This window comes from Puma concolor, chromosome A1 (genome assembly GCF_028749965.1).
Source record: "Puma concolor isolate L17-30 chromosome A1, mPumCon1.1.hap2, whole genome shotgun sequence".
NCBI classification, from domain to species: Eukaryota; Metazoa; Chordata; class Mammalia; order Carnivora; family Felidae; genus Puma; species Puma concolor.
The window spans coordinates 150,338,552-150,547,873 of NC_141667.1; the positions used below are offsets into that span (position 1 = coordinate 150,338,552).

General features: G+C 47.3%; 7 protein-coding genes and 1 long non-coding RNA gene across 42 annotated transcripts; 4 read left to right on the forward strand and 4 right to left on the reverse strand.

Annotated features, from left to right (window-relative positions):
* Nucleotides 1–9,267: 9,267 nt before the first annotated feature.
* On the reverse strand, nt 9,268–15,023 carry LOC147584551 (uncharacterized). The gene is made up of 2 exons (XR_015251035.1): nt 14,592–15,023; nt 9,268–14,539 (listed from the first exon to the last, which is right to left on the reverse strand). It is a non-coding gene; the product is annotated as an uncharacterized LOC147584551 (long non-coding RNA).
* Nucleotides 15,024–16,311: 1,288 nt separating this feature from the next.
* Nucleotides 16,312–30,868, reverse strand: CBY3 (chibby family member 3). Of its 25 annotated transcripts, none has more exons than XM_086706180.1 (6): nt 30,795–30,844; nt 28,748–29,625; nt 27,907–27,999; nt 22,165–22,664; nt 20,546–20,962; nt 16,312–19,370 (listed from the first exon to the last, which is right to left on the reverse strand). In XM_086706180.1, the coding sequence occupies exons 1-2, from the start codon at nt 30,842–30,844 to the stop codon at nt 28,938–28,940; spliced, it is 738 nt and encodes a 245-aa protein (XP_086562306.1). In that variant the 3' UTR covers nt 16,312–19,370; nt 20,546–20,962; nt 22,165–22,664; nt 27,907–27,999; nt 28,748–28,937. The 25 variants fall into 25 exon arrangements, 22 of the variants coding, with proteins under 22 accessions (XP_086562306.1, XP_086562295.1, XP_086562442.1 ...); XM_086706169.1 differs by having other exon boundaries at nt 16,312–19,782; XR_015251081.1 differs by lacking the exon at nt 30,795–30,844 and having other exon boundaries at nt 16,312–18,910; nt 19,225–20,962; nt 28,748–28,931.
* An 18,350-nt stretch (nt 30,869–49,218) lies between these two features.
* Nucleotides 49,219–84,166, forward strand: CANX (calnexin). 3 transcript variants are annotated; one of them, XM_086706356.1, is made up of 15 exons: nt 49,219–49,395; nt 55,273–55,405; nt 65,912–66,088; nt 66,344–66,417; nt 67,265–67,323; nt 67,778–67,919; nt 68,469–68,550; nt 70,737–70,929; nt 72,311–72,500; nt 74,736–74,849; nt 75,593–75,749; nt 76,910–77,125; nt 78,020–78,139; nt 79,106–79,232; nt 79,401–79,558. In XM_086706356.1, the coding sequence occupies exons 3-15, from the start codon at nt 65,915–65,917 to the stop codon at nt 79,541–79,543; spliced, it is 1,791 nt and encodes a 596-aa protein (XP_086562482.1). In that variant the 5' UTR covers nt 49,219–49,395; nt 55,273–55,405; nt 65,912–65,914; the 3' UTR covers nt 79,544–79,558. The 3 variants fall into 3 exon arrangements, with proteins under 3 accessions (XP_086562482.1, XP_086562480.1, XP_025780517.1); XM_025924732.2 differs by lacking the exon at nt 55,273–55,405 and adding an exon at nt 81,811–84,166 and having other exon boundaries at nt 49,220–49,395; nt 79,401–79,480; XM_086706354.1 differs by lacking the exon at nt 55,273–55,405.
* Nucleotides 84,167–85,789: 1,623 nt separating this feature from the next.
* On the forward strand, nt 85,790–129,033 carry MAML1 (mastermind like transcriptional coactivator 1). Its single transcript, XM_086706342.1, has 5 exons — nt 85,790–86,425; nt 116,473–117,885; nt 120,774–121,013; nt 122,931–123,027; nt 125,557–129,033. Exons 1-5 carry the CDS (start codon nt 86,072–86,074, stop codon nt 126,534–126,536), a joined length of 3,084 nt encoding a protein of 1,027 aa, XP_086562468.1. The 5' UTR covers nt 85,790–86,071; the 3' UTR covers nt 126,537–129,033.
* Nucleotides 129,034–133,953: 4,920 nt separating this feature from the next.
* On the forward strand, nt 133,954–150,322 carry LTC4S (leukotriene C4 synthase). 5 transcript variants are annotated; one of them, XM_086706444.1, is made up of 6 exons: nt 133,954–134,268; nt 136,533–136,988; nt 149,392–149,491; nt 149,598–149,668; nt 149,756–149,837; nt 150,070–150,322. In XM_086706444.1, exons 2-6 carry the CDS (start codon nt 136,931–136,933, stop codon nt 150,209–150,211), a joined length of 453 nt encoding a protein of 150 aa, XP_086562570.1. In that variant the 5' UTR covers nt 133,954–134,268; nt 136,533–136,930; the 3' UTR covers nt 150,212–150,322. The 5 variants fall into 5 exon arrangements, with proteins under 5 accessions (XP_086562570.1, XP_086562576.1, XP_086562558.1 ...); XM_086706450.1 differs by lacking the exon at nt 133,954–134,268 and having other exon boundaries at nt 136,467–136,988; XM_086706460.1 differs by lacking the exons at nt 133,954–134,268; nt 136,533–136,988 and adding an exon at nt 147,047–147,554 and having other exon boundaries at nt 150,205–150,322.
* A 967-nt stretch (nt 150,323–151,289) lies between these two features.
* On the reverse strand, nt 151,290–161,205 carry MGAT4B (alpha-1,3-mannosyl-glycoprotein 4-beta-N-acetylglucosaminyltransferase B). The gene is made up of 15 exons (XM_086706466.1): nt 160,817–161,205; nt 155,561–155,746; nt 155,335–155,475; nt 155,110–155,243; nt 154,684–154,730; nt 154,300–154,413; nt 153,999–154,074; nt 153,752–153,866; nt 153,298–153,428; nt 153,049–153,156; nt 152,736–152,929; nt 152,259–152,337; nt 152,089–152,176; nt 151,892–152,004; nt 151,290–151,796 (listed from the first exon to the last, which is right to left on the reverse strand). The coding sequence occupies exons 1-15, from the start codon at nt 160,911–160,913 to the stop codon at nt 151,773–151,775; spliced, it is 1,647 nt and encodes a 548-aa protein (XP_086562592.1). The 5' UTR covers nt 160,914–161,205; the 3' UTR covers nt 151,290–151,772.
* On the forward strand, nt 160,746–186,724 carry SQSTM1 (sequestosome 1). 2 transcript variants are annotated; one of them, XM_086706399.1, is made up of 8 exons: nt 160,746–160,764; nt 175,921–176,016; nt 176,519–176,748; nt 176,854–176,995; nt 178,630–178,710; nt 184,485–184,696; nt 184,885–185,080; nt 185,872–186,724. In XM_086706399.1, exons 2-8 carry the CDS (start codon nt 175,968–175,970, stop codon nt 186,027–186,029), a joined length of 1,068 nt encoding a protein of 355 aa, XP_086562525.1. In that variant the 5' UTR covers nt 160,746–160,764; nt 175,921–175,967; the 3' UTR covers nt 186,030–186,724. The 2 variants fall into 2 exon arrangements, with proteins under 2 accessions (XP_086562525.1, XP_086562519.1); XM_086706393.1 differs by lacking the exon at nt 160,746–160,764 and adding an exon at nt 173,905–174,175.
* Nucleotides 186,722–206,854, reverse strand: MRNIP (MRN complex interacting protein). Of its 4 annotated transcripts, none has more exons than XM_025924893.2 (7): nt 206,699–206,854; nt 204,207–204,266; nt 198,385–198,473; nt 194,813–194,888; nt 193,481–193,626; nt 192,707–192,794; nt 186,722–187,636 (listed from the first exon to the last, which is right to left on the reverse strand). In XM_025924893.2, exons 1-7 carry the CDS (start codon nt 206,762–206,764, stop codon nt 187,151–187,153), a joined length of 1,011 nt encoding a protein of 336 aa, XP_025780678.1. In that variant the 5' UTR covers nt 206,765–206,854; the 3' UTR covers nt 186,722–187,150. The 4 variants fall into 4 exon arrangements, with proteins under 4 accessions (XP_025780678.1, XP_086562539.1, XP_086562533.1 ...); XM_086706413.1 differs by lacking the exon at nt 206,699–206,854 and adding an exon at nt 203,819–203,911; XM_086706407.1 differs by lacking the exons at nt 204,207–204,266; nt 206,699–206,854 and adding an exon at nt 203,784–203,908.
* Nucleotides 206,855–209,322: the final 2,468 nt, after the last annotated feature.

Consider the following 209,322-nt stretch of genomic DNA (forward strand, 5'->3'; position numbering starts at 1 on the left):
GGCACCCCAAATTAGAATATACTTATCATTTGGCTCAGGTCATGATCCCGGGGTCATGGGATCAAGCCCCATGTCAGGCTCCACACTAAGCATGGAGCCTGCTTGGGATTCTCTTTCTCTTTCTCTCTCTCTCTTCCTCTGCCCCCTCCCCTGCTCGATTTCTTGCTCTCTAAAAATAAAAAAAAATTTTTTTAGAAAGAATATACTTATCACTATGAGCTCTGAGTAATGTATAAAATTGTTGAATCATAAAAAAATAAATATGAAAGGCAAAGAGTTAAAATCCTTAGTATGCAATTGTATCTACAATTTTTAACAGACCAGTAAGAAAACAAGACACATAAATGACTCAAATCTTATGAATAGGGCTCAACCTCACAAGTAGTCAGAGAAATGCAAATTAAAGCAGCAGTAAGATTGGCTACAATTAAAGAGGGGTTCATATCCAAACTATAACACAGTCTGTTGTTTTTTTTTTAAGTTCATCCATTTTGAGAGATAGAGTGCATGTGTGCACAAGCAGGGGAGGGGCAGAGAGAGAGGGAGGGAAAGAGAGAATCCCAAGCAGGCTCCAGGCTGTCAGCGTGGAGCCTGACACAGGGCTGGAACCCACAAACCATGAGATCATGACCCGAGCCGAAATCAAGAGTTGGATGCTCAACCAACTGAGCCATCCAGGTGCCCCTTCAAAAAGTCTTGAAAACCAGAAAGATGTTTTCACTTTGTTAAATTTGAGGCCATTCGGCAGCAAGACTTTAACCTGATCTAATATGAGGCTATTTGCATTCTTAAGTCACTTTGCTTGGTGAGAATATTTTTTATATTCTGCAGAACCATTAACTAATGCATTTGATTAGGAAGTGCTGCCTCAGAGCCTGCTGGGGGTGTCATATAATTTCCTAAAATCCAAAAAGTACCGCATTCTGAAACACATGTAAGGAGTTTAAGTGCTCATAGCTCTATAATCTGCAGGCCTGGCAGGGAGGCTGAGTGAGAGAAGCATGCATTGACTGATTTTCAAACATTAAAATAACCTTGCATTCCTGGAATAAATCCTACTCTGTCATGATGTGTTATCTTTTTACATTAACGTTGGGTTTGATTTGCTAATATTTGATAAGGATGTTTAAGTCTACGTTAACCTGGCCTATTGGTCTGTAACTTTCTTTTGTAATCTCTTTGCCAGCTTTCTGTCCTGGGTGGTGCTGGCCTCAGAAAAGGAACTGAGTGGCCAGTGTTCACCCCTCCTCTATTCTCTGTGTTTGTATGAGACACCATCTGGGCTTGGATCTTTCTTTTGGGGAAGATTTGGGTAACAAATTCAATTTCTTGGGGCGCCTGGGTGGCTCAGTCGGTTAAGTGTCCAACTTCGGCTCAGGTCATGATCTCAAGGCTCATGAGTTCGAGCCCCATGTCAGGCTCTGTGCTGACAGCTCAGAGCCTGGAGCCTGCTTTGGGTTCTGTCTCCCTCTCTCTCTACCCCTCCCCCACTCACATTCTGTCTCTGTCTCTCAAAAATAAATAAACGTACAAAAATAAATAAAAAAAACAAGTTCCATTACTTTTCCTTTGTTTCTTTTTTACAGCAAGCCACAAGGCAAGACAGATATCTACCCCTGTGACGCAGGTCAGAACTTGTGTCAGGTGCTCAGCCCCAGACACCAAGCACAGGGTGATGGCTCTGCTGAGGTTGGCTTAGCCAGTTCAGGCCTGATCCCCACACCTGGGTGAGGGGCTTCCTCTGCAAGGGTGAAACCCAAACAGTCAGTGTTCTTTGTGGCCCTGGGCTAGTATGAAAGATAAAGCGAAGCCTGTGGCCATGAAGCCGGAAACAGCGATTACGCAGGCTTGCGCAGGGGGAAAGGAAGAAAATTTGAAAGTTGGAAGACCTGGAAGACTAAAATAAATCCGGAGAGATCATCACCATTACAGAGCAAGTTTGCTGTTTCCCATTAGCAGGGATAGGGCTCAGAGCAGGGGGCGCTGGCAAGTCGAAAACAAAGTTAGTTTTTTCCCATTAGAGTCCTATGAAGAAGTTTGTGCACATTACCCCACTGTGCCCGCCGTCTCCCCTTACACACGTGTTGATACAGATGGCGATGTTGAGTGAAGCCTGCAACCACTCCTGACCAGCCATTCGTGAATATGAAACAGAAAAACAAACAAGATAGGGAGGAGGCTTGACTAACAGGGCAGGGAGTACTCCAACAGGGAGGGACAGGTTCTCACCAGAGTGGTGTGGGATGGCCGGAAGCCTCCAGAGAGTCCATTTCCAGCCTACAGCTCCAGGGCTGCAGTGCAGATGAGCACGATGAACAGGCCAGCTCTACCAGAAGAGCCGTGACCTTGGCGTCCAGGTCAGAGCAGACAAGCTCACACCATGGTCAGCTCAGTCTGAATGTCCTCGACTTGAGGACACCTTGACCTGCCATTCATTGTTCAAGAATAAATCCTAGGGGTGCCTGGGTGGCTCAGTCAGTTGAGTGTCCGACTTCATCTCAGGTCATGATCTTGAGATTCATGAGTTCAAGCCCTGCATCAGGCTCTGTGCTGACAGCTCCAAGCCTGGAGCCTGCTTTGGAATCTCCCTCCCTCTCTGCCCCTACCCTGCTCACACTTTGTCTCTCTCTCAAAAATAAAGAAACATTAAAAAAATTAAAAATAAAGAAATTCTAGATTCACAGGGCTTACAGTCTCAAAGGGAATAATCCACCTTCCTGCCTGTTTGCTAGGTGGCATGTACTATTTCAGAAAGGAGTTAGGATGCATTAGTCAGGATGGGCTGGGTTATGCTGCAGTAGCAACTCCAAGTCTCAGGGGCTTAACGAGACAAAGTTGGTTTCTCACTGCTCAGACGGACACGCCTATCTTAGGTCAGGGAGGCTCTACTCCATCTTGCTTCCCTCAGGACTCAGGCTGGTGGTGTCTCTACCATCCGGAACCAACACTGTGGCACCCAGAGGCTTCCACCCAGAAGAGACACAAATAGTTCTGTCAACAGCTCCTTAACCAAATAAGTCACATGGCCAAACCATTCTTCAAGAGGCTGGAGAAATGAAACTTTCCCATCGTCCTGGAAAAGGAACTAGAAATCTCAATGAACAAGAGGAGAGACCGCCCACTCTAGGTGGGGTGTCCCTGTTTATATACAGACATCAAAGAGGAAATGCCTCTTGCAGTAAACATGGAGCACCTGCTTGGTGGCACTGATAAGTTTCAGTTCACCTTTGAAGGATTCACCTCAGTCAGGTGACAGTCCTCAGTCAGGACTGGCCACATCCCCAGAGAGATTGGCCTCCTCCATAATGCCCACACTGCACTAAGGCCCTTCCTTCCCTTCTCACCTTCCATGTCCTTTCTCTGGGTTTTGCCCAGTCATGGCTGACTCTGTCAAGTGATAAGACCTAGTCATTGGGTCCTAGAATTTGACAAATAATTATTTTATTATTTTTCAAAGTGTATTTATCTTTTTTTTAATATTTTATTTATTTTTAAGACAGAGAGAGACAGAGCATGAGTGGGCAGAGAGAGAGGGAGACACAGAATCTGAAACAGGCTCCAGGCTCCGAGCTGTCAGCACAGAGCCTGATGCGGGGCTTGAACTCACAAACTGTGAGATCATGACCTGAGCCGAAGTCGGACGCTCAACCGACTGAGCCACCCAGGCGCCCCAAAGTGTATGTATCTTGAGAGAGAGTGTGTGTGCACACAAGTGGGGGAAGGGCAGACCGAAGGGAGAGAGAGAATCCCAAGCAGGCTCCCCACTGTCAGCACAGAGCCCGATATGGGGCTCGAACCCACGAACTGTGAGATTATAACCTGAGCCGAAAAATTAAGAGTCAGACGTTTAACTGAATGAGTCACCCAGGCACCCCCGACAAATAATTATTTTAGAGTTGTGTTATTAGTGAGTCAAGGGGGAGTCTGGGTAACGTTAAGACTTCTCTGTGGCCCTGGGCTAGTATGAAAGATAAAGTGAAGCCTGTGGTCAAGCCCAAGGGCTGGACAGAGTCACTCTCAGTGGGAGGGAGGGAGCTGGAGGCACTTCCCAACAGAGCAGAAAGAACCACTGTTGGGAGGGGCAGTCAGTAGCTGGGGGGCTGGGTTTGGGTAGGTGAAGAGGGAGGGAAAGCATGCAGGTTCAGGCAGCTGGGTTCAAGGACTATTTCAGAGTCAGACCCCCACCTGGTTGCTCCACCATCTCTGTTGTTGGGGCCTCTCAGCAGTCCCAATTCTCCAAGGAACAAGCTCAGAGATGTGCACAGAGACCCAGCAATTGGGCAGAGCAGAAGTGGGACTCCAGGTCACGTCCAAAGCCAGTGCCCTTTCCACCACTCCAGCCTATCAGAGAGCCAAGGACACCTGGCCAAAATGAATACTGGAGTGGCAAACTCCCAGGAAGACAGTGGGACGGGTACGTCAGGGGCAGGGGGCAGTTGGGGAAGAGGATTTGAGCTCCTAGCTGGTGAGGCACCCCGGGGGGGGGGGGTCACCCAGAGTCTCAAGGCAGCGGGGGGAGTGGGAACATGCAACCCAAGCCTGAGCGCCAACAGCGCCATGGAAGGTGCCGCTCTTTCAGGAGGCACCACCAGCTCCGTCTCCGCATGACCAGCAGGGGGCGCCAGATCCCCTCTCGAACGCGTGAGACCGCGGGGCGCGTGGGCTGGACCTGGGGAGGTGATTCCTCCTGAGGTCCTCTTCCTGCTTGTGCATTGAGAAACTGGGTAAAATCATCACTGGTTCCTGCAGTGGAATTGCATGGGGGAGGGGTAAGGAGTTTTGCTTTTCGTTTTAAACCCTGCTCTTTAAATACTAAACGTACTGTTTGACACACTTACAAGCTTGTATTATTCTGAGTGTATGTTCTGTATCTGATTTTGGCCTGGCTTCCCCCCAAAGCAGAGCGTGCCAGGAGTGGCTTTAGGAGGTGACAGGGGAAGGAGTGTGACCAGAAGAGGTGACAGAGCCAAGACAACTCTTGGCTACCAAGGTGGTCTCTTCTGCTCAGTCTCCCAGGACATTCTAGGCCTCTTTATGAAATTCATCTCAGAACCATCCTCCTGAGGAGGAAAGAAGGATTTATCCATTGCCTCCTGAGCCCCTCCAGAATCTCCAGAGGGAGCTTTCTGTCCAATTGCACTTGTGCAAAGCCTGCCCAGGATGCTCTCCCAGCCAGGGGTTGGATTCAAGATGAGAGGGCTCAAGAGGTGGCCATGACCTCAGAACCCCACCTGAGAATGAGACCTAGAAGAAACAAGGGGATCCTAAGGATGTTACCCACAGAAATTACCAAGCTCTTCATCTCAGGGCCATTTATATACTACGGTGTGTGTCTGACATAGATTCTGGGAAGTGGGGTTGCTAGGCTAAAGGGTAAAGGCACAGGCAATTTTGCTATGTTGTCACATCTTGATTTGAAGCAGTTGTACCATTTTGCATTTCCCCACAGCAACTGAGTGAGTGCCTGCTTCCCCACAGCCTTGCCAACAGAGTATGTTGCAAAGCTTTGGGTTTTTGGCTGACCTGACAGGTGAGAAATGACATCTTAGTGCATTTTTATTTTGTATTTCTGTTATTATAAGCAAGATTGAGCATCCCACCTTAGACACAAGATTTTTGCTTTTTTTTTTTTTAAAGTTTATTTATTTATTTTGAGAGAGAGCACAAGCAGCTGAGGGGCAGAGAGAAGGAGAGACAGAATCCCAAGAAGGCTCCGCACCATCAGCTCAGAGCCCAACATGGGGCTCAAACTCACCAACTGTGAGATCATGATCTGAGCTGAGATCAAGAGTTGGATGCTTAACCAACTGAGCCTCCCAGGTGTCCCACAAGACTTTCCATTGCAGTACTAATTGTATTATTGGAAGACAGGAAACACAAAACCACAATGAGATACTACCACCTCACACCCATCAGAATGGCTATTAAAAAACAACAAAGCAAAACAAACCTAGAAAATAACAAGCATTGATGAGGATGCCGAGAAATTGGGACCCTTGTGCATTGTTGGTGAGAATGTAAAATGATGCTGCCACTGTGGAAAACAGTTTGGTGATTCCTAAACTAATCTGACATGGAGGGGCACCTGGGTGGCTCAGTCAGTTAATCGTCTGACTTCGACCCAGCAATAGCACTGCTAGGAATTTACCCAAGGGATACAGGAGTACTGATGCATAGGGGCACTTGTACCCCAATGTTTATAGCAGCACTCTCAACAATAGCCAAATTACGGAAAGAGCCTAAATGTCCATCAACTGATGAATGGATAAACAAATTGTGGTTTATATACACAATGGAGTACTACATGGCAATGAGAAAGAACGAAATATGGCCCTTTGTAGCAACGTGGATGGAACTGGAGAGTGTGATGCTAAGTGAAATAAGCCATACAGAGAAAGACAGATACCATATGTTTTCACTTTTATGTGGATCCTGAGAAACTTAACATGGGAGAGGGGAAGGAAAAAAAAAAAAAGAGGTTAGAGTGGGAGACAGCCAAAGCATAAGAGACTCTTAAAAACTGAGAACAAACTGAGGGTTGATGGGGGGTGGGAGGGAGGAGAGGGTGGGTGATGGGTATTGAGGAGGGCACCTTTTGGGATGAGCACTGGGTGTTGTATGGAAACCAATTTGACAATAAATTTCATATATTGAAAAAAAATAATCGTTTGACTTCAGCTCAGGTAATGATCTCACTGTCTGTGAGTTTGAGCCCCGCGTTGGGCTCTATGCTGACAGCTTGGAGCTGGAGCCTGCTTTGGATTCTGTGTGTGTGTCTCTCTCTCCCCCCGCCCCAATGCTCTGTCTCTCAAAAATAAATAAACATTTAAAAAAATTTTTTTTAATTTTTTAAATAATAATCCGACATGGAATTCCTATCTGATCCGGCAATCCCATTGGGTATATATGCTAAAGAATTAGAAGCAGGGCCTCAAAGAGATAATTGTACCCCCACGTTCATACCAACACTATTCACAACAGCCAAAAGGTGGAAGCAACTCACATGTCCATTGACAGTAGATAAACAAAATGTGTCTGACATTCTGACACGTGCTACAATGTGCATGAACCTTGAGGATGTTATGCTAAGTGAAATCAGCCAGTCACAAAAATACAAGTGCTGTATGATTCCTTTTATATGAGGTAGCTAAAGTAGGCAAAATCATAGACAGAAAGTAGAATGGTGGTTGCCGGGAGGCTGGAGAGGGAGTGAAATGGGAAGTGGATGTTTAATGGGTACAGAATTTTAGTTCTGCGAGATGAAAAGTGTTATGGGGATGGATGGTGGTGATGGTTGCACAAGAATGTGAATGTGCTTCGGGGCGCCTGGGTGGCGCAGTCGGTTAAGTGTCCGACTTCAGCCAGGTCACGATCTCGCGGTCCGTGAGTTCGAGCCCCGCGTCAGGCTGATGGCTCAGAGCCTGGAGCCTGTTTCCGATTCTGTGTCTCCCTCTCTCTCTGCCCCTCCTCCGTTCATGCTCTGTCTCTCTCTGTCCCAAAAATAAATAAACGTTGAAAAAAAAATTAAAAAAAAAAAAAAAGAATGTGAATGTGCTTCATGCCACTGGACTGTACACTTAAAGCTGGTTAAGATGGCAAATTTCATGTTATGTGAATTTCACAGTCTTAGAAAGAAATAACAGCAGAAGTGCCTGGGTGGCTCAGTCGGTTAAGTGTCTGATTCTGGATTTTGGCTCAGGTCCTGATCTCACAGTCTGTGAGATTGAGCCCCCGCGTCTGGCTTGTGCTATCAGTGCAGAGTCCGCTTGGGATTATCTCTGTCTCTCTGCTTCTTCCCCACTCACGAGCATGTGGGTGTGTGCTGTCTTTCTTTCTCTCTTTCTCAAAATAAATAAACATTTAAAAAAAGAACAAAAAACAGTTAAGAAACTTTGAATTCATAGTGGAATAGATTATGCTATGTTCACCCAGTAGAATATAATACAACTATAAAAAAAAGAATGAGTATCTTATGTCCTGCTGAGGTGTGACCTCAAGGATATGTCACTAAGTGAAGACAGCAGGGGGTTTTACAGATTTTACAGTATGCTACAACATCCAAGAAAGGGAGGACGTACAAATATATATGCTTATATTTTCAAATGGAAGGAGAAATAAATCAATATAAACATTTACCTAGTGGGGAGGAAACATGAGGGTTGAAGGGACAGGGGTGCAGATAGACCTCTTGGTACCTATCTTGCTTCATACTTTTGTATTTAGAAATGTGTAAATGTGTACACAATTTCTAAAAAACTTAATCAGGGGGTGCCTGGGTGGTTCAGTCAGTTAAGCTTCTGAGTCAATTTCAGTTCTGATCATGATCTTGTGATTCATGGGTTCAAGCCCCAAGTCAGGCTCGGTGATGACAGTGCAGAGCCTACTTGGGATTCTCTTTCTCTTCCTCTCTGCCCCTTCCCTGCTCACACTGTCTCTCCCTCTCAAAATAAATAAATAAACTTTAAAATTTAAAAAAAATGTAATCAGTATAGAGTTAGATTGATTTCTCGTCAATCTCATTATAACAGCCTGATTTTTTTTTAAAGATTTTTAAGTAATCTCTACACCTGATGTGGGGGTCAAACTCACAACCCCAAGATCAATAGTTGCATGCTCTAGTGACTGAATCAGGCAGGTGCCTCACGGGGGTGGTGATTTTAGAGATCTTTTCCACTAGGATGGGTATATTAAAAAACAAACAAACAGAGGTGCCTGGGTGGCTCAGTCGGTTAAGTGTCCAACTCTTTTTTTTTTTTTTAATTTTTTTTTCAACGTTTTATTTTATTATTTTTGGGACAGAGAGAGAGACAGAGCATGAACGGGGAGGGGCAGAGAGAGGGAGACACAGAATCAGAAACAGGCTCCAGGCTCTGAGCCATCAGCCCAGAGCCCAACGCAGGGCTCGAACTCACGGACCGCGAGATCGTGACCTGGCTGAAGTCGGACGCTTAACCGACTGCGCCACCCAGGCGCCCCAAGTGTCCAACTCTTAAGCTCAGCTCAGGTCTTGATCTCAGGATCGTGAGTTCAAGCCCCATGGGGCCCACATTGGGCATGAAGCCTATTTAAAACAAACAAACAAACAAACAAACAAACAAACAGAAAGTTACAAGTACTGGTGAGGATACAAAGGAACTGGAACCCTCACACATCGCTAGTGGGAATGTAAAATGGGGTCCCTGCTTTAGAAAATAGTCTGGCTTCCTCAAAAATTGAAACAGAGTTAGCATACCCAAGAGAAATGAAAACACATGTCCACACAAAGGCTTTTATGCAAATGTTCACAGCAGCTTTATTTACAATAGCCCCAAACTGGGAACAACCCAAATTTCCACCAACGGAGGAATGGATAAATTGTGGTATTTCCACATGAGAGACTACCACTAATAAAAAGGAATGTCGATGTGCCTAACATCGATGAATCTTGAAACAATTTTGTAGAGTAAAAGAAATTAGGCTTTCAAACAGTACATACAGTTTTATTCCATTTGCAGAAAATTCTGATAAATGAAAAGTAATCCATAATGATAAAAAGCAGATCAGTGGTGCCCTGGGGAAGGGGAAGGACGGAAGGATTAATGGGCATGAGGAAACTTTGAGGGTGATGAATGTGTTCATTAGCTTGATTGTGGTGATGGTTTTGTGGGTATACAGATACGTAAAAACTCATCAAAGCATATACTTTGAATATCTGCAGTCAACTGTTCAGAATATAGGATGAGATAATAAACAATCCTTAAAATTTTTATTTTGTATTTATTTAAAATTTTTTGGGGGGCACCTGGGTGGCTCAGTCAGTTAAGCGTCCGACTTCAGCTCAGGTCACGATCTCGCGGTCTGCGAGTTCGAGCCCCACGTGGGGCTCTGGGCTGATGGCTCAGAGCGTGGAGCCTGCTTCCGATTCTGTGTCTCCCTCGCTCTCTGCCCCTCCCCCGTTCATGCTGTGTCTCTCTCTGTCTCAAAAATAAATAAATGTTAAAAAAATTTTTTTTTGAAAAAAAATAAATTTTTTTTTAATGTTTATTTTTGAGAGAGACACAGAGTGTGAGTGGAGGAGGGGCAGAGAGCGAGAAAGACACAGAATCGGAAGCAGGCTCCAGGCTCTGAGATGTCAGCACAGAGCCCACCAATGAACTGTGAGGTCATAATCTGAGCCAAAGTCAAAGGCTGAGCCAGCTGAGCCACCCAGGCACCCCAATGTATTATTGATTTTATTTTTAACTAATCTCTGCACCCAATATAGGGCTCAAACTCACAACCCCGAGATCAAGAGTCACGGTTAGACCTCCGATTTTAGCTCAGGTCATGATCTCACGGTCCGTGGGTTTGAGCCCCGTGTCGGGCTCTGTGCTGACAGCTCAGAGCCTGGAGCCTGCTTCAGATCCTGTGTCTCCCTCTCTCTCTGCCCCTCCCCTGCTCACACTCTGTCTCTCAAGATGAATAAATGTTTAAAAAAATGTTTTTTTAAAGAGTTACATGCTCTTCTGACTGAGCCAGCCAGGTGCCCCTGCACTTATCTTTTTATTTAGGAGCGAATTTAACCGCTTCTATTTTCCTGGTGAGAATGGCCTGTGTCTCTCTTTTGCATACAGTCCTTGTCTCGCTTTGCTCTCAGTTATAATGGCCTTGAGCTGAGGGACGTTCTCTCTGTTCTCTGGAAGAGTTTGTTCTTTTATGATCGAAATGATCTGTTCCTTGACAGTTTGGTGGAGCCTGTCTATGAAGCCAGCTGGGCTTGGTATTTTCTTTGAAGGGAGATTTGTAATTACTAATGAAATCTCTTTAAAATGGTTACAGGGGGCGGGGGAATTCAGGCTTCTCTTTTTTTTCTTTTTGAAAACAATTTATTGCGGGAAATATCCACCGCACAAAATTAGAAAGAATAGTATGACAAACCCTCAGGTACCCATCACCCAGCTTCTACAATCAATAGTTTATAACCAAATCTTTTCATTTGTACTCTCACCCACTTACCCAACCCACATCCTAGACTACTGGGAAATGAATTCCAGACATCTCATCATTTCATCTGTAAGTATTTCAGTAAGTCTCTCTGAAAGATAAGGATTTCAAAAACACAAAACATAACCCCTATATATCATGCCTACACAAATTTAACAATTCTGTAATATCATCAAATATGCAGCCTATTTTCATCTTTCCCCAACTGTCTTCTGTGTTAGGGTTTTAAATTTATTTATTTTGAGAGAGAGAGAACGGGAGGGGCAGAGAGAGAGAGAAAGAGAATCCCGAGCAGGCTCCGCACTGTCAGTGCAGAGCCCAACTTGGGGCTCGAACCCATAAATTGTGAGATTATGACCTGAGCCGAAATCAAGAGTCGGACGCTTAACTGACTGAGCCACCTAGGCGCCCCTCTATCGGTTTTGGTGTGTGTGTGTGTGGGGGGTGTTTTTTGTTTGTTTTAGTTTGTTTGAAAATCAGGACCCAAAAATGTCCATACATTGTGACCGGTGGATGTGTCTCTTCAGAGGCCTGCGCACGGTGTGAAGGGCCATGCTCCACAGTCCCATCGCTATTGGTTTTCAGGCCACACACAGGCCTCAGTCCATGGTCATCCACACACCAAGCCACTGACTGGTCTTGCACTTTCCCTGGAGAGTTGTAACTCTGCTGGCATAACCCCAGGACATGGGTCTCTAAGATCTACACCCAGTCCACCCACTGATGAGTGCACAGAGTCCCCATGACCCTCTGTCCCCTTACTTCTATTCAGCTCTGCCTGATCAGAGATAGGGCATGGACCAGTTGAAAACAAATTGAGTATATGATATTACAGCATTGCTAAAATTTTTGTAGGTGCGATATACTAGGAGGGGACAGAAAGCAGCAGACAGGCTGATGGGTGGTGGCTCCCGAGGGTACAGGGGCCAAGGCTCCTGCTCTGTGGCTCCAGGGATAGTGGTGCTGGTCACGGCCCTAGAGCCACTCCTGCTTCCCAGGGTCCCACGTGAGGCCTCCTCACTCCCTGTTGGCACTGTTCCCGGTGACCGAGCAAGTTCTTTGGGCCTCTGCTCTGTGCCCAGTCCCCTCTGGCTGCCACAGGCTTCTGTGGTATTCCTGTCCCACGTGTGCGCAGACGCACATCTTGGGCACAGGCTTCTGAGTGATCTCGCTCTTATTCTGAACGCGTCCAAGATTCAACAGCAGGCAAGGCAGAGCACGGATGGCCTCCCAGACTGAACTGGAGAGGGGGTCAATCCTGGTAGGAGTGGCCCCAAGAATCTGAAAGAAGAGACACACCTGTGTCGGAACTGAGGGGTGAGGCAGGAGCAAGGGTAAAGTGCTCATGGGGAAACTGTGTGGCACTGAGCCAGATGGAAACAGGAAAAGTAGAAAACTGGGGTGAGGCTGTGACCCCTTAGCTCCCAGACAGACACAGGGCAAGCAGGTGGTTTTGTGGGAAACACCCAGGCCACCTGGGTCCCCTACAGAAGGCAGGAGGCACCATCCTAGCCAATGCCAAGGCCAATGCCCTGGCCATCCTGGACACATGACCCCCCATCTATGCTCACTCAGCTGTCACATCTGTCCCTCTCCCCTTTCATCTTAAACACGTTCTCGAAAGCGCTTGGCTCTGGGAATTGCAGGTTGTTTTCTGGAAAGATGCAACTTTTCAGACACGGTCTGTTTTTTCTCTTCAAAGCTGTGCTGCTTCTTACGTTCCTCTGGCCAATATTCTATTCTGGACCCCATTCTCAGCACAGTCACCCCTAACCATTTTTCCCTCCTTTTTACTAAGTGACAAATACACAGGACAGAAACATTGACCATCCTAACCATTTTTTGGTGTACAGTGAAGTGGTATTAACCACATTTGCATTGTTATACAACCACCACCCCTAACCGTCCCCTTCTCTTGTTTCTTCTGGTCCAGCTGAAACCACTGGCCATTCTTATTGACCGATGTTACCACCCCAGTTTCTATCCATCACCTGGGCTGGTGGGGTGGGTTCAGGTGCAGAGGGCCATGGCTACAGGTAGGGGTCCTGGGTTCAGCATTGCTCCCTGCTGAGCCTGCTTAGGCTTCCAGCATTTGCATCCTGTTATGGACTGTGTGTCCCCCACTCCCAAAATGATTCATGTGGCAAAACCCCACCCCCAATGTGATGGTATCGGGAGGTGGGGCCTTAGGGATGTGAGCAGGTTTGGTAAGATCATGACATGGAGCCCTCATGACGGAATTAGTGCCCTCATGAGAGTCACGAGAGAGCTTGCTTCCCTGCTCTGCTCTCTGCCATGTACGGATACAAGGAGAAGCTGGCCTCTGCAAGACAGCCCTCGCCTGGGCCATGCTGGCATCCTGACCTTGAACTCCAGCAAATTTCTGTTGTGGAAATTAAAGCCACCCAAAATACCGTATTTTAACAGCAGCCTGAACTAAGACACGCCCACGGGGTCTGAATTTGGTCTGTCACTGTCACATTTCTCAGCGTCTCATATTGCCTGGTTTCCTTGTTGGTATTTGTAGCCAGTCCATGTCTCACTCCACATTTCCAGCAGTGCAGGAAATGCGGTTTGTAAATGTTTTCCCATAACTTAATTTGTATGTCGAACCCGCCACTCGACAGCAGTGGTGGGAACATAACTTCAGTTTGGAGCTGTCCCATCTCCCTTTCCTTCCTCTCGGATGTGTCTACATACCGCCTGAAGACGAAGACATTTTAAACTGCAAGACTGTCAGATCTCTGCGTGCATGTCTCTCCTTGCTCCCTCATTTTTTCTACACTGCTCACTCTCTGCCTCCTTTTCCTTTTTTAATGTTTATTTATTTATTTTGAGAGAGAGCACAATCAGGAGAGGGGCAGAGAGGGAGGGAGAGAGAGAATCCCAAGCAGGCTCCGCACTGTCAGCACAGGGCCCAACATGGAGCTCGAACCCAGGAACTGTGAGATCATGACCTGAGTGTCAAGAGTCTGACGCTTAACCGACTGAGCCACCCAGGCACCCCACTCTCTGCCTCCTTTGGCTGCCCATTTATTTTGCCCCCATGGACACCCATGGCATTGCCAGAGAGCTCTGAGAAGCAAGACGTCCCCTAGCGGCCACTCCAGTCTTGCTGCAAAGTGCGGTGAGAAGGCCCTTCTGTCCTCTGGCTGTTAAGTATCATATCACCATCGGAATAGCTAAATGCCACTCGAGAATCCCATCATCTCCAATGGCACTAGGAAGCCTTGTTACATGGCAGCCTCTCCTGCTGTCAGTTCTGGCCCAGAGGGGACAGCCACCAACAGCTTCTAGATGACTCAATGCTGCCTTCACTGTCTCATCCCCTACTGCCTTAGTGGAGGGAGCATCCTCTGGGCAGCTGCTAAAGAACAGTCAAATGGTGGATCTTCTGGTTTAAGTAATAAAGCCATTTTAACATTCCCACTCCCCTGAGCCTTTGGTTCCCTTCTTTAAAACTCAGTCAAGGTAATGCTGGCATCTCCAACTCATCTGACTGAGGCCACCACGGTGTCCAAACTTCCGGAGTCATCCAGAAGCACCTTAGGACAAGATCTGGGTGTTCTTGGCAGCACTTTAAGTCTTCAGTTATGGGAAATGATCCTGTATCAACCAACTTGCTCGACAATATTCTGTACAGTTATGGGAAATGCTCCCGTATCAACCAACTTGCTCGACAATATTCTGTATCCCACCCCCATCTGGTACCTTCAAGATCCACTCCCTGGGTGTGCTTCCCCAGTCCCTGCAGTCAGACCTGTCCTGCAAGTTTTTGGGTGACTGAGCTATTTCCTCCTAGAGTAGGGACTGTGCTTCACTGCAGAGGCCATGCTGAGACCCAATTCTAGTTGTTGGTCTGGAGGCAATGAGCGGAGGTGATCGCGAGAGTGATCAGCATTATTGCATAAGACATTCACCTCAAGTGAGATCTTTGCATAGCCTCCAGGCAAACTAGACTGTTCTTCTATATCAAGGCAAGGAAGCAGCTACTGCTCAGGGCTCTCAGGCTCAAGATTCTTAGATATATCCACCCAAACAACCCCATGCCAGGCCCAGGCCTCAGGATCCCACCTTCCTCCGCCCCCTCCTCCTCCCCGCCCCCCCCCCCATCCCCTTCAAGCCCTGACTCTAGCACAGGAAAATTGTTGAGGATCCACTGGTCTGCTCCACAGCTCTGCTGCCCTTATGGTTAAATTGTGGGCCCAGTTTTCAGCACGCTTTGCTGAAAAAGTAAGTATGTCTTAATTTTGTTTATTTATTTTTGAGAGAGAGAGAGAGAGAGAGCAAAGGCAGGGAGGGGCAGAGAGAGAGGGAGACAGAATCCGAAGCAGGCTCCAGGCTCCGAGCTGTCAGCACAGAGCCCGACATGGGGCTCGAACTCACGAACCACAAGATCATGACCTGAGCCGAAATCGGATGCTTAACCGACTGAGTCACACAGGCGCCCCAAGTTAGCATTTACGTTGCCTCGGGAGACTTTCTGGCTTTCATATCATGCCCTCAGTCGAGTGGGCTAACTTGAGTCTTACATGCCTTCTGCAAAGTTTCTAAAGCAGGTTTAGAAAAACTAGCCACCCCTATGATCCTTGTAATTACAGTTGCCTTCCCATCTTTCAAGGGCCAAAGCTACTTCATAAGCCAAGCTTTCCCTTCAACTTCTATCTCATTCCAATCTACCAAAGGGAAGTCTTATGCTTCAGATTAGGGGTTATCACCACCCCAGTGGTGGGAGGTCGCTGTTGCCTTCTGAATGGTAGATGAGCCAGTTCTAGATTCCTATCCCTATAGTCTCCCTTCCATTGCTACTTCCTACTGTTTTAGCTTGAATCCCCATGAAAGCAGAGACTGAGCCTAGAACTTGGGGGCAGTTGATATGGTAGGTGAATCCAGGAAATGAGAGGGAGGGAGGAGAATGACACAGGGTAGAAGGAAAATTCAACAAAGTGTATTTTGGCTTCTGTCCCTTATGAGTTGAAGGTTGCCTCAGAAGGCGTTAACTCACCTGCACTCCCAGGCTATGCCTATGGTTGAGAGAGATCCTGAGGCTTAGGAGAAAGCCCTAAAGCAGAAAAGCAGAGAAACCTACAGTAGACACTTGAAACGAGGCACTGACAGTGTACATGGAGTCGTCTACCATAGCTGTGGCTAGTCAGAGGTGGGCTGATAAGATGTAACCAAAAGTTCCAACACATCTAGCACATCTTTCCTGCCTCCTAGGGGATTAGACATCTGGGCCAATGACAAAGGCCAGACACCATCTGCTCCCTGGGATTCAGGTGCCTGGTCCTGTAGACCTTTGTTATGCCCAGAATTCGTGATCCCCAAAGATCACCAGGGAGCTGAGTCTGATGCAAAAGCAAAGAGCCTTTATTCGAGCTAGCTGGAGCTCAATCCCCTACCTGCACCAATGCAGCGGTGAGATGCCAGAGAGAGCGAGGTTCAAAAGCACAAGGGTGTTATAGGGATCTAGGGGCAGTTGGTGGGGTAATGGTTGTGGCCTTAGCCAATTGGCTGGGGAAGGGTCAGAGTCCCGTTGCGCAGGTTGCCAGGTGTGGTTTGAACGGGAAGTTTGAACGGGTGAGCGGGAAGTTACTCAAAGGGAGGAGATGTGGTCTGAGGTTTGAATGGGAATTTCTTTCTGTGGTTTTCTGGGAAAGGGGGCCATGTCAGGGACGTAGTCACTCAAGATGGAGGACACAGAACAAAATGGAGTTGGCCGGCCTAGGTCCGCTCTTTCATTCCCCCCTTGTCATGTAGCTTATGGACCCAATCATGGGACTGGCTGCATTTCTATTTTGTCCTCTTCTGTTATTAGGGGCTTGCACTGAGCACGGAGGACCATTAGTTGGACGGCCCCTATGCAGTCCCTGACAAACTGGACCAGTCTGTTGATGATATAGGGTCCGAGGGTTAATAGTAGGAGCAGGATGGTGAGGGGTCCGGCAAGGGCCGAGATGAGGGTAGCTAATCAGGGAGACCAGTTGAACAAAGACTCGTACCAGGACTGAGATTGTTCTCTCTCTAAACTTTTGTTTTTGCAGCCCTTCCCTTATGAGGGCCATAGATTCTTTTACGACCCCCAAGTGATCAACATAGAAGCAACATTCTTCCCCTAGGGCTGCACATAGTCCTCCTTGCTGCATGAATAATAAGTCTAATCCCCTTCTGTTTTGGAGTACTACTTCTGATAAGGAAGTAACGGATTCCTGTAAATGAGAAATTGATTTCTCAATTCTTTCTATGTCTAAATCAATGGCTGCCCTTAGGGTTCCGTAGTTTTTGTCCTGGATGACGAGTGAGGATATTCCGGTCCCCGCCCCCACTAATCCCAGTTCCAAGAGCGCAGCCAGAGTTAGGGTTGTAATAGGCTCTCTCTTACTTCGGGGGTTAGTAGAGCCTAACCTGTTAAGTATTTCTTCCCCCGAATGGTACACTAGCTTGGGGATTAACTACAGGAGTATGCAGAAGCCTTCTTTCGAGGAGTTAAGGACTTGGGAGTGGACGCAGGGAGCGAGGCCGCTGGAACAGGCCCACCATGCATTTTCGGGGGGAAGTAGATACATTGTCTCCCTGGGGACTGTTAGGGTTTCATTAGAGATGTGACTGCCCGGGGGGGGGGGGGGGGGGGGGGGGGGCACGTGGCTTATGCAAGTGCCCTGCCCTGTTACCGCCTGGAGGATTAGTCTTGCAGTAGCCTGCTGCCATCTGCAGGAGCTAGAGTTGGAGGCTGTTGTATAATTGCCTTTAATGGCAATACCTTCATAATATGGGGGCCGGACATCTAGACAGAGCAAACAGGACTTGGTCAGGTCGGGTCTAGAAGTGTTTAGTACCTGGTATGCTCCGACAACTGTGCTCCACAGGGGTCTGTATCAGATAGTAAGTTGTGACCTGGGGCAGGAGATGCGGGTGACGCTCCGGTAGGGACAGGGGATGTGGAGGGCTGTGTGGCCAAGGCCTAGGTGTTTCTGGGAGTGGCTGTCCGGGTGGGGGCAGGTCGGGGAACTAGTACTTGGTTGGGTCCTACCCCTGTGGGGGACTGCTGGGCAAGGGGAGTCGCTTGCATTCGGAGGGTAAATAACGTTCCCTTGTCCTTGGCTCCCAGCCTAACCCGGTCATATATCCTGAGTCCCCAGGTTTTTCCACTCTCCCATCCTGTTGTTTTTTTACCTTGGCTTGTAAAGGATATAACTATGGGATTACCGTGCCCCCAGGCATATGACGGTCGGGGGCCACTGGGCCGCTTTACCACAATGAGATCTCCGGTGCGTGGTGGGGTCCACCAGATGTGCCCCGTCGAGACACATGACCAGGAGGCGCAAAAGTAGTCAGCCGCGTCCCCACATGTGCTCGAGCGAGAGTGGCCGGGGCAGACATAGAAATAAAGGTTCTGCGCATGGAATCCGGGGGCATATGGTGACAAGGGGAGCAGAGTTTGGAGGTCTACGCAAAGTTCTGGGAACCAAGTATCCGTGGGGTGGCTCTGGGAAGTCTGATTAAGTATTGTCCCCGAGCTGGTGTCTATGATCTGCCAGGTGATGTTTTGGGGGGCGTGGGGACTCTCGGCAGCATGAGCAGTGACAAGCAGAGCTAACAGAATTACCAATATCAGGTGGGTCGAATGTGCTGTAACCTGAACTTGAGCGGGTTCTGTTGGTCCCGACTGACAGCCCATCGCGTGACGAAGTCCTTCCGGATCGTGGAGGGGTCCGCTGGCCGAACGTGGGTGTGATGGACCCAGGTCGCAATGCCGTCTACTTTGAGAGCGGTGGGGGTGTCAGCACCACGATGTAGGGTCCCTTCCAGTGCGGCTCGAGGGTCTCTCAGTGGTGCCTCTTGACGTAGACCCAGTCTCCCGGCCTGTACTGATGAGGTGTCGGGGTCGGGCCAGCCTCGTAGATGGCACGGAGGTGCGGCCAAATGTCCTCGTGCACCCTCTGGAGCCCTCTCAAGGAAAGAAAAAGTTCTTGATCTTTAAACTCAGCAAGAAGTTCAGCTCGAAGGTTGGGAATAATAGGGGGTGGCCTGCCAAACATGATTTCATAGGGAGTAAAACCCAGGGTGTAAGGAGTGTTCCTAACCCGGTAAAGGGCATACGGTAGGAGAGTCACCCAGTCCCCGCCAGTCTCCATGGTTAATTTGGTAAGGGTCTCTTTTAGGGTTCTATTCATTCTTTCTACCTGTCCTGAGCTCTGGGGCCTATAAAGCACAATGTAATTTCCAGTTTGCCCCCACAGCCTTGGCTACTGCCTGCATTACCTGCGAGATAAATGCTGGTCCGTTGTCTGATCCTACCATGGCAGGAAAACCATACGTGGGTAAGATGTCTTCTACTAGCTTCTTAGCCACCGTCTGAGCCATTTCATGCTTGGTTGGGTATGCCTCCATCCAGCCAGAGAAGGTGTCTATAAATAATAAGATATTTATAACCATACTTTCCTGGTTTAACTTCAGTGAAGTTGACCTCCCATTGGGCTCCTGGTCTGGTGCCTCTGAGCCTGGTTCCTTTTTTATTTGATGTGGCTCTTGCATTGGTGACTTGGCAGGTCTTGCAAGCAGATATAACTTGCTCTATTTTGGTGTCCTATTGGTGAATCTGTGTCCATCCCGCACAAAGCTGCTGCCATCAGTGAACCAAGTAGCCTCGGCATCGGGGAGGGGCCAGTCGGTCAGATCCGTCCGGAATCCATGTACTTGCTCCAGGATCCCCGCACAGTCATGTAGTGGAGCATCTAGGTCAGGGTCGGGCAGCAGGGTTGCAGGATTGAGGGCCGCACTGGGGTGGAACCGCACTCATGGAGGGTTGAATAGGAGGCTCTAGTAATAAGTCATAAGTGTGTTACTCATCCATCTATCAGGAGGCTGTTTCAGGACCCCTTCAATGGCGTGTGGGGTCGTGATCCAGATCTCCTGTCCTAGGGTCAGTTTGTCTGCATCCTTGACTAGGAGTGCTGTCGCCGCAATAATTCTTAGGCATGGCGGCCAGCCGGCAGCCACTGGGTCTAGCTTCTTGGACAGGTAAGCCACTGGGTGGTTCCAAGGGCCTAAGGCTTGAGTTAGAACCCCTTTTGCTATTCCCTCGTGTTCGTCTACAAAGAGATGGAAGGGCTTCGTAATTTCTGGCAGGCCCAGGGCTGGGGCACTTAGGAGGGCCTTTTTCAACTGATTAAAGGCAGTTTCTTCTTTTTCAGTCCATTTAAATGTTTTCCCCTCTTTGGTAGCTTCATATAGGGGCCTGGCGATCTCAGCAAAACCCAGAACCCGGAGGCAGCAGTAGCCGGCAGATCCTAGGAATTCCCTTACTTCCTTTCGGGAGTTGGGAGTAGGGATCTTTAGGACAGTTTCTTTTCTGGCATCTGATAACCGCTGCTGTCCGCCCTCCAGGATGTATCCCAGGTAACTCACCCTCTCCCTGCATATCTGAGACTTCTTCGCGGTTGCCCTGTATCCCAAGGCCCCCAGGGTAGCCAGCAGGTCCTGGGTCCCTCGCTCACGGTCCTTGGTTATGTCGGCACAGCAATCAGGATGTCATCTACGTACTGTAGGAGGGTGAGACCACGGTGCTCTTTTCTGTACTCACCCAGGCCCTCGTGTAGTGCCTCGTCAAAGATGGTGGGCGAATTTTTAAACCCCTGAGGCAGCCGTGTCCAGGTGAGTTGCCCGCTGTAGCCCTCCTCTGGATCATGCCACTCGACGGTGAACAAGGGTTGGCTCTGGGGTGCCAGCAGCAGACTGAAGAAGGCGTCCTTTAAATCTAGTACAGTATACAGACCCTGGAGAGTGCCAAGGAGCTCAAGAGAGTATATGGGTTGGGAACAGTTGGGTGTATGTCCGTGACCCTCTTATTTACTTCCCGGAGGTCTTGTACCGGTCGATAGTCATTTGTGTGAGGCTTTTTGACCGGCAGTAGGGGGGTGTTCCAGGCAGACTGGCAAGGAACTAGTCCCCCTAGGCTTCGTAGTCTCCAGATGTGTGGCTGGATCCCCTTCCGGGCCTCCTGAGATATGGGGTATTGTTTGATTCTTACCGGACCTTCTCCTGGCTTGAGCTCTACCAGGACCGGGGTCCTGTGAGCAGCTAGTCCTATCCCCCCCGTCTGCCCAAACCGAGGGGAATTCTTGTAGCCATCTGTCTATATTATCCTCTCTCGAGAGTGCCTCCTTGTGGAGGTGGTATTCATCCCCTAGTTTCATGGTCAGGACCTGGATGGGGTGGCCCTTGCCATCGGTGACCTGAGGCCCCCCTTGTCTGAAAGTTATCTGAGCTCCAATCTTGGTCAGTAAGTCCCGTCCTAACAGCGGGTAGGGGCATTCTGGTATTACCATAAAGGAGTGGGATACCCATCCCGTCCCCACATCTACCGTTCTTCGGGTAGTCCGTGAATACTGGCTCATACCAGTTGCCCCTTGTACCCAGGACTTCTTGCTGGCCACCTTTCCTTGTGGGGTGTGGAGGACTGAATGTTGTGCTCTAGTGTCGATAAGGAAGTCAACCAGGGTCCCCTCCACTTTAAGAGTTACCCTGGGCTCAGGGAGAGGGTCTGAACCCCGACTCCCCTAATCACTCAGTTCATCTAGCTCTAAGACTTTTACCCGATCAGTCTTGCTTCCCTTCCCGCTGGCCTTTTTCGGACAATCTCGGACCCAATGCCCTATCTCCTTGCAGTATGCGCACTGATCTTTCTGCAGCCTCTGCCTCCCCCCCCTTGGTGGTTCCTTTACCTCCTCTTGAGTTGTCCGCCAGCTGCCGGAGACGGCGGTCTTGTTCCTCGGGGAAGTCAGCAGTGGTAGCTAGTAGTATTCTGGCCAGGTCTCGAGTCTGCTTACTGCTGGCAGCCACCATGGCGCGAGCCTGCTTATCCTCAGGAGGCTCCCGGTTATTATATACCTTTTTGGCTACCACCAGTAAGTTCTGCAGACTTTTTTTCTCCTAGTCTATCTGTTTTTTGTAATTTTTTCCTAAAATCTATGGCCGATTGGTTTACAAAGGCCATGATAACAGCTGCCTTGCTTTCCAGAGCCTCTGGATCCATGGGGGTATAGGTACGGAATGCCTCCATGATCCGTTCTAAAAAGGCAGCCGGAGATTCATCTTTTTCCTGTTGCACATTTCCTACCTTGGCCAAATTGGTTGGCTTCCTAGCAGCCATTTGGAGACCCCCCATTAGAGTCTGGCGGTAGACCCGGAGCCTCTCCTTACCTTCTGCCGTGTTGAAATTCCACTGGGGCCGAGTTAAGGGGAAGGAGGCATCTATCTGAGCCTGGTTGGTGGTGGGATTCCCATCTGTGCCTGGAACTAGTTTTCGGGCCTCATTGAGGATTCTTTCTCTTTCCTCAGTCATGAACAGGACCTGCAAAAGCTGCTGGCAATCGCCCCATGTAGGCTGATGGGTAAAAAGAACAGAGTCTAACAGATCAATAAGCCCTGTTGGTTTCTTGGAAAACTTAGGATTCTGAGCTTTCCAATTGTAGAGGTCACTAGTGGCGAAAGGCCAATAGTGATAGGGCTGATTCCCCTCCGCATCTGGGGGCCCGGTGGCTCGCAGGGGCAGAATAGTGGAGTCAGCGGCGGAGACAGATTGCTCCCTCTGAGCCCTTTGTCTGGTAAAGGGCGGGCTTCCCACTGGAGCGTTTCCGCCTCCTGCTCTCGGAACAGCATCTGTCTCCCCCAGAGGAGGAGGATGGTGTTCTTCCGGCATCCTAGGGGGGTTATACGGGGGAGGAAAAATTAATTCTTCTTCAGTCCCCCCTTGTAGGACAGGGTAGAGGGGTGCTGAAAGCTGGGTAAGACTTTTCTTGTTCTCCTTCTTTTCTGTCCCCTGCAAAGCGAGAATGCGTTTTGGCTCCAGAGGGCGTGGGGCTAGGAAGGGCTTAAGCCAAGAGGGTGGGTCTTCTACAAGGTCCTGCCAAGTGATAATGTAAGGGAGCTGATCAGGATGGCCCATCTTAGGCCGAGAAATGATACCCGACTTGGTGGATGGTAGGGAGCTTGAAGGTTCCCTCTGGCGGCCATCTGACATTGAAAGCTGACCACTCGCTAGAACAAAAAACCTGCCACCGACCCTTTCGGACTTCCACACTGAGGTTGTTAGCTCTTCCCCTGACATCCTTAAAGTGATCAATCATAATACTTAGAGGAGTAGTCTGAGTCTGTCCCATAATGTCCGTCCAGTAAGTCCACAGAACAAAACAGAGAAACACAGAAACAGACAAACAGAGGGCCCCTAGAAACTCTTCCAACTCCGTGGAAGCAAAACTGAAAGCTAGACGATGGCCTCACACCGACCGGCGGGAGCGACCCACCTCGTCTCAGACCTTTGAGGGGAATCCACGTCCCTCCAGAAGGGAGGATCGGAACGTCTTCCGAAACTCCTGGCCCGAGGTCCTCCAGTGCGTCCACTTAGACCGCACCGGGCACTACCAGAATTTCAGAAATGAGCTCACAGAGAAGAGACAGGGAACGAACAGACACTAACCATGGCCAGTCAGGCTCTCTGGGTCGGGAGTCCCTCGGGGGTATTGGGGATCCCGGACGAGCCCCCAAATGTTATGCCCAGAATTCATGATCCCCAAAGACCACCAGGGAGCCGAGTCCAATGCAAAAGCAAAGAGCCTTTACTCGAGCTAGCTCGAGCTCAATCCCCTACCTGCACCGATGCAGCGGTGAGATGCCAGGGAGAGAGAGAGCGAGTTTCAAAAGCACAAAGGTTTTATAGGGATCTAGGGGCAGTTGGTGGGGTAATGGTCGTGGCCTTAGCCAATTGGCTGGGGAAGGGTCAGAGTCCTGTTGTGCAGGTTGCCAGGCGTGGTTTGAATGGGAGGTTTGAACGGGTGAGCCGGAAGTTACTCAAGGGGAAGAGGCTTGGTCTGAGGTTTGAAGGGGAATTTCTTTCTGTGGTTTTCCAGGAAAGGGGGCCATGTCAGGGACGTAGTCACTCAAGATGGAGGACACAGAACAAAATGGAGTTGGCTGGCCTAGGTCCGCTCTTTCATGTTCATTCTAGGAATATTTTCAGAGGTCCTAATAAGTGTCATTAAATACTTTTCTACACTGAAATACAGGAGAGAATATAACAGCTCTATGGAGCTTGTGTCCTAGTAGTGGTGGTGGGGTAAGAGGTGGGGGGGGAGGAGAAGGACAATAAAATATACAGCCTATCAAATGGTAACAGGTGTTAGAAAACAAAACAGGAAAGAAGGGTAAGTTGTGTTGGTCTGGTTTCAGCTGGGGAGAACACATGCTCATTTAAATAGAGACATGGTGGGGGGCAGGGAGGGGTGGTCCCTGGGTGGTTCAGTAGGTTAAGCGTCTGTCTCTTGACTTCGCTCAAGTCATGATCTGACGGTTCCTAAGATTGAGCCCCACGTTGGGCTCTACGCTGATGGTGCAGAGCCTGATTGGGATTCTCTCTCTTTCCCCCTTTCTCTGGCCCTCCCCTGGTCGCTTTCCCTCTCTCTCAAAATAAATATATAAAACTTCTAAAAAAAAAACAATTAAAAAATAGAGTCATCAGGGAAAACTTCACTGAAAAGATGACATTTAAGCAGATACCTAGGGGCTGAGTGGCTCAGCTGGTTAGGCATCTGACTTCAGCTCAGGTCATGATGTCACTGTGAGTTCAAGCCCCATGTTGGGATCTATGCTGACAGCTCGGAGCCTGGAGCCTGCTTCAGATTCTGTCTCCATTTCTCTGCCCCTCCCCTGCTTGCTCTCTCTCTCTTTCAAATATAAAATAAAAACAAAAAAAATTTTAAGAAGATACCTGAAGGAAGTGAGAGTAAAATCAGCCAGACACTGAGAAGGAGGGAACGGTGTGAGGGAAGAAGCAAATCGGGAGAGTGCAGTGCCTCCGTCTCCCATGCCAGGTGAAGACAGTGTTTCGAGGAGGAGGAGGCCTCAACTGCCTGAAATGCTGAGTGGCCAAGGTGAGGATGGACAATGGGCAAAGGACAAAGCAACATAGCAGGGTAATGGCATCTTTGACAGAGAGCAGAGCAAAGAGGGAGGGGAGGAACTGAGGACAGTGAATACAGGAAACTTCTTGGAGTTTCATTATAAAGGGAAGCAGAGGAATGGGGCAGTAGCTGGAAAGTAATGTAGGGTCAAGATAAGGAATTTTTTCTTTCCAAGATGGGAGACCTACCAGCTTCTCTGCTCCCATTTCCCTTCATCTTTCCTCTTGCTGTAGACAAATCTGCGGCCTCTTTGACCTCCCTCTTCAAGCCCCAAAATATTTTTCTGCAAAGCTCTGATCCCCAGAGTTCTGAGCTGTAGGAGGTGAAAGCCACAAAGAGTCCTTTGTGCAAGCTTTCTGCTCTTGTCACATCCTTCCCTGGGGCAATACACTTGGCTGCCTCAGTCAGGGGCTGAAATTCCATAGCAGGAAGAACAAAGTCAGATATCTCAAAATATCATCCTGCTGCATTTATTTCCGGCCCTTTCTCCACTTGGATGGCCTCTCCCTAAACATGGGGCTCCCTGCCTGCCTGCTGCTCTGGTCTGCCAGCGCAGCTACTTTATTGTTAAGTATTTTGATCAAAGCAATATTCCCTAAACTTTAGGCATTCCTGGATCATTGTTATGATTTTAGCTGTTTCCCTACAACTCAAGTCGTTTTACTGCATGTTTCTTTTTTTAATTTTTTAAAAATGTTTATTTTTGTTTTTTTTTTTAATTTTTTTTTCAACGTTTATTTATTTTTGAGACAGAGAGAGACAGAGCATGAATGGGGGAGGGGCAGAGAGAGAGGGAGACACAGAATCAGAAACAGGCTCCAGGCTCTGAGCCATCAGCCCAGAGCCCGACGCGGGGCTCGAACTCACGGACCGCGAGATCGTGACCTGGCTGAAGTCGGACGCTTAACCGACTGCGCCACCCAGGCGCCCCATAAAATGTTTGTTTATTTTTGAAGGAGAGAGAGACAGAGTGTGAGTGGGTGAGGGGCAGAGAGAGAGAGGGAGACACAGAATCCGAAGTAGGCTCCAGGCTCCGAGCTGTCAGCACAGAGCCGGACAGGGGGCTCGAACCCACAAACCGTGAGGTCATAACCTGAGCCTAAGTTGGACGCTTAATGGACTGAGCCACCCAAGCACCCCTACTTCATGTTTTTATGTAAAGCACTTTCTTAAAAAAAAATTTTTTTTTTACTGTGGTAAAATTCGCGTAACACAAAATTCACTGAAGTGTACAATTCAGTGGCTTTTAGAGCATTCAGTGCTGTACAACCATTACCAAACAGTTCCAAAATATTTTTCGTCACTTTAAAAGGGATCCCTTTGCCTGCTAAGCAGTCACTGCCTCCTCCCAAATCCCACCCCCCCCCCCCAACCAGCCCTTGGTAACCACCAATCTGCTTCCTGTCTCTCTGGATTTGCCTATCATGGGTATACTATATAAAGAGAATCATATATCTGACCCTTTGAGTCTGGCATCTTTCACTTAGTATGGTTTCTCCATTAGCACCTTATTTTGGGCTTGATTTTTTTCTGGTGTTATCATTTTGACTCCCTTTCCATTTCCTTGTCTGTATATATTTTTTCTTCATTTTGTTTATTTAAATATTTTATTTAAGTAATCTCTACACCCAACATGGGGCTCAAACTCAAAATCTCTGGATCAAGAGCACACACTCTTCCGACTAGGTCAGCCAGGTGCCCCTTTCTTAGTTATTTAAAAAAATTTTTTTAACATTTATTCATTTTTTTTTTTTTTAATTTTTTTTTTTCAATGTTTATTTATTTTGGGGACAGAGAGAGACAGAGCGTGAATGGGGGAGGGGCAGAGAGAGAGGGAGACACAGAATCGGAAACAGGCTCCAGGCTCTGAGCCATCAGCCCAGAGCCCGACGCGGGGCTCGAACTCACGGAGCGCGAGATCGTGACCTGGCTGAAGTCGGACGCTTAACCGACTGCGCCACCCAGGCGCCCCATAACATTTATTCATTTTTGAGAGACAGAGATAGGGCATGAGCAGGGGAGGGGCAGAGAGAGAGGGAGACACAGAATCAGAAGCAGGCTCCAGGCTCTGAGCTGTCAGCATAGAGCTTGATGCAGGGCTCAAACCCACAAACCATGAGATCCTGACCTGAGCTGAATGAAATTGGACACCTCACTGACTGAGCAACCAGGCACCCCTTTCTTAATTATTTTAAAAGGAAAATTGATTTCATCATACCTATTTTAAATATTTTTTATTTAATTTACATTAATGTATACACAGAATTACTAAAATACAAAAAAAAGCACTGCTCACAATGTTTTAAACTTAGTGTCTAATGACATGTTTTGTGTTGTTTTCCTAATTGAATAAATAAGTCCACATCTTTGTACAAAGTAGCTGTTAAGTTGGGCGCCTGGGTAGCTCAGTCTGGCATCTGACTTCAGCTCAGGCCATGACCTGGCAGGGTTCATGAGATAGAGCCCCCCTTCCAGCTCTGTGCTCACAGTGGGGAGCCTGCATCGAATTCTGTCTCCTTCTCTCTCTCTGCCCCTCCCCTGCTCATGCACATGTGTTCTCTCTCAAAAATAAACATTTAAAATAAACAAAACAAAAACAAACCCACAGAAAAACATCTATCAAAGTAGCTGTTTAGTAATCCCTAGTCTACTCCTGAAGGAAAGTTAGGTGGAGGCAGGACACTCACTTCTCTCACAGGTATTACCTGACCCTAGGGAAAAGGGCCCATGCTCTCAGGTTTCAGTGGTTGCTGAAATGCCCTGTCTACATTCCAGGGAAAAGGTTACAGATTGCAAGGACTGGTGTCACCACCTTTTGTTGTGCAGTTACATCAACCACAAGTACAACACACTCCCTGAAGCACCTTCTACTATACTTTGTGTGTATAGGGGTTGGGGGAAGCAGACCCCCCATGTCCCTGATCCAAAATGGATCTAGGAGGAGAGCAAAATCAGACACCTACCAGAAGAAAGGAGTGAAACTCACCAGGAGGTAACAGCCACGATTCAGCTCAAGGCCACTGCTGTAGGACAAAATGAAGGTCCAGGATGGCCAAGTCTCTTTGAGAGCACAGGAAATCTGGATTTTTAATATGAAATTTCCAAATTCTTAAATGTTGGCAACTAGGGGCACCTGGGGGGCTCAGTCGGTTAAGCGACTGACTGGCTCACGTCATGATCTCATTGGTGGGTTGGAGCCCTGCCTCGGCCTCTGTGCTGAAAGCGAGCCAGGAGCCTGCTTCGGATTCTGTGTCTCCCTCTCTCTCTCTGTCCCTCCCCCCTCTCAAAAATAAATAAATATTTAAAAAAATTTTAATGTTGACAACTAATGCAAAACTTTTAAACAACGCGGGTGGAGCAAATCCTATCTGTGTTACAGGCTTAGCTCTGGAGAGTGCTTGTTTGCACCCCGGGTGAGACAAACCCTTTATTCTACAGAGGAGGAAAGGAGACCTGTAACGGAGAAGCTACCCGCCAAAAGCCACACAGCAGCTGGGAGAGGCTGAGGCCCAGTTTCGAGAAAGCTTCGTAAAATACACATACTCCGGACTCAGGCTGAAACCCTCTGGCCCGCGCCGCTCCTCTAAACCAGGGGAGCCAAGAGCGAGGTCCCCGACCCTCTCCGCCTGACCGCCTCACCGCACCCTGCATCGCTGAGCTCCCAAGGTTTCACTGTCTCCCCGACTTCGTCCTCCGTTCCTTGGGCCAAGAACGCCACTGCTCACCCCTGCTTGCCATCCTCGCGCCCACTCCACTCCTCCCTCCCCTAGCACTGCCCTTTGCAAGCCTGGCTCCCACCCCGCGTTCCCAGCGGGCCGCACACACACCTTCCTCCACGGCCCTATCGCGCCCTCCCGAGACGGGCTGCCGGCTGAGTCACCCGTCCACTAACGCGCACTAAGTGACGGTCCCTACCCGCAGGTCGCGAGCCCAAGCCGACCCCACTTGGCTGCCCACGAAGGCGCCGGGCCCGCAGCGAGGAGCGAAATGCGCGTGCGCCGCACGGGCTTTATTGCGTCACCGCGACTCCAGAGCGCGCGGCTGGAGCAAGAGCACCGCGTTCGCGCCTTCGCGTTTGCGCATCTTCCTCTGCCAGGAGCGCGCCCCAGACGCCGGGCTGGCCTGGGAATCGAGCTTCTTCTCCAGCAGGTGCATGCGCGCTGTGGTCTCAGTCAGCATGTCCATGAGCAGCTCCTGCTGCAGCTTCAGGTAGTTGTTCTCCTCCAGCAACAATTGGCTGTTGACCCCCTGCACCTGAGTCTTCCAGCCCGAGTTGCTGGGTGAGGGCAGCAGCGGTCGCGACCGCCGCGGCTGCCCCTCGGTGGTCCACTGGCCGCCGCGGAACACAAAGGCCTCGTCGCTCAGGCGAGTGCGCGGCGCGCCGTAGCTGAGGCCCAGCTCGGCCTGGCGCGTCCGGTGGTCTAGCAAGTAGAAGGTGGACATGGAGGAGATGCGGCGCAGCGGCGGGCGCCGCGGGGAGAAGCGCTGCGAGAAGTGGTCGGCCCAGAACTGCTGCAGCTGCTCCCACAGGCGGCTGATGTGGCCTGAGCTAAGACACCTGAAGGCCTCCAGGGCGAGGACCGAGTGGACCTTGTGGGGCGCGTGGGTGCCCAGTGCCGAGCCTCGAGGACGTGGGCGACCAGGGCTGCGCCCTTGCCTCTGGAGGCCCTGTGTCCAGAATGATGAAGGCGAGCCAGGGGCACTGCTGGGGAGCAAGAGTCCGGGTGAGCAGCCTGCTTGGACAGGCTGTCCTGTCAAACCGCGAGGATCGGTGGACAGGGCTTAGCTCTGAGGCTGGCACTAGGGTGCTGGTCGCTGAGGAGCCCATCCCTGCACACTGGCACTGACAGCAATCTCCTGAAACTACCTTCTCCAAAGACCACTGTGTGTCAGGCCCAGGAGACAAAATGCGGATGAAGGACCATATCCCTTGCTTTCTGAGCATAGGACAGGCTGCTGGAAGGGATTGCTGAGACAGGTACTTAAAAGTTGAGCAGGACTTTGCCATGTAGGTTGAGGGTGGACAATGGAGAACCTCTAGGCAGAGTGAAGAGCCAGGCACAGCTTGCATGTTCCCCATGTAAGGAAGAGTTTGGAGTAGGGTTTGTGTAGGGGACTCGGCTGGGAATAGAAGAGGACGCTAGAAAGGGGACCAGGGCATAAACTTCATTCTGTGGATAAGAGGGCACTGCTGGATGACAAAGCCAGGGCTAGGTCTGGATTCAGGAAAGTATTTGGTAGGATGTCTAAAATAAACAAAGGCATTATTGCCACGTTCAGTTATTTTATAAACTGCTCTGGGCCAGGCTTGGTCTGGGCAGGGGTTCTTAGCCTGTGCCTGCCCTCAAGATGCTACTGGTCCAGCTAGGAACCCAGATGTGTATGTAGGTGACAGTGGTGCATTATGCTCAGTGACATCTTGGGGGCCTGTGCCATGGGCTAGGACCTATGCTTAGAATTCAAAGTCATAGAGGTTATGCAGACTACACATGACTTTTCTCCCAAGTGGACTACATCCTCAAGGAAGCTAAAGTCCAGATAACAGACAAGTTTCATTCTCTGTCTCCGCCAGCACCTGTAAGTGCTGACTCTATTAAAGGGGAAGAGGGCTATGTGTTCTCTTTTAAATTCCTCTTCTCTCCAGGAGGGTGAAAAGGGATAGAACTCTATCATGCCTTCATCAATCCAACATACACTTATTCCTCTCGCACACAGCTGGGCTGAAGGGGTGGTACTACCCCCTAGATCTGGCTCAGGGCATCATCTCTCTGAAAGCCCAAAGAGAGCCTGAAATGTGCAGCCAGGCCCATGTTTAAGGCTGCGTCTTCCCAGAGGGCCCTTTCCCAGTAATGCTCACTGCATGTTGTGCCTCACCTGGAGGATGTGTCGGAGGTGCCAAGCTGCTCTCCCAGGCCTGGCCCCATCCCTGAACCACTAAGCTGCTGTCCACCAGCTATGACTCACAATGCCTCCAGGTTGGGCCAGCCTGGGACAGAAGGGGTGCACACAGTCTAGCTATAAAACAGACCCTGGGCTCTTCCCATATTCAGCAGTTATTGTCTGCTGTGTTCCAGGCGTGGTTGTACAGAAGTGAAGGAGATGTTCTCTTATCAAACTATAGTGTGCGGTGGGGGTGTGTGGGGGGAGGTTTAGAAGCAGAGCCAGAGATAGGAATTTGATGTAAGGGACTGATTGAACAAGATAAGTCCCTAAAACAAACAATAAAACAAAAACAAGATAGTTTCTAGTGTCTGGGTGTCATGGGTCAGGTTCCCGGAAGCAGAGACTGAGATGAGAATTCTTGCTTAGTGATTTATTGGGGAAGTGCTTCCAGGAGAAGGGATGGGGGAAACAGGGCAGGGCGGGGCAACAAACTAAAGTAAGCAGGAGAGTGGCCTCAGTTGGAAACTAGTTTCAGCCCCATCCCATAGGTAACTGCATAAATTGCACAGTTAGGCCTCCTTACCACAAGAAAGCAAGTTTTTAACGCCCTTTCCCTTCTCTCCTACCCTTCATTTCCCATGATGTATTGGCCAGGGCAGCTGTGAGTTGTCAGCCAGCACTTAACGCATGTATGAGGTGGGTGCATCACCAGTAAAAGGGATCTTTGGGGCCCCAGCAGCATAGAGGAGAGACGAAGAGGATAAATAGTAAAAATGAAAAGAGAGGCGCCTGGTTGGCTCAGCTGATAGAGCATGCAACTCTTGGTCTTGGGCTCATGAGTTTGAGCCCCATGTTGAGGGTAGAGATAGCTTAAATGTTAAAAAAAAATAACTAAATGAGGGGTGCCTGGGTGGCTCAGTCGGTTGAGTGTCCGACTTCGGCTCAGGTCATGATCTCATTGTGAGTTCGAGCCCCGCGTTGGGCTCTGTGCTGACAGCTCAGAGCCTGGAGCCTACTTCAGATTCTGTGTCTCCCCTCTCTCTGCCCCTCCGCTACTCATGCTCTGTCTCTCTCTGTCTCAGAAATAAATGAACATTAAAAAAAAATTTTTTTTTAAATAACTAAATGAATTTGATTGTGAGAGGCACCTGGGTAGCTCAGTCGGTTAAGTGTCTGACTTCAGCTCAGGTCATGATCTCACAGTTTGTGAGTTCGAGCCCCACTTCAGGCTTACTGCTGTCAGCCTGTCAGTGCAGAGCCCACTTCGGATCCTCTGTCCCCCTCTCTCTGCCCCTCCCCTACTTGTGCTCCCCCCAGAAAGAAAGAAAGAAAGAAAGAAAGAAAGAAAGAAAGAATTTAATTGTGGTGCATACAATGGGGAAAAAAAAAGGAAAAGAAAATAGAGAAATACAGAAAATGACCTGAGGACATGGTGTTCAGTAAAGGTACTTGAGATCCATGCTAAGACCTAAATGATGAGGACATCTCAGCTACATGAAGATTGGGGGCTGGAGGCAGGGATGAGCTGGGCCTGTTTGAAGGACAAGCACCATGTGTTGGGAAAATGGAAGGTATTACCTGCCAAGCACGCCCAAGTTGACTGCCATCACCTAGCTTGGCATTCCTGACCTCAAGGGCCTCTTCCACAGGCCTCCCCATTAATTCAGCCTCCTGCATGGCCCTCCAGGGAGTTGGACCCAGCTCCAGAGAAGCTCACATCCTGGAGGAGAGCAAGCAGGTAGTGTCACCTCCTGGGAAAGTTTCTTCTTGAACAGTTTTATTAAGGTATAATTGACAATAAATGACATTTATTTATTTTAATTAAAAAATTTTTTTAATGTTTATTTATTCTCGAGACAAAGACAGCATGAACAGGGGAGGGGCAGAGAGAGAGGGAGACAGAATCAGAAACAGGCTCCAGGCTCTGAACATCAGCACAGAGCCCGACGCAGGGCTCGAACCCATGAACCGTGAGATCATGACCTGAGCCGAAGTCGGATGCTCAACCGACTGAGCCACCCAGGCTCCCCTTATTTTAAGTTTTTTAATGTTTATTTTTGAAAGAGAGAGAGACAGAGCACAAGCAGTGGGGGAGGCACAGAGAGAGAGGGAGACAGAATCTGAAGCAGGCTCCAGGCTCTGAACATCAGCACAGAGCCCGACGCAGGGCTCGAACCCACGAACCGTGAGATCATGACCTGAGCCGAAGTCGGATGCTCAACCGACTGAGCCACCCAGGCTCCCCTTATTTTAAGTTTTTTAATGTTTATTTTTGAAAGAGAGAGAGACAGAGCACAAGCAGTGGGGGAGGCACAGAGAGAGAGGGAGACAGAATCAGAAACAGGCTCCAGGCTCTGAACATCAGCACAGAGCCCGACGCAGGGCTCGAACCCACGAACCGTGAGATCATGACCTGAGCCGAAGTCGGATGCTCAACCGACTGAGCCACCCAGGCTCCCCTTATTTTAAGTTTTTTAATGTTTATTTTTGAAAGAGAGAGAGACAGAGCACAAGCAGTGGGGGAGGCACAGAGAGAGAGGGAGACAGAATCTGAAGCAGGCTCCAGGCTCTGAGCTGTCAGCACAGAACCCAACATGGGGCTTGAACTTACAAACCATGAGATCATGACCTGAGCTGAAGTCGGACGCTTAACGGACTAAGCCACCTAGGCGCCCCTCAAAGTAAAAGTTTTTAATTTTATAAAGTCCAGCTTATCAAGTTTCTTCTCTTGTTTCATTCTTTTTGTGTCCTATTTAAGAATTCTTTGCCAAAAAAAAAAAGAATTCTTTGCCAAACCTAAGGTCACTAAGATTTTCTCCTCTGTTTTCTTCTGGAGGTTTTGTGGTTTTGGCTTTACATTTAGGTCTGTGCTACATTTTGAGTTAATTTTTGTGTACAGTGTGAGATGAGAATTGATTTTTTTTCCATATAGATGTCAATTTGACCTAGCACCAATGATAGAAAGACTAGTCTTTCCTCCCTAGTTGCAGTCCCATCTCTTGTTCATCATGTGACTATGTCCAAATGTCTGTTTCTGGGCTCTCTGTTCTCTTCCATTGATCTTTATTCTTGTACCAATACCATATTTTCTTAATTATTATAGCTTAATTATTGTAAGTCTTCATATCTGGTAGTACATATCTTCCAACAATGTTCTTTAAAGATCGCTTTGGTTTTCTAGGTCCTTTGGAATTCTATATAATTGAATTTCCATCCTAATTTTAGAATTAGAATGTCAGTTTCCACAAATAAACCCTCATGCTCACTGTTCAAAGCTCTCTCTTCCTATCACGAGGACACTTGAGAGCTCAAATCAGCCCTCAGAAGGTTGTCTGATGGACATGGAATCAGAGCCCAGGAATATTTTAATCAAGCCAGTGATTCATTCTCTCTGTATCTCTCTCCAAATTGTATCGATATTATTAAGGCTAATTTTCATTAACAATCTCAGCATTTCATGCAGGTCATGGGTGGCCATGGTATACAGAAACTTTCAATTTCCCTTATTTCCTTGCAAAAAGGGGAAAGCTATAAAACCCAAGCAAGTCTTCTCTTTAAGTTTATTTATTTATTTTGAGAGAGAGACTGATAGAGAGCAGGGGAGAGGCAGAGAGAGAGGGAGAGAGAATCCCCAGAGAGGATCCCAAGAATCCCTATCAGACTGTTATCTCAGACCTCGACTCAGGGCTTGATCTCACAGTTCAAGAGTCTGATGCTTAACCAACTGAGTCACCCAGGGGCCCCGAATATGAATGTGTTTGATGGCTGTTGATACACATTAAGATCAGGAGGTTTTTTCCCCCTATGGCTCAATAACATATTCATTGTCTCACTTCTGAAACAAATATTACACTAAGGTAGAACTTAAAATTGAGCCCATGTTCAGAAACATGTAGATTTTTCTGAAAGTTCAAAAGGTTTAAGTAATGTTTTTCCTAAAATAAATGGGCTTTAATACTTTTTTTTTTAACATTTATTCATTTTTCAGAGAGAGAGACAGAGCATGGGTAGGGGAGGAGCAGAGAGAGAGGGAGACACAGAATCTGAAGCAGGCTACAGGCTCCCAGCTATCAGCACAGAGCCCGACGCAGGGCTCAAAACCACGGGCCGTGAGATCATGACCTGAGCCAAAGTGGGCCGCTTAACTGACTGAGTCACCCAGGCGCCCCATGATACCTTTTATTTTTATTATTGTTTTTAATGTTTATTTTGAGAGTGTGCCCACACGCGTGCACAGGGGAAGGGCAGAGAGAGGAGGGGGAGGGGCAGACAGAGAGGGAGAGAGAATCTAGGTAGGCTCCATGCTGTCAGCGCATAGCCCAGCTCAGAGGTTCATCTTAGGAACCATGAGATCATGACCTGAGCCAAAATCAAGAGTCAGATGTTCAACCAACTGAGCCACCAAGGCACCCTAAAACCCAAGGAAATTTTTACTTGATTATTTAAATGGGAGAAGTTTAGATAAATGAGGAACAATTAACATGTTAACTCCTTTCACAAGCAGACCTTGATTTTGAGGAAATGTCATGAAAACTGCAGAATTTAAGGTCCACAATAAAAAAAAAAAAACATTGCTTCCTGGCTTTTTTAGGGAACTCAGTGCCCATGTCATCCCTGAAAAGACCAGACCTGGAGCCCCCAAGGAAAGGAGTGCTAGGTACCAACACGTCTGAGTTTAAGGACATAAAGTTCATTCTAAGGGCACAAAGGAATGGAGAAGAGGACCTAAAAAATGAATTTTTGTTTCCTCACACCACAGGCAAATGCCACAGTGGCTGTGAATGTCAGTGAATCCCTTCTCTTGGCAACTGAGAAGAATACTCCCAAAACCAAGGACACAAACTCTTGTTTTCAGCCCTGTGGCTATTTCACTTGGTTCCTGAGATAACTCTGTTAGTGTGACATTTGCCCTTCCCCAAAACAATGAGGCGTTCTCTGTGCCAACATACCGTACAAAAAAAGAATTCTGCATCTGTATAAAACTTGATAAAAGTCATTCAGATGGTACAGAACACAAGAACATCGTTATAAAGAATGCACAAGCTTCATTTGGCACCTCCATTTTTTGTATATTTGGTTATTTGCTCCCTTTTCTGCAAGGTGCCTTTTTATGGAAGAGCAAATTAAGCAGGAAAGAATGCCCATCTGCTCTGTGGCTTATCCTTCCCTTGGGCTTTTTCATCTTTTTTTTTTTTTAATGTTTATTTATTTTTGAGAGGGAGTGAGTGAGCAGGGGAGGGGCAGACGGAGGGGAGGACAGAGGATCCAAAACACGCTCTGTGCTGACAGCAGAGAGCCCAACGCAGGGCTCAACCCCACAAACTGTGAGATCATGACCTGACCTGAAGTTGGATGCTTAACTGACTGAGCCACCCAGACGCCCTGGGCTTTTTCTTCTTTAGTTTCTTCACTAAAGAAACTGCGTGGGTGTAGCACGCAGGGCAGGCCAGGGTAGTGGTTTAAAGGTGGCTATACTCCTGCCCTCTTTCCCATGCTGCTCTGAAGCCATTGTGCCTTAAAATTAGTCTCATCCATGGTCTTTGTTTTTGTTTTCAAGATTTATTTTCGAGAGAGAGAGAGAGAGAGAGAGAGAGAGAGCAGGGGAGGGGCAGAGAGAGAAGGAGACACAGAATCTGAAGCAGACTCCAGGCTCTGAGCTGTCAGCACAGAGCCCCATGCGGGGCTTGAAACCACAAACTGTGAGATCAAGACCTGAGCCAAAACCAAGAGTTGGACACAACCGACTGAGCCACCCAGGCACCCCATCACGCATGTTCTTTGGAATCTGCAAGTCCTCTATATGAAAAAATGTTTGAATTTTCTGTTTTAATAAAAAAAAACTGGAAAAATGCTAATGCATGTTCTATCTGCTCTAGATAACCGCATTGTAACCAGGAAGCACCACCAAACCTGAGTCTGCATCTAGGCCTGAGTGGAGGAGGCTAAGGAGTGGGCAAGGCAAGCAGGCAGACATGGGAACGCTGAGCTCCGCTGGGGAGTGGAAGATATCAAAGTCTTTCTGAAGAGTCAAAAGTAGGCTGAGAATGTGCATCATATCATTGCACAGAACATGTGCCAGCTGAGCTTTATTTAAAACATCTGTCTTGAGGGCAATTGGGACCAGATCACAGGCCACATAGTGCTTATTTTCAGCAGAAAAAAAAAAAAACATTTTTTGTTGTCCTATTTAAATGTTAATTTGAGGGGGCGCCTGGGTAGCTCAGTTGGTTGAGTGTCCAACTCTTGATCTCAGCTCAGGTCATGATCTCATGTTCCTAAGTTTGCGCCCTGCTTCAGGTTCTGTGCTGACAGCACGGAGCCTAGGGCTCACTTCATATTTGTCAGGAGGCCCTAAGCATTCTATTATAAGCAAGAGGTGTTCCTTCTCTTCTGTTGGTATCATGAAATAATAGAAAATGTATATACTGTCTGTACCCCACCCCCCAAATTCCTGACACAGGACTTCTAAAAACCTTCTAGGGGCACTTGGGTGGCTCAGTGGGTTAAGCGTCTGACTTGACATTGACTCAGGTCACGATCTCACAGTTCATGAGTTCAAGCCCCACATCGGGCTCCTTGCTGACAGCTGCAGAGCCTATTTGGGATTCTCTCTCTCTCCTCTCTCTCTGCCCCTCCCCTACTCATGTTCTCTCTCTCTCTCTCTCTCTCTCTCAAATAAATAAACATTAAAAAAATAATAAAACCCTTTTAATTTCCTAAGTGATAAGAGTACCACTAAGTATGCTTTGCTCTAATATTTGGTCTTTGACCCTTATTTTTTTAATTTATTTAATTAAGAACATTTTTTTATTTGAGAGAGAGTGTGTGTGCATGCATGCATGCATGTGAGTGGGGCAGAGGGGGGCAGAGGGAGAGAGAGAGAATCTTAAGCAGTCTGCCTGCTCAGTGTGGAGCCTGACCTGGGGCTCGATCCCAGGATTATGGGATCATGACCTAAGCTGAAATCAAGAGTTGGACGCTTAAACCTCTGAGCCAGGAGGTACCCTGACCCTTATTCTTGATACAGAGTTTCCAAATCCCTTGAAATTTCCTGGTAATAGCAGTGTCTTTTGTTCTACTGAGATGACTCTTGGTGGGCCCCTGTATGGAGGCTGGTCACCAGAAAGACCAAGCCATGATTAGAAGCTTGGAATTTTCAGCTGCATCGCCATTCTCCAGAAAGGGAAGAAGGGCTGGAAATGGAGTTAATGATGGATCATGCCTACGTGATGAAACCTCTATAAAAATCCCCAAAATGTGGGATTCAGGTTGGTGAACTCATTCATGTGCCAGAAGGATGACTCCCCCACAATGGCATAGGATGGAAATGCCTTTGCTCTGAGCCCTCCTAGACCTCAGCCAATGTATCCTTTCATCTGGTTGTTCATCTATATCCTTCATCATATCCTTTAATAAGCTGGTAAACATAAATAAGGGTTTCCCTGAGTTCTGGGAGCTGTTCTAGCAAATAACCAAATCCAAGGGGAGGGGATCATGAGAACCCCTGATCTGGAGCCAAGTTGGACAGGCATTGTGGGTAACCTGGGGACCTACTCCTTGTGATTGGCATCTGAAGTGTGGTCAGTCTTATGGACTGAGCCCTTAACCGGTGGGATCTGACAGTAGCGATCTCCAGGTAGATGATGTCAGAATTGAATTAAATTGTAGGACAGCCAGCTAATGTCGCAGAATTGTGTGGTATGGGGAAAACTCCCACACATCTAGTGTCAGAAGTATGAGCATGGTAGTGGTGTGAGTAAAGAGGAAACATAGGAGAGAGTAGGGGTTGTTTTTATTTTAAAAGTTTATTTATTGGGACACCTGGGTGGCTGAGTTGGTTGAGTGTCAGGTCATGATCTCGCAGTTCATGGGTTTGAGCCCCATATCAGACTCACTGCTATCAGCCTGTCAGTGTGGAGGAGGCTTCAGATCCTTTGTCCTCCCTCTCTGTCCCCATCCCCCGCTTGTGCTCTCCAAAAAAAAAAAAAAAAAAGTTTATTTATTAATTTTATTATTTTATTTTAAAAAGCTTAATTTTTTTTAAGTTTAGTTATTTACTCTGAGAGAAAGAGAGCATGAGCAGGGGTGGGGCAGAGAGAGGGAGAGAGGGAGAATCCCAACCAGTCTCAGCACTGCCAGCATAGAGCCTAACGCAGGGCTCAAACTCACCAACCATGCGATCATGACCTGAGCCGAAATCAAGAGTCAGATGCTTAACCTACTGAGCCACCCAGGCGCATTATTTTTTAATGTTTATTTTTGAAAGAGAGACAGCACAAGTGCAGGAGTGGGGGGAGGGGCAGGGAGAGAAGGAGACAGAGGATCTGAAGTGGGCTCCATGCTGACAGCAGAGAGCCTGATGTAGGGCTCAAACTCAGGAACTTTGAGATCATGACCTGAGCCGAAGTCAAGAGCTTAACCGACTGAGCCATCCATGTGCCCCAAAGGTCTATCTATTTTTAAGTAACCTCTACACCCATGGCTTGCACTCATGACCCTGAGATCAAGAGTCACATACTCTTTCAACTGAGCCGGCTGGGCACCTCTAGGTTTTTTTTCTTTATACTTTATTAATTTCTATTTTTTCTTTTTAAAACTTTGTTGATGTTTTTATTTTTCAATGGCTTATAACTATTTTGAATCTCAGATGTCTAGCCATCTGATTCTGATGTAATCTTCTGGGGCTGCAGTTGGGCACTGGGATTTGAAAAGATGCCCAAGTGATTCCAATGTGCAGACAAGGCAAATGTCCCTTGCAATGTAGAACATAGAGACCAACACAAGCAAACAGAAATAAACAAATGTCTGGAGAAGACATACAGAGGAAAAATATTCAACTAAAAGTCTATGAGGGTGGCATTCCGGTGAAGTGAGGAGATCAGCAAATTCTCTCCCCCACCAAACAGTGATAAAACTGGAGGGAAAAAAAAAACAGAATAAGAACCCAGAAATGGACCCACAAACATATGGCCAACTAATCTTTGATGAAGCAGGAAAGAATATTCAATGGAATAAAGACAGTCTCTTCAGCAAGTGGTGGGAAAACTGGACAGTGACAGGCAGAAGAATGAACCTGGACCACTTTCTTACACCATACACAAAAACAAACTCAAAATGAATGAAAGACCTAAATGTAAGACAGGAAGCTATCAAAATCCTCAAGGAGACAGCAGGCAAAAACCTCTTTGACCTAAGCCGCAGCAACTTCTTACTCAACACATCTCCAGAGGCAAGGGAAACAAAAGCAAAAATGAACTATTGGGACCTCTTCAAAATAAAAGCTTCTGCACAGCGAAGGAAACAATCAGCAAAACTAAAAGGCAAGTGACGGAATGGGAGAAGAAACTTGCAAACAACATATCAGATAAAGGGTTAGTATCCAAGATCTATAAAGAACCTATCAAACTCAACACCCAAAAAACAAATAATCCAGTGAAGAAATGGGCAAAAGACATGAATAGACACTTCTCCAAAGAAGACATCCAGATGGCCAATCGACACATGAAAAAAATGCGCAGCATCGCTCATCATCCAGGAAATACAAATCAAAACCACAATGAGATACCACCTTACGCCTGTCAGAATGACTCACATTAACAACTCAGGCAACAATAGATGTTGGCTAGGATACGGAGAGAGAGGACCTCTTTTGTATTGCTGGTGGGAATGCAAACTGGTGCAGCCACTCTGGAAAACAGTATGGAGGTTTCTCAAAAAGTTAAAAATGGAACTACCCTACAACCCAGCAATTGTACTACTAGGTATTTATCCAAGGGATACAGGTATGCTGTTTCAAAGGGGCACATGCACCCCAATGTAACAGCACTATCAACAATAGCCAAAGTATGGAAAGAGCTCAAATGTCCATTGATGGATGAATGGATAAAGAAGATGTGGTATATATATGCAATGGAGTATTACTCAGCAATCAAAAAGAATGAAATCTTGCCATTTTCAACTATGTGGAGGGTATTATGCTAAGTGAAATTAGTCAGAGAAAGACAAATATCATATGACTACACTCATATGAGGACTTTAAGGCACAGAACAGATGAACACAAGGGAAGGAAAAATAATATAAAAACAGGGAAGGGGACAAAATATAGGAGACTTATATGGAGAACAAACAGAGGGTCACTGGAGGGTTGTGGGAGGAGGGATGGGCTAAATAGGGAACGGGCATTAAGGAATCTACTCCGGAAATCATTGTTGCACTATATGCTAACTTGGATGTAAATTTAAAAAATAAATTAAATAAAAAATTTAAATAAATTTAAAAAATAACTGGAGAAAAAAAAGAAATCTAAAAAACCAGTTAGGGTTCTGGAAATTGACCAAAAGCAAATAAGAAATTGAAAAGAATTTATCCATGAAAAGCCACTGAACTCTGGGTGAGAACAGTAAGAGTCTGTGGCACTCTGGCCTGGGGCTGCTCACATTCCCCCACACTTGTCAGCTCGGCAGCAGCCCATGACTGGTCAGGCTATGCCATCCAACAGCTTCACTGCCAGAGGGGGCTCACTGGATTTGGAACAAACCACAGCGAGACACTACGACACACCCACAAGAACGGCTATAATAAAAAAGACAGACAATAGCACATGTTGGCAGTGATGTGAAGAACTGAAGCCCTCCTACATGGGACTGTGAAAAAGAACAGCTACTTTGGAAAGCAATTTGGCAATTTCTTCAAAAGTTCAGTATACATTTACCACTTAAGCTAGCAGTTCTATGTAGTACCCAAGAGAAAAAGAAATGTGTGTATAAAAACTTATATACAAACATTCATGGCAGCATTACTCATTATAGCTCAAACCTGGAAGAAATCTAAATGCACATGAACTGTTCGACGGAGAGACAAAAGGTGGTATATCCATGCAATGGAATATTATTCACCAATGAAAAGGAATGAATTCCTGATACACGCTACTAGGCAAATGAACTGCAAAAACATTATGCTATGAGAAAGAAGTCAGATACAAAAAAACTACATGTTGTGTGATTCCACTTGTATGAAATATCTTGAAAAGGGAAATCAATAGAGGGAGAAAGCAGTTCAGTGGCTACCTGGGGTTGGCTGGGCAAACAGGCACAAGGGCAGTTTTTGGTGGCTGAGATATCCTAAAATTGGATTATGATAATGGTTTTATAATTCTATAAATTTACTAAAGATCATTTATTTACATTGGATAATCTTTATGGTGTGTGAATTATACTTCAATCAAGTTTAAAAAAATAATGTAAAGGTAGAATAAAGACATTTTTACTTTTTTCATTTATTATTTTCTATATGACTTAAAATTTTTTAACGTTTATTTATTTTTGAGAGACAGAGACAGAGCACGAGTGGGGGAGAGGCAGAGAAAGAGGGAGACACAGAATCCCAAGCAGGCTCCTGGCTCTGAGCTGTCAGGACAGAGCTTGACATGGGGCTCAAACTCATGAGCCGTGAGATCATGACCTGAGCCAAAGTCAGACACTCAACTGACTAAGCCACCCAGGTGCCCCTATAAGACATTTTTGATGTGCAAGATTTCAACAAAACTTTACCTCACAGTCTTTCTCAGGAGGCAACAGGAAGATGAAAGTACGAATTGTGGTAGTAACCCAAGAAAAAATGAAGATGGTAGGTTAGTAAGAGAACATTAAAACATACATCTGTACAAAGAGTCCATAGCCATTTAGACACTCTAGCCCCAAACTGGAAACAGCCCACGTGTCTGTTGCTTGGTGAGTGGATAAATGAACTGTGGCATGCTCATACAATGGAATACTACTCAACAATTAAAAGGAACAAAGTAGTGATAAATGTTAACTGTATACATGAAGATCTCAAGACAATCTGTTGAGTGAAAGAAGCCGGACACAAAACACTATATACCATATGATTCTATTTATATGAAGCTCTAGAAAAGACAAGTCTATAGTAACTGAAATCAAATCAGCTTTTGCCTGAAGCTGGTGTAGGGATGGACTGGGAATAGGTACACGGGAAAGGTAGTATAGTAAAAAATTAGTGCTTGTTCTGGATTCCTGGTGCAGAGCTCCTAAAACCCTTGGAGCTTCCTGAGTGATAGGAGTGTCTTTTGTTATTCATAATAACCCCTTAATAATCCTCATAACCACACCTGAGGTTATGCTAATATGGTGATTATTGGTGGACCCCTAGACAGCTTCAGGTTAGAGACTGGTTGCTAGAAGAACCAAACCAAGAGATTAGAGGGTGGGAATTTTCTTTTTATTTTTTTTTTTCAGTTTATTTGAGTACATGCGCATGTGAGAAAGTGCGTGCACGTGTGCATAAGTGGACGAGGGGCAGAGAGAGAGGGAGACAGATTATCCCAAGCAGGCTCTGCACCATCATTACAGAGCCTGATGTGGGGCTTGGTCCCATTAAACGTGAGATCATGATCTGAGCCAAAATCAAGAGTCAGACGCTTAACCAACTGAGCCACCCAGGGGCCCCAAGGGTTGGAATTTTCAACTCCACTCTGGACCTCTAGGAAGGGAAGAAGTCCTGGAGATCGAGTGCAGTCACCGATGGTCAATGATTTCAATAATCATGCCTGTGTTATGGGACCTCCATAAAAAACCTTAAGTAATGGTGTTCAGAGTGCTTGTGGCTAGGTTAACACATCCAAGGGCAGGGGGTTTGGCATGCCTAGAGGGAGCTTCCCCTAGAGAGAGCATGGAAACTCCACACACACCCTATCTCCCCATACTTTGTCTCCTGTATCTCCTCCATTTGGCTGTGCCTGAGTTGAATCCTTTTTACTAAACCAGTAGTAGTACTGGGGACACCTGGCTGGCTCAGCCGGAAGAGCAGGTAACTCTCGATCTCAGAATTGCGAGTTTGAGCCCCCATATTGGGTGTAGAGATTCCAAAAACAAAACAAAACAAACCAACTTAAAAAAATGCTGTCCTGAGTTCTGTGAATTGTTCTAGTGAATTATTGAACCTGAGCAAGGAGTGATCATGGGAACCCCTAAATTTGTTTTTTTTTTTAAATATATGAAATTTATTGTCAAATTGGTTTCCATACAACACCCAGTGCTCATCCCAAAAGGTGCCCTCCTCAATACCCATCACCCACCCTCCCCTCCCTCCCACCCCCCATCAACCCTCAGTTTGTTCTCAGTTTTTAACAGTCTCTTATGTTTTGGCTCTCTCCCACTCTAACCTCTTTTTTTTTTTTTTTTCCTTCCCTTCCCCCATGGGTTTCTGTTAAGTTTCTTAGGATCCACATAAAAGTGAAACCATATGGTATCTGTCTTTCTCTGTATGGCTTATTTCACTTAGCATCACACTCTCCAGTTCCATCCACGTTGCTACAAAAGGCCATATTTCATTCTTTCTCATTGCCACGTAGTATTCCATTGTGTATATAAACCACAATTTGTTTATCCATTCATCAGTTGATGGACATTTAGGCTCTTTCCATAATTTGGCTATTGTTGAGAGTGCTGCTATAAACATTGGGGTACAAGTGCCCCTATGCATCAGTACTCCTGTATCCCTTGGATAAATTCCTAGCAGTGCTATTGCTGGGTCATAGGGTAGGTCTATTTTCAATTTTCTGAGGAACCTCCACACTGCTTTCCAGAGCGGCTGCACCAATTTGCATTCCCACCAACAGTGCAAGAGGGTTCCCGTTTCTCCACATCCTCTCCAGCATCTATAGTCTCCTGATTTGTTCATTTTGGCCACTCTGACTGGCGTGAGGTGATATCTGAGTGTGGTTTTGATTTGTATTTCCCTGATGAGGAGCGACGCTGAACATCTTTTCATGTGCCTATTGGCCATCCGGATGTCTTCTTTAGAGAAGTGTCTTTTCATGTTTTCTGCCCATTTCTTCACTGGGTTATTTGTTTTTCGGGTATGAAGTTTGGTGAGCTCTTTATAGATTTTGGATACTAGCCCTTTGTCCGATATGTCATTTGCAAATATCTTTTCCCATTCCGTTGGTTGCCTTTTAGTTTTGTTGGTTGTTTCCTTTGCTGTGCAGAAGCTTTTTATCTTCATAAGGTCCCAGTAATTCACTTTTGCTTTTAATTCCCTTGCCTTTGGGGATGTGTCGAGGAAGAGATTGCTATGGCTGAGGTCAGAGAGGTCTTTTCCTGCTTTCTCCTCTAAGGTTTTGATGGGAACCCCTAAATTTGTAGCCAACCAGGCAGACATGTGGCAGTCTGGGCGCCCTATTTGCAGCTGGCATCTGAAATGGGGGCAGTCTTGTGGGACTGAACCCTTAAACCTGTGAAGTCTGACACTAACTCTGGGTAGTTGATGTCAGAATTGAATTGAATTGACTGAAGTGTTGTCAGAAAAAGACATCACAATTAGTGTCAGAAGAGGGCACCCCACATTTGGTTTAAGGGGAAAAGAAAAAGCTTCAGAGGAAACTTTTGGGGTAATGGAAATGTTCTAGATCTCCACTATGATAGTAGTTACATGGTTCTGTACATTTCTCAAAATCACGAAACTGTACAATAAAGTTGAATTTTAATTTTTTATTTAATTTCAATTTATTTATTTTGAGAGAGAGTGCATAAGCAGGGGAGAGGCGGCGGGGTTGGGGTGGGCAGAGACAGAATCCTAAGCGGGCTCCACACTGTCAGTGCAGAGCCTGATGCAGGGCTCGAACTCATGAAACTGTGAGATCATGACCTGAGCAGAAATTGAGAGTCAGAGGCTTAACCAACTGAGCCACTCAGGCACCCCAGTACTTTTTTTTCTTTTCATTTTTTTTAATGTTTATTTATTTGTGAAGGAGAGAGAGGGAGACACAGAATCCGAAGCAGGCTCTAGCCTCTGAGCTGTCAGCACAGAGCTCAATGTGGGGCTCGAACTCTCAAACTGCAAGATCATGACTACAGCTGAAGTCGGACTGAGCCACCCAGACACCCCACTTTTTTTTTAAAGTAAACTCTACGCCCAACGTGGGACTTGAACTCATGACTGCCAGATCAAGAGTGGCATGCACTATGGGCTTAGTCAGCCAGGCACTCTATTTATGTACTTTTTTTCCCTTCTCAATTTGACACTGCTAGATTAGTGTAGGTGCACAGAAATGATCATTACTAGCCTAACCAGCAAGACAGAACAGGATGGGAATGGAGAGTGCTCCTTCTGGCTATGTGCCCCCTTTCTCTTTCTGGCAAAGGAAGGTGGGGGTAAGCAAGGGTGAGGGCGGCTTCGCAGGTAAGGTGGAGAGGCAAGTTAAGTCATAAGAAGCACAGAAGGACAGAAGTTTTCAACAATTTTGCTTATGGTGCGTTTGAAACATATTTTTTATTTTTATTTTTAGCTGTTTTAAGTTTTAGAGAGAGACTGTGAGCTGGGTGGGGAGCAGAGGGAGAAGGAGAGAGAGAATCCTAAGCAGGTTCCACACTGTCAGTGCAGAGCCCCACTGGCGGCGCTCGATTTCAGGAACCATGAGATCATGACGTGAGCTGAAATAGAGTCGGACGCTTAACTGACTGAGCCACCCAAGCGCCTCATAAACATATATTTTATTTATTTTTATTTTTATTATTTTTAAAACTATTTTTTTTAATGCTTACTTTTGGGAGAGAGAGAGAGGACAGAGCATGCATGAGCAGGGGAGGGGCAGAGAGAGAGAGGGAAACACAGAATTCGAAGCAGGCTCTAGGCTCTGAGCTGTCAGCACAGAGCCCCACGCGGGGCTCGAACTCGCTAACTGCAAGATCATGACCTGGGCCGAAGTCCGATGCTCAACCAACTGAGCCACCCAGGCTCCCCAAACATATATTTTATTTTTAAAAATGAAACACAAAAGCAGACTTTTATGTGATTTTTTAAGAAGTTCTATACCCATTGTGGGGCTTGAACTCACAACCCTGAGATCAAGCGTCACATGCTGTACCGACTGAGCCAGCCAGGCACCCACATTTATATGATTCTTTTTTGAAAACTAATATACATATGTTATTTAAAAGCTTCCTTTTTGGGGCGCCTGGATGGCTTAGTCGGTTAAGCGTCTGACTTTGGCTCAGGTCATGATCTCGAGGTTGGTGAGTTCAAGCCCCATGAGTTCAAGCCCCACATTGGGGTCTGCTGATAGCTCGGATCCTGGAGCCTGGTTCAGATTCTGTGGCTCCCTCTCTGCTCCTCCCTGGCTTGGGCTCTGTCTCTGTCTCTCTCTGTGTCAAAAATAAATTAACATTAAAACAGTTAAAATAAAAATAAAAGCTTCCTTTTCACCTTTCATTTGTGGGACCATATATTGGCATATGAAGTACATGAGCCTTAAGTCAGAAAATGAATGGATCCACAAGTGTTATGGAAAGATCAACAAGGAGCAAATTACCCTGACAGATAACACTTGGATTGCTCCATCTCTTGGTAAATATGGCATCATCTGCTTGGCAGACTCTGATTCGGGTGATCTATATACTGTTGGAAAACACTTCAAAGAAGCAAACAATTCCTTGTGGCCCTTCAAATTATCTTCTTCATGAGTGGGATGAAGAGAAAGACCACCCACTTTGTAGAAGATGGAGATGTTGGCAACAGGGAGGACCAGACTGGCAAACTTAGTAGAAGGATGAACTGAGGTGTCTACAGTGATGATTTGTGTAATCTGGTCAGTTAATCAATAGTGACTGCTTTCAAATTGGAAAAAAAAAATCTCATTCCTCAGTGTTTTGCCCTTTGCTTCGTCCTTTGAAGAACATTAAGCTTTGGCAAAAAAAAAAAAAAAAAAAAAAATCCACATCAGGACTCTTAGCAGGATCTCCTGTCCCGCTCTGTCTTGGGCCCAGACAGGATCCTCAGGCTCAGCCAAGCTTGAATTCCCTCTTCTGAGGGCCTTTACAGTTCACCTCCAGTCACCCAAGCTCAGACTTTCAGCGTTAGCTTTGATTCTTCTCTTTCCCTAGCCTCCTGAGTCCACTGGGCCATTTTTCAGCATTAACATTAAATGCTTGGGGTGCCTGGGTGGCTCAGTGGGTTAAGCGTCTGAATCTTGATTTTCAGGTCCTGATGTCACAGCTCCTGAGCTCAAGCCCTGTGTCAGTCTCCTTGATGACAGTGTGGAGCCTGCTTGGGATTCTCTCTCTCTCTCTCTCTCTCTCTCTCTCTCAAGATAAATAAATAAACATTAAAACAAACAAACATTCAATGCTCGTGTTTCTACACACCCTGCCATTCCCTAATCCTGCTCTTAAATCAACTGCAAAAATTGGTTTCCCAAATGGCCTCATAGTCTTTCAGATCTCCCTGGAATCATACTAAATCTAAAATCCAGATCTAAAACCTAAACCATCTCCCTGCACACTCCTTTTTTGAAAAAAAATTTTAGTGTTTATTTATTTTTGAGAGAGAGACAGAGCACAAATTATAATTTATATTATAAAATTCTCTTACATAGATTTGGGGGGTGAAGAATTGGAGAATATTAAGTTTATGCAAACACCAAACTCTGACCCTTCTCTTCTCCTTAAAAGTGGCAAGAGGAAATAATGCTGGTTCTTGGGATAGGTGATACATCTACTGATTCCAATTTTTTTCCATCCTAAGATTCAGCCTTTGGGTATCCAAACAAATGGAAGTCAGAGACCAGGACCCAAAAAGGTCTAGGAAAGCCATTGGCCATTTCCATTTCTTCAACATATTAAAGTGGGTTATAAAAATTGTGGTGTGTCTGAAATCTTTCCATTGCACTATCCTTTTCTCTCAATCCTGCCGTCAGTCTCTGTGCCTTTATGTTTAATCTTATTTAAGGAAACATCACAAACTGAAAGTGGAAATAACCTTGGATTATAGTATACTGGACTGTGTGTTGGGTAAGGAGGCGGCCGCAGGCTGCTGCGCCCAGAGAGATGACTCTGCAGGAACGGTGGTGCCTGGTTACCCAGAGCTGTGCAGTCAACTTCAGGCCGGGCCAAAGAAGCCGGTGAGGGGTTCCATCTGATCCCCGCACATGCTGCCTCTGGGAACTGGCCCTTCCCAAAGGCTCAGCCGATCTCCCACTACTTCTGCCGGCTGTCATTTGCCCCCTAAGCAAAGTGAACGGGATGCCCATCCTGGGTTCTAGGTCCAGGCACCGGCGGAGAAGAAGCCAAAGATACGGGAATGAAACATCGGGCAACTGGCCCACTAAGGCACCAGGACAACCGGGCGCGGGAACGCGTGCCAGACCGGCCCCGCCCCAGGGTGCGCGCGCCCGTGGTTCCCTATTCCGCTGCTGTTCCTCCCCCTTCTCTCCTACCCAACCAACAGCCACTTCCTGCCTCACTCCTAGCCAATCCCCACACTCCACGAAGAATAGCCCTAGGGGGCGTATGGGAAGGTGCCTAGAGCGATGGCCTCACCGACCAACCGAACCCTGGAGCTTGCGCGGGGGGGCGGGACTTGGTGCCGTCCGTAGCTACTCAGGAGCGAGGGGCGGACGCAGGGCCGGGCTTTGCGCGGTGGGGCTCGCTCGCGCGGCAGCAGCGGTAGCCGAGGCCTCTTGGTTCTGCGGCACGTGACGGTCGGGCCGTCTCTGCCGCTGTCTCCACTGCAGCGCGGGGCCAGGTGTGCGGGCGGGTGGAGGCGCGGGCGCCGCCGGCGGTCCCCGTAAAACTCGAGGTGAGACAGCAGGCCTGCGCGTGTCCTCCGGCCTATGAGGACCCCGGGGGGCCCGGGTGCGCGGTGCGGCGCCGAAGGGCCGGGCGTGGCCGGGGCCGAGGGGGTCGGGCTGGGTTTCTAGGGCCCAGGCCTCGGCAGACGCGCTAGTCGTGAGGGACGAGGCCCTAACTGGGGCCGCTTGGTTTGGGGAGCCAGGCCGAGGCCGCGCTGCCGGGGTCGGGAGGCGTGGCAGGTGCACTGAAGCCTCCCTTGACCTCTGGGTAGCCAACTTCTTTCTATGGCTTTGCTTCTAGGGCTTTCTAAGGCCTTTCCTGGCTACCTGGGAAACCGCGGGGTGGGTTGGAATAGCCGGTAAAGGTCTGGGGTGGGATCAGGCCTAGTCGGTACTCCTAGCAGTGGGAAAATGTAGTACCAGAACGAGAGAGAATGTTTAGGATTAGCATTACAGGTTCAATACTGGAAAATAAAGCCGCAAAGCGAAGACTGAACCCTAGCACCCCGAAGACTATGGAGAATGTGCTAGAACACGCCGTGGTTGAAGAACTTCAGTCTTAACATACACACCTATTTGGGGGTGGGGAGTAATCTAGTCGGAAATTCACCGGACATTAAAAGCAGGAAAGCCCCTGCTTTTAATTAGGGTAGGTTGTATTATAGTGGAGGAAACTGAGACCCAGAGGTATGAAATGACTGGCCCAAGGTCATGCCATTAATTTTATGATCACGTTTGGGATTATAGTTGAGGGCAGGGCAGTTTTGGTGTAGTGCTTAAGGTTAAGGCCCTGGTTCAAGTCTTTTATGGACCATTTGCTGCTGTGTGAACTTGGGCAATTTACTTACCCTTTGTGCCCCAGTTCTCCCCCAAATAATGGGCATAATAGTACCTGATGGAGTCGTTAGAGTTAAATTGAGATGTGTGTAAAATAAGACAGAGAAGACACATTGATAACCCTATATTAACTGCCAGATAAATAATGATTGCAATAAATTATTATAGTCGGAATGCTGTTGGTCCACTATACTGACATCCTGCTGTTTGAATTGGTTAAGTCCTGTTTCCCAGTACCTGAAGTTACATTTTTAGCAATGGGGTGGGGGGGAGAACTGGATCTAGAGAGTTAACTGCAGGGTATGGCACAAGTGAATGGTGGTTGAGGGAAGTTAAACTGAGGACTAAGGTGAGCCAAGGTTAAGTCTCTTTACCTCTAATTTAGGAAATGGAACATTTTAATTTTTTAACGAGTAGAGTTTTTTGGGTTTTGTTGCTGGTTGTTTTTAAGGGAAGAATTGTATTGATTTTTGAAATCATTCTGTATCTTAGCTCTTCAGCATTAAAAAAAATTTTTTTGAGGGTCTTGAATAGAATCACTGCCATGTTGTACACTTGCTGTAATTGTACTTAGAGTGGACTTGGAACAGAGGTAAAGCACTGTGTGGGAGTTCTCCTTTGCACCAGCCAGGGTACATAAGCCAACAAGCCTAGTGACTGGATCATGAGAAGCCCAGAGTGAACTGTGTGTTGGAGTGAATGTGCCCCACAACAACAGATTTTCTGACCTATCTGAAAATGGGTGTTCTCATCCGTCTCCACGTAACTTATCTTAACAGGACAGACAGTTCAACTAACAGGTTATCTTCCAAGAACCATGAGAGGTAAACGTCTGGGCAGAGGCTGTTGGTGCCGTTTTGGCAATCGTGCTGTTGCATCCTTTAATTAGAGTTCACTTTGCCCTGCTAGATAGCCTAAGGGACAAAGTGACAGTTGGAAGCAGAATGCAGAGTCTTGAATTCGAGGCCCATCATGGTAACTAGCTTAGGTAACTAGCTTGGTTTCCACATCTTTAAAATGGAAATGGGAACTCTCCTGGATGCCACACCCCCAATTAGGGGGCTACGGGGAGGGACAAATGAGATGGGGAACCAGGAACTACTTTGAATAGTGTGCAAATTCAGCTCATAATGACTCTGAAGCAAAGTAAAAGTGCACTGAACATAGTTGTAACCTGTATAGTTTACTGTAGGACTTTGTCACGAAAGTGCTGGTTGGATGCTTTTTTAACTGCAACAGATGTACTTTTAAATTAAGCTTAACTGTGTGCTGTGAAAACTATTTGGAGAATTTTTTTTTTTTTAAAGAATTTAGAGAATCTTCAATGTGTTTTCAGTATTCACATGTTAAACATACTTGGTTTATAGCAAAAAGAAAGTGCTATGGAAAAATGGATTATAATGTTCCTGTCAATGAAAAACAAAATTTAAAACTGTAGACAAGGTACTCTCTATATATTTTTAAATGAATGGGATATATATATTTTAAAAATTTTTTTTAACGTTTATTTATTTTTGAGAGAGAGAGCGTGAGTGCACAAGCGGGGGAGGGGCAGAGAGAGAGGGAGACACAGAATCCCAAGCGGGCTCCAGGCTCTGAGCTGTCAGCACAGAGCCTGACACAGGGCTTGAACTCATGAACTGTGAGATGACCTGAGCTGAAGTCGGACACTTAACCAACTGAGCCACCTAGAGCCCCTGAATGAGATATATTTTTAAATAAAGACCACATTTTATGTGGTCCCCTCCCCCACCTTAGTGCTTTTGATTTTTGACTGGATGCATGTGTAATACAATCAGAAGGTATAAAAAGTACTAGTAAAATTGTTCATCTCTGCCTGCCTGGAATCGAGTTCCTTTTAACTGGTTCCTTTCCAATCTAAGATTTAAAATTTCTCATTTGCCTTAAAACACGGAGTTTTAGAACCATTGAAACTTAAATGATCTCACTGGGCAATACCTAGTACTAGTAGAAATCACTGCTGATGTCATGCGTACGTACTGTAAACTAGGCACTGTCATAAGCACTTTCTACGTGCATTTTGTTCATACAATGATCCTGAGAAGTATATGGTGGTGGTGCTCTCATTTAAGAGGTGAAGAAACTGGGGCCCCGAGGTTAGTAGTTGACTTAGTGTGCCAAGTTATTGGGTAGTCGAGGAGGGATTGTGACTTCTGAGTTCCCGCTCATAAACATTACTGTATATCTAACTGTGACTTAGGACAGTTTCTGTAACTTCTCTTAGCTTTATTTTTCTCACGTGTCAACTGAGGGTGATTGAACCTCCTGGGGTTCTTGTGAGGATTAAATTAGATAACCAAAGATACCTAAGACCTATACGACTTAAATTTTGAAAAGGGTGTATTAATAGATGAGTGGATAACCTACATGAAAGAAAGACTGCCTCCTTTCTTATTATACACTGCCTTTTTAAACTAAAGAAAAATATTTTTGAGAGAGAGAGTGAGAGAGAGCACGAGCAGGGAAGGGGCAGAGAGAGAGGGAGACACAGAATTTGAAGCAGGCTCCAGGCTCTGAGCTGTCAGGACAGAGCCCAACGTGGGGCTCAGACTCCTGAACCATGAGATCACGATCTGAGCTGAAGTCAGACGTTTAACTGACTGAGCCACCCAGGCGCCCCTATATGCTGCCTTTTTAAAAATCACTTTTTGGGGCGCCTGGGTGGCGCAGTCGGTTAAGCGTCCAACTTCAGCCAGGTCACGATCTCGCGGTCCGTGAGTTCGAGCCCCGCGTCAGGCTCGCGTCAGGCTCTGGGCTGATGGCTCAGAGCCTGGAGCCTGTTTCTGATTCTGTGTCTCCCTCTCTCTCTGCCCCTCCCCCGTTCATGCTCTGTCTCTCTCTGTCCCAAAAATAAATAAACGTTGAAAAAAAAATTTTTTTTAAATAAAAAAAAAAAATAAAAATCACTTTTTTTTCCCCCCCTAAACAACCAAGAATATTAGCCAGGTCATTTCTTCTGTTCATCTTTCTAATTTCTCATGGATTAAAGGAATTAGTTGAAATATCTTCTTTTAAAAGATGAGTCCACAGGGGTGCCTGGGTGGCTCAGTAGGTTAAAAGATGAGTCCCACAAAGAAAAGCCTAGGACCAAGTGGCTTTACTGGTTAGTTCTACCAAATACTTAAGGAAGAATTGACACCAGTCGTCCATAAACTCTTCCAAAAATAGAAGAGAGAACACTTCCCACTCATTCTGTGAGGCCAAACTACCCTAATACCAGCACCAACTGTCAGCACCAGCCTGACGTGGGGCTCTATATCTGTAGATCTATAGACACTATAGATCTTGACCTGATCCGAAATCCAAGAGTCAGATGTGTAACCTACTAAGCCACCCAAGAGCCCCAGTAGACCTCATCTTTTGTGAAAATAGATGCAAAAATCCTCAAAATGGTAGCAGATGGAATCCAGCAACGTTAAAAGGACACTACCCAATAACCAACTGGGATTTATTCCAGGAATGCAAGGTTGGTTCAACATACAGTAATGAATGTAACACACTACATTAATGAAGGACAAAAACTGCATCTCAGTAAACACAGAAAAAGCATTAGACAAAATGCAGCTCCCTTTCATGATAAAAATACTCAACAAACTGAGAATACAAAGAACTTCCTCAACTTGAATGAAGAGATAAGTAATCCCTTCCCAGGGATTTCTTCTGTTCTTCTTTTAATTTCTCATGGATTACAGGAATTAAGATTGACATTCCCTAACTTTTGAGAAACAAGATTCCCACAAATAAAAGCCTGGAACCAAGTGTCTTCATTGGTGAATTCTGTCAGAAACTTAGGAAAGAATTAACTTCACAAACTCTTCTGGAAAATAGGAGAGAATACTTCCTAACCCATTTAGTAAGGCCAGTATTCCTTAGTACTAAAACCAGACAAAAACTTCGCAAGAAAAGAAAACCATGTATGTGTGTGTATATGCATATATATATTTTGTATGTATATATATATATATATATATATATTTTAACATAAGTTCTATGCCCAACATAGGGCTTAAATTTATGAACCTGAGGTCAAGAGTCACATGCTCTACCAACTCAGCTAGGTGCCCCAGACCAATACTCTCTTTCCTAGGAAAAAAATAGACTTAAAAAGATAAAATATAAAAATGTAAATTTAATTAACTAAAAAATAATGTAAGTCTCCATTTGTTTTAAAGATTTTTTTTCTAAATAGGTCTTTATTGAGGATAAAAGTTCTATTATTACAGGGTAGAAATTAAAAAAAAAAATCTTTTTATGTAAGTTTGTTTTTGAGAGAGACAGAACACAAGGTGGGGAGGGACAGAGAGTAAGAGAGACATAGAATCCGAAGCAGGCTCCAGGCTCTGAGTTGGCAGCACAGAGCCCGACTTGGGGCTCAAACCCACGAACCACGGGATCATGACCTGAGCTGAAGTCAGATGCTCAACTGACTGAGCCACTCATGAGTCCCGAAATTTAATATTCCATTAGTGTTTACCCATTCCTAAAGTTGATCCAAGTGGTTGTCCGGATTTGCTAAAATTCAGTGCAGCATGTGTCTGTTTCTGTTAAATAGGATATTTTGTGCTCAATTGAAATTTCATGTACATTGTTGTGTATAGTTTGTTTTTTTTCCACAATGTGTGCTGGGAACAGAATTATAATTAACCAAAAATCAATTAACTTTTAGAGAATTCATGAAGAGAAGTGATTGATGACAGGGCAGGAAAAAAAATCACAGATAAACATGGACATTTCTATATACCAATGCGGGAAAATTGTATAGACACCATTGCAAGGAAGAGTTAAAGAAGAAATCCTACAGTGTACTTGGTGGAAAGCAGGTTTTTCTTGCTATGCAAAATTATTCAGCTTTGCTGAAAAACATTGGAGGAGTAAGCAAACATATTAGACCTATTGGTCTAGGATGAGAATTGAAGGTGTATTCACTCTGGTTGTACTAATTGTGTGTCAAAGAACAAACTATTTGCATATACCTATAAAGTATTGGATTCTGATAGACTTTGTATTATCTTTTTCTGTTTTCACAGCAAGCCTTTCAGCCAGTAGTACTATTACCCACATCTATAAAATAGGGAAAGAAGACTCCTGGAAGTTCAGTCAGCTGCAAGGCCACAGAGAGGAGCAGGAGAGTCTGGAGCCCAGGTTTCTCCGACTTGACAGGTTATACCACCACATACACTATATTGCCTTGGATGTCAGGAATTAATTTTCTGATTCGTCAGCTTAAAAATAGGGAATTTCCATCTCTAGAATTCAAGATGTGTTCACTCTTAAAAGTTAAAAAGAGTGGATTGAAGTATTAAAAGTGAGTAGATTAAGTGCTTTTAAAAGACTCCTGTCCCTGAGATTTTGAGAGCCGAGCTGTCAGCCCAGAGCCCGACACGGGGCTCAAACTCACGAACAGTGAGATCATGACCTCTGAGCCAAAGTCAGACGCTTAACTGAGCCTTCCAGGCTCCCCTGGCATTGTTTTTTATGGAAAGAAAATACTAGCATGAGTCTTAAGCAGTGCTAACAAGCTGTGTGCCTGCTTTGCAAGTTAGATAAATAAAAGTCTGTAATATTACGAGTTTATTTTGATATTGACCCCAAAACCCCCCAAAATTGATTAGTAGAACTAATACTACAGTATACTCACACACTCTGAAAACACAGGCAAGTATATATAATGACATTAAGGTCACTTTATAGAAAATTTTTATGTTTCTGGATTAAAAAATTTTTTTTAATCTTTATGTTTGAGAGAGAGAGAGAGTATGAGCAGGGGAGAGGCAGAGATAGAGAGGGAGACACAGAATCAGAAGCAGGCTCCAGGCTCCAAGCTGTCAGCACAGAGCCTGATGCAGGGCTCAAACCCACAAACCATGAGATCATGACCCGAAGTCGGCCGCTTAACCGACTGAGCCACCCAGGCGCCCCTTTTCTGGATTTGTTTTTAATTCCCTGGCTCCTTATGTTTCCAGACTTTATGGACAACCATATTATGTAGATTGAGTTCCTGAGGGTTAGAGACTACTGACTTCTTTTCATACTTGATATATAGTTAGCACTCACGGAGTTTAATGTCAGCAATAAATATTGCTTTAGGGTCTGACACAAGCCAGGTTTTCTAATGTGTATCAGATGTATTTTTTTCCTTTAACCCCTTTGTAATACAGAATTCCCAGTCTAAGCCTGTGGCTGCCAGAAAACAGCCTTTTTTTTACGTTTATTTATTTTTGAGAGCTAGAGACAGTGTGAGTGGGGGAGAGGCAGACAGAGTTGGAGACACAGAATCCAAAGCAGACTCCTGGCCCTTAGCTGTCAGTACAGAGCCCGATGTGGGGCTTGAACTCATGACCTACAAGATCATAACCTGAGCTGAAGTCAGACGCTTAACTGGCTGAGCCACCCAAGTGCCCCCAGAAAACAATCTTTGAACTTTGCCACCCAGCTTTTGTTATAAGCCCAATTGACTAATTATTTGAAGGATCTGCAGTTTGTTGATTTCTCTAGAACCTAGATGTTGTAGGTTTTACTTTTAGATCAAGCTTTGGTCTTGGTGTTGGCCCCATAGTATTGGTTTTATTGACTTGGTCTTTGCTTTCATTATCCTATGGCAGAGCCACACAAAACTCATATTTGTATGTAACCTAAAGGTATTTTTGAGACAGTTGTCCACTTCAGTAGACTCATAGATGTTAAAAGATTTTCATATTTGTGCTTTGGTTTTTTAATTGCTGGCTGTCCTGGAGGTCCATGCCTGTAGTGATTGTAGTTTGACCAAGATAGGAATTTAAGTGGACCCACTGTGAGGCTTCATGTAGCACTGAGTAACCTAGTTATGGGTTATACATTCATCCAGCATTTGCATCCTGGCTCAGAGGGGCTTTGCTGTAGAGTTTAAGGTAAGGCCTTGGAATGATAAAAATTATGAGAGAGAGGGAGAGAAGATGGTCCCTGAAAGAAAACCGGAAAATGAAGTGCTCTAAGAATATAATGGCTTAAAGTATGGGTGGGGAGGAATTTGCTGTTACGGCATGTGGGAATGTGAGAAGCCTTGTCCTCGAGCTAATGTATGTTAACCTGAATTGTGAAGTAGAAGAGAATTTTAGGAAACATGGTCAATGTTTCTTTACTAGAGAAAAATGTTTCTCGGTTTAAAGGTAAATTCTTAATTCACGTTTACTGCTGAGCCTTCCAAATACAGGGTCCACTTGCTCTGTGACTTTGGGGAAGTTGAGGAGAGGTGTGCTGTCTATTCTCTAAAAGTGTTATTGCTTTGCTCCTGAGCTGCTTGTTAGGTATTTCATATGGATAATCTTAGAAACAGAAAAACAAAGTGATAATAGAAGTGTGCACTCTGCTTAGGATTCTGTCAGCGTAAAGACAAATGAAGACCTAAAAAGAGAGAAAACACCCCTGAAATCCTCTTCTGAAATCCTCTTGGATGTTAAACTATGTGAAAAATCACTTCATGTCTTTAAGACGAAAGCATTTGTAGAATTACCAGGAAGGGCGCACTGCACTGGGAGGTAGGAACCTTGACTTCTGATCTAATTCTGCCAATAACTGATTTGTGGCAAGTCAATGTCTGGCCCTCAGTTTCTTCTCAAAAAGGGGAGTTAGACTAGATTCCTGTAGTACATTTCAGCCCTAGGAGGGAGATCAACCATTTGAGGCATAATAGTAGAATATCCTTTTATATATACATATGTGTATATATATGTGGTTGTGTATGTGTATGTATGTGTGTATACATACGTGTTTATATATATACACGTATGTATACACGTATATATACAAACTAATTTTTAGAACAACTTTAGATTTACAGAAAAATAATGAAAATAGTACAGAGAATTCCCAGATGACGCATATCTAGTTTTTTCTACTGTTAATAGAGTATATTTACTATAATTTACAATTAACAAACCGATATTAATACATAAATATTAACTAAAGTTCATCATTAATTCAGCTTTCCTTTGTTTTTATCCACTGTCCTTTTTCTGTTCCAGGATACATTACATTTACTCATGTTTCCTTAGGCTTTCCTTGGCTGTGATACTTCTTCAGACTTTCCTTATTTTTGATGACCCTGAGGTTTTTGAAGACTACCGTTAGGTTTTTTTGTAGAATGTCCTTCTATTGGGATTTTGTTTGTTGTTTTCCTCATGACTAGACTGGGGGTATTTGGGAGGAAAACCATTGAGGTTAAAGTCCTTTCTTTCATCATATTGTATCCAGTGTACATGCTACCAACCTGACCTATCACTGTTGATCACCTGGGTGAGACAGTGTTTGCCACGTTTCTCCAGTGGAAAGTTCCTCTCTCTTTCCCCCTTCCCATACTGTTCTCTTTAGGAGGACATCACTATGTGCAGCCCACACGTTAGGAGTGGGGAATTAGGCTCTCCTCCCCCATTTATTTATTTACCCATATATTTGTATCAGTATAGATCCATGGGCATCTATTTTATACTTTGGGGTATTATCCAGTACCACTTATTTTTTGCTCATACTGTTCCAGCTTTGGCCATTGGGCACTCTTTCCTGTGTTCTTTTGACATACCCTCCCATCATTATGGGTATTTTAGTTTTGTTTTCTTTTTTGAACATTTTTTTTTTTCTGGCACTGCAAGATGTCCCAGGTTTATCTTGTGTACTTCCTGCCCCAATCCTAGAGTTGGCCATTTCTCCAAGGGGTCCCCCTTTTTTTGGAAGTGGTTTTAAAAATCAAGATCTTGGTTGGCCCCTGGGTGGCTCAGTTGGTTAAATGTCTGACTCCTGATCTCAGTTCAGGTCTTGATCTCAGGGTCATGAGTTCAAGCCCTGTGTTGGGCTCCACACTGGACATGAAGCCTGCTTTAAGGGGCGCCTGGGTGGCTCAGTCGGTTAAGCGTCCGACTTCAGCCCGGGTCACGATCTCGCGGTCCGTGGGTTCGATCCCCGCGCTGGGCTCTGGGCTGATGGCTCAGAGCCTGGAGCCTGCTTCCGATTCTGTGTCTCCCTCTTTCTGTGCCCTTCCCCCGTTCATGCTCTGTCTCTCTCTGTCTCAAAAATAAATAAACGTTAAAAAAAAAAAAAAACAAGATCTAGGGGCGCCTGGGTGGCTCAGTCAGTTAAGCGTCCGACTTTGGCTCAGGTCATGATCTCGCGATTTGTGAGTTCGAGCCCTGCGTCGGGCTCTGTGCTGACAGCTTGGAGCCTGGAGCCTGCTTCGGATTCTGTGTCTCCTCTCTCTGCCCCTCCCCCACTTGTGCTGTCTCTCTCTCTCAAAAATAAATAAATGTAAAAACAAACAAAAAAACCCCCAACATCTTGGTATTAGGTGTATTTATTGTACCGGGGTATAGTTTCTTCTAGGTCCTCGCAAGTGTCACATCAAGGAAATGTGTGCATACTAATGGGTATATATGCACATATCTATAAATACTACTATGTGTAATCTTCTGTAAATTAAGCACAACATGAGTTTCTGCTGATGTCTCTGACTCTCTTCCATTACCATATAGAGTATTCTGGCTTTTTCTTGTCTGTAAATTCCCACACCCAGCAATGAAAAGTGGCTCCCACCATCCACCAGCCAAATACTCACTTGTTCAGTTCCAGTGTACACATATAGCAGTGTCAGAATTGTTAGCCAGTACACGCATAGGAAATAACTCACCAGCTAGAAAAATGTTTTCGTACAGTCAAGTTTACACACCCCACTTGTTTCTGAAGTTACATAGGTCAGCATTGTCTCCCTCCACCCCTTTCGATGAGGCTGTTTAATATATGCGTAACACAGATTGTCACATCTGCATGCTATCCTTGGATCACTCGACCTCCTAAATGATTTTTTAAAAATTTTCATACTTTTGATTCACTCTGTGCTGTGAAGGTTCATGGGTTTTGACAAATGCATAGTGTTATGTATGCATAATTATAGCATCCTACAGAGTAGTCTCACTGTGTAAATTATCCCTGATGCTGACATGTTCAACCTGACTGCCTTCCCCAAACCTCTGGTAACCACTGATCTTTTTTTTTTTTACCATATCTGTAGTTTTGCTTTTTTCAGAATGTCATCTAATTGGAATTATACAGCCTGTCACCTTTTCAGACTGGCTTCTTTCACTTAGAAGTGTGCGTTTAAAATGCATCCATGTCTTTTTATGGCTTGATAACTCATTTCTTTGAATTGCTGAATAATGTTGCATTGCAGTTTGCTTATTATTCATAGAGTTATTGAAGGATATTTTAGATTCTTCAAGTTTGGGGTGGTTATGGATAAAGCTGCTAGAAATATTGGTGTGCAGGTTTTTGGGCACTTGTAAGCTTTCAGATCATTTGGGTAAGTACTTAGAAACATGATTGCCGAATATATGGTAAAACTATGTTTAGTTTTGTAAGAAATTGCCACACTGTCTTCCAGAGTGGGTATACGATTTTGCATTTTCACCAGCAATGAGTGAGAGCTCCTGTTGCTTCACATCCTTGCCATTTTTTTTTTTTTTTTATCTCAGCCATTCTCATAGGTGCATGGTGGTATCTTGTTTTAATTTGCAGTTACTGGCAAATTATATTGAGCATCTTTTCGTATGTTTGTTTTCCATCTGAATATTTCACTTGGTGAAGTATCTGTTCAGATTTCTTGCCCATTTTTTGACTGGCTGGTTTATTTTCTTATTGGTGAGTTTGAGTTCTTTAAGTCTCAGAGTTGAAGTTCTCGGAGAGAGCAAGAGCTTGAGTGCGAGTCGAGGAGATGCAGAGAGAGAGAGGGAGACAGAATCCCAAGCAGGCTCTGTGCTGTCAGCAAGAGCCCCATGTGGGGCTGGAACCCATGAACCATGAGATCACCACCTGAGCTGAAATCAGGAGTCAGACGCTTAACCAACTGAGCTACCCAGGTGCCCCTTGACATTTTTAATTTTAGTAAAACCCAGCTTACCAATTTGTCTTTCATGTATTTTGCTTTTGATATTGTATGTAAAACCTCATTGTCCAACCCCAGCTCACCTAAATTTTCTCCTGTTTTCTTCTAGAAAGCATAGTAGTGCCAACATCCTATGTAAATACCCAGGCAGTCAGTGCTACCTTTGGATTCCATTTGATATAAAGAGTGTGGGCAGAGGGACTGAAATAAGATGGGGGAATTTTTTGTCTTGGTAATGTTGGATTTTCATTAACAAAACAGAGAATTAAGATCACCTTCATATACATTGCTGAATTGTTTGTGAGTATGGACAAGTCTCTGACAGAACTTGGAACATTTAAGGAGGCTTAATAGCGATTGTGGGAACTAGAATGTACTTATTGGCCGTAGCATTTTCTCGGGAGTACTGGCAGATTACTGGTGTTAAGGCAGTATATGTAAAGCTGGCAGTGGGTGAGGCTCATGAGGGCACATAAGAGCTGTGAGCATTGTGGTTTGGCCATACCGATTCCTCATAGGCTTCGTGACCTCCTGGATAATGTGAAAGTGACCGATGAGTTCCCGCACACTTCTCTTACCTAAAAAACCAGATTCTGCAACTCAGAGTGTAGAGGAGATGGCAGTGGGGGAGAAGTGCATTTTCTGAAGTTTGCTAGAGATTTTCTTTGTTGTTCCTGATGGGACAGGTAGCCTTCTGCTACCTGAAAACTGTTTTCCTTTCAGTGGGACCATTCTGCCTCCGTGACGCAGATGCCTTCTCTCCCCATGCTCCTTGGTCCACATCTGGGACTAGCTGTTCTGCAGTCGCCCCTTCCTCACTAACCCTACCTGAACCCCCCTATTCCAGATCACTCCCTACTAGCTCTTCCTGCCTTAGTCTTCCTGTCTTCAGTTCATTATACTCTGTCAGTTTCAACTGCGTAGTAACACTTTGTCCAGTGTAATAGAAATACAGGATTTGAATTCTTTGAGTCTCGCTTATTAGTTGTGGTAATAAGTAGGCTATTTTAATTTCATTAAGTTTTCATTCATAATGTGTGAAATAAAAGAGTAATACCTCACGGGAGGTTTTACATGAACAATATATATGAAAATGTTTTATATCCTGGAAAACGAAGCACAGATGGATTATTCATAAACCCTAAGCAGTGGTTCTCAAAGTGTGATTCCTGAACCAGCAGCCTCAGCATCGTCTGGAACTAGTTAGGTAAAATTCAGGTGTGGACTGAATCAGAAACTCGGGATGAACCCCAGCAATCTGTTTCACCCCTGGGTGATGCTGATGTCTGTTTAAGTTTGAGAAACACTGCTTTACATTATACTTAAAAACCTGAGGACAGCTGTTGTAGTCTGCTTGGGCTGCCATACAGAATACTAAGGGCAGGGCTTAAACAGGAGGGAATTATTTTCTCTCTGTTCTGGAGGCTGGAAGTCTCAAGATGAAGGTGGTTGTCGGGATTGGTTTCTGGTGAGGACTTTTCTTATTGGCTTGCAGAGAGCTGCCATCACTGTGTCCTCATGTGGACTTTCCTCTGTGCATGAACGCTTCTAGTGTCTCTTCCTCTTATGTGAATACCAATTCCACTGGACCAGGGCCCCTACCCTATGACCTCTTAAGTAACCTTAATTTTTGAAGGTCTTGTTTCTAAATACAGTCACATTGGACGTTGTTAGGGCTTCAACAGATTTGGGGCGGGGGGGTGGCCAGGGAACGCGGTTCAGCCCATAGCAACAATATATCAACAAATTAAAAATTATTGAGGAATAAAAATCAGTCCTACCTTTTTGCACTTGATTTTAGCCAAAAGGCCGAGAAGCGATTCAGTCCTACCTTTTTTAAAGGTGAGTAGTTAGCCTACCAGACTGTCTCCCTAATTAGCTTTTTTCCTTGGAAAAGAGTGTTCCAGCACCAGTACTTACTTAGTCCTAAGTAATCCATTGGTTTTGTACTTTTTTAAGAGAGCATGCTAGAGTGTGAGGGGAGGGGAAGGGGCAGAGAGAGAGGAAGAGAGAATCTCAAGCAGGCTCTGAGCTGTCAGTGTGGGGGCTTGATCTCATGAAACCGTGAGATCATGACCTGAGCCAAAATCAAGAGTTGGAAGCTTAGGCAACTGAGCCACCAAGCACCCCTGTTTTGTACTTTTAATTACTACTAGTCTTAACCACATTTTGTTTACTTTTATTTTTTTTAAAATTTTTTTTTTTCAACGTTTATTTATTTTTGGGACAGAGAGAGACAGAGCATGAACGGGGGAGGGGCAGAGAGAGAGGGAGACACAGAATCGGAAACAGGCTCCAGGCTCCGAGCCATCAGCCCAGAGCCTGACGCGGGGCTCGAACTCACGGACCGCGAGATCGTGACCTGGCTGAAGTCGGACGCTTAACCGACTGCGCCACCCAGGCGCCCCAACATTTTGTTTACTTTTAAAAAGCTGTAGCCAGGGGCGCCTGGGTGGCTCAGTCGATTGAGCGACCGACTTTGGCTCAGGTCATGATCTCGCGGTCTGTGAGTTCGAGCCCTGCATTGGGCTCTGTGCTGACAGCTTGGAGCCTGGAGCCTGCTTCAGATTCTGTGTCTTCCTCTCTCTCTGCCCCTCCCCCACTCATGCTCTGTCTCTGTCAAAAATAAATAAACATTAAAAAAAATTAAAAAAAAAAGCCGTAGCCATAAAGCTGTTGCTTTAGCTGTGTTTAGGGCTAATTTGGTTTTATAGCTTTTTGCTGGGGATCTAATCCCCATATAGCATTGTTTGTATGAGAGAGAACTTAGGAGTTGTATAAAATTGATTTAGATAAAAGGGTTGAATCAGCCTGTTTACTTTCACAGAATCCCCTTATAGTAGTAAATCAAAGCAGTACTGCTATACCATTGTATATTGTTTTGATTGCATAAAATAGAGGTCTTTCCAGTGAATAAATGAGCGATTACTGGCATTTTTTAAGTATATAAGAGACTGTAGCAGAATGTTGATACTTTTTTCTAAAAACTAATCCAGTCCTAGGAAAGGTTATGGATGGTTTTATTAATACTTGTATTTTCTGCATTGTCTAGATGCTAAACATTTAAGAATCCAGTCTACTTTACCTTCTTTCATTTTGGGAACACAGTCCTAAGATGCGTAAATAAAAGAAATACCAGGAAATGACGCATGAAAATTTAGTTCTATGTGTTGAGTTACACTAAAGGATTACAGAGTTTGTAAGGAATTGGCATTAAATTCAACATGAGAGTACATTGATTTAGGTTTTTTCTAGGAACTTAACTGGTCAAAATGGCAGCCAGGGTTGTGTATTGGGGCCATTTGAAGTTTGTGAAGGAGCTCCTTCAGCTTTTTTTTTTTTTTCTTTCTTCCTTTCTTTTCTTTCTTTTTCTTTTTCTTTTTTTTTTTTTTTGGACTTTGCCTGAGAAATAAAAGTCTTTATTGTAAACAAGAGACCAAAAATATTAAGCTCAGGTTTTTTCCTTGAGTTTTTTATTGTGGTTTAAAAACACATAAGATTTACTCTCTTTTTTAAAAAATTAATTTCTGTTGAAGATTTATAATCTTAACCATTATTAAGTGTACAGTTCTGTGGCATAAAGTATATTCACATTCTTGTGCAATTATCACCTCCTTCCATCTCTAGAACTCTTCTCATCTGGCACAATTAAAACCCTGTACTATTTATTCTTAAATCATGCTGTGCATCCACGTGGCTCGGCTTTTATATCTTTAGATCTGTGGTCCTTAGAAAGAGGACCCACTACCAGCCATGACAGCCTGATATAATACATTTAAGTGTTTAAAAAATAAGAGATAAAAGTAGCTGGTCCTTGGCTTAGTATTTTTGTTGGTGAGCCTTAAAACACTAGTTAAAAGCTCTATCTAAACTTGATGATCTTGGAACAATATCTCTATTAACTTTTTAATGTGAGGCTGATTAGCTCCTCTGTTACCATGTCATTGTAAATTGTAAATTAATACGTCAAAGAGATTTTTGCCCATTGTCAAACTCTTTATAAATGCAAAAAGCTAGTTTGAAATTGCATTTGGACACCCTAGGTCGGTGGCCAACATGATATTATATATGGGAACAATCGTTTTGAGTTTCATTTTGAAATTTTCTTGAAATTGAATCTTTTAACTGACTGATTTTTAGGAAAATCCCTTGATCTCCCTGGCTCACTTTCTTTACCTGTAAAATGAAATAGTCATGGTTAAGTTGTTCTGGCTCTGATTTGAAAGTTTTAATTAAAAAAAATTTTTTTTTTAGTGTTTATTCATTTTTGAGAGAACAAAGCGTGAGCGGGGGAGGGGCAGAGAGAGAGGGAGACAGAATCCAGAGCAGGCTCCAGGCCTGGAGCTGTCAGCACTAAGCCCAATGTGGGCTAGAACTCAAGGTGAGATCATGACTTGAGCGGAAGTTGGAGATTCAACCAACTGAGCCACCCAGGTGCCCCTTGAATGCCTTAATTTTAAATAAGAGAGGGGTTAGTGGTCTTCACGAAATTTTTAGTTTTTTATTTTTTAATGTTTATTCATTTTTTGAGAAAGACAGAGCACGAGCAGGGGAGGGGCAGAGAGGGAGACACAGAATCCGAAGCAGGCTCCCGGCTCTGAGCTGTCAGCCCAGAGCCCATTACAGGACTCCATCCTATGAACTGCGCGAGATCGTGACCTGAGCTGAAGTTGGACACAACAGACTGAGCCATCCAGGTGCCCCTCTTTACAAAGATTTTAAAAAGTGATACAATTAACTTACTTTACTTTTTTTATATGTAGATCATGGAAGGGAAGTGGTTGCTTTGTATGTTACTGGTCCTTGGAACGACAATTGTTCATGCTCACGAAGGCCATGATGATGATATGATTGATATTGAGGACGACCTCGATGATGTTATTGAAGAGGTAGAAGACTCAAAATCAAAACCAGATACCAGTGCTCCTCCGTCTCCAAAGGTTTGAAGTAGTCTTTGAATCTATTTGTTTTACCTCTTGAGATAATCAAAGGATGAAGGTAAATTTGGACCTTTTTCCAAGGGGAAGTTAAGTTAAAAATAGTAGCCTTTTGTATATCTTGCCAATGATAAATTTTTTATACATTGAATTGAGGGCCTGCTATAAAAATTTGGGATAATTAAAAGCAAATCCTACTAAGAAGGGAATAGTGCTGCAAATTTCAATTCTTGAGTCTCATTTTTATATTAAACATAGGTCACCTACAAAGCTCCGGTTCCAACAGGGGAAGTGTATTTTGCTGATTCCTTTGACAGAGGAACTCTGTCAGGGTAAGTGTCTCTTAGGGGAAAACATCTTGGAGGCAAACCTCACATAAGTAAGATATGATAATGGATTCCTTTTTGCATAGCATTTTATGTAGTGAAATGTCTATTTTATGTCCCCAGTGTTTGTGCTGTTTTAGGAAAATTTAGAACATGCCCAGTTAGAAAATTTTTTTAGAGCATGTGGGTCTAATTTCCATTTCTCTTTTTCCCTCGACCCTATGTATTGTTCTTTGAATTGAAAAATTTTTTTCTCTTAAGTCTCAAAAAAAGTGGAATTGTTTCCTGGGTTTGGTACTTTTTTTTTTTTTTTTTTTACACAGGTTTGTGAGTTGAATTCAATGTATTACTATTTGTGTGGCAGATTTAAAAGTTGAAGAGGGGCACCTGGGTGGCTCAGTCAGTTAAGTGTCTGACTCTTGATTTTGGCTTAGGCCATGATTTCATGGTTCTTAAGATTGAGCCCCAAGTTGAGCAGCTCAGAGCCTGCTTGGGATTCTTTTTTTTTTTTTTTTTTTTTAATTTATTTATTTGTAAGTAAGTAATCTCTATACCTAACGTGGGGCTCAGACAGTTGCATGCTTTCTCCAACTGAGCCAGCTAGGATCCCCCTGCTTGGGATTCTGTCTCCCTCTCTCTCTGTCCTTCTAAGTTTGCACATGGAGCATGTGTTCTCTCTCTCTCTCTCTCTCTCTCTAAACAAATAAATAAAAAATAAAAGTCAAAGAAAGTAGAGTGGTTAAATAGGCTACGAAGACCTGGGTAGATCTTGCTTTTGTTAGTATTTCCATTGATTCTTTTCACAGGCCAGCTGTCCTTTAAATCTTAATTTGGGGGTTTGTCTTAATTATAGGTGGATTTTATCCAAAGCCAAGAAAGAGGACACTGATGATGAAATTGCCAAATATGATGGTGAGTTCCATTTGATGTAGATGTAAGAGCAAATTGAGGCTTCACATGTTGTTTCCATAGTATCTCTTAAGGCTAGTTTGAAAGGAATATGTGTACATTTTAAGATTTTTTCCTTGGGAGTTTTGCTGTCTGTGTGTTCATAGGATTAGACCTGTTGACTGTTGCATACCATAAAATGGAGAGGTAGTTTATCACCTGTGGTACTGTCAGTTGGAAGTGGAAGGTCTTTCTAGGCGTTGATGAAGTGAATATGCTACAGGTTTTTAAAAACCATATCCTAATACCTGTTAAATGTGTGTGTGTTTAATAGACCAGCTCTCATAGGTAAATGGAATATGGTAAAAATTTGCCAGCATGATAGACTTAAACAACTTGAAGTTTTGTCTGTTACCATTTAAGAGATCTTCAAAGGTATAATTAAGGAATACCTGGAGTTTTTTCTGATGTCTTGCAGGAAAGTGGGAGGTAGATGAAATGAAGGAAACAAAGCTTCCAGGTGATAAAGGACTTGTATTGATGTCTCGGGCCAAGCATCATGCCATCTCCGCGAAACTGAACAAGCCCTTCCTGTTTGATACCAAGCCTCTCATTGTTCAGTGAGTGAAACATTTGCTTGATAGAAACTTCCTAGATCTCAGAACATTATTACTGTATTTTAAAGAATTATGAGAATAATTGTATGTTCTAGTAGCTGGTTTGGGGTGTATTAAACATCCTATAATCCAGTATATTTTTCCTGCTGAATAAATCCTTTGAAACAGATTATTTTTCCCCTAATATTAAATGAACTTCTGGGTTTTGTAAAAAGTGTTCAGTGGGAATCTGCATTAAGGTTTTGTTTTATTTTACTTATTTTTGGTGGGGGGTATTGAATAGTCATTCAAAAACAAAAGAAGATGAGGCGCTCAGTTGGTAGAGGGTGTGACTCTTAATCTCGGGGTGGTGAGTTCAAGCCCCATGCTGGGCATAGAGCTTACTTAAAAAAAAAAAATCTTCAAAAGCAATAGAAGATGGAATTTTTCTTAAGGATAAACGTATGACCTGTGATAAAATATGTGACCAAGATTGGGGGAAAGGGGAAGTAAATTAAGAAATTTGATCTTTCAAAATGGCTTATGGTTTTCTGCTTTTCTCTTTGAAATTAGGTATGAGGTTAATTTCCAAAATGGAATAGAATGTGGTGGTGCCTATGTGAAACTGCTTTCCAAAACCCCAGAACTCAACCTGGTAGGTACTTCCTGTTTCCTTATGGGACCACCCACCGTTTCTTTTTTTTTTTTTTTTTTAATGTTTATCTTTGAGGGAGAGGCAAAGCATGAGTGGGGAAAGGGCAGAGAGAGAGGGAGACACAGACTCTGAAGCAGGCTTCAGGCTCTGAGCTGTCAACACAGAGCCTGACATGGGGCTCGAACTCACAAACTGGTAGATCATGACCTGAGCTGAAGTCGGACACTCAACCAACTGAGCCACCCAGACGCCCACACAGTTATCTTTTAAGGATCTTAGAGAAAAGGAAAGTTTTGTTTACACTTGTGTAAATAAAGACCTCTCCTGCTTTTGAAATATTTAGAGGATTGGGAATAATGACTTTGACACTTCTTTGCTTTTTATTTGAAATGTGAATTTCAAAGCCATTCTATCTTGTCCTGATTTCTGTTCTAGGTAATTTTTAGTTTTGGCAAACTTATTTCTTTTTTTTATGAAAGAAGCAGTAACTAGCTATAGGTATATGCATTACTTTTTAAAAATAATTTATTTATTTTTTAAATTTACATCCAAGTTAGTTAGCATATAGTGCAACAGTGATTTCAGGAGTAGATTCCTTAATGCCCTTTACCCATTTAGCACCCCCACCCCAAACCCTCCAGCAACCCTCTGTTTGTTCTCTATATTCAAGAGTCTCTTATGTTTTGTCGCCCTGCCTGTTTTTATATTATTTTTGTTTCCCTTCCCTTATCTTCATTTGTTTTGTCTCTTAAAGTCCTCCTATGAGTGAAGTCATATGATTTTTGTCTTCCTCTGACTAATTTCACTTAGCATAATACTGTCCATTTCCATCCATGTAGTTGCAAATGGCAAGATTTCATTCTTTCTGATTGCCGAGTAATACTCCATTGTATATATGGAGTATATACATCTTTATCCATTCATCCGTCAGTGGACATTTGGGCTCTTTCCAAACTTTAGCTGTTGTCGTTAGTACTGCTATAAACATTGGGGTGCATGTGCCCCTTCAAAACAGCACACCTATATCCTTTGGATAAATACCTAGTTGTGCAATTGCTGGGTCGTAGAGTAGTTGTATTTTTAATTTTTTGTGGAACCTCCATACTGTTTTCCAGAGTGACTGCACCAGTTTGACTATTTTTTTTTTTAACTTTTTAAAAAATGCTTATTTTTTTTTTTTAATTTTTTTTTTTTCAACGTTTTTATTTATTTTTGGGCCAGAGAGAGACGGAGCATGAACGGGGGAGGGGCAGAGAGAGAGGGAGACACAGAATCGGAAACAGGCTCCAGGCTCTGAGCCATCAGCCCAGAGCCTGACGCGGGGCTTGAACTCACGGACCGCGAGATCGTGACCTGGCTGAAGTCGGACGCTTAACCGACTGCGCCACCCAGGCGCCCCATGTGTGTCTCTATCTTAAAAATAAGCATTTTGGGGGCACCTGGGTGGCCACCCAGGCGCCCCATGTGTGTCTCTATCTTAAAAATAAGCATTTTGGGGGCGCCTGGGTGGGCACCCAGGCGCCCCATGTGTGTCTCTATCTTAAAAATAAGCATTTTGGGGGCGCCTGGGTGGCGCAGTCGGTTAAGCGTCCGACTTCAGGTCACGATCTCGCGGTCTGTGAGTTCAAGCCCCGCGTCAGGCTCTGGGCTGATGGCTCAGAGCCTGGAGCCTGTTTCCGATTCTGTGTCTCCCTCTCTCTCTGCCCCTCCCCCGTTCATGCTCCGTCTCTCTCTGGCCCAAAAATAAATAAAAACGTTGAAAAAAAAAATTAAAAAAAAAAAAAAAGATAGAGACACACAGAGTGCAAGCAGGGGAGGGCAGAGAGAGAGAGGGACACACAGAATCTGAAGCGCAGGCTCCAGGCTCCAAGCGGTCAGCACAGAGCCTGATGTGGGGCTCGAACTCACGAACTGTGAGATAATGACCTGAGCCGAAGTTGAACGCTTAACCAACTGAGCCACCCAGGTGCCCCTACTGTTTTGTTTTGTTTTTTAAAGCAGTTTCATATATTCTCATGTAAAGTTTCTTTTTCTTTGGTAGCTATATAAGCCTCATAAATGAATGTTTTTTCTTTAAGGTGCCAAAAACTTACTGGGATTTTATTAGAGGAAATATCACACTTTGAAAGTTTGCTTTTGAACACTTTGACTGAGTCACTTAAAATAATTCATTTTTGTTTCTGAAGGATCAGTTCCACGACAAGACCCCTTATACGATTATGTTTGGTCCAGATAAATGTGGAGAAGACTATAAATTGCACTTCATCTTCCGCCACAAAAACCCCAAAACGGGTGTATATGAAGAAAAGCACGCTAAGAGGCCAGATGCAGATCTAAAGACCTATTTTACTGATAAGAAAACACATCTTTATACATTAAGTAAGAATATGCATTAATTTGGGGGTGTGATAGCATTTATCATCTTTTTAATTTAAAGGTTGTACACCTGGAGGAGACCCAAGCCTTGCAAGTAAGAGTTTCTGTTGACTTAATATCATAGTGGTGTAAAGAACTTAATCTCTCATCACTAAAAAAAAGGTTTCTCCTCCCGTAGGTTGAATTGAGAAGTGGGGTTTGAGACATTTTCAGAGTGATCTTTCGTGTTCCATAAAGAGCTTTGCTGATTCCCCTCGTTTTCTTGTCATTATTTTCTTGTTGATAACATGTTAAATGATAGGACACAGTAGAAATATATGTACTTTTTTTTTCAAATTATCTGTCAGTTGAACTTTGGATGCTCCAACACCTAGACAGTTGAATTTAATCGTTTGGACTGCATCTTTTGTTTTAATGAAGTTTTTCCTGATGGTTTGAGCGTATATAGACATGCCTCTTTTCTTAAAGAATATAGTAACTTTTTTTATTTGTAACAAAAGTAATACATACTCAGTGTGGAATTCAAAAGCTGGAAATAAGCAAAACAAAAGATGTTTAAAATTATTTGAAATATCAACATTGTAACATGTTTGGCTGTATGTGTATAAACACGTGTCATTTTTTTATTAAAAATTGAAGGTGCTATATTTCACTTGCTCTCTTAACTTCACAAAAGCAGCAGCAGCTCTCCGTGAGTACATACTACTGCTGATATTGTTGGTCTTGGTCATTACTGAGGACAGCGGAGTGGTTGCTGCTTGATTTCCATAGTATTCTGGATATGCTGCGTGGGAGACATTTAGGTGTAGGATCTGGGCTTTAGAGGAAGTCTCATTTGAGATACCTTTATGGATTTAAAATTCTACTGGGCTCCAAAAGTACAACCATAAATGGACATGTGGTTCAATGCATAAAATAAAAAACTTGTGTACTTTGAAATTTTAGTAACATAGATGGCGGTAGTACCAATTCAAAAAATGAGGAAGAGGGCTTTTTCCACTTGGGGGGATGGTTATAATAAATAAACTTATTTGCCTGTTGACTGGTGTGTAACCATTTGTATTGGATCATCATTGCATCAGTTTATATACCTTTGGTGTTTTGCTGTTTTTAATGTCCATAATTGAAGTCTTTTGGTGTTTTAAATTTTATGTATCATTATGTTTTAATTTTAAAATCCTGAGGAACTAGTGTTTATGAATTATAGTTAAGGAAGAGTGGGTTAATTTGCTTAAAGTTTCAAGACCATGTTCTGACTCTAATGCCCTGAGGTCATTACTCTGTGCTTCTGTTTTCTGTTAGAAATATGATCTTCTGTTGTGTAAAGAGAGCTTGGGGAATGAGTGGTTAATTAACTTTTTAAAATTGCATTTAATTTTTTCAGTCCTGAATCCAGATAATAGTTTTGAAATACTAGTGGACCAATCTGTTGTGAATAGTGGAAATTTGCTAAACGACATGACTCCTTCTGTAAATCCTTCACGTGAAATTGAGGACCCAGATGACCAGAAGCCTGAGGACTGGGATGAAAGACCAAAAATACCAGATCCTGATGCTGTCAAACCGGATGACTGGTGAGTCTTGGAGTGCAGCATTTCATACATTCCATGTGGCCTAAACAACCGAATGTTGGCTAAGATCTCATAATTTCAATAATCTGTGATGCTGTCTAAATGGTAGGAGAAATGTAGACCACTGTGACTGCAATGGGGCCATAGTGATCATCTGGATTGCCTGACACCATTTCATAAGCCACAAAATGCTGAAATTGATGAAAGTGTTTGTCTGTGGTAACATGGTTGGTTTATAGCAGAACCTCTTCTGGCCTGGCCTTTCCAGCACTTCTATTAATTCACATCTGAAAGTCTTGAAATGTTAAATTTTAACTTGAAAAATAACCTTTTCCCATTTAAATCTCACTCAAGACATGTCTGCTCTGCTTTGGACAGTGGAACAAAACCATGGGGATACCAGCTGCCCACAAAGCTCCAGTTTCAGCCATGAGACAGGCAGGTGAAGTCGGCATGCAGGTGGCAAGTGACCTAGCAGTAGGTGTCAGCAGGTGACCAGAGCACCGGGTCTACCTGATCCAGGGGTGGCTTCTTGAAGCAGGGCAGGTCAAACTGAGACTTGAAAGTGGGGTAGGAGTCAACCCAGTGGTGATGATCAGAAATGATATTCCCAGTTGAGGAAGAACAGCGTGTGTAGTAGTGGGGAAGCAGGAGTGAGCTTGACACGTGTGAGCAAACTGGAGTATCTAGTGTGGAGCTTTTCATGCAGTGTAAAACGGGAGAGTAATGGAGAATGAAAACAGGCAGGGTTAGACTCTTGTGTGTGGCCATGTTTGAACTCGGATACAGTGACTTTCAGAAACGTCAGGAAGTGAACAAAGAGGAGTTAAATTCTAGCTCATGTTTTTCCTCCCTTAAAGTATGTGTACCTAAACTTTTATGCTGTGCTAGTGTAAATGCTAAGTTTGTATATTCGTGAACATTAGGTCTGGACTCCGCCTACCTAGCTGTTTTATTTTAGGGGTGGGAGTGTGAATGTTTGGCTTAATTAAAAGGGCCAGCTGAATATTATACAAGTTCTCATGCCATTAATTTAAAGTAAGCATTATTCAAAAAAGAAGCCGTAATCGTGACCAAGGATAGATGTCTTTGTTTTATCAGCTGAAGTGGCACTGTTATACAGTAACCGCATTAAACTTTGAAATTAGGTTCTTCTTGATGAACTTTTAATTTCGGAGTAATTATAATTCACATACTAAAATCCATCCTCTTAATTTGTACAATTCAGCAATTTAGTATATTCACAGTATTGTGCAACCACTGCCACCACGGTCTAATTCCAGAACATTTGTATCATCCAAAAAGAAACCCATACCCATTAAGCAGTTACTTCCTGTTTCTTCCTTCCACCAGCCCCTTGGCAATGACTAATCTACTTTCTGTCTCTGGATTAACCTATTCTGGACATAGCATACTATATACAATATGCGACCCTTTGTGTCTGGCTTTTTTCATAATGTTTTCATCATAATGTTTTCAAGGTTCATCCATGTTGAAGCACGTGTCAGTACTTTGTTCCTTGTTCTGTCTGATGAATACTCCATTGTGTGGATAACGACACACTTTATTCATCCGTTCTTTAGTTGACTGATGTTTAGCTTATTTCCGTTTTTTGGAAATGGTTATGAATAATGCTGCTATGAACAGTCATATACAGGTTTTTGGGTGGTTCCACGTTTTCATTTCTCTTGCAGTGGAATCGCTGGGTCCTATGATGACTATGCGTTTAGCTTTTTGAGAAACGGCCGAACTTTTCCAAAGTGGGTGTACTAATTTACTTTCCTACCAGTGACGTATGGGAGTTCTGGTGTCTCCACGTCCTTGCCAACACTTGTTTTTATCCATCATTTTTCTCACAGCCAACCTAGTGGATGTGAAGTGATATTTTATTATGGTTTTGATTTGAATTTCTCTGATGGCTAACGATGTTAAATTATCTTTTCATGTGCTTATTGGCCAATTGTGTATCTTTGGAGAAATGTCTATTTACATCCTTTGCCGTTGTTTAAATTGGGTTGTCTTTTTATTACTGAGTTGTAAGAGCTCTCTCTGTATTTTGAATACTAGACCATTATCAGATGAATGAGTTACAGATACTGTCTAGAAGGAATTATTTAAAATTCTGAGGTTAAGCAAGACTTCTGTATTTTAGATTGCCCTGTTTCATATTCACAAGTGGGATCAATTATGATTCCCTGGTCAGTGCTGTCATAACTAGCCTTCTCCTTTGTGTTTAAGGGATGAAGATGCCCCTGCTAAGATTGCAGATGAAGAAGCTACAAAACCTGAAGGCTGGTTAGATGATGAGCCCGAATATGTGCCTGATCCAGATGCAGAGAAGCCGGAGGATTGGTAAGAGCTTCAGTTAATTTTTTAAATTACTTGCTTTTTTACTGAAGTAAAAGTTAATAATTAAATATAGCCAAGTGTCCAACTTAAGTGTACAGCTCAACAAATTTAATTTCGTGTTTGTCTTTTTTTTTTTTTTTTTTTTTTTGAGAGAGAGAGAGAGAGAGAGACAGTGTGAGTAGGGGAGGGACAGAGAGAGGGAGACACAGAACCTGAAGCAAGCTCCAGTCTGAGCTGTTAGCACAGAACCCGACACAGGGCTCAAACTCATGAACTGAGAGATCATGACCTGAGCCAAAGTTGGACATTTAACTGACTGAGCCACCCAGGCATCCTCATATTTGTCTTTTTTTTTTTAAATTTTTTTTTTTAATGTTTATTTATTTTTGAGACAATGTGACAGAGTGCAAGCAGTGGAGGGGCAGACAGAGGGAGACACAGAATCTGAAGCAGGCTCCAGGCTCTGAGCTGTCAGCCCAGAGCCTGATGCGGGACTCAAACTCACAAACCGTGAGACCATGACCTGAGCCAAAGTCGGACGCTTAACCGACTGAGCCACTCAGGCACCCCCATGTTTGTCTTTTTTTAACGTGACTGTCATGTTACTGGAAATGCAGAAACAAGATGGTATTCCAGGGTCATCATAGTATGACACCGTGAAAGAATTTCTGCAGGATTTCAGGGGAACCCTGGCATGGCCATCAGTCCTGCGTCACAGGATCCATTTGTAATTTGTCTCTCCACAGGGATGAAGATATGGATGGAGAATGGGAGGCTCCTCAGATTGCCAACCCTAAGTGTGAGTCGGCCCCTGGGTGTGGTCTCTGGCAGCGACCTATGATTGACAACCCTAATTATAAAGGCAAATGGAAGCCTCCCATGATTGACAATCCTAACTACCAGGTTTGTGCCTCTTGATGGTTGAGTTGCCTCACTGATCTGTTTGTTTGGATAGAAGTTTTGTTTGTAGTGAGGCCTTAAGGTGGATCACTGTATTCAGACTATTGAATTAAGAACAAACTGCCGAATTGAGAGAGAGTTTATATGTTAAGTGTTGAAAAAATAAACCTAGAAACTGGAAGGAAGAGCTTTCCTAATTGCTTTGTAACTTGTGTTTAAAAAAGGAAAAGAAAAATGGAAAACTTGTGATTTGGGCACCCTTATGTTGTGTGGTGGGGGTGTTGCAGCCACTGGATCCAAACCAGCAATCCATGGAATGGGGTGGATAGAGCCCTGACGTGGGAAGGGGCTCCCCGACCCTGAGTCCGGTCATTGCTTCACCTAGTATTTCAGCTGTGAAAAGACTGTGAGATGCAAATATAAAATGCTCAGAATAGAGCTAGTGATGTTATAAAGCTGCAACTTCACTACAAACATGTAACCACTTAGACCCTGGTCTGTCTTGCTGTTTCTGTCCTAGTCAGATGATTTGTCATTGTTAATTTCCACTTGGTTCCCTTTAAAATGTAAGGCATAGGTCTCTGTCTTTGTGCATACACTATGTGTGTACTTTTCCGTTTGTAAGTGTATTTTTAATTGTGCAGTCAAGTAATAAGATAAATTAAAATTGCCCTTTAATTAAAAGTGCCTTTAGCTGTTCTGTGGATGGCCATTTAGGTGGATTGCCATTTTTGCTTTCGGCGTCCTTTCTGCAGTAATCATCCTTGAACATGTCTGGTGTATGTGGTAACCATTTCTCTAGCTAGTTATCAAGAAGTAAAATTGCTGGTTGAAGGTCATGTACATTTTAAATCACTACTGGACAAGTCTGTACTTGTTCAAGGCTGTTTATTGATAAGAGTCTGTTGGAATGTGCCAGGCAGAGCGAGGTGTTGGTTTGGATCAAGGTCACGGATGATGTTAGAAATTGAAAGTACTTGGAGTCCACACATCTTAGAGGCGTCAGTAGCATTTATTGTTTTCTTCCTGTTGCTCAGTTGAGTTTTACAAAGTCAGCACTTGGCCTTCATTGATCATGCAGAATTCATCTTAATTCTTACTTAGGTTCACCATAAGTTTGTGTTGTTCATTATCTGAAGTGATTTTTTAAAATTTTTCTCTAGGGAATCTGGAAGCCCCGGAAAATACCAAATCCAGACTTCTTTGAAGATCTGGAACCTTTCAAAATGACTCCTTTTAGCGCTATTGGTTTGGAGCTGTGGTCCATGACCTCAGACATTTTTTTTGACAACTTTATTATTTGCGGTGATCGAAGAGTAGTTGATGATTGGGCCAATGATGGATGGGGCCTGAAGAAAGCTGCCGACGGAGCTGCTGAGGTTTGTGCTTACTTGTTTCTTACGCATTTATGTCTGTTATTGCAAGTAACAAATTGTTTCTTTTGTGACAGGCTATCTTCTAGGATTTGTCTTTTACCTTATTTGGGAATAGTGGCATAAAATGTGTGACTGTATGCCTGCTAAAAACAAAATACCAGGTGTTTGGACATGATTTCACCGGTCTGACATGATGGCTTCAGATTCCCTATTTGTGTTATGTGTAGGGTAGTTTTTTTTTTTTACTTTGTTAAAGCATATTTAACAAAATTTGCCATTTAGGGTATGTGTGTATTTAATTAAAAATTTTTTTCTTTAATGTTTAAGAGAGAGAAAGAGCATGTGACCACATGTTGGGAGGGGTGGAGAGAGAGTCCCAAGCAGGCTGTGTGCTGTCCACGCAGAGCCTGATGCGGGGCTCGATCCCATGAACTGTGAGATCACGACCTCAGCCGAAATCAAGAGTCAGACAATTAACCCACTTGAGCCACCCAGGTGCCCCCTAGGATATATTTTAATGCACTCTTAAATGTTGAATCATGGTTTACCAATATATGGAGTTTTCACACAAGCGGCCATATGGCCAAGCTGTGAGTGCGAGAGCCAGAGATAATTGAGATCAAGAAATCATTCATTCACTGGCGGTGAGGTTAAGGGGGCCTCTGGCAGGTGATTAAGAAGCCTGCTTTCACACCTCTGCAAGGGAAACCACCTTGATGGTAAAAGCGGGGAAAATGGAGACTTTCTCTTATTTCCTTTTTATGTTGTATGACTGTCTTGGCTCAAACCCTTTGACAAGGGAGTAGTGCCATACAGAGGTTAAACAGCGAAACGGTGCCACCTATGTATTTGGTGTCAAAAACAAGGACCTGAGCTCCGTCTCATCCTGTTTCTCAGCCAGGTGTGGTGGGGCAGATGATTGAGGCGGCCGAGGAGCGCCCGTGGCTCTGGGTGGTCTACATCCTGACAGTAGCTCTGCCTGTGTTTCTTGTTATCCTCTTCTGCTGCTCTGGAAAGGTATGAGTTTTTCTTTTTTTAGTCACTTTTAGAAAGAACTCATATTAAATATAACTAAGATCTGTTGCCTGAGATCAGTAATGAGTGGGCCACACCTGGAACCTTACTACTCTCAGTGGCCATTTATTGTGCCCAGGTGGGAGGAGGATTTATAGCCCTTCAGTTTCTAGTAAGTACTTAAGCCTGCAATATTGCCCTTCCATAATATTTGGCAGCAGCTTTCTGGAAAACAAAAACAGAAAACACAACAACTTAGGTATAGAACCAGCCATCTGGGCCCAAACCAGCTTTTCTTCCTAGGATAGCTGTTTTCATATACTTTACAATTCAGTCTTTTATTTTTTTCATTATGCATTCTTCCTTCAGCATCCCTACCTCCCCCCCCAAAATACATTTGGGAGTAATCCAGCCTTATTTTTAGTTTTTCTTGTTTAGTCTTTGTTGTGTGCACTCCAGAAAAAAAAAAAAAGGGCAAGAAAATTCTGTTTAAGTGCTCTACTTCTATTAAACGAGGATTATGTTTCACCTTGCACCGGGTGTGTTTCCTTCTTTGTTCTCACCCTTTGTTCTTACTGTTTCTTCTGCCCTTGACCTGCACACATGCTCACTGAAGAGAAAACTCTCAGGGCAGGAATTACATCTTACCTCATTTTTAAACCTTTTTTTTTTTTTTTTTTTTAAGTGTATCTACTTATTTTGGAGGACGGGGGCAGAGAGAGGAGAAAGAGAATCCCAAGCAGGCTCTGCCCTGTCAGCACACTGCCCAATGCAGGGCTCAGTCTCACGAACTGGGAGATCATGACCTGAGCCGAAGTCAGGAGTTGGATGCTTAACTGACTGAGCCACCCAGGCACCCCTATATATCTTAACTCATTTTACCAGTATATAGCCTCGTATAGAACTTAGTTTGTAGATGTTAACATAAAAGCGTAAGCAAAATTGTTGCATTTTGGGGGAATATTTCAGAAACAGTCAAGTCCTGTGGAATATAAGAAAACTGATGCCCCTCAACCAGATGTGAAGGAGGAAGAAGAAGAGAAGGAAGAGGAAAAGGACAAGGGAGACGAGGAGGAGGAAGGTGAAGAAAAACTTGGTAAGAAGTAGGCCCCAGAATATCTGCTTTAAGCTAAGACCCTAAGGTGTTTTCAAACAATAAAGATTGCTTTTGAATGTTGAAGCATGTTCTAATGCTAATGGTCTAATTACCAAAAACAAATATAAGGTTTCGCTCAGTTTGTTGTACTTTTGATTTCTGTCTTAGAAGAGAAGCAGAAAAGTGATGCTGAAGAAGATGGTGGCACTGTCAGTCAAGAGGAGGAGGATAGAAAACCTAAAGCAGAGGTAATACGAAGGAAAAGTACAGTTTATATCTCAAGCAACTCAAGTGAAAGTACATTTCCCTAGAGGGGGCATTTTTAAAAAGGTTTTTTTTTTTTTTTTTTTTTTTTTAATTTTTTTTTTCAACGTTTATTTATTTTTGGGACAGAGAGAGACAGAGCATGAACGGGGGAGGGGCAGAGAGAGAGGGAGACACAGAATCGGAAACAGGCTCCAGGCTCTGAGCCATCAGCCCAGAGCCCGACGCGGGGCTCGAACCCACGGACCGCGAGATCGTGACCTGGCTGAAGTCGGACGCTTAACCGACTGCGCCACCCAGGCGCCCCTTTAAAAAGGTTTTTTAAATGTTCATTTTTTGAGAGAGAAAGAGAGGGTGAGGTGGTGGGCAGAGAGAGGGAGACACAGAATCTGAAGCAGGCTCCAGGCTGAGCTGTCAGCACAGAGCCCGACATGGGGCTCTAACTCCCAGACCGTGAGATCATGACCTGAGCCGAAGTTGGATGCTCAACTGACTGAGCCCCAGGTGCCCCTAGAGAGGGGGTACTTTCATAGGGTAATTTTCATTTGCTGTGGCAATTAAAAAAATGTGTTAGAATTAGTTTTATAAAAGTGGAATTCTTAGGACAGGTACACATTTTATTGGTTAATTTTAAACTATATCTGAATCTTGGAAGTATTTTTCTGTGCTACAAATGGTTTTCTGGAATAAGCAGAAGGTTTTAGGGGAAAACCAATACAGTGTTTTTAAGATGGTAACTTCAGGTTATTAATGTAACACATCTGTCTCCTCTCTCCTTGCTGTGCCCTTAAAAAGTATTTCCTTCACTGGGGGTCTAGTGGTTAGGAGGGAATAAAAAGTATTTTTTGAGCAAATAATTGTATTCTAAAATTTTTATCCCTGTTACTCATGGATTCATCCATTCAACAAACATTTCTGGAGTGCCCATCATGTGCTGCACATTGCCAACGAACAAGACAGAAACAAAAATACCCTGCCTTTGGGGAGCATAAATTCCAGTAGGAAGAAATAGCCAATAAGCAAGAGGCATTATAAGGAAATGAATGAATAGTATGTTAGGAAACTATAGGGCCTGAAAAATAAAAGTAGGAAAGGAAAGGGTGTTAGAAGTACCAGAGGTGAGATGGGTTGCAATGTTAGGGATGGTAGGCCTCATGGAAGAGTGACACTGGAGCAGACTTAAAAGAGATACAGGACTTTGCCGTGGAGATGTCCTTAGGAAGAGCATTCCTGGCAGAGAGAACAGCCAGTACAGTGGCCTGAAGTAGTAGTCTAGCGGCCATTGGGGGGGTGGGGGGTTGGGGTGGGGAAGGCTCTAGATTAAGTGGGACCTCCCAAGCCATAATGTGAGCTTGGCTTTTCCTTGTGAAATGGGCAGCCATTGCAGGCTTTAGGGCACAGGAGTGACAGGATCTGAATACTCTGGCTGCTGTGTTTTCTACAGACAGGAGAATCAGTGAGAACAGTTAGGAGGCTGCTGTGATAATGCAGGCAAGATATGGTAGCTCTAGCCAGGTGATAGGAGAGGAAGGTCTGAGAACTCACTGGGCTTCCGGGTCCAGATTTTGGGTGAATTGGTAAGAGGTACAAGGGAAAGAGAATTGTCTACACCTTTCTTAGGGCCCTTTTCCAAGCATATCTCTGTTTCAGTTTGCTCTTTGCTGGAAAACCTTACCCAGTTTCCATTCTAGCTTCTGCACCTCTGCCCCTCCATCGATAAAGGTCAATGCTGTTTACATTTTCTATGGTCGTAGCCTGTCTCAAGTAGAATGCAGAGTTTCAACTAAATGCTCTTCTTTCAGGTAGGGACGAGTCTCACATACGTATTTTATATCCACCAGTCTTCCTCACAATATAAGAAGTCGCTCCATAGAGTAGAATGAGGTCCTGGGCTTGTCATCTAGAGTGTCGTGTGGGACTGCTGGGATAGTCTTCCATCCTCTTATATCCTGTCTTTCTCAGAGAAGCCTCAAAGTGGGGCTAATGTGCCCACAGGCCAGTAGATTATTCAGGATCGAACAGGATAATGTGGGGAAAGCATGGCATCTGGTCCTTTTTAAAGAAAACGTTTAGGAGTTTGATTGAGGAAAGTGCCTGTCTGTAGAAAACAGTACAGATTAAATTAGAACGCACATAACCCCACCACCTCTGAGACACTTGTTCTTGGTGCACTTTCTTCTAAAGATTTTTATTCTCTTCTTTCCTCAGATGGGTTACCCTCACTCAGCCTGACAAATCTTGAAAACTTGGTGAAGTTTTACTTGTTTATAAAGTATGCTACTTACAGTGAATTTGTTATTTTTTCATCCAACAGGAGGATGAAATTTTGAACAGATCACCAAGAAACAGAAAGCCGCGAAGAGAGTGAAACAATCTTAAAGAACTTGATCTGTGATTTCCTCTCCCTCCCCTTCCCCTGCAAGTGTGGTCCTAGGAGAGGACCCTGGCACACCTTAGGTTGAAACTCAGAAAACCTCCAGACGTCACCATCAACAGGTTCCAGTCGAACACTAGCCCGTGTAATTTTAAACATCTAAGCAGTAAATAATTGCAGTTGTGACCTAAAGGACCCTGTTGCTGTAGAAAGAAAGCATTTAACATTAATGGTTGTGAAACGTAACATGAAGCAACTAACTTGTATTTTGTTTTGTTTTGAAACATCTTTGTTTTTTAAAATAGAGTGGTAGAACTTTGCCAGTCTTTAAAAATCTTGGCTTAATTTAATATATTAATCTGTCCATGCAGAAGTAACACCAACTTTTAGAATGCTAGGGGGATGAATTGCAGTTTTTATCACCAAATTTGTTTTCTAAGTTTGGTATTAAGAAACCTTCAAGTGTGTCTGTCCCTTAAAATTGATAATCATGTTTAAAGTGCAGTAGTTTGTGGTTATAATCTGGTTTTGCTTGCTTCCATCACTCAATTCCTCCTAAGGAAATTGAGGAGATGGATTGGATGGCAGCCCAAATTTATAGAAGGGTTCTGTTTCAGTTGTATTAAAAATAGACATACAGAAAGAAGAAACTTTTCCTCTTGTTGGTTTAGACCATAAAGTGCGTGTGTTCTGTTGCCCTTGGAACAGCCCAGTTCCCAGACAGCTTTGCAGTCGGTGGAGGAGGTGGCATAGTGTGGCACTCGGGCGGTCATGCTTCCCAAACTGGGAGAGTCTGGGCTCCAGCCTTCTGGAGCAGGTGGCTTTTTAAGGAATGCTCCCAGGGTATGGGAGCTCCCAAGTAGATGCAGATGTTTCGTCACTTCTTCCACTGTGTTGACACTGTTTCCTTCCCTGTTTTCCCCAGTTCCCAGCTTTCTCCTCTGCTATGCATTTTCTTCACAGCGCAGCTTGCAGTCCGTTGCTGAAAATGATTATAAAGCTCTGCATAGTGTTAAGCTTTATGTGATTAAGTGTATGTTTCTTCTTCCTTTTCTAAGCAGACCCGCACCTTTCCAGGGTCAAAGTACAGAATAGAATACTGTCTTTCATTTTTATCCATTTCTTTTACTCTGTGTAAAGGCTTGAGAAGTCTAAGCCAGAGGCGAGCCAATTCAGAATTGACTGTAATTGAACACAGGCTAAAAGTATTTATGGGAGGAGTGACATATAGCATGATTTACCTGATTTTTTGTAGCTGCTAACCTTTTTAAGTCTTCATTTGCAGTTCATGTAACATTTGTGTCTTAAATTACATGATAAAGCAGTCCTGTTTAAGCAATTTTTTTTTTTAATGTGGCTTGTAGAATTTTTTAAAAAGTGATCTTAGATTTGTTTTTTTCATGTGGAATGCAGATGGGTGCTATCGGAGCCTCTCCCCCATCACTATAGTGTGATATCATTATTACACCACACTGAAATGTATTCAGAATTGTTTTAGCTTTATTCTTTCTTCAGAGGTGTTTCAAATGTACCGATGATACTGTTTCTTGCACTGAATATATATAAACACTCCAAAGTGTTTATATTGGGGAGATTCGGGGAGGAAGTATATTCGTAAGAGATGAAGGCTGTATCTGTTTATTTTGTTTATCTTAAATTTTTTACTGGTTCACTGAAATTCTTAGGAGGGTGGGATGAATTTTTCTTGCTGTTCAGTGCTTTATCCTTTTCATCTATTGTTCTGTGGTCACAGTGACCGTAGCTATGTAGCAGACTTTCCCAAATGTATTGAGTGCAAATAAACAGTTACTTAGCAAGACCTGAAAATATGTCTGTAGGTTTCTCCTTGAAGCAAATGTGTGGGATCATTGCATTTCCAGAAATCTGCCTTCCTCACTCTCTGACGCTCCATCTCGTGTCTCACTTAACAGTTTCTTCAGCTAATGGCAAGTATAAATTAGTGTTCATTTGCCTTTCCAGGATTATTTAGCAAAGTTTGTCCAAAAAGAAAGAAAGAAAAGAAAAAAGCCTTTTCTTGGTTCTCTTTTTCACTCTTTGTTGAAGGTGCAGCCTTCTAATTAAATGTCTGACACATTAATGAACGACCAGCAGTGTTTAGCTCTTCAAAAGCACTTACATTATAATTTAACATGCTGGCTATTTGTCAAATTGTTGTAAAATACCCACTCCGTCAGATGTATTCCTCAATTTCTCTTACCCACAAAATATTCTCTGCATTTTCCTCAAATTGTCACGTCACTAAATGGTGTTACATTAAAGGCCTGTGTTAAGTGTCTGCTTTTGACTGAACTTCTTCATGGTAACTGTCAATTCAAGTGTTTTACTGCAGAAAATATGGACAATTGAGTAATTATTTCATCTCACCAGTGTAGACTTTGCCTTCTTTTTCTGCTGGATTGGGGGTCAGTAGTTTCTGTTGTATATATAACAGTATGGATAGCAGGAAAGGGGGGGCAGTAATTTGTAGATAATATTCTTTAAGATTTATTGGACTCATTGAACTTTTTAGAGAATTTGTTCAGAATCAGATTCTTTTACATATTCTTACGTATTTGAAGGATGTTTCTGAAAGTTGGGCCAAAACTGCTTTAAAATGTGCCTTTAGGCTTTTGGGTTACTTACTGGAAGAGAAGTACACAGAATGTAGTACACTTAGTTACTATTATCTCTCCTATTAGAAAATGTATGTTTGAAGAAAGGCAGGACCATGATATGGCTTTCATGAGTTCTAGACACTTTTGTCTTGGGCCACTTTGTGTTTTTTTTTTTAACTGCATTTGTATAAAATACTACTTGAAGAAGAATTTTTTTCTCCTGATTTTAAAATAAAACATTTTTGTGGGCCCTAGTAAAACGTTACTGTAACAAATGTTTGACCTGTTGGTGGTGCCTCTCAACTAACAGCCTCCTGGCGCCTCCTGTTTAACTTTTTAGCAGTTAGGGTGCCCTTAATAACTTCTTAGTATCTCTTGAGCCAACGCAGGCTTAGTAGCTAGTTTTCCGGTTTTGTTTTTGTTTTTTTTTTTTAAGGTTTATTTTTGAGTAATCCCACACCCAACGTGGGGCTGGAACTCACAGCCCCAGGATCAGGAGTCGCTGGCCCCACTGAGTTAGTTGGGTGCCCCTTAATACCTAGTTTTAGTACTGAGTCATTGTTCCTGTTTTTACCCCCCGTCTCTCACCCTGTATGCCTACTAGTTATAATACTAGAACGTAATTGTCCCTGGTTGGATTATTTGAGTGACTCAATTTTACCTAAGCCATAATCCTTTAACTGTCAGGCTAGGCTCCCTGGGTTTTTTTTTTTTGTTTGTTTTTAAGTAGGACTTTTGAAACTTGTTCAAACTTTTGTATTAAGTGGAAATTGACAGTCCCCGTGATTCGTAATGGTGCTAGAAGAAAGCTCTTCCAGCACAGCACACTCGTGGACAATTCTGACCAATTATGAGGCCGGATGTAAGCAATGCGTCGAAAAACAGCTGACGTTGAAAAAGCGTGGCTACTTTAGAGTTCATCAAAACAATTCAACAAGGCTGTAGGAGGAGAAAATGGTGAAGCGCTGCAGTGCCAGGCAGGCGTCTGGGTCAGGCAGTTAACGCCTCGCGGACTGCCCCTTTTCTCCGCGGGCCCGGAAGGGCCTGAGGGCTAGGGGTGGTGTTTAGGACCGGCTCCTGTCGGTCATACTTGGCTCGGTGCCCAGCACTGAGGCCCGCCCAGGGGCTTCCCACCGCCCCTCACTTGAGAGTTCCTTTTAAACTCGTTCGGGAGCCCCAGCGCGCCTCTTGCGTGCTAGCCCCCGCCCCTCGGGCGGCCCGCTCTTCCTGCTCTGATTGGCCGCAGTGCCTGTTCATCAGCCGTGACGCCGGGGTCGCCTGCCGGGGCCCCGCCCTCTTCCGAGGGCCCTGAAAACAATTTTAAGATGGCGGCGGCGGCGGCGCGGAAAACAATGGGGCCGGGGCGGCGGGGACAGGCCGAAGCCTGAGGTGGGCAGCGAGCGCCGGCCCGGGTCGGGCCGAGCGGGGCCGGAGAAAGACCCGCCGCCGCGCGCGAGCCCGCTCCGCAGCCCGTGGGGCCATGGCGCGGCCGTAAGGCGGCCGGGCCGCCGGCGGGGAACGGAGCCCGCAGTGCCAGCCGGCTCCGAGAGGCCCGCCCCGGGCCCGGCCCGTGCAGCCCGCGGCCCATGGTGCTGCCCACCTGCCCCATGGCGGAGTTCGCGCTGCCGCGGCACAGCGCGGTCATGGAGCGCCTCCGCCGGCGCATCGAGCTGTGCCGGCGCCACCACAGCACCTGCGAGGCCCGCTACGAGGCCGTGTCGCCCGAGCGCCTGGAGCTCGAGCGCCAGCACACCTTCGCCCTGCACCAGCGCTGCATCCAGGCCAAAGCCAAGCGCGCCGGCAAGCACCGGCAGCCGCCCGCCCCGGCCCCGGCCGCCGCCCCCGTCCCGGCGTCCGCCGCCGCCCCGGTGCCCGCCGCGCCGGCCTCGGCCCCGCGCCTCGACGCCACCGACGGGCCCGAGCACGGCCGCCCTGTCGCGGTGAGTAGGGCGTGGGGAGCAGCCACTGACTGCCCCTGACGCCGCCCGGCCGCCTTGAGACTTCCCCAGTGCCCACAAATCCTCGGGTCTGGCTCGGGGGAGGCTGACATGGCAGGGACTGAGAAGTTGTCATCTGCGGGAAATGGCACTGTGGCATTACTTTGGGAAAACATGACCGTAAGGACCTTACTCACATTAAGGCCCCGGCTGGGAAGGCTGGTGAACGGTAGCTGAAAGGTGGTTCTTCCAAACTCGATTCTGAGATTTGGTAACTTTTGGGGGGAACAGACTGGCAAAGTGTTGCCTCTGATAGTGACCTCATTTATTCTGCGAATGTTTATAGGGTCCTTGCTCTTTGAAGAGTCAGGGCTTACATATGGAAATAAGTCGGCCTTCAGTTGTCTAAATCAAAGTGTTCTGAACGGAAAAATCCAAAAATCTTGGGAAATCGAAATAAAAGGCATCATACTGCTCGTGAGTTGCAAGACAATATTGCGTATTTAGGCAATCCAGAAATTTGTGAACTTGTGATTCCAGCAATATTGTTCACAATTCCCGTTTTATTTTATAAGCCTATTTAAAATCTTTGATAATATTAAGGAATTTGTTGGTTAGAGGTTTACCTCCCTGAAACTGATTTATGAAAGGAAGACAATTAAGAGGTGATTTTTGTTGTTGTTTTCTTGGTAACTTAAAGTTTAAAACAAGTGTTTAAAATCGAGTTTGTTCTGTGTGTTTTTAAAAGTTGTGCCTTTGTTACCTCTCAGCTAGGCTATTGCTGTACTCTTCTCTAACTAGTCTTTAGGTCATTAGTCTTTCTTCCTGTCTAAATGCTGTGGCTCCTATGCTCTGGTTGAATTCTTTTCCTTATTCTCTCCTACACTGGGCTGCTGGACATTTCATTGCTTATTGTATCAAGATTAGTCCAGTCTTCTGACCTCCCTTTTCCTGTCTGTAAATTGTGGATGTGTTTAGTTTCTTAACCTCCAGGATTCTTATAAGACTCAAGTGAGTGCAGATGTGAAAATATTTCTTAAACAGAAAAGCTGCTGCCTACAGGACCCTTCTCCCCTCTAAGAATCCTCCCATTCTTCAGCTCATCTTCCTCTTTAGAGCTAGTTTCAGACCATCCTAACTCACGATCAGATTCTTCTTTGTCCAAACATTTACAAAAGGTATCTCCGCTATTTATTTTTAGCACATAGTGGTGCTACTTTAGGTCATGTCTTGCTAACTAGACTGTAAGCCCTGGGAGGCAGGCAGGGAGGGGTTTGGCTCAGAGTCCTGTACATGTCTTAGGCCCTCAGCCTGTGTTTGTTGAGTGACTGATACTAAATTTCATAGTACTTTACTCAGTAATCTATGGTCTTGTGCACTAACCTCAAAAAGCAAAATGGCTTAATTTCATGAGCCACCTTTACTAACGACTCTTGTTTTAAGGAAAAGCCTTTAAGAGTAGTGGGTAGTCATTCCAATTTAAGTAAACAATGAAAGCTCATAAAAATCCTAGTTTTATACTCAAAATAGTTGCCTCGAACACCCTGTAGAAAGTACATTAGTAGTGAGAGAAAGAGCTTGGATCCTGTATGTTATTTTTAGTCCTGATTTACTGAAAAGAAATTAGGCCTGCTGTTTGAAGAGAAATAATTCTGAGTGTGTTAGAACTTGAATCTGGCTCGTCAGTCATTCCTTTGGGATCAAATGTGCCATGTTATGTTGATGTCTTATCACATTAAACCTTGACCCCTGGATTTCATGAGTTTAAACTTCAGAGTGGAAGTGCTCTTCCACCTCCCTACTAGGAAGGGGGGACCCTTTTCACTTTAGTCCACAACTGATTCTAGCTGAGCTCTTCAGCCTTGATGGGGTCCTGGTAATGGAAGATCAGTATCACTAAGGAAAAAAAACAGTGTTTTCCCTTCTAATGGCTCCTTCGGTTCAGAGAGGAGAGTGCCTTGCTTGGATAGGACTTTAGTTTGGAGAGAGAGCACAGCTTTTCACAGAGAGATGGAGAGGAGAAGGTGCCTCTTGGTCATTGTTATCTTTGACAGTTCTATTATGTGTATTTGATCTAATTAATGTCCCTTACATTGGGAATATGATCAGTTCTTTTTTTCCAGATATACTGTAGTATTGTTAGGCAGCTGTTTCACAGCCAGAGTTACCATCATCAGCAAACCCTTTGTAAAACAGAAAAGGGATCAGATAGATTTTGCCTTCAGGTTTTTTTCCTTTCTTAGGAAGTCCTGCAACAGCAGGCTTAACCACTATCTGCTTATTCTGTTAAGGATGGTTCAGAAACAGTGCTTCAGACTTTTTTCTATTCTACTTGTCAAGGAACAGCTATTAGGTTTTCTTTATACTGTCTGTGTATTAAAAACCAGATTGTTTTCTAATGACAGGATTGACTTCTTTTTATTGGGTATGCTAGATTATAGGGAATTACCCAACCACTTGATACAAGCATTCATTCTGTGATGAGAATAGTCTTATACATTAGCTTGAACATTTTCTTTTAGTAAAAGGCTGTAAAAGTTTCTGCCTCATCCCTTTATCCATCATTGTTACACTTTTGCTGCTTATTCCTTCAGTAGTTGTGAAAGTCTGTAGAGAAGTTTGACAGTTGCATGCCAGCCATTTGGGGCAGTTGCCTTCCCTGCTTAGTTTAGGTGTGAAAACTTTCCCTCTTTTTAACTTTTTATTTGTACATAATTTGAATACATTTTTGACGTTTACTATTAATTTATTTTGAGAGAGAGAGAGAGCGCGCGCGCGCAAGTGAGCACAAACGGGGGAGGGGCAGAGAGGGAGAGAGAATCCCAAGCTGGCTCCACACGGTTGGCACAGAGCCCAGTGCAGGGCTCGATCTCATGAACCGTGAGATTGTGATCTGATCCGAAATCAAGAGTTGACGCTTAACCAACTGAGCCACGACACAAATGGTGCAAAAGACCTCTCTACACCCTTTACTTATGTTCTGCCCATTATCACTGTTGTGCTCCATTTGCTTTATCATTTCCACACACACTCTTTCTCTCCTGTTTCCACCCATCCATCCATCCATCTCTGTTTTTCTGTCTCTCTTAAAACCTTTGTTCTCTGAACTGGATGAGAGCACTATGTGCATACCATATGGCTCTCTACTTGCAGACACCCCAGTGTGTACCTTCTAAGAGTTAAGAAAGACTTACAAAATTTTAATAATGATTTGGTAGAGCAAACTAATGCTAGAATTATGCAGATAACAAATTACTTACAGGGAGTAGATATTTCTGAACGTAAAACAGACATTGTGCTGTAATCATGTGGGATAGTTTTAGAGAAAAGGTGACTAATGTGGCTTTAGGATCCTATTTCTTCCTATAACATCCAGGACCTTGTCCTGGCACTCTTTCCTTTTTTATCTTCAGTATCCCCTTTCCCACCCTGTCCTTCCCTTCAGCGTGAAAACATGGGCAGTTATTCTCCTTGCTTTTGTCTTTTCTCACCCTCAAAATAGTATTCCATCTTTTTCCTTCCCTTTGCCCTTTCCCCTTGAACTTCCCATTTACTCATGAGCCCATTGTAATCTGCCTTTTACCTCTTCTACTTTTCCGAAGTTACCCCCCTTAAATGGCACCAAAGATGGAATTGCCAAATTCAGTGGCTTCTTAGTCATCATTCTTTTTGACTTCCTCCTTCCCAAGACTCTTCTCTTAGCTTCTACTTTCTTCTGGTTCTCTTTCCAGCTTTCTGGTTTTTTTCTGAGTCTCCTGCTTTCCTTATTAATTCATGCAACAAGTACTTGAGTGCCTACTGTGGGCCAGAGGAATATAGCAGTGAACAGGCAAGTTAAAACTCCCGCCTTCATGGAGAAAGAGATTGATAATTTAAAAAATTAATTTTTGTAATATTAGTTATGCTAACAAAAAATTAAGAGTAATGTGATACTGGTGACTTACCTAGGAGCAACTTTAGATAAGATGCTTCATCTTTATTTGGACCTGATTGACAGGAGGTCATCAGTCAGCTGAAAGTCGCAGAAAAGAACATTCCAGTTAGAGAAAACCACCAGCACAGTCTCTGAGACAGCAACCTTCTGAGCTTGCCTGAAGAACAGAAAGGAGGTCAGTGTGGCTGGAGCCACATGGCACTAGGCAGCTAGTATGAGAGGTAGGTGAGGACGACTAGATCAAGTGCAGTGGGGAGCAGTTAGGATTTTAAGAAGTGTGACTTGTTGGTTTTTATTATGTTTATTTTTGACAGAGAGGATGAGCAGGGGAGGGGCACAGGGAGAGGGGGACAGAGGATCGGAAGAGGACCCCACGTTGACAGCAGAGAGCCCAACGCAGGACTTGAACTCATGAACTGTGAGATCATGACTGGAGCTGAAGTCAGATTCTTAACCGACTGAGCCACCTACTGAGTCACCCCAGCGTGATTTATTTTTTAAGGGCCTTTCTGGTGCTATGTGGAGAATGCTTGGGGTGGCATGCACAAGAGTGGATGCAGTTAAGGCTTTTGCAGCGGTCTAGACTAGGGTTGGTGGTAGTAGTGGAGACAGAGAGAAGGAGATGGGTTTGGTACAGCTCCCAAAGGGAGAGGTGACAGGGCTCAGTGATGGGCCAGATGGATTGGGGGGGGGGGGCAGGAGAGTGGGGGAATCAAGGGGAATCCTAGTGTTTTGGCTTGAGAAGCTTTCTTTGCACACTTTTTAGATAATGGGTGTTCCTCAGGTTACTCCATTCTCTACTCTTTCTGCTCAGTCATGTTTTCCTGGGTCATGTCATTGTTTATTTCATGGCTTCATCTACCACCTATAAAATAAGATTCTCTAAATCTCCAGATCTCTCTTCCAAGATTCAGATCCATATTTCCACCTGCCTACTGGACGTTTCCACTTTTATATCCCACACGTCCAAAATGGACTCTCAATTGTTTCTGCCAATCTTCTTTTTTTTTTTTTTTTTTTTTTTTTTTTTTTTTTAAAATTTTTTTTTTCAACGTTTATTTATTTTTGGGACAGAGAGAGACAGAGCATGAATGGGGGAGGGGCAGAGAGAGAGGGAGACACAGAATCGGAAACAGGCTCCAGGCTCTGAGCTATCAGCCCAGAGCCTGACGCGGGGCTCGAACTCACGGACCGCGAGATCGTGACCTGGCTGATGTCGGACGCTTAACCGACTGCGCCACCCAGGCGCCCCATGTTTCTGCCAATCTTCTATTCCTTGTGACTATTTCCTGTAGCCCAGTCATCTGAAGTAGAAATCTGTCCATTGTCCACTCCTTTCCTGCACTTCCAGCTTTCCTTTGGTTGTTGGTTCAACCACTTTGAGCTCCTGCTGGGAGCCAGGAACCATCATGGTACTGGACCTTTGTCATGCAGCCTAATGGGGAGTAGGTGGAAAACTAGTAATTGCACAGCCATGTTGAGGGCTGCAAAACCTGTGGGAATACTGGAGAAAGGATGCCTCTCAGGTGAAGTTTGGAAGGCTTTAAAGATTTGACTTTTTTTTTAATCGGGTTTTATTTACTTACTTTGTTAAAGTTTATTTTGAGAGAGAGGGGAGTGGGGAAGGGCAGAAGGGAGAGGGAGAATCCCAAGCAGACTCCATGCCCAGTGCAGAGCTCGACATGGGTCTTGATCCCACAACCCAGATCCATGACCTGAGCCAAAATCAAGAGTCAAGACTGACCGAGCCACCCAGGTACCCCAAGATTTGACTTTTAAACTAGATCTTAAGATTTTTCTGGGCACTTTGCTGGAAAGGTGTTCGATGAAACATTAATTTCACAGACTACTAACAGTTCTAGATTTGGAGAAACAAATTTAAACAAGTTACTTTTTTTTTAATTAAAAAAAAATTTTAAGTTTATTTATTTTTGAGAGAGAAGGGGAGAATGAGAGAGAGAGTGGGGGAGGGGCAGAGGGAGAGAGAATCCCAAGCAGGCTCTGCACTGTCAGCACGGAGCCCATTGCAGGGCTCCATCTCACGAACTGTGAGATCATGACCTGAGCTGAAATCAGGAGTCAGGCATTTAACCAATTGAGCCATCCAGGAGCCCCATAAACAGTTTCCTTTATTTAGGGCTTTTCCAAACCTTTCTTACACTAATATGCATAGGGACTTGACTTCATATCACAGGGCATCTAATAGGAGTGTGATCCCTTTGGAAAACTAAGCAGAAGCACGAAATTATGACAGTGAGTAGTTCTTTGGATTTGGGGCTTTAAGTGCCAGAAGCTAGAAGTTGAAGCTGAAACGTTAGGAGTCATATGGTGAAAAGCCATATATTTGATACTGGGCATTTGGACTAAATAAATTTGCAACACTGTGAACCCCCTCAACACATTTTATGTTGACATCTAAAACTTTTCATCCCAAGTTTTTAAGCTTATCAAAAATCATAATGCATTCATTGTGTTGATTAACTGTATACTAAATTACTATAACTCGATTTATTAAGTGAAATATATGAAATAAGAAATGTACACTATGCTGACCAACTTGGATGTAAATTTAAAAAAAAACAAAAAGAAAAATAAAATAAATTTTAAAAATTAAAAAAAAAAGAAATGTATTTAGCACAGAGCCTTCTAAGTGCTACATATGTTCAATATGAGTCAGCTCTTTTAAAAAGAAAAGACAGAAAAGGCTATTTATAGTTTCAGGGATGTAACTTCCAGAGAATTATAAATATTAACATTTAAAAATAAAATGGTTACATCACTTTTTAAAATGTAGCCTGTGGAATCTAAATACCTTAGCAATATGCTTTCATCAGCCATTTAAAGAATGCTTTTGGGGCACCTGGGTGGCTCAGTCAGTTGAGCGTCTGACTTTGGCTCAGGTCATGATCTCACAGTTCGTGGGTTCGAGCCCCGCATCATGCTCTGTGCTGACAGCTCAGAGCCTGGAGCCTGTTTCGGATTCTGTGTCTCCCTTTCTCTCTGCCCCTCCCCCACTTGTGCTCTGTCTCCCTCTGTGTCAAAAATAAATAAACATTTTAAAAAATTACATTTTAAAGAATGCTTTTGTTGAAGTTTTATTTTTTTTTTTAAGTTTATTTATTTTGAGAGAGAGAGCACGTGCACTCGGGGAGGGGCAAAGAGAAAGGAGAGAGAGAATCTCAAGTGAGCTCCTTGCTGTCAGCACCGAGGTTGATGTGGGGCTTGAACTCACGAACCATGAGATCATGACCTGAGCCAAAACCAGGAGTCACATGCTTAACCAGCTGAGCCACACCCAGACGCCCATTTCATAGAAATTGTAAATCCTTCCTTTTCCTCCAACTTGGATTTCTTTTACACTTGCCTCACATTGTTTTATTCTAACTTAATGTATGCTTTTTTAAAAAGTCTTTTTATTTTATCACACTGGCAAATTTCTTGGCAACAAAAGAAAGGTATAAAAATAGAAATTTAAGACTTTTCAATTTACTTTGACCATAAAGCTCTAGGGATATTTTTGCTCTTTTTAAGAAAGGTTAATTTATACAAAAGAAGAATATATGTAGCATTTATAAGATTGTGGGTGTTACATATTTCTTATTTCACTAAGTTTTGTTTTTTTAATGTTTGTTTATTTTTGAGAGAGTCCGAGCTTGAGCGGGGGAGGGGCAAAGAGAGGGGGTGGGAGACACAGAATTCAAAGCAGGATCCAGGCTCTGAGCTGTCAGCACAGAGCCCAACGTGGGGCTTGAACCCACAGAACACGAGATCATGACCTGAGCTGAAGTTGAACACTTAACCGACTGAACCACCCAGGTGCTCCTTTCAGTAAGTTTTAGGTTATAGTAATTTAGTACACAACAAACAACAAATGCATTATACATTTTTATAAATAATTAAGCAAAAAGAGTACAAGTTTATTAGAAATGTTTATCTTGGTGAGATGAATGGGTCTCCCCTGCCTCGATTTGTTCATGTAACCACAGGTGAATATTGTTGACAAAAATGAGAGTCCTCAATTCTGTTCCTATTTTCTGTTTTTATAAATTTAAGCCCCAGAAATCCTTACATAAATGCAAAAGAAAGGAGGAAATTATACTCTTGGATCTAATTATACTCTTGGATCTAATGCTAAGTGAAATAAGTCAGTCAGAGAAAGATAAATACCATGCGATTTCACTCATGTGGAATTTAAGAAAGAAAACAAGCAAAGAGGAAAAAGAAGGACAAACCCGGAAACAGACTCTTAACTATAGAGAACAAACTGATGGTTACCAGAGGGGCTGAGGCAGATGGGGGCAATAGGTGATGAAGATTAAGGAGTGCACTTGTGATGAGCACTGGGTGATGTATGGAATTGTTGAATCACTATATTGTACACCTGCAACTAATATTACACTGTACGTTAACTAGAGTTTAAATGAAAACTTTTTAAAAAAAGAATTAGAAACATTTTGGCTTATGAAAGGTTTAATCTCATCATTAGTCATTCACTTACTCATTTACTTAGAGATATAACAAAAAGGCTTTATCAAGTCTGATCAATTGATTATTGAGTAGACCTGTTTTTTTTTTTTTTTTTTTAGAGGTATCTTGTTTAACCTAATATTCTCAAAATTGGTTGGGTGAATCAAAATACTGTTCATTTTGTACACCTTTGTCAGTACAGTATTTTTGATAAAATACTTCTGCTTTATATTTTCATCAAAACCTTCAAACTGTATCTTGTTTAATATATGAGAAGTGTGGAAAGTGTCTATCGTGTAACATAACTGGCAAAACCAATATTTACTGTCAAATTAATCAGCCAAATCAGACTCCGTGTTCTATCAGAAAAACTTAGACTGTATTTTTCCAAATACACACATAATAACGTACATCCCCATGACTACCATCTCACTTCTGAATTCTAAGGAAGAAAGTTAAAGAGCATGGGGTGTTGTCATGAGTTTCGTCACCTGCATCAAATAACATGTATTATCTTCAAATTTCTTTTTTTTTTTAAAAAAATTTTTTTTTTCAACGTTTATTTATTTTTGGGACAGAGAGAGACAGAGCATGAACGGGGGAGGGGCAGAGAGAGAGGGAGACACAGAATCGGAAACAGGCTCCGAGCCATCAGCCCAGAGCCTGACACGGGGCTCGAACTCACGGACCGCGAGATCGTGACCTGGCTGAAGTCGGACGCTTAACCGACTGCGCCACCCAGGCGCCCCTATCTTCAAATTTCTTACCTATTTTCTTTCTGCTTTCTCAGGAAGGATTCCTTCAAAGAGCTGTATGTATTTTGATTACTTGAGGTTGGAAGAATGATGTCTTTATTTTATTTTATTTATTTATTTTACATTTTTTTTTAATGTTTATTTGTTACTCAGAGAGACAGAGGGAGACACAGAATCCGAAGCAGGCCCCAGGCTCTGAGCTGTTAACACAGAGCCCAGTGTGGGACTCGGGCTCACGAACTGTGAGATCATGACCTGAGCCAAAGTCAGACGCTCAACAGACTAAGCCACGCAGGTGCCCCAAGAGTGATGTCTTTAAATGGAAAATATCACAATTCCTGCTCCCCACTGTATGGTATGTCTGAATTTAAAGCACCCAGTGAGGTGCCTGGGTGGCTTAGTTGGTTGGGCATCCGACTGCGGCTCAGGTCATGATCTCACAGTTTGTGAGTTCGAACCTGCATCAGGCTCTGGGCTGATAGCTCGGAGCCTAGAACCTGCTTTAGATTCTGGGTCTTCCTCTCTCTCTCTGAGCCTCCCCCACTAGCACTCTGTGTCTCTGTCTGTCTCCCTCTCTCTTAAAAAGAAATAAAAATTTAAAAAATTTCTTTTTTTTTTTTTAAATAAAGCACCCTAGGGGCGCCTGGGTGGCTCGGTCGGTTAAGCGTCCGACTTCGGCTCAGGTCATGATCTCACGGTCCATGAGTTCGAGCCCCGCGTCGGGCTCTGTGCTGGCCTCTCAGAGCCTGGAGCCTGTTTCAGATTCTGTGTCTCCCTCTCTTTCTCTCTGCCCCTCCGCTGTTCATGCTCTGTCTCTCTCTGTCTCAAAAAAAAATAAACGTTAAAAAAAAAAAATTAAAAATAAATAAATAAATAGATAGATAGATAAATAAATAAATAAAGCACCCTAGCTCACAGGCCAGACATTGGCCATATGAGTGCTCAAGGCCCTAAGGTCAGTGGAGAACTATTGTATGTGGCTGAGCAGAGCAGCAGGAGAGAATGGTGAACATTGGGAGCAGCATCAGTGGAACATGTCATTGATGTGACATCTGGTACCATAGGAATGAAGCCCATGTGCCACAGTCTCAAGATCCCCCCAAATACTTTAAATACAGTTCTTTTTTTCTTTTTTTTTTAATGTTTGTTTATTTATTTTGAGAGGGAGAGTGTGTGTGTGTGAGCACAGAGAGGGCAGAGAGGGCGAGGGAGAGAGAAAATCCCAAGCAGGCTCCATACTGCCAGCGCAGAGCCCGATGTGGGGCTCGAACTCACAAACTGTGAGATCATGACCTGAGCTGAAATCAGGAGTCAGATGCTTAACCAACTGAGCTACCCAGATGCCTCTGAACGCAGTTCTTTGAAAATGGTCTAAATTCTGTTGGTGTCGTTGCAAGTATCTTTCCCCAGTCTTGTAATGTCTGACAGCTCCTCATCGTTCAGAATTCTGCCAATGTGTCATCTTTTCCAGGACTCCTTATAAGTCCCTTCTCAAGCTGAGCTGGGCGCTCAACCACTGTCACCATCACACATTGAACTTCAATTAGTGTGTTTGCTGCTCTCCATTAGACTATGAGCAAACTGAGAGCAAGACCAAGAGTCTAGCACCTGCCCCATATTTGATAGTCAGCAGGCGTTTATTCAATGAATGTTAATGATACTGTGGATGGAGCTCTGAACTGAGAATCATAAGCTGTATGTTTTTAGGCTGGGATCATTTCAGAAGTGGAGTTGGTAGAGGTTAAGACTGTAGGCCCTGATTTGCACTCCCATGTTCATTGCAACATTGTTCATAGTAACCAAGAGGTAGAAGGAACCTAAGTATCCTTCAGCAGAGGAATGGATGAAGAAAATGTGCAATGAAACAGTATTCAGCCTTAAAAAGGAAGGAAATCCTGTCATATGCTAGAACAGGAATGAACCTTGAGAGCATTATGCTAAGTGAAATATGCCAGTTGCAAAAAAGGCAAATGCTGCATGATTCCACTTGTATGAGATATTTTAAATAGTCAAACTCTTAAAAATAGAAAATAGAATGGTAGTTGCCAGGGGCTAAAGGGAACAGAATGGGGGAGCTGTGTTGGATACAGAATTGGATACAGAGTTTCAGTTTTGCAAGATGAAAAAGTTGTAGAGATCAATTGCACAACGTGTACTGTACACTTAAAAAAGGTTAGGATTTCATGGCATATTTTCTGATATGGGTTTTTACCACAGTTTTTTAAAAATTAGCTACAAGATTAAAGCTATGGTTTTACAAACCATATGCCCTGAAAATTTCTAGCAATTTAAGGGATTCCTTTTTTTTTTTTTTTTAATGTTTATTTATTTTAAGAGAGAGAGCACAAGCAGGGGAGGGGGTGAGAGAGAATCCCAAGCAGGCTGTGAGCTGTCAGCACAGAATTCATCACAAGGCTCAGTCCCACAAACTGTGAGATCATGAACTGAGCCTAAATCAAGAGTCGGATGCTTAACTGACTGAGCCACCCAGGTACCCTGCAGTTTAAGGATTCTTATTTAAGGGCATATAAGCAAAATTAGAGCAGAGTCATTTAAAAACCAATCAAGGAAAGATGTGAGATTCTGTGATCCTCTGCTTAAATCTAAAACAAGGAAAAACTTCATATGTGTGTCTCTTTATTGCTATAGTGCATCTTTATTACTGTATAGTTAGTTATGAGTAAAAATTTGTAATCTAAACAAAACTAAAACAAGTATGTCTTCCCTGTGTCTCAGGGAAAGAAGGTAGTTCGAGATATGCATACAAAATGGATGAAGCTAGTTATGGGCCTGGAATCAAAAAACCTGAATGCAGTGACTGTTTTGGCCTAAAGTAATTGTATAACTTAAGGCATGGCACTTACTCTGTCTTGCTCCAACTTCCTCATCTTTATAAGATGTTAAGGAAAAAAAAAATTCTAGGAGACCAGAGATTGTAAACTAAGTGGCAAAGTGTACCTCCAAGCAGAAAATCCATACTAGCACAGTCTAGGCTCTGAGGGATGTGGTTCAGGGGAAGAAAACTAGGGTGGTTTTTTTTAAAGCCAGAAGACCACAAACCATCTCTTCCCTGACTGGAAAGCAAAGACTTTGTGTTGCTGATTGGCTAATGATAATCAGGACCTTTCCATTAAGGAAGCCCTGGACTGGCTGGAGGTGGTCTACTATGTAAAGGGGCAGCCACGTTGGGATTCCACCTTGAGCCACCTCTGGTACTTCTGTGTGATGTGCCTAGCATGGGGTCATGGCATCCAGTTGGATCTGCTTTGGTACAAGTGGTCAAGCTTGTCATGTCAAAAGAAAAGTTTAAAAGGACTGGACTCTTTAAATATATTGTGATTTAGTCTCCACAACAATCTCACATGGTAGGTATTATTGCATCCACTTTCACTTGTAAGGAAAGGGAGACTCCTAGGTTAACATGCCAAGGTTGCCAGCTCAGTGGTAGGACAAGAATTCAAACCAAAATCCAGTACCAAAGCTGTTTATCTTTCCATTTAGGTTGTGCAGATAAGATCATACATGGGAAAGAAGTTTACAAAAATTAGGTTTTTTTGGGAAACAAATTGCCGGTTAATACATTATCTAGTATAGTAAAGACACACTCTGTCGGGCAGAGGGGCATATATATCAGAATTACTTGGGGGCACTCTTTCATTTTTAAGTTCATTTATTTTGAGAGCCAGTGTGAGCATGGGAGGGGCAGAGAGAGAGAAACCCACGCAGGCTCTGCTCTGTCATTGCAGAGCCTGATGCAGGGCTTGATCTCACAGACCACAAGATCATGACCTAAGCTGAAATCGAGAGCCGGATACTCAACCAACTGAATCACCCAGGAGCCCCTGTAGCACTTTTTAAATATACAGCTACTTGCTTATTGATGCCCTCCCTCCTCCGCCTGTCCCCTGACTTTTATCCTTTATCACTGCTAAAACGAGTTGCTGTTACCTTTGGGAGTATGTCATAGCCCTTAGTGGTAGGGGGGTCAGTTAAGTGTTTGGTCTCAGTTCTTCACTCTGTAGATCATATTATAAACCCACACCCTTGGCATAGCTTCATAGCAGACAGAGTATACCTATCCATCCCTTGATTTGGGGCTTGGACATAGGACTTATTTTGGCCAATGAAATATCATTGAGAGAGATTAAGAGGATGTATTACATTTATGGAACAAGAATTTTGGAAAAATCAGAAAGCAATTTGACAGAAAGCAATTTTCCCAAAAAGTAAAGTAAAAAAGACAAAACAGAAAATAGAAAAGAAAACAAGAGGACAGTGTAGGAAGTCCAACAACTGAATAATAGAAATCACAGAAAGAGGGGCACTGGGTGGCTCTGTCAGTTAAGTGTCTGACTCTTGGTCTCGGCTCAGGTCACGATCTCAGGGTTTGTGAGTTTCGAGCCCTGCATTTGGTCCTGTGCTGATGGCACAGAGCCTGCTTCGGATTCTGTCTCTCCTTCTCTCTGCCCCTCCCCTGCTTGTGCGTGCGTGTTTTCTCTCTCTCTATCTCCCAAAATAAACTTTAAAAAGAAATTACAGGAAAAGAGAAAACAAGGTAAGAAATGATTAATAAAGTAATTTGAGATCTGAAGGACATGAGTTGCTAAATTCAAAGGACACACTGTGTGCTCAGCAGTGGGGAAGAAAATAGACTCATACCAGTCATAAAATTTCTGAACGCTGAGTTTAAAGAAAAGATTAAGTTTCTAGGGTAGAGAATGTACTGGGTCACATATCAAGTATCAGAATCCCTTTGGACTTCATGACAGCAACGTATGAAGCAAAAAGACAGTGCTTTCCAAATTCTGAAGGCAAATGATTACCAACCTAGAATTCTAGACCTAGCCAAAGTATACAAGAATGAGTATAGAATAGTCATTTTGAGAGATAAAGATTTTTAAAAATTTAACTGCTACACATCCTTTCTTAAGAAGCTACTGCAAGATGTACTCCACCAAATTGAAAGGATAAGTCAAAAAAGAGTAAGACATGGGGTACAGAAAAGAGGAGATCCAACATAGAAAAAAATGAAGAGGGAATCCCTTGGAGGATGGTAAAAAGTGATCCCGGGACAGCTGTTCTGCACCAGATGTGGAGGGTAGCTGAGCAGTCTTGCCTCCGTGTGACGCAAGAGACAGGCGGTCATCGCTAAGACACAGGCCCCCCACACATTTCCACTGGACCATCCTCTTAACCCAAAGACAGAACACCTAGGAGAGCTTGGCCCACATTCTCATCCATGTGCTGCTGAGGGTCTCTCTCCTCGTGCTCTGCTGAGGACACACGAATCACTCCTGGAAGTTCTCAGCTTTTCCCTGAGAGCCAGAGGGCCATGGCAGGCTCGGAAGTGGAAAGTACAGGGCAGGCCATTCCCTCCGACCAAACTTCTGTCTGGTGCCTGGTGCACACCTCGGCCTTGCCTGGCGCCTGGCTGTGGAGAGCCCTGTGTTTCCCCAGACTCCCTTGTGACCTTGCTTGCCACTTCCCCAGAAGGGGCCTTGTCAGCTCCCAGCAAAGGGGAAGTCAGCCCACGACCCGGAGAGTGCTCTCCTCACCCTCCAGCGGGGGCAGTGCTGCCCTCTCCTTGCACAGCTCGTGTGTGCTTGCCTTCTGTTTTTGAGACTAAGGTGGTATATTGTTTGGGGAGAGATTATGTGAAGATGGTAGAACTATAAATAAAATCCAGTAACACAGAACCAGGGTATTATCTCTTGTGGGATGAAGAGCGAGGGTACAGAAATTTATAAGGAGAGCTTCTCAGGCTTAATGTGCATATGAATCACTTGGAGATCCTTTTAAAATGCAAATTTCTGGGGCCACCTGGGTGGCTCAGTTGGTTAACTTCCTACTCTTGGTTTTATCTCCGGTCATGAACTCAAGGTTTGTGAGTTGGAGTCCTGCATCTGCCTCTGCGCTGGCTGTGCAGAGCCTACTTGGGATTTGTATTCTCTCTCTGTCTCTCTCCCTCCCTCCCTCCTCTCCCTCCCCCTCCCCCTCCTCGTCCCCCTCCCTCTCCCTCTCTCTCTCTGTCCCCCCTTCCTCCCTCTCCTCTCTCTCTGCCCTTCCCCCACTCTTGTGTGCGCGCTCGCGCTCGCTCTCTCTCTCTCTCTCTCTCTCTCTCTCAAAAATAAACAAATAAAAACAAAATGCAGATTTCTAAGGCAGAGGTGGCAGAGACTGAGATTTGGGTTTTTAACCTTTCAGGTGATGCCAGTTCTGTTGGTCCTGGGACCACACTTTGAGTGCTATGGTTCTAAAGTGTTTCTTGACCAGTTGGAAAATGGTGTTGGTTTTGTCATTATTCTTTGCACTGTTACGTATGCATATATGTATAATACCTGTCACAACAACCACAAATGTTAATTGCAAAATAAAAATATGAGAAGAATATGTTGAGCAATAAACCTGCAGACATAAACATGTCAACTCTTAAAAGCCTTACAAACTGTATTCGGGTTTTCCGGAGAAACAGAACCCTCATATATATATGGGGGAGGAGGATATTGATTGATTGGTTGGTTGATTATAATAAATTGGCTCATGCATTTATGGAAACTAACAAGTCCCAAGATCTGCAGTTGGCAAGCTGGAGACCCAGGAGAACCAGTGGTGTGGTTCCAGTCCAAATGTTGGCAGGCCTGAGACCCCCACAAAGAGACAGCGTTTCCCTTTTAGTCCAGAGGCAGGAAAATCTTTGTCTTAGCTCAGGCAAGCAGGCAGGAAGAGTTCCCTCTTAACTCCATCTTTTTGTTCTAGTAGGCCTCAACTGACTGAGGGCAATCTGCTTTACTCAGGCTGCTGATTCAAATGTTATTTTCATCCAGAAGCACCCTCACAGACACACCCAGAATAATGTTTGGCCAAATAAACATTTGGGCACTCTATGGTCCAGTCAAGTTGATGCACAAAATCAACCATTGCACATACCATGGCAAGGAGCTTACACTTGATTGTATGTACTGTGGAGAGTATATGATATATGTACTGTGCACTTGATTGTATGTACTGTGAAGAGCCAGTTAAAGGATTTAAATAACTGTGAATGATTGAGTAAATTTGTGCCTTAGATAATGTTTGCAGGGGCACCTGGGTGGCTCAGTTGGGCATGTGCATCTTGATTTTGGCTCAGGTCAGGATCTCACAGTTCATGGTTACGAGCCCAGTCCCTTGCCACCTTCTGCGCTGACAGCCCCAAGCCTACCTGGGATTCTCTCCCCTTCTCTCTCCGCCCCTCCCCCACAGGTTCTTTCTCTGTCTCTCAAAATAAAAACAAACATTAAAAAAAACCAAAACTTTGCAGTGGGTGAGTAAGGATTGGGGGTGAACATAAGTAGTAGAGAAGGGCTATTTTATTGGTCTAGGCAAGACATGACTAGGAGGAACTAGAAAGTGGTGGTGTGGAAATAGGAGAAGGCCGGAGTCCAGAGATATTGAGATGGTAAAATGAACAGGCTATGGTGATTGGTTGATTGAAGATTTAGGGATGAATTCTGATTCGTCAAGAGTTTCTGATTTTTGAGATTCCGTTTCCTGATCCCGGATCAGGAGAGTCCCTGCTGGGCTAGGAGTAGCTGAGAAATTGCATTTAGCCACGTGGGCCTCATTGGTGACCTTGCCAGAGCAGTTGTAGAGGAGTGGCAGGGGACATCAGACATGGAGCTAACCCACAGCTCCAAATATGCCGAGGTCTTGAGCTGCAGCCCCTTTGGAGCCTTGCCTAATAGGTGTACTGTTAATGTTGCATTGATTCCATTTATGGTTTCTGCCTCAAGTTGCCTCAGGTTGTCTATTTCACCTCAGTGTTTTTATTCAAGAAAGTTTAGAATCTGTGTGATAAGTTGGGTGTGCCACAACTTGATCACATGCATGTGCTACACTTGATCATATGATGAAGTCTGTATAAGTCATTATGTGGACAGTTAAGAATTTATGTGAGTTCTGGGTACTATGCCAGTCTTCAGTATGGCAGGCAGCCAGCCTCCCCGGGAGCTGTGACACTGCAGGTGGATGTGTGTAGCTCACACCCCACACTGCTCTCTACTATGTCTTCAGAAGTTGTCACACACACACACACACACTGGCACTGCTTCTGAGCTATAGTTACCTCTGATCCTCTTCCTCTTTGCTCTGCTTACCCTCTCCAAGCCTTAGTTCCCTTCCCTGTGAAATGGTGAAAACAACACCTGCTTTGCAGAGTTGCTAGGCCTTGCACAGAATAGGTGCTTAATAAATGGTTGCTCTTGTTGATTTAGGAGCTATTATGTACGTATGTATTTTAAAGTAACGCACCCAACTCAAACTCATGACCCTGAGATCAAGAATCTCTTATGACTGAGCCAGCCAGGGCCACCCCTAGGAGATTTCTTCATAAATGTTTGTTTATGTGTTGTTGTTAATCAGGTGTGAACTTTTGCCAGAAGATCTTGCCAACCATGGGATGTTGTTTTGGTTTGGCAAACTAGCCAGTCCCAACCAACAGGCAGAATTTAGGAGAGCTGTTTACTGAACACTGGTGATAAGTCAGGTCTCATTCTGGTGCTGGAAAGACTAGTGCTGGAAAGACAGGTGAATGAGGGAGTGACCCTACCCTAGGAGCTGACAGAGACAGATGCAGAGACAGCCATCACTGTGCTGTCATATGTACCACCAGAGGACTGTACAAAAAACTAGTGGCAAACTCTCCAGTCACCTTTGGGAGTTGGGGAGGACGGTAGGGTGTGGGTACTACGTGCTCTCTGCTGTTAAGTGCAGGGGGATGCCCACAGCTCCCTGTACTCGTGGCAAAACCGACTCTCCACCAGCCTCCATCCTTAACCGCACAGACCCATGGCCTCTCCCCATCACTGGCCCGAGAGTTCATCAGGACCTCTCTGCTGCCACCTGCCATCACTCACTGCACTCTAGCCACACATGGGCCTGCCAGGAACACTGTTCTCCCGGAGACCCTTGGGCCAAGTGCTGTCAGCAAACCTCAGCAGCTCCACTTTCAGCATACATCCAGAATTGGCCCCTTCACTACCACCCTAGTCTAAGCAATCTTTTTTTTTTTTTTTTAACCTAGAATATTGCCTACTACTCAGTCTCCCTGTTTGCCCTAGCCCTCCTACAGTCTGCTCTCTGTGCAGCAGTCAGAATGATCTTGTTCTCCTGCTCAGTTTTCCATCTCACCCAAGGGAAAAGCCAACCCTTAGGCAGGGTCCACCTGGCTAGACTGCCCTGTGCAGTCTGGCACCCCTGTCCCTCCTGCCCTCTCTCACTTTCACTCTCTTCCCTCTTCCAGGTCCCCTCTCCCACACCACCACGAGACACACTCCCCCTCAGCCTCTATGCCACTCTTCCCCCAGCCTGGACCCTCTTCCAGAGGTGTAGCCATGGCACACTCTCTCATCTCCTGCTGACTTTGGCTCAAACTGCTCATGCTCTGTGAAGCCTTTCTTGAGTACCTTCTTTAAAATTGTAAGCCCTGCAAATGCCCTTTCTGTGCTTTATTTACTTGGGAGCACAAGCCAACTAGAATGTAGGTTCCAGGAGAGCAAAGGCTTTGTCTGTTTTGTTCTCTGCTGTATCCCTGGGGCCCAGATGGTGGCTGACTCAGTGAGCTCTCAGTAGCTTTTTGCAGAATACATTGAATAAGATCATGAGAAGGAGTTTGGGAGAAACAGAAAGGAGGGGCAAGGTTGAGTACTTCAGCGAAGAAGCCGCCTGTGCAGAAGCACAAGGGGGCTTGGTGTGTTGAAGTTCAGCTTTCTGATGCAGGAGGGCAGGCTTTGAGGAGAGCCTTGTGTGTGGTGAGGAGCCTGCTGCCTGAAGCAGGCAGCCAGGTCAGGGGTGCTTCCTTTGGTCTCAGGACTGTCCTAAAGACTTACATTCAAGGTCAGTTCCTAGAGCAGTGTTGTCCAGTACAGTAGCCACCGGCCACAGAGGGCTGTTACATGCTTGAAGTGTGCCTAGTCCAAATTGTATTGTGCCAAACATAAAAAACACTGAGTTTTGAAAACTTCTAATCAAAAAGGAATGCAAAATCTCTCCTTCTAAAATATTAATTACGTTTGAAATGGTAATATATTGGGTTTAAACATGTTATTAAAATTAGCTTCACCTGTTTATTTTTAATATGGTTACACCTGGAAGACTTGTTTAAAACTGTTTCCTGAGCCCGACCCTGAGTTTCTGACTCAGGGCATCTGGAGTAGGCCTGAGAATTGCATTCCTAGTAGGTGGTTCCCAGGTGATGCTCATGCTACTGGTCTGGGACCACACTTTGAGAACCAGTGCTCTGAACAAAATATTGAAGTTATTTTTGAGGTGAGGAGGGGAATACTTTTTTAAAAAATGTTTATTTTTTGAGTGAGAGAGAGTGAAAGAGCGAGTGAGCAGGGGAGGGGCAGGGAGAGAGGGAAGCAGAGGATCCAAAGCGGCCTCTGCACTGACACCAGAGAGCTCGATGCAGAGCTTGAACTCATTAACCATGAGATCATGACCTGAGCCAAAGTTGGGTGCTTAACTGACTGAGCCACCCAGGCACCCCGGGGAGTTGTTTTGTTTTTTGTTTTTTGTTTTTTTGAAGTAAGCTCTACACCCAACGTGGGGCTCAAACTCCTGACCTCGAGATCAAGAGTCACATGTTCCACCAACTGAGCCAGCCAGGCACCCCTGGAGGGGAATAATTTGAAGGGAGAAAGTCTCAGATGAAGCAGATCCAAAAGAAGTAGGAAGGTGCAGGTGAGAGCAGTTAACATTTGCAAGGAGAGATGTTTTCCTCTCAGAGAAGAGGGAGAGAAGTAAAAACTCTAGGAAGTTTTGAGATGAAAAAGAGGCACATTTGACTGAGTCGCCTAAGTTGGACTTTGGGAAATGACTTTGAATCAACTAAATCTGTGTTCAAATCCTGGTTTAGTGCTCACTTTCCAAGGGGTTTAACTTCTTTAAGCCTCAGTGCTTTGATCTGGAAATTGGGGTAACAGCACCGACCCGGTAGGTTGTCATGAAGATTAAGTGAACTAATACTGCCTCCGTTATTGGGCACAGAGAGCCCGTGAAACTGAAAGACAGATGTGCTTGAGGCTAAAGAACAGTTGAGTGACCGTGAAGGGAAGTCATGGGGAAGGAGGAGGGAGGGTTAATCTGGAAACAGTCATTGGGTACCTGTAACTCACTGGCCCTGGGCATGAAAAGGGCAAGGTTCTTGTCCTCCACAGACTGCGGGGAGGGGAGCACGGGGAGATTAAAAGAAACAGATGAGTGCATATTTACAGTATGACTCCAGTGCTTCACTGTGAGTATGGAATGTAAGTAGTGCATACAACGCTTTGTTAGAGTGCTAGGGATGGAATAAGGAACTTGACCAGGTGTGGGGCAGGTGGTCAGGGAAAAAATACTACAGAGGAGTTGATGTTTGAACTCAATCTTAAAGGATTCGCAGGTGATCACCAGGCTAGGTATATTCTCAGTCCTGAAACAAATTCACTTGAAGTTGGGTCCCCAACGAAATGGCAGAGGACTAAATGGAAAGGCTCATCGGGGTCAGATCAAACACGCCCTTAGTGCCAGAGTAAGGAATTTGAAATTCATCTGTAAGTGAATAAGGGGGGGAATAAGGGATTTAAAAATGGTTCAGATGTGTGTTTTTATAGTGATCACTTTGATAACAACATAAAGGATGGATTAGAACAGAGAGAATAGAAATACATCAGCATGAAGTTATTTCAGTAATCTAGGTAAAAAAATGAGCGGTTGAACTAAAAGGGAGGTGTGGTCGTGTGGAGGGATTGGACACTGGAGATCAATTTAGGAGGTAGAGTTAGCAGAGGACAAGGATTGAGCCATGTACCTAGTGGGTGAGCATGAGAGGAAGAGCCAAGTTTGGAGGACATCCTGCCCAGTATCCATGTGGCGATGTGAAGTTTCCCAGTTTACAGTCTAATATGTGAATCTAGAGCACAGGACGGAGGACTGGGCACAAAGATGAAGATCCGGGAAATGTTCATTCAGTAAATATTTGAGTGCCCGCTCTGTGCCAAGTTGCCAGGCTGTGGCCGAGGCCCTGAGTGTGGATGGGATACCTAGGGAGAGGACAGCAGTGAAAAGGGACCAAGGCCTTGTGGGCGACAGACATCACAGGAGCAGGATCAGGAGAAGCAGCAGCTTGCAGAGGGCAGCCATGGAGAGCCGTCCAGAGAGCCATCTCATGGGCCTTAAGGGAGAAGATGTTTAGAGAAGGGAGGAGTGGTCATCGTAGTTCAGTGCCTCAGAGAGGTTAAGTCAATACAGTTTTAAAGTGTCCCTTGGATTTAAGATCCAGGAGGTCACCTTGGTTCATACGGCAAAGTAGCGATCCATCTTTGAAGAAGCTCCGAAGTGAAGGGAGGGGATGGGCTGACCCGTGAGAACGTTGTCAGCTGCTCGGTAAGCAGTAGTGATGTGCCTCACAGCCTCCCAGGAAGTGGTGCCCACGCCCCACCAGCAGCAGCCCTTCTTCCTATGAGGAAACAGGGCTTCTTGAGATGCTTAGTAATTTGCCTGTGAGCACGCAGCAATTAAGCAACTAAACCAGGGTTTGAACCCAGCCTAGCTATACCCTTAACACTGAGCCAGATGGTACGTAGAGTAGGATGGGGGCCAAAAGATGGGAGGCACGGAGTGTTGCCAGTGCTTAGGGGAGGAAAGAATTGGTAAACAGGGAGATGGATGGAAAACAGAGGAAAAGGTGGTGATGGAATGAGCAAGACCCTTAAAGAGGCCACATAGGAATGGGATAGAGGACCCGGTGAGGGCGTGGCTTTGGAAGGGAAGGGTATCACTCTTACATACGCAGTCCCTCCATTAAGTCAAGATTTCCTCATACATGACAACGTCATGGTGTTTATGCTTTCAGTAGTTCACGGTGCATTTTTGTCATATTTATCTACAAATGCCTGATTGCACAGAATCATAGAGTTCCAGAGCATTTTAGAGAGATCTGGTCTAATCAATAATTAATTATCTGCTGTTTTTTAAGTGAGCTCAAGTATTATTCCAAAATAACCCTCCCTGGGGTGCCTGGGTGGCTCAGTCAGTTAAGTGGCTGACTTCGGCTCAGGTCATGATCTCATGGTTTGTGAGTTTGAGCTCCGCATCAGGTTCTCTGCTGTCAACATGGAGCTGAATAATATTCCATTGTGTGGATGGCCCACATTTTGTTTCATTCATCCACTGATGGACTCAGGTTGCTTTGACCTTTTGGCTACAGTGAATATGCGGCTATGAACATGGTCTACAAATACCTTGTCAAGTTCTTGCTTTCAGTGCTTTTGGAAATGAATTCTTTTAGAAACAATATTGCTGAATTAAATGGAAATCTGTGTTTTTATTTTTTGAGGAACCACCATATTGTTTTCCACAGCAGATGCACCATTTCATGCCCACCAACAGTGCATAAGGGTTCCAGTTTCTCCACAGCCCCCTCCAACATTTGGTGGGGTTTTTTGTTTTTTTTTGTTTTGTTTTGTTTTTTTGTTTTGTTTTGCATAGTAGCCATCCTAATGTCTTTGAGGTGGTGATAATAATTATTAATGTTTTAGGTGTGGTAACAGTATTGTGATGTTATACACACATGTATATTTTTAAGAGATTTTACCTTTTAAAGATACCTACTGAAGTATTTGTGGATTGAATGATACTGTGCCCAAGATTTGTTTCTTAAATAACCCAGTTTCAGGGATGGGGAGGGGGGGAATAGGGAGGTAGAAATGCAACAAAATGGCCAAACACTAATAGTTGTTTAAGTTGGGTGAGGAGCATAATGAGGGTTCAGTATACTGTTCTCTCTAGTTTTGTGTCTTTTTTTGAAATTTCACATTAGTAAATAACATTTTGGGGCCATCACAGTCCATTCACAGCCTCTCTCTTTCAGCACTTCCTGTTGTGCCATTTACACTTAAGCAACATTAAACTACTACTCATTTTTTCTGCTTGCCTCCTTCTGTCCACTCCTACTCAGTGCTCATTTGTGTATCCTTGCCTTTGCCTCTCAGCCTGGTATGCCTTCCTCCTATTTCTTTGTTCTTTCAGTACCTAACTCAAGTGCCCTTCTCCTTCCTCCCATAATAGTTCATCCTGCTGCCTCCATAGCTTCATCATCACATCCCAGCTGGTAGGAGTGGGGAATATTTTTTTTTTTATCCCCAGTGCCTAATGCCTTGTCAGAGTGTAGTGTAGTAAAAACCTTGTGCATATCTGAATTGGCCATTATTTTATGCTCAACTTGTATAGGGCAGCGTCTGGCACATAGTAGGATCTTGGTGAGTACTGTGTAGGGGAACCATTGGGGGAAACTGGGTGAAGGATACACAGGACCTCTCTGTACTCTCTTTCCAATTTCTTGTGAACTCTAATTCTTTTTTTTTTTTTTTTTTTTTTTTTTTTTAGTAGATACATGAACCTGTAATTTGTTAAAGATAAAAAATTTTAAAAATGATGGTAAAAATGTCTGGATCCCAAAGTATAAAGTTTTCTGGAAGATGCATTTCTTGGAACTTGCTATTTTCAGTATGTCCTTGTAGGTAGATTCAGTGGCAAGGAGGAGTGCTTACAGATCTCTTTAGTACTCACCATACTTCTAAATTACTGACAATTCAGGGTTGCCTGGGTGGCTCAGTCGGCTAAGTGTCTGACTTCAGCTCAGGTCATGATCTCATGGTTTGTGAGTTTGAGCCCCATATCGGGCTCTGTGCTGACAGCTCAGAGCTTGGAGCCTGCAGCCTGCTTTGGATTCTGTGTGTCTCCCTCTTTCTCTGACTCTCTCCCTCTCTTTCTCTCTCTCTCTCAAAATAAAAATAAACATTAAAAAAATAAAAAAATAAATTACAATTCTGAACTATTAAGACCAATAGTATCTTAAAAGTGGAATCTTTAGTAGCAGATTCTGTGGTTCTGTGATATTTTTCTTTTTTTAATATTTTATGAAGCAGTGGGGCACCTGTGTGGCTCAGTTGGTTGAGCGTCTGACTTTGGCTCGGGTCATGATTTCGAGGTTTGTGGGTTTGAGCCCCACATCACGCTCTCCGATGTTGGCAAGCCCACTTTGGATCCTCTGTCTCCCTCTCTCTCTGCCCCTTCCCCGCCTGTGCAGTCTCACCCTGTCTCTCTCAAACATAAACATTTAAAATAAATAAAACTTAAAGTATTTTACAAAGAATCATTTATGCCCGTGTGTGTGTGCGTGCATGCGTGCATGCGCACGCACGTGAGAGACAGAGAGAGACAGAGAAAGAGGAAGGGAGGGAGAGACCATCATGGCACAGCCCGTTTTTCTGGTAACAGCAGCTTGATGGGATTCTTTGTGCTTGGCATAGGGGTGGTGTTCTTACAGTTTGAAGCTCTGACTCACTCCCTGCTGCTTGTGTTTCACACCAGACTCCTCACTCAGCTTCATAGGTGGAAGCAGAGTTACTTTGGGCCTGCCCCAGTCTGACCAGGAGGGAGGCAGGGCCAGGAGGATTGAGGATGGCAGCAGATCCTCCCCATGACCTACGAATGCTCATGTCGTGGGAAGCCTTGTGTAACCTGACTTCCATCTGCTGTATAGCAGGAACAGTGATTCTCCTCCTCAGGGTGCATTTGCAGGTTGAGTGAGATTCTGACACCATGAGGAGTTAAGCACAGGTGCTGAGTGGTCAGCAAGGCCACCAGGGAGGTAATGACTTGTCCCTCTGGCACTTGGCTCAGATTAGTGCATTACCAAAGTTGCTACCTGACATGGATTGAGGTGTTCCAGCAAGGTGCACCACTGGCTGGCATACAGCATGGGTGTGGTTAGGAAGTTGATGGGGAGTGACACCAGTGCCAGAGCCAGAAGGTCAGTGGAGCCACGCTCTGTGTTACAAAGACCTGAGGGCCAATGAACCCTCAACAGGGTGCCATTGAAGAACTTGCAGGAGGATGGTGACGGGGTCAGATTTGCCCTTCGGTGCACTCCCTCTAACCATAGGGTGCAACATGGATGAGGGTGGAGATTGCAACAGGACTAGCTTTAGATGTGATTAAAATGATTCAAGCATCAGAAGTTGGTTTTAGTGAATGGAGAGAAGTGTGTAGATCCAAAGAACCAAAACTAAGGTGGTGGGCTCAGTAGGACGCAGGGACCGACTGGATGCGAGGAGTAAAGAAGGAAGGGCTAGACCAGCTCTCTGGCTCTGGTTTATGTGACTAGGTGGATGGTAGTGACATTATCAGACAGGAGCAGAGAAAGGAAAACAGGACTGAGGAGAAGCTGCTTCAGGTTTGGACAGATTAAGTCTGAGTTAGCTGTGGTACACCCCACATACCAAGTAGGTGATTGGACAAACAGGAGTGTGGAGCTCTGTAGACATGGGGGGTGAGAGAGCACATTCATTCACAAATATTTATTGAGTGCCAGGCACTGTTCTAGGTACTGGGTCTCTGCTTTTCATTCTAATAGGGGAAGCTAGGTGCATTCATGTGAGTGCCTCCAGTGGGGGAATTAACAAGGAGTTAGGATGGAGAATGATTGGGAGAATGACTTTGAGGAGATAAGGGACCCAAATTATGAGCTAAGCCACCCCTAGGGAGATCAGGGAGAAGAAGTGTTTTAGGAAGAGAGAAGAACAAGTGCAAAGGCCCTGAGGCAGGAAGGAGGGGGCACCTTTGAGGAACTAGAAGAAGGCTGGTGTGACTCAGGCGTGCTGTACAATGGGGATAAGGGTGGAACACGTGAAAGGAGGTTGGATGGGGGCAAACGCTGATAGATCAGCACTTGATCCCTGGCAGTTGGGTTTATTCTGAGTGTGATGTTCAGCCATAGGGATTTGAAGATATGGGGGTGAATAAGATCACTCAGTGTGTGCAGAGTGAAAAGAAGAGAGAGAACCCATACTCGTTTAAAGGGGAGACCTACCTCAAAAAAGACTAGAAGAAACAACCAGAAAAGTAGAAGAGAAAGCAAGATAATGTGGTAAAGAAATATAAGGAAAGAGAACTTTTTTTTTTATGTTTATTTATTTTGAGAGAGAGAGAGTGTGTGAGCAGGGGAGGGGCAGAGAGAGGGGGAGAGAGAGAATCCCAAGCGGGCTTTGTGCTGTCAGCATAGAGCCCGACGATGGGGTCGAGCCCATAAACCATGAGATCATAACTGAGCCAAAATGGAGTCACACGCTTAACCAACTGAGCCACCCAGGCGGACCAAGAAAGGAGAACTTTAAAGATGTAGGGAATTATTAACAGGCAGATGATGGAGGAAAACACTGAAAATGTAGAATGTGTTTGACAGCATCAAGATGATTGCTCGCCTCCGGGAAAGCAGCCCTAAATTCTCCCTTCTAACCCACACCCCCCATTCAATATCCAGTCAACTCCCCACATGGTGGAAGCCATGTTGCAGCGGGTCAGGGTCCTGACTCTCTGGTGGGGGTGGGTGGTGGTTGGCCGATAGAAGGATGACCCAGGAGAGAGGTGGAGGAAGAGCAAATGCCCAGTGAGAAGGGTCAGAAAGCACTGGTGGCTGCCTGTGTGTAAGGAATGTGGATGAAAGAGCCACCCCACATCTGTTTGTTAGCTCCGTGGAAGATTATAGGTGTTTGGTTAGTTTGACCAAAAAGGACATCCGGAATTTCAGTGGCAGATGGTGGAAGTCTCTTGAGACCAGGCGAGGGACTGTGCTGTAAGTCTGGCGCCTCCAGATAGGGTGAAGGGAGATGATAGGATACTGATTTGGTGTCCACAGGGTACGGGTACTCCAGCTTGACCCAGAGCAGCGTTGCTATCCGGGGCCACTCTCCTGGAGCAGAAGATGGTGGGTGGTAGAGGCTGAGGTGGGAGCCAGGCCTGCAAGGCGCTTTGTGGGAGAAGGACTGGGTGAGCATGCACGGCCTCCAGCTTACCATCAGGCGTGTGGTGTCCTTTAACAAAACCCCCTTGCAGAAGAAAGAACACCAGATGGAGTTATCCCAGGACTAGATCCTCCTGGAACCCTGTGTACCTAAGACCATTTGGTAGTTATGACAGGTACCTCTGAGCTTAGCACTCAGAAGTACCAGAAATGCTGAGAGCAAGCATGTGTGTTCATACATGGCAGCCGGTTGTGTGCTTTATAGCTTTGTGTTTGTTCTTATGTAATTTATAATCTGTTCAGGCTGTTTTCCCATCTTTGTTGTAAATTCCTGGAGATTAGTCTCCATGTTTTTTTCATCTTCATCTTCCTCTACAGTGTCCTGCACATATCAGGCACTCCTGCAAACGTTCAGGGCTTAAAAATCTGCCAGGGCCACCACATTCCACACTCTCCACCCCGCCTACATCATTCCAGTTACATTTTGTGAGCAGTTGAGAAAATGGCCCGGTGTTTCCTTTGGCTAAAAGTAATGGTATTGCAAAATTGAGTTGTTACTTTGGAACTTGACTGCAGCTGTTTGCATGTGGATATTGAAAGAGGGAGTGGTAGTTTTTATAATTGTTAGGGCAAAGAAGGATTCTGTTTCTAATCTGGGACAACCAGCTGACTCATCAAGTGCCCTGACCTCTTAGGTTTCCATCTTCCCCCTTTGGAAAATGGAAAACTGAGCTCCCAGGTTTACAGACAGCACAAAGCTGATGCTGAGGAACAAATGATTTTCCAAAAAGAAAATAATAGAATAAAAATGCAAAAAAAAAATCAACAACTCATTTTGATTTCCTTGTGACCGATTAAATGGTTATGAATTTACCTTCCCCAAAGGAAACTTTTCAGATCTTATAAACTTTTCAGATCTTACAGAGGAGAAAGGGTCCATTGTAAGAGCCTGGTCCCCTTCCCCCCTTCCACCCCTAGGTGGCAGTAGGAAGCAGAAGAACTGACTGGCATGAAAGTAAAGCAGACGTCCTGTTGTTGGGTCCTAAGATCACGTTTTACTTACACCTCTGCCCTACAGTTCCATTTATTTATTATTTCTTAGTTTTTCTGAGCTAACTTGTGTACCCAGATATGGATTTATTAATCTTTTTTTTAAATGTATTTACTTTTGAGAGAGAGAGAGAGAGAGACAGAGAAAGTGCAAGCAGGGGAGGAACAGAGAGAGGGAGACACAGAATCTGAAGCAGGCTCCAGACTCTGAGCTGTCAGCACAGAGCCCGATGTGGAGCTCGAACCCAAAGAACCATGAGATCATGACCTGAGCCAGAATTGGATGCTTAACTGACTGAACCACCCGGGCACCCCCAGATACGGATTTAGAGAAATATGGACTCAGCCAGGATATATAGAGCACTGTGCAGTCAGCTTTAACAGTAAAGAAACAGGAAAGTCTTGGAAGTGGGGATTCAAAAGGAATGGGAGCATTGGAATTGGGGCTCTGGATTGAGAAAGTAACTCTCCCTGTTTTCTTGCTCACTGTGCATTTGTATCTAGGATGTAGTTTGCTGCTGTGAGCTGGTGGTGCCCAGGGAGTTGCCTTGGGCAGGACCCTCTGGTCAGAGCGCTCACGCACTCACGCTCCAAGGCCTGCTGTGGTGGGTCAGTGCAGCCCTTCTCTGTAGCCAGAGGACAACAGCGCAAAGCGCTGCATGCCATGGATCCTCTGAAACCTATTTAAAGATAATAACGAAAGCTATTATTTGGAACTTTGCAAATAGCACAGTGTAGGTGCTTAGGGTCAGTGGGAGGGAAGGAGGGATGGAATAGGGGCTGGCAGATGGTGAAGGACAAAACATAACAGAAGTAAACATAGGAAAGGAGCAGCACTGTGTTTAGAGGCTTGGTGTAGTAGGCACCTCTGGTAACAGAAGAGTCAGTCATGTCCTAACAGTTGAAAACAAGGCTGGGGAAATAGCGGAAAGATACCATGTTCTTTCTCCCCACTCACATTATTATGTTCTCTTCATGAAACTCCTGCTCCTGAACTCTCATCTCAGGGTGCTTTTTGCCCTGTTGCTTGTATGGGACATTTGTCTTATTCCGTAGCCATGTCTTTATACGTATGTCCCATGTTCTAGAAGACTGGAAGCCCACGAAGACCATGGTAACCACCTCGTTTGTCTTGATATCCACACAACATTTGTCCCTGGCACAAGGTAGACCATTAATAGGATTTACTGAACAAATTTAGTTGAGGGGAATGGTATCAGGGGTGGGGGAGGCAAGAATAACAGTGCAAGACAGACTGGCTGTGTTCAAAGGAATAGTCTTGGTAAGAAGTGGTGGGCTTTGTGGGAGCTGGTGACGGGGCATGGGGGATTGGAAGATGCTTAGGGTTGGCAGGGAGATGAGTGGGGATGTAAGGGAGCAGCCCTGCATGGGGAGAAGGGGTAGAGGCAGGCAACGGCTCCTTGACAGGCAGGGTGGGGCGTGAAAAGTGGCCCGTGCAACACCCCCCGCCAAGGCCTGAGAAAGAGCCTGTAAAGCAGCCATGGCTCCTTCAGCTTAAAGCAATAGGAGTTTTATTGGTTCCTCTAAGTGAAAAGTCCATGGGCATGGGTGGTCTCACATGCAACTAGATCTAGAACTTAGGTGTGATGCCCTCAAGCACATACAGGTATCTTCTGTTCTTTCTCATTGACTCCAGTCTTGGGTACACCCTCAGACTAGGTGGCTGTGGGCAGCATCAGGCTTGTATCCTTCAAAAAGAGAGGACTGCAGAAGTCGAGGGACTGATGTACTGACTGAAGCTAGGCTGTTTTCCTGGAGCTGAGCCAGTCGTCCTGACTCAGGCAAAGCCATGGGACCTAGGAGGAGGAGAGGCAGACCCAGAGGGGAAGCGGGGCTGTGTTCCCAGGAGCGGGGGGTGTAAATTGGATGAGAGAATCAACAGGAGCACACTACAGGGACCTGGGCCCCAGATTTAAGTCACCATTCAAAGTGGCGGGGGGGGGGGGGGGCCCTCACCCATGGCATTGTGTATTGAGTCACTCTTGTCCATGTTTTGCAGCATCTTCATGACACAGTGAAGAGAAATCTTGATAGCACCACCCCCCCTCAGAATGGCGAGCAACAGAATGGCTACGGAGACCTCTTTCCTGGACACAAGAAGACCCGCCGAGAGGCCCCTCTGGGAGTAGCTGTCACTTCCAATGGCTTGCCTCCAGCCTCTCCCCTGGGGCAGCCTGACAAGCCTGGCACAGAGGCCCTGCAGGCCAGTGGGAAGCACTCACTGGGGCTTGACTCCATCAGTAAGAAGTGTCTGGCAGACTCCAGCCTCCACTTGAATGGAGGCAGCAACCCTGGTGAGCCGTTTCCTCTGAGCCTGAATAAAGAACTTAAGCAGGAGCCCGTCGATGACCTGCCTTGCATGATCGCGGGGGCCGGAGGCTCCATATCTCAAAGCAACCTCATGCCTGACCTCAACCTTAACGAGCAAGAGTGGAAGGAGCTCATCGAGGAGCTGAACAGGTCAGTGCCCGATGAAGACATGAAGGATCTGTTTAATGAGGACTTTGAAGAAAAGAAGGACCCAGAGTGTTCTGGTTCCGCCACGCAGACCCCCTTGGCACAGGACATTAATATTAAGACAGAATTCTCCCCAGCAGCCTTTGAACAAGAACAGTTAGGCTCTCCACAAGTGAGGGCAGGGTCTGCAGGACAGACCTTTATGGGGCCTTCAGCCGGCCCTGTGAGCACAGATTCACCAAGCCTCGGGGGCGCTCAGCCTCTATTCCACACCTCTGGTCAGCCCGGGGCAGACAATCCCAGTCCCAACCTGATGCCGGCATCAGCCCAGGCCCAGAATGCACAAAGAGCCCTCTCCAGTGTGGTGTTGCCCAGCCAGGGCCCGGGAGGGGCCTCAGAGCTATCCTCTGCTCACCAGCTCCAGCAGATCGCTGCGAAGCAGAAGCGGGAGCAGATGCTCCAGAACCCGCAGCAGGCCACCCCTGCACCGGCCCCAGGGCAGATGTCCACGTGGCAGCAGACAGGCCCCTCCCACAGCCCCTTAAACGTCCCTTATCCCATGGAGAAGCCCGCCAGCCCTCCTGGCTACAAGCAAGACTTCACCAACTCCAAACTGCTCATGATGCCCAGTGTGAACAAGAGCTCCCCTCGGCCCGGAGGCCCCTACCTCCAGCCCAGCCATGTGAACCTGCTGAGTCACCAGCCGCCAAGTAACTTGAATCAGAATGCCGTGACTAACCAAGGGTCGGTGCTGGACTATGGCAACACCAAACCCCTTTCTCATTACAAAGCAGACTGTGGGCAAGGTGGCCCTGCATCCAGCCAGAGCAAGACAGCCCTCATGGCTTATCTTCCCCAGCAGCTGCCTCATCTGAGCAACGAGCAGAATTCCTTGTTTCTGATGAAACCAAAGCCAGGAAATATGCCCTTCCGATCACTGGTTCCCCCTAGCCAGGTGAGCACGTGGCTTCCCTCGCTGTCACTCTGCATCCCTGTGGTCACTAGGTCTCCGGTGGTTGGGACAAAGAGGGTGGGAGGGAGCAGCTACGGTCATCCTTTGGGTCTCTGGAGAGTGAAAGTCAGGCAAACCAGGGTTGATTCTGAATAAATGAAAATCGGGTAAAATTCCCTAGTATAACTTGGTTTCAAATTTCCATACATTTGACACTGTACTTTGTCTAGTGTCTCTTGCATGCCACACAACTTAAAGTAAGTCATTTATGGCCGTATTTTGCAGATAAAGATCACGATCACATTTAATGTGCTCCTTAGAGGCTTTGCCTTTTTTTTTTTTTTTTTTTTTTAGTTTGTTTATTTGAGAGAGAGTGAGCAGGGGAGGGGCAGAGAGAGAGACAGGGAGAGAGAGAATCCCATGCAGGCTCTGTGCCATCAGCACAGAGCCCGATGTGGGGCTCAATCCCACAACTGTGAGTCATGACCTGAACCGATCTCAAGAGTCTGACACTCAGCTGACTGAGCCACCCAGGCTCCCCTGTTGTTTTTTTTTAAACCACTTTTCAGATTTCTGTGTTCAAAGTACCTTAAGATTTAGTAAGGTGAGAGAGAGCTGTTCCCCAGCACATCTAAACTGCATCTGTTTAGTCGTGACGCTCAAGCCTAGCAGAGTCACATAGCTCTGTAGGGTGGAGAATGATCAAGTACCAGTTTTATCATGGTCGTTATTTGCATTTCTACTCCTGTTCAAGTATGTTCTAAAATGTCTCTTCCCTGGCAACTTTCCCCTGGCTAGGGGTCATTCCTTGACTTCCTCCAAGATAGAGTAGAGCACAGTTGCTTTCCTCACTCCACAGTATGTCCCAGACTGTCTTCCTCGTCTACATGTGTAGATTCCTTGATACTTGTTAACACTTGTGTGACAACAGTTGTGGCCCATGGCACGTGCCCTTTGTTTTGGTGTACTTCATCGTCTCCTGGTTATAGGCAAGGCTATAGTGAATACCCTTGTGGGTACCTTTGTGTATTTGTAAAATTTTAAAAATTAAAAAATCCAGTGCTGGTAATAATAATGAGGAAATTGATGCTCCTGTACTGGTGAGGGTGTGTAAATGGGCACAATGCTTGTGGGAAGTAATTTGGTGTCATATTCATATATATATATATATATATATATATATATATGAATTCATTATATATATATAATTTTTTTTTTCCCTTATAAGTAGGCTTCATGCCCAGCATTGAGCTCAACGCAGGGCTTGAGCTCTTGACCCTGAGATCACAACCTGAGCTGAGATCAAGAGTCAGATGCATCGGGTACCTGGGTGGCTCAGTTGGTTGAGCGTCCCGACTTTGGCTCAGGTCATGATCTCACGGTTCAGGAGTTCAAGCCCCACATCGGACTCTGTGCTGACAGCATAGAGCCTGCTTCAGATCCTCTGTTCCCCCTCTCTTCTCTCTGTGCCTCCCCCACTTGCTCTTGCTGTCTCTCTCTCAAAAACAAACAAAAAAAATGTTGGATGCTTAACTGAGACACCCACATGTCCCAGTATTTTTCATTAGCCATAAAAGTATTAATAAGCATTAACACATGATACCTCTGCAAGAAATCATCCCTTAAAAAAAAAAATAGGAAAGTTATATAGAAGATACTCATTGCATCATTATTTCTTATAGCCAAAAACTGGGAAGCTGTTTAAGCATTTCTCAACAGTCAGCAGGAGAGTACATGTGTAAATGTTGATACTTACACTTATTTCAGCCAGTAAACTGCTACATAGCCACTAAAAGCATCCTTAAAAAATATCAGGGGCGCCTGTGTGACTCAGTCGGTTTAAGTGTCCAACTCTTGATCTCGGCTCAGGTCATGGTCTCACGGTTTGTGAGATTGAGTCCCACATTGGGCTCCATGCAGACAATGTAGAGCCTGCTTGGGATTCTTTCTTTCTGTCTCTGCCTCTCTCTCTCTTTCTCTCTCAAAATAAATAAACTAAAAAAAAAAAAAAAAAATGGTGGTAACTGCCACTTCAGTAGCACTTAGGGCCTCACAAACCTTCTGGCCCATAACCTTCTGGTGCGTGGGGTGAGGATATTACCTCAGGAGCTGTCTGCTCTAAGGTTAGATTCTTGTAAAGATTAAATGTATAGACATACAAGGACTAGAAAGGAGCTCAAAAAGTTGAACTTGCTTAAATGATCTTTGCCTTTTACCTTTTTCCCATTTCGAGTTAAATTTTCCCCTTTTAAATTAAAAGTCATGACAGGATAATATTGTATATATAGCCTTTGACCTGACTCTCACTTTTGGTCCATATAATTGAGAATATTTATTAAAGTTTTCATTGACACTTAGTATTTTTTGAGTGTGAACATCTGACAAAAGCCAAGCAGTCTCTTCTCAGGAAAATGCCATACACAAATGGACACATGATACAATTTCAGGCAGTTCAGACACCATCCCAACACTGGGGACCCAAGGTTTGTACACTTGGAACATGGCATCTCCATCAATCATAGTGCCTCAGGGCATTCCTCCAGCAACCCATCTGTACTCACACTTTCCAGAAAGTGAGCATTTAGAGGCTCCATTTGCATTCTGGAACTAAAGCATGCAAATATGAGCTTAAATGTAAAATCACACCTTTGCCGCTGGTGAACCGTAGGAACCGCAGAGCTGACAGGCAGCTAGTGGCTGACTGTTCACCGCTGTGGCTGGATGCCCAGGTGTTAGCTCTTTTGGTCTCTGGCCTGGCCTGGAATGAAGCAGAGGCTTCAAGAGAGAACCTGGAGCCAGGCCCTCACCGGGCACAGCTCGTCTGCCCTGATTGGGGCTCACAGACTTCACCATGTCTCCCTGACTTGAGGCCCTCTTACCTGTGTTGACAGGAGCAGAACCCGCCCGGCGTCCCTGTGCCAGCCCAGGCTGCCAGCGTGGGGAGCCAGCCACCAGCTGCGTCCGGGGCCAGCACTCACAGCAGCACCCCCTATCTCAGTAGCCAGCAGCAGGCAGCAGTAATGAAGCAGCACCAGTTGCTCTTGGACCAACAGAAACAGAGGGAGCAGCAACAGAAGCACCTGCAGCAACAGCAGTTCTTACAAAGGCAGCAGCAACTTCTGGCGGAACAGGTAAAGTGGGAGGTGGAAGGTGACCCCCCAGCACCCCCACTCTCCCCTGCCTCCCCAGTCACTGCCGCGGCTGCTAGCTCCATCGTGTGTGTGTGTGTGTGTGTGTGTGTGTGTGTGCGCGCGCGCGCTCAGCTTCAGCATATTTCTGTGTGCACACAGGCGTGCTCCGCTCCGAAGTGTGCATGCGCGCTCATTTGCATGTCGTTTGCCATCTTAAAGCCCTTTCCAGGAGTGTGGCATTTCTCAGACAATGGTGGCCTGTTTCAGAAGTAGCTTTAATGTCACTTGGTGATCAGTGAAGGCAAATCTCTAGCTAAAACTTTATTTGTTAGGGACATTTTTCCACGTCCCTTGTCTACAACTGCCACAGCACCGAGCTCACTGGTCTGCCAGTTCACTGTGGGTCCCAGCTTTGTTGTAAATACAGAGTTTGTCAGAAGCCAGAATACAACAGAGGGAAATGAAAATGTCCCTGAGGTCCTAGAGTTCTAGAATCAGGCCCGACAATCTCTTTCCAAGTCCTGCAGTTCACCCGCTTGGTCACCAAGGTTACGAGAGTTCTCAGGATTTTAAATTACATCTTCAAAGTCCTAACAGAAAAACCATCTACCCAGAAGATGAAGGTGATTGAGGATGACTTTGCAGCCCACATCACTGCCTCAGTTCTGCCACATGTATATAATATTTGTATTTATTACAGATATTTATTTATTTTTAAAGTTTATTTATTTTTGAGCAAGCAGAGGAGTAGCAGAGAGAGAATCCCAAGCTGACTCTGTACTGTCAGTGCAGAGCCCAATGCGAAGATCTTGACCTGAGCCAAAGTCTGACGCTCAACCGACTGAGCCACCTAGGTGTTCCATTCTGCCATTTTTTTTTTTTTAACTTTTTTTAACGTTTATTTATTTTTGGGACAGAGAGAGACAGAGCATGAATGGGGGAGGGGCAGAGAGAGAGGGAGACACAGAATCGGAAACAGGCTCCAGGCTCTGAGCCATCCGCCCAGAGCCTGACGCGGGGCTCGAGCTCACGGACCGTGAGATCGTGACCTGGCTGAAGTCGGACGCTTAACCGACTGCGCCACCCAGGCGCCCCCCATTCTGCCATTTTTTAAGATAACAGCTTTATTGGGATATGGTTCGCGTGACATATAATCCACCCACTTAAAGTGTACAGTTCAGTAGTTTTTAGTATATCCACACAGGTATGCAACCATCACCACAGTCGACTTTGTCAGTTTTCACCCCCTAAAAAGAAACTGCCTGCCCAATAAAAGTCATCACCCATGTTGTGGCCTGTGGCAGCGTTCGCCTCTGCTTTATGTCTGGATCATATTCTGTCATTTGGAAAAGCTCCATTTGATTTATCCATTCATCGGTTGATAGACATTTGGTTTGTTTTCCGTGTTTATGGGCATAAGTTTTCAGTTCTCTTTAGTGTGTACGTACGGGTGGAATTGCCAGGGCATATGGTGGCTGTTATGTGTAACCTTGTGAGGACTTGCCAGACGGTTCTCCAGAGCAGCCATACCGTTTCACGTTCCCACAGTGGCATGTGAGGGTGCCAGTTTCTCTGCATCTTTGCCGTACTTGTCTTTTTGATCCTGGCCATCCTTGTGGGTGTGAAGAGGTAGATCATCGTGGCTTTGATTTGCATTTCCCCGATCTGCCCTCCCCACATTTTTTTAAACTGATACGCCACTTTTTTTTTTTTTTAATCATTGCTCCTTAGATCTGCCCCGTCCTTCTGTTTCCTACAATTTATTAAAAATCCCCCAAATGAAACCATGAGCGTTACCTTCACAGGAACCCATCTGTGAGAAACAAACCATAGCAGTTTACTTTTCTCTGATGTAACTGTTGTTTCTGTTCCATGTGGGTCTTATTGTACTGTTCTGTTGTTCTTGGCATTTTCTAGGAGAAACAGCAGTTTCAGCGCCACCTCACGCGCCCACCTCCCCAGTACCAAGACCCAACCCAGAGCACCTTCCCACAGCAGGTTGGACAGTTCACAGGTGAGGGGATGTCTGAAGCGGCAGAGTCCGGCAGGGGAGGCAGGCACAGGACAGAGCAGGTGGTCCGTTCCACTCGTGCTGGCTTCTTGCTGTCTGCCATGCTATATGCTGGGGGCTAAATAGACTTGCTTATGTAAACCTTGGTCTGCCTATGGAGCCTGGCTTTCTAGTTCCCTTGCAGGCTAGGAGGAGAGGGTCACAGAGGCAGACCACCTTGGTCAGTACTCTGGCTGCACAGTCTTTTGAAGCATAATCATTTCTAGCTGGAGGCTAGCTTATCAACAGGAAATGGGTTCCGTAATTCTTAAGAAGGTTCTTTGCTCCTGCCGTTATGTGCCTTCAAAAAAATGATGCTCTTATTTTCCAGATAAGGAGAGACTAAGTGTAGTTTGTGTGGCCTTTTGCTTCTGCTCTCTCTTCCTGTCCGCTCACTTCGGTGTCCCAGACAGCAGCATCAGCTGCCGACAGTTGACCACAGAGGGGCAGGAAACACTCTGAGGTCTTGGCTAATGCAGCTCAGATGTGCAAGGGAACCTGACTGCCCTTGCTCAGGCCTCACTCCAGAAACTCATAGATACGCCAGTTGACAGAAGCGGTAAAACCTGGTTGCACCTGCCTTTCTAGCTCTTCTTGGCCTATCTTCAAAACCTGTCCCTTTTTTGGTCAATGACTCTCACTCTAAAGTGTCCCAGGGAAAGCTGAGCACAGCTGTGCGCTCCTTAATTTTTTTTTTAATGTTTGTTTACTTTTGAGTGAGAGAGAGAAATAGAACATGAGTGGGGGAGGGGCAGAAAGAGAGAGAAACACAGAATCAAGCAGGCTTCCGGCTCTGAACTGTCAGCACAGAGCCTGACGCAGGGTTCAACCTCATGAACTGCGAGATCATGACCTGAGCCGAAGTCAGTCGGTTAACCGACTGAGCCACCTAGGCGCCCCATGGCTGTGTCCTGACTAGGAGCCTAGGTGTTTTATGTGTGTGCTGACCAGACCGTGGAGCTGAAGTCTGCGGGCTTCTCAGGAGCCTGGGCCTCATCCAGCCTTCCTGCCTTCATCGCATCTCACATGGTTCTGGGCTGTCACCGGGAGCAAAGCAGACTGTTTCCACCCTCCTCTGTCCCTCAGCCTAGTTCTTAAGTGCTGGTGGAGAGAGGGAGAGGAGGAACAAAGAGCTCAGTCATGGCCAGCCCCTGAATAGTACACCCCCGACCCACAGAAACCCATTTGGTGAGTGTTGTCACTGCATCCGTTGCTTAAGACAGAGCCCCAGACAGCAGGTTCCCTGAGGACAGGACCTCTCTGTCCTGTTCCCAGCCGTCTCCCCCATGCAGTGCCCGCCACTGATCAGTCAGCATCTGCTGCTTTCAGTCCCTCCCTCAGCCCCCTTGTTGTTCGGTGGTGTCAAGAACAGGATCTCACACTCTCCCTCTTTCACTCCCATGGTGCCATAGCTGGTACACCCCTCCCCTTATTGATTTGAGCAGCCCCCACCCAGCCCCCAAACCACTGTTGCGGTCCACTTACCCTGGGACTTTGCAACTGTGTCCTCCACATGGCAGCCACAGCTCTTCTGAGTCTGGCCACGGCTATCTCTCCAGCCTTATCTCTAGCCAGTGGGATGCCCTCCCTGCACTCTGGCCATGGAGCTCCCCACATAGACCGCCTCTCGTAAATTTATGCCGTTGCACACACTCTCTTCTCTGTCTAGGATACTCTTTCTCCAAACGGTGAAATTGCTAAACTTCAACCCTTTTATTTATTTATTTATTTTTAATTTTTTTTAATGTCTTTATTTCTGAGAGAGAGAGAGCATGCACGAGCGGAGGAGAAAGAGAGAGAGAGACAGAATCTGAAGCAGGTTCCAGGCTCTGAGCTGTCAGCACAGAGCCCAGCACGGGGCACAGACTCACGAAACATGAGATCATGACCTGAGCCAGAGTCGGACCCTTAACCGACTGAGCGCCCCAGGTACCCCAAGAGGAAGTTTCTTCAGCCCTTTTAAAAAAAGCCAGTGTGTTTGTCACCATCTCTCTGAAGCCCTCCCCAAATCTTCCCAGGCATTGACCCTTCAGACCCCTGCACTCACATGGCCTGTTGCCCAGCTGTTGTTGTAACCCTGTTACACCACATGGAGCCTTTGCCTCCTGAAGGCAGACCCTGGGCTGGATCTGTCTGGGAGTCCCCAGGGCCGACATGGACCTCCCACAGAGCAGAAATAGGGTGGGCTTTGGAAGGTTAAATCATTGAGTCTCCTGGCTTCTGCTGCCCTGGGGTGTTTGCCCCTTCCTCTGAGCCTGTCTTGAATTCCTCATTGCTCCAGACTGGCCTCCATTCCATCCTGTGGGAAACCTGCTTCCCTTTTGACTCCCAGGGCTGTCGTCTTTGAGATTCCATGGACGATAAGATGTCCAGTGTTCTGATTTTGCCTTTCATGCCAGAGAATAACGGCTGCATCTTGGGTCCTAAAGATGTCTCCGCAGCGGCAGTCCAGGAAACGCCAGCTTGATTGACTGACTTTTTTCTGTCTTCCAGGGTCCTCTGCTGCTGTGCCTGGCATGAACAACTTGGGTGCATCAAACCCCGGCTGTTCTCGAGCGTTTCCTCAGGCCGGGAATTTGATGTCAATGGGTCCTGGACACACTTCGGTTTCCTCTCTCCCCTCAAACTCAGGCCAGCAGGACCGGGGTGTGGCTCAGTTCACTGGCTCCCAGAGCCTGCCACAGAGCAGTCTCTATGGCCTGGCCTCCGGCATAACCCAGATAGTTGGCCAGCCCCCACCACAGGCCACCAACGGACATGCCCACATTCCACGGCAGACTGGCGTGGGCCAGAGCACCTCGGTCTCCGCTGCCTATGGGCAGAACTCTCTGGGAAGCTCCGGCCTCTCCCAGCAGCACAATAAGGGTACCCTGAACTCTGGTTTAACAAAGCCACAGGTCCCAAGGGTGTCCGCTGCCATGGGAAGCCAGAACCCCTCGTGGCAGCATCAGGGAATGCCGAACTTGAGTGGCCAGACCCCAGGGAACAACACCGTGAGCCCTTTCACGGCAGCCTCCAGCTTCCATATGCAGCAGGCCCACCTGAAGATGTCCAGCCCGCAGTTCTCCCAGGCGATGCCCAGCAGGCCCATGGCCCCCATGAGCTCGGCAGCCGCGGCAGGGTCCATGCTGCCCCCTGTGAGTGCGCAGCAGAGGACCGGAGCCCCTGCCCCAGCACCTCCCCAGGGAGCCCCGCAGCAGGGCTTGCCGGGCCTGAGCCCGGCCGCACCCGAGCTGGGGGCCTTCAGCCAGAGCCCTGCGCCATCGATGAGCAGCCGGGCGGGACTACACTGCACTCAGGCCTATCCCGTGCGGACCGCGGGCCAGGAGCTGCCCTTCGCCTACAGCGGGCAGCCGGGTGGCAGTGGGCTGGCCAGCATGGCCGGAGATGCTGACCTGATCGACTCCCTGCTGAAGAACAGGACTTCGGAAGAGTGGATGAACGATCTGGATGACCTGTTAGGGCCTCAGTAACTGGAGGATTTGTGGTGGTCTCAACTGTTCACACAGCCTGTATTTTTATTTTCAGATTCAAGAAAGAGCAACTACATTGGACCAAAAGCCCGCGGCCTGGGGAGCTGGGTGGGTGGAGCCAGAGCCCCAGGGTGGAGGCCTGGCCTGGCCAGGCCAGGGTCTGCCGGGTGCACAGCTCCCAGCCAGCAGTTGTGGCCCGTCGGGCTGGCCCCAGCCCATCTGCTGGCTTTGTTGCCTGGTGTTGGGACAGCAGGATAGGGTTCTATGAGTGGTTTTCTATCCAAATGACCAAAAAACCAACAGTAAGAATGGTGAAACCCCACGATGGCAGGCTTATAAAAATCTCTGCCATTGTGTTGACTTAATCCAAGATTTCTCCTCTTTCCCCAGTGTTGGGGACAGGTTTTGTTGCAACTTTATATAGCAGAACTATTTGCAATTTGTAGCATAGAAAAGATTTTTTTTTTAAGATTTTAAGACAGATTAGGATAGGTGGTGGTTTAAATTGATTTTAAGTGGCATTGGAAACCTAGGGTTTCCTTTGGTTAAGAGCCCTTTTTATTCCTGCTCTTTGTCCGCTTTCAGGGGAAAGGGAGGGTCCCCGGGCAATCATTTCCGTCAGTACAGGCTGTGACTGCATGTGCCAAAAAGGAACAGGATGCCGCGAGATAGCAGAACTAGTGACACAGATGTGGTCACTCCAGCCGCGCTCCTCCTCCTCCCCCCAGAATGCTGTGCTTCCAGGACCCCAGGCCACCCCCAGGCTAAATGCCGAGATGGATTATTTGGGATTCCTGTGTCCCCTTTTGTTGTAAACCCTCCCCCTGTTCTGCAGTTTCTCTCAAAACTTGTATTTAATGCGTCAGGAAGGTGATCATTGCTGTGCACAGACGTCTTTCCTTCACCCCATCTGCAGTTCCCATGACCTCTCTGCCTCCCCTTCTCTCTCCAGCACAAATGGAAAACCTCTTTAAGGCCACAGGTTACTAGACTGGAGGGGAAAGTCATTACGATTCCTTAGGGAGCCCTAGCATTGTAGTAGTGGGGCTGGTGTCCCCTCCCCAGAAAGCAAAGGTTTGGGGGAAGGAGGGAAAGAGGTGTGCACTGTTGGGCAGGGAGGCCACAGGCCGAGCCGCAGGTGAGAACTCCACTCTGTTTCACCACTTCTGCCTCTCTCCCTCGTCCGATGACGTGCACTTTTTGAAGAGAATGACTTTATAACACTAATACATCCTTTCTAAAGACTGGAGTGGATTTCTCTTTGAAGGTCTGTGAATTAATGGACTTTGGCTAAGCTAAGAGTCCGCAGAACAGAGTATTCCCCGTGGGCTGTTTCTGGAAACAAAGATGGAGAGAGCACTTTGGTTAGAACGAAAGCAAAATGGTAAGTGCAGGGCGAAACCCTTCTAAACAGAGTGTTGGAGAGAAAATAGGACACTGAAGAGAGTGGCTTCCAAGTAGAGTGGTCCCTGGAGAAACCACAACCCCATTTTTATTTCCCTGGAGTCTCAAAGTGGGTGATTCAAGGAGTGTCATATGTAAAGAGTTAAGCCAAGGAAGAGATCCACGTGGGCAGCCCGAGTGGCTTTGAGGGGATGAATGGTTGCACACACATGGGTAATTATTTTGCACCAGCAGTGCCTTTCATGGGGGTAGTTGGACCCTCAGATCCTCTTCTCTAATAGCCATTTGCCACCTTGGGTGGTGTCTGGGCCATTTCCCCTTTAAACGCCCTCCCTGCCTTCCTCGTACTGAATCTAGCTCTCAAAGAAGGGAACGAATCCTAAAGCCAGTGAAGACTCCACCCTCTGAGTGAGTTCCCCAATCTAAAGGGGAAGAGGGGGACTTCAGTGGGTTTTCAACCAAAAATAGCGGGCTGCAGGCTGGTGATGAGTCCTAGTTCCTCTCCTGCTCTCCCCCTGGCCGCTCACCTCTGTCCCCTCCCGGGGAGGGCTGCCCCTGCCTTAGCCCTCGGGCCGCCGGACAGACAGCAGGCTTCTCGCTGCAGTGTCGGAGCAATAAAATGTGATGCTTGGGGTTCCCCCCCCCAGGGAGCTGCCCATGGCTTTATTTATGAATCTGGTTTTTGGGTAGTCAAGGGGGGAGACTCCGCTTCAGTGCAAATCCCCTCTTCCAGGAGCCATGACTCACAAGAAAAGGGTGCTCGGACTTTGTTATACACATTTGCTTTGTGTAAATAAATGTTTACAATTTTATATTAAAGAGGAAATAAGCGTTAGAGTTTCTGACTGTATATTTTTTACTTTTATAGATTTTAAAACTATGATCCTTTATATATGTGTTTTGGGGGAGCTATGATAAGTTTTATGGCAAACAGTCGATACTGTTAACTTTCTATTGTCATCAAAGTACATAAAAATCCTGTTAATCCCCTTATCCTCCTACTGCCCTTAACTCTGGTATACACCAAAAAGAAATCTTTACTCTCCTTCTTTTATCATTATAAAGTAATAAAAGTATTTTGCTAGTATGGAAACCGCCTGTGCATTTGGCTTCACGTGGCTGCACCCACAGTGTGGGAGGTAGGAAGTGGACCCGGACATGACTTCTTTGGTGGCTGATTTCCTTTGGCAATTTTCCCCTTTCCTTCGGTGGAGGGAGAAGGGACGTCTGTTTTGGTTTACCTCAGTGATGATGGGTAGGAGGGTAGGACTCGGGACCACCAGCCTCTCCCCCCTCTGGGACCCAGCCCTGCCCTTGTGTCTAATGGAGGGAGGTGGACCAGATAACTCAGGGATACTCTAGGTCCTTAGCAGTTTAAAGGTTTCACTCGAAACCCTTAGACTCACCCTCAGAGCAATTCTCCAGGTCCTGTTTAGTTGCCTTTTTTTTTTAATACTCATTTTTGAGAGAGAGTGTGACTGAGGGAGGGGCAGAGAGAACGGGGACAGAGGATCCGAAGCAGGCTTGGCACTGACAGCAGCGAGCCCAATGTGGGGCTCAAACTCAAACTCACCAACCATGAGATCATGACCTGAGCTGAAGTCGGACGCTCAACCGACTGAGCCAGCCAGTTATCCCTGGTTCCATACTCAGTTTCTCTATAATGGGGGGCAGAGCCCAACCACTGCTGTCATCTTCGAGGTCAAGAGCTGCAGATATTCCCATCGCTGTGTCATGTTACTCTCAGAGCTGGAGGATCAAGGGGGTCCTTGATTCTGAGTAGTAAAAAAAAAAAAATCAAAATCTTTGTTAGTTCTATCTCCCCCCAAACCCAATGCCATTTCTTCTTTTTGATACTTGGCTGTGCAGTGAGAGAGACACTTTTCTTAAGTTCTGTGTGTTAGAGTGGACGTAATTCTATATTTGTGACAGCCAAATATGCCCACCAGCCAAGTATGTTCCACAAAGGGACCCAGAGGACCTCCATCTACCAAAAAGAAAGAGGCACCACATTGTTGAGAAGCTGGGTGGCCATTCCTCTGGGGCCCAAACTGACAGAAGAAGATGTTGTAACAGAACCGGGCTCCCTGATAGCAATGGGATCTAGAGGATCCCACAGCAATAGGACCAGGTGGTAGCTCGGGCCTTTCAGAGGCCAGGAGGGAGGACCAGACTCACAGAGAGCTAGGGAGCTATGAATGGATCATGGTGTGGCCAGAGGCAAATGGCTGGGCAGCTGACAGGGGTTGGCTTCCTTTATACAACTGGAAGGACTCAAGGGATCGTTGGCCCAATGGCTGAGGGAAGCTGCCCCAAGATGAAGTCACAAAACATTACCCAGTTCCCAGACATGAGGCAATTCTCAGGCTCAGAACCCCTTGTCCAGAGGAGAGACCGGATCTCATGAGGGAGGCCTCTCCCACATCGCTGTGAGGAATGCAGTAATGGTTGTCCTGGTCCTTCCCAGAAGGGGCCTCCAGCCATTTATTTACTCAGAGAACTGTACATACCCCAGGAAGAGGAATACTTGGCGTTGCTTTAGGATTGCCCTTGAACACAGGTGCCTTTGATACCTGAGGAAGTCAAGTGTCATCAGGACTCTGGTTAGGTTAGGGGAGTAAAAGTGGGTACACAGTAAATGGAGTCCTGGCCCCAGGCCCAGCTCACAGTGGGATGGCTGGGTTCACAGCTCTGCCTGGTCATTTCCCTGGCCTTGATCTTCAATCAGAGTGGACACCCTTGCTTGTTGTAGAAACCTTCCATTGGTCAGGTGGAAACCTCCTGTGCTGGGAAAAGGGCTTTTGAATGGACTAGCTATGGTGGCGGGGGGGGGGGGGGGGGTGTGCGCAGGGAGGGGAGGTACGGTGCTCTGCATGATGCCAGCAGCATGGCTCTGACTCACCGAGGCTGCTCTAGCTCTGTTACTGCTGAACGTCCAGCCTGTCAGCAACAGAGACCAATGCCAAGCCTCTGAGCCCATCTCTTGAGACTAGCCACTTACTTGGTAGTATGTTAGTCCCTCCCATGCTGGAAAGGGTGGTGATTCATCTTTATTTTTTTGTTCTTTTCTGGCTTTTCGTTTCGATATAATTTTACATTTGTGAAAAGAGAACAAAGATCTCAAAAACACGCCAAGTTGTAGCAGACACAAAAGACCACGTATCATAGGAATATAGGAATGAATCCCTTTATGTGAAATGTCCAGAAAAGGCAAACCAGCAAAGACAGAAACAGATCAGTGGTGGCCTGGGGCTGGGACTTACTGGGGTGATGAAATTGCTCTAAAACCAGATCATGGTGATGCTCTGCACAACTGAGCAAATATACCAGAAGTTGAATTGTACATTTAAAATGGGTGAATTTTATAGCATGTAAATTATATACCTCAACAAAGTTGCTTTTTACGATAGTACAAAGAATGCTTAATACGGTTCACCCAGCTTCCTCATATGTTCATCTTTTACAACAGTATGATTTTTTTTCTTTTTTTTTAAGTCAGCTTCATGTCCAGCACAGACCCCAACATGGGACCTGAACTCACAACCCCTGAGATCAAGACCTGGGTTGAGATCAAGAGTCAGATGCTTAACCAACCAAGCCACCCGGCACCCCAACAACAGTATAATTATTAAAAACAGGAAATTAGGGTACCTGGGTGGCTCAGTTGGTTAAGCATCCGACTTTGGCTCAGGTCATGATCTCGCAGTTCATGAGTTTGAGCCTTGCATCAGGTTCTGTGCTGACAGCACAGAGCCCACTTTGAATCTTCTGTCTCTCTCTCTCTCTCTCTTTGCCCCTCCCCTGCTCATGCTCTCTCTCTCAAAAATAAACATTAAAAAAATAGGAAATTAACACCAAAACAGAGACTGTTAACTAACCAACAGATCTTATTCATTACAGTTGTCCTGTAATGATGCCCTTTTTCTGGTCCACGATCGCATCCAGGATCACATTGCATTGAGTCGTCAGGCCTCCTCATTCTCCTAATCTGGCTCAGTCCCTCAGTCTGTCCTTTGTGTCCTTGGCACCAGCCATTTTGCACATCCTGGAATGGACACAGAGTCCAGGTGTGGCTCTCTGGCTGTCCTGCCAGTGAGGGTTCAGAGTGCTTGACCTTCCAGTACAGAATACATCCTGTCACCTTGGATTGGATCAAGTGCCTCTCCACAGCGATGACATGTGGATGCATGGCAGCAGGATCCAATGTGCTGTATCTCCCTCTGGACACCCAGAATTTGCTGACCTGAAGAGCAATGGAAAGACTGTTGAAAGGTACAGGTCAGAGGGCACCAGGGTGGCTCAGTGGGTTAAGCGTTCAACTTCTGCTCAGGTCATGATCTCACAGTTCGTGGGTTCGAGCCCCACTTCGAGCTCTGTGCTGACAGCTCAGAGCCTGGAACCCGCTTCTGATTCTGTGTCTCCCTCTCTCTCTGCCCCTCCCCTGCTCATGCTCTCTCTCTCTCTCTCTCTCTCTCTCAAAAATAAACACAACAAAAGGTACACGTAAGGAACCAGATTAGTGATAAGACTTTCCAAGGAAAGGATGCCATCCTCTTGCCTCTACCCTTCCTCTAGGAAGGGGTATACACCCCAGATCAGTGACTGGGACATGGGGCTGCAGCTCCAATAGGTAGGAGACGGGAGGGAGAGGGGCAACCCAAGAGTGGAAGTAGAGGTGGCCTAGAGGTGGCCCTGCTTGTTGTCACTCCAGAGACCCATTGGGAGAGCTTGTGCTTTCTGTCCTGAAACTTTAGGCTGTGTGCATCCAGAGACCCTGGCTCCCAAAGGGAGAACATACCCACCAGAAGACACAGCAGGAGTCCCATTAGGCTTTAAGTTACAGCTGCCTCCTGGGTCCTTTGAGCTCAGAGGAAGAGGCCAGGGTCCTGGCAAGAGGAGTTGACCTTGACCATTAAGGGAGGAAGGTGAGGGGCGCCTGGGTGGCGCAGTCGGTTAAGCGTCCGACTTCAGCTCAGGTCACGATCTCGCGGTCCGTGAGTTCGAGCCCCGCGTCAGGCTCTGGGCTGATGGCTCAGAGCCTGGAGCCTGTTTCCGATTCTGTCTCCCTCTCTCTGTGCCCCTCCCCCGTTCATGCTCTGTCTCTCTCTGTCCCCAAAAAAAAATAAATAAACGTTAAAAAAAATTAAAAAAAAAAAAAAAAGGGAGGAAGGTGAGGTTCCACACTGGGGAGGCAGAGTGCATTCCACCCCGCTGACCCCATGCTGTGTCTCTTGGTATGATTTTGGTGATGAGTGGACAGGTGCGCCCACCATGCATTGATAGTGCTGGGTGACCAGGGGCTCAGACTCTTCCAGGTATATGGGTCTGGGTAGGTCTTGGTGACCCCTCCAGGCAAGCTGAAGTGCTAGCTGAGGGTGAGGGCAATCTAGACTGGGTGGTAGAAGACGGAGGTGATGAAGCCTGAAACCAGCTGTTGTGTGTTCCACCAGCCTTTTTTACTTAAGTTTATTTATTTTGAGAGAGAGAGAGAGAGAGAGGAAGGGAGGGGTAGAGAGAGAGAGAGGGAAAGAGAGAGAGAGAATCCCAATCAGGTTCCGAGATATCAGTGCAGAGCCCAACATGGGGCTTGAACCCACGAACCATGAGATCATAACCTGAGCTGAGTCCCATGCTCAACCCACTGAGCCACCCAGGCGCCCCGCCCACTAACCTTATTTTAAATTTCCCCAGGAAACGAGTCCTGAGTCGTAAGGTGCCACTTGCTGGGGGACTGAACTTACTGTATAAAGAGGGCCCAAAGGGACGCCTGGGTGATGCAGGTCATGAGCTCAGGGTTGGTGAGTCCCAGCCTCGCACTGGGTTCGCTGCTGAGGGCGTGGAACTCGCTTGGGATCCTCTGTCCCCCTCTCTTTGCCCCTCCCCCGCTCGCACTCAATCTTGAAAATAAACATTTAAAATAAAAAAAATAAAGAGGACGAGTGGTGCAAGGTGCGGACTCTAGGTGTCGCTGTGGCGCGCCCCCAGTGCTGCGGGCGAAGGCCAGAGGGATTCTCCCTGGGACTGGCGTTGAATAGGGAGCTTCGCAGCTCCACCTAACGTACCCTACGCAGGGCCGCCCGCTCTCAATGCCTGGTCGCTTTGGGGGTCCCGAGGCCCGACCTGCCTCCCCAGTTCGGGGCCACCCAGTGGGCCGGCCCGGCTGCAGGGCCCCCTTGGCAGCCGGGCCGCAGCCACATCACAGCTCAGCTGGCCGCCCTGCCCTGCTTTCTACCCGGACTTCTCCCACAAGCCATGCACGTTCCGGGGCCCAATCCCCAAATCCTGTTTCTGAGCAACTCGCTCAATGCAAACAGGAGGCTTTGAGTTTGTTTTGTTGAGAAGGTAAGTTTATCAGCGTTTCAGAGACTTCTTTTTGGTCCCCAAAATGGTCCCTTGAAGGCCCGCCCTCCTCTCTCTTGGAAGAGCGTGAGGGAATGAAAACGGCTGTTTCCCGCCACTGTGGTCTACCACGACTCATGGGGCTTCTGGAAATGAGCAATTTCAGTGTTGCGGGGTTTTTTCTTCTGATTTTAAGCTATTTTAAGATTGTTCGGTAGAGGGGGAGGGGCGCCTGGGTGGCTCAGTTGGTTGAGCACCGGACTCCGGCTCAGGTCCTGATCTCCCTGTTTCCAGGTTCCAGCCCCGGGTGGGGCTCTGTGCTGACAGCTCACAGCCTGGAGCCTGTAAATAAACATTAAAAAAAAAAAAAAAAAGATTGTCAGGATGAGGGGTGCTGGCTGGCTCAATCAGCAGAGCATGCAACTCTCAATCTTGGGGTCCTGAGTTCAGGTCCCACTTTGGGTGTAGAGATTACTTTAAAAGTAAGTAAATAAAGAAAAATAAAATCATCAGGTAGAGAATTTCAGTGAATCTTGGCTATGATATTTAAATTCGTATCCATGTAATATTGATACTGGCCAGAGAACCTGTTCCAAACTCAGGTTCTGCTCGATGCTTGAAAATCAATATCCCAGAGACAAATTATGGCGGGAAAGGAAAGGGTTTATTCAGGAAGCCAGCAGCCCAAAGAAAGCTGGAGGGTTTTTAAACTTTTTTTTTTTTAATGTTTTATTCATTTTTGAAAGAGAGCAAGTAAGGGAGGGACAGAGAAAGGGACAGAGGATCTGAAGCGGGCTTTGCATTGACATCAGTGAGACCAACGTGGGACCTGGACTCTTGAGCCGTGAGATCATGACCTGAGCCGAAGTGGGAGGCTCAACTGACTGAGCCACCCCGGGAGGCCCCATGCTGAAGGGTTTGAAAGGGGAAAAGCTGGGAAAAGGGAGTGGGGCTCTGTGCAGGAGAAGTAGGTGCCCAGGCCACGTGACTCTGAACAGACTCACTGGCATCAGTGACAGGTGTTTTTCAAATATAGTCAGGCCTTATCTTCTGGGAAACTCTGGTCCTTTACTCAAGGCCAGTGGGCTGCAGATCTCAAGGAAAGTAAGTTCTGCTACAGACTAAGGGACTTATGTCACCAAGCAAGGTGTGAGTTCTTTCTCTCTCTGTCTCAAAATAAATAAATAAACTTAAAAAAAATAAATTCTTATTTTACTCAATGGGTTATAATTCCTTGTTACTATGTATTTTGATGTCCATACTGTCCAGGTTTGGCCGGTGGGTATCCCTTCAAATTGGCTCCTGTGTCCTTTGGACATGCCTCCATCTGCCTTTGAGCATTTCCTTCTTTTCTTTTTAAGTTTATTTATCTATTTTGGGAGGGAGAGGGGGAGGGAGAGAGAGAGAGAGAGAGAGAGTGGGAGAAGGGGAGAGAGAGAATGAAACAAGGAGAATCACAAACAGGCTCCACACCATCAGCTTGGAGCCTGCATGAACTGTGAGGTCATGACCTGAGCCGAAATCAAGTTCAACCAACTGAGCCACCCAGGAGCCCTGAGTATTTATTTTTAATTTAAGAATTTATGAATTCACGATGATTCAAGTAAGTAAATAAGTGGAGAAGGGGAAGCTCTTTTTCACTACTAAATGTAAAAAGAACGATGGAATTAGAGAATCATTTGGCTACCATCACAATAAGTGATTCAGGTAAGAGCCACTAATGGTTGTTGTAAAATCAGTTGGTGGACGTTTGAGGAGTAAGGGAATTTTTTTTATAGAACCTCAAAGTATGACCCAGAAAGATAAGTTTCAATGGGAAAAAGAGTTACTTTTGTCAAACCTCAACAAAGCCAGACTTTAGGTAAGGGAATTAAAAACATAGTGGGAACTCCAGCAGAGTCAGGGACGTGAAACATTACAAGAAGCAGATAAGAGGGTTGGTCACTGTCATTGTCAAAATGATGACTTCTTTTTTGGTTATTATTTTAGGGAGACAGAGAGAGAGACCGAGAGAGCCCGAGCAGGGGAGGGGCAGAGAAAGAGGGAAAAAGAGAATCAGGTCAGGAGCCCATCTTCTGGCTGGAACGAATGGTGAATTCTTTTGTCAGCCTTTATCTTTTCCAGACTGGCACTCAAAAGGGCTGAGTCATTTCAGTGGCTTAGGCTGCTGGAAGCCACGGCAGAATGTGGGCAGAGTCCCTTAGTGCAAAGCAAGGGGTTTGAATGGAGTCAGTGTGCTGAGAGTTCTTACAGATCTATCTCACTTTACAGTAGAGAAACCAACAGACACCATGTTAACAGTACGGCTAAAACATCTCCAGGAACAAGGCTCAGTCGGCAGAGCATGCAATTCTTGATCTTGGGGTTGTAAGTTCAAGCCCCATGTTGGGTGTAGAGACTACTTAAAATCTCTGAAAGAAAAAACCATCTCCAGGAACAGGACAGACTGATATCACGTACCTCCTGACAGTGCATCAAGAAAAACACAGGGCCATTTCCCTGCCCCTCCTGCTCAAAGCACATGATCGATTATAATCAGCTGAAATGTCAGATAAAATCAAATCAGTGGACTTCTGCAAAATAACTGGCCTGTGCTCATGAAAGACAAAGATCTGTGAACTGAAGAACTCTTCCAGGCTAAAGGAGACTGAATGCCCTTGACAGTGAACACAACACAGAATCCTGGAGTTTCTTTCACCATAAGGACAGGTAATATCTGGTTAAAGTCTGTTGATTCAGTTATGGTAGTCTTTTTTTAAACTGATATATACTTGACATATAACATGATATTAGTTTCCGGTGTACAGCATAATTATTTGATATTTATGTATATTGATAATGGTATCCTCTCTTTTTTTTTAAGTTTATTTATTTTGAGAGAGAAGAGAGAGCAAGTGGGGGAGGAGCAGAAAGAGAGGGAGAGAGAATCCCAACAGGCTCTGCATAGCTTGACGTGGGACTTGAGATCATGATGTGAGCCGAAATCAAGAGTTGGTTGCTTAACCGACTGAACCACCCAGGCTTGCTGGTATTGTCTTTTTTTTTTTTTTAATTGATGTATAATTGATATATAATATGATATTAGTTTCACATATACAGCGTAATGATTCAATATTTGTATATATTGATAACGGTATTGTCTTTTTTTAAGTTTACTTATTTATTTATTTATTTTGAAGAGAAGAGAGCACAAGTGGGGCAGGAGCAGAGAGAGAGAGAGAGAAAGAGAAAGAGAATACCAAGCAAGTTCCACACCATCACTGCAGAGCCCAACTCAAGGCTTGATCTCATGAACCTGGAGATCATGACCTGAGTCAAAATCAAGAGTCAGTCACTTAACCAACTGAGCCACCCAGGGTCCCTGGTATTGTATTGTATTGTATTGTATTGTATTGTATTGTATGTATGTATGTATTTTAATATTTATTTATTTTTGAGAGAGAGAGAGACAGAGTGTGAGTGGGCGAGGAACAGAGAGAGAGGGAGACATAGAATTTGAAGCAGGCTCCAGGCTCTGAGGTGTCAGCACAGAGCCCGATGCGGGGCTTGAACCCAAAGAACCATGAGATCATGACCTGAGCTGAAGTCGGACACTTAACCGACTGAGCCACCCAGGAGCCTTCTTTTTTTTTTTACTTTAGAGAAAGAGAATGCCTTTTTTTAAATTGGGATATAATTGACATATAACATGATATTAGTTTTAGGTGTACAGCATAATGATTCGATATTTGTATATATTGATAATGGTATTGTCTTAATGTTAATTTCCTGATTATGCTAATTGTACTGTAGCTATATGAGAATGTTTATGCACATGGAAGTATTGAAGAGCAAAGGGGCATCTTGTCTGCAAATTACTCTGTGTGTGTGTGTGTGTGTGTGTGTGTGTGTGTGTGTGTGTGTTAAGAGAGAGAGAGGGAGAGAAAAGACACAGATAAATCAAATACAATAAAATGAGAGAAACCTAAGTGAAGAGTATACCACAATGCTTTATATTCTTTCAAATTTTCTGAAATTATGTTTAAAAGCATTTGGGGGGAAAAAATGCAACCCCAGCAGGCAAACCAACCCCCAGTGGATTAGAGACCTGAGTATACAAGACGAAGGTAACAGTGAAACATGGATAAACTTCTTACAGTAAAATTAAGAGCTTCTGTGGGGCGCCTGGGTGGCTCAGTCAGATGAGTGTCTGACTCTTGGTTTCGGTTCAGGTCATGATCTCCTGGTTTGTGAGTTCGAGCCCTACATCGGGCTCTGTGCTGTCAAGGTGGAGCCCACTTCCAATCCTCTGTCCCCCCCCCCCACCATACTTCATCCGCTCATGCTCTTTCTCTCTCAAAAATAAATAAACATTAAAAAATAAATAAACATTAAAAAATAAATTAAGAGCTTCTGTGCATTGGAAGCCACTGTAAGGACCCTCTGGTCAAAGGGAGCCCCTCTCTGGGCCAGTTTTGGCCAGTGGCTAAGGGAGAGGTTCTGGGAGGGGGCCAAGGTGGTGGGTGATGCAGACACTGACTTGTGCCCTAGACCCCCACTCAGCCAATACCAAGCATCCCTTCCCTTGTGTGATGGTCTTCTGTTGTGACTTTTTGTGTGCCCTAGAACCACAGTCCCATAGACCAGTGACAGGTGGCTCTGGCCACATACTCACTTGGTGCCCCAGTGTGCCATGGTCCCATGGTCAAGTTTTGCTTCGTTTTTGGAATGATGTACATTTCCTGGTGGGGAAGGCATAGCCCTGCTCCGGGACCCGAGGGCTGTGCACCAGGACTCTTACTGGGGCTTGCCAGAAACACATGACATCTCTTTCTCTATCACAGATACTTCCAGCTCGAGGGGATCTGCTGGACCTGGTGGGCCAAGCAGGGGGGTGCTCACCCTGCAACCTGGCCCTGCTGCAAAGGCCTTTCCTTGCCCTTGGTCTTTTTCACAGCTGGCAGCCTTCTGCGTCATCTGATAAATGTGTCACAGTAGGGTCCCTGAGTGTGGAATATGCCACATCCCCAACTCAGAGACCTACCAAGTCTTGTGTTCCTTTTTTCATGCAAACTGCAATAACCTGTATTTACTTCTTTTTTTAACTCTTTTTTTTAATGCTTTATTTATTTTTAAGAGAAATAGAGAGAAAACACGATCAGTGGAGGGGCAGAGAGAGAGGGGGGACAGAGGATCCAAAGCATGCTCCACACTGACAGCAGAGAGCCCGACATGGGGCTCGAGGTCACGAACCATGAGATCATGACCTGAGCTGAAATCGGACACTCAACCAACTGAGCCACGCAGGTGCCCCTGTATTTACTTCTGAGGGAATTTCCAATAGGCCACTGACTAGCAGCCTCATTGAGGTGACAAGTCCCTGGCCTTTCGGAGTGTGTGTCTCACCAAGGCCACTGATGTACTGAGCATTTCCTGTTCCACAGGTCAATCACACGACGTCATCCATATGATGGACCAATGTGATCTTGGGGGAATGCCCAGAGCATTAAGGTTCCTCCGAACTGTATTATGACAGAGAGTGGGACAATTAAAATGGTCCTGGGGTTGGGGTGCCTGGGTGGCTCAGCGGATGAGCGTCTGACTTCGGCTCAGGTCATGATCTCATAATTTGTGAGTTTGAGCCCCGCATCACGCTCTGTACTGACAGCTCAGAGCCTGGAGCCTGTTATGGATTCTGTGTCTTCCTCTCTCTGACCCTCCCCTGCTTGTGCTCACTCTCTCTCTCAAAATTAAATAAACATTAAAAAAAATAAAATATAATAAAATAGTCCCAGGGCAAGCCTAAACGCGTAATGCTGTCCATCCCGTGTGAATCCAAACTGCTTCCAATCCTCTTTCCATTTTTTAAAATTTATTTAAAATTTATTTACTTTTTATTTTTTAAAGGATTAATTTTCTTTTTTTAAATTTTTAAATGTTTTTTAATTTATTTTTGAGAGAGACAGACAGAGTGCAAGCGGGGTAGGGACGGAGAGAGAGGGAGACACAGAATCTGAAGCAGGCTCCAGGCTCCGAGGGGTCAGCACAGAGCCTGACACGGGGCTCGAACTCACGAACCGCGAGATCATGACCTGAGGCGAAGTCAGAGGCTTAACCGACTGAGCCCCCCAGGTGCTCCCATCCAATCCTCTTTTCAGATGAGAACGGAAATGATCACATCCAGTGGCTCTGCATCATCTCCTGTGTAACGTGCTCAACTATTCCACATCTGGCCGCTGCAGTGAGGGCTGCGACCAGGCTGGGTGCCTGTCTTCTGCCAGGACTCATGTGCTCTTTGTAGGGGCCAGACTGGTGAATATAACCTGGGGGTGGTGGTGATAGGAACCACCACCCTCCAACCTTTAAGGCTTTCGGTGTGGCACTAATCTCTGTCTTTCCTCCCAGAGGCAGTATTATTCTGTAACATACTCTCTTGGTGAGTGGGTAACAGTTTCAGGAGATTCTGCTTGGCTTTTCCTACTCCAATACCTCTTACTCTATGGGCCAAGGAGCCAATGTGTGAATCTGCCTGTATCAGAGGGTCCCCAAGACCAGCCCAGGTCCCGTGATGTGCTGGCAGCACCCCCAGGACTCAGCCACAGTGGGGCTCATAGTACAGCTCCTGGCGCTCAGTCGTAAGCCATGCTGGATTACAGCCAATGGATACAGATCAAAGTCAGCAAAGGGGAGAAGGCACACAGTGTGAGGACCAGGGAAACCAGGCACAAGCTTCCAAGAGCCCCTGTCATTGGAGCCACATGCTTAATTCCTCCAGCAGTAAGATGTGAAGACATGAAATGTGGCCAACCAGGGAAGCTCATTAGAGACTCAGCACCCCGGGTTTTTTTTTTTTTTAATGTATATTTATTTTTGAAAGAGAGAGCATGAGCAGGGGAGGTAGAGACAGAGAGGGGGACAGAGGATCCAAAGCAGGCTCTGTGCTGACAGCAGTGAGCCTGATGTGGGGCTCAAACTCACAAACCGTGAGATCATGACTTGAACCAAAGTTGGACATTCAACTGACTGAGCCATCCAAGTGCCCCAGCACCCCAGGTTTTTAATAGGGGGCTGGCATGTATGTTCTGTCTGTCTAGCATGAACCAAAATTCCAGACTCCCAAAAGGAGTGTAGGTGTTCCACATAAACCCAAACAGGTTAGGCAAGTGAGCCATTCTTATCAGTTAATGGTGGGAACTTTCCCAAAATCTAAGTTGGCAGATGTTAGCTGAGGGCTGACCTTGCAAGGACAGTGATCACGGCCCTGTTGTGTAAACTCTTTTTTGCACAATGCCAGCTGCCTAGTAGGACTGTCCCATAATACATCTAGGAGCCAGGGAGATGCCCCAGGGGTCTTGGGCCCAGCTAATTCACTGTGAAATGGAACTTGGCTAAGACTCTTTTTGGGAGGCCCAGAACACACTTGGGTTTGTTACCTGCCTCCATGGCCCCTGTAGTCTGGGATGGGTGATAGCCATGACAGAACCCGGTGCCTTTGGAACAATGGAGATGAAAAGAGACAGAAATAATATAGGCCAGGGGCACCTGCGTGGTTGACTCAGTTGAGCGTCCAATTTCGGCTCAGGTCATGATCCCAGGGTCATGGGATTGAGCCCTGAGTCAGGCTCCACACTGAGCATGGAGCCTGCTTGAGATTCTCTCTCCCTCTGCCCCTCTCCCCAGCTCTCTCGTTCTCTCTCTTAAAAAAGAAAGGAAGAAAGAAAGGAAGGAAAAGAAAGAAAGAAAGGAAGAAAGGAAGGAAGGAGGGAAGAAAGAAAGAAAGAAAGAAAGAAGGGAGGGAGGGAGGGAGGGAAGGAAGAAAGAAAGAAAGAAGAGAAAGAAAGAAAGAAAGAAGAGAAAGAAAGGAGGGAGGGAGGGAAGGAAGGAAGGAAGAAAGAAATAGAAAGAAAAGAAAGAAAGAGAAAGAGGAAGGAAGGAAGAGAAAGAAAGGAAGAGAAAGAAGGGAGGGAGGGAGGGAAGGAAGAAAGAAAGAGAAGAAAGAAAGAAAGAAAGAAAGAAAGAAAGAAAGAAAGAAAAATAGAGGCCAGGTGGTGGCATACACCTATCGCAAGCCAGGTGTCAATGACTACCATGATGGTTGGCAAGATCAGAATGGCAGAGTCTAGAGTGATGGCGTGCAGAATGTGACCTAGTGACCAGAGAGATGGACAGCCGACGAGGGTATGCTGCTTAACAGATATAACCAAAAGAGATCAAGAATGGGTCAGCAGAGGGGCACGTGGGTAGCTCAGTCGGTTGAGCGTCTGACCCTTGATTTCGGCTCAGGTCATGATCTCATGGTTTCCTGGGTTCGAGCCCCACGTTGCGCTCTGTCCTGCCAGTTCAGAGCCTGCTTGGGATTCTCTGCCTCCCTCTCTCTCTGCCCATCCTCCACTCATGCTGTCTCTGTCTCTCTCAAAATAAATAAACTTAAAAAAAAAAAAAAAAAAGAATGGATCAGCAGAAACCTAGGTTAGCCGAGCCAGTGGAAACTCATGATCCCTTGCCCATTTCCAGACCCAAATCAGTTCCCAGGCCCAGAACCCACTGGCTGAAGCAGAGGCCAGGTGTCCTTGTAAAAACCTTGCAACACTATGGCAAGTGCCCTGCCCGCCCCCCCATCCTCTAAAGGGATCTGTTCTATTTACTCAGGTCACTGTTTCCCTATTCTCAGTTCAATGGTTTCCAAGGGGAGGGGGCGGAAGGGCAGCCAGGCCAGCTGGGAAGTCTTTGCCCCTTCATGGGTATGTTTTTTTGAGCACCCACTACACACAGAGCCAGAGATAAGGTGGAGCAGAGGCATCCCCTCACAGACACTCCTGGAAGGCTGGGTAGATAGAAAACCCAGGAAAACAGAAAGGGACAAGGGTAGCCAGGGAAGGGTCCCAGGAGTCCTAGGGGGTTGTCTAAGGGGCCCCAGTGCCCGAATAGCACCAGGTTGAGGAGGACCAAGATCAGAGCCATGAATCTGTGAGGTGTTTCTGCAGGTGGAGTGTGGGCTGGGGGCAGGCTGGGCTGAAAGGAGCAAGACATGCTATCATCATAGGTCTTTATTTTTTTGTGCAGAAAGCTTAGGGGCACCTGGGTGGCTCAGTTAAGCGTCCCACTTTGGCTCAGGTCATGATCTCATGGTTTGTGAGTTCAAGCCCTGCTTCGGGTTCTAGGCTGACATCTCAGAGCCTGGAGCCTGCTTTGGATTCTGTGTCTCCCTCTCTCTCTCTCTGCCTCTCGCCACCCCTGCTCGCACTCTGCTTTACTGAGGTGTCCAGTTGACCCCTTGAGCAACACGGGTTTGAACTGCGCAGGTCCACTTATACGTGGATTTTTTTCAATAAATACAGTACAGTATTGTAAATGTTTTTTCTCTTCCTTATGATTTTCTTTTTTTTTTAAGATTTTATTTTTAAGTAATCTCTACACCCAATGTGGGGCTCAAATTTATAACGCTGAGATCAAGAGTCGCATGCTCTACAGACTGAGCCAGGCAGGTGGTCCCTCACGATTTTCTTAATTTTCTCTAGCTTACTTTATTGTAAGAATATACTGTATAATACATGTAAAATGCAAAATATGTGTTAATTATTATGTTATGGGTAAGGCTTCTGGTCTACAGTAGGCTATTAGTAAAGTTTGGGGGGAATTCTACTGATTTTTGACTGTTGCTACCTCTAACCCCTGTCTTGTTCAAGAATCAATTTCCATACCACAACATTTGCCCAATTTAAGTGTACAATCCAGTGACTTTGAGTAAATTTACTGAGCTGTGCAAACATCCCCATAATCCAGTTCTAGAACATCTTCCTCATATCTGCCCCTCCACCCCCAAGCTGCCTGTGATCTGTTCTCTGTTTCTTCTGATCTGCTTTTTCTGGACATTTCATATAATGAGAGTCATACGCTATGTGGTCTTTTGTGTTTGGGGCACAACTTAGCATAATGTTTTTAAGTCCTTGTCCTATTTTAGTGGGAGAATTGGGGGAAATTTGAATGATACCTGTAGAATGGCTGATAGGTTTGTGTCAAGGTTAATTTCCTAGTTTGTATAACTGAATTATGGTTAAATCAGATTTTCACCTTAGAGTGAGATGGGTGAAGGGTATATGGAAACTGTGTACTATTTTTGCAACTTTTTGGGTAAGTAAAATCATTTCAACATCTTTTTTGTTTTTTAAGTTTATTTAAGTAATCTCTATACCCAATGTGGGGCTTGAACTTGCAACCCCGAGATCAAGATTCACATGCTCTTCCAACTGAGCCAGCCCCGTGCTCCCCACCTTTTTAAATTTAGTTTAGTGTCCGAGTTCTGCACTGCTTATGGTGGTCTATTGTTCTGAAATTGTGGTTTCTTCTCAACATAATGGTTCTGCTGACTCTATCACTCTCCAGAGATCCTTGGTGAGCTCAGCTTCTAGAAGGTTCCTCGGGGCCCTGTAGGGGCTGGAGGGCAGAGGAATGTCCTGCAGGGGCTCAGGGAGGGGCTTTTACACTTCCTTCATGAAGTGAGCGTCTAACAAGGGCTGCCCAGGAGGGTGAGTGGGTGGCCCATTGCCTGGAGGGCCCCGGGCTGGACCTCTGTCAGCCAGAGCAGGCACAGCCTAGGCAGGGCTCTGAGAGACTGGGCAAGGGCAGAGGGAGCGAGGTGGAAACTGCAGGATCTGGGGAGAGCTCCAGGGGTGGAGACCCCAGTTACTGCCTGGACATCTGCCCCAGGACTTCCTCAGAAGCTGCCTCAGCTTCCTGTTGTCAGGGAAGGGGATCAGCTTGGAAGGGAAGATGTCTAGGCCTCAGAGGAAATGAAAGTCTGGCAGAGAGAAGCCCCTGAAATGCACAGAGACCCACGGACACACACGTAGGCCCAGATGAACTCCAACATGCTAGCAAGCCCAGGGGCCCTGAGAAACACATGCCATGACCGCCACGGACACATGTGTTTCACGCAAACACGCTGGCACACGGTCTGCCTGCTCCTGGGGTCCCAGCTGGGGTCAAGAGGGGTGGCCAGAGCAGGGGGCTGTGGTCAGGACCACTTTCAGGGAGGACAGGAGTGCTGAGCAGGCAGAGAGAGAGCTCGAGGGCACGTCTGGCATCTGTTCCCTTGTGCTCCAGTCTCTTTCTGAGCTTCTGTCAGTCATTTCTCCACCATTGAGCACCTGCCATGGTGACTGGCAAGCTGGTCCAAAGCAGGGCACAGACACGGAGACCCATCCCTGCCTCTGAGGAGCCCGCTGCGGCCCCTGGGGAGCAGCTGGTTTGCTGGGGGCAATGATGGCAAGGGGCATTTGTTGGGCATTGGCCAGACCATGAGAGGGTAAAAGGGGTTCTTGGGGAGCCCAGCAAGCAACAAAGCTCTTGGGCTGGAACCCAGGCTTGCGGACGGCAAGGAAGGAGGCCAGCTGGGTGGCAAGGATAGAGCTTCAGAGGTCACATGACCCTGACATATGGAGACTCCCCCAGAGAGACCAGGCAGAGGGTGCCAGGAGATCACAATGGCCCAAGACTAAAAGCAGTGGCAGTTGCCCCAAAGACCCAGCTGCTCTGTTCATCCCACGGCATGGCCTGTGCCTGCTTGTGGCCTTGCCAGCTCCTGCCTGTGCTCAGGTATCAGTCTGGACTGTGCCACAGCTGACCAAAACCCGCCTCCAACCAGCTTGAGACAAAAGGAGAAGTGGCTGTGTTATAAAACGGAAAGGCAGGGGCGCCTGGGTGGCGCAGTCGGTTAAGCGTCCGACTTCAGCCAGGTCACGATCTCGCGGTCCGTGAGTTCGAGCCCCGCGTCGGGCTCTGGGCTGATGGCTCAGAGCCTGGAGCCTGTTTCCGATTCTGTGTCTCCCTCTCTCTCTGCTCCTCCGCCGTTCATGCTGTCTCTCTCTGTCCCAAAAATAAATAATAAAAAAAAAATAAATAAAACGGAAAGGCTGAATGGCCAGGGGCTGGGAGGTGGGGGGGGAGGGGGGGTGGGTCCCAGGCAAGGTGGTCCCAGGAGGCTCTAGGACACTGGCCACCTTTCTCCTCAAAGCGTGGCCTTGAGTTAGCTCTGTCTTCCTCAGGTTGGCCAGTAGCCATAAATGGCCCTCAGAAATCTTCCTCCTCACTTTGAGTTCCCCTTCCCAAAGTCCTTAGAAAGTTTCCAGAACTGCATCTCACCATCTTGAGTTAGCCTTGGCTCAGTCAGTTTGGACTCATACGTTCATCCCTCAAGCCCAGGAGGGGTGGGAGGCAGCTATGTCCACACCACAGGACCTGACAATAGGAAGGGTTGGAACCTCAGGAAGGAGGGACCCTGGGCAGGCAGAAACAGCAGGTGACTGTTCTGAGGTGTGAGTCCCAGGAGATGCTGGGCTCAACCACCCTGGGTGGGCTGACCCATCCTTCCGGGCCAGCAAGGTGGGCTTCAGGATGGCCTGTGTGCATGGAGCCCAGGGAGCTGTGAGACCGGCGGGCATCAGGTTTCTCGAGGGGAGCAGGGACTCAGCTGTGCCCAATTGGTCTGGGTGCCCGGACTGCCCTGCTGTCAGAATTGCATGTTATATAAGAGCCCTGGGCTGTGATCAGGGAAATAGGTAAGTGGGTGTGTATGGGTGGGAGTGGGGTCAGGGCTGGAAACCCTGGAGGAACCTATGACCTGTGTCCAGGTGAGAGATGACCGGGGCAGGGCAGGGCTTGGAAAGTGCATGGGGGGGGTTGGGCGGGGTGGATTTGAGAATAAGCAGGACTTGATCAATAGGAAGTGGTGTAGGCATGTTGTGTGGGGGGTGAGGGGGCTAGTTCAGGTAGGATCCTCTGGTTTCCTGAGACCAGACTCAGGACAAGGGGAGGTCTGGAGAGCCACCTAGGACCTGCTGAGGGTACAGGGCCTGAAGGACACTGGGTTGACCCAACACTATGGTGTGCCCAGGTGGATAGCTTGGGCTCTGTCAGCACAGGACTAGGCATAGAAGAGGCAAGAATGCCTGGGAGGAAGTGGTGGGGCCGGGTTGTCCCCAGCCTGCTGCTCTGTCCTGCCCAGGCTTTGTCTGGCCCTGGTTTCTGTCTGCCTAGCCTGACCAGGCTCCTGGGCTCTTGCTGGCCATGGCCACACCCCTCTGTCGTGCCCCCTCCACTAAGTAGGGGCGGGGAGATCGAGCCAGTCTTCCTCTCCCCGACCAGCCTCTGAGCCAGCCTCTGAGCCAGCGGAAAGGGGCTGATAAAAGCTCCGCAGTTCCTTTCCACACACCAGCCCGGCTGACAGACCTGCCAGCACCATGAAGGACGACGTGGCTCTTCTGGCCACTGTCACCCTCCTGGGAGTCCTGCTGCAAGGTGCGCTGGCTCCTGTTTGGGAGGTGGGTGGGCCCTGAACTCCTGCAGCCTGTCTTCTGCCCTCCAGGCCCCGGGGAGGTGCTGGAGGGCCCAGAGTGGGTGCGGGGCAGAGGCAGGGCTTCTGGCCCAGACTCCTGGTGCCCAAGCTCTTCTGGCACCAGTGAAGGCTGGGATACCCCAGGGCTGAGACGCTTGTGCTGTCCTTGGTTAGGGACAGGGAAAGCCGTGGAAGGAGTATTTGCAGGGTGAACTGTGAAACCCTGGGCAGGGACCAAGGCTGACATGGGTGCCTGACCAAGGGAGGGGACAGTGAAATGGAAAAAGGCCCCTGAGGGACAACTGAGGTAGGCATGCCTTGTGTGGGCTGGGGATGGGATATAGAACCCTGGAAGAGGGCAAGGGCTTTCAGGGAGCAGGTGGGGCATGCAGGTGTGTTAGGCTCTAGGATCTGGGATGGGGGGGGCATCAGAATGAAAGGGTGATCTGATGGTGGGTACAGAAGTGGGTCAGCCATGGGCCTGGGGTGGCCCTGGTCCAGCTGATCCCTGCCCTCTCCAGCTATCCTCTTTCTGGGGGTCCCAGCAGGACCCGGCTTTGCCTTCAAAGGCATTCTCTCTATGCTGGGATGGCATAGAGCTAGACAGGGCTGGAACCTGCTGCTTGGCCCTCCAAAATTACATGGTGGCCTTTTAGACTGGCCCTACAGGACATGTTCCGAGGCTAGATGTCTTTACCACTTGGGACGCCATTACCCCACACTGTATGGGCCAGGACAAGGCTCAGCCTGGGCAGGGACCCTGGAAGGGCCAGAGCAGACAGGCTGACTGGATCTCCTGCTGCACTGGTAAGGTCTGTTCTTAGCCCCTCCTCACGTAGCCATGGGACCCCCCCTCTAGCTCCTACACTGTGATGGTCCACATAGCCTTGGCACCCACAGTGCATTTGGGATGGGATATTTCTTCAGAAGGCCTCATACCAAGCGCACCAGCGCCACAGGACTTGCTGGAAGATAGCTGAAGACAACCAGCACTGGAGCTGTGTGTGTGATGGGGGCCTGCCCTGAGACCAAGATAAGGGCCCTTGTGCACTTAGATCCATCCATGCTGGAACAGGATGGGGGGGGGGGGCGGTGCAGGGGAAGGCAGAGCCCTGGAGGCCTGGTGTTGGACTAGATGAGTCTCAGTAGCAACCAACTGGGGGGTAGGGGAGAGGATGTATGTCAGACTTAGGGCAGAGTCCAGAGCACCTGAGCAGAGAAACTAAAGCAGAAGACCACACCACAGTTTGGAGGCACAGGGCCCCAGGCTTGAGTGATCCTGGCCGGAAGTAGGGTCAGGAGCCCTCCCCACCCCCCACTGCATCCGCCTCTCTATCGATGGGGACCAGGAACTGTAAACCACAGGGTGTGTGCTCCCCTGCACCAGGGAGAATGCAGACAACTCTGCCCTCAAGCCCTGGTGGCATGCCCTATTCAGGGACCCCCAGAGCCAAGATCATGTCTAGAGTGGGAGCTGGTCATTTGTCTGTGTTTTGCAAGTCAAAGGATTCAGGAGCACAGTCCTAAGCTTGAGGGCCCCTCCCTAGTACAGGTGTAACTATGACGCATCTCAGGGTGGGGGAAGAGGGACCTTGCCCTCCCCTTGAACATCTTGGACACAGGACAAGCCCAGAAAGAGAGGGTGCACGAGGTCCCCTCGGGAGGACTTTATTTTCCATGGGGGCTTTAAAGGGGAATCATGACAAGTTCAGCGTGTAGAAAGGAGAAAAGGTGGGAACCTGGCGGAGGTTGCGGGCCTCGGGGCAGCCAGACCTGACTCCCGTCCCTACTCGCCCCCAGCCTACTTCTCCCTGCAGGTGATCTCTGCACGCAGAGCCTTCCGCGTGTCGCCGCCGCTCACCACCGGCCCGCCCGAGTTCGAGCGTGTCTACCGAGCCCAGTGAGGCGCGGAGGGAGGGCTTGGGGCAGGAAGGGAGGGAGCCCGGACAGCTGCAGGGTCCGAGGCCCCCCGCCCGCGCCCTCACGCCGCCCCGCCCCCACCTCAGAGTGAACTGCAGCGAGTACTTCCCGCTGTTCCTCGCCACGCTCTGGGTCGCCGGAATCTTCTTTCACGAAGGTCTGGGCTCGGGGCGGGCGTGCACGCCCTGGAACCACAGGGTCTCGCGCCAACTGGCTCACCTAGCCCCGCCCGCCCCTCTCCCAGGTGCGGCGGCCCTGTGCGGTTTGGTCTACCTTTTCGCGCGTCTCCGCTACTTTCAGGGCTACGCGCGCTCGCCGCAGCAAAGGTGAGAGCAGGGGCGGGGCTCGGGGAGGTCACGTGGGTCCGGGGAAAGGCGGTTTGTGGGAGGAGTCTTGACCATCCGGGCAGCGAAACTGGGAGACTGGCTGGAGGTGGGTCCCTTTTGGGCGGGGGACGGGTCCTGGCCAAGCTGGGCGGAGGTGGGTGGAGCTGGGCGGCAGGGCAGGTGGGCGGAGCCGCCGTCGCTCCGCCCCGCCCCCGCTGAACCCTGCCCTTAGGCTGGCTCCCCTGTACACGAGCGCGAGCGCGCTCTGGCTGCTGGTAGCGCTGGCGGCGCTCGGCCTGCTAGTCCACTTTCTCCCGGCCGCGCTGCGCGCCTCGCTCCTTGGACCGTTCCGGATGCTGCTGCCCAGGGTTTGAGATGGAGGACGCCAGGTCGACGGAACGGGAGAAAAGCCAGAGCTTCCGGGAGGACAAGGGAGGGGGTGCTCTCTTTATCCTTAATCTTCAATTAAAGTGCCGGTGACCGGGCTCCGAATTCACTCTCTAGGTCGGAGGGGATCGCGCACTGCGGGCTGTGGAGCCCAGCCCTGGGCCGCAGCGGTCGGGTAGGCTTCCTGGGTGTGGGGCTGAAGAAGAAAAGGGTCCTCTCGGCCAGGCCCACGGCCGCCCTTTCCGTCGGGGCTCACCCCACGGCTCCTTCTCCCCGCGTTCAGCGCTGTAGTCGCCTGTCTCCTCCTCTGAGGCCTGCCCCTTCACCGTTCCCCAGCCGCCCTCTTCCCCGTCCCCTGGCTTTCACAGCTGACACTGGGGACTTTCTTCGGTCAGCACTCGGTCCCTGCCAGCTGGCACAGTGTGGATGTTCAGGGCACCCTGCCTCAGAGGCATGGGGGCGACGACCAACGTGGTCATTGTAGTTGTGACAGGCGCACTCAGGGAAACGTCCGGGTGCCCTGTGGGACCAGACCTGGGGAAGGCCTGCAGGCCGGGCAGACCGTCCCTAAAGAGGTGATTGTTTTTTTAGCTGCGTCCGTGGAGAGGAGCTTTCCAGGCAGTGAACAGGCCCCGAGGTGGGCAGGGGACCCTAAAATGTGTTAGCGACCGGGAGACGGGGCGGAAGGTGAGCTGGGGCGGCGGGTGGGGGGCTTCGGTACCGTGGACCAGGGCCGGGCTGGGACTCATGAAACAGGAGGTCGGGATGCCTTGGGCTTGAGAGGCCGCCTCTGGAGCAGGCAGTTGGGACGGATGATGGAAGCTAGGGGGCGCCTTTGGCGGGGGGAAGATGGTCCTCAGGAAGCAGAGGCGGTTTGGGTCGCCAGGACCGGGATTCCGCGCCGCCTCCACCCAGGAGTTACCGACCCTGCGGCCTGGGCCCTCTAGGAAATGCGGTTTAGAGCTGCACGGAGGGCTGAGGTGGCAGCGGGCAGGGGTGGCATTGCCAGGCACCTGGCCTCCCGCCACCAGCGGGAGCTTGGAACACTCACATGGGAGGCTCGCGCTTCATTAACCCTTTATTACAAGTCACGCTCTTATAGAAGTATATGTGGACTTACGTGAAAAAATCAAATGTATCCAAGAATAAAAAACACAGCACATAAAGTAGTATATGCATTCCAGTGTTCGCGCCGGAGACAGCGGGTGCCCAGGAAAAAGCTCTTCTAAAACGGCCTGGCTCAAGCCGGCCGGGGTGCGAACGGTTCCGGGCGGGCGGCACAGGCCGGCCTCAGGCACAGTGTGGGGGCCGCCTGCCTCCTCCCGCGGCCGGGCGGGCGGGGGCAGCACCAGCTCCTGGGGCCTCCGGGCCAGCGGCGATCCCAGGCCTGGGGATCCCGGGCTTGCAGAGCGGGGAGCGCTGGGCAGAACCCCTCAGGCTTGGGGCGGTGACGCCTGGCCCTCCAGGGGCAGTAGCCACAACATCCCAGGTCTCCCAGGTCTCATGGGCTTCATGGCCAGCCAAAGTGCACCCTCAGAAGCCCTCCGCTTAGTCGGCCTTTTTCAGGAAGATCTATAAGAACGGGGTTTGGGGTCAGCTGGGGCCTCAGAGTTCAGCCCTGGTCTAGCTACTTTGACCAGCTCCCTGTCCTGTGCCATCTAGCTTACCTCGCTCAGAATGACCCAAACTGGAGAGTCTGTCTGGATGGAGAGGCGCAGTGCTTCCAGGGGGCCAAAGGCTGGGTCCACCTCACCTTCTGCCACACCCTTGTAGAAGGAGCCTGAGGGAGGGCAGCGCTGAGACATTGCCTCCAGACCCCAACTTAGCCTACTCCCCCCACCTCCACCTGCCCCCCTCCACTCACCTATCTGGAGGTAGCCATCAGGGCTCCGAGGGTACCTCAGAGTGGCTGAGCGGCCCTCCTGAAGGGCCTCCTTGTCTGACTGGGGGTTCTGGGAGCAAAAGAAAGGGGCTGAAGCCAGTGGCTGTGGGAGGGGCAGGCATCAGTGTATATCCACACCCCATCACACTCACATCAAACGGCAGCACCTCCACGGATGTGTTGAAGAGCTTGTCCTCTGGGTGCTCAATGTTCCCGCTGCGGAAGAAGAACCTGCAGCCAGACAGGCCTGTGAGCTGCTGCAGGGGCGGGGTGCTGCACTGGCACACTGTCTAGCAGACCAAAGGCCACGCCTGGGCCAGGAGTGTAGGGGGTGGGCCCTGGCGTCTGAAGGAGTCTGGGTACCACCTGGGGCAGCCACTGGGCTGTGCAGGGCAATGATGGTGATGGGCCAGTGTCACAGAACTCCTGTGGGCACTGCCTGACTTCAAGTAGCTGCCACTATGAACCCCACTTTTCAGATATGGAAACTGAGGCATGGTGAGGTTAAGTGATTTGCTGGGGGTGCTCACAGAGGGGCATGTGCAGGTCCAGAAATTTGTAGTGAGGCCTGTACCCTGGTGGCTACCCTGCCACTCCCCCAAGGCAGAACAAGGGGCACTGGTACTGACCGCTCAAGACGCAGCGGCTGGAAGAAGCGGAAGCGGATGAAGTCCCCTGCAGCAGGTGTGAAGGCCCAGAAGAAATCCTCGCGCAGGTAGGCCTTCTCCAGGGTGAAGTGCTGGTATGTCTTGAGGCTTGTGCTCACCTCGGCCGGTGGGTTCACATGCTCCTTCCTCAGCGCCTGCTTCCCAAAGTCCTTGTCCTGACACCAAGGAGGGACAGTGGTGCTAGGGAGGGCCCTGATCTTGCCCTGCCTCCCGCTTGCCCCACCTGGGCCTGGGCTCTGCCTGTACCCGGCCAGTTCCGTGTAGCACCGCCCACCTTCAGTTTCTGGATCTTGCCCGCCAGTGAGGAGTGAGTGCCTACATGCTGGAAGAGGGATGGCTTGAAGCGGATCCGAAGGTTGGCCTTCTGCCGGTCACAGTGCTTCTGCAGGGGGAGGGGGACGCCCTAGGGCTCAGCTTGGCTCTGCTGTCTCCCCATGTCAGGTGGCACGTGGACACGGACATATTCCATGCTGGAAGCCATGTACCCCACCGCCCCCCCCACCTCTGTGCAGCCCCCGCTCACCGCATCCTTCTCAGGGTTGCAGACCTTCACCCACAGGATGTGATCCAGGAGCCAGTCAATGGGCTTGTCCCGGTAGAACATGAGGATGAACTCCACAATCAGGCTCAAGTCCAGCGACTTGAACATCTTCCCTGGGGGTGGAAAAGCGTGCTGGGTGGGCAGCTCTGCCCTGCCCTACTTCCTCTTAATCCCTGGGGGGGGGGGGGGGGGGAGGGTCACCAAGGAGGTTCCCACAGCAAGCTCTATGGCCAGCTGCAGGCAGGTGCGAGCACAAGGGGGCAGCCAGGGGTAGGGAGCCCCGACATGTGGAGGCACAGGGAGGGTGAAAACAGACACTCCTGGCAAAGCTCACAAGCATGACCCTGTGTGGTACCAGGGCCATAGGAGGCAGAGGTAGGCTGGACTGAGGGGCCCTGGTGGGGTCAATGGAATGGGGTCGGGCGGGGGGGCACACCAATGAAGCCCAGCTGGGAGAACTCCAGGATCATCCAGTCCTCAGAAGGCTGTTGCAGGGCAAAGTTCTTCATGGTGCTCAGGTAGTTTGGCTTGGCGACAATGTCATCCTCCAGCTGCACAGTGGTGGGCAGAAGGAGGATCCAGACTCAGGATGGGCATGGGGCATGGTGGGGCTCACCACCTGGGCCCAGCCAGGGTCCAGGGCTGGTGAGGAGGGGGGTGCAGAGCAGGGTCTCAGTGCTGACCTGCACGTAGTAGATGCCTTTGGACTGCGCATACATCATGAGGAAGCAGTAATCGAGGTTCTGTTTGGTCCTCCACCTGTGGGGTAGGGGCTTCGGGAGCTCAGACCCCTCCACCTCCAGTGTGGTTACCACAGAGGCCACTGGGTGGGTTGGACCCCCCATCCCAACCCCATGTAGGGGGCCTCCAATGGATAAATGGAGGCACGGCAAGGAAGTGCCTGGGTGACTGGCACCAACAGACTGGGTTCTCAGCACAGGTAGGTGGGTGGCTGGGGCCCGGGAGAGGGGGGAATGCTAGTACCTGACTCTCTCCTTGGGGTCCCCAAAGGACTCTCGGAGGCGGGAGAAGTCAGGGTAGAAGTGGGGGGAAGGGGAGATGACCTCCAGGAGCCCAGAATGGATCTCCGTGGGAAACCTGGGGGAAAGGAAAGGCAGGTGGGTGTGCAGCGTCCAGGCACCAGAGTTAGGGCAGAGCCGAGCTAGCCAGACCCTGTCCCTTTATTAAGGCCCACCAAGCAGACACTGCCCAACACCACACCCATCCTAGAGGCAGTCAGGCTCCAGAGGGGCTAGGCCACCTCTCTCTACCCACCCTCTTTCAGCTAAAATGAGAAGCAGGCACTTGCCTGCCCAGCACCCTGCAAAGCCCTCCCCGCACCAGCTTTATTGGACTGCCAGTACTCACAAGGCTTTGATGTTCTCTGTCACCACCGAGGTGTACTGTGGGTCAGTCTGTGGGGAGACCAAGAGCCCTCCCTAAGCCTGGCCCCAAATGGCTTGGGGTCAGAAGCGTGCAGGCTTCAGATGACCCCATGCACAGAAGTGAGCCCCCCATCCTGAGGGCCGAATAAGTCTGGGCCTGGGGACCATAGTGCCTCACAAAAAGCTGTACCTGGGGCCTCAGGGGTGGGGCAGCCTAGGTAACTGGCATCTCCACGAGGCGGCGCTAAAACTTGTTTCTTTTTTTCCCTTCATAAATTTGTGAATGAATCTGACAGTTGAACTTCTGGTAAGTTTTTTCCTCCGGAATGTTGCTGTTTTATTTCTCCTTGTTTTGTGCCGTGTGTTCTCTGAATGCCCCCACCCCCACCCCGTACCCCAGCCCACTCGCCTCAGCGATCAGCACCACGATGACCGAGTCCTCCTTCTCCTGCGGGCTCAGCTCCGAGATGAGCGAGTGCAGCGTGTCTGTCAGGTACGAGTGCACCTCCCGCCGCACGCTGGGGATGCCCATCACTACCGACACTGCAGGGGCGCGGAGATCGCATACTGGCTGGATGCCGGGACCGCCCCCCTCCCATCCCCGCCTCTAGCCCCTCTCGGGACCCGCCCCTACCTCCAGTACGGCCCTGGCCCACGCGCACGGCAGGTTGCAGGCTGCTTTCCTTGGCCAGCAGGTGCGGCAGGTGATGGAAGACGGTGGGCAGGTGCAGCACGTGCTTGTGCGAGACGTTCCACGGCTTCAGTCGTGGATCCTCTGGGTGGGTCGGGAAGGGACGGCTCAGACCACGCGGCCTGCGATTAGCCCCGCCTCCCCTGCCTCGTGTGGCTCCAGCGCTCACCAGTCAGGCGGCCCCAGGTGCGATTGCCCTCCCCCTCTCGCAGCGCCTGCCTCTCCGACACAGCCCTCTTGATCTCGTCCAGCACCAGGTTGAGCTCCTTAGAGCGCTTGAGGCTCTCCTGCTCAGCCGCGTGCAGCCGGTCACGCAGCGCCAGGAACTCCCGCTGGTACACGTCCACCACATCCCCTGTGGGTAGTTCGCACGCTGTCACCAGGGGGCAGCCAAGCACTGACCTACTGCCCCTCGAGTGAGCCAGTACGCACATTTTTGTGCCCATCTGTGCGATAGCCCATCTACATCTGTTCTTGTGCCTGCCACATGCCAGGTCCGGGGGTGGAGGGGAGGAGGTGTGTACATTAGGGTCACTCTGAAGTCACAATGACACTCACACCATGGTGAGCAAAGTCTTCACTGGAAGGATTGGTCTTCTTCAGTACTCTCCCCCTACCCTTTTGTCTTCACCTTTGAGGAAACATCTGAGGAAAGGCTGCAGGATCACTTCCAGGTCGGCCAATAGACTGAATCCTCACCTAGTGGCTCCCAAAGCCCCTTCTAGCTTCTTCTTGCAGCATCTGCTTCTTCCAGGAGATGGGATGCCAACATCCCATCCACGGCACAAGGACCCAGCTCTCTGTCCTTTCCCTCTCCCTCCTCTCAGCCTCTCTCCTCTGCTCCCCACCTGTGTTCACAGAGCAGACCATAGGCTGCCCCAAGGCCCTCTGGGGATAGCCCTCTCCAGACTCTCATTCTATCCTCCTGATGGGCCCCAGGACCCATTCTGCACTAAGCACCAACTCTGGATTCTCTGTCTCACTCCAGCCCCAAGAGGTAGCTGCTGCAGTCACGGTCTCCAGTGCTCAGAGGAGCAAATGAAATTGAGGAACTAGTCCCGGGTCACTCAGTAAGTTAGCAGGAGAGAGGGAACAAGCTCTGGATGCCCAGAGACCCACTTCTCTGGAGACCTGTACTGGACATGTGCCACCTCCAAGGGTCTGCATGCCATCCCGAAGCAGCACAGAGGTGGGGCTTCCTGACAGTGGAAAGGGCTCTGCAGGGTGCCAAGTACCTAGCTCCCCTGGTTTGGCAGGGACCAGTGAGCAAGGATGAGACATCCCTGCCTGTGACTGGTGCCACAGCCAGGTCCCGCAGGGCTGTGCACACAATGTCTTTTCTAATCTCGGGTTTGCCCTCTTTAGTTGCCACCACGTACAACTCCTTTTCCTTGTCTCGTGTCTGTGCCTTTGCTTGTGCCATCTCTTCTGCCTGAGATCCCCTCTTCTCTTCTGGGCCAAACGAAAACCCATGTAACCTTCAAGGCCTAGTTTCAAAGTTCAGTTTTCAAGTCAGGGAAGCCTTCCAGAACTCCCTTCCCATCCCTAGGCAGCTCTTCTGTTCCTTGATCCCTGGTGGGGTCATAGCCCCCAGAATGCCCTGGGATGGTGTTGCCACCCCAACCCAGCTATGGGCACCAAAGGTCAGGACCAAGGCAAAGTTCTGTCATCTCAGGACACACCCCCTTAAACTGCACAGCGCAGAGGTCTAAGTGGTAAATCCTAGGGGGAGAGGAAGCTGTGGGGGTGGGGTGGGGGTTTGAGCCAAACAGACCCTCCCTAAGGCACTCTGCACTCATCAGCTCGCCCCACAGGGACATCCCTGGAGGGGGAGGGAGGGGAGTCAGGTTACAAGATCTGTGAGGCTCTGCGCTGGGTTCAGTGGCTGGGTTACCCTGGAAACCTGACCCCTTGAAGGGGAGCCAGCCACCACCAACAAACACCCACCCAGCCAGCCTAGGGTTGGGTGGCACCAGGCGCCAGGAGTGTCCTCCTCTGGGGCAGATGCTCGACAGGACAGGAAAGGGGGACTGTTAGTGCCAGGGCCCCCAGGAGGGAGTTCTGGAGCTGCCTGCTCTGTGACATGTGGGGAGGTTGGAGGCCTCACTCCTCTCTGACTGCTGTCCCTCCCAGGCCTTCTCTGTTCCGTAGGCTGAGTTCAGTTCAACCTTAACCTGGCAGGGGCAGACAAGCCAGGTGAGCAGCAGTGGCCACCTGAGTCCCCTGGCCACCGAGGACTGGGCCCAGCCTGCTCCCCACCATGGCCTCCCTTCCTAGGGGCCTCCCTCCACCCAGATCCTGAGCTTCCTCTGCTTACCAGCAGGTGACAGGCCCTGGCTCCTGCCCACACCAACCCTTTGTCATTTCCCTCAACACCGCAGGCCCTGTCCCTCAGCAGCCTGCCCCTGCTCCTGTCCTGCCTGCAAGGTCCCCAGACTGACCACTGTCCTTGACTTCCCTGGCTCTGGGGCAATTCTGTCCTTGCCCGTCAAAGCCAGACTCAAGCTGGGTGCCTACCTCCCCACAGGCTGAGCCAGACGTGCCAGGGCTCTGTCAGACCATCCTAGCAACCCCTCCCCACCCCCCTGCAACCTTTTTGGGCTAGGTAGCTGGATTGAAGTGTTGAATGGGTGTGGGGGGCGGGCAGCTCCAGTGATGGGAGGGGCAAAGGCCTGGGGAGCCCCTCGCCCCTGAGGGGTGGGACAGAAGTTCCTGGGAGCTAAGGCTGAGGGCACTTTGGCTTCTCCTTCCCTCCACACCTTCCTGGCCCACGGAGGAGGGGTGGAGGGCCTGGTCCCTGGCGCAGCTGGCCATAGGGAAGAACTGCAGCTGTGGCTGCCCTAGTGGCGCCTTTCCCACCCCTCCCCCCACCTGAAGGTGGAGTAATCAGGACACGTGACCTTGGAGACCACAGTCTCCCCCCACCCTCTTCTCTCTTGATTGAAAAAACAGATTAAAGAGCCAAGCTGGGCACAGACCCTTGCCAAGTACTTAGGGAAGGGGAAACAAGCACAGAGGGGCACAGGCAGGTGGCAGGCCCAGGGAAGGTCTGCTGTGAACCTGCAGGTGGGGGCAGGTGTTCCTCTCCTCTCCAGGCCTTGCACCCACCCCTCCCAGGAGGTCAAGGAGGGTGTCTGTGGTTGTTGAGGTTGAGGCGGCTGGGATGCTAGGGAGGGTACAGGATGGGCCCCGCAGGGTCTGCTGTTCTCCCTGGTGATGGGCTTGGCTGAGGGCTGCAATTTGAGTGCTAGTGGAGCCATGGCACAAATCTGGTCAAGGCTGGATAGGACAGTGGGCCCTAAACTTGTATCCAGGGTCCAGCTTGCCAAGACCTAGGTGTCCTTCCTGGCACTTGGCCCTGAGCTTCCAGGAAGCTCCTGCTGCCTCCTTTCTCTGGCTCCCAGCCCACCTTTCTTCCCCATCCGGGTTTCTCTGCCTTTCCCGTATGTACTGGTGCCTGTGCCAGCCCTATCCTAAACCCCTCACTCACTGCAAACTGGAAGCTGGGGTCAAGTCTGGCCTCAGACTGGCTTGGTCTGGTTCCCCCACGCACAGGCTTAACACAGTTGTCTACATGTAAGAATGAGAAGGGTTTGCATAAGAGCCCGGATCCGGGCTTTTCTTGACGCTTCCAAAGCCCTGGCTTGCTCCACTGGGCCCCTTAAAACAGTGATAGCTCTTGACAGGAAATCCCAGGTCACACACCTCGCCCTACCTCACAGGCTTTTGGGCTTCTAAGAGCACTCCTGCAACTGAGCCCAGCACTTCTTTTGCTTGGTTGCCAGCCTCCCGGATACCCCTCTCAGAGAGGGTGGGCCTAGATGGAAACACTGGTATCTCCCCTCACTCTTCTGTCTCTGGAGATTCATCGCCAGCTAGGCTCCCAGAGAACAGGTTGAGTTGGGGGCCTTGCCCTGGAGCTCCTGACACCAAGCTGAGGGCATGTGGCTGTTGCAAGAGGCACACAGGAACTGCAGCCTGGCTGAGGACAGGACCTGGCACCCTGTCTCATCAACCCACCCACGACCAGACAGATGTGCCCCAGCACATTAGATATGGCCCCACCCTGGCCTCCATGCCAGTCTGCTTATGTGGCCACTCTTCCAAAGGTCCAAAATGCCATCCCCCTGGTGACACACCTATCTACAGAGAACTCTGCCCTAGCCATGCCTGATCTGTGCCAAGCCCTAAGGATCTCCCTTCAGGGCCTCTGGAGCCCTAAGCCCTCAAACCCAAACAGGCTGGCAAATTGCAGTAGACTGGGCTGGTCAGGCAGGAGACAGGTGGGGGCCGTTGTGGCTTGGAGGGTCAGGAAGGTTCCAGATACTCCCTCAGTCCTCCTCCTCCAGTTTCATTTAGCACAGGGTTGGGGAATAGGGAAGCGGGAGGTAAGAGGGTGGCAGAGGGTCAGCTGGCCTTAACCTGATCCTGCTTAGACCTCCCGCAGGAAGGCCAGGAGGCAGGAAGGAAGCAGCTTTTCCCGGAGGCTCCCATGCTGCAGGCCCAGTGGACAAGGCCTGTGAGGGCCTCCTCAGCCCTTCACCAAGGCCCCACTCAGCCCCAGCCAACTCAGCCAACACCAAGCAACTCCAGCCAGTACTGTGGCCTGTCCCTACCCCCATCCCCAGGTGTGCTGACCTAGCTCAGAGGGCCACAGTGATAGATTGGCCAGCCTGCCCAAACTTCAGGTGGGGGGTGGAAGTTGGATGAGACCACACAAAATAAGTTCACAGGTAACCGGGGCTGGGCTGGCTACTCATGAGGCTGTCCACGGGCCAGACAGCCACAGGAAGGCTTCCCCAGCACCCAGGTTCCTGCAGAAGAATTCTGGGGCCAGATGTCATGGAGAAGGGCTGTGGAGGCCCCAGGGAGCAGTCCCCACAGTGGGATGGGGTGGAGAGGTGGTGTGGGGTGGAGAGGTGGTGTGGGGTGGAGGGTGCCGCCTGCATTTCTGGCTGCCCCCTTACACCTGTCTCAGGAACACCGTACCTGCTCCCGCCCAGGTGCCTGGAGGGGGTACCTTGGGGACCACCCGGCCACAGCCATCGCTTGACCTTGTGTTCCTGTCCCTCTCTAGAAACTCCAAGGTCCCCGGCTCGCCCGTGGGAGCGACCAGCCCTAGCAGCGGCGTAACTGTACTCCCGGAGAGCGGTCTGGGGTCCTGGGCGCCGCACCGCGCATCTGCTGACCGCTCGGCCCGGCGGCCCAGCCCAGGCCGGAGGAGAATTTCGCTATTCCGGCAGCAAACAAGTGGGGGCGAGGATGGGAGGGGCGTCCTCCCGCGCCGCCCGGGCGGGGAAGGGGCGCCTGCGTCGGCTTCCGGCCGCCTCCCGCGGCCACTGGCCGGACCCTGCTCCGGCGGCCAGCACCCAGGTGAGCCCAGGTGTGGGACGCGGCGCGGGGCCCGGCGGGGGAGGGGGCTCACCTTTCTGGCCGCTGAGCGCCGCGTACCAGGAGAGCGAGAGGAAGGCGCACAGGCAGAAGAGCAGCAGCGTCAGGAAGGTGCCATTGCGGAGCCTCATCTCCTCGGGTGCGCGGCGGGCGCCGGCGGGGCCGAGGCCGCATGGCCCGGGGAACCGGGGCCGGGGCGCGGGGGCCGGGAGGCGGCGGGGGCCCCGGCCCCGGGGCGGGGAGGGGCTGGGGGCCCGGGGCCGGGCGGGGATGCGGGCGGGCGGCGCTGGGGACCCGGCCGGGCGCCGAGCTGACGGCTTCTCCGGGGCGCGGGGCTGGCGGCGCGGGCGGCTTCGGCTGGGCGGCTGGGCCGGGCCGGGCTGGACTAGGCTAGGCTGGGCGGCGAGAGCCGCGGCCCGGCCTGGATCCGGGGCCGCCGCGGAGTCGGCAGCGCAGGGCGGGGCGGCCCGGATTTAAAGGGGCCGCATCACCCGCTGCCGCCACCAGCACCACGAGGGGGCGGGGTGGGGTATTAGCGCCCGGGATCCCGCCCGTGCGGCTCGAGACAGTGGCCCCCGCGTGGGCTTGCGCGTCCCAGGCCTCGGGCCGCCACGGGTAGGTCGAGGCTGGGGCCTTCGGCAGTGCGGGTGGGCGGCGGTGGTGGAGGCGCGCCGGGGGCCCCGGACCCCTGCTGCGTAATCTCTCCATTATGAACCCTCCCCGCCTCAGATCCGACCCCGCTCCCATTTATTCGGGGGACCCTCAGGCCCCGCCCCCAGGTCTAAGCGGTGGGAGGGGGAAAGATGCGGCTGGAGCTGGTGTTGCCTCGAGGTGGGAGACTGGCCTGAGTGGCCGCTGCCTGCACCGACGCCCACGGGCGCTTCGCCTACCAGGACCTTTCTGTAGTCAGCCGGATAAAGGCGTGCTGGGGGCCAGAGAGGCGCTCCTGCTCCGCAGAGTGTGCACAATGGGCGTTTTTCAAGAGCGGAAGAGCCACTGTTCCTTGGGTGTTGGGCACAGTGACCAGTCCAGAGCGGGCCTGGCTTCCCAGGTGGGCGGGAGGCAGGTGGAACAGTAGGGGGATGCTGTCCGAGGCCCCTAATGGTCCAGCGCTTACACCTGAATTCTTTGCCCCGCCCCTCCCTCCTACCCCCTCCCCACCCTCCATGAAACCAGCGAGGGTACAAACAATAAAGGGATTTGTCCAACTGAGGTTCAGGGCAGACATCTGGGGAGCACCCTTGTCCAATTCCTAAGAATCCTGGTTTCCAGCATTGCCTGCGAGCCCCGCCCCATGGGAGAGGCTTTGGCAGGGGACAGGTTTCAGACTGGAAGTCACTGGGGATTTCTCTTTCTCTTCCAGCCCAGGTCCACACCTGGGGCAGGACGTGCTCCTGGGAGCATTGTAGGGTCTGGGCATTAGCCTCTGTAGAGGTATTTATGCCAGGAGCAGGTGAGGCAGGGCCAGTAGCTGAGGTGGGACTTCATCCTGGGGCCTGATTCCAACGCTGACAGGTTTGTACTGCTCTCTCTGCTTGTAATGAACTTTGTGAACTGACACCAGGCCTTGTTGGAATCTTCTGGAGGAAATGGTCTAGTTTTGTGTTCCTGTGGCATCTTCTGTTTGTGGCAGGGAATAATGGTTTTTCATTTGGACGGTGATACAAAGGGTTTTACCTTGTTCTAAATGTGTCTTTAGTTTTCTTTTTTTTTTTTTTTTAATGTTTATTTTTGAGACAGAGCATAAGCAGGGGGAGGGGAAGGGACAGAGAGAGAGAGAGAGAGGGAGACACAGAATTTGAAGCAGGCTCCAGGCTCTGAGCCGTCAGCACAGAGCCTATCGCAGGGCTTGAACCCACAAACCATGAGATCATGACCTGAGCTGAAGCCCCATGTTTAGCCGACTAAGCTACCCGGGCACCCTTAAATGTGTCTTTAGGTTTAAAAGGAGTTGATTTAAGGAAAATTCTTAAACCAGTAAAAATTAAGGAGAGGGCTCATCTGTGACTAAAGTTTGGGAAGCTCATCTGAGTCCCCTTCCACCCACACTCCGGCTTTGGGGAGGAGGAACAGGAATTAGGGAGGCCCTGGGATGGGGGCAGGATCCTGGGAATTGCAGGGACTCTGTCAGAAACAGGATTACCTAGGGCCACCATGGTTGAGAAGGGTGGTGATTGACTTTGGGAAGTGTGAGGTCTGGAGTGGGAGGGGGGCTAGGGGGTATAGGCTGCAGGAACCACACCCAAACAGATGGCTGGGTTGGGCAGCCATAGGAGTCCAGGCTGTGGAAACTGAGGGCAGGCTTTCCAGACCCCCCAGCCAAGCTGCCTTTCTGTGCCTCCATCAGAATCCCGGGGGGCAGGGGTGGGGGGTGGAGGTGGGGTCCTCTGGGCCACACCCTCACTCAGGGACACACACCCACCACCACGCCCGAATGTCCTGCTAGGATTTACATTGAGGGAGAGAAAGGACATCCCAAAGGAAAGCTGGGTGTGAGGGAGAGAAAGGACATCCCAAAGGAAAGCTGGGTGTGAGGGAGAGAAAGGACATCCCAAAGGAAAGCTGGGAGAGAAAGGACATCCCAAGGGAAAGAGGGCAGAAACCTAAGGGGGCAACATAAACGGGGGCCTGCAGAAGTGACATCACAGGGAAGGCCCACTGTTCATATATATATATATATATATATTTTTTTTTTTTTTTTTTTTTGAGAGAGAGAGAGAATGAACCAGCAGGGGAGGGTCAGAGAGGGAGACCGAGGGTCCAAAGCATGCTCTGTGTTGTCAGCAGAGAGCCCAACGCTGAGCTCAAACTCACAAACCGTGAGATTGTGATCTGAGCCAAAGTCCAACGCTTAACAGACTGAGCCACCCAGGCGCCCCGGTCTACTGTTCCATAATTCATTAGTCCCTGCATTCATTTGTTCATTCATTCTGCCCACTGTTGTTGGGGAGAGGGGCCTGATCCTGCTGTCCCAGCTCTGGGAGGACTTTAGCCTGCCCCCCACTGTGGCTTCTGCACTCCCAACTTTGTCCTTTGAAACAGGGGCAGCAGTTGCTGGACTCCCCTGGGTTGTCCACTGCTCTCTGTGCCCTTGCAGTGATTAGTGCTTCAGGGACCGCCTGCAGCCAGACTCCCTCCAGGCACCTCCAGGGCTAGGGAGCAGCATCACCTCACCCAAGGGTTCAGCCCCTGTGCCTGGGGACAGTAACTGATCTCCACCCAGGAGGGAGGATGGAGCCAGATGGGCACAGAAAAGTCCTGCTTTCTCCCCAGACCCCAGGCTGTGGGCCCTTCTTCCTTTGTTCTTGCTTCCTACAGAGTGAAAATGCCCTCAGCCCACTTTGCCTTCCTGGAGATTTTCTGGGACAGCCCTTGGAGGTGGCTGGTCCTTCCTTCTTTACCGGGCTGCTGCTGCTTCTTTTTCTTTTAATGTTTATATTTTTGAGAGAGAGAGAGAGAGAGACACCACGAATGAGCTGGGGAGGGGCAGAGAGAGAGAGAGAGGGAGACAGAGGATCCCAAGTGGGCTCCGTGCTGATGTGGTGCTTGACCTCACAAAATGAGCCATGAGACCACGACCCCAGCCAAAGTCAGATCCTTAACCGACTGAGCCACCCAGGCGCCTCCTTTACTGGGCTTCTTAACCTGTGGTCCAGGCTCCCAGATTTGGGGAGGTCTAAGAGTTAAGATGAGAAAGGAAAAAAAAAATCCATCTTTATTTTCACTAATCTGTAACTGAAACTTGGCATTTCCTTCAATTATGAATGGAGGATGCAGAGTCAGCAGGATTAGCAGTACTTGTGACCGTCACACAGAAATCACAGGGATTTTCATATTACAGGCATTGCAGACACCTCCAAATAGTGGTCACACACCACTACTTGGTGTTTCTGGTATTTATTAATCCTGCCTCTGTATCTTATACTTTAATGAGTTAATAAAGAATCACAGGTGGGGTGCCTGGCTCAGTCCATAGAGCATGTGACTCTTGAGCTCAGGGTCCTGAGTTCAAGCCCCACACTGGGCATAGAGCTTACTTAAAAAACAAAACAAAACACAGGTGTTTCTGTATCATAAATTTGTGTGTGTGTGTGTGTGTGTGTGTGTGTGTGTGTGTGTGTGTGTGTGTGTTTAAAGTAGGTTCCGTGCCCAACATGGGACTTGAACTCAGGACCCTGAGCTCAAGAGTTGCATGCTCTATGGACTGAGCCAGCAAAGCGCCCCACCAATTTGTGTTTTTATATTTTGGTATTTATATGTCAATATTAGTACTCCTTTTGCAATGCAATATGATAGGGTTTTGGGGTAATAGTGGGGTTCAGAGCTGATGACCAAGAAAGAATTCTTGAAGAGGGCTCTGGTACAAAAAGGTGATTTTATTAAGGGACAGGACCTGTGGGCAGGAAGAGCTGCACTGGGGTTGTGGAGAGTGACTGCTTATATACTGTGGAGTTGGGGGAGGTAAAGTCAAGAGGAAATTTCTTAAAGTGATTTTCATATGCTAAAGAGGATTTATAGATTACTGGAGGCCTAGTAATTATCAAACTCAGGCTGTTTTTCCCTCTAACAGAGCATTAACATTAAGATGGTAGGGAGTTCCTGGAGATTAGGCTATTGATAAGATTGCCCTTTTCTGGTAATATTACTAAGATGTTTGTAAACTGATGGAGACTTTTATCAGTTTAACTATTTGTTTTCAGTCCTTTCCTTTGTTTTTGGGAAGCCAGGAGTGCCTGAGGAATATCACATATGTCCCATCTGGGCTGTGCTAGCTTGTGCTTGGCCCTCAGCTTGTCTTATGGTCCCTCATCACAACATACTTTATTTTAAGGATTTCAAAACATGGTTCTAAGAGATCCTTTGCCTTCTCCAGATGTTAAAGGTCTTTCCACACAGGAGAGTTTGGAAGTCCTGGCGTAAGCCTCACCTCACCCCTCAGCTGGCCCTTCTTTCCTTGGATGCCTCATTTCCATATTCATTCGTAACAAATGTTCTGAGTGCCCACCATGTGCTAGACATGCTTGAGTCACTAGCAACACAGACACATGTGCGTTGACATCTACCTGGTCCCTGCCCTGCCCTGTCCCTGGCCACTTCACCCACTACTGGAAAGGTAAAGTCCATGGGGCTCCGAAAGCTTACAATAGGGGAAATTAGCTTGTCCAAACACAGTGGGCCTTCCTGGGAAAATGGAGTTAGCAGTATGACCCAGGGGAGGAGGAGGAGTTGCCTCAGCAAAGATGGCCAGGTGGGTCAGCATATACAAAGGTCTCTACATTTTGAACTGATCACCTACCACAGGTAGAGAGAAAGGACTGGAGAGAGTAAGAAAGAAAGCAGGGAGATGAGCCAGGAGCTGTTGTAGGTGAAGGACTCCAGAATACACCACTGTGGCATGAAAATTATTTTGAGCTGAAAGCATTTGAAAATATGCTTTCCCTTGAACTCCTTTATCTGCCTAACAGCAAGGCCTCCTAATATATCTCAATTGTCCTAAATCCCCTCCCTGGGAGCACCCGGGGAGAGATTGGCTTTTATCACCTGATAAACCCATTCTCTCAAAACCATCATCAATACCTCTCATCTATTCTCCTTGAGGACCCATTTATCTTTCCTAAAAGTCATTTGTTTTCCTTGTAAATACATTCTCCTCTCTGCTTCCTGTATTAAATTGGTATATAAGCCCCCAAATTCTAACTGCCTAGTACTCTAACAAAAATCTTTTTTCTTGCTAATCTGTTTCTTGTCAGTTTATTATTTTTTTTAAATTTCTTTTTGTCAGTTTAATTCACAGGCTCTAGTTACTGAACCTCAAAGGGTAGAGGAGTTTTCCATTCTGCTTAGACGGCACCATCTGGGGGAGAGGTGGTCTGGAATGACGGGCAGAGAGTTGGAGATGAAGAGAAGTAGATAGGTCAGAACAACCTTTAGGAAATTATATATCGTTGAGGTCAAGAGCACGGACTAGAGACACAGCCTGCCCAGGTTCATAATCCTGGCTGTACCACTGTGTGACACACAGCTTGATTAGGGACCATAAGGCAAGCTGGGGGTCAAGCACAAGCTAGAGCACCCCCGCCACCCCCCCCCGCCCCCCGCCCTGGCCCCTGTGGAATATGTGTGATAATCCTCAGGAGCTCCTGGCTGCCCAAGAATAAAGGGAAGGACAGAAAACAAATGGTTAAAGTGATAGTCTCCATCATTTACAAACATCTTAGTAATATTACAAGAAAAGGGCAATCTTATCAATAGCCTAATCTCTAGGAACTCCCTACTGTCTTTTTTTTTTTTTTTTTTTTAATGTTTGTCTATTTTTGAGAGAGACAGAGCTTGAGCGGGGTAGGGGCAGAGAGAGAGGGAGACACAGAATCTGAAGCAGGATCCAGGCTCTGAGCTGTCAGCACAGAGCCCCACGAGGGGCTCGAACTCAGAACTCACAAACAGTGAGATCATGACCTGACCCGAAGTCAGACGCCCGCCCAACCGACTGAGCCACCCAAGCGCCCCAGAGCTCTGTACTGTCTTAATGATAATGCTTTGCTAGAGGATAAAACAGCTTTAGCTTGTCAATAGCTAGGCCTCCAGTAATCTGTGAGTCTTCTTTAGCATATGGAAATCCCTTTAAGAAACTTCCTCTTAGGGCACCTGGGTGGGTTAGTTGGTTAAGTGTCTGACTTTGGCTCAGGTCATGATCTTATGGTTTGTGGGTTCGAGCCCTGCGTTGGGCTCTGTGCTGACAGCTCGGAGTCTGGAGCCTGCTTCAGATTCTGTCTCCCTCTCTCTCTGCTTCTCCCCCACTCATGTTCTCTCTCTTTCTCTCTCTCTCAAAAATAAACCTAAAAAAAAAAAAAGAAACTTCCTCTTGACTTTACCTCCCCCAACTCCATAGTACCAGTCACTCTGCACAACCCCAGCTCTTTCCGCCCATGGGTCCTGTCCCTGTGCTTTAATAAAATCACCTTTTTTTCACCAAAGATGCCTTCAAGAATTCTTTCTGCACCGTCAGCTCTGAACCCCAACCACTCCAAAACCCCATCACAAGCTGTGTGACTTTGGGCAAGTTACTTAACCTTTTCTGTGCCTATTTCCCTGGGGTGTAAAATGGGATAATAGGATAGGCTTAATCACCCCAAATTTTAATGCTTTAATGAAGGTATATTTCTCAAAACTATATATCTATCAAAGGTCCTCTGGGAACTTGGCTCATGGTAGTTCCTGCCCAGGCTTCAGGGGTAACCACCTGAACGTTATAGGTTTTCATGACTGGGAGAGAGCTCTAGAAGCTCTGGCATTGGCAAATAAATAAATGCTCCAGCCTGTAAATGATACATGGCTCTTCTCTCACATCCTTGGCCAGAACTGATCACATGAGGTACCTCAAGGGAGCAGGTGAGTTAATATATATAAAATATTTAGAATGCTTCCTAGCATAAGAGAAGTACTATGTGGATATTTTTACTGTTATTATCGGGACACACAACTGACAGGAACTACGGGTGGTTTGAGGGCATTGGTGTGGTGACAGCTGACCCCCAGGTTGCTGGCCTACATTGAGGTGAGTGTTATTGCCGTTGGGAACCCTGGGGCAGGCATAAGGTGTGATGGTTTAGGACTCTTGTTTACAACTGACAGAGATCCAAATCAACTGGTTTAAGCCATTTTGTGATCCAGCATCAGGCCTGGTGGGACCTAGAAGCCCAGATGCTGAGATCAGGCCTTCATCTCCTGCTCAGGGTCAGCACTGAGCTTGGGTTCCATGCCCAGCCCTGACCCAGGGGGCTACAATGCTCTGTTTGGCCAAATGTGGCTCATGTACCCTACCCTCAATGCTGGGGAGAAATGAATCCTTAAAGGAAAATTTCCATCCAGAAAACGGATGGAAATTGAGCATGGAGACTGGAATAGGGGATGCATGTAAAATGCAGGAGTGAGGGCTGTAACCTTCCTTCTCTTACTGGAACTCTCTAGTCAAGGGGAACTTGAGCCCCTCCTCCAGAACTGCAGACCTGGAGAGTGAAGGAGTGTGGGTCCCTACAGTCCAGTACGGGGGTGGGGGCTATGCCCATGTTAGGTAGCTGTGAAAATGCCCTACTGAATTCTTCCTGCCTGACATGCTTTTAACCACATCGGAGAGCAAGCCAACTTGGGCATGGCCTCCTGTAGGACCTCTCTCCTTAGCTCAGGGCCTGCCAGACGGTAACTTCTGGGCTCCACGGACAGTTGAGTGCCCAGGATCCAGCCCCAGCCACCAGGGCTCCAGGGACCCCATTCTCTTGTCTTCTCATCCAGTCACATGTGAAAACCTGGAGCATCTCCCACCCCGTGGTCTGTGGGCCAGCTGGAACCTGGCAGCTAGGCAAGGCAGTTGCAGAGTCTTTGCCTGGGCCCCCACAGGAGGGGGCTCCCTGGGACCCCTTTACACAGTGAGCCAGTGCTATTCCAAGGAGGACCCTGCGCTGTACCTGCTCCCTAGCATCACGGTTACAGCGATGTTGGACTATGTCCAGCACTCACACCACCCCCACGCACCCCACAAACAGTACCTGAGCTCCCCTACATGACAGGCACGGAGACACGGGCAGAGTGAAAGGGGTGCCCGCAGCCAGCCAGGCCTGCCAGAAAGAGGGGAGTTCTGGCTCAGGGCATGTGTGGCCCAGGGCAATGGGGTAAGTATCCCTGGACCAAGAGGAGAGGAGGGGCAGGGAAAGGGGGTGCAGACCTGGAGGTGAGGGCTGTCAGGGCACTGGGACTTTGGAGCACAAGAAAGCCCAATAAATTTCCAGAAGGGTTTTTTTTTCCCCCTAATTTATTTGAGAGAGAGCATGCGCACAAGAGACAGCATGAGTGCCTGCAAGTGGGGGAGGGGCAGAGAGCGAGGAGAGAGAGAATCCCAAGCAGGCTCTGCACTGCCAGCATGGGGCTCCATGTGGGACTTGAACTCACAAACCATGAGACCATGACCTGAGCTGAAGTTGGATGCTTAACCGACTGAGCCACCCAGGCATCCCTAACTTTTCTAGAAGGTTGTTGATGGGACTTGGGGGAGGGGCAAGTAGGGCCCTGAGCCAATGACCCCAAACTCCTGCACCTTTTCAGAAAACATAGCTCCCATCTAAGTGATCGTCTGCAAGGGTACGTGGTCTTGTCACAGCCCTCTGTCTCATCATGGCCCCCTCCCCCACACCTCTTGGCTTCTCCGTTGATTCTAGAACCATCCGCTGCCAGGATGGTCCTCTAGGGGCCCCCAACAGTGCTCACTCCAGGGGTAGGTCTGGACCAAGGATGGGAGAGTCCTGTGAGGGGTGGTGCCATTGAATCCCAGCCATGACCCTCGTCTGAGCCTCCATCCTGGCAGGTTCCACTTAATGAACAGCCTGAGGGGAACTGCAGTCACCTATATCAGACCACAGGATCTGCCGGGTGAAGTGGGCGTGCTCTCCCTGTTGCTGCAGGGATGGGGGGAACCAGTGTCCCTGCTGGCATGTCTGTGGGGCAAGGACCTGCTCAGTGCTAGGGGCCCAGGGACCCATACTTGAGAAAGGGCTGGCCAGAGGGCACCACCAGGGTGGGGTGAGGATGAGGTTGGGTCCAGCCTCCACCCAGGGGCAGTCTGTAGCTCCCTCTGGGGACCCCCCACCTTGGCCTGAGCTCTGGCTGCATGTTCCTTCCCTGCCAGGCATGTAGGACTGGGGTCTCAGCCAGAGAGGTCCCTGGTGCCACCCATGGGGCTTAGTGTTTCTGCCCAACTTGGGCACCGAGCTTTCCGGTATGTCTTTTACACACATGACCTGAATTAGGCGGTGGGCCGTCTTCTTTTTCTCATTCAGTTTTGGTGAGAGCTGTCTCCAGAGCCCACCACCCATGAGCGGCTCTGACAGACGTGGAGGGTGACCCTCAATGCTCCCTTCAGGACCCAAGTGTCCCGCCCCCCGGGGAATGCTGGGCAGGCGGCTGAGCCCAGAACCGCTGCTCCTGTCCTCCAGCAGCCATGTGCTCCCAGGTGCTAAGTTAGGCAACTTAGCATTACCTAACTCTCCCAACCGTGACTCTCCGTGGCATTATTCCATTTCCCCGATGACACTTACCTTGAGCCCTTTTTCTTTAGAAACACTCCCAGACCCACCCCATCCTCACCCTGTCATGGTGCCCCCACCTGCCCCTACACTCTTGGTTGGCCCATGCACTTTTGCAGGAAGGGTTAAATGTAGGTAATATTCAGTGTCTGGGGATTTTCCCAAGGGGTTGTTCAGGAAAGGCCTCATGGAGGAGGTGACAATTATGGAGAGGTTGGGTTGCAAGAGGAGGGAGGGAGGGTTCCAGGTAGGGGGAGGAAGGAGCCAGGGGAAAGTCACCAGGTGGAATGAGTTAGCATGGTTAGGAACCAAGGGTGTGTCTCTCCCTTGTGAGGGAGAACAGTGGAGCTCAGTGTGGGACTCTCACCCACGAACCACTCTATTCCTCCATGGACAAACTCAGTCCCTGGACCCAGTGCTGGGTTCTGGAGGGGTCTGATCCCCTGTGATCCTGGTTTCCTTCAGGTGACCTACAGCAGCCTGGCCTGAGTCCTGCGGTGGCCTTGTCTCTGGTTGCCCCAGCACCCCCTATAAGCTTGGCTCCACATCCCAAAGAAAATACAGGGAACTTCAGAAAACCATTGTCAAGGGATGGGGTTACTTCTTTAAGGGGGAGGAATAGGGGGGCGGAATTGAGGTGGTTACAACATCCCAGACAACAATAAACTAAACCAGATAACCTCCCAGCCACTCCTGCTTGTCCCCCAGAAAATCCTGACCCAGGTCTCTTCCGTGCTCCCCACACTTTCACCTCAACCCTGACTGTAGTCTCCTTCCTGACATCCCTACGCCCAGTGGACACCCCCAAAGGCAGCCAAACAACAGCTAGCAAAGCCTAGGGGCATTGCCTGGGAGCGGCCCCATTCTAGCCCCATTTCAAAGATGGGGAAACTGAGAGGCTTGTCATATGCCCAAAGATGGCAGGCCCAGTAGATAGTGGGTCTTCTGGCTCAGGTGCAAGTGGGGCATAGGGGAGGTCCCTGACACCCAAGAAGGGGAAAGACAGCAGATGTCAGGGGTCCAATGCCCCCTTCTGGTTGGCTCTGGTCTCCACGCTGCCAGCTCCCTGCCACCCTGGCCTCTCTGAGCTCTTGTGGCTCTGGGGGTCCTGCTCCCCACCCCTGCTTCCTGGCTGCTTGTTAAAATGTTGCTGAGATAGGTGGCAGCAGGGCGGGGATCCCCCTGTTATGACGGTGGTCATGGGACGCTGACTCACTGCTGGCCAGACCACCTGACCTCAACCGGCAGGCAGGCGAGAGGGCCCTGCCAGGGGGTTCCCCAGCTGCCGCCTTGTTTACTTCTCACTAGCCTTGGGGGAGGGCAGGGCAAGGGCCATGTTCAGCAGTAGGGCATCCTGGGAAGGTCACAGCTGGGACTCTCTAGAGCAGGGGGGGGGCGGGGCTCCAGGTTGGTTTCCCTGGGCCCCATTCCCTGCCACCCCCTTTTCACCTAAACTCCTCATCCCTCCTCTCAAACCACGGTCCCAAATGGGGCTGAACAGAGGAGAAAGCAAAGGAGGTTCTGCTGGCAGAATCTATTTCCGCTGCTTGTTTGGACAGGGGCCGCACCTTGAGCCCTTCCTGAAGGGCTTTCCTTCTGCGCCCCCACTTATTCAGATGAGGCTGCTGAAACCTGGGGGGAGGTGGGACGCTGGGCTCTTGGCTCAGCCTGTTCTGGGCTGCCAGGCTCCCAGGCTGCTGAGTCACCCCCATGGACACCTGTGGGCCCTGCAGCTTCTGCCCGACACCCCCTGACCCTGTCTGCGGGGCACTGGGGATTGGGTCAGTTTCCCAGGCTCCCAATAGGGATGCAGGAAGGGGTCTGAGAGGGTATATCCTCTCAAAAAAGGCTTCTTTGGCCTGGGCGGGGGTGTGAAGACTTGCCTAGTCTGGAACCCCTGGGGAGGACCAGGCACACCTGTGGACAGGTCCCTGCTCTGCTTCCAGGGGCAAACCGCCTTCACATCTGAGCCAAATCCACCCACCCTTCCCTTCTGGGTTTCCCATCCCTTGAGGTTTTACCTGCTCCCACAAACCACACCATGAGAGGACAGGATTTTGACTCAGCAGGTCTGACTTCTCACAGGACCTGACCTGGGAGATGACATGGGATGATCTACCCTTCCTGCCCACCTCCTTCCAAGACCCCCCCCCCCCCAACTTCCTCCAGACCTTGCGAACAGGTGGATTTTGTCACATGAAGCAGTGTTTCTTGGTTACTAGCTGGAGGGCTGTTGGTCTGACCCCTGGGGTGCCCGTGAGACCCACAGGCCTGAGGCCACACAGGCCCTTGGGGCACCACCTGCTGAACCGAGCTCTGCGCTGACAGGTGGGTGCCTGGCTGCCCATGGGGAGCGCCCTGGGCTGCAGTGAACCCGTAATGACTACCGAGGCTCCAGGAAGCCTTGGCTGACCCTCCGGCCAGGTGAGCGTGAGGAGACTCTGGGCTCAACCTTACCCTCTATTATATTGGGAGCTCCCTGATGCTCAGGCCTGAGCTGGGGGTATGTCCCTCAAGCCAGTAAGGGGCCGTCATAGGGGATGCTGGGGGCGGTGGAGCGGGCTGCCACCCGGGAAGCCGAGTGCTTCGGGAGGCTGTGAAGAATGCAGACTCGGGACAGAACCTAGGGGACTAGTTTGTTCTGGCCTGGGGCTTCCGGCCTCTGTGGGCCCCCTCCCGCTGCGCTGGGTATCCCCGGCGGCCTCCGTTCTGCTTTGCTGAGTCACCGCCCGGCCCAAGCCTGGGAGGGCTCTGGGGCGGGACCCCTTCGGGGTGCCTCCCCTCAGGTGAGGATGCCAGGGTCCCGGCCTAGATGTCGGAGTCCTAGGCCGGTCTCTTGGGGTGCGCTAAGGACATGAGGAGAGGTGTCGGCATTACGGGAGTACCGGAGACTGTGAGGGAACACTTGGGGGCGCGGGAGAAGATGGGGGAGCTTGCTGGAGGCCCAAGCAGGGCGGCGCGCGCTCGCCTGGGGGGCGGAGCGGGCCGCCGGGTCCCCGCCCCCAGGAGGCCGTCCTGGGCGGGGCTTCCCGCGTTCTCTACAAAAGCCGAGCGCTCTTTGCCGCTGCGGCCCAGCTCGTTTCCTCCTCACCAGCAAGCAGTGATGGCGTCGCTCACCGTCAAGGCCTACCTTCTGGGCAAGGAGGACGCGGCCCGTGAGATCCGCCGCTTCAGCTTCTGCTTCAGCCCAGAACCCGAGGCGGAGGCGGAGGCCGAGGCGGAGGTCGCGGCTGGGCCCGGACCCTGCGAACGGCTGCTGAGCCGGGTGGCCACGCTGTTCCCCGCGCTGCGGCCCGGAGGCTTCCAGACGCACTATCGCGGTGAGCGGGCCGGGTGCCCTCGGGCAGCTGCTTGGGGCCTTGACGCAGGCTTGCCGTGCGGGGCCGGGTGGCTGGCCCTTCTCGTCCGGCCTGGCGGAGCCTGCCGGGGTCTGCTCTGACCGCTGTCTGGGTGGGCGTCGAGTCGGCCTCGGGCGCACTTCTGGGCCCGGTGCTGCAAGGCTCTCTCGGTGGGTTTCAGGCCCGGGGGCGCAGGGCGCCGCCCCTCCCCCCGCCGTGACGTCGCAGATCTTGGCAAGGGCGCGTGGGGGCGTCCTAGCCGGCTCCGGGCGGGCACTCAGGTTACGCTGACATCCTGTGGCTGCCGAATCTGGGCTGGCTAGGGCCGGGTGGGGGTTCAGATAGGGCCCGGGAAGGGCCGGCCGGGGGCAGAAGTGAGACGGGAGAATGAGCGCGGGGGTGCGAGGGCTCAGGCAGGGCTGCCTGGCTGACGAGTGCGCACACTGTCCCCCTGGCAGTGGACAGAGGGCCAAAAGCAAAACATTCTTCAGAAGCGTCGGTGGAGGGACAGAAGCCCGGGAACCAGCTCAGTTTCTTGCTGCGCTGGTGTGACTGGTGGCTGCTGGTGGGTGGGGTGGGGAAGTGGTTGTGGCTGGGAGGGAGGCGGGCAGCCAAGGCCGGCCCCTGGGGAGGGGCAGCGCCGGGACCTCCTTTAGGAGTGCTGCCAGCTGGTCTGCCCGCTTCTGGATTGTTTTGTTTTGTTTTGTGATGACTTTATTGAGCTGTAATTCACTTACAATTCACCCACTTAACGTGCACAGTTTTGAGCGACTTGTGCAACTATCATCACAGTTTTCAGAACCTTTTCATCAAATTACAAAGGAAGTGTACCCTTTGACTCTCTTCCTGTTCTCCTCACCCCTAAGCAACCACTGATCTTTTTCTGTATGGAAGTCCTTATTCTGGACATTTCACATAAATCTGTACATGGAATCTGACCATTATGTATTCTTTGGTGACTGGCTTCTTAGCATAACATTTTCGAGGTTTACATGTGCTGTAGCATAGTTCAGTACTTAATTCCTTTTTGTGATGAATAGTCTCTCATTTTACGGACATACCACATTTTGTTTATGCATTCATTAGTTGATGGATATTTTGGTTAATCACCTTATGATATCCTGCCCCTGTTCTTGTGGTGGACGTTTCATCTGGTGGCCCACAGACCTGGCCCAGTCTGCATGGTGTAATGTACTGTGTGGTTTGGCCTACGTGGTGGGACTTGAACACCATTAGCTAAATCTAAGTGTAAAAATGCAAGAGTACGTACAGATACTTCAGCTTCATTGGAGCAGGAAGTAGGCAGACCTAAACCACAGGAGGTCCAAGGCCTTTGGAAGGGCTGGGCCCCTAGGAACCCATCACAGGTATGGATCTCCTGCAGTTGAAGATGGGTCTAAAGCGTGGTCGGAAGTGGACCGAGGCAGCACCTGTTTACAGGACAGCTGGCTTAAAGGCAGAGCAGGTGGCCAGCTGTCCCTACGAACACATGCTCTGTCTCCCGTGGGCGTCCACGGCCCATGTTGGGGTGCTTACCTTCCAGGCAGTGGGGAGTGAAAGGGCATTCTGACCTCTGGCCTCAGCCCTGCTGGCCCTTGGCTCACATAGGTGTGCCTCAGTTTCTAGGCCTGCAGGTGCCCCTTTAGGGTTGGCCTCAGCCCCTCTGAGCAGCTTGTGTTGGGCTGAGAAGCTCTGGGTGCTTACGTGCTGTCTTTTAAACAATCTAGATGAGGACGGAGACTTGGTTGCCTTTTCCAGCGACGAGGAGCTGACCATGGCAATGTCCTATGTGAAGGATGACATCTTCCGTATTTACATTAAAGGTAAAGGTCTGAAGCTGGGTGCTTCTTCTAAGTAAGGTCAGCTTGAGATTTTTGAGAAATCCCTTCAGAGTGGGAGGGGGAAAGAACCTGTGGGTTGAAACCAAGACTTAATCATCACTGTGCTTGGCCCGAGAAAGGAGTCTGTCCACCGCATGGGGTGGGGCCTGAGGATCTCTGGGTTCATTCTTGATTATGCCTAGACCAGGTGCCTTGGGCTGGGACAGCTTTGGGGGTGCTGTGGGGTTTATTGTAATATGGGGCAAGACCAAAGCTGTGTGGACACAGCTCCCTGCCACTTCTCGCTCGTCTGGGTAACCAGCAAAAGGACCAGGAACCTCCTGGCAGTTTCTCAGGTCCCTTTGTTACTGTCACTTGAACAGCTGAGTTCTGCAGGGACTCTGTCTGGAGAGTAGGGCTGGGGCCTGCTAACTGAAAGCCCTATGGTGGTGATGAACGGGAGACTTCTGGGGTCCCACCTCTCAGCTCTCTGCCCTTCCTGCAGAGAAGAAGGAGTGCCGGCGGGACCACCGCCCCCCGTGTGCTCAGGAGGCACCCCGCAGCATGGTGCACCCCAACGTGATCTGTGATGGTTGCAATGGGCCGGTGGTGGGGACCCGCTACAAATGCAGCGTCTGCCCGGACTATGACTTGTGTGCTGCCTGTGAGGGGAAGGGCTTGCACAGAGAGCACAACAAGCTTGTCTTCCCCACCACCTTTGGGCCCTTCTCCGAGGTGAGTAGGGCTTCCCTGAGGGCTGGGGTGGGCCTGGAGTGGGCCTGGGGCGGAGGGAGTCCCCTGACATGGTGTTGTGCCACCCCTCTGCTTGCTCCCCATCAGGGCTTCTCGCATAGCCGCTGGCTCCGGAAACTGAAACATGGGCACTTTGGGTGGCCCGGCTGGGAGATGGGCCCACCGGGGAATTGGAGCCCACGTCCCCCTCGTGCAGGGGATGCCCGCCCTAGCCCTGCGGCGGAGTCAGGTGAGGTTTGAGTCTGCCGGCTTCTGAAGGGTGAGATGGCAGGGCTGGTGGAGCCGGAGGGCCTTCCCCAAGTCCAGAGTCTGCTGCTGGGCCTGTGGCCCGGCAGACACTTCACAGCTGTTCATGGCATTTGATCCTAACAAAACCCTGCAAAGTGGGGGGACATTGTCTTCATTTCATAGCCGGAAAACTGAGGCACCTAAGTGCCCAAGGCCACTAACTCACGTGCACTGAATCTAGCCACGGCCCAGGCGTGATCAGCTGTAATCTTCCCCCAGCTTCTGCCTCACAATGCTGCCCTTCTGAGGTGGCCTTCACCTACAGGCAGGGAGGCCCTGAGAGCTCCCACACCTCTGTGATATGCCCGCTGCTGCTTTTGTGTTGGCTGCCAGCAAAATCAGCCAAATCTGCTCAAGGCTTTTATTTATTTATTTATTTACTTACTTAAAGTTTATATATTTATTTTGAGAGACAGCATGAGCTGGGGGGGGGTAGACGGGGCAGGGGAGAGAGAGAATGCCAAGCAGGATCCACGTGTCGGTGCAGAGCTTGATGCAGAGCTTGATGTGGGGCTCAGTCCCACGAAGCTGAGATCATGACCTGAGCTGAAATTAAGAGTCAGATGCTTAAGTGACTGAGCCCCCCCACTGCCCCCCTTTTTTTTAAAGTAAGGTCTACACCCAACATGCAGCTTGAACTCGACCCTGAGATCAAAAGTCCCATGCTGTACTGACTGAGCTATCCAGGTGCCTCTGCTCAAGTCTTTTTTTATTTTTTTCTTTCTCTTTTCCTTTTTTTTTTTTTTATTTTTTTATTTATTTTTTATTTATTTATTTTTCAACGTTTATTTATTTTTGGGACACAGAGAGACAGAGCATGAACGGGGGAGGGGCAGAGAGAGAGGGAGACACAGAATCGGAAACAGGCTCCAGGCTCTGAGCCATCAGCCCAGAGCCTGACGCGGGGCTCGAACTCCCGGACCGCGAGATCGTGACCTGGCTGGAGTCGGACGCTTAACCGACTGCGCCACCCAGGCGCCCCATCCTTTTTTTTTTTTAAATGTTTGGCTTATTTTGAGAGAGAGCAAGGGAGGGGCAGAGAGTCCCAAGTAAGCTCCACACTGGCAGCGCAGAGCCTGACATGGGGCTTGATCCTATGGGTCATGAGTTCGTGACCTGAGCCAAAACCAACCAAGAGTCAAACACTCAACCAGCTGAGGCACCCAGGCACCCACCCACACTTAAGTCTTTTTAAACACAATCACAAAGTTAACTTACATGTGGCTTGTGTTCTAGATTTTTGGATTTTGGTTTTATTCTGATTTTATTAACTGTCCTTCGATATACCTCATCCTTTGGAACAAAGATGGGGATGTTTGTTTGATTTTTGATGTGGTTTGAGCTAGAACGTGGTTCATTTTTTCTACTGCGTGTACTGAATCCCCCACAGGTTTCTGAGCACCAGGGTCACAAAGGGGCCGAGAGTGGGAGAGAGTGAGGGAGGGCTGCCAGGACAAGGCCCCTGGGGATAGAGGGGACCCATGATGAACTTGATAGGATTGCAACAGGTGTTCAAGTCACTGAGAAACATGCTTTGAATTAAACATCTTTGTTCTTGTTTTTTGCAAATCAAAGCTTCTGGCCCATCGGAGGACCCCAGCGTGAATTTCCTTAAGAACGTAGGGGAGAGTGTGGCAGCTGCCCTCAGCCCTCTGGGTAAGTAGCTGTCTTTGTCCTTTGACAGCAGTGTTTCGAGAACTAGTGGGTGGCTGTCTGGTGGCTTGCCCCTGGGACACTGTAGAGGAGTTGTCACTGCTGTGCCCTTGATACTGGTGAGCATCTGTTGGCTCACCTTGACCTTTGCCATGTGCTGCACCCCAGGTCACTCAGTTGAAATCCCTGACAAATTCTTGAGCTTTCCACGTGGTGTGAATTGGAAGCAGTGAGCGTGTGGTTGGGATAATCCCAAGAGGCTCAGCTGCAGGGCTGGCCTGTCAACTTCAGATAGTTCTTCCCACAAAGGGCACTCTGCACTTTCCCCGAACGTGAGTCTCAGGTTTACCCAAGGACTTAAGTGAGCAGTTAGCTGAGATGCTGTTTCTTTTTTTCTCCCCTCCCCCCCCCCCTTTTTTTTGCAACCCCAGCTTTTCTGGGTGCTTCCTTACGTGCCTGGCTTGTGCTCGAGCTGGGGAGCAGTGTGTGATAAGGAGTTCTGTGTGACACTGGATTTCACAGATGTGAGGTTTCTCCATGGGTGAACCACAGCGAGTACCTTCCTGGTGGTGTGACTGGCCCTAGGCTTTATCTATTTATTTTTGTAATTTTTTTTTAAGTTCATTTCGGAGAGTGTGCACACGCTGGTGAGTGGGGGACAGGCACAGAGAGAAAGAGAGAGAATCCCAAGCAGGCTCCCTGCAGCTAGCACAGAGTCTGATGTGGGGTTTGAACTCAGGAACTGTGAATCATGACCTGAGCTGAAGTCTGAGGTTTAACCGACTGAGCCACCCAGGTGCCCCTGGCCTGAGGCTTTAGAAGTTACCTTCTGCATCTGCTGGTCTTGATGTGGGGGCTTCCAGACAGGGCTTTGTGGCAGTGATAGCCCACTACAAAGGTGACAAGATTATAGTGGCTCCATAATCTCTGACTAGAAGTGCCCTGCTTTGTGACTGCAGTGGCAGGAAGTGCCCACACAGATGGTCTAGAAGTCATGTCCAGTGTCTGAAAGGATGCTGGTGGAAGGGGAGGCATGACTGCCCTCACCTCCAGTGTGAGAGCACCCCAGCTCCCACTCCTTCAGCCCAGAACGCAGCTTTGCGGCAGCAGTGATGTCCTGGCATTGCTGCCCATCAACACCTCAGGCCGCATACTGTTTTTGTACTGGAGTTTCAGGCACTTGAGGGAGAGAAAAGAACTAATGTTGTTAATGCTTTATAAGGGGCATCAAATCAAGAGATAAGCTAGTGCTAAACCCCAGCTGCCACTTACTTACAACGTGGTGTTGAGAGTGTGAAGGCACTGGGTATTTTGAGAGATGGTCCTCCAAAGGCTGGGATTTAGGGGCACGGGAAGCTTCTTTTTGGAAGACAGTTAATGGGCAGTGGTTCTCTAGGCTGGCTGAGCATCAGAATCACCAACACGGGTTTTTGGGGTATAGATTTTGTTGTATGGGAATGTTACTAAAAGGACTCTGAAGAACAAAGTCCTTCACTAAAAAGAACGAACAAGACAAGCCGGCGAGTCCTAAAGCCAAGTTTAGGTTCAGGTAGGGAACTTTGGAACAGTGTAGAGTCTCAGGTCCACTTTTTTGATTCTGGTAAATGGGTCTTGGGTAGGGCCTGGGGTCTGTTTTGAAGGCTTCCCAGGCCACTCTGGGTCACACTTGCTGTCCATCCGGAGACCCATCTGAGCTTGTGGCATGTTTCAGACCTTGACCTGGGTGCCCCACTCAAGACATCTGGGAATAATTTTGGCAGTGCCCAGGTGTTTTGGGATAAGGGTAAAGGCCCTTTTTAAGTCTTTCAAAGTGGGTGGAGTTGCTTTCTACAGCTAGGGAGGAGCCTAGAGCTCTACAAAACAAGTAAAGTTTCAGTAAATATGCCTTTGAGTAATTTCAGTCCCAGAGAGCCACTTGAGGAATTGATTAAGCTCTGGTGTTGTAGGTATCTTCCTTTCTCATGAGTACCTGATGGCTAGGATGACTCATACTGCCAATGGCCGAGAAGGGACTGTTCCCAGAGCTGGGGCCCAGGGACAGCAGTTAATACCTCCCAGAGGGCGGTCTATGTGCAGTGACTCAGCGGCTTTAAAGTAAAACTCCAAGGCCTTTTTTGGTAGGTGCCATGAGAACCAGCTGAGCAGGTCCACCGCTGAGTCCCAGGACTGTTCCTGGCCTGAGTTTGCAGTCCCTGACGTCCAGGACTTGAGAAAACCCTTCCCCACACAGAGGCTTTGGGGGAAGCAGGGCACAGACTGTGGTACATATTGTAAGCCCCTAAGTGTCAGGTTATCATCAGTTGGAGAACCTGGCTTCTAGAATCTCTCGTTCATTGACAGAAGTCCCATCGTTCATCCATAGAGAAAAGTGAGAGTATGTGGGTGTTCATTGTACTGTTCCAAATTTTCTGTTTGTTGGAACCTTTCATGATGAAATATTGGAGGATAGTAGGGTAAAAACAGCTTAACTATGGCAGATGGGGGGGTGGGTATTGGTAGCTAAGCCTGTCTTTATCTCTGTTTGGTCCTCAAACTCTACCAAAATAACAGTAAAGGGATGTTTACAACATGGTGAAAAAATGATAGGGGACAAGATGAGGTGACATCAAACTTTGGAAGGTGGGAAATGGATGGAGGGTAGTAACCAACAGTGGAGGCATCAGAAGCCCGCATCCTGCACAGGAATACTGGTGAGAGGCAAGATGGCCTCTCAGGGTCCAGGAGAGGCCAAGGAGCAGTTAAGACCACTGTTCCGGGATCACGTAGAGATCACTGGCTGGTCAGCCAGATGGTGGCCCTTGCCAACCCATGCACAAGACCTGATGTTTAATTGCTGGACCCAGGGAAGCTTTAGCCTTAAGGACACTATTACCTTACCCTGCCCTGTGTCCACAGCCTGGAATTGGGCACCATGAATGAGCAGTGGGTCTCTAGCAGGCGCTAGGGAGTCCCTGCTCAGGGGAGGCCGAGCATGCTGGAGCAGAGTTCCGCAGCTCTGCTGCCTAGGATCCTGATGCCTGGCCATACACCCAGTCACCCTGCAGAGGGAAATGAATGATGGCCCTGGCCCCACAGGGAGTGCCTCACTAGGATCGACTGCCATGGATCACCAACCATTTGGGAAAATCTCAGCACATGGACAAGAAGGAACTTGGGAAAGGACATTACAGGAAAAAGAATGTTAACATCCTCAGTGACATACAAAAATATATTTCTATCCTTGAAAAAAGAATAGGATACCATAAAATGACAACAGATTTCCCAAGGAACTTGGGAAAGGACATTACAGGAAAAAGAATGTTAACATCCTCAGTGAGATACAAAAATATATTTCTATCCTTGAAAAAAGAATAGGATACCATAAAATGACAACAGATTAAAAAAAATTTTTTTTAATGTTTATTTTTGAGAGAGAGAGAGCTTGCGTGTGAGCAAGGAAGAGGCAGAGGGAGACAGGATACGAGGTGGACTCCACACCGACAGCAGAGAGTCCGACATGGGGCTTGAACTTCCAAACCGTGAGATCATGATCTGAGTCAAAGACAGACTGAGCCACCAGGTGCGCTCCAAGATAAGAACAGATAAGAATGTTCTTAGAATCCAGAAGAAAAATAACAAAGACCTCAGAAGGGGGCTTGGATTTTCAGGTCATTTTGAGGAAATATTCCAGAAGCAAAACAAATAGAGATGAGAAGAGGGAAAAAGTGAGAAGATTTGAGGATTGATCCTGGAGGCCCAGTATAGGATGAATAATAGAAATGCTAGAAAGAACAGACAAAACCGAAGGAAGGAAATGAGCAAAGAATGTAAGAGCATCTCAGCACTAAGGACATTAACCTCTGGGTTGAAGGGGACCCCAGTTGTCTTGGACAATGACCAAAAACCCCACACCAGAGCTTATTGCCTGGTTTCAGAGCCCTTTGGATAAAGGGAGGCTCTGGAAATGCTCCAGGTTATCCTAAAAACTGGAGAGTTCAAAGAGCCAGCACTGGAAGCTGGAATACCATGGAACAACCAGTGACCTCAAAAGCCTGAGCTGAAATGGTTTTTCAACCAAGAGAGCTACCCCCACCTGATTGTCAAGTGTGAGGGCAGAACAAAGTTGTTTTCAGGTATGCAAGGTCTTAGTCATCTTCCTTGGCTCCGACCCTCCCCCAACCCAACAAAATGAAGACATAAACACAGAACGAGGAAGGTGCTCAAAATACGGGACCCAAAACATGAGCAAGATGGGGAGGCGTCAGGTGGGAGAGGAGAGGCAGGTGCAGCATAGCTGTGCCTCTGGCCCAGGGAGCTGCCAGCATGGGGCAGTGCCGGGGGTGGTGCTAGAGGGATGGTTTCCAGGGAAAAACTGGACTTGCAGGGGTATCTGGCACTTAACACAGGTAGAAAATTCCATAGAGCTGTTGGCAGAATACGGAGAGAGTCAGCAAATGAGAAAAGTGAGTGTCATTAATGTTGCAAAAGGAAAAAAGAAAAAAAAAAAAAACTACAAGGAAATAAGTTCAGTATTTGGGCTGGGAAAGAACAATATTTATATAGTGGCATTAATATAAACACAGTGTTGTCAATGAAAGTTTTGAAAGCATAGGGGAAGGGGAGGTAAGTGGATCTAGAATAAGAAGCCAACAAGGAAGAGCAGTATGGATTGAAAGCTGTCTTTTGGGAGTGGGCAGGCTGTGGTGGGGGACAGGGAGTCTTTGAGATAGCCTTTAGGAGCTGACTCTAAGCCGTGGCGTGTCATCCTTTGATAAATTAGTTAGAAACACAGCCTGGCGTCTGGGTAGCTGTCAGTTAAGTGTCTGACTCAGGTCGTGATCTCATGGTTCGTGAGATCGAGCCCTACACCAGGCTCTGTGTTGACAGCATGGAGCCTGCTTAGATTCTATCTCTCTCTCCCTGCCTCTCTCCCACTCAACGCTCTCTCAAAAATAAACATTAGGGCACTGGGTGGCTCAGTAGGTTAAGCGTCTGACTTTGGCTCAGGTCATGATCTCATGGTTGTTGAGTTTGAGCCCCACATCGGGCTTGCTGCTCTCTGTGCAGAGTTCGCTTCAGATCCTCTGCCCATCTGTCTCTGCCCTTCCTGCTGGTGTGTTGTCACTCTTCTCTCAAAAACAAACTTAAAAAAGAGCACCAGGGACCACCTTCCGGGTCCTCAGTGAGCATGTGCCCGTGTGAGAGACCAGAGGAGACCTGCTGGCCTGTGCTTCCAGCCTCACAAAGTTAAGCAGGATTCTAGCATTTACTCTGGTTTTCACATCACCAGGCCCCACACACAAGTGTGATGCTTCATGTGGTCCTCAGCGCTGTGGCTGGGACAGCCTGGCCACCTGGGGGTTTGGCTCCCCATTCCTAGGGCTTGGCCCTGCCTGCCGTACAGCTGCTGCCCACACATTTAGGGAAAGACAAGATCTCTTTATGGGGTTTCTGGCTCCAAAGCTGATCTGGGATGTTAGCGGAGATTAAAGTTCCATAAGTTGGAAGAAGAGAAAGGTCCAATGAGGTGGACAAGTCAGCAGAGTTTTTCTAGAAGCCAGGATATTGGGAGCAGTCAGCCCTTGGGATCTTGAAGATAAAGAGATGACCATCCATTTGCCTGGTCCTGCTCTGTCTGTGTGACTGGAGCGTAGCAGATCCCACTCTGTCCTGACCCGTGACGCTCAGGGGGACTGAACATGGAAGGGCTCTGTAAGCTCGTGAGCCCCACACACTGTCACATCAGGGAGGCCCTGTGAAGGCCTCACTGGTTTTTATTTCCTCCTCGGCCTCTCTAGGCATTGAAGTGGATATTGACGTGGAACATGGAGGGAAGAGAAGCCGCCTCACGCCCGTCTCTCCGGGCAGCTCCAGCACGGAGGAGAAGTGTAGCTCTCAGCCGAGCAGTTGCTCTTCTGACCCCAGCAAACCGGACGGGGACACGGAGGGTGCCGCGCGGTCTCTGGCAGAGCAGATGGACAAGATAGCTCTAGAGCCGGGGCAGCCTGAGGCAAGTCTCCCCCTCCAGAGGCCACAGCCACTGCCTGGTGCTTACATGGCTGGCTGATGGCCTTTCTGTTACAGTTCAGTCTGTGAGCCCTCTGCTAGAACTTTCCTTGCCCTTTGTCCACACCTGCCTCTCCCAGGAACTGGGGCTGCGGGCGGGTCCTTGTGTGCTCATGACTGCTTCTGTTCCAGGAACAGATGGAGTCTGATAACTGTTCAGGAGGGGACGAGGACTGGACTCATTTATCTTCAAAAGAAGTAGACCCATCTACAGGTGAACTCCAGTCTCTACAGATGCCCGAGTCCGAAGGGCCAGCCTCCCTAGACTCTTCTCAGGAAGGGCCCACAGGGCTGAAGGAGGCCGCGGTGTACCCACATCTGCCCCCAGGCAAGTGATTTCAAACAGTTTTATATTTCTATCTTTATCCTTCAGAGCATCTAGTCCCCTCCCTTTAGCTTCCAGACCCAGAGTCATGAAGGCTGTGGGATTTCACGGCTCTGGCACCGCCACGTGCCCCTAGAAGTGGATTCAAAGTCCACCTTCCATTTCCCTGAGGGAAATGTCGATCACAGAGCTCCTACAGGAGCCGGGAAGGCCGACCTGTGGAGGGTGGTGTGCCTGGCGGTAGGGCCACGTGAGGACTGCGCAGCCCCGGGTGCATTGAGTAGGAAAGGCAGCTGACCTATTGCTTTGGTTCGTTATGGTCACGAGACGACAATGTTTGAAATGGTAAAACAGGTGAAAACCCGGCTGTGGGCCAGATTTGTATGTATGTTCTCTGCCTCAGGGCAGGGGGCAGCAACCTATAGCTTTTGGGACAAGAGTGAGTTTTTCATTTTTACCATGGTTGGAAAAAAATCAAGATATGAAAACTAGATGAAATTAAAATGGCAGTGTCCAGAATAGAAGTTTTACTGGAGCACAGCCGTGCCTGTCTGTTGACACAGCGTCTGGCTGTTTTATGCTGTAATGGCAGAACTGAGTAGTTGTGAGAAACCATATAGCCTCACACAACAGCTTAAGATATTTACTCTCTGGCCCTTTACGGGAAAGCTGGTCAACCCTGGCCTGGGAACTTCACTCTGAAGGTCAGAGAGCCCGTGGAAGGGCTGGCTCCACAGGCACGGGGTGCTGGCTGGCTGGACTCGCCCTCATGGCTTTTGTCCTCTCTCTGGCAGAAGCTGACCCCCGGCTGATAGAGTCCCTCTCCCAGATGCTGTCCATGGGGTTCTCAGACGAAGGCGGCTGGCTCACCAGGCTCCTACAGACCAAGAACTATGACATCGGGGCTGCCCTGGACACCATCCAGTATTCAAAGCATCCACTGCCGTTGTGACAGCTTTTGCTCACTTGTTCTGTCCCCTTTCTTGTCTCATAGTTGTTTTGAGCTAGTGTAGAACAGCAGGGCCTCTGTAATGGCCAGTTTCTCTGCATTCTTCCAGAATCTGGGGGGCGGGGATGCATGAAGCCATATAGGGCAGGAGAACAAGTGAGAGGAGGAGACCCCAGCGTGTGTGCCAATGTCTGAGAAACATCTACCAGCTTTCCTTGGGTACATGGAGGCTTCCTGGGGCAGATTGAAAGTCCTTGCTGGGGAGGACACTGAGGCCACATGGCGGCATATTCCTGTTCTCCCCCCACCAGGATTACACCAGCAGTCCAGAATGTCTTGCCTAATGGCCTTCTGCCTTTTTTAATCACTACTCACATGCTGACATGTAGTTGATTTTCTGCTAGAAACCTGATCCGCTCCAAGTTCAGACGAGTCCCGCCAACATCCTGTCTCCTGTCGGGGTGGAGGAGGAGCAAGTGCAGGAGGGGAGACTAGTGCAGCCTGGGACTGGTCAGGAGGGGGGACTGAGGGGACGGAGGCTGGAGCTCACGGATACTGCCTGTCGTTAACCACTGTACTTCTACTTCTCTCCTTTCCCGCGTGTCCTTGCTTTTAAAGAAACCCTTTGTAACCATTCTGTTGCTATGTTGTAAACAATCTGTAAGCACCTTAATCAAAGATGTTGCAACCAGAGATGACCTGATAGTTGTTTGTCATTTTATTTTTGAAAGACCACACCTGTGTGAGCAGGGGGAGGGACAGGAGAGGGGGCAGAGGAGCCAAACTACGCTTCGCACTGACATAACAAGGCCCAACGTGGGGCTTGAACTAAAGAGCCAGAGGAGACGCTCAACCATCTGAGCCACCCAGTGCCCTGTAGTGTGTCTTTCTTGACAGAACTGGGGATCACTTATGGAAACTTTTTAAAAAAAAAAAATCTACACCCAATGTGAAACTTGAACTCATCCTGAGATAAAGTCACACACTCTTCCAACTGAGCCAGCCAGGCACCCCTATTTATGGGAACCATTTAAAAGCTACTTGGGGAGCCCCCTTTCCAGTGGCCAAGAGGTCTAATTTGCTCATACAACAAATATGTCTGTTAGTAAAATTCTAGTTTCAGTTCACAAGTGGTCCTGAAAGTCCTCCCCAGTTTTAAAGAGGTCACACAGTTGCACAAGTGGGGGCTCTTGTGCCCCTGTGGCTAAGGACCCACCCTTTGCCAGAGGATTGGTGTCCCATGGCTGTTTGGTGGTCTTTACGCAGGGCCTCTGGGAGCCGGATGTGAGCGTGTGTGTGAGCCAGAGAAGCTCGGGTGCATCATGGGGCCTGCTGACGTACCTCTCCCTTGGGGTCTGGGCCCTAAGGGTCCCCTGCTCAGTCAGTGCCACCTCGGCTGGCCTAGGGTCTCTATTCAAAGGAACTGGGGGCTCCATGTCCACACATTGGCTGTTTCCAGGCGGCTGAAGGAATCGTTCCCACTTGGAAGGCATGGTCCTGACATGGTGGGCAGGTTGTGGAGGATCCCCCTGAGGAACAAAAAGCTCCCTGGTGCCCCGGTCCTTGTGACTGCTTTTGTCTTTGACCTTCCCCATCAAGCCAGTGTGGTCCTGCAACGGAAAGGAGAGAAGATGATCAGGTCCGCCATTCAGAACAAGTGCCAGTGGCCCAGCAGGACCCAGGGATGGGAGAGAAGGGTCCCTGTGCCTGCACTGCTGTGTCCTCTGCCTCAGGGTTCTCCCACTTTTCACTCTGTTCTGCCTACTTGCTAGTTCTTGTGCTGGCAGGCTAGGGACCTGCTTTCATTCTGTGGTTTGGCAAAGCAGGGCAAATAAATGCCCTCACCTCAAATCCTCTGCCAAATTCTATGACCAGGCTTTCCAGAAAAGAGTATTCCCATGGAAACTTAGAATCAGGTGAGAGGGTGCCTGAGAGGAGTGGTCAGCAGGAAAGGCCCATGAGACCATCTAGAAAGGGGGGAAGAGCTGTCCTGTCAGCTCACTGTCAAACAGATGGGAAGGTCTCTCTGGAACCGCGGGGGAAGGTTTGAAGCCGGTGGGGGTGGGGTGGGGTGGGGAGTGGCTGCACAGAAGACCCCAGGAGGTGAGCACAGCATGGGGCCTGGCCTCTCTTCCCTCAGGAGCCAAGTGCGCACTGGAACCAGGGTTTGACGGCCTATAAAGGCATCTGAGAGTAGGAACAGGCAGGACCCTGCATCACTACCCGAGGGCAGTGTGGAAGAGGCTTGTGGTCGGTTGTAACAGCCGAAGATCACCATCAGCCCTGCCCCTGACTTGCTGGGACCACGTTATTGTGCAGCCTTAGTTCCTCACCTGCAAAACCAAACATGCCTGTGTGGGCATCCCACGTGACAATGTAGTTAAAATGTTTGAGGGACCAGCAGATCAATAACTGTCATTATTCTAGGACTTGGAGATTCAGGGCCACACAGCTAGTCAGTGGCCACGTCAAAGTTTGACCTTTGCCCTACTGTGTGAGGCTGGCCAGGCTGACCTTGGCCTATGTTGCGGGGATGCAGTGACCGAGGCCCAGCAGAGACTTCTGCCTTAGTGCCTGTGGCTCCGGTGACAGAAGAAAGCAAAGTCTGAGTGCAGTGGGGTTGGGAAGATTTAAAACACCAAGAACGAGCAGAAGTATGGGGAGGGTGGTGGGGCTGGGTAGGAGGATTTTAAGCTTACCTCGTACCACGGACATACGGGGGCAACAACTACATGTATCCTAACTAACTCAAAATGATGTGAAGCATGGCAGGACAGACTTTGCACAGCTAGTTGTAACAAGATAATATTGGGAAGGGTAGGAGGGGCAGAGATGAGTGCAGTCAAGGACCAAACCCTTGGAGTGACTGGCCACAAATGGGAGGGGTCAGACCCCACACGAGGCACCCCTGGCCTCAGGGACCTGCACTGGGAAGACCAGTCCCTATATAACATCTGGCTTTGTAAATCTGGAGCTTAACACTAAGAGAGCTGGAGGGTGATAGGAAACCAAGTCCCTGTCCGTAAAGAGCCAACACGATAAATAACTGTGCCCAACACAGCACAGAAACAGTAGTTTGAAAAGCACCTGAGTATATATGTGAAGATCTTAGTTAACTAATTTTAGGATATATGCTGGAGGGGCAGGGATCTGTAGGAGCTCTCTTCTGGAACAAAAGTGCTAGTAGGCACCATTTCACTTGCCCTCCCCCAGCCAGGATAACGGGATGCGTGTGGGAGCCAGTTCTGTCTCCACACACTGTGCTAGCACCGTGTGCTCTGCTCCCAGCCGTCCCTGGTAGTCTTGAATTCTGGCAAACATTTAAAGAGTTAATACCTATTCTCTTCACACTATTCCAAAAAATAGAAGAGGAAAGAAAACTTGTACATTCATTATATGAGCATTGTATCAGCATTACCCTGATACCAAAACCAGACAAAGGCACTGCAAGAAAAGAAAATTATGGACCAAAATCCCTGATGAATACAGATGCAAAAATCAAAAAAATCTTAGCAAGCCAATTTCAGCACTATGTTAAAAGGATCATCATTCGCCATGATCAAGTAGGATTTATTCCAGGTTTATTCCAGGGTGATTCAATGTTCGCATATTAGTTAATGTGATACATGGTATCAACAAGAGAAGGATAACAACCAATTGTTCATCCCAATAAGATGCAGGAAAAGCATCTGACAGGGTACAATATCCATTCATGATAAAAACTCTCAATAAAACGGGTTTAGAGGAAACACACTTCAACATAATAAAGGCCATATATGTCAAGCCCACAGTTAATACCATACTAAATGGTGCAAAAGTGAAAGCTTTTCCTCTAAGATCTCAGGAACAAGACAAGGATATCCACGTTCACTACTACTTTCATTCAGCAGAGTACTGGAAGTCCTACCATACCAATCAGACAAGAAAAAGAAATAAAAGGCATCCAAACTGGTAAGGAAGAAGTAAAACTCACTATTTGCAGATGACATGATACTCCATATAGAACACTCTAAAGACTCCACCTAGGAACTATCAGAATAAATGAATTCAGTGAAGTTGCAGAAATCTCTTGTGTTTGTATACATTAATAACAAAAGAGAAAGAGAAATTCTATACACTAATATACACTAATAAGAGAATTCTATACGCTAATAACAGAGAAATTAAGAAAACAACCCCATTTATGACTGTATCAAAAAGAATAAAATACCTCGGAATAAATTTAACCAAAGAGGTAGAAGACCTATATTCTGAAAACTGTACGACACTGATGAAAGCAACTGAAGATGACACAAACAAATGGAAAGATAAACCACGCTCATGGATTAGAAGGATTAATACTGTCCCATACTACCCTATGCAATCTATGAAATTCAATGCAATCCACATGAAAATACTATTTTTCACAGAACTAGAACAAACAATCCTTAAATGTGTATGGAATCCAAAAGACCCTGAGTAGCAAAAGCAAACTTGAGAAAGAAAAACAAAGCTGGAGGTGTAACAATCACAGATTTCAAAATATACTACAAAGGTATAGCAATCAAAACTTATTGGCATAAAAAATGGACACACAGATCAGTGGAACAGAATAGAAAATCCAGAAATAAACCCACGATTATATGGTCAGTTAATCAAGGACAAAGAAGGGAAGAATGTACAGTGGGGGAAAAGACAGCCTCTTCAATGAAAGGTGGTGGGAAAACTAGACCATTTTTTTTACACTGTACAAAAAAATAAACTCAAAATGGATTAAATATCTTCTAGGCACACCTGGGTGGCTCAGTCGGTTAAGTGTCCAACTCTTAATTTCGGCTCAAGTCACGATCTCACGGTTCATGAGTTTGAGCCCCGCATCGGACTCTGTGCTGACAGCACGGGGCCTACTTGGGATTCTCTCTTTCCCTCTTTGCCCCTGCCCCACTCACATACTCATGCACAAGCTCTCTCTCTCTCTCAAAATAAATAAACTTAAAAAAAAAAAACTTTCAAAAAAAAAAAGGGGGTTAAAGACCTAAATGTGAGATCTGAAACCATAAAACTCTTAAAAGACAATATATACAATAAGCTCTTGAACAATGGCCTTAGCAACATATTTATGGCTATGACTCCTCAGGCAAGGGAAACAAAAGCAAAAATAAAATACTGGGAGCACATAAAAACAAAAAGCTTTTGCATAGTGAAGAAAGCCATTAACAAACTGAAAAGGTAATGTGTACTGAATGGAAGACGATATTTGCAAATAACATATCTGAAAAGGGGTTAATATCCTTAAAATATAAAGAACTTATAATACAACTCAACACCAAAAACCCAAATAGTCCAATTAAAAAATGGGCAAAGGGCCCAAATAGACACTTTTCCAAAGAAGACATACAGATGGCCAACAGACACATGAAAAGATGCTCAACATTGCTAATTATCAGGGAAATGCAAATCAAAACCACAATGAAATATTATCTCACACCTGTCAGAATGGGTATTATCAAAAAGACAAGAAATAACAAGTATTGGGGAAGACATGGATAAAAGGGAACCCTAGTGCACTGTTGGTGGGAATATAAACTGGTGTAACCACAGTGGAAAGCTATATGGAATTTCCTCAAAAAATTAAAAATAGAAATACCATATGATCCAGTAATTTCATTACTGGGTATTTACCCAAAGAAAGCAAAAACACTAATTCAAAAAGATATATGCGCCCTTATGTTTACTGCAACATTATTTATAACAGCCAAGATATGGAAACAGCCCAAGTGCCCATTGATGATAGATGAGTAGATAAAGATGTGGTATATATCTATATAATGGAATATTACTCAGCCATAAAAACGAATTCATAAATACAGAGAACTGGTGGTCGCCCAAGCAGAAGGGGATGAGGAGATGGGCAAAATAAATGAAGGGGATGAAAAGATACAAACTTCCAATGATAAAATAAGTAAGTCATAGAGATGAAAAACAGCATAGGAAATATCATACTGTAATAATGTATGGTGACAATGACTATATTTATCATGGTGAGCACTGATTCATGTATTGAACTGCTAAATCACTATGTTGTACATCAATATAACTGTATGTCAACTATACTCCAATAATTAAAACGAACAAGAGCAGAACCTAGGGGAAGACAGCGTCTCAGTGCAAAAGAACACACTTGGGTAACTGAAGGTGAGGATGGGAACAATTCCTTAGAAATCCAGGGCAGATCCCATGTTGGCTAGTCTGACAAAGACCCTCCACTGCATGTAGAAGGAAGAGAAAATTCCTGACTCAGAAAAGCCCTAGTGGCTAACCTTCGTTGATCAAGCTGTCCTTTTGACTAGGAGCTCACATCACTGAGGGATTGAATACGGCAGGGAAATGGTACAAGCCAGAGAAAGGAGTTGGCTTAAGTCAAAGCAGACAAAGCACTTGGGTGTTAAAAAATTCTATGTGTGGTTCGGGCGCCTGGATACCTCAAGGGTAAGCATCCAACTTCAGGTCAGGTCATGATCTCACAGTTTGTGAGTTCAAGCCCCTCGTTGGGCTCTGTGCTGACAGCTCAAACCCTGGAGCCTGCTTCGAATTGTGTCTCCCTCTCTCTCAAAATTGAATAAACATTAAAAAAAAAAAATTCTATAGTGTGTTCAGTAGTTACTAGGACCAGAAGAGAAACACTGTCCTCATTCACTGACCTTCTGAGGCTCCAAGGGAATCTCAGAGTCACTCGGGTTCCAGACATCAGGGCTGTGTGGAGGACGGTCTGTGCTCTGGATCCATTTCCTGGTGGAGATAAAGTTCTGTCAAGAATCTAGTCCTATCACCTCACAGGGTCCTGATCCTGACTTGGTGGTCACCAGGTGTGACCTCTAGCACAGGTAATTGTCCTCCCATACAGCTTCCAAGGTGGCTTCTCTGCTTCTCCTCCACTGCCAATAACAGGCTGCCCAACAACATGCAAGGCCGTCCATTTCTGCTCCATAGCTCGTAGTTGCTAGAAAGTTCTTATTTTGAATTGGAATCTACCTTCCAATAAATCACTTGCCCTATGGGAGCCACCGTGGATCTAGATAAGGCAGTGTCTCAGAAGAATCGCAGAAACACAGAGTATGCCTATAGGAGAAGACACCTGTAAGAGGTCAGGTCTTTCCTGCTGTAGGTTATAAGCTCCCAGGCCTGTAAGCCACTCTGGCCACACTTCACTTTGTCAATTCTTCTGGGGATCAGTGCAGTCACAATTAAGTGAGCACCATAAAAGGTGCTCATACTGGCACCCCGCACCTCTCACCTCTGTGCGGCAGCATCTGGCACCTGGTGAGGCCAAGGAGGGCCTGGTGAAGCTAGCTGCTGGCCATCGCCACTCAGACTTCCCCCATGCTGCTGGCTGCTAGAGGTTGCCCATCGCTCCCCGACATCTGTGAGTCACTGTGGGTATGGGGCGATGGCTGGATTAGTGACTAGCTTGGCACCTTTTTCTAGGCAGGCCTGTGTTGAAGGGAGGGTCCGTCTTCTCTGTCCTGGACAAGGGCTGTGTCTTGAAACACACTCCTCCTCCTTCCATCCCCTGTTCTTCTGCGTCTCTTTCCAGATACTTCAGCCAGCGGTTCTCTGAGGACTGAGGTTTTTCCTACAGGATTGGGAAGTAAGTTTATTCTCAGGACCCACATCTCCCTTGTCACCAGGAAAGGTATTTCGCTGGAAGGTAATGGGGAGATGGGTGTCCTGAGGCACCACTGGGGACTGTGCACACTGGCACAGGCCAGGGGAAAGATACAGGGCACAGCTCATCAAGGAAATTTATAAATGTCCATGCTCCCTGACCTAGGGGTTCCAAATGAAGACAAAGGCACAAAGATGCTCATCAAAGTGATATGAACCACAGCAAATATGTATCATAGCAAAAATCTGGAAATAATCTACATGCCCGGTCATCATGGAACAAACACTGGTTACATCCACTATATTCCGTAAATACTGGACATCACTGAAAACTCTACTGCGACACAAGAACAACATAAGTGAAGACTCCAGGGTGCAAACTAGCATTTCTTGTAATAACAATGATGTAAAATTAAGTCCCTAAGTGGACAGAATTGGAAGTATAGAACCAAGTATGTGAGAGCTTCTGGGTTAAGGTGATGTACTTAGGAGCAGGGCTCTTGTTTATAATAAAAACAGGAAAAGCGAGCGACATTGCCAAGCAACTGACATTGCCAACGTGATTCTGTGAGTGGAGGCAGGCTCTGTCCTCAGGTGGGCAGGGAGCCCCTGGCAGCTGTTCCCACTAACCCTGTCCCCAGCAGGACACAGCACTGGGTACCCACAGCACCTTGGATGTACCAATGGCATCACTTCCTCATTCACTCAAGCTCTTACACACACTGCCCAGCCAACACTGTCTGAGCACCTACTTTCCTAGGCACTGGGACAGAAAGCTGGATGTGAGCCCTGCTGGGAGGCCCAGTCTGGAGAAAGGAAATGTGAAAGCCAGGTACTGTACAATAGCACCTTTTCCCTGTCAGAGGTGTGCCCAGAGCACTGCAGGACAAGGGGAGAAACACGGGGAGGTAAAGTTCAAGCTAATTTCAGAGGAGTTCTCCCGGCCAAAGACAAGGCCCCGTTCAGAGTACCGTAATTACTGGTACACACATTACTGGTACAAAAGGGATAGGTTTACTCTTTGTTGTGTTTCCAGTAGCTTTAAGCCAAGTGCCCGTTGTTGATAGCACTGTTGAACAAAAGATCAACAGATGAATAAATGGAACCCCCTCTGTGACACAGAGACAGAGCTGCTGGCTTACCTGTGAACTCACATGCTCAGCCTGCTGAGGCTCTGCATTGTCCTCTTCGTCAATATTTACAGGTTCTTCCAGAGACCTTAATGAAAGATTGTACATGTATCCTTAGTAAAATGACCAGGAAGACGAAGGGCAAGGAGAGGAGAACAGCAGGACATAAATACTTGACAACAGCCATCAAAGGCTGTTCTAGGGGATCTTAGGATCTTATTTCTGTTGTTCTGATCTAGTTCAGGAGGCCTGGGCAGAGGCACCAACAACAGGAAAGGTGACACAGGGCAGACTCTAAAGCTGGAGAGACCAGAGTTTGCATCCTGGCTTTGCCAATGACTGGCGGTCATTGTCACAGTGTGACTTTGGGTTCATCATTTTACCCCGCTTCCCTCATCCACAAAAGACAATACTGCATGGGTGACTGTGAAGACAAACGTGACAAAGTGTGTGCACATGCCTGGCTGAGGGCCTGGAACACGGAGAGTAATGTCAGCTGAACTCCTGTAGCACAGAGTCCCTCCCATCAGCAATGGAGAGGTCTCTACTGCATAGGGTTATATAAGTCTTTCTAGTCATACCTCAACACTTACAAGACAGGAGAGGCACTGTGTGTGTCACAGGGAGGGAACAGCACAGGGAAGAGGATCAGGGCTCTTCCACCACATAAAGAAGAGTGGGGAGCCAGAGCCTCTGTGGTCTCTAATGGGACTGAGGGGCGGGTAAATACTTACCATACAAGGGCTGGAGGTTAGCACAAGGCCAGCCCCACCCACATCACACAGGGTGGTTACATCACACAATCAGGAGGGCACTCTCCCTGGTGAGCTATGCGAACTGCCAACTCTGCCAAATGTGGGCGTCTGTACTTGATTCTCTTCATCTGTACGCAGAAGCCAATAATCCTCACAGGGTGATTATGATGAGGAAATTAGATCATGCATGTGAAACACCTACCCTGCCACATGGCTGATAATCCAGTGTTCACCAGAGCAGTGGCCTAGCAGCCACTGGCTAGAAGTCTGCTCACCTTTCTGATTCAGGAACTCAACTCCATCAATAAAGGACATCTCTCAACAGTCTGAGGATACCAGTCTGTGTTCTTGTTTCTGACGTTACCACTGACAAGTCGGGTGTCTGATGTTCCTTTGTAGGAGATCTCTCTTCTCTCCACCTACTCTTCAGCTCTCCCCATTGTCTTCCGTGTTCCCTAATTTCATTATGTTGTTGTCATCATCTAAGGGTCATTTAATTTTTTTTAACCTTAAAAATTAACTTGAGGTATAACATACACTAAAACTCAAGTGTATAGATGAGCTTTGATAAATTAGATCTTTGAAACTATCACCCCAATCAAGATACAGCAAAAACATTTTTCATTGAGATATAATGGACAAGATATGGAAAATTCTCATCACCCCCAAAAGTTCTCATACCTGTCTTGACAGGCAATTCTCTCCCCTAGAAAACCACACTGATCCATTCAGCAGGTAGTCTTTTGTGTCGGCTTCTCTCACTTAGCAATGTTTTTGAGATTTGCCCATGTTGTTTCTGTTGTAGCATGCCACTGCATGAACATACCTCAGTGTGTTTATCCATTAACCTTCTGTATGTCCACATACAGATATTGCACTCAGTCACTGCAGCATCATAGTAGACCTTGAAATTAGGCAGTAGAAATCCTCCAGCTTTGTTCTTATCAGAATTGTTTTGGTAATTCTAGGTACTTGCATTTCTATATAAATTTTAGGATTAGTTTGCCAATTTTTACCAAACAAACAAACAAACAAACAAACAAAAAACTTCACTGGAATTTTGATTTGGATTAGGTGGTCTCTACCAACCAATTTAGGATAAACTGAAATCTTCATGATATTGAATTTTCCAATCCATGAACATGAACTCTTCATTAACTTAGACCTTTTAATTTCCTTAGCAATGTTTTATGGTTTATACTGAACAGATCTGACACATTTTTGTTATATTTATCCCTAAGTATCTAATTTTTGATGCTGTTCTAAATGGTATTTGATTTAAAAAATCATTTTCCAATTGTTCATAGCATTTATATAGAAATAATTTAATTTTGTACGTTGACTTTGTATCCTTGTGATCTTGCTAAAATATTAGCTCTAGTAGCATTTGTGTAGTTTCATCAGGATTTCCTACATACATAATCATGGTGTTTGCAAATAAAATAATGACTTGTTCCAGTTTGAGATTTATTGTTTCCTAAATCTAAGAATATAAGCCTTTGATTCTAGAAAATGCTCTAGTCTTTTCTCTTCAAATATTGCCTTTACCCTGCTTTCTTAACTCCCTCTTGCCGAACTCTTCCCTTAGTTTCCATGTTTCTCAACTCACATTTTCCACCTTTTTATCTTTCTGTGTTGCACTGTGAATACTTTCTTCAGATTTATCTTCCATTTCACTGATTCTCTCTTCAGCTACATTTAATGCTCAATCTGTCCACTGAATTTTTAATTTCAATGATTATACTTTTAATTTCTACAAACTCTTTCTGGTTCTTTTTCAAATGTACTTGGTCATTTTCTAAAGTCATTTGCCTTTTTTTTTTGTAATCTCCAACGTGGGGCTCCAATTCATGACCCCGAGGTCAAGAGTCACATGCTCTACCACCAACTGAACCAGCCAGGTGCCTTGAAGTCCCTTGCTTCTTACATTATCAACCTTCCCTTTTATTTCATTAACTATATTAAACATTCAGGTCTAGGCTGAAGATGTATGCTCCAGAGGAGCTATATTTACCTCTGCTTCCTTGGACAATTCAAAAATAAATTCTCCGCTTGAGGCTTTTCACACAGTGCATGTAGAAGACTGAAAAGCCATGTGATAGATTTCTTGTGTTTATTATACCCTGGAGAGAGATTTCCTCTCTTTGGCCAGCACCAAGGTCAACACAGGCAGGCTGCAAAGAGGGTGCATTTCTAGTTCAATTAATTCATGGAGGGTGTAGTCTTTTGGGGACTCAGCCTTTTTTTTTTTTTAATTTATTTATTTATTTTGAGAGAGAGAATGTACAAGCGGGGGAGGGGCAGAGAAAGTGAGGGAGAGAGAGAATCCCTAACAGGTTTCACACTGTCAGCACAGAATTTGATGTGGGGCTCAATCCCATGAACCAGGAGATCATAACCTGAGCCCAAATCAAGAGTCGGATGCTTAACTGACTGAGCCACCCAGGCGCCCCGGGGACTCGGCTTTATGTCGTGGTCTCCTACTGACCTTCCCATGCTGAACAGGCCTTGTCTTTGTCTCTTGCACCCCTCCCAATCACCTAAATGAAAGTTCCAGAACACTAGGCTTCAATTGCCTCAACAGCCCAGGTACTTACTCTCTGAATTTTGGCTTTTGCTTCATTTTTGACTTCTGATATTTCATTTACTTCCATCATCTCATCAGTGTACTTAAAATATCATAGCTGACATATTTTAGTTATTTTCAGTTGGAAGAGTGTTAGGATAACTAATCACCATATAGAAAAAGCTTTCTCCATATAAAACTTCCACTAATCACTCAAGATGAACACAGGACAAGATAACTGTCCCCTTTTCAAACAACTGTACCTGAGTGACATCTCTGAAATCTGTCCCTGCAACAGATTTAATTTTTGGACATGGCGTCTACAGTCAGCACCAGAACCCTCGCCGTAAGTCTGAAAAACAAAAAAATATTAAGTTTAAAAAGTGCTGATAGGATGCGGAGAAACAGATCCATTAGTGATGTACCTCAGGGAGAAGAAAGCTGTACTTTATAAGGCCCAAATGTACCATGCAGAAATTCTAATGACTGACCACTTTTTCTGGAATAATTGATTTGCAAACTAACAGTCTCAGGAACTAACAGTTCTGGTCTGACTGTCCTTCTAGCACTTGGAACTCTACACATCAAAGACTAACTCAGCCCCAGGCCCCACACAAAATGGTTAATAAACATGAATAAGAAATTGAAGATATGTAACGCCAACCACCAGTAAACATAAAATATGCTACTTCACTGATAATCTAAGGACCATAAAATAAGATGAAATACTTTTTTTTCACTTAGCAGTCACTCATTTGTTTAACAATATTTACTGAACACCTATTATGTGCCAGTCCCCTGGAGTAGTTAAGGACAATACAGTACAGAAGTGGACAAAAATCAGTCATCATGGAGCATACATTCTAGTGTGAGGAGACTGCATAAGTCAACTATGTGGTCATCAGATGACGAGAAGTACCACCAAGGAAAATAAGGTGATGAAAGGGGATGGGGCAGTGTGGGGGAAAGAGTAGACTATTTTATACAGGGCATTCAGGGAATAGATAACTAAGGTGACATTTGGGCACAAAATAGGAAGATATGAGGCATAAGTCACATAGATAGCTGGGGGAAAGCATTCAGCAGAAGCAATGAAATACACTTGAGGGCAAAGACCCTAAGCCTGTGAAGGAACAGTAAGGAGGGCACATGGCTAGAGCTGAGTGGTCCGGGGGAAAATGGTAGGAGATGAGGTCTGAGTGTATTATTCCCTACTACAGGCAAAGTCAGCCTCATGGGAACGAGACCTGTTCTGCAGCTGGCATCTTGAAAACATTAAAAAAAAATTTTTATTTGAAAATGTTAATAACTTTATCTTTGGAAGGCAGCTATACTCACCACTATACCACCAATGCTCAATAGCCTTATCTTTGAATACGTGTGATAAGATAATGGAGCACGTCCATAAGCAGAGGAGATATACACACTACACAAGTCCATTGTTCCTTGCCACACCATTTGCATACAGCATGCTCAATGATCCAGGAGCACAGAATTAAAGTGGACTCACAATACATGGGAGTGTTCACTGAGACTCCGAGTGTAGACGCTCAGTGTTTGCTGTCTATGCCTGAGTATGTGGGGAGCACCCACTGCCTGAGAGGCCAGGCTTTCCACTGGAACAAGAACTTGCTTCAGATTCAGAAGGAAGGCAAGGATGTTTTTTTTTTTTGTTTTTTTTTTTGTTTTTTTTTTTTTAATTTTTTTTTCAACGTTTATTTATTTTTTTGGGCCAGAGAGAGACAGAGCATGAACGGGGGAGGGGCAGAGAGAGAGGGAGACACAGAATCGGAAACAGGCTCCAGGCTCTGAGCCATCAGCCCAGAGCCTGACGCGGGGCTTGAACTCACGGACCGCGAGATCGTGACCTGGCTGAAGTCGGACGCTTAACCGACTGCGCCACCCAGGCGCCCCAAGGATGTTTTAAAAATACATGAATAATCAAAGAACCCTATCATATCTTTTTATTCCTGTTACTTGCCTGGAACAGCTGATCACTTATGCTGAAAATCATGACACGGAAGGAAAGGGCAAGGCAGGGAGACCCTTGTTCCTTTTCCTCTCAGTCCTTCCTTATGCTAATCAGTGAGCTGATGGGGGAGAGTGTGGGGAGAATGTATCAATGAGTATAAAGAGCAGAGTTAGTTTTGTGCAGCATGTCCACTGTTCTGGTAAGAATGAAATACATAGGCATGAATGAGCTCCAAAATACAAATTGGGCAATTCTGAGGATTCTGCATATATATAGTAAATGTTCTTATATTATTCCACATATAAACACTTATTATTTTTTTTAAGTAGGCTTCATGACCAGCACGGAGCCCACTGTGGGGCCTGAACTCATGAGACCCTGAGATCAAGATGTGAGCTGAGATCAAGGGTCAGATGCTTAAACCAATTGAGCCATCCAGGTACCCCTAGACTAAACGCTCTTTGCATTTTAAACTGGTGCTGCATAAAAATAAAAAAAATAAAATAATAATAATAAAATAATTTTAAAATGTTAGTTTTTCTTTACTTAGGAAGACATTCAACAGTAAATAAAAGACATTATAAAAAATCAAGAGAGACCAGGACGGAAAGGAAAAGCTTAATATTTTAGTATTTTTAACAGCTTTTTTTTTTTGCTTTTGAACAAGGGGCCCCACAATTTCGTTTTGTACCAGGCACACTTGGCCCTGCCTGTAGGACCATGGGTTTTGCTCTAACTTGGAAGGCTGGGGTGAGTGACCTCGCCTAGCACATGTTTTAGCAGGACCTTCAGGTATGGTGCTGAGGGCAGACTGTATGGCAGACACAGGTGGGCTAGCAGGAGGTTGCTGCAAACACTGATGTGGCTCAGACCACTGTAGTAACAAATGGTCATTCTGGGTACATCCTGAAAGTAGAGATGACAAAATCTATTGATGGACTGGATGAAGAGTGTTTAAGGAAAAAAAAAAAAAAAAAAAGGAGTCAGAGAGGACTTCCACGTTTTTGGCCCAAACAACTAACAAGGGACTTAGCCCGTAAGAGACAGGGTGGACTGTGGGAGAGCAGGTGGGTGGGGTAAGGTGAGGCCTTCTGTTTGGAAAGGTGGGTTTGGGACACCCATTAGAGAGCTGAATGGATGGTGCAGGGGCAGGCCTGGGGCTTGAGATAGACATTCCAGAACTGTCAGGTGATCTCATCTCAGACCACCAAAGGAGTGCCACTAGAGAAGAGGCCAACAAACTGAGCACCACAGCATTCTCACATTTAGAAGTTGGGAAGATTAGAAAAAAACTAGCAAAGAGGACAGAAACACAGCCAGAAAGACAGCGGGAAAGCCAGGAGTGGGATGACTGGAAGTCCAGGTGAAGACAATGTTTCAGTGACAAACTGTGACAGACACTACCAATAGGTCAAGTCACCGGAGGAGTGAGAACTCACAACTGTTTTTAGCAAATGGAGATCCCTGATGACTTTGACATGAGCAATTTTACTGGACTGTGGGGAATAAAAGCCCAGCTGGGGCAAGTTCAAGCAAGAATGGGAGAGGAACTGCAGAATGGAATGGCAAAGCTTTAAAAGATGTTAAGTGGCAGGGAGGACGCTCGCCAGCATGGCAGGGACCACTGGCTGAATACTGAAATTAATTCTCCTCCTATCTGGCCACAGACTGGGCTACACTTTCTAGTCTTCCTTGCAGTCAGGTGTGGCCTTGAGACTAGGTTGTTTCTAGTGGGATGTGAGCCACTTCCGGGCCTGGCCCCTCAAAGCCTCCTGTGTAGCTCCTTCGTGCTCTTGCCCTTCAGTGGCTCCAGGCAGCAGGAGACAGGCCTCTGGGAGTGACAGAACCTCAAGATAGAAGGAGCCTGGGTCCCTGCATGACCTCACCAAGGACGGCTGCCCTGCTGATCTCAATTCCTCTCAGGACTGTTACAAGAACAAGAGAAATAACTTCTTCTTTTTTTAAAGTTTATTTTCCGTAATCTCTACATACAACATGGGGCTCAAATTCATGACCCTGAGTTCAAGAGTTGCACACTCTTTTGACTAAGCCAGCCAGGCACCCCATCGAGAGAAACAACTTCTACTGTGTTAGGCCACCACAATTTTGTTGTCCTGTCACGGTGGCCTAGTCTACCATAAGCCATATACCACTGCACATGCATTGAGGTGCTGGGAAGAAGGTAGAGCCTCCTCAAGGAGAACTTAGAAGTATGTGCTGACATCAAAAACAAGCAGCAGTCACTAGCTCATGAGCCAGCCCCTTGCCTTCTGAGACTCAATCTTGGAGTGCGCCTCAGCAGCCGTACTGCTGACCAATGACCTGATCAGCCCCACTTCTACCATCCCAGCTGGCTGGACCAAAAGTGGACATCTGGGTCAAATGGGCCAATCATATCACTTCTGCCAGTTTATTAATTAGGACTCAGCTATTCTAGTTGGCTTGAAGTGAGAGTCCATGGTCTGTGGGTGGAGTGTGTTACTGTGAACTATCTGGGGAGATAGTAAGGGACGGAGAGGAGGCAGGGAGAGGGGAAGGAGGATGTGGGGACAATCAGGTATGGGGAGAAGGGGAGGAAAAGATGCCTACATTGCTGGCAGCTTTTCAATTCTTGGGGCTGGTTCTTCAAGGGGTCAGGGGTGAAACCCCTCCCCTGAATTCCCCATGATACCCCATTATTTTGCCAGGACATTTTTTTTCTATTTTGCTGAGGCCATTCTGAAATATTCTATTATTTGTAACTAAAAGAGCCTTGGTCAAAAGATATCCTTTGAAACTGCAATTTAAACTTCTAGGAATTTGTCCTAAGGAAGTAATTAGTCTAGTGAAGGAGGAGGTTCTTTCTAAGAAGCTTCACTGAAGCATCGTTCTTACCAATGAAGATGAAGATCAACCTAAATGCCAAACAACATGGGATTGGTCACTTACCAACTCAACAAGTATTTATCGAGCGACCACTTACTCTGTGCCAGGTACTGTGCTACGTGCAGAAGGTGTATCAGTATAAAACAGGCAAAGCTTCTGCTCTCAGGGAACTTACAGGAGATAAACAATACTCACATAAACACACTCGAATATAATATCTGATCAGGATAGTGAGAAGAGCTAGGCAAAGTTCCAACAATGAGCACAAAGGCCTTAAGAGTGCAGCATGTCTGGATTGTTTCAACGTCATAAAGAAAAGGCCTTATGGCTGAAGGAGAACAAGGAGCTGAGGGTGGAGAGGTGGCATCAAGGGCCAGAGAAGGTATACAGGGGCTCAAAGAGGCAAAAGGTGCAGGACACTGTGTGGTATCAAAGAGATGAGATGGAGGGGTACCTGGGTGGTTCAGTTGGTTAAGCATCCGATTCTTGATTTCTGCTCAGGTCATGATCTCACAGTTGAGACTGAGCCCTGTGTCGGGCTCTACACTGACTGTATGAAGCCTTCTTGGGATTCTCTCTCTGCCCCTCCCTTGCTTGTGCTCATGCTCTTGCTCTCTCTCATGTGTGCTTCCCCCCTCAAACATACACATTAAAAAAAGCAAAAAAGGATGAGGTGGAGAAATAGGTATCCACTTGAAGAGAACGGCAATGGCCTAAATAAGCTTTTACTCCGAGCTTTCATTCTCTCTGTTTCGGTCTCCTGATGGCCTCCCCTTCCTGAGCCCACCCATGCCCACACCCTGCATGCACCAACATGCACCCGACCGGTTGTGGGTCTGACTGCCTGGTCATCTTCTTACAGGCTCCTGCATTTTCCCTGCATTGTGCTCAATCTAGTTTCAAATGGCCAGTGTGTGTGCATCGGTTTCTCTTCCTCTTCCACATGAGCAGATCTGTGAGGGCAAGAAGGACAAAGCTTTTTGCCTTCCCTTGTTTCTCCTGTGCCTGCAGGCAGAAAGTACTCAATAAATACTTGCTGACCAAATAAACAAATGAAGGTAACTTTCCATGCACTGCTCCATCCATTTCACTTCCTGAAGGAACAGGAATTTAGGGAGCAGAGGCTCTGCATCTAGTGAACTTGGTCCCAATACTGGGATGCTGGGACCCCATGAGAAACACACTACTGCAGGGCTAGGCCCACCGGCTTTCTGGCCTGGGTATTAGATACCGTTTCTCAGGACTCACCCGCAAAAATGACTGCTTCTTTCCACAAGCTTTGCATGTCCACTTGAGACTCTTCTTTTCCTACAATGAATTTCAGAAATTTGGCTTAGATAATTATTTAAAACAGGTGGAACTGAATCAAAAATAATGATATAAAAAGGCCAGTGGAAAAGAGTAAAAGTGTAAAAACAAACCAACAACATATATGTATAAAAAGCTAGTATATTGTAAAGGTGGCATTTTAGGAGTGAGGAAAAAACAGACTATTTAATAAGTGGTGCTGGGAAAACTGGCTATCCATATCAAACAGTCTAGTTAGATCTCTATTACCTGTGGTTCTCAAAAATAATTCCACATTTAATTCCAATTCTTGATAAATCTAACTAGATGGGGTCTCTCTTAACAGGATAAAATACCTTACATTCAACTCTAAAACTGGAGAATCACTACCAGCTCTCCCATGAAAGTCAAGAACAAGCCAAGAATCCCCACTATTTACCATTGTTATTTTCTACAAATGGAATTGGAAAAGAAAAATAAAGAGGTACGAAAACTGGAAATGAGGAAAACATTATCATTATGTATAGATTTTATTTTATTTTTTTTACCTGAAAACTCAAAACCAAATGAAAAACCACTAAAAACAATCTAAGATGGTGGGGATGAATACAAAGTTAATATAGCTTCAAAAGTTAATAGAGTCTTTATATAAGCAATTATCTAGTTAGAAAAGGTAACGGAACAGTCCATTTATAACAACAACAAAGAAAATATTATCAAAAGGCACCAAAGTTGTTTGAAAAAATGGAACGTAGTAGTGTGCTTAACATAAAAAACATGCCTGGGGGTGCCTGGGTGGCTCAGTCGATTAAGCCTCCAACTTCCGCTCAGGTCATGATCTCACGGTCTGTGAGTTTTGAGCCCCATGTCCGGCTCTGTGCTGACAGCTGAGCCTGGAGCCTGCTTCATACTGTGTCTCCTTCTCTCTCTGACCCTCCCCAGTTCATGCTTTGTGTCTGTCTCAAAAATAAATAAACATTAAAAAAAATTTAAAAAAAAACATGCCTGGGTTGATTTATCAAAATTAATAGATGTATGATCCTAACACAAAAACCATTGGGTTTTTTTGAAGTACCCAAAAGGATTCTAAGGAGGACAAGCCACATGTACAAATTTATGTGGGCATGTCCTACAATTCATTTAATTCTCCAGTATTGAACCTCAAACACCATAAGAATGTTTTCTATGGGTACATCTGCACGTAAGAAATGCACTTAAAAAAAAAAAAAGGTCTGGAAGGACACATGGTAACTGGCTAGCTCTGGGGGATCTGGAGAGAGACAGTATGGTTTAACAGGATCTCTGCAGATAGCTCTGCATCTGCCATTTATTAGACCACTTGGTTTCTCTGGATTGCTGTATTCTCATCTCTGTAAAATAATAATGGTAAAATACCTAATCCAGAGGTTGTCTGAAATTAAAGGGGATGTGTGAAATTGTCATACCTGCAATTAAACTGTTAACTCTTTCCCCCCTTTAGTTTCAAATCACTTTTCATCGTTGAAAACGACCATGAGAGTGTGTACTACATTATATATGTGTAATAATTTAAAAAATGGAAATTTCTATTTAATATCAATTCCTAAAATACTGTCCAAAAAAATGAAGTAAGTAAAAACAATTCCTGAGTCCCCAAACAGCCCTTACAGTCCCAGCGAGCTTACAACTACATACTCAGCATCGGACTTTTAAACATACATTTTGAAGAAGTTTGAGGTTATCCTTTTTCAGGGCACAGATTAGCAGACAACGAGGGGTAAGAGAGGACTATCAGAAGCAGATACGCCTGCTTGACAGCAGTGTTAGGTGACATCAAGCAGGAAGATCAAATGCTATCCAGGAAAAAAGAGGTTAAATGACATCCCCTAAATTGCATCTTGAAAGTTTGGGAAGCAGTACGTTTTAGAAGTATCGATTATCTGTTTAAAATATTCATGCGCGAGTTGTTTACACTATGGGAAAGGCGGCGAGTCCCTTAACATGCGGATGGAGACACTGCCACAGCCAAGCAGTGGCAGCAGGGGACGCCCGTTCATGTGTCAGTTTTAAAAACTGTCATCTCCCATGTATTCAAATTAAGAAAGAAGCCACTTTGGGAGCTAGGCTCTACATAAAAGAGGCTATCCTCAACCTCTCTTTCCCAACTATCTGTAAGTTACGAGGCCGCCTCGGCAGAAACCACTGCCCCTGGTTCCTACGAATCCTTTACAACAGCCATGACAAAAACTAAAAAAACAAAGCCCACAACCACGTTATGAAGAGATATCAAAACCCAGTCCTCAAGGCCAGTCATCATCACGTGTCCGGGCCTCAGGGAGACCCAAGCAACTGCAGGAGATGGCGCCCGCGCCTGAGGGCAAGGTACGGGAAGGAGGCCGGGCACCCCGCGGCCCCGCCAAGTCCCGCACGCCGTCCCCACGCCCAACAGAGGGGGAGGCCGGTGCCCACCCCACCTGGTGCGACTGGAAGAGGCGGCAGCTATAGCACCGCAGCACACGAAACCGCTGAGGCGCCGCCATTGCGGTTACCCTCGTCGCTGCGCATGCGCCCCGTTCTCCTGCCCGCCCGAACTACGTCCCCCGCACGCGTTCAGGGTCCACTAGACGCCTCCCCCAACCGCTTCGTCTCGCCTCACGTGCGCATGCGCTTTGCGCTTTGGTCGGCCCCAGCTCCGCCCTCACCAGGCTTTCGGGCCTCTCTAGCCTGCTGGGCTCGCTGGGAAGATTGAAGTTGCAAGGGCAAGTCCTCCAGCCGCTGCTCGGGGTCTGGCCATTGCCCTCACCATTCCCTCTGCTGCTTCTAGTCGCAGACTGGGAATGGGAGTTCCGCCCCGGCCCAACCCCTGGGACTCGTGGTTGGGGTTTGCGGGTCTTCTCGGCAGAGGCAGCCAGGTAACCTTTGAGCCTGAGCCCCAAGGACCGCGAAAACACGCAGTTCACCAGCCCCACGCTTACGGGAGAGGGAGAGAGGAGAGGCAGCTGTAAACGAAACCAGACCCTTCTGCAGCTCCCAAGAAAGCCCCGCTGTGATCCGCTTTGGAAGGTGGAGGAGAAGGGCCGAGTGACGCACCCCTTCTGTCCCAACCGCGCTGGGACCCTAACGCCAGCCCGGCAAGACGTTCCACATGTCGATAACATCTTATTAAAATTATAACACCCAGTCTTGACAAGGATGTAGTGAGAAAAACAGGATTCTGGTAGAAGAGTAAAATAAAAAAAACTTATGGAAAACGATCTGGCAGTTACCTCTACACTAAGAAAATAACTGACTCACCCAGATTTATTATTTATCATTAGTGTTCACTCTCGTATAACAGAAAAAAGTGGAAATGTGCTAAAGAATGGTTGCTTACGGTAACTCAGCAAGGACCATCATGCAGGTCCATTACAGAAAATCTGAGTTTGACATGAAATGCTGGCCAGTGTGTATCGATGGGAAGCAAAGAAGTTACAAGAGTACATAACTTCAGTTAGGTAAACCAGGTATTATTTATTTCCAGGGGTGGGGGCTTAAGGTTATATATGATTTAAAATTGTTTAAGAAATTGTTTAAATTATCCAACTTTTGCACAATAGCATATGTTAGAAAAAAACCAAATTTGCTTACAAATACTATGTTTGAGAGGCTGAATTTACAAAAGGACTGTGACCAGACCACATATTAACACCTCTTTAGCAAAACCCCCCCAACCTCTAAAACAAATCTACAACCTCTAGAGCAGACAGGACTTGGTCAATGACTGCCAGTTTCCCTATATTTTGCATTTTGCCTTTCATCTCTGGACCAACCTGAGGACAATTATGCTCCTCACAGCAACACAAAAGACTCTTTCTAGTTAGCCAGCTTCCCCCCTTCCCTGCCCACAGCCTCTAATCAGAGTACACCTGAAGCCTTTCTTTGTTTTCCCACTCCTCTACCTTTGAGTCTCTGCCAAGTGATGACGGCTGACTCCTTTTCTACAACAAACTGTAGATAAATAGTTCCTGTTCTCATTTGAGTGGTCTTTGTTTATTCCCACGTTTGAGTTATTGTGGCTGAGAACGGAAGGTATCTGAAAAGAATGTTTCATGTTCAATAAAAAGAATAAAAATTTCATATATGGTACGGGTTCAACTTTGAAAAAGAGAAAAAAACACAGGGCGCCTGGGTGGCTCAGTCAGTTGAGTGTCTGACTCTTGATTTTGGCTCAGGTCGTGATTTCACGGTTGGTGAGGTGGAGCCCTGCGTGGGCTTCAAGCTGACTGCTTGGGATTCTCTCTCTCTCTGCCCCTCTTCCACTCACACTCTCAGTCTCAAAATAAATAAACATTGAAAAACAAACACACAAAAATACTGAATAATCTTAAAACTAGGAAAAATTGTTTTTCTACTTTTCTGTATGTTTTCCTCCTGTAATAAATATGTAATCTTTAAAACTCATATATATTTTGGGGCGCCTTGGGTGGCTCAGTTAAGTGTCTGACTCTTGTTTTGGTTCAGGTCATGATCTCATGGTTTTTGAGATGGAGCTCTGTGTAGGGCTTTAAGCTATCTGCTTGGGATTCTCTCCTTGCTCTTTGCCCCTCCCCCTGCATACTCTCTCTCAAAAATAAACATTAAAAAAATTCATTTTCTTGGGAATTAAAAAAATGACTTGGATTGGTACATCACTTGGTAAGCCCTTAAAAACTACACAATTGTGTTTACTTACAGGATAAAAATATTTTTAAAGCTTTACTTGTATTCATATATTTTGTGTTAACTGTTCTGGTTGTTAAATATTTTGAATATCATCACAGGTTGAATAATAGACGAAAGTACTATTGTACATTTTTGTATATTCTTTTATCATAGGAAAGGCTAGATTCTTGTTTTATAGTCTTCTGTTTAATTTCTTTGGTATATTCTCACATTTAGACTTCTACATGATATAAAACATTTACCCAAATTTCATTTCATTTCAATCTAATTGATTACAATCAATTTAATACTTTAAACTGCCAACCTTGTGGGATTTTTATGTATATCTTTACCTAATTTCATTATGGCCAAGAACACGGTCTTTCTGGTATGAGCCCTTTGAAATTTCTTTATGGCA

Coding starts and splice junctions, on each gene's coding strand:
- MAML1 (XM_086706342.1), top strand. CDS start 86,072: ATGGTGCTGCCCACCTGCCCCATGGCGGAGTTCGCGCTGCCGCGGCAC. Junction 121,014..122,930: donor AGCAACTTCTGGCGGAACAG/GTAAAGTGGGAG, acceptor GGCATTTTCTAG/GAGAAACAGCAGTTTCAGCG. Junction 123,028..125,556: donor GCAGGTTGGACAGTTCACAG/GTGAGGGGATGT, acceptor TCTGTCTTCCAG/GGTCCTCTGCTGCTGTGCCT.
- SQSTM1 (XM_086706393.1), top strand. CDS start 173,959: ATGGCGTCGCTCACCGTCAAGGCCTACCTTCTGGGCAAGGAGGACGCG. Junction 176,749..176,853: donor CCTTTGGGCCCTTCTCCGAG/GTGAGTAGGGCT, acceptor GCTCCCCATCAG/GGCTTCTCGCATAGCCGCTG. Junction 176,996..178,629: donor TAGCCCTGCGGCGGAGTCAG/GTGAGGTTTGAG, acceptor TGCAAATCAAAG/CTTCTGGCCCATCGGAGGAC.
- MGAT4B (XM_086706466.1), bottom strand. CDS start 160,913: ATGAGGCTCCGCAATGGCACCTTCCTGACGCTGCTGCTCTTCTGCCTG. Junction 154,075..154,299: donor GACCCCAAGGAGAGAGTCAG/GTACTAGCATTC, acceptor CCTACCCCACAG/GTGGAGGACCAAACAGAACC. Junction 153,867..153,998: donor AAGGCATCTACTACGTGCAG/GTCAGCACTGAG, acceptor ACCACTGTGCAG/CTGGAGGATGACATTGTCGC.
- CBY3 (XM_086706289.1), bottom strand. CDS start 30,844: ATGGGGCCAGGCCTGGGAGAGCAGCTTGGCACCTCCGACACATCCTCC. Junction 29,626..30,794: donor ACCTCCGACACATCCTCCAG/GTGAGGCACAAC, acceptor CTTGCTCCCCAG/CAGTGCCCCTGGCTCGCCTT.
- LTC4S (XM_086706432.1), top strand. CDS start 147,497: ATGAAGGACGACGTGGCTCTTCTGGCCACTGTCACCCTCCTGGGAGTC. Junction 147,555..149,391: donor CCTGGGAGTCCTGCTGCAAG/GTGCGCTGGCTC, acceptor ACTCGCCCCCAG/CCTACTTCTCCCTGCAGGTG. Junction 149,838..150,069: donor GCGCGCTCGCCGCAGCAAAG/GTGAGAGCAGGG, acceptor CCCTGCCCTTAG/GCTGGCTCCCCTGTACACGA.
- CANX (XM_086706356.1), top strand. CDS start 65,915: ATGGAAGGGAAGTGGTTGCTTTGTATGTTACTGGTCCTTGGAACGACA. Junction 70,930..72,310: donor AACACATCTTTATACATTAA/GTAAGAATATGC, acceptor TAATTTTTTCAG/TCCTGAATCCAGATAATAGT. Junction 74,850..75,592: donor GCAGAGAAGCCGGAGGATTG/GTAAGAGCTTCA, acceptor GTCTCTCCACAG/GGATGAAGATATGGATGGAG.
- MRNIP (XM_025924893.2), bottom strand. CDS start 206,764: ATGGCGGCGCCTCAGCGGTTTCGTGTGCTGCGGTGCTATAGCTGCCGC. Junction 192,795..193,480: donor ACAGGCCTGCCTAGAAAAAG/GTGCCAAGCTAG, acceptor TATCTCCACCAG/GAAATGGATCCAGAGCACAG. Junction 187,637..192,706: donor TTCCCTTGGAGCCTCAGAAG/GTCAGTGAATGA, acceptor TTTCCGTTGCAG/GACCACACTGGCTTGATGGG.